The sequence below is a fragment of the Myotis myotis genome, unplaced genomic scaffold (assembly GCF_014108235.1).
Source record: "Myotis myotis isolate mMyoMyo1 unplaced genomic scaffold, mMyoMyo1.p scaffold_m19_p_18, whole genome shotgun sequence".
Taxonomy (NCBI): Eukaryota; Metazoa; Chordata; class Mammalia; order Chiroptera; family Vespertilionidae; genus Myotis; species Myotis myotis.
The window spans coordinates 36,552,709-36,770,358 of record NW_023416322.1 but is presented as its reverse complement, the minus strand read 5'-3'; the positions used below and the strand labels follow the sequence as shown (position 1 = coordinate 36,770,358).

The following is a 217,650-nucleotide window of genomic DNA, read 5'->3' as shown; positions in this document are numbered from 1 at the left end:
TGCTCCTGTGACCTCTCGTCAAGCCCAGGGGCCCCCCTCCCTTCGAGGTCGCTGTTCAGGATCCCGCGTGGGTCAGAAAAACCGACACCCGCGGGATCATGCTCCGGCATTTCCCACGCGCGCTGGGCGAGCCTGAAATTGCATTTCTCTGCTCCCTGGAGGCCGCCCCGCTGGCCCTCCCCACCCTCTGGCTTCCCTGCAGCTGTGAGCTGAGATGCAGTGGTTCTCAACCTTCCGAATGCCGCGATCCTTTAATACAGTTTCTCCTGTTGTGGTGACCCCCCAACCATAAGATTATTTCCGTTGCGACTTCATAACTGTAATTTTGCTACTGTTATGAATCGTAATGTAAATATCTGATGTGCAGGATGTATTTTCAGGGGTCGCGACCCACAGGTTGAGAACCGCTGTAAGGGCTCCTTTCCCGTGGGGCGGAGTGTCCAGAGGGGAGCCACCCCCAAGGCCCCCTGGGCCAGTCCTGGAGGTGAACCCTATGGTGTGGGGTAGGGAGAGGAGCCTGGACATCAGCCTAGAGTCCACAGCGGAAGCCTTACAGGGAAGAAGACCCCAAACGGGGTTCCCCAACCCGAGGGCAGAGCTTCCTCACTGACGGAGCACACCTGTCGTCTGTGGTTGCCTGGTCTTCAGAGTCAAGTTTAAGCTGGGGTTTCTGCATCCGAGGGCTCAGGCACTGGACTCCTGCGGGAGGATGGGGGTGGCTGCCGTCACAGCTTCCAGCACTGTGGCTGGGCTCATGGCAGAACCTGGGGCTGGGTGGGCAGGTCCTCCAGACTCTTGACAACACAGGATGACTTTGCCCAAATGCTTTCCTTCCACTGGCCTCAGTTTCCCTGGCTGGTGGTTTAAACCTCTGTGCGTCTAACCCTTTTATACTCCTCAGAAAACTCGACTCCCACAATGATCCATGTAGTCAGGACGAGGGGAATCCGTCTTAGAGATAAAGGCTATGTCATCAGCAAAGCCAGACCACATTCCATCCATCCGCTCCTCAGAGGATGACTGTAGTCTCAGCGCCGCGCTTGAAAGGAGGTCCCGGAGAAGTCGGAGGTGCTATTTCTGTGTGGCTCCCACGGGACTTTGGAGGACAATTACTGTCAAACGCTGAGTCCTTCCGTGATGCTGGGCCATTGTGACTTTCTTGCTCCCTGTCCCCCGAGAAGGCCAAGGTCACACCCGGGGCTGTGGGGCTCTCTCTCACCTTGTTCCTGAAGAGGTCATCTGGGCAGAGCAGGAGGCAGGAGTAGGAAAAAGGGCTGCTCCCCTTCTCTCTTTTTCTAAAAAGGTTTAAGTGGTAGAGAATCAAGCCTGTTGCCATGGTTATATAAACATGGATAAATATTTCTGGGCTGAGGATGGGGGGGTGGACATGATCCATTTTTGCAGAAGAGGAATCAAATGGTCAGCCTCCTCCCTTCTGCCCCCCAAAAGTCAGCCTCGAGGGAGGATGAGATTATCTCACTCGGAAATGAGGACTAAATCGGAGAGTTTGAGATTGGTTTTGAACATGCTTTCTCACAGCCACCATGCAGGCATCTCAGCATTTCCCCCCTGCCGGTGGGATAAGTGTAAGGGAGATGGTACAGCCCCTGGAAATGCCGTCTGTGGGTGTCAGACTCTTGGGGTTGACCCAGCCTAGTGAGGGAGGGTGGCCCCTCTGTCCCACTGCCAGAGCGGGAGGGTCCTGGCAGCGATGACTATGCTGAAAGGGAGGGGCAGAACCAGCTGTGTCCCAACAGAGCTCAGATCCTAAACTAAACAATGGAAACGCTGCCATTCTCCTGGCCCGGGTCCACAGCCCCCACCTGGAGCACCCGCCCCCCAAGTCCTGGCTAGCTCCTGAAGGCCCGCCCCGCGGTGAGGTGATGTCCATCTCATTGCCATTGGCAACAGAAGAGCTGGGGGCTCATCCTGATGTGAGGAAAGAAACACGTGACCACACGCCCTCTGGAAACCTCATCACATCACCGTCCCTAGGGTGGGGTCTATGTCCCCAGTGCCCTCACGCCTCCACCCCTTGTGGCTGCCAACAGCCATTACCCGACCCTGCCCCCCGCCCCCTGCCCCGTGGCTCCCCCAGGCCTCCTGAGCACCAACAGGAAAGGCTGACCCTAGAGATAAACACGTGTTGTTGGCAAGAGTTCAGATATCACTGTGAACTGATCTCTCCAGGCGAGCAGGCCCAGAGGTGCTGAGCAGAGACTGTGTGTCTGAGTGCACACACACCGGGGTGCTGTGTGTGTGTGTGGGGGGGGGTCTGGATGGAGGCCCAGCTCTTCTCTGAAGAATCTAACTCCTACCTTTCATGGCATCGTCCTCTGTCCATTTGACAGAGGGCTGGGCGCCTTGCCTCTTCCAATCCCGACTCCAGGGAGACAGCAGAGGGAGGAAGCAGCCGCTATCCTGGGGGGCCTCTGGGTTCCCAAAGGAAGAGTCTCTTAGGGTTTTAATCGAAGACCCTTCTGACTTGGTAGAGAAATCAAAGACTGCTCATTAGCAGCTCCTTAGCTTTCGGGGTCTCCCAACGTAGCGAGTCATTCTCCCCACTCACAGACAGAGCCGTTGAGGCCCAGAGACTTGGGTCTGTGTGGTGATCCAGTAAAGGCTCCCTGTCTCCAAGGTAACCCCTGTCTGGTACCCTGGTCTGCAGAAAGCAGGATTGCTGAGATGACTAGGGCCACGGAGGGAGAGAGTCCCGGCAGCTCCCCCTCCACAGCGCCGCCATGGCTTTTGCACGTAGCACTAACCTAGACATCCTAGACATCGCTCCCATGGCCTTACCTTCTTTTTTTTTTTTTTTAAATATATTTTATTGATTTTTTACAGAGAGGAAGGGAGAGAGATAGAGAGTTAGAAACATCGATGAGAGAGAAACATCTATCAGCTGCCTCCTGCACACTCCCCACTGGGGATGTGCCCGCAACCCAGGTACATGCTCTTGACCGGAATCGAACCTGGGACCCTCCAGTCCGCAGGGCGACGCTCTATCCACTGAGCCAAACCGGTTTTGGCAAGCCTTACCTTCTTTACAAAGTCACCCGGCGGCAAGACGGGGCTGTTGGTTATGCAGGAGCTAAATTTTTTTTTTTTTTGGAGGAAGAAACAGAAGGACAGTAAGTCCTTACTTATCATTGTCGATGGGTTCTGAGACTTTAGCGAAACGACATATAAGGAAACCATTTTTACCGTAAGCTAATCGATACAAACAAGAGTTAAGTTCCTATGGCATCTCATAAAGGGACATTGAGTGAGATGCCCTTATTCGAGGGCCTGCTCTATAATTCTTTGAGAAAACTCCGTGTATGAATGGGCTAACTCATCTGAATAATTCCGAGGGAATTTTAAGTGCAAAATTAGGCTAGTTCAAATAATATACAGAGCCCTTCTTGGAATTAGTTGCAGCTATGGGCGTGGTGCTCATAGTACCTGAGTGATGGCTTATTGCTATTTGGAAAGCAAATATTTCCATTTTGTAAACATTTGCTGGAAAAGCAAACATTTTTTTCAACTGCAAAACACCTGAAGAATGCCAGCGCACAGCTAAAGGAAACGCTTAGGAGATTTGTGCAAACGAGCGCTGGTGTACTGCCCTGACAAGGAAAGGGGCTCACTCGGCACGCTCCTGGGGGACATTCGGCCACATCTGACGTCCAGAGGCCCCGTGCTGGCTTCCCTGGCCTCGCCGTGGCCTGCAACTCAGAGCGAAGCCTCATTTGATCACACACCACTTGGCCATCGCCACCAGCTTCTAGTAGCTGTGGGCGAGGACCAGGGGTTGGCAGCCTGCCAGGGAGAGACTTGTTCACGAGAGAGAAAGGAGTCTGCCTGCTTCTCCTCCCCGGGCTGTGCAGTGAGGAGGGAAAGAGGTCACGTCTGGGGTTTGGCTTAGAGCAGTGGTCGGCAAACTCATTAGTCCACAGCGCCAAATATCAACAGTACAACGATTGAAATTTCTTTTGAGAGCCAACTTTTTTAAACGTAAACGATAGAGGTAGGTACATTGTTATTAACTTAATTAGGGTCCTCCTAAGGCTTAGGAAGAACCACACTCAAGGGGCCAAAGAGCCACATGTGGCTCGCGAGCCAGCAGTTTGCCGACCATGGGCTTAGTCACGTCTTCGCTTCCACCAGGCAGCTCCATCCACCTCCACTCCTTTTCAGGGGCCAGAGACCTGTCTTGGCCCTGATCAGACCTCAGCCCTGGGGGATGGTGGAGATTTCGGCCTGGACACCCTGAGGGGTCCCAGTGTCGGGGTGACAGCCGCTTCTGTGGCGGCTTCTGCTCACCTGGGGTTTTGTGGGGTGGGCAGCGGCTCCCGGCAGCGGCAGCAGTCCGTACCGAGACAAAGCCTCGGGTTTCCAGAGCGGAGAGCCAACGAGACCAAGAAACACTGTCATCGCTTAACAAATGAAGACACATATTGAAAAACAGGAGCTGAACATGCAAAGGAGCTCGGGCTGTTCCCGCCCCACCCCCTCCCGCCTGTGGACAGGTTTTCTTTGCTGTGATTATTCCCCATGAATCACCATCCGCCGCAGCGACTGAGGCGATGAGAGTGAATAATGAACCCCAAATGGGCTTTTGTGTCTCTGCCTGGAGGGTTGGGACAGAACTAGCATTTTCATCTTTCTGACTTAGCGTCACAGCACTGGGGGCTGAGCGGGACCTTCTAGATAATCAGGGGACTGTGAGCTCCTGGAAAGACCAGAAGTCAGGGCCGGGGCGGAGGGCGGGGCTGCGCATCCGGCCTGCCGCTGACAACACAGGCTCCTCCTGCATTCAAGGCCTTCCTTGTGTCAGGCTCTGGCCTGCTCCTCCCAGACGCTCGAGGCAGGGGCTCCTCTGCCTCCATCCTGCAGATGAGGAAGGAGACAGGAGCCAGAACCCTCCGGGCACCAGAGGCCCTGGCTCGGGCTCCGGAATCCACACCCTTTGGAACGGACAAGTAATTTTATTTTAAAACTTTTCTGTTTGTCAATCTTCACCAGTGGATATTTTTTTTCCATTGCTTTTCAGAGGAGTGGGAGGAAGGGAGGGGCAGAGAGAGAGAGAGAGAAACTTCGATGTGAGAGAGACACATCATTTGGTTGCCTCCTCCATGTGCCCCAACAGGGGCTGGGGATTGAACCTGAAACCCAGGTATGTGCCCTTGATGGGGAATCGAACCTTTCGGTGTGTGGGCCAACGCTCTCACCACCTAGCAACACAGGCCAGGACGAGACAAGTAACTTTAACCTCTTCGGGTCCGCTTTCTCCTCTGCGCTCCCTAAAGTTTGAACACTCTAACATTTCCTGCCCAAGCATTTCATTTTACAAGTCAGGAAAGTGCAGAAAGGTTAGGGGATTCTCCCTCGTCACTCGCGTTGCTAACGGCAAAACCAGCCCAGAAAAAACAGACCCACCGATCTTTCTACCCTGTCCACCAGGCAAGCCCCCCCCCCCAATCTCACTTCGGCAGGTGTTTCTAGAGGAACCCCACTCCTTGCCTTTGAGACCTTCGGTGCTATGGTTTCAGAGGATAGACTGGAGGTGTCAGGATGGGTGGGGCCAGTCACAGCACCGGGCGAGCTTAGGAGGCTGGTGATATCTGCCTAACCACCTCGGACCCCTCTCTCTGTCTGCTGTGTGCTATCTTTCTCAGGGATCGGAATCATGCGGTAACCACGGGAACAAGCATGGCGATGCCGTGTCTGGCGTGGCACATACACGCTCTCCCCAGGGAGTGGTGTTTACATTGCTTGTCCTCATGGAGAAAATGTGTGTCCGTCTCTCACCCAGACGTCCTTCAGGGGGCAGTGGTGACAGTCTGCCCCTCCCTACCCTTCCCCCTGCCCCATCCTGGATGCAGTCATTCTTCGGGGGGGGGTGAGTGTGCCCTGGGGGGAGGCAGGGTCCAACCGTGTGCCCAGCAGCCAGTGTGCACCGCCCTCAGCACCCCATCCTGGGGTTCCCCTGCCCCCTCCCGGGGAAGGAGAATTGGAAAGGGGTGCAGGTGTCAATACACAGATCCCAGAGTGCCTCCCAAGTGGGGACAGGGTGTGAGCGTGCACAAGGCTCAGACACTGAAACGCGCTCTCGCCCCCCGGGGAGTGGAAAGTTAGCCTTGGCAAGTGAGGAGCCGGTGCCAGGTGAGGACGCCAGCAGGTATCAGTGTGATCTTCTCCAGTTGCTGTTGCTGGTGTTGCTGACACTCTCTCCCCGTCCCCCGAATTGTAATTAGGCGGCTGGGCAGTGGCTGGGAAGGGTCTGGGCATGTGGAGAGGGGCGTGAGGCCTGCGATGACCGCCTGGCTCTGGAAGCTGGCCGTGCCTGTGGCAGGTGGGCTGCGCTGAGGCAGCTGAGAGTTGGCATGTGCCCGTGGCCCACAAAGCAAGCTGTGTGGCTCCGTCGCTCTGGTGGGTGGGAGGAGAGATGGCAGCCCAGGGACTAAATCTGGGACATTCTGCCATATGGCGGATGTGGGAGGCGACCGGGGCCTGACGGCAGGCAGGGAACCTGGGGTCTTGGACTGGCTCTGCTGCCTCGAGACGGCCCTGTACACGGCCCTATAACCTCTCCAGGCCTCGTTCGCTCTAGCTGTAAGGTGGGGCAGGTAATCCCAGGCTAGGGAATCCCTGGGAAGGGAAAGTGTCTACAGGCCCTTTGGAAGGTCAAGAGCACGGTGGCCAAGCGCATGCTCGGAGCCCGGGGGCGGCAGCAGTCCGCGGGGCGTCTGTGTCGCAGCCTGTGCTCGGAGAGGGACATGCACACCTCACACCCACACCCCTCACCGCCCAGCTCAGGCGGCACAGGGAAGGGGTGGGCTGCTGCTCTCTGACCGTCTGGTCTTCCCACCGCCTGGCGCTGGGCCCCTGCCCCCCACCCGAGGCGGCAATCCCTCTGCCCTCCCTCCTCTGCACCCCGCCTGTCAGTTTAATTTAACGAGGTTGCGGGAGAGGTTTGATCTAATCAAGCCGGTTGCTGTATCCATTCTGCTCCGAGGTCCCTGGGTGTCACCACCGAGGCTCCGATTAGGCAGTGACAATTACTTTTTCTGCCCTGGCTGGTGCCCCACCCCCACCCCCCTCCTGTCCCAGGAGGGACCTGGGAGGCAGGCCAGGCTCCTGGGACCTAAGAACGATGCGGAGGATCAAAGGAGGGACTCGTCTGGCCAGAGAAAGCCCCCGTCTGCCTGACATGGCCTGGTTAGAGCTGAGGGCAGCCCGAGGGGTGGGGGGCAGAGCATGTGAGCAGCGCTGCCTGGAGCGGCTGGAGGCGCCTGAGGACAGAGCTGTGCAGCATCTGTGCCATCGTAGATGCCCCGGAGATAAACCCAATTTGCCTCATTGTCAGGACCGGAGTGGAGGGTGAGGGCTGGAGGGTGAGGGCGGAGGGTGGAGGGTCGGCCCTGGGGGTAAGGGACCCGTATGCTCTGCAAACCCCAGGCCACAGGCCTTTTATTCCAGGGGCTCTGCCTGGATCCTGGGGTCCGGAGCAGAGAAACAGCAACAAAAACAGGTGAGACTCCATCCGTCTGAGTCTCCGTTCTTGGCGGGACATCAGCAGTGGCCGGACGAGCTGCCCCCTGGAGCAGGGTTCAAGGGGCGGCGAGGGTGTGGGGTCACCAGCGTGTGTGCCTTGGGGGGCAGGAGGGTCACTGGGGCGGGGTGGTGGTGTGTGTATAATGTCAGGCTGGAGAGGAGGCCACGGGGTCTCAGTGCAGACACCTCAGGGTTCAGAGGTTTCAAAGTCCAGAAGAAACCTCTCCTCTGGCCAGTTCAGCCTTCCATGTCCTTCCTCTGCCAGGAAGCGGGTGCTCAGCACCTCTGTTCCCGGGCAGCTCACTGGAGAGAGACAAAGGCCCCCGAAGGCCATGGGAGTCCTGGGGGGGGATGCTTTTTGCCTTTTGCTCCTTTGTGTCACCTCCTCCCATCGGGCTGGGCAGCTGACAGGTGCAGCCTTCCCAGGCCCCTTCAGGGTCCCCTCCCTGGTGTTCGTGTCTCCCCCAGATATCCAGCAGACAGCATCCTCCTTGGAGCCGCTATGACGAGCAGACACCCTCCTGACAGCCCCAGCGAGAATCCCTCCAATGCATATTCTATTGAGTGCATCTCACCACGGCTGACAGCCGCTTTATCAATTACATTCCACGTTCCCAGCCTTCAGAGACCCCACGGGCCTCCCCACCTAATAAATCACAGGCCCCCAGTTATTGTTAAATGTCCCATCAGTCTCTAATAAAATCCCTGCCAACAGGGCCAGGTTATTTATTATGCTGCCCGGATGAGAATGAATGGGGCCCCGCTCTCACACAGAGAAGAGCAAACGTGATGCCTCCGTCCCTGAAGACTGAGGCTCTGATATTAAAGGGGCAATTAATCACCCTGGGCCTTGGGCAGAGGGGCGTGCCGTCTGGAGAGAGGGAGGATGGTCGGGCAGGTAAGTCACCGCGGCGAGAGGTGGCTGCACAGAGCAGGGGCCCCGCCTTTGCTGTGCACACCCCCTTCCCGCCCTCTGAATCCGGTGGGAAAAGGTCTGAAGGTCTGGTCCCCCCCTAGGCCGTGGGAGCAGCCACTTTGGATTAAGCAGGATCCTGAATAATAGATTCTGTCCGGAGGGCCAGGTACTCATACTTGATAAACCTGAGAGAACACGTTTATTGATGGTGCCAGTCCACTGAGCAGATGAACTGAATGAAGAGTGAATAGAGGAGCCTGGCTGGTGTGGCTCAGTGGTGGAGCATCAACCTGTGAACCAGGAGGTCACGGCTTGATTCCTGGTGGGACACATGTCCAGGTTTCAAGCTTGATCCCCCGTGTGATGCGTGCAGGAGGCAGCCAATCAATGATTCTCATTATTTATGTTTCTCTCCCTCTCTGAAACCAATAAATACATGTATGTTAAAAGAATAACTATAGGAGGGAAAGAGAACTCGGGACCCGGTGCTCAGTCACCGCTTGCTGGATATGGGCACGCAGGGAGCACTGGCGCTGGGAGAGCCATGTGCCACCACCGGCAGGACCCAGGACCTGTGAGGGGCAAAGCGGCCCTTGCAGTCACCTCTCAGGTAGTTCCCAGACTCCCATCATGCTCCACAGTCTGCAAGTTAAAATCCAAACCCCTCCCCTTGGCCGTCAATCCAATCCCACTCTACATGTCTGACTGTATTTCTCTTTATTGCTACATAACACTCCCCCCCCTTTCCCGAGAACACAGCACACTCATTTCTTGGTAAGTTTTTACTGATCTCAGAGAGAGAGGGTGGGGGGAGAGAAACATCCATGATGAGAATCATTGATCGGCTGCCTCCTGCACGCCCCCTACTGGGGATGGAGACAGCAATCTGGGCCTGTGTCCCCCACCCACCTGGAATCAGCCACTGACCTCATGGTTCATGGGTCGATGCTCAGCCACTGAGCCACAGCGGCCGGCAGCACTCATTTTACATGGGTTGTGGTGGCAGCAAGGGTCTCCCTGAGGTGGGAGGGATGTATCTCCGCAGCCTCGTTTCCTGGTAACTGCTGTCATACTTGCTTCCTTCGCACTAAAGCCCTGCGTTCCCTGAACGACTGGTTTCTCCCGCTTCCACGCCTTTGCACAAACTGTTCTCTTTGCCCAGAATATCTCCCTAACGTGCCTGCCTGGGGAGCTCTCCCCCCAACCCCCTCACTGCCTGGCGAACCCCTTACCTACGTTCGCTTCAGCATCAGCCACAGAAGCCAGCCCCAGGGCTTCCTGGGACTCGAGCTCTCTCTCCTGGTGCCGGGTCTTGGCAGCAATGCTGGCCTTTGGGACGGGGATGAGGAGGACGGGGAGAAGAAAGCGATTGCTCTCCGAATGCCAAAGGCGGTCTGCCTCGGTTTCTCAGAAGTGTTTCCTCTCCCCCACGTGAGAGCCGCACCAGGAGCAGGGCAGGGCAGGCCCGGGAAATGTCAGTCCTGCGTGTGATTTTACACCGCCCCCTGCGGCTTGTGTGTGGCCTCCTGGATCAGCGCCTCCTCTGCGCCTGTGTCTTTCTCCCTGAAGGCAAGGGCTCTGTTTTGTCCTATTTTTGTGTCTCCAGCGTTTGCCTACCCTTTGTTGCTTTGAGTGTCAAATGAGAAGAAGTGGCTATAAAACCTTAGTACAGTCCCTTCTTTTCACATTTCCCCACAGATCCTCACCCCTGGGGCGGGGGGTGGCGTGTCCCTGCCTTTACTTACATTATCTTCTTTCCCTCTGGGTATAGGAATGATTGGAGGGGACCGTTTGAACCTCAACATCCATTGGGAATCTGAGTCTTACTCCCTCTTCTTCCATCTCCCAGGTACCTGAGGTGAGACAGGCTTTCCAGGCAGAAGGAATCACATAAAAGGAGGCTGGGCACCCGTTGCGATTTTATCCGGGGCAGGGAGACCAGGAGGCAGACAACAGTCCAACTGGTTTCTGTGCCCGTTCCTCTCATGCCTTACCGAGCTATTCAGTGGTCTCTTGCCTTTGAGTTTTATCTTTACAGCGCCAAAAAGTGTGATCAAACACATTATTGCAACTTTTGGCTACTGAGGAAAACACTGTGTTGATTTGTGTTTTTAGTTATAGCAATACAATTGACTCCCAGTAACCCCACTGCAACATTTGTGTCATAACCAGCACATGCAGTAACAGAATGCTGCTAAGACGGCAAGTGTTCTTGTCTGGAAAACTAGTCTTTTTGTTTCCTTTGGCAGGAGAGCTGGGTCTTCGGCAGTGACGGGTTTGAGTTCTGCAGACCACACCTGTGGGCAGACCACACCTGTGGGCATGGAGACGCGGCAGGGACTCTTGAGCAAGAAAGTGTCAGCCAGTTGACCCATGTTCCTGAGGTCCACCACCGGCCTGGTGCTGGGCTGGAGAGCCTGGGGCACCCAAAATTCCTTCCTTCAGAAGCTCATCGTTTCTTGAGTGCGAGGGACAGACATGTAAACAAGGAACAAGAACATGGTGAGAGCTAGACTGGAAGTATGTGCGGTGTGAAAGGGGAGCCTGGGGTGGGCGATAAAAAAGGTGATCACGAGGAACAGGATCTGGAGCTGGACCCAAACCACCTAAGAGATCCGCTTAAGGAAAATCATGCCGTCACCCGCGGGGTGGGTGGCTGGAGTGGGAAGAAGCTGGGCAGGGACAGCATTCAGCAGCTGGTTGCAATAGTTAGGATGATGAAGGGGCCTCATAGGGCAGGTGCTAGGCTAGGGAGACTGGAGAAGAGGAACAGGTGAGATATGTGGAGACAATTACCTGCACCAAATGGTTAGAAAGGGGAGAGGGATGGTAGAAGGTGAAGTCGAGAATAATTCCCAGGTCTGTGAGATTTGGGAGTTGCCGGGGTTCTTGTTCCAGCATTAAGAAGGGTTCAGCAATCTGGAGAAGGGGCTGTGTGTAACTTAAATAAGAGTCCAGAGACGAAGCATAATTTTGAAAGGCATTTGGGGGTCAGAGGAGCCTAGCTAAAGCAACTAAGTTCTCCTCGTCTCAGGACCCCATGCTTTTCATTAACACAAATTGTCCTGAGGCGAGGCAGAGATATACTCTTCAAAGGGTCAGGTTTCATTTACCGAGTCCATGGTCAGATTGGAAGACTTGCCTACGGCTGTTCAGGTGTTTGGCCAGTAGGAGGCAATATCATGTAGATAAAGATGCCCCGAGCTGTCTGGCAGCAAACAATTTAATGCATCCTGTTCAGGTTTGGGGAAATGCCCTCGCCACTCCAGATGATTCAGCCCTGCTGAGCGTGCTGGAATGGCTCCCGGCAGGGGATCAGGTGGGTAAGAGAGGTGGGGTACCAAGAGGAAGCCTGGCACCTTGCCCGCCCCCTCCCAGGGGTGCCCCTTCTTTCCTACGGACGGTTGACATTTTCTACATTTCTAAGCAAAATGCATCTCTAGGACCCTCTTTCAATGAGATTATCATGCCCAAGTCCCTCCTATAGGCTTTGGAGTCACGGAATCACTGAGTGGTGTGTGTGTGTGTGTGTGTGTGTGTGTGTGCGTGCACAATTGAAATGTAAGGACCAGGATTATAAGGACAAAGGAAAAAGTTGGGTTTGGATGCAGAAATTTTTAGAGTTTGGAATTGTAAGTTACAGACATGGAATCATGACTAAAGCTTGTTATAGGCAATCAGTTATTCCGTGAATAGTGAGCACTCACTGTGTGTCCGACTGTCCCTTTCCCATTAGAGACACAGCGGCAACAGGACAGAACAGGCCTCTGTCCTCACGGAGGGGGCGACACCATAAGCCCACGTCATCGTCGGCAGTGGGAAGTGCCACGGAGGAAAGCAGAGCCGGGGAGGAGGAACGGGGAGCCGCAGGCTGGGAGCCTAGGGTGTCCAGCAAAGGTGGTGAAAAACTAAGCACCCTCAGAGGGATCGGGAGGGATGGGAGCAACGCACAGAAGGGTTACATTTGCGACGTCTGTTAGGCATCTACACGGAGACGCTGAGAAGGGGGATGGGTGTCCAAGCCTAGAGTTTAGGGTGGAGCTAGAATTCGGGAGTGTCAGTCCGTCTGCCAGCTTCGATGCAATTCACTTGCATTAGCGCTCGGGCGCCGGGCACTGCGCGGGGGGCTGGGACCCGAGATGAATACCTCGGTCCCGCGGACGAGACCGGACCGCGCGGTCAGTGTCTTCTAGCCAGACTCCGGGCGCCTTCCGCGGGCGCAGAGGGGCGGCGGGTGGGCGCCGGAGAGGGAAGGGCGGTGGGGAGGCGACCGCCGAACCCAGGCGGGGAGCCGGGAGCGTGACGTGTGCGCGCGTCACAATGAGCGTGCGCTGCGAGCGTGAGGCGCGGCGCGGGGCCCGAGGACCCGCCCACAGAGGCCGGGAGGCGGGGCGGCGGCTCCAGCGCGGACGCGCGGCGCCCTCTGCAGGCCGCAGGCGGCGACGCACCGGTATCCTCCCCGCTCCTCCCTCCGCCTCCCCAGGCCGCACGTGTTCGCGGCTCTAGCTGCAGCGCCGTCTCTCCACACCTCCGACTTCCGCTCAGCCCCGCCCCGCCCCGGCCGGGCGTGTCCGTGTCTCCGCGGAAGAGTGCTAATAAAGTTTTCCTTCTTCTCGCTCTCAGGCTCCCGCCCCGCCCCAAGTACCGCGAGATCACGTGGCGCGGCTACCATGGCGGCGGCGTTTGAAGCCCCGGCGGCCTTGGCTCCCGAGGAGAACGCTGCGCCCCCGGAGCATGTGGCGGAGCCTGTGGCCGCCCCCCGCAGGCCGGCGCGGAGCCTGCGGACGGCGCACGACGTCAGCGGCCCGCGGACCCGCACGGGGGACGTGCTGCTGGCCGAGCCCGCGGACTTCGAGTCGCTGCTGCTGTCGCGGCCGGTGCTGGACGGGCTGCGGGCGGCCGGTTTCGAGCGGCCCTCGCCCGTGCAGCTCAAGGCCATCCCGCTGGGGCGCTGCGGGCTCGGTGAGGGCGGGACCCCGGGGCGCTGCGGGCTCGGGGAGGGCGGGGAGGCCGAGGGGGGCCCGCGGGCGGCGGCGCGGTCCGGGGAGAACAGGCAGGCCCTGCCCGCGTGCAGGCCTCCGTTAACCGGCTCCGGTGCAGCGGGGGCGCGGGGCTGAGCGTACAGCTGGTTGCGGCTGCTGCGCGCGGGCACGCGGCTCTCGGCTGGAGGGGACCGACGGGAGGGTCGGGCGCGGGCACGAGGCGCGCTGCGGGGCACGGCCTGCCGTGTCGAGAGCTAACTGGACGCGGAGGCGCGCGCTGGGGATTTCTGCAGGCCCTGCTAGCTCCGGGGTTCCTGTTTGGCCCCCAGGCACCCCCAGTCGGTACCGTCTAGTGATCATTTTGTTTTTCTTTGCAGACTTGATTGTTCAGGCGAAGTCCGGCACCGGGAAAACCTGCGTCTTCTCCACCATTGCGCTGGACTCGCTTGTCCTGGAGAACGTGAGCACCCAGGTGAGTTCACGCGGAGGAGGGTGCGCGCCGCGGGCTTTACCGCGGGGCGGATGCAACACCAGCGGCTCCTCAGAAATAGATGCGAACTCGGTGACGGACTGAGTGAAGCCACGTGGAAAGTATGAAAGTGAGACAGCAGGGCTGTCAGCAGCAGAAACATACCGACCTGTAGAGAATGTTCGTGGGTTTATTTGAGCCAAAAGCCAGGGAGCAAGACATCAAGGGATTGAGGTAACGCCGCAGAGAATGGCAGGTTTGCACCTAATTTTACGCATTACCATCAAAAGAGAAGCTGCAGGTGGGTGACATGAAATTCACTGGTGCTAGATTAGGGAGGCGGGAGAAAGCAAAGCAGGGAAACCCTTGGGATTGGTTGAAAAGTCCAATGATAGACACATGTTTTGCACAGGTGGGTACAGGATAATTCAGTCACTAATATGATAGCAATAGCAATGAGGATTTAAGCTCTCCCCCCTGGTGCGTTGGTTGTGCCCCGAGGGGTCTGGAAAAAGGAGTTACCTTGACATTCCAAAGGAATCTTCCATAATAATAAACGAGTAATATGCTAATTAGACGACGCCCTTCCGGATGAAGGGGATGAGGCAGAACCCCCCCTCCCCCCAAGGCTGCGGTGGGGGCCGAGCCCCTTGCACGCATTCCGTGCATCCGGCCTCGTGTTATCATAGATGCAAAGACAATAGACAGGCTTAGTCAAGGTAAGGATTGACTTTTTTTTTTTTTTTTTTTTTAGATATATTTTATTGATTTTTTACAGAGAGGAAGGGAGAGAGATAGAGAGTTAGAAACATCGGTCAGCCTCCTCCTGCACATCCCCCACTGGGGATGTGCCCGAAACCCAGGTACATGCCCCTGACCGGAATCGAACCCGGGACCCTCCAGTCCACATATGACACTCCATCCACTGAGCCAAACCGGTTTCGGCAGGATTGACTTTTATCAGGGAAGATGCTAGCCTAGGACATGACTACCTGCCATACACTGCCTTTAGTTAAAAGTTTTAATTTCAGACCATCCTGTGTGGTTACGTTAGGTCTCTGAATATGCAAGGCCGCCATGCTGGCCTTCCCTGAGCTGGTCAGGTTAGCTTGTGGCTCCTCTTGGTCCCCAGGTCATTGAGTGGTGGTGGTGGGGCTGGTGACCAAGGATGCATTAGTGTTAGAAGCTAGGAATTTTCTATTATTACTGCATCTTAAATAGAATGTCATGCATGTCAGTTATGTCATTACTTGAGAATACAGATTGATATTATTTTTTGCTTGCTGATGAAATTGGGGTGAGATTTAGCATTCGGCCCGATTCATGGCCGTGTGGTGCTCTGGCTTTTGCTGATAACTGCAGGTGGCTGGTCCAGCTCGGTGAATGTATCATTGGTCTCCCATCTTCTAGGGCAGGGGTGGGGAACCTTTTTTTCTGCCAAGGGCCATTTGAATATTTATAACATCATTCTGGGGCCATACAAACTTATCAACTTAAAAATTAGCCTGCTATATTTAGTTAAACGTTTAATTAACTCACCCCTAATGCCTTGGCCGAGGACCCGGCATTCCCCACCCCTGACAGTCTGTTGGAATAGGTCTAAGGTGAACAGGAGATTTGAGTTTGGGGGTCATTTCTTAAAAGATTTGTTAAGCCCATATTATTAATAGTTTGCCAGGCATTGGGGATACAAAGATGAAGCCGGTAAGATCCTTATAGGTTTGCTTTGTGGTTTAGTAGTTACAGCAAGCTATTTCACATTCTCAGTCATGTATCTAATGATGGTTTTTCACCCAGAAACCTACATTCTTGGTGTGTAAAGCTTTTGGAGTCCTACCTTATACCTACCAAATCCTGGGAGAGGCTGCACAGAGGAAATCCTTCGACTCCCCAAGGTCCTGGGTTATTCTACTTGTGAACGGCAACATATTTGAGATTTAGGCTTTTGATAATTTGTCAGCAAGGCAAATGCCAAAACCCTGAATAAGTTCCATAAATAAGACCTGTATTTTTAAAAATTTAAGATCTTTGTGTTAAGAAGTAATACATATTCATTTTTGAAAATGGGGAAAATTCAGAAAAATGAATAAGTACCAGAAAAGTATAATCTCACATACCTAGAGAGAAACTGCTATGAACAGTTTTGGCATATTTTCTCCTGGTTTTTATTTATTTGGCATATTTTCTCCTAGTATATATTTATTTATTTGTAGATCTTTATTGTTGAAAGTATTACATATGTTCCCCCCCCCCCCCCCCCCCCCCCCCCCCCCCCCCCCCCCCCCCCCCCCCGCCATTGACCCCTTGTAGTCCTTCCTGGCCGAACCACCTCCCCCGCCCCAGGCCTTCACTACCCTTTTGTCTTTGTCCATGGGTTATGCATGTGTGCATATAAGTTATAAGTTCTTTGGTTGATCACTTCTACTCACCCACCCTCTCCCATCTTCCCTCTGAGATTCTGCATTATGTTCAATGCTTCTGTGTCTCTGGATCTATTTTGTTCATTAGATTCCACATATGGGTGAGATCATGTGATACTTGTCTTTCTCTGCCTGGCTTATTTTGCTTAGCATAATACTCTCCAGGTCCCTCCATGCTGTCTCAAAGGGTAAGAGACCCTCCTTTTTCAGTGCTGCATAATATTCCATGGTATAAATATACCACAGCTTTTTTATCCACTTGTCTACTGATGGGAACTTGGGCTGTTTCCAGATCTTTTTTTTTTTTAAATATATTTTATTGATTTTTCACAGAGAGGAAGGGAGAGAGATAGAGAGTTAGAAACATCGATGAGAGAGAAACATCGATCAGCTGCCTCCTGCACATCTCCCACTGGGGATGTGCCCGCAACCCAGGTACATGCCCTTGACCGGAATCGAACCTGGGACCTTTCAGTCCGCAGGCCGACGCTCCATCCACTGAGCCAAACCGGTTTCGGCTCCAGATCTTTTTTTAATTTAAAATATGTATTTATTGATTTCAGAAAGGAAGGAAGTGGGAGAGGGAGATAGAAACATCAATGATGATACAGAATCATTGATTGGCTGGCTGCCTCTTGCACGCCCCACACTGGAGATCGAGCCCACAACCTTGGGCATGTGCTCTTACTGGGAATTGAACCGTGACGTCCTGGTTCACAGATTGACGCTCAACCACTGAGTCACGCCGGCTGGGCTCCAGATCTTTGCTATTGTAAATTGTGCTGCTGTGAACATTGGGGTGCATACATTCTTTCTGATTGGGGTCTTAGGTTTCTTAGGGTATATTCCTGGAAGTGGGATTGCTGGGTCAAATGTCAGTTCCATATTTAATTTTTTGAGGAAACTCCATACTGTTTCCACAATGCACCAGTCTGCATTCCACCAGCAGTGTACACTAGGGTTCCCTTTTCTCCACAGCCTTGCCAGTACTTGTCATTTGTTGATTTGTTGATGGTAGTCATTCTGGCGGGTGTGAGGTGATACTTCATTGTCTTTTTAATTTGCATTTCTCTGATGATCAGTGACTTTGAGTATTTTTTCATCTGTCTCTTGGCCATCTGTATGTCCACTTTGGAGAAGTGTCTATTTAGGTCCTTTGCCCATTTTTAAATTGGGTTGTTTGTCTTCCTTTTGTTAAGTTGTATGAGTTCCTGCCGAAACCGGTTTGGCTCAGTGGATCGAGCGTCGGCCTGCGGACTGAAGGGTCCCAGGTTCGATTCCGGTCAAGGGCATGTACCTGGGTTGCGGGCACATCCCCAGTAGGAGATGTGCAGGAGGTGGCTGATCGATGTTTCTAACTCTCTATCTCTCTCCCTTCCTCTCTGTGGAAAATCAATAAAATATATTTTTTAAAAAAAAGCTGTATGAGTTCCTTATACATTTTGGATACGAACCCTTTATCAGATGCCAACTGTGTTCTCCCTCCCAGTGGGCTCCCTTTTCGTTTGTTGATGGTTTCTTTTGCTGTGCAGAAGCTTTGTATTTTGATGTAGTCTCATTTGTTTATTTTCTTCTTAATGTCTTTTGCCCTAGGACCGTGGTCCGCAAACTGCGGCTCGTGAGCCACATGCGGCTCTTTGGCCCCTTGAGTGTAGCTCTTCCTAAGCCTTAGTAGTACCCTAATTAAGTTAATAACAATGTACCTACCTATATAGTTTAAGTTTAAAAAATTTGGTTCTCAAAAGAAATTTCAATCGTCGTACTGTTGATATTTGGCTCTGTTGACTAATGAGTTTGCCGACCACTTCAGGAGATACTAGTATATCCGTAAACATACTGTTATGAGAGATGTCTGAGATTTTTCTGCCTGTGCGAAAATACCTTCTAGGACTTTTATGGTTTCACGATTTACATTTAAGTCTTTTATCCATTTTGAGTTTATTCTTGTGTATGGTGAAAGTTGGTGGTCTAGTTTCATTTTTTTGCATGTATCTGTCCAGTTTTCCCAACTTTTTGTCTTGCTCTTATTCTTAACGGAAACGCTTTTAGTTTTTGCCCATTGAGTATTATGTTGGCTGTAGGTTTGTCATATATAACCTTTATTATGTTGAGGTATGATCCCTTTATTCCTACTTTACTGAGAGTTTTTATCAAAAAAGGGTGCTGGGTTTTATCAAATGCTTTTTCTGCATCTATTGATATGATCATGTGGTTTTTATCTTTCAGTTTGTTTATGTGATGTGTGTCATGTTTATTGATTTGCGAATATTATATCAGCCTTGCATCCCTGGGGTAAATCCCACTTGGTCATGGTGTATGATCTTTTTAACATATTGCTGGATTTGATTTGCTAATATTTTGTTGAGGATCTTAGCATCTGTGTTCATCAGGGATATGGCCTCTAATTTTCTTTCTTTGTAGCGTCTTTATCTGGTTTTGGAATTAGGATAATGTTGGCTTTGTGTAAAGAGGTTGGAAGTGTTCCTTCCTCTTGAATTTTTTGGAATAGTTTGAGGAGGATTGGTGTTAGTTCATCTTTGAATGTTTGGTAAAATTCTCCTGTAAATCCATCTGGTCCAGGACTTTTGCTTGCTGGAAGTTTTTAAATTACTGCTTCAGTTTCATCAGTTGTTACTGGCCTACTCAGGTTTTCTTCCCGATTGAGTTTTGGAAGATTGTATGGTGTTTTGTTTTGTTTTGTTTTTTGTCCTCACCCAAAGATATTTTTCCATTGATTTGTAGAGAGAGTGGAAGGGAGTGGGAGAAACAGAGAGAAACATTGATGTGAGAGAGACACATTGATGGGTTGCCTCTCATATGCCCCTGTCGGTACAGGGGATCAAGCCTGAAACCAAGGTATGTGCTCTTGACCGGAATCGAACCTGGGACCCTTCAGTCCTCAGGCCAACACTCTATCCACTGAGCCAAACTGGCTAGGGCTCCTTTCCTTTTTTTGTTGCTTCTTTCTCTTTTCCCTGTTTGATTTTTCTTCACAACACTTTTTACTTCCTGCTATTATTTATGTACTAGAGGCCCGGTGCACAAAATTCATGCACTCAGGAAGGGGGGCGTCCCCTCAGCCTGGCCTGTGCCCTCTTGGAGTCCAGGAGCCCTTGGGGGATGTCTGACTGACGGCTTAGGCCCGCTCCCCATGGAGTGGGCGGAGGCATCAGCTCAGGTTCTGGTTGAGAGGTGCTCCCCCTGTGGGACTGTACTGACCACCAGGGGGCAGCTCCTGCATTGAGCATCTGCCCCCTGGTGGTCAGTGCATGTCATAGCGATTGGTTGTTCTGCCATTCGGTCGATTTGCATATTACCCTTTTATTATATAGGATGTTTGTTTATTGTATATCTTATCATTTGTTTATTATATATCTTCTTACCAGTGTGTGGGCTCAGTGGTTGAGTGTCAACCTATGAACCAGGTCTCGGTTTGATTCCTGGTTAGGGCACATGCCTGGAGTACAGGAGGCAGCCGATCAGTGACTCTCATCATTGATGTTTCTAAGTCGCTCTCTCTCTCCCTTCCTCTCTGAAATCAATATAAATAAATTTTTTTTCTAAAATGAAATTTAAAAAAAAAGAATGAAAGTTCCATTAGAGCAAGGATTTTGTACCGTTAAATGTTGACTTCACAGCAATTTGTATGTTGCTTAGAACATAGTAGGTTCTTATTTAATACTAGAGGCCCAGTGCACGAAATTTGTGCACGGGTGTGGTCCCTTGGCCTGGCTGGCGATGGAAGCACAAGCATCTGGCGTGGAAGGGCAGGTCCCAGCTGACCTCTGGGGCCTGGGCAGCACCTGGGTCCTGGGCCCTCACGCGCGCCCCCTCCGCCTGAGTCACGGCGCCCGAGTCCCCACATAGAGATGCGGTGGGTGTGGCCGGATGCCGCGGGCCGGGGTGCAGCGTGGTCTCTGGGCCACCCAGCGGTGCTGCACAGAAGCCGGGCGGGCAGTGCTCTCTCTCCTGGCTGGCCTCGCAGACTGGCTCCTGTATGAACCCATGGGGAGCCCTGTAATCCCGGTGGCTGTGGCCCGGCTCAGCTGGAAGAGGCCGCACGGGTGCAGGGTGGGTTCCTTGCGGGCGTCTGGCACCTGAGTGTGGGGTCCCTGGCGCGCGACCCCTGGCGTCCTGGGGGAGGGTAGCAGGGGGAGTGAGAGTGAGCTTGGCAGGCACCCCACATGCTCACCGCACCTCCGCCCCCATCACCCCTGCCCCCAGGTAGCCGAGGAGAGGTTGCAGCCCCCCTCCGGGGCACTGTGGGAGGTTGGTCACCACCACCCACCCCCAGTTCCTCGTACCAGCCTGGGGCCTGGCCCCGATTGGGCGATCAGGGCCTGCCAGTCGTTGGTCGCCATCTGCGGGGCAGTCGGTCAGGGTGATCAGGCCCCTGCTCGCAGCTGCCTTGGCCTGGCACCGCCTATTCACCTCCACCATCCTGCCCCGGTCCTGCTCTTGTTGCTGCTGGCAGCGCCTCCACTGCCACTCGCTGCCAGTGTGTGCCGCCCCCTGGTGGTCAGTGCATGTCATAGCAAGCAGTCGAACTCCTGGTTGAACAATTGCATATTAGGCTTTTTTTATATAGGATTTGCTGAATGAATAAACTGATCATTCAAAGGAAAATAGCTCATTATATAATACGCCAATCACATGTACTTATTTGATTGACTCATTAAAGGTGTATTTTACATTTTCTTAGATTTTGATCTTGGCACCTACAAGAGAAATTGCTGTACAGATACATTCTGTTATCATGGCCATTGGAATAAAAATGGAAGGCTTGGAGTGTCATGTCTTTATTGGAGGGACTCCTTTACCTCAAGACAAAACCAGACTTAAAAAATGTCATATTGCCGTTGGATCTCCTGGTAAGGTATCAATGCCTGTCCGTAACAGGAGCTTTTAGGAACTAAACATTTCTTTAAAAAAATAAGTTTTTATTGATTTTTAGCGAGAGTGGAAGGGAGAGGGATAGAGAGATAGAAACATTGATGAGAGAGAAGCATCATCGATGGGCTGCCTCCTGCACACCCCCTACTGGGGATGTGTCCTGATCGAACCAGTGACTTCTTGGTTTATGGGTCAGTGTTCAACCACTGAGCCACACTGCCTGGGCTGAACACTTTTAATATAACAATAATATTGTGCCCTCGCTGGTTTGGCTCAGTAGGTAGAGCATCGGCCTGTGGACTGAGGTGTCCCAAGTTCGATTCTGGTCAGGGGCACATGCTCAGGTTGCGGGCTCTATTCCCAGTGAGGGGCGTGCAGCAGGAGCTGATCAGTGATTCCCTCTCATCATTGATATTTCTATCTTGCCCTCTCCCTTCCTCTCTGAAATCAGTAAAAATATATTTAAAAACACAATAGTTGAAGAGCATGTATGGGGCAGGCTTCTGAGAAAGAGGCGCGAGATGACTTTCAGGAAGCCTTTCTAAGCCATGCATTGGGTTATTCTTTGCTTTAATCATCCAGTCCTGAATCACTCAGGATTAGAGTCTAGCATTCAGCCCCTTAGCCATTCAAGTTTTTGATAGGAATAGTGTATTTTCCATACTTATTGCTAATGACATGTGAGGGGGGGAAAATGGAATTGGGCAAAATCAGAACTCAGAATTTCTGGTTTGTGGTTTAGTGCATAAATGAAGATTGCATCAGGATAGTCAGCAATACAACCTCTGAGTAGAGTGGCATTGGCTGAGACTTGCACAAATTTTTTTCACCATAAATATTTCTTTTTTAAAAATAAATTTAGGCAGAATTAAACAACTGATAGAACTTGACTACTTGAACCCAGGCAGTGTACGTCTCTTTATTCTGGATGAAGCGGATAAGCTTTTAGAAGAAGGCAGCTTCCAGGAGCAAATAAAGTAAGAAATACAACTAACTTGGCTATTAAAATGGTGCCCCAAAGTGTCTGTCTGTAGCTTTTCCAGGTGGTGATTACTGCCTGAATCGTTTCCATGGCGTGTGTTCTTCTGTTTTGCAGTTGGATTTATTCTTCCTTGCCTGCCAGTAAACAGATGGTGGCAGTATCAGCTACTTACCCAGAATTTTTGGCTAATGCTTTGGCAAAGTACATGAGAGATCCCACTTTTGTAAGACTCAATTCCAGTGACCCAAGTCTCCTAGGTGAGTATAGATATTGGATACTTACATTACTGGTGTGTGATGCTCTGGAATTTTTCTTGGTGCCCAGTTGCCTGTTGCTTTTATATGTGCTCTTATGGGGTTGCAGCTAACGGTGTTTTAACAGACGGCTCTTGGCTTCTTCATAGGTTTGAAGCAGTATTACAAAGTTGTCAATTTGTACCCTTTGGCCCATAAGATTTTTGAAGAAAAGGCCCAGCATTTACAGGAACTGCTCAGCAGGATTCCGTTTAATCAAGCCTTGGTCTTTTCTAATTTACACAGCAGGTAATTACGTGACAGGCCACCTGGGGGAGCTTGTGAGAGAAAAGAATGGGTGTGGGAGCGGCTGTAAATTCTCGCCCTCTGCCATTTTCATAGAGCACAGCACTTGGCTGACATCCTTACTTCTAAAGGCTTTCCCGCGGAGTGCATTTCCGGTGAGTTCCTCTCACTTTAATCCTTGTTTAGTATTCTGAAGTGAAGCCTCTCTCGGGTCACGGCAGAAATACCACTTCAAGAGTTGTCTTGTGAGTGTGAGGTTGCGCTCAGTCTTCAGAGTGAAGGAAATTCCAGGTTCATTTTTCATTGGGATTTTTAAAATATATTTTTTTATTGATTTCAGAGAGGAAGGGAGAGATAGAAACATGTCAGTATATTCTTTTAAGAAGTAATTTGGTATATAATAAAAAAATTAGAAAACTGGACTTATATTCACACAAAGTTTGTTTTTGTCATCTTAAGAGGAAAATATTTTGCTTCTTGACAATCATTGTTAAAATGTTAAAGAATCGCTAACCGAACTGACTGTTTTATGGTCTTGTGGTAGGCAAAAGTGATTCATTTTGACACAAACCCAAGTTATTACTGCTGGCCTAGTAGCAATAAAAGCTTTCAAGGAATGTTTGATCAGTGAGATCCATTTTAGAGGAAGGGAGAGGGGGAGAGAGAAAAAAAAAAATCAGTGATGAGAGAGAATCATGGATCGGCTGTCTCCTGCATGCTCCCTACTGGGGATCGAGCCCGCAACCTGGGCATGTGCCGTTGGCTGGAATCGTAGTCCGCAGGCCGACGCTCAATCCACTGAGCCAAACCGGCCAGGGCTAGAGTTTTTATTTTTATTGATTTCAGAGAGGGAGAGAGAAACATCAATGATGAGCGCAAATCCTCGATTAGCCGCCTCTTGCAGGCCCCACACTAGGGATCGAGCGTGACCTCCAGGTTCATAGGTTGATGCTCAACCACTGAACCTTGCTAGCCGGGCCTTTTTAGAGTTTTGATTGGTATCTCAGCTTAGTCTTTAACCTATTAGCTTGTTTAGCCCTGGTATATCCTGAGATACTGGGGACACTGTTTTCTGATGGACTAATATTTTGACTATAGATCACACTTCAACACAAAATTTATAAATAGCCGATTAAAGCAATTTTATTTTCCTAAGAATTGTTATACTTTACATGTGACTTTCAGATATAATATTGTATCTGCAGGCATAACTTAATCACCATTTAAAATTGATTTAAAAAATATATTTCTTCATTGAGTTCAGAGAGGAAGGGAGAAGGAGAGAGAGATAGAAACATCAATGATGAGAGAGAATCATTGATTGGCTGCCTCCTGCACACCCCCTACTGGGGATCGAGCCCGCAACCCAGGCATGTGTCCTAGGCTGGAATCGAACCTGGGACCCTTCAGTCCGCAGGCTGACTCTCTATCCACTGAGCCAAGCCGGCTAGGGCTTAAAATTGATTTTTTAAATTTCAGGTGTATTGCTTAACTATATTTTAAAAGATTCTGACTGTAGGTCTTAACCTAGATGTGCATATAAGGACAGCATTAACTTTTTAAATTGTTAAGACTGGGAGTTATGATTCCTGCTTTTTTTGGATTTGATAATTGTGTGTTTGGGTCTTTTTAGGCAACATGAATCAGAATCAGCGTCTCGATGCTATGGCTAAACTGAAGCAGTTTCATTGCAGAGTCCTCATCTCCACAGATCTGGTAAATATCCTCTTCAGTTTGGGTGAATAATAATAATGTCTTATATTTTTATCTTTGTTCTTGAAATTAGTCACAGAAATAAATTTCCTTTTTCTTTGCTCCTTCCTCCTAAATATCTTCTTGTCTTAATTTGGCTCCTGGTTAGACTAGAATAAGGTGGTGTACATGGGTACCATGCTACAGGTAATGCAGACAGTTGCTCTCTTTCTCGATTCAAGACTTCCCGTGGGATTGATGCTGAGAAGGTGAATCTGGTTGTAAATCTGGACGTGCCACTGGACTGGGAGACATACATGCATCGGATTGGCAGGGCTGGCCGTTTTGGTAAATAGACAAGTTGGTGTGCTTTAAGGGGAGGAATCTGGAATGTGACAGTGGACTTGGAGTGCCATTTAGGTGAAAATGACTTACTACTTAACATTCCCTCTGGCTTTAGGTACTTTGGGATTGGCAGTGACCTACTGTTGCCGGGGAGAAGAAGAAAATACGATGATGAAAATTGCCCAGAAATGTAATATCAACCTTCTGCCTTTACCAGGTATATTTGTTTGTTTCATTTTGCTATCAAAATAATAGTGATAATAATGAGAGGCCTAATAAAAATAGCCACTAACACAGAACACTTACATCGTCTCAGGCATTGCTCTAAGTACTTGACGTGTGCTAACTCGTTTAATTCTCACCACCGTCCTAGGAGGTGTGTGCTGTTACTGTGTGTATTTTGTAGATGAGGATACTGAGGCATAGAGAGGTTAGGTAATTTGCCTAAGGTCTTTCAGCTAATGAATAGCTGGGAGAAGATCGCAAGCTAATTATTGGCACATGAAAAATGTCTTACTACATATTAGCTCCGTTTTTTAGTTTGTAGCCTTGTAATTTGATTTTATTGTTTTATAAAAGGGGAATATTTTACTGCATATCGCTGTGAAGGCAATTCTTGCCATATTCTCTTTTGTCACCATGGGGAAGGAGCAGTATCTTTTAAACACTGTTTTGAAATTTTTGAAGTGTTTTCGATTTTAGTGAATCATTTCTCAAGCTGCTCTTTTTAAGTGCCATCTTAGAAAGTGTGTGTCTGAAACTATTAATGACCTCTTGAAAACAAAAACCCTAAGAACTCTTATGTGGAAATATAGTTTATTTGCTATGTTAGTTTAGTATGCTTGTTAGTGTATATATCAGTCTACATATGTGTATATGTACACATCCATAACTGTGTACTTATATAGTGTATTGTATGACCTGGAATATGGGATATGTAGTTACTAGTGGCCCGGTGCACAGATTTGTGCACATTGAAAGGAAATTAATTAGAAGAAATATTTTAATATCACTATTTGCCCTTTCTTTATAATAGAAATGTCAAAGATGAAAGAAAATTAGAAAATGTATATGAAAATAATATATAAATTGATTAATAAACAGTAACATGATATAACAAAGATATGATATGAAAACAAAAACATATAAAAACAACATTGATTAAAAACAATGACAGATAAATTGATTAAACTTATTCAAATATCTCCCGGTATATAACATTAAAAGTAAAAACACTTTCAGAGTGCTTAACTAATTTCCCTTGTGCTGAAGTATTTACAGCTTTAACTTTAATGTCTCACGCTCTTCAAACTTGAAAGAAAGTAACGTATAACTGACCATGTCCAAAAACTGGTTCAGGTAGGAATATTCCTACTCTGTCTAGATCGGCATCAGTGAGAGCTTTATATGTATTGCTCATGTGCAAGTCAACGTTTATTTTTAAATTGCCAGTGCGCGTCACATGTACCAGTTGGTTGGATGGACGGTCGGCCACTTAGCCTTTCATATATATAGATTATAGATTGAATAATCCTGACAATGAAAATTTTACCAAATTTATGCTTAACTCCTATAGTGATTTTTTACAAAGCTAAATTAGTCACAGGTCTGTGGATTCTAATAATTCTGACTTTGTAATAAGTCATTTTGTAAATTTTTTTTTACAGATTTCTTTACGCTAAGCCAGCAATTTTCAACCTTTTCCATTTCATTGCACACATAAATTAATCATTAAAATTCTGTGGCACACCAAAAAATATAGTTTTTGCTGATCTGACAAAAAATATAACTTTAATTTTGATTTATTCATGTTGGATGGCTATTGTGTTGGCTGCTGTCATAGTTTTACTTGACAATCTAGGAAAAGAGGTCAGTGCACCTGACCAAACAGTCAGGTATTGCACGTTTTAAAAATTCTTACTGCACACCTCTTGAAAATTGCTGCTCTAAGCTTATGTCTTTATGTACAAAACTAGAGGCCCGGTACACAAATTCGTGCATGGGTGGGGTCTGGCCAGCCCGCCCCGATGGGGGCCGATTGGGGGCAGGGCCGGCCGGGGCGGGGGGAGGGGCCACGGGAGGGCTCCAGGGCGTGTCTGGCCATCTCACTCAGTCCCGATCTGCCCGACCCCAGCAGCAAGCTAACCTACTGGTCAAAGCGTCTGTCCCCTGGTTGTCAGTGCACGTCATAGTGAGTGGTTGAGTGGTCTTAGCATATCATTAGCATATTATGCTTTGATTGGTTGAATGGACGATCGGGTACTTAGCATATTAGGCTTTTATTGTATAGGATACTTGTTTTATGAAACCATTCAGAAAATGCTGGTCTAGAGCAGCTGGAGAATGTTAATATGTTATTCTTTTTTTGTAGATCCCATTCCTCCTGGTCTGATGGAAGAATGTTTGGATTGGGATGTGGAGGTTAAAGCTGCTGTGCATACAAATGGCTTAGCAAGTGTACCCAGCCAGCCCCTCAGAAAGCAAATGCAGAAAATAGAGAGAACCTCTCAAACTCAGAAAGCTCATGGTAACCACATGGCTTCTTGTAGAAATACTTCCGTATCTGCACTGTCAGTCAAATCCAGAAACACCACCAAACAGAAGCTTCCTGCGAGAAGCCACTCGGAGTGTGGGATCCTCGAAAAAGCAGCATCGCCCACAGCACCGGGCCGGGCCGGGCAGTCGGAGGAGCAAGAGCAGCACCCTGCCGAGACCCCTGCAGAACGCGCCCACAGCCCGCACCAGGCCAGAGCGGGCTCCCCTGTGCCGCTCCCCCAGATTCCTTGTCTGTCTGCCTTTAAAACCCGTCCGCCGCGCGCTTTGACTTTTGCAGAATTGTCGGAGGACTATGAGCACTATATCAAGGAGGGGCTGGAGAAGCCTGTGGAGATCATCAGGCACTACACGGGCCCTGGGGATCGGGCTGGGAACCCTCACAATGGTTTTGTGAGGAATGGAATTGCTGAAGAGAGGGTGCGGGTGTTGGCAAGTAGTAGTCAGTCTGGAGACTCTGAGAGCGACAGTGATTCTTCCAGCTCAAGGACTTCGTCCCGGAGCAAAGGAAATAAGGCACATGTGGGAGGCTCTTCTGACATTCAGCTGAGGGACTTGGCATCGACCCCTGTGGCTGGCCATACCTCTTTGGAACAACCTCTGAATGGAAATGACACCCCGAATCTGGTAGATTGTCAGGAATCACCTGAAACCCAGACAAAGGCAAGGCATAAAGAGGGGGCTAGCCAGAGCGCTAAGCAGAGCCGCAGGAACCCTCGGCGCTCCTCTCGGTCGCAGACAGAGTCCCAGGAAAATGAGTGGTCTGACCGCCAGAGGGACGCCCAGGCGGGTCTTTCGGGTCCCTACCAGGACTACGAGGAGTACTGGAGAGCTTACTACAGGGCCTGGCACGAGTACTATTCTGCTGCGTCTCAGTCCTACTACTGGAATGCTCAGAGGCATCCGGGGTGGATGGCGGCCTATCACATGAATACCATTTACCTACAGGAAATGATGCGAGGCAGCCAGTAATGACGGCCATACTCAGACCACCCGAAGCATCAAGTGATACCTTTGAGTAGCCATCCGCTGTGACCTATAGTAGAGTGGCCTATAGTGGCATTTTTGAGGAGCTTGAAAAGTCTTAAGGCTTTCTGCTGGGATACCTTCATTTTTCAGTTTGTTTGACCTACTGGGTATATTATCTTATTTTAAGAAACTTAGTGGGCTGTATTCTTGAAATATTTGGGGACAAAGAGCTAAAAGGTCCCAGGTGCCATTTTCTATAAGCCATTCCAAAAAGAAACATTTGAAAAGACTGCTATACCACTGCTTAAGAAAATAAAAAGAGTTGAGGTTTGAAAACGGCTAGTTTATGCTGCGGAGTTCTTTACAAAAGGCTTGGGCTGCACTTCCATAGAGGTATGTACGTTCTTATAGAAATTTGTGATAGGTCAGAAAATCCCCTTTCTTTTAGGTTTAGGCAGGAAGGAGTAAACGTTGCTTCCAACTTTCCCAATAGTACTTGATTTGATGCTCTTTGCTTCCAGTAAACTTATTTGTGACAGTAAAAATACAAACTTAGCCGACTTTGTTGACATCTTGTTCATCTGTTGACTATCTTGTTTCTAAGATTATGAACGCTGCCCACTTCTTCACACTGCATTCAGCAGCTGAGCACATCAGGAAGAAGAGCAGCTTTTCATCTTGGTTAGTTTTTTTAAAAATATATTTTATTGATTTTTTAGAGAGAGGAAGGGAGAAGGAGAGGAATGGAGAGTTAGAAACATCGATTCAGCCACCTCCTGCACACTCCCTACTGGGGATGTTCCCGCAACCAAGGTACATGCCCTTGACTGGAATCGAACCTGGGACCCTTCAGTCTGCAGGTCGACACTCTATCTACTGAGCCAAACCAGTCAGGGCTCATCTTGGTTACTTTTTGGATCTTTTTAATGCATCTGATGAAAGCAATGTCCCAGGAAATGTCTTATCTGTAAACCAGAACTGGATGTGTTTCTAATTCCAAGGGGTTCCGAGACCCTCTGAGCCCATGAGGAGCTGAGGTTAAGAACGGCCTTATGCTGGGGGCTATGGGAAGGTCCTCACTCTTCGTGTGAAGTATCTGGTGGAGGCTGGAACTCCTGTTCAAACTCTTCCCGTGTGTCCTTGTGTATTCTAGAGCTTCCCTCAAATTTCTACCTAATACTGGGGTCTAAGGGAAGTCATTTTTCTGTGGTATACATCTATAAATTATGATTTAGAAAAACGTAATTGTAAGTTATTCTTTCATTTCTTCTCTGTGGCAGTCCTATCATGGACACATTTGGCTCCCAGGCCTTTTCTGTGAGCTGTGTTTGTGGTGAGAGAATCCCTCCTGGATAGCGATATGTATTTATTTAGTTTTGAAAAGGAAAGCTCTCTGTGCCTGTGACTGTACTTGGCTAGGCAGCATAATCAGTTCCCACAGGGCTGTGAGCACACAGCCGAGGCCATTGGCATTTACCTTCCAGCACTCACACAGCACCGTCCCCAAGTTCTGTTTAACTTGGATTCCTGTTGCTTGGGATGGCCAGTGGTAGGGTTTGCTTATATGTATCAGGTCTCGCCAGATTAGAGTGAATGAATTAACACTAAATAGCAAATCCATAATTAGGACCAGTATGTCAATAGAGACTAATTACTCATTGAAATAAAAGTCTGTCATTGCTATATAATTGAACGTACCTCTCTTTTTCTATCCTTTTCTCAGTGTAGCCAGTTGCGCCGTTCGTCATTGCTAGGGGATTTTAAATAGAGCACTGCTGCATCCTAATTAGAATGAGGTTACCCATTAGTCTCAGAATTAATTGGATTCTCTTTTAAGGTTTGTTGTATTTTGTGTTTGTCCTTTTTGAAATATATAGAGGCCCAGTGCACGAATTTCATGCAGGGGGGGGGTGTTGGGGTGGGGGAGGCCCCTCAGCCCGGCCTGCATCCTCTCGCAGTCCGGGAGCCCATGGGGGATGTCTCAGTCGTACAGCCTTAGCGCTGCCGTGGAGGTGGTGGGAGCGCACTGACCACCAGGGGGCAGCTCCTGCGTTGGGCGTCTGTCCCCCTGGTGGTCCGTGTGCATCATAGTGACCAGTCGTTCTGCTGTTCGGTTGATTTGCATATTAGCCTTTTATTATATAGGATAAGCTGGAGGTGAGCATGTGCATAACAAGAAAATTTTACTAATTGTTTCATTTTCCATTGGGTTTGCTAGGAAAATTTTAGCCGAAGCCTTCCTGAATAAGGGATGCAGTTGTGGCTGTAGAAAGAATCCGTGTGTGTGGAAAAGACTGTTGGCAGTTATCAGTCTAGGCCAGTGGTTGGCAAACTGCGGCTCGCGAGCCACCTGCGGCTCTTTGGCCCCTTGAGTGTGGCTCTTCACAAAATACCATGTGTGGGCGTGCACGTACAGTGCGATTGAAACTTCATGGCCCATGCGTAGAAGTCGGTATTTTGTGGAAGAGCCACACTCAAGGGGCCAAAGAGCTGCATGTGGCTCTCGACCTGCAGTTTGCCGACCACTGGTCTAGGTGCATGTCCCTGTAATCTGTTTTAGGTGAATTCACTTGAGAATGTTTTGTGTAAAGAGCATTGTGCTACCTACGTTTTAACCTTATACTAGTCATTTAAACATCTCAGGTTCCAGAGTTCTCATAAATAAAATGAGGAAGCTGGACTAGAAGACTTTTAGGGCCCCTTTCAGTTCTAAGATCTAATTACTATATTACTAATAAGAGAAAATACTTTCTGGCTAGGGAAAAGAATTATTTTGCGACTAGAGAGTCTTTATAAATGCAGGTAACTTGTGTGAATGGGTTAAATATCTGACGACAGCTTTCCAAGTTGGGCTTAATCTAATTTAAGTTGGGCTGGTGGTGGTAACATAGAGAAATCTTTGGGCAGCCTGCTTTGGATAATTCTGACTTAGAATGTAAATTACGATTTGGGGTAATTTTAAAGCAGTATTTTCTAAAGTAGCTTAAGGAGTAAAATTTACTAATCTTTTAAAAACGCGGTTTAAAGGTAAGCTTCAGCCTTCAAATACAAAAGATAACTGAAGGAGGAGTTAGGGTACTTGTGGACCAACTTGTATGAGAAAAGGGAGTAGTTTGAAGTTTTAGGGTTTTTTCTTCCCCTAAATGTAAATAAACCTGTTAATCTTTTTTTTTTTTTTTTTTTAAATATATTTTATTGATTTTTTACAGAGAGAAAGGGAGAGAGATAGAGAGTTAGAAACATCGATGAGAGAGAAACATCGATCAGCTGCCTCCTGCACATCTCCCACTGGGGTGTGCCCGCAACCCAGGTACATGCCCTTGACCGGAACCGAACCTGGAACCCTTCAGTCCGCAGGCCGACGCTCTATCCACTGAGCCAAACCGGTTTCGGCAAACCTGTTAATCTTAAAAAATAAAATTGTATTTGTGATAGTCACAGCTGATACTGGACTCCATCACAAGGCGATTCTCTTTTTGTAAAGTATGTTTTTATTGATTTTTTTTTTAGAGAGAGGAAGGGAGAGGGAGAGTCCGAGAATCATGAATTGGCTGTCTCCTGCACACCCCCTATTGGGGACTGAGCCTGCAACTTGGGCATGTGCCCTGGCTGGGAATTGAACCTGCGACCTCTTGGTGCCAGGTTAATGCTCCAACCAACCGAGCCACACCCTCCAGGGCACAGGGTGATTCTCTTGTCTTGGCCAAGTGTTTATTATTTGGTGCCTCTGTGAACAAGTGTGTGTGTCCCAGTTAACACTGCTTTTTAATGAAAAGAGCACATGTTGCTCAAAGCACATCTGGTTTCCAGTTACTTTTTCTACAGATCATTTGAGTTATGGGTCTGTAGTGACACCTAGTGGGTGATAAGGATATGAGCATCTGTGATTGAAATGAATTTCACAGCCTAGGGCCTTGCGGCATCATGCATTTGTCCTAATGTTCCTTTTCTGTTAGTTTTCTTTGGGATGTGGTTGTTGTGGGGAAATTAAAAGGATTCCCATAGTTGTTGCCACATCATGGTGACATGAAAATGCCTGTTGCTCTCACTATCTGAATCAGAATTATTAAGGTTACAGCAGATCTTCAAGATACCTCGTCCAAGTCCCCCATGTTTACGATGAGGAAGCAGACTGAGGCCAAGAGAAAAGTGACTGATATGGAGTCATGTAAGTAAGTGATGGAACCTAAACTCGAGCTCTGTTACCTGGTTCCCAAGCTTTTTGCTGTACTCTATACAGCCCTTAAGTTTGAGGTTTTTTAAAAAAAAATATATTTTCATTGATTTCAGAGAGGAAGGAAGAGGGAGAAAGAGATAGAAACATCCATGATGAGAGAGAATCATGGACCAGCTGCCTCCTGCACACCCCCCACTGGGGATCGAGCCCACAACCCAGGCATGTGCCCTTGACCGGAATTGAACCCGGGACCTTTCATTTCGCAGGCCGACGCTCTATCCACTGAGCCACACCGGCCAGGGCAAGTTTGAGCTTTTTTAGTTTGAGCCCTTGGCTTATTAAATAGATCAGGGGTGGGGAACCTCTTTTTCTGCTGAGGGCCATTTGGATATTTATAACATCATTCGTGGGCCATACAAAATTATCAACTTAAAAATTAACCTGCTATATTTGGTCAAACATTTAACTCGCCCTTATCCCTTGGCAGGGCCAGACCTAATGATTGCACATGCCTTATACGGCCCAGAGGCCGGATGTTCCCCACCTCTGCCTTAGATGAAGGCGTATATACTCGGTGTATTCTTAGAACCAGTAGAATTTCTCTCAATCAGGGCTGGGCCTCAGAGCAGAGCTGTTGACAAATCAGTCAAATGCTTTTCCTGTTGGCGAACATCCGTGATGAAAGATGCAAGCAGGTGAGAACTGCCATGGACGTCGGAGGAGGTGCTCGAGTTGAGGGAGGGTGGGGAGGGAAGATTGGACTAGGCTTTTAAGCACCTTTCTGAGACTCTGACTTAAAATTGTTTCCCCCTGATTACAGTTGTCAGACACTATTATAGTAGTTTCATGTGCTGTGACTTTTCTCTAGCAAGGTTGAAAGTATCCCTTTGTTTAGATTACCCTTTTTTTCTAGTGGATAGCAGGAGAATTGGTATTAAAATAAACAATCATTTTAGGGTTTGTGGCACATAGTTTAATCCAGATTGGATACATCCGGTACAGCAGTGGCACGTGACTCAATACTGTAAATGATACACGTTGTAACATACGCACTACAGTTTCAAAAGAAGACGACAGGAAACTCAGTATTTTTTTCTTTTTTTTTTTCCATAGAAAGTTTTCACATGTTTATCTTCCTGCAGTTTTGTACAGTTCTTCTTTGCCATTGTGATGTTGGTAAGCAAAGCCCATTTATTATACGAAAATAGAAAAGAACACATTGATATTTTTCACAATAACATTAATTGGTGTGGAGGGGAGTGACTGCTAAGGAAAACATTACATTGGAATGTCTGGTTATCAAAAATATACCATCCCTCCCACCTCCCAGGTTTGTAAAATAGTCTGTTGGTCCAAGGAGCCCCAGGACTTGAGTCAGTGCCCTGCCCTGGTCGGAGTGACATCATCCAGTGTAGTTAAGGAACCTGCTAAGACAGATGTCATCCCACACATGATGAGAAGAACATAGAACATTCTAAAAAGAAAACAAGACTGAAAAGGAACCCCTTTAGCTGTTTCTTTTGCTGATAACCACTTTCTGTTCATTCAAATGATGCTTTTCATGATGCTGTTTGGGCTCCGAGGGTAACAATTTCTCCTTCATCCAGTCGTTTTAAAGCTTCGCAAATGAGACCGCCTTAGTAATCTAAGATCCCAGCACTGAGTTTTCTGCCTTGCTGTTAGTTACCTGGTAGTTGCAGTAAGGGTGTCTGGACCACTGGAATTGATTCATAACCCCAAGATCTAAGTTTAGTTCAATTTCAGTGATTACCTGTGCAGGTTGTTTTTTTTTTTAAAAAAAGGAACAAAATTCAGGTACATGTTTTAATGGACACTTCCCCTGCCTGTATTCTAGTAAGTGACACGATCCTGAACTGTGGGAATCCTAGTTTGAAAACTGGGTAAAGTCCTCCGCATGTCCACAAGTTGACTTTTTGTTAGTATAGATGAGCACAATCTGTCCACTTTACATTCTGTTCAGGTTCTTTTTCTTAATTTCACTTTCTACTTGCTGGTCTTATACTCCTGTGTGATTGTAGACAGTTGTGTTCAACTGTCATTGAGCATGTCTGGCCTTGTGAACAGGATTCTATGCAATTAGACCTGAGCTCAACATTAGTTATGAAAATAGGGGACGAAAGAGGACTCGTCCAGAGTTTGCTTGGGGGGCGGGCGGGGGGGGCGCGGAGTCCTGGCTCAGGGTGGTTCTGAATGGAATGTCTGCTCCCGTTTAATCACCACCCTTGACATCCAGGTGCTAAAAATATAAGCAAACCTCCAAGTAATGCAACGTGACGTGGTGGACAGAGCCCTGGCCTCAGTCACAGTTGTGCCGTGTGGACGCGGAGGTCACTCAGCTTCTTCCTGCCCATCCAGGATTTAGTGCCTGACCTATTACACCAGAGGTCGCAGTCAGGACCAGAGGACCCCGCAGGTAGGCGCTGAAATGTCCACGCCCGCTCTGCACTGGGAAGAGAGCATTTGACAAGCACCTGCTTCTCAGAGTTGACTGTCCAGGCCAGCTCTGCCCAGGAAGTGGTGGTGTCCAGGGGCTGGCTTGTGGTAGCAGAGTCCTGTGCTTTCTGAGGGCCGTGTCCATGCACTGCTGACATCTGCATGAGGTCAGGCCTGTAGTCACAGCATTACTCTCTGATGGCTCTTCTCCGAGGCATCGCTGCTCTGCCAGGCAGTGGGGAAGCCACTGGACGGACAGCCGAGGGACTTGTGCCCTGGTCCCAGCTCTGACATTAAATGACTGCATGACCTGGAGCAAGTCATTTAATTCCCCTGGGCTTCAGCTTTCTCTGACCTACAGAAGCGTCTTTAGCCTCCTCTAGTTCTGATAGACTCTCAGTACTTCATTTTCTAGGTTTCCATGCATCTGAATGTGGCCTATTCGTTGGTTTCTTTTTAACCTCTTGAATGCTGAGTGGGGCGGGTGGTTCGGGGGACCTACTATGCTGAAGTGATTGATGAGCTATGGAAGCTCAAGGTCATTACACCAGAAAGCCATTGCACGGAAGACCCTGACATCTGGTTCTTCGGTCACAGGCCAGTGAGCGAGACCGACGAGGCTGCTCAGCACACTGGCCTCTTGTTTCCGTCCAGACGCAGCAGCGCGGTCTGGCTGGACTCGGTGTAAGAGTAGATGAGCTACTTCCCTCGGTAGGATGGCGTCTTCCTTTGGACCAGAGGCAAGTGGGTCTCCTGGCGAAGGCCACCCTGCCGGGCAGGGCAAAGGGAGAGTCTAACCTGCCGGTTCTCCTAGGAACTGGCCGAGTGCGGGGCTTGGAAATGAAGCTGGAGGAATACAAGCATTGAGTTCACTGGGGTCAGAAACGGGAAATCATCTGGGATGCGATGATTACAATTGGCGCGTTACTTTGTGGGGACACTGTGTGCTCCCGATGCAGGATGGGACATCCTGGGTTGGGTGAGCCATTGCTCTGGCCCTGGGAGGACCTTTCTCACACACCGGCAGTGTGACTGTAAGCAACAGTGTTCTTCTTTGCGTCTTGATCCCGTATCCCACTCAGTTCCCAGGATGTAAACTTGGATATCTAGACATTCCAACTCTGTTCCATTGTCCATTCTTTCAAAAGAAAACTTCCTTTTCTGATCCTCTGCCTGCTCTCTGAACTGAGTCCAGCCAGGCCCTCTGCCTGCCCTCATGTGTGTGAAGTGATGGGATTTGCGTACTTATTCTCAGGTGTGTTCCGGTTGGGTGTGTACACGAATTCCTGTTGTAAAGCTTTTCTGCCATAAGCTCAGAGGGCCAGGACCACCCATTCTCGTGTTGGGAAATCCGTGGGGCCAGAGAAAGGACTTGGTCCGTGGTTAATGAGGTTAGCAAAGGAGATAAAGGTGGGAGGCTCCCTCTCCTCTGCCCACCTTCCAGTTAGGGGCATCCTCCTAGCCCTCTGTCTTCCCTGCTGTACAGGGTCACTAGAGCAGGGTTCACAGGGAAGCCCACCCAAGGTGTTCTCAGGCTCCTGGCTGGTGAAACGCACCTACACGGCCGTGGTGGGCAGATTCCTGGCCTAGTTTTAATCACTCAGCTGGAGAATGGCCACGGAGCCCCTGAGAGCTGCTGTATCTCAGCGCGCAGGCTAGAGGGCTGCAGTAGGGCCACTGGGGGTCGGGGTCTGCTATAAGCAGTGGAAGTGGAGAGGACTGCAGAGCCACCAGAACAGAAGCGCCCAGGTTCCCAGGAATAATCTTCACCCCCCTCACCTGCACGAGGGCACCAGCTTGCCCCCACTATGGGGGTCTCCAGGGACATTAGGCCTGAAGACTTCAGAACTCAGGACACCTTTCAGACCAGGTAAGGATCATCGAGAATCTCTTGCTTTTGCAAGTTGGTGCAGCCTGTGGTCCTTGCACCGCTGCCCTCTGCAGGGAAGTGGCCTCTGGGCGTAGCTGTGGGTGGGCTTGATGGTGGGAGCCATGGGCGGCGGCTAGCCCTGGCTCTTCTGTCCTCTCCACTGGCATGTGCCATGCGCCGGTTGATTCCGTTTTCAATATCCCAGTGTGATAGATCCGGTCATTCTCCTTCTAAGCCAGACATGGAAACTGGAACACCCGTGATCCCACCTCCAGGGGAGCACTGGGTTTTTGCAGGGGGCTTCCCTCCTCCCTCTTCCCCAGCTGCATCCACACGCACCACTTCCAGGCACTTAGCTGCAGGTGCCTGTGTGGGGAGGCTTCCCTGGCATGTCTCGGGGCCACCAGGGTCCATGTAGACACAGACGCTGGACAACGGACAAACAGCCAGGGGCGAAGCTGAGAGAGACGGAGACGGAGGGGACAGACAGGGGACATGTTGCTGTGTGGTCATGGCAGGTCGGCAGGGCAATGGGGGCCAGGCTCCGCTGACCTCACCCACCTGGGGGGATGGAGAGACAACTCAGCAGTAACTGGCTGCTTAGCCTAAAAGCTTTTGCTATAAAAGGAGGAAAAAACACACACACAAAACCAAACCTCACAAAATGCGTTGTTTTGGTTCAAAGGTACTGGGTCCATGGAGAAAAACGGTGCACAAAAATCCGTTGGTGTTTTTGTTTTCCACCTTTTCCCCTGAATAAATATTATCCATTAAGAGCCTTGAAAAGGTGCTTAGATACACAGTGTTATATTTTCTTCCTGTTTTGCATGTGTCAGTTGGGCCTCTGTGCTGCTCTCGGTCTCCTGTTTTCCTCACTGGGGTCTCCAGAAGCAACTGCTATTTGGTCTGAGGCTCCCCCTCCAGTCCCATCCCCTACCCTCCCTTCCTCTGGCCCCTGGTAGGCAGGACCACAGGGCTGTGTCCACGCCAGTGAACCTTGGGGCCCCTCTGCTGCTCTTGTTCCTCCCAGGCATGAGTTGCAGTGCTGGGGAGAGGGCAGGGAGAAGGGGACAGGGTGGTCCAGTGGCCTCCACCAACATGCCAGCCGCTTCACTCCCACTGCCCACATGGCCCTGTGTCCAGTGGTCTTACAAGGCGGAGACCTTGACGACGTTGCTGGCTATGGCAGGAATGTTCGTGTTGGGGCCTGGGCTGGCAGGGGGTGGCCGGCTCTCCCCCTCGGGGGTTAGCGCTGGGGGTGTGGGGATGCTGATGATGGCTGTGGTGATCTGGGACGTTTTGCAGTTTGGTCTCAGTCCGTCGTCTGCTTTCAGATTAAGGCTGGAGCGACTGGGATAAAAATAAAAGAGTGAGTTGAGGATGGTGGCTCTTGCTAGTGTCCCAAAGCCCGCCCCCCCCCCCCCCCCCCCGACATCTCTAGCTCATGGAAACTAGGAGGAGCCTTCAGCCTGCCTCTGTCTCTGCTTTGGACATCAGCCCGTAATTACTCATTTTCGTTATAGGCCTAAACTACCAACAACTGCAAAGTCCTGGATATTGGGCTTTGGACTCAAAGGAAATGTCTTCCCTCTGGTGGGTTGTTTGCCTATCGTTCGTGGCATTCGACTGTTGCTTTCCCGGAATTCCATGCAGTTCACTGGAGGGGGTGGGGGTGGACAGATATATGCAGAGAAAGGAGGGAAAGGCAGTCAGATTCAAAACCAGCCTGGGATAAGCTGTGTTGGACACAGTTGTGAGCATTATTTTCTTGGTCCATTCTTCGTACTGGGCTAGGTCATTTGTGGATTTTGGGGGGAGTGTTTTTTTTTGGTATCTAACCACACATTGGGCCTACGTCTGCTACAGTATCCCCCAAAGAGCCTTTGGGTTAACTTGTCAGGACAAGGAGGGGGAGGGGCATAGATGAGGGGGCAGAGGGCCAGGGTGCTCCTGAGGCTGAAGGCCCACCTGGTGGTGAGGGAGGGCTGCTCGCTGCCCTGGATGTGGATGGTGCTGAGCTCTTGCATGCTGCGCAGGCGGGTGGCCGGCAGGTTGGAGTTGGGCAGGTGTGTGGTCTTCTTACTACGACGGGAACAGCAGGTGGTCGTGAGGCCCTGGTGGCTGGACAGCGAGGGGCTTCTCGTGGACGGGTAGTTCTGCATCGAGCTCTCCAGGCAGTTCTGCTCATACATCTGCTCGTCTATGAACTCGTGGTTCTGTGGGAAGCAGGAGGAGGGGGAGATGAGCCCCCAGACTTGGGGTGGCTGCCTGTCTCTGTTCCGGGCCTGGAGAGAAGGCCTCCCAGCTGCCCGGGGCACAGACAGGCATCAAAGGAAGAGGACAGTTCTACGGGCAGCCCTGGTGGCGGGTGGAAGGGTGGGGACTGTAGTTAAGGTGTGAGGTGTACTTGGCGCTGATGGGTGCAGGGCACGGGGGGCTTTGGTGGCATCGGCAGAGCTGGAAGCAGAGATGGGACTTACTCTGCAGGCTCCACACAGGACCCCGGGTGGCAGGGAAGGAGGCGCTGCTGGAGGGGGGGGGGGGGGCGGGTGTTAGGTTGTCTTTTCTGGACTGAATGGGGGAGATCCTCAGGAATCCTGGGTGGGCGTGGGACAGAAGCTGAGAAAGGCACTGATCACTCTCAGAATTGGGAGGGCTTTGCGCTCAAAGGCCAGTGCGCTCAAGCTGTCAGGGTCATGTAATTACTGTTCCTGCACCTGATGAGGGGATATGACTAGCTGGGGGCACGGGGTTCCCTACGTCAAGGGTAAGCGTGGGAAGGGATTGCTAACAGCCTCCTGATGAGAGGCCATCAGATGGGGCTCTAAGAGAAGTGAGAAATGGCTGTTCGCCAAGGTGACTAGACATCTGTGGCACTAACGATCAGGCAAGGCCGCCAGCGCGCGGAGGAGTCTGACGGGAGGGAGCACGAGAACAGTTCAGAGACTGACACCAGCAGTCCCCACGGAGCTGGGGAGGCGGCCCGATGCGGCCTGGGCACTCCCAGGGCACCAGCGTGGGGCCGTGGTCCTCCGCCCTCCCCGCCCCTGGGGGAGGCTGTCAGGGACTCAGGAAGGCAGCTGGGAGTTCACGAGACACTGGAAGCTGAGTGAGCGGAATGAGGCCGTGGAGGAGCGGCCCGCGGAGCCAGCAGCACATGCAGAGAACCAGACCAGGGGAGGAGGAGACTCCACAGACTCAAAGAATCAGAGAAAAGAACATCGATTAATTTTTAAAAAGTTATACCTTGATGGTGGACGTTCGTACAGACAACAGGGGATCATCCACAAGATAGGACAACCCCTACAGGACAACATGCCAACAGAAGATAGAAACACCTTTGATTGTCCATTCCGGCATTCCCAAGCTCAGAGATGACGCGCAGTCTCTGGTCCCGGCATTCCAGCCCCTGCTCCCAGCATTCCCCGCCCTTGGCTCCAGCATGACCCTGCTCAAACCCCAGTTCATTCCTTCCATCCCAGCATTCTGCCTCTTCTACCCCAGCATCTCTCCCCCAAATCCAGCATTCCATCTCTCTCATGGCAATGTCCCACCCCCACAATCCGACATTCGCCCCTCAAATTCAGCATTCTGTTCTACTCTGATGCCAGCATTCCATCCCTGGACCCCCCATATCTTTCTTCAATGCCAACATTCCAGCCCTTCAAACCCAAATAATTTCACCCGTTCCACCCGGCACATGCACTTGGAAAGGGCAGTCGGGGCCGGGCCCGTCCTTTGGCAAGCTCTGAGTCTGAGAGAAATCCTAGATATGCGCATACAGGTTGACACTAAGGAATATTTGCAAAGTCTGCAAACGGGTTTCCAGGGCACCTCCCCATTCTGGAAGTCCTCATTGGGCTCCGCTGCCATCCAGTGTCCACACTGACTCATACGCGCCCTCTGACCTCTATCCCCTGCGTCAGGGAGGCAGGACCTTGGGTGTGGGAAGTTATGTCTGTGCTGAGCCCCTGCCTGCAGTGCACTGGGGGCAGGTTCAAGACCAGGAAAGGGTTTCAGTTTGTCTCTGTCTCTCCTGACTTCTCTCCTCCCCCCTATTCCTAACACTTCTGTTGCCAAGGGTCCAGGGTGGCCCACTGCCCTTCCTTTCGGTCTGGTGGTGAGGCACAGGCATCATTCCACATTCTATGTTGCCCAAAACCATGCCTCTATTAGCAATAAACCGATCGGAAGTGAACGCCCTGGGATGCTGGTGACTAGCGGAAGTGGCCCCAATGAGGTCCCTGCTTAGGGAAATTCAATTGCTACCTCCTTGACTCCCTGTCTCCTGTTGCAAGAGGAATGTAGGGGCAAGGCTCACAGGGCATCTCCTAGCACCAGGGTAGGCCCACCTGATATTCGTCTCTGCGGTCCATAGCAACTCCTAGAAATTTGCCCATTGGAGCTGGGAGACTGACAGGCAGAGCCCTTGGCCTCAGTCACGGAGAAGGGGCCGTGGGAGGGGTGCAGGGTGGGGTGAGGCCTCAGTGCGCTGCAGGGCAGAGCTGGCCCTACCTCAGTGACTGCCCACTCCTCGGGGGCCTCCTCACTGCTTTTGACTCTGAAGGGGACAGACTTTGACTTCTGAAGCTGGACCAGCTTGAGGATGTGAGTTCTGAACCCCGAAAGGGGGGGGGGGGGCGTGGGTGTGGCAGGGCTGGGACTCACAGTGGTTTTCTCCAGGCAGTGCAGCAGGTGGTGGTGCTGGCTCTCGATGAGCGAGGTGGTCTTGCCCACATGCGCCTCCTCCGGGGTGCCCTGTGCGACGAGAGACGAGGATAGAGCTGCCAGCCTTCCTCTCCACCCTCTTCATTTCCCCACAGAGGGCAGGAGGGCACTAGAAAAATCTGGGCGAACCAAATTTTAGGGTCACCATAGCACATGCCAGCCTTTGGGCTGGGGGTCCTTGGGCTAAAGCTGGTTTAGGGGTTGTGGTGACAATCCCATGGGAGAGGTATGTGCAGGGGAGGGGGTTGCTACCTGGGGACGGTTTGGAAACATGTCCGTCTCAGGGTTCAAACTGGGGCTTTGGGAGGGAGTGCTGGTGCCCTTGCATGAGAAAACAAGCCCACCATCCCCTCCACCTCCCAGCCAGGGTCCCCCAGGCACCTCCCAGCCCGGCCCTCCCTCCACCGCCCGCCAGGCACCGACCATCAGTTCCAGAGCCTCGTTGAGCAGCCCGTTGCGCTTGCTGTGCAGGTAGGCATTGGAGCTGCCTGTCTTGGCCACACGGATCCTGGCAAGGCGGGCCTTCTGTGATTGGCAGAGACAGAGTGAGGTGTAAGGACAGGGAGCCCGACAGGGCCAGGGCTGGGGCTGTCCCAGGGAGGCTGGTTCCCAGGTGATTTGGAGGCGGGGGAGGAGGCTGCTGCTCCCAGCCTCAGGCTCTCCGTTCACTGGGCCTGGGCCTGGGCCTGATGCTGGGTCAGGATCAGAGTGCCCAGGGGTTTCCACTCGCCTCTGCAGCTGGGGGTCATCCTGGCAGGAGAATACCGCTCATCCAAGTCCCCCTCCTTCCAGGTGTCCCGACCTTTATCGACTCAGCTATGGCTACTTCTCATCTCCCTCAGGCTGCGCGCCGCTTCCATTGCTTGCCCCTCCCCAGCTGGGCCTGCCCACAGGCGGCAGGGGCTCCGAGCAGGCTGCCAGCAGGACACCTTCGACCTCATTTCCTGGGAAGCTGCCCTGTGGCCAGCACGTCCTCGTAGGGACAGTTCAACGCCCTTTCTTGGCTTCTAGAAGGGAAGAGGCCAGGACTTGAACTTGGGGGTCTGCTTCTAACGGCTGAGGCAGCTCGCTCCCCTGGATGGGGAGGACGAGAGGGCACCTGGGAGAGAAAGGAGGGCAGGTAACCCTCTTCTCTTTCTGAGCAAAGACCATTCAAGCCCAGGACGATCCCCATCTGGGGTCCTGCTCCAGCCGTACCCCCAGCATCTCCATTCAAGCCAGTCCCTTGTCGGGGTGCGGCTGGTACTGCTTTGGGTGAGGACTGGTAGTTGAGAGTTGCATATGGAACCCCGATTGTGTTAAGCTCATCACAGCCTTACATAACTTGATCACACCACTTAGCGCCCGGCTTCCTGGTGTCTGGGGTCTGTCTCCATTACTTTCCAGAGATGAAAGATTCTCCTCTGTGGCACTTCTTTTAATTTTATCTTACCCTGGGCTCCATTAAAGCAGCAGATTGTCACATCAAACGTGCTGTGGCATTTCATCACTTCCCACCCAGGATAAGGAGGTTCACTGTTTACAGAAAAACCCAGCACCTGAAATTGGGTGGGGCTCCGGCTTGCCTCTGGGCTCCTGAGGGCCGGAGTCGGGCTCATGCACATTTCTCTCTGGCGTGTAGCAGAGCTTCGCGCTGAGCGTGCTCAGGCGGGGCTGGTGATGGCCCAGAGGGAGGAAGCCACACCTGGGTCACGATGAGCCCTAGCCGGCTTGGCTCAGTGGATAGAGCGTCAGCCTGAGGACTGAAGGGTCCCAGGTTCGATTCCGGCCAAGGGCACATGCCTGGGTTGCAGGCTCGATCCCCAGTGGGGGGTGTGCAGGAGGCAGCCGATCAATGATTCTCATCATTGGTATTTCTATCTCTCTTTCTCCCTTCCTCTCTGAAATCAATAAAGAAATATATTTAAAAAAAGAGAGAGAGAGAGAGAACCCCACGATGATAAAGCCGCTGCTGGAGGCTCACTCCTCCATGGCCATGAGGACATGAGCGTTAACAGAGTTTGAGGTCATCTAGGCTCTTCTAAAGACACGAAACGGCCCTGGCCGCACGGCTCCACTGTTTGGAACACTGACCGTCCCGTGCACCGAGGTTGCAGGTTCGATTCCCAGTCAGGGCACATACCTAGGTTGTGAGTTCGATCCCAGGTCGGGGTGAGTACAGGAGGCAGCCAATCGATGTTTCCCTCACGCCGATGTGTGTTTCTCTCTCCCCCTCTCAAATCCATAAAAGCATATCCTTGGGTGATAAAAAAAGAAGTGGAAGATGCGAGGGGAAGGGACTGACCAGGGTGAGGCAGTGAACTAGCAAGACCAGCTCAGACCTGCAACTCCCAGCACAGACGTGGCCTCCGGAACATCCCTCTTCTCCCTGGAATGTCAGCTCCTGTCAGACAAGTTTCTAAACCTGCTGCCAATCCCAGGAAGCCGCACTTTCAGCAGATGTGGGGTCGCTGGGGTTGGAGGAGGGGCCTGGGCGGAGGGTGCGGCCCCCCGGGAGCCCTCCCGCTGTCTGGCTGCAGCACCCTGTGGCCCTGAGACCGGGGACCTCCTGCCCCAGAAGTAGAAAAGCCCAAACAACAGGCAGCCACACTCTCAGGCATGAGCCCCCCCGAGAAATGTTCACACGGAACCTGCACAGGGATGTGCACAGCAGCCTGACCTCTGAAGCCAGTGGCCTCGTCCCAGGTGCCCCTCAACAGGCGATGGTTAAACCGGCTCATCCACAGCACGGGGGCCGCTCAGCCAGCAGAGGAACGGCTGGATGCACGCTCCTGGCTGAGTCTCCAGGACACGCACAGAACGATCAGGTGCCTACTGGACAGCCCATTCATACAACCGCTTTGAAATGGAAACATCTGATAAAGGGAGGACAGGGTTTTCAGAGGTTAGGGGTGGGCGGCTTTAGGGTGGGAGGGTGTGGTTATAAAAGGGGGTGGGGACTAAAGCACAGGCCCACAGAGGAGAGAATGTTGAAGAAAACCACACGCACCCCAACAACTAAAGCGGAAATCTGAATTGGGTTGACTGATGGATCCCATACGATCAGTTGTATCAAAGTCCACACCCTGGTTGTGATAATCTTACAAGCGCTTGTGGATTTATAATCTCAATAAGCATTTCCAGTAAAATAAAGAGATGGGCAGGACCTGGAGATGGGGACCAACTGCCCCCCCAGACGCGCCCCTTCTGTCCCCTGCCTCCCCTGATCTCCAAGTCCCACGGCTCAGAACAGTCTGAGGCAAACATCATGGAGTGATTTCAGTAATTACCCCCGAGCACAGCAGCCAACAGGACGCTGAGGCTTGTGGGCTGACCTCCCTGCCCCTCTCCACACCCCACGACGTCCCCTGGACCCCCTTCCTTGCCTCAGATCCTAGGAGCAGGCAGCATCCCCCCATCCTTCCCCCGCCCCTCTGCATCCTCTCCCTTCTCTCGAGGGAAGTGAGAAGGTGGAAGACAAGCTGAGCAGCTTGAGGCGAGAGTATCCAGGGAAGTGAAAACACTACAAGTATTTACTCTGACTTCAGGGAGCCTGGGAAGGGAGAGGAGGGGCCGGAGGGGCAGAAGGAGGGGCGTATCTGGCTGCAGTGGCAGAGAAGAAGGTGCCAAAGCCCAGGCCTCTGGATTAGTCACAGGATGAGCCCTCAGAGTCCACGGGAAAGGGCCTGTTCCACTCGTGCGCGGATGGGGTGCTCCAGGAAGCGGGGGCCAGGGGGTGCCAAGGGGAAGGGAGCTGCTGAACGGGTGGGCAAAGCCCTGGCTCTGGGGGAGCCGAGGGTTCCTTTGACCCTCTCCTGCTCGGCCATATCCCTGTCAGCCCAGCCCTGGCCCTTGGGGCCCCGGCTCCCGGATTCGGGAAGGAGGGCCCCGTGTTGCCGGCCCCTTGCCTGGGAAGGTGCAGTGAAGTCAGGGCTGGTGCACGTGGGCCTGCTGTGCTGACGGGCACAGGGCAGAGAGGAGACTATGTCTGGGGTGGCTGGCAGGAGAGGGGGAGCCCTGACCTTGGGTGAGGAGGCAGGAAATGGGGCTGGGAGGGGAGGGGACAGCACAGAGCAGCCTGGGCCTGGCCACAGGACTCACCCACGGCAAGAGAAGCCGAGGCTCCTCAGCACAGGCCACACGGAGGCGCTTGCTGGGATGGGTGATGGAGTCTAATCTGTGCTGTTATTAAGCGTAATGACATGTCAGTCACACCCATCGGAGCTGGCGGCCTGGGCCTGGGCTTGATGACGTTGGGACACAGACCCCTCTGCAAGTCCGGTGCCTCCACGAGTCTGGGGCCCTGCCACGGGGGGGCTGCCCTGTGTGTGCAGGGCCAGCTGCAGTGCATGGCCTGCACGCAGTAGGTGCTTAGTACACGTTTGTGGAGTCAAATGAAAGCAAGAATGAGGTCGGGACACAAAACCTCAGCCTCCATGAACGACCCTTTCAGCCAGGGCCCTGGCCACTGTGCCCAGAGCCCCTTCCAGGTGAGAGGCTCCGACGGTGGACGCCCCTCGCCCTCCCCTCTCCTCGTGGAAGTCACCACCCGAGCTCCACCGCCCGGCGCCAGGTCGGCTGTTCAGGATGGAAGGTGGGGCCGGTCAGGACGGGCGGCGCCTTCCCCTGCCCGGCCTGCCTCAGAGGGGACCCTGGACTCACTGAACTCCCAGGGCCATGGCGCCGCTCCTGCTCATGGCGGTTCTGGGCCTCGACCCTGAGCCGCGGTGCCTGAACCCGCTGTGCCGTTCGTCCCTGACTCAATGGCCTCAATGTTCTCCTTCAGAGGACTCTCTCAGTGAATTTATTTCTGTCCCTGTGCTTTGTCGGTACCGAGAGCGGTGATGTCGGCCCGGCAGCTCCTGGTGGGCGGGCGGAGGGGGCCAGGCCACGGGAATTGTACGGATTGTCCAGGAGAGAATCGGCTCCTGGGTCATGAGGGCTTGTGGGCTGGCAGCTGATGGCGGGAACGCATGGTGGGGAAGAAGGGACTCAGCCACCTCCCTTTCCAAGCCAGCGGGCATCCACGCCGGCTTCTCCCAGGAACTCCGGCCGGCAGCCTGACTGTGAGGCCTCTGGCCCAGCGCCCGCCCGCCCGGTCTCGGCTCACCTTCTGCGCCCTGCGCTTGTCCGCTCTCTGGTTCTGGTGGTAGATCCGGCTGAAGTTGGAGACGATCACGGGCACCGGCAGGGCGATGACCAGGACGCCGCTCAGGGAGCAGATGGACCCGAAGATCTTCCCGGCGATGGTCTTGGGCACCATGTCCCCGTAGCTGAGGGGGGAGAGCAGGTGTGAGGAAGAGGGGCCGTTTGGCTCCCCTGCCCATCATCACTCACTCACTCATTCATTCAACAGCTGCGGAGGTGCCTCGTGTGTCAGGTACTGAAGTAAGACCTGGGAATGAACATAGCAGACAAGATCCTTCCGTCCCTCGAGCCAACATCCTACAAGGGCAAGGCCATAAACAGGAAGTGAATTCATAAAGGCACCGCGACCTGTGGTTATGTCCATGAAGGGAAGAGAGACAGGTGCCGCCAGGGAGGGACTGTGGGCAGGAACCGCCGCAGGAACATTTAAACTCATCGAGAGGGGAAGAGCGTGCCGGGCCGAGGGAACAGACAGCACGAAGGCCTGAGGTCCAAGAAAAGGTTAAAGAGCCAGTGGGGCTGGAGGGAGGAAGGGAGTTATACAAGGGGGGGTGGGGAGAGGGGGCAGGCAGGGGCCCGACCGCACGGAGCACGAAGAGCCACGGATGAGCCTTAACCAGAGAAGCACCATGGTCTCATTTATGATACTAGCATGTGCCAAACCCACCTGCCGACGGAGATTCCTGCCTTAGAAAGCACTTCGCACACTGACCCCACAGCCCCAGGGACCGCGAGCCTGGCGTCCTCGCTCCCATCACAGATGCAGCCGTGAGGCTCCGAGGTGCCCTCGTTTGGGTACAGCTGGGAGGAAACCCACTCTTGCTTTCATCTCTTCTAGAACCCGCACCGAGCGAGGGCAGACCACCAGCTCTGAAACTCGGCCCCGAGGGTGGGGAAGCCACTTCGGGACAGAGCCACTCTGAAGTGCTTCACGTCATGGCGGCGGCTGCCCCGAGACCGTCAGCCCCGCGGCCAGAGCCTCTCCTCCAACCAGGGACTCTCCACAGCGGTAAGCGTTTAGCCTCTTTAGTGAGATAATCGAAAGATTATTAAGCGAAGAGCAAACAGGTGCGACTCCTTTGGGACAGGCGAACACCAACGCCCAGCTCGGGGTCTGGACGGGAAACGGGCTTAGGATGACCAGGAATCGTTGCTGCTGAAACAGTGAGGCTCAAGGTCGCTTGTCCTGAGGGGGGACCACAGAGTCCTGGGCTCCACAGAGATGTGGGGGTCACGGGGAGCGGAGAGCCAGCTGGGAAGAATGAAGTCCTCACCTGCGAGCACTGGGCTCTGGGAGGACAGGCCGGTGGGCACGTATTTGCTGAGCGAACGCATGATCTCGTTTAAGCCTCCCACCCTGGGAGTCGGCTCCTGTCTCGAGAACTGCCTTCCTTCTCCTTCAGTGTCCAGGCCCTTTGTCCCGGGCAAGCTGTCAGCCATGTCCCTGATGTTGAGGCTGCGATAGGTCCTCTGGGGACCCGGATCCAGGTCTGCCTTCTCTGCCACGTGCTCAGGGACGTACGTGGCTGAGGACTTGGCTTCTGGAGCTGGAGACCTGGGCTCAAGACCCGCCCAGCTCGACCAGAACACGAACGCATGACGTGGGACCTGTGTCCTTGTCTATAAAGTGAGTGGCCTAGGTCCTAACCCTGTGGCGACATACACAGCTCTATAAACAAGAGGTGCTGTTACTCTTGCCCAGGCATCCTGGTAGCCATGGTCTCTGTTGCTGAACTTGGGACACAGCTGGTTGTCCCAAGTTCAAGTGCTCCCAGTGGCGAGGACAGGGGCTGTCCTACGGAGGTGGGTCGTGTTAGCCGGAACCGACTGAAAGACGGACATAGGGCCGGTGACCATGGACGTAACGAAGCGTGGCAGGAACGTGTAAGAAAGTGCCAGGACTCTGTCTCAGAGCGATCGCGTGGGTGGGGATGCTGAGGGCAGCGGGAAGGTTGTCCCCCCGCCCCCGCCAGCAGAGAGGACGGGGAGGGAAGCTACGCCCACCATGGGGTAGATGGTCTGCTGGCAAGAGAAACAGAACTCAGCTCCTGGGCGCGCCTGGCCTTCTCCACGGGAGCAGGCTCTGTCGGGAAGGCTGGGGCGAATGTGGGTGCAGAGGAGCTTGAGGGAGGGCACAGGGGAGCAGGCCAGTGCCACCTGGGTCCCACCTGAGGGAGGAGGAGCGTGCAGATTGGGTCAGGGCACCACCGCCATGCTCAGCGAGCAGTCACAGCGCCGCGGAGAAATGCCAGGACCAGAGATGGCAACGGGTGTATCGATGTTTGTAAAGAAGGGGAGAGGAGCTAAGAACCCACAGACCAGGAGGCTGGCCCTCCATCAACTCTGCCATCAGATTGCCGGCGGGATCTGAGAGCCGATGAAGGGGGCAGCTGGCGGACACGGGAAACGAGTTGTATTGTGCGCCAGGCACGGATCCTCCCAAATGAACCCCCATTCTGGTTTTGAGAGGGTTCACCTGCTGGTGGATCAGGAGACTGCTGCTGTCCTACTGTGTCATGATTTTGGCAAGATGTGTTTGTTCTTGGCCCAGTTCTTTCTGCCCTTGGCAAGGGGGAGGAAGGTGGCGAGGACGGCAGTGGTCAGTGGGGGCTGGACAGCCATATGCAGGCTCCTGGCCCTTCTCAGAGACCACCAAGGCGGGTGGTCGGCCAGCAAAGGAAGCTCAGGTTCCCGTGTTAGAAGGGTCTCCAGAAAGAATGGGCCTGAAGTGAGGTCTCCAGTGGCACGTTCCAGGATTTTCCAACAGTGTGTACAGAGCCCGAGGGAGGCAGCCTGGCCTCATGACAGAGACGAGGCTGGCGTCAGGTCCAGGGTTGAGCCCGGCCCCGCATTTACTTACTAGTTGAGTGACTTCGGCAAAGTGATGTAACCTGAGCCTCTAGCAATAGAAGATGGGTCTTATCTACCTAACTCCGAGGGCTGGGATGATTGTGAGAGGATTTAGGAGCAGGCCTTGGTGGAACAGTAAATCCCTATGAACAGCCGGTGTGGGGGCACCTCCTGAATCTGGGAACGGTCTGCCTCCCCGACTAGGACGTCAGCTCTGTCCGGAGCTGCTGGTCCTCAGAGGAGCCACCACGTCTCCCTCTGTCCCTGTCCCCTCGGTCCCAGCAAGTTCGGAACTGGGCACCTGCCTCAGGCGGGGACAGCGCTCCCAGCACGGAGGACCTGGCAGGGCCCCCTGGATTCATTTTCTAACAGCTTTATGGAGACATAATTTACACACCATAACATCTGTCCGTTTAAATTGCACAATTCAGTGGCTTAGTGTGTTTACAGAGTCTAACTGTAGAACATTTTCATCCCCCTAAAAAGGCATCACGCCCACCACAGCCCAGGCGACCACTGATCTCCGTCCTGTCTGTGGATTTCCCTCTTCTAGACATTTCTATCAGTGGAATAGGAGCATGTGACCTTTTGCATCTGATTTCACGTAGCGTCACATGCTCAGTGTCAAGTCCATCCATGTAGCGTGCATCACACGTCCCTTCGTATGGACAGACAGCATCTCGCTGAATGGACAGACCACATTTTGGTCATTCACTCATCAGCTGATGGCCATTTGGGTTGTCTCACTTGGCTATTATAAATAAACTCTGCTACGGAAAGTTGTGTATAAGCTTTGGTGCGGCCTGAGTTTTCATTTCTCCAGGCGTCCGGTGTAACTACGTTTAACAGTTTGCGGGCCGGTCAGACTGCTTTCTGAAGTGCCCGCACCATTTTACAGCCACACCAGCAACCCGTTAGGGCTCCCATTCTCCGTCTCTTCACCAACACGGTGACGACTGCCTTCTGACCCCAGCCTCCCAGCGGGTGTGCAGGTATCCACTGCATTTCCCTGGTTGGCTAATGAGGTCGGGCACCTCTTCCCCTTCCCTGGATTTTCACTCTTGAGACCAGATCAGCCTCCTTCGAAGAAGTTGAAGCTGCAACAAACAAGGCTCCGGGCTGCCCACAGCCATGCTTTCTGCATTTGGGAGAATGCAGGCTGTCGGCAGAGCGGGAGCCAGCTGACATGCAGAAGGGGGTGATGGGAAGGGAAGTCTGATGACGTTTGGGTTCCTCTGAATTCTCTCTGAGGCCCAGCTTCACTTAGCCTTTCCTGCAGCTCAATCCCTCCTTGACTCTGCAAGTTACTATGTTTGTTTAACCTTCCATTGGATCCCATGATGGTGATGAGATGATGGTGATGACAAGGTTACTGCTGCTCTCCCTAAGCAAGCTCTTCCCATTTCTAACCGACAGTGACTGCGGGTCAAACCTGCCGGGCTGGGTTGGCCACTCACTACCCAGCAGCTGACTGCAGTGGCCATGGCCGCGAGGGGTAGTGCTCCCCGGGGCCCCCGGACAGTCCTCATGGCATCTATGGCCTATTTTCTCTGTGGAACGTGAGCAAAGTGAGGCGTGAGAAAAGGAAAAACAAAAGGTGTCTTGGGCTCAGACAGTATTTGAAGCTGTCCCCTTACTCCCCTTTTTGCCTTCCTCCTCTCATGCCAACCAGGGCTCCGTCCTCCCACCTCTTCCTGCTCTGTGCCCGGGGAAGGCAGGGGCAGGAAGGCCCCTCCTGGAGGTGACGCAGGTGCAGGTGGCTACGGTGCTCACCTCAGACCTGCATGGGGCCAGGTGGAGGCGGCTGCCGTCCCTGGTCGGGGGAGGGGGGGAGAGGGGGGGCTCAGGGGCTCCGGCTCTGCTTCCCACCTCTCCCAGCATCCTCGGACCCGCAGTGACGTCGGGGCTGCAGGTGCAGGGACGCTCGCCCTCCTAACATGGAAGGCTAATTAAGTGCATTCGGGCTGAGGGATAATCACACCTTCCTCTGAACTGAGGCTGCACACACCACCCGCCTTGTACAATTAATTGCTGCCTTTCCTTCCTCCTCCAGGGGCCGAGAGATAAGCGAGAGCTGAGCTCCCATCCGGTCCTGCCTCGCTCAGACGGGCAGGGCTGCCGTCCAGTGGCCCGATCTTTCCTGGAGGCCGGGCACGGCCCTGGGGCCCAGAGACTGGGGCCCAGCCAAGGACACATGCCCACTCCTGACAGGCACGTTCTTCTAGAAACCACCTGAGCCCATTCTCCCAGTCTTAGTCCCCGGAGACTTGTCCCATGGATCCTTCCACCCTCTTGGGAGTGGAGGTGACAGAAACAGCTGTGAAACAGCATCTGGTCAGTCCCCACGTTCCCTCGGAGACTTGTCCCCCAGGCCCACACCACCTTGGCCCCAGGCCCCAGTCCTGCATCACCTTGGCCCCCAGGTCCCAGTCCTGCACCACCTTGGCCCCCGGCCCCAGGCCCCAGTCCTGCACCACCTTGGCCCCCAGACTCCAGTCCTGCACCACCTTGGGCCCCAGGCCCCAGTCCTGCACCACCTTGTCCCCAGGCCCCAGTCCTGCACCACCTTGGCCCCCAGGCCCCAGTCCTGCACCACCTTGGCCCCAGGCCCCAGTCCTGCACCACCTTGGCCCCCAGGCCCGCACTGCCTTGTCTGCTTCTCTTTGTCCATATGTTCATCACAACAGCTGTCTGCTGGGGCGGCCTCTCCGCCTTCCACCTCCCTGGCCAGCCAGCCCTGCTCAGAAAGGGGGGGCTGCCTCAACTACAAATGGAGCACGGGCCACGACGGCCTCTGGTTAGTGCCAGGGTGGCCAGGGTGGGAGGGAGGCACTCCCCAGGGGGATGGAGCACTCGGTTGAAGTCGAGGAGGGGACAGGGAGCTGAGACGCAGAAGCTGGGGCGGGTATGTGCCAACAGGCCGATCCCTGGGGACCGTGTGCTGCTGGTGCAGGCCTTGTCTGAAGGTCCAGTCCTGATTCTTCCCGCGCCCCAGGGGATGGCCATGGAGTCAGCGACAGACAGAGGTGGGCAAGAGGCAGAGACAGGGCCAGAGGAGCCAGCCCCTGCCGGGCAGAGGTGCCAGTGATTTGGCTGCTTGGCCCCGTGTACAGCCACCAGGTGTCCCCACTCACCACAGCACTGCGCCCTCCGCTGCCCATGGCAGATCCAATGCCTTGCCAGGTCTCATCGGCCTCCCTGTACCCTGTGTGGGCTAGCACCCGCTCCCCCAGCCCCACCCTCTGAGGCCCAGGAGACTCCCTCCTCTGCCCACCTCATCTGGACGGCACTGAGTCCCGCGTCTGAGTCCCAGACGCTGTCAGGGTTGTGCAGGGGCTTCCAGGTGACAAGCACAGCCCCAGCCGCGCTCGGGGTCCTGTCCACGCTGGCCTTTCACTGTCCACCTCCAGGGGCTCCCTGCACAGGCCGCGGGTCAGCCAGGCCTGTGCACAAGTCCCTGCTCCACCTACAGCTGAGAGCCCTCGGGCAGTCACAGCTCCCGGGCCTCAGTTTACCCTCCTGAAAATGGCATCGCAATAACCTACCTGGCAGGGCTGTCCTGAAAGTCACACTTGTAAAAGTTCTTTATAAACTGTGGGTGGTTTCATAAAGATGAGAGAGTTTACTATGTGTGTGTAAACTACAGTTATACACACATAATTAGCTGTAGTTATATATAAACATGGTGTCGTTCTATGACTATATGTAACGAGTTATAACTGAGCCCTCAGTTATTCTGCATGAGACAGCCTGGTCACCTCGGCTGCTCACACTGTCGGGTGACCCATCACCCCCACTCTGGGTCATCTCAGACCCCCAGCTCCAGGACAACCAGACAGAACCGAGACGGGACAGGGCAATGGCCCGCCTCCCCATGCCAGGCCGCAGTGTGGGGAGGAGGTGGGGAACTGGCCAGGGGGCACAGAGAGGAGAAGCTGGGAGCTTGCTTGTGGAGTCTCAGGGGGCTGGTGAGAGCTGAGCAGGGCTTGTGGGGGGGGGGGGGGGCGGGGGGGTGCTGGGAGCTGCTTGGTGTGGGTGACAAGGAGAAACGCTGTGTTTTGATTAGTAAGAGCCTCAGGGGGCTACAGACTCTAACACGCCGGCCTCGCCTGCCTGCTTTGTTTCAACAACAGAAAATCATTTTTCTAGACTCAGAAAAAGTTGTGTCACACTTCTTCCGTGAGTGTGTGTGTGTGTGTGTGTGTGTGTGTGCGCGTGCGCTTGAGCACTCATTAAATGGAGGGTTCGCCAAGAACAGGGGCCCAGGTCTCAGTTAAAACTATTGATCGGTTGGTGGCCTTTGCATCAGGCACTGGGGACTCCAAAATGATCAGGATGTGGCCGCCTCCTGCCCTCGGGACGGCCGGGCTCCAGGCAGCCGCAGGCACGACTGTGGCGCCCGCAGCCCGGCCTGCGCAGGGCCCTCTCCATCACTGACTGGTATCTGGTCCGGCCACAATGGCTAGTCATGGCCCTGCCTGGCCTCCAGAGGCAGCACCGGAAATTTCAAGCAAGAATCCGCTTCCTGGCCCAGCGTCGCCCGGGGTGGACAGGATATTACTGAGATGGGGCTGGATGTGCCCAGCGGTCTCTCGTCTGCCCTTTCTGCCCCTGATGGGGGGTGGGGCAGGGGGGCCCTGCGGATCGGCTCCTGGCTCCTTCTTGAATAAACTGGGTGAGTCCTGGTCTCTTCCTGCCCCTCTAGCTTTCATCTCCATCCTCTGATCTGGGGTTTGGTTGGATGCCTGGGCTCAATGGCCATTCGCCTCTGCCAGGTCTTGGTCCCACAGATGGGCCTTTCCCTCCCCGGAGGGCAGGTCCCTCCTGCTGAGGCCACACCTGGGGAGCAGTGGCTCCTGGTCACCCTGAGACCTGGGAGGGGGCACTGGAGGGAGCTCCACCCACTGTGCCCGAGGCGGCACCGCTCAGGCCCCGGGGCACAGGCTGGCATGCCCTGGACTCTGCCGTCTGCCTGGAGGGACAGCAGGTGTCAGAACTGTCCCTTCTGTTCCCAGGATGATCTACAGCCCATTAGCTGAGCCCAGGATGGTGGAGAATGCCTGTCTCCAGCCCGGAGCCAGCAAGTCCGAGTTTCCTGCAGACATTTCTGCGAAGGGAGAGGGTGGCTGACCTCCCAGGACCCGGGAGCTAGCTTGCGGCTGCCAGCCCCAGGCTTTCATAACAGAAAAGGCCAAGGAACCTGGGCGGAATGGCTTCAGAGAAGAGGACTTGGCCATAGCTTTTCCCAGTGTGAATGGGACTTTCCCTGGGATCTCACACATCGGGGTCTGTGGCAGCTGGAAAAGGGGGCAAGCTAGGAAGTGGAGGTTAAAATAATCGGTCTCAGCACGTGCACCCCCTCCAGCCTCCGCCTGTCACTCCTCCAGCTGCCAGGGCCGCGGGCAGGCTGACTCACCAGTTGGGCTGACACCTTCCAACACCTCAATCCACATCCAATTTAAGCCGATTTTTTCTGTATAAAACTGTTGAGTAAGGGGAGAGGGGATGTGGCCGGTGACCGTGGGAGGTCCAGTTCCATCACTGGGTGTGAGTTTCAGCCGGGAACTCCCTCCTCTGCTTCCCTGTCCTCTGCTCCGCGGGTTTGGTGACCTCGGAGCTGCCTGCTCTGGGGAAGAGAAGACTCATGCTCGCTGAGGGGGGCGGGCCAGGCCCAGGGTCTTACACACACAGTGCCAGGAGCAAACGGGACAAGAGCGGCCGAAGAGTTTGGACCAAACCAGAAAAGGCTGTACTAATAGGGCAGCGACGTATTGTTGCTGTTTGCTGCCCTGACAGGGCCTGGCACACAGTAGGTGCCAAGAAGCATGCTGAATGAATGGGCCCTGGGTTACCTGGGAGGTGTCCGTCCGGCAGCTCTGGCTCAGGGAGGGGCGTGGTCCCTGGGTAAACGCGGTCCTCATTCACGAGCCAAACTCACTCCCAGGGCCATCAGTGTAAGGGACGGACAACCTGGGCGGGTCCCTTCTCCCTCATATGGGCTGCAAGGACTAAGGGGCGACTGTGCTCCCTTAAGGTGTGACTGAAGTTCTATTTTTAATTTCCCCTGGAGGGACGTTACTCACCAGGAATAGGTAGCGACACTGGCATTTTTCTTTGAGAAAATTTTCTAGACAATTTGGACTCAGAATCGCGCCCCCCGCCCCCTCCCCTGGGCCCAGCAGGGTGACTCCACAAAGCTGAGAGGCGGTGAGATGCGCAGCGACTGCGGCCCTGGGACCTGCAGTGTCACGGGCCTGTCCCTCTGAGTGTCAGTCTCCCCAGTGGATGGCAGTGCGGGCGGGCAGGGAATGCTCCTATGGGCGGCGCTACCCCCTCCCACCCTCATCGGCTGAGGTGACCCCCGGCCTCTGGGGCTCCGGCTGGAGGAGAGCAGGGAGCTCAGCGGGAGGCCCTCGGGTGGGGCACGGATGGGAAAGAGGGGTCGCAGGGGCCCAGATCACCCCCTGAACCCCAGCGAGGGTCAGAAGCCAGAAATTCTGGTGCCAGCCCTAGCAGACTACAGTCCTCCCAGCCCACTTAATGCACAACCCAATTTAGTTTCCCTTTAAGAAATTATGTGTTTTTAAAAAATACATGAAGAGCTGGAAAGGAGCCATGGCAACGAGGAGGCTGAGCAGCAGGGCCGAGGCCACGCCTTTTCTCCCTCCGAGGGTGCGGACGGGCGTCTGGGCGTCTGCGTGTCCAGGTCAGGCCTGCCCCCCCTCCTCCCACCACCGCGCAGGTGCACACGGTGCTGTTTGTCGGGAACACGGGGCCAGCAGGAGAGGCCCGGGCCTCGCACCCTGGGCCCGGTGAGCGGGCGCTGGCTCCGTCTGGGTCACGGTGCCTTTATGCCAAAGCGCACAAGCGCCGGAGCAGCGCCAGCCGGTGGCCCGTGCGGTCCGAAAGGTTGGCGACCGCCGCACTGGAGGACTCGCCCTGCCTGCGTGCAGCTTCCTCCTGCCTCAGGGGATGTGTCTGACCCTCAGGGCCTGGGTGGCAGCACCTGGACTAGAATCCAAGGGGGGGGGGGGGTCCAGGCTGCACTCACGGAAACTGAGTCCTGCCCTCTGGGAGCCACCTCAGTTCCCTGGGGCCAAGCTCACTTGTAGGCAGCCCCTTTGGCTCTTGGTAATTTCATTCATCAAAGAGCGCAGTGCTGCTCCCTCCCTCCCTCCCTCCTCCTCCTCCTCCTCCATCAGCCGTTTCCCTGCATGGCATTTCGGGTTCGTGAGCACCACTGCCCCAAAGGTCAGGAAGGTGGTGGAAGGAATGTCCCGGCTCCTGCAGGACCTCACACAGGACAAACTTCCTCCCGCTTTTCATGACTTATCCCCTCATCCCCACAGCAGTCTATGCGGAGGAATGACCAACACTCCATTTCTCATTTCTCTGAGGAAACTGAGGCTCAGAGAGTCTACACCTGCACAGAGTGGGCGGGCTGGGCAGGATGCGAACGCTGCTGCAGGGGAGGGCGTGCGTCCCAGCGCCCCTGCCTGTCCCCTGGGGGACGCTGTCCCGCCCAGGCCTCTCCCTCTCATGGAAAGAGTGGGACATGTCAGGGTGAGGGTGACCCTCCAGCCCCTGGGGAAGATGTGGATGCTCAGACCCCCATTCTCCCAGCAGAACCCCATGTGCACTCAGTGTTTCACTCCTTCCCTCCACCAACATTCTCAAGGAGCGGGGACCCCCGTCCAGGGAGGAACAACCTGACTCTTACCAGGGCGGGTTTCCCCTCTGCTCTCCTCCACCTGATTCGCCAACTGTGCAACCGCCAGGCCTTTTCACATCCCCTGGAGACCGGACTGAGCCCAGGGCCAGGTGCAGGGGAGGGACTGCGATGCGCTCCAGGCCTCCTGGGTGCGGTGAGACTGTGCATGGCCCCTAAGTTCACCTTCTGGCTCCAAGCCCTGGGCTGGCTGCTCAAGGGGCGCCCTCACTGTCTCCCCCGGCGCAGCAGGCAGGTCTGGGCCAGGCTCTCCCAGAGCCCTCCCAGGCTCACGCCCCAGGTACACGAGCCTCGGGCTCTGTCCTCTTTGGGGGAGATCCTGGGCCAGAGAGCCTGCAAAGACCCCTTTCTTTCTTGCTTTTTTTGTTAATCCTCACCCAAGGCTATTTTTCCATTGATTTTTAGAGAGAGTGGAAGGGAGAGGGAGAGACCGAGAGAGAGTGGAAGGGAGAGGGAGAGGGAGAGACCGAGAGAGAGAGAGAGAAACATTGATGTGAGAGAGAGACATCAACTGGTTGCCTCCCACATGCACCCGGGATCGGGCCTGTAACGGAGGTACATGCCCTTGATTGGAATTGAACCCAGGACCCTTCAGTCCTTGGGCCGACGCCCGCTAGGGCGAGACCCCTTTATTGTCTTTCATCTCTGAGGAGCAAACTCAGGACAAGAAGTAGCTTGAACCCAGACAGGCCTTTGCTTTTCAGGAAGGCTCACATGTCCCCCGTGTGGCCACACGGAGCACACACAGCCTCTCACTTGCACACACCCACACGCGTGTGCACTCACGCCCCCCTCTGCCTGTGCTTGGATTCTGCAGGGGTACAAGCAGTGAACAGTGCACAGAAGGTCTCACCGCTGAGGAACTGGGAGGAAAGAAAGGCACAGCCTAACTGGAATCCAGATTAGACACATGAAACCAAAAAGACCCAAGACCTACCGGGAAAAGCTCATTAATGCTCTGTTCCCCTCCTCATTAAGCAAGCGCTCGCTCATAAATATTCATAGAATTCTAAAGTAAGCGAGGTGAAAGTTAAGTTAATGCACAACAATGAAGGCTGCTCACAGCTCCTGAGCAGGCTGACCCAGCTCTTGTCTCCCCAGAGCAGAGATCTGGGGGCTCCTGGTCCCCCAGGGGCAGGAGAGGGGAGCAGGTATTGGGACAAAGCGTCCGGGAGCAGACTGACCTGTCCCCACCCTCAGGCGCCTGTGAAAGCACTCAGAGGCCCTGCTGGCCTCTTGGGCTGCGACGCGCTGGTTAGGGGAGGGTCTTGGCCTCCCCGTGCCCATCACCGGACACCCCATCTTTCTTTTTAAAAAAATATTTTTATTGATTTCAGAGAGGACGGGAGAGGGAGACAGAAACATCAATGATGAGAGAGAATCACTGATCGGTTGCCTCCTGCACACCTCCCACCAGGGATCGAGTCCACAACCCGGGCGTGTGCCCTGACTGGGAATCGAACCACGACCTCCTGGTTCATAGGTCGACACTCAACTACTGAGCTACACCGGCCGGGCTCTTTTATCTTTTTAATTTCGGCTCTACTGGGGTGTAATTGATAAGACAGTAAGATATTTGGGTGCATCATGATCTGATATCCGTATACCCTGTGAGAGGACTGCCCCATCTAGTTAACACTCATCCACTCACACGTTTACATTTTTTCGGTGAGAATGTTTAAGTTCTATTCTCTTAGCAAGTTTCAATGACACGGTGCAGCCTTATCAACCCTAGTCACCCCCCATGCTCTACACGAGGTCCTCAGACCTGACTCATCTTGTACCTGAAGGTTTGAGCCCTTGTTCCACTTCTCCCTTTTGCTCCCTCACACCCCGCAGCCCCTGGCGACCACTTTTCTAGTCTGTTTCTGTGACTTTGTCTTTTAAAAAATTTTAGATTTCACATAAAGTGATACCACGCAGTATCTTTGGCTTCTTCCATGCGGCCCCCCGTCTTAAAGTGAAGTAGCTGTAACCAGAGAGAAGGTCCATGCCACGCCAACCCACACCACACGTCCCTGGGCACTTCCCACCACCCGCCAGCCCTTCGCCAGGACCGGGAAGGCTCTCACCGCCCTGGAGCCTCCTCCGGGGTCTGGCCCCACCTCTCCTTGCTCCTGAGCTCCTGGCTCCAATACACTGCAGCCAGATTAATTTTCTTAAATGCGGGTTTAATTGCATCACTCCTTGTAGAAAACATTCATTGGCTCCCCACTGACTATGAATTGAGTGCAAATGCCTCACGTTCCGTGGTCCGCACGCTCCCTCGCAGGCTAATCACCGCGCCTCATTCACTTCCGGGCGCTCCAGCCGAGTGGAACTCGGAGCCCTTCCCAGGCAAGCCCTGTCCCCCCTTCCTGCCTCCAGCTTGTTAGGGGGCGCCCACTTCCCGGGATTCCGTCCCCTGCACCGTCTGCCCGTCAAACCCTATCCATTCCCAGGCCTGTTTCAAATGTCATCCCTTCCCTGAAACGAATCCTGTGTCCCACAATCTGGTGTAATTTCCCGCCAGGGAATTTGGCTTGAGCCTCTCCTGTGCTGCTGTGCTAATACCTGGGCTGCTGTCATTCGCTGAACTGCAGGCCTGTTGTTATTACATAGCACGTGCGCATGCTGCTGCTCTTAGCTGGACTGTGAGGCCAGGGGCACACATCTATGCAGTCAGCTCATAGGAATAATGAGAATGACAGTAGGCAGTTAGACAGGAGCAGAGCCGGAGCAAGGGGCCAGGCACAGAAGGTCACCAGGCGGAAAGCCCCACTGCCTAGCAACGGGCAAAACTGGGAAAACAAGTATTGTAGGGTGGGACCGTGCCCCCAGGGTGACCGTTCCTCCCCTAGCACATCACAGGTCATGAGGTTTAGGACCCCTCCCCAATCCCCCCCCACATCTTTCATGTTGTTGGTCATATGCTTCGGACCCTCCCTGACATGTCACTAGTCATGCGGTGGAGCCCCTTAGAGGAGGAGCGGGGGCGGAGAAAAGCCTCATAGGACTCCAGACAAGCCCTTGCACTGCACTCCCTTAAGCATTAAGCCCTTGGACAATGGGGTTCTGACCCGCATCACGTGATCTTAGGAACCAAGCCTCGGATCTGTTGTCCACAGAGACGGGTTTTGGTCAAACGAGGGAGAACATCTAAGCCTCAGTTGTGTTCTGGCTTCAGACCCAGAAAAGCAGCAAAACCAGCTGAAGCAGCAAGTCCAGCTGCAATGACCAGTGACCCCACCCTGATGCCGACCCCATCAGCAGAGCTCAGGAGCCTGAAAGGACACCCCCCTGAGACTCCCTTACAGTCCCCACCTTTAGACAACAGATAAAACCCCTTAAGACCAGGACCCAGCGTGCACCCTCTTCTCCCCAGCGTGCACCCTCTTCTCTCTCTCTTGAGCACCCCCACGCCGTTCCTTCCCCCATTCTTCCCTCAAGAGAGGGGCAGGGTCAGGTTCTCTCTAGCCCCCTGCTTGTTCTGACTTGTAGCCTCCAGAGCTGTGTGAGAATAACTTCCTGTTGTCCTAAGCCACCCGGTGGTGGTGCTGTTAAGCAGCCCCAGGAAATACCCACAGTCCCCCAGGGCGTGGGAACGCCTGGCTTCCCGCCTCGTGAAGGACAGTGGTGAACTTCCCTCTGAAATCCTGAGGGGTGTCCGGGGGGCCAGGCGGGTGGGCGTGGGGCACTGAGGTGTGTCCCACAATTGGTGAGGGCCTTGAAGGACCCGCATTCTAAGCAGGCAGTGTGTGTGCCTCCCCCTGGTCTCTTCTCTGAGCTCCTTTCATCAGTTTCAAACGAGGGACAGTGGGCAAAGCCCCCGTTGTCCTCCACTGGAGCGGCTCTGGTCCCCCCAGTAAGCCTGGTACACCCCATCAGAGCCCGCAGATCAGCCTGCCGGTCTCAGGCGCCCGGGGGCTGAGCCCATTGAAAGAGTGAATGGCCCTCTCTCTGCTCCTTTTTCAGCTCCGGTTCTCTTTAATGGTGCTGGGTTTACGCTCTCCAACCCGAAGAACATTTTCCTTGATGCGAAGAGCAAAAGAAAAATGGGAACTGAACAGCCTCTTTCCTGGTGGGTGCGTCACAGCCTGCAAGCACGTTGTGACTGCGGCTCCTCCGTCCTCTCTGCGACCCCAGAGCTAAGTAGGGCAGAGCTATTAGCCGCTCAGCAAGGTTCAATGACTGGCACAAGGTCCCTCAGCTAGTCAGCAGCCCAGGCGAGGCCTGAGGCATGAACCCCGAGCTGGAGACTCTTATGGGGAATTCTGACCACAGAGGACAAAGAGCCCCAACCCGGAGGCAGCTAAAGACACGAATGTGGCCTCGCTGGGGGCGCTGCCCAGTTCACTTTTGAAAGCAAAACCAAAAACAAAAGTCGAAGGCTGCTTTGCCTGGGACTAGACAAAGCCGCATGTGGCCCCCAGAGAAGGGAAGATGCAGCTTTTTAGGGAAAGTGTGGAGGCAAACAAACATTTTGACTGGAGCTGATAGCCTCACCACAGCCAAGAAAGACAGGAATTAGTCCAGGCAAAGTTAGCAATCTGGTTGTTTGAATTTCATTTTGATTATGAGCAAAATTGAGGAACTGCCATCTTTTGGGAAAGCTGGCTTTATTTCTTCTTTAGTGAATTGTTTATCACGTCCTTGGCTCACTTTCCCATTGTGCCTTAGGGGGTTTTATTATTGATTTGTGTGAGCTCTTTATATGTGAAAGATACTAACCATTTGTCGAATATTTGCTACAAATACATTTCTCCCAGTTTGACTTTCAACGTCTCGGCTCATTAGCAATCTCCCCGGTAGCCACATGGATTCCTTTAGATGCCCGTTTTCTTCCTCGCTGGAATTCTATGTTATTTTTATTGTTGTAATTTCTCTTTTTAAGAGTCTCTTATTCTTGTTGAGCTATGTTTTCTTCTAGAGTTTGCAGCCATGGGACCATAATGGCTTCACTTCTAAACTTTATTTTTTAAGATATGTTTTTATTTGCTTTAGAGAGAGAGAGAGGAAGAAAGAGGGAAAGAGAGAAACATCGAGCCCCCAATCCGGCATGTGCCCTGGCAGGGAACCTAACAGCAACCTACTGGTGCACAGGACAGCCAGCCAGGCCCCGGCCTCAGCTTTCCACTCTTTGTTGTTGATGCTTCTAGGAGTCAAAGGTCCTTCCCAGGTCGTCTCTCATGCTAACGAGCTCGTAGTTTCTGAAAGGTCGGAGGCTGAAGATTCTCATGCAGGGTTTCACAGGACAGTGGCACCTCGCAGAACCCCTACTCCGAGGAGACTCGCCTCCCAACAGTAATAACAGAACAGCTGGCACTGAATGGCCACTGAAAACAGGCCCCGGTGCTTCACCTGATGACCCGGTTTGATCAACAACCCCAGGAGGCCGGCACTCTGATTCCCAGCTTTCAGATGAGACAACAACGGCGCGGAGTGGTTGAGTGATTTGCCCAAGTGCAGGGCAGAGCTGGGAGGCACACGCGTGGGGGCTGCTGGGGAATGGATGTGCACGCAGATGATGCAGGGAGTCCCGGCGTGAGTGACAACTGAGGCAGGACAGGACCGGGCATGGAAGAGAGGGAAGGCGGCGGGTATTGCCCTGGAGATCCAGGGAGCACATGCTGGCACCCGGCTGGGCTCCGGACCCTCAGGGGTTTCATACTGCAGAGCCGTCTTGCCCGGGAATCCAGAATCCGAGTTCTCGAAGGGGCCCCAGGACATGGAGCAGGCAATCTCCACACCTGCCTACATTGCCAGTTAAGCCCTGGGGTCCGTAAGCCCAGTGAGGGCAGGGGCAGATAATCACAGTGGCAACAGTGCCCGCGTAGTACCTGTCACGCACCGGGCTGAGAGCCTACATGCATAATCTTATGCACACCCTGTAACATTCTAATGAGGCTGGTACCATTATCATACCCATTTTATAGATGAAGAAACTGAGGCTCAGAGAGGTTACACAGCTCTAACTGGCAGAGTCTGTGTGACACCAAAGGCTATATAATATCATTACCACGTCCCTCTGCTACCCCGACCCTCGGGTGGGTGGCACTGCTAAGTCCAGCTTTCCTCTCCCTCCTGCTCTGGGACACCCGATGATCAGCAGGGCTGAGCAGAGGAGGAGAGACAGGGCTCCGAGGGACCCGGCAGGGGACCTGGCCATTATTTCTGTAGAGCCCTGCGATAAAGAATCAATAAGGAAAAAGATCTGCCGTTTCCAGGCTGTTCTGTTGTATCTTCTTCCCACTAATAAAAACTGGTACTGATTAGGATTGTGGGAGGAGGGGGCACCTGGAGCAGCTCCCGGGACGGGGAGTGGGGGCTGAGGCTGGCCCTCCACCCCAGCAAAGCCCTGACGGAGCCCAGCGAGCCCAGTTCCAGCCCTGGTCTCCGGGTGCAGGTGGTCCCGGGGCGCTGACAGCAAGACCTCAAGAGGCTTTTTCCTTCTCACAAAACGTGGGTTCCCAGCATCCCTGCGGCTGCGAACAAAGGCGGAACCTAGCCTTTGCTCCTGTCTACCCAAGGCTGTCTCATGACAATTGCCTCGCTTTATGGGTTTCTGTCTCGGCTTTTCCCTTGTTGCTGCTGGTGTTTGAATAGACAAAGAGAGCACATTTATACACTTCAATTCCATCCCTATCGGTCCAGTGAGAGCCCCTGCCCCGGCTGGGCAGCTCCCTCACGTCTCCCCCGCGACAAATGCCACCTGTGGCCTCGGGTGCTGCAAGCTGCTGCCTTGCCAGGCCCTCTGGTCCGAAGGCTCTGAGGCCTTCATTTCAGGTCACTGAGGGGGCCCGGCAAGTCCCGGCTCCCAGGCCCGTCCCAGAGGTCTGCCTCCCCATCACCTCGGCTGAGCTCTGGGTATGAGGGGGCCGCCCACAGCCTCTGCTCAGCTTTCTCTCCGGGTCCGGGTCCGATACTGGGCTCTGCTCTGTGCTCCGGCCACTCCCCTTTGCCACACCGGCCTCTGCTGGGGCTGCTCTCTGACAACGAGGCGAGGCGCCTGGAACCAGGGCACTCCCTCCCACCTGACCTTGAACTTCGCGATGCTCACAGCCCTCCGCAGCCTCACTCACACGCCAAACGGATCCACGCTGGCCTTGACGCTGGGCCCCTGGCTGGCAGAGCCACTTCCCTACCCCGCTGCTCGGCTCCCTTCCTTCCCCATTAGGCCGAGGTCTCAGTATTTACTCAGAAAACACCCTGAAGCCAGGACCACAAAGACCAATCAACACAGCTCCTGCTGGCAGGTGGCTCCCCGCTTAAGGGAGAAAGTCCTGTGAGCACACAGCTGACCTGGCGCTGCGAGTGCAGACTCAACGAGGAGGTGACCAGCTGCGTGTGGTGTGCGCGCTTGTGTGTGGTTGGAGGCGGGGCTTAAGCAGGTCTTCAAGGAAAAGCAGGGATTCTCCAGGTGGACAAGCTTCTGATGGGTAGTGGTGGTGGTGGTGGTGGCGGCGGGGGCGAGGGGGGTAAGGTGAGGGGAGGTTAATGCAAATTAATGTTCCAGACAGAGGATGGAGTGGAAGAGCAAGAAGCAGTTTAGGGGTGTGGAGGGTAAGGGCGGAGACCTGGGCGGCTCATGAAGCCCTTGGTAGGCGAGGGTTGGACAAGAGGGGCATTCGGGGCGATAACAGGGACATGGCCATGGGTGCCCCTAACTAAGATGGAGAACCGTCCAGTTTTGGGGAGACAGCATTTCTGACTCTGAGGCAAGTTGAGTTCGAAGCAGGTGGCAGGAACCGGAGGGCAGTGTTGGTCCCTCTCCTCCGTTGACACTGGGTGACATTCTGCGCTCCCCACCGGAGCAGGTGACACCTCTTACATCTCAATCTCCAGCCAGTCCTCCCTCCCAGAACCAAATGACACTGCTCTTCCACGCACCTCAAGCTCAACATGTTGCTAACCAAGCTACTTATCTTTCCCGGCAAACACGTCTCCTCGTGGTGCGCCGTGTACACCCACCTGCCTGAGTTAGCAAGCTGGGCGCCACCCTAGACGCCCCCACGGCCACGTGGCCTACCTCGTCCTGGATGGTGCACCTGGCCTCCTACGTTCTCTCCTACTCATTTCTACGGCCGCTGCCCCGGTCCCCATCACCTCTTGGACCATCGTCACAACCGTCCACATTCTTCTTGCTCGGTCTAACTCCCCGCCAGCCCATCCTCTGTCGCAAACAGGGATGCCTATACGTCCATATTTACTTCCTGCTTCCCCACTAGAATGTAAGCTCCACGAAGGTGGAAACCTTCTCTGGCCACTGTCATCCCACACAAATAAAAGCTCTTCGGGGTCCTCAAGTAATTTTTCTGAGTCCAAAAAGATTGAGACGTGCTTTGTTAAACTAGAAGATGTGGGGAAACATTGTTTTTTTTTTAACATCAAAATGAGTATGGTTTGCATCAATTTTATAATTAAACTAGAATTTGTGAACGGTGGGGTCCGGCCAGCCCACCCAATTGGCCCCCTGGTCAAACTCAGGTTGAACTCCTGGTCGAGGGGACAATTTGCATATTACCCTTTTATTCTATAGGCTAGGGCTTCAGAGAAATCGCAGTGGATGGATTCAGGCAGCATCCTGTTGACCTCAGAGGTTCATAAGGCTCCCTTTTCTTTAATGCTGGCTGTGTTCACCCCCATTTCCTCCTCAGAGAAGGACAGTGGTGGAGGTAGGTGCACATCTCTTGCCCTAAATGCCAACTTGTTTCTGCAAATGTCTCTGACCTCACTCCCCTCCTTAAAGGGCAGGGCAGCTAGAACTACTTCTAAGATGAGTGAAGGAAAAGGTGACCAAGGAGTGGTCCCAGGTCCTGCTCCCTCTAAACTCTCAGCTTCCATTCCGAGTCGCTCTCTGTGTCCCCACCCCCAGAAGGCAGGGACAGAGGACAGATGTGGTGCTGGAGATAGCCAGGCTGAAGGAGGTGCGGTCCTAATGGGATAAATACATCTTTGGTAAATCTTCCCACCACGATTCTATACCTAAAAACAGCCACTCTGTGCCCATTGTTGCTATGAAGGCTGACAGGCTTCCGTATTTCTGTGGGGCCATCTCTCTTCCCTCCTCCAGCTCATCATAAGCAAACCGCTGTGGTCATCCTGGGTCCAGGCGGTAATTCAAGTTTCAGGGGCCGGTGGGAGGCAGGAGGGCAGTGAGCGAGGGGCGCGAGCCAGGAAAGCAGCAGGACCACGCATCGGCAGCGTTGCCAAACCGGCCTTGCTCCCTGGTCCCTGGTGACACATGCCCTCGTCTGTATGGATACCGAGAAGAAATGGAGGCTGCGCTCTTTGCCAGCGTTGACACCTCTCTGTTTTGCACATTAACAGGCTCACCGCCTGTCACCACGTGTGAGCCAGGCACTGCTCTGTGGAGGCTTCAAGCAAACTCGCTGGAGATCCTAGGGCCCAATTACAGCGCCCAGTGTACACTTGGGTCTTGACAGATGCTGGCATGATTAGTGCACATCTTCCCTTGCTTGCAAGCAGCCTGGAACCCTTGCACTTGTTTTGTCGGCATCTGATGTAGCCCTAATGAGTGGCCTTTCCCAGGGTGGCCCAGAGGGGCAGTCAAAGGCTTGGCGACAAGGAGCTCGAGGCCCAGGAGGAAAGGTGACTTGCCTGAAAACATACTTCAAGCCTGTAACAAGTTCTCGGTTCTGTAGGAATCATGCTCAAAATAAGAAATTCAAACAGGTCAGGGCAGCAGCAGCCAGCCAGCCAGCCAACATTTGTTGGAAGAAGAAAAGAGAACAAATTAAGGGGAGCGCTGTCCAAATGCTGGTGGTGCTGATTCCTGGCACCACAGCTCTGCCTTCTGCCACCCACACAGGAAGGCCAGGAATCCAAAACAGACTCTCCCAGTATCACTTTGTTTATCAATTTCTTAATCTGGGGGGTGGTGTGGGTCAACTCCCCAAATATATGACTGATAAATGGTGTGGAGGTCGGTGCTCAGGGAAGGTGGTGGTGGGTAGTGGTAGCTGAAAACCTTTGAAAAGAACAAACTCAATTTGACTAAAGAGGCCGAGAAAGAAAGAATGAAGAAAACCCAGCAAGAAGCTGCACCAGGCAGGGCTTATTTCGGGGCGACCTGCCCGGGGCAGGGGTGGAGGAAGGCCCTGCGCACAGGCGAGGAGCAGGTGAAGATGGTCACCCACGGGTTTGAGCGCATGCTTGACAAGGTGAGAGGCCGGGCTCTGAGACGTCTGACATGGCCGCTTGGGAAGCCGTACTTCTACTTATCTCCTCTGCCACCTCACACGGGACAGAGCAAGGGTTTGACCTGTAGGGGGTTAGGGATCTTCCTTCAGCTCTCCCTGTCCCCATGACCACCTTTCTAAGTTGGAAAAGGGGGTAAGGCTGGGGAATGAAAGTCGCCGCTGATGCCCACTGGAATTTGGGGAGAGTTTTCCTGTGAGGAGCAGCTGTCTTTAAACACCAAACAGAAGGCAGGTCTGGTTCTGGGGCTCAGACGCAGGTTCACTGCTCCTTCTGTTCAAAGGGGTTTGAAAAATAAAACCCAACAGCTTAAAATCCAGGACTCACGATGAACTAAACCTAAGGATGGTCTCCCAGCTACAGCTACTCATCTTCATTCTGTGGCTAAGCAGCGGCCCTCCGGCTCTGCCCTCTCCACTTACTGAGAACACACTAACCCGCCGCCCGCAGCCTGGGACGGAATTCAGAGGCCTCCTCATCCGACCTTCGTGCCCGGTGGAGCTCTCAACAGCAGCCTGGGCCGCGGCTGCCCCGTCGTGGGCCCTGCCACCATGAAGAACGAGCCCTTTCCATGCTCATCCCACAGTCCAGCGAGCTGTGCGTCTCTCTCAGGATGAAGCCGCGTCTGCCGACTGCGAACTTGCATACCTGGGTCCTTGCCTTCTGAGGACACGCAGAGGAAGTGTGTCACATCTTCTACAGGACAACTCCGCAGGGGTCTGAAGACAACCACAGGCCTCTCGGAGTCCTCCTTCAAGGTTCCCAGCAGGATACGGTCCATCCCCCGACCAGCCAGGTCACTCAACGGTGGACATGCTTCAGTCTGTCAATGTCTTTCTGAGAATGTGGGGCCCTGTTCTGAGTCCAGGGAAGCCAGCCACCTGCTTCCGGCGGGTTCACACCCACCTGGAGGGGCAGGCAGCGGCCTGCACCCCGGTGGCTGGGAGGAGGCCCAGTCCGTCGAAGAGGTAAGCTGAGAACTGTTTCTTGGAGAAACTCTAGGCTGATCGTCCTCCAAAGCAACCTGCGGAGACGAGGCTGTGCTGGCAGGAGACCCCGAGGGAACCAGCCAAACCTGACGAGGGTTCAACTCCTGATCTGGGAGCATCTGCACTAACACCTTCACCCTGGGCCCTGCGGGAGCTCTGCTGCTTGGGGGAGGGAGGGACTGGAGGGGGGGGGGGGAGAGAGAGAGAGAGAGAGAGAGAGAGAGAGAGAGAGAGAGAGAGAGAGATGGGGGAGAGAGTGTGTGTGTGAGATCCATTGTTGTTGACTTTATAAAAAAGTATTCAGAAAATCAGTGTCTGTGTCGTTTTATGTAAATCCAGACCCATCTGTCAGTATCTATTGTACCTCCGGGCTCTGTAACAATTTTTGAATACAGTGTTGTTATTTTTCTCCAGAAGCATGTGGTCACATCTTTAGAAATCTCGGGTGTAAGGGGATTTTGGCCCAGCGCATGGCTTCATGCCCTGAAGGGTGCTGAGACTCGCACAGGTGGGTGACTTCGGTTGTCTGGGAGATGCAACAAGTCGACAGGAACCCTGAGGGACCACGTCGCTGGCACTGCATCTGCTGTGTCCCTGTCCCCGGGCTGCCTCTGGGACTGGGCACTGCCAGTTGGGCCACTTGCCTTCTCCCCAGGTTTCCTTCTAAACCGCAGTCACCACTGGGTCCTTTGCAATGAGTTCCCACCTCACTCCCCAGCCCGCTTCCCCTCCTTCCCAGTAACTGACTCCCTCTGGGCTCTGATTTTACCCAGAACCTCCTCGACTGTTAAAAGCTCCATAAAAAGTGTTTTTAAAGTGTCTGGCACGGATTATTATTCTGTCTGTACTCCACGGACTCAGCCTCCGCTTGCTGCCTCTCGGCTCTTTCCCTGCGCCTTCTGGCTTGTCTCCCACGAGGGCCTTGTCCCCACTGACCGTCTGGAGTCTCCAAGGGCAGCAATGAGGGCATTTCACTGGCAGGACCTCAGGGCGGGGCCTCCGCTCACCACCATGTCCCCACGGCTGCTGAGGGGCCGATCATCACAGCAGCCACCCCTGCCCACGTGCTAACTGTGTGCGCACAGGGATCTCCATTTACGAGGACCCCGAGGGTCAGAGTGCTGGGCCCGTGCGTCCGCCCCAGCCCAGCCCAGCACAGCCCAGCTTCTCCCCATGAGCTCATGACACCGGACTCCACGCCTGAAGAAAGCCTCTGTCCCTGACTTGCCCTCGATGGCTGTGCAGTTAAAAAGGAGAGCAAGCATTTCAAATAGCGTCGTCTTGCCCTCTCCCTCAGCTCTTGTGAAGGCGCAGTAGGAAGTACACGTGTGAGGTATTTTAACAGGACAACAGGCTGCCTGCAGCTGCTTTTCGTTCGGTGCACCTCCACACTATACCCTCTCACTCACTTGGCCAAGCTGACCAAAGGTGTCCTCATCTCTATTTTGAGGACAAGGAAGCAAAGATCTGCCAGGCTTAGGGCCACACCTTAGCACTTCAGGAAATGAGTGAGCAAGACCGTCACTTCCACCTGCTGGCCTCACTCTGCATCGAAGCAGTAGCTCCCCTGGCCCAGTCTTTCATCCAAGGTAAGTTCCCAGTCACCCCCTCATCTGATGCGAGCCTCGGAGACACTCCACACCCTTTGAAAGAAGGCGTCCTCTAAAGAACAAGGCGCAGGCCCACCTGCCCCGGGCAGAGACCCACGCACCTGTAGTTACTACGGGCCAGGGCTTTGCTCTGCCCCCTGGCTCTACCAGGGACTTACCATGATTTGCCCATTTTGCAGATGAGAAAACTGAGTGCTAGGAAGGTCACGTGACTTGATTAGGTTCCTAGCGCTAGCATGTGGAGAGCCTGGGATACACTTACATAAAAAATAAGTCTGGAGCCCTGACCCCCCTTAAGGATGACGGCTATGCTCTTCCCCACACGTCAGATCAAAAACTTGTTCCCGTCAGTGATGAAAATGGAAGCAAAACGAGAGGCAGGCGGCTCCACTTTCTCACCCTTCTGAGCGTGGCTCTCCACACAGGCGTGCGCTTGCTCCTTCCTGCCCTTCAGGGCTACTGAGTCTCTTTCGTTAGATATTTCTTTCAAAGTTAATATTACGTCATATTTCCCAAGGAACAGTCCTTCATCTTATCACTTTCGTGCTGCAGGCATTCCTTAACCATAACAAAAATCATTCAAAGTTAACCTTGATTGAAGGGCCTGGTAGCCAGAACAGGAGCGTCAGGGCGGTACAAGCAGAGAATAATGAGGATGAGGATGGCGACTATGAATTGCACCAACGTGCCAGGTGCCAGGCCAAGCCCCCACTAGGCATTATCGAATTCATTATTTACAACCATTTGCGAATAGACATCACCCCATTTTACAGATAAGGAAACTGAGGCTTGCCGAGGTTAAAGAGCTTGTCCAGGGTCACGAGGCTGAGATTCAGACCAGATGGGTCTGCTCCTCAGATCCTTGCTCTTCGCAATAGTAACTAGAGGAATACCAAGAGTGCTTTGTCATTGTCCGAATTTTTTTTTAAAGGTTTATTCCGGGCTTAGACTCCAGACATAGTTTCTGCAGGTGGGGTGCCCTCTGGGACCCCTTCTTGTCATGAGTCACCCGTCTTCCGCCGAGCCCCGCACCCTTTCTGAGCGGGAAGTCCTCGGAATGTGGTCCGCACCCTCAGGTGTTCCTTTAGGGCAGATCTTCCCATGAGGTTGCCCACCCTCCTGAAATTCTACCCAAAATGTTGTGCATTTTTAAAAAATATATTTTTATTGATTTCAGAGAGGAAAGGAGAAGGAGAGAGAGAGAGATAGAAATATTAATGATGAGATAGAATCATTGATCAGCTGCCTCCTGGAGGCCCCCTACTGGGGATCGAGCTCACAACCCAGGCATGTGCCCTTGACTGGAATCGAACCCGGGACCTTTCCGTCCGCAGGCCGACATTCTATCCACTGAGCCAAACAGGCTAGGCCTAGGCATGTAGTACATTTTTCCCCCTGGGAAAAACTATATAGTTTTCATCAGATTCTCAAAGTGATTTATTATGTACCGTCTCGTTCAAAAATGTATGTCATTGCTTTTGGTATCTCTCCTTACAGAGATGGCTGGTGACTGTGATACGGACGTGTCACTTTCATCATCTCCGGGCCCTCCTGAGCTGTATCCCGTTTTGGCCCCTCCCACCCCCAAGCTGAACTTCGCTCCACTGCACCTTCTCGACTCTTCCTTTATCCACCCCAGGCTCACGTGGGAACCGCCAGAGCCCCTTCCCTGGCCCCAGGCATGTTCCAATGACGTGGCTGCCTCCTCCAGGTGTGCCCACCTGTTCTCCCTGTTCATGTGCCAGGCAGAGCGGGTACAATGCAGACAAGGTCCGTGCCCCACGACCAGCACTCATCACAGCGGCCACAGCTCAGTCTAGACTCAGTTCCCCTATTTGCCCGCTCCACCTTATTTTAAGGGAGAAAATTATTAGCAGGCCGAGTAAAAAATTTATCAGCTCCTCTGCTTTTAGCAGAGTGATATTTGCAGTCGCCTAATTAGTCAGAGGCCCCGTCATCACTCCTTTCTGTCCTGCGGGCGTTTTGCACGCTATGCGGTGGAGCTCTGCCCAGGTGAGCGACCCCACCCCCGTCTATAGGACCGTCTATATGGCAGGCGCCCTCCCAATTCAGAACGTGGGGCAGGTAGGATACACACCAGGGCGTTGCCACAGAAGAGAAAAAGTGGGGAGACACGACAAACCCAGGGATTCAGCTTGGGAAGAAGAAATACCAGCCCCCCTACCCCCACGCTTCAGGTCCTGGGACCCCGAAGTCCCTGTGGTCAGTCACGGGACAGAGAACAGCAGGGGAGCAGCTGGAGGACAATGCTCCTGTGTCCGTTTCTGGCATCCTCAGCATCCTTACAGGCCCGGGCCCCCCTCTGCTGGTGAATGAACCAAGGATGCTCTCTATTATTATTGGGTTGAGCTCAACGGGGAGTCTCTTTATTGCTTTCACTGGCCTTTACCCTCCGAGTTATAGGTCTGTTCCCAGTTCTGCAGGAGACTCACGCTGAGTCAGAAAGATGCTCGCCGGGTCTGGGTGGGACGGCAGAGTCAGAATGGCCCGAAACTGGGGCTCCCACAGCAAGGCCCTGGGAGGCCCTGCCCGAGCCACAGCCCTGGGCACAGGACGGCCCTGGGGTCCTGCAGACTGCGGTCCCATCGGAGGCCCTGGCACGCGGATCCCTGGCGTGGAAAGTGTGGGTGTGAGAAGGCCCCGTTCCCTGCTTTCCGTCACGAGCGGGCGCCGGCGAGGCTGCGGGTCCCTCACTACAGCCAGATGGTGTGGGCCCCAGGCTCTCTGTTCTCAGAAAGTGGGGCAGGGCTCAGGGGCCCACCGGGGAGCTAAAAATAAAGCAGCCTGTTTCTGCTCCCGTGGTGGGGGTCTGGGTGGCCCCTGGGGAGAGACGAGCTGTGGTCTTCGCCAGGGTGACATCTTGCTTGGTTGTGTGCCCGGGAGCCAGTGCAAGCACCTGCTGCCTGCATGTCAGGGTCTCTGATCCAGGCTTGGAGCCAGGCTGGGAAGTAAGGAAGCAGGAGGTGACAGGGACAAGAGACCCCTCCAACCTGAACCTGTGCTTCCCTTACCCCCAGTCACCGCAGCTCCCTGGGCTGCCCAGTGTTAGCTGCCACAGCCCCAGTGCTGGCGACCACACACAACCTTCTATGGTGGCGTACGTGGGGACGGAGCCGCATGCTCGCTGGGACGCTGGTTCCCTCAGAGCGACAGGGAACCCTCCTCTTGTCTGTACCATCCTGTCCCCCAGATGGCCCCCAGAAGAGCAGTGTCTGCACGCACAGAGGGTCGGCAGACACACGCTGCGACAGGAAGAAGCAAGGCCCAGGGCAAGGGCCCAGGGTGCTGGTCCCGTGGAAGCCAGGACAGGGCCACCGTGAGTCCAGTCCTGCTACAGTGAGAAGCCAGGAGCGTGTGAGGAGGGTCCCAGGAAGGCAGGGCCAAGGGCCAGAGGGGCTGAGGTGGGAAAGATGCCCTGCCAGGTGTCTGTTTTTGCTGCAAGAGGCTCCTCTTTTGCCTGTCACCCAAGATAAAAATAGACAAAAGAATAGAAACCTCCCCCAACCATTTCTACGTTCTTTTCTGGAGTAAAAGCTACAGGAAGGGCAGCCCAGAATGCCATGGGCCTACATGAGCATTTACAGTAGTTGAATAACAGTGAAGATGCATATGTGTGCATGTATGTGCACACATGTGTGCCTGTGCATGTGTATGCATGTGGAGGGGTGATCTAGGTGGCGGTTGGCATGTCAGTCCCCATTCCTGAGGCTAAGCAGCAGCAAATCAACAACAAAAAATTATTCCTACCAGGCCTCACACGGCTAAAGAGTAAATATAATCATCCTAATCAATGCAGGCCCTTCAGCGCTGCTCACGGCTGTCCTGGGCTTCCTCGTTCGCAGCAGGTGGGGAGGGAGGGCGGAGGGCACGGGCCTCCAGCATCCTCCCACAGGGCCTGGTGTCCTGAGCTTCCAGCAGGAATCCCTGGGGACCCTCGGAGCTGGCCCTGGGCCTCATGCCCCTCAGAGCATGTCCCCGCTTGGGAAAGAAAGGATGACCGAGGTAGGGACACACGATAGACCGGTCTCATCACAATTGCTCTGGGACCTTTCAATGCACAGACGCGGGTCACCATCTGGGCACAGCGACGGGCCTCCAGGAGGCCGCCGGGAGCCTCTGCTCACAGGGACTGTGGTGAGTCTGACACGCCTGGCCAGTCACTGGCCGCAGACACCCACTGCAGCAGGCAACTTGCCCATGTTTGCCTTCAATATAGGAGGCCCAGGGGCTGGGAAAGTGATTGGTGACATCGCCGGGGGCAGAGGAAGGCCGGCTCCATGTTCAAATGCCCCTGACACACCCATGCAGGGCTCAGGCCTGTTGCTAAGACTGAACCGGCATGTTTGTCTTGTACAGAGAAACCTGCAATGGGTTTGTTCTCTGTGACCATCATTCGGCACCTAGGAGGTTTGTCTCCAATGCTAGGGTCCCCGTTATCTCTCATTTGTATTACGGTCGACCTCCTGAATTGCCCAGCTGTTCATGTGCTTACAATCACCCCCACTGACTTTATACCCTGGTACTTTTGACCTGGGAACTCCTAATCATCCTTCAAAACCCTACTTGGACATAGTCATCCCTAGGAAGTCTTCCCTGAGCTGCTATTCTCCCCACTCTCCTTCCTCTCTGTACCTTGAAAAGACTCTTCTTGTGAAGGACATAGTCCATGGACTTGCAATATATTTTGTTTGTCTGTCTGTCTGTCTCCCTCTAGACCAGGGCAGCGATCGTGTCTAATCCTCTTGGTAGCTTGAGTCTTGCGCAGCCTCTGGTGTATAGCAGATGCTCAGTAAATGCTGCTGAGTGAACGAGTGCCATGTGAGTCCCACCTGGAGTGCAGGCGCCTGAGTCTGGGAACCACACGTCTTCACAAGCCCCATAATGCTTAGCACAGACTTGCACACAGACCTCTGGGGAGTAAAGGGAATGTTGTGCTCTGGTCCTGCCCCCAAACTCATCTGTACACAATGAAAATCACAACTCTCACCATCGGCGCCTGGCAAGTATCGTCACCCCTTCTCTGTGTTCAAACCTCGCAAGCACGCCTGCATGATGGTATCTATCCCTGTTTTGCAACCACCTGCTCACGTATCTGTCTTCCCCACCAGACACAAGCTCCTTGGGGACCGAGCGTGTTTCTTATTCTTCGTTATATTCCCCATCCAAGTGCTGAGCAGAGCGTCTGGCACAACGGGAGTGCTCAGTGCCTGCATATGAATCACCACCGTGAGGGCGGCTGTAGCTAAGGGACCAGGAGTGGCTCACAGCTCAATGGAGACCAAGAGCCTCACAGAACAGCCTTGCCACGAGCCACTGCCCACTTACCGAGGGCAGTAAAAATGGCTGGCTCCTGGGCACGGCTCCCGCAGCCTCCTCTTGTCCCTGTTCCTATGGCCCAAGAGCACCTGCACCATCCATCTTTACAGCTGCCACGTCGGGCTAGGGGACTATTTGTGGAGGTCAGGGAACATGCGGGTCCCAGGCTCGGGTTCTGTCCCTGAGGGTTAATGGAGCAGCCCTTCATCTTCCTGTCACCCGGACCAGCGCCTGCTCAATATTAATCAGGTGCCCACTACAGTCCCTGTTCCGGTGCTGAAAGCACTTGCTGGCCAGAGAGCCTGAGTGGTCAGTGGCTGACAAGGTTGGAAGAAAGTCGGCCGAGGGCAGAGGGGTTGGGGCTGGACCAGCAAAGCAAAGGCAGGAAACAGCAACTCACAGATGCCAGGAAAGCAGCTTCCACCCCTGAGGGCGGCCCAGCTCTCTGTGGGCCCTGCTCCCGGGTATGGCTGGGATGCCCGTCTCAGGGCTGGTAAAGGCAGGCGGGGAGTGAACTCAGAACTGGGCGTCCGGGGTCTGCGCGCTGGCCCAGGTGGCTTCCAGCCCAGCGCGGGGCTCAGTCCCCAGCACCTCGCTGAAGGGTAATCATTTTAATAAATCTGCATTGTGGGGCTCTTGCCTGCGAGTGAAACGGAAACCGAATCCATAATCCAGACAGAGGGGCTGCAGCTGCCGCGGGTTAATTACACGCACGCCAAGCATATGGCGGCGCACCTCCAGACCAGCGGGCGGAGAGCACGCTCTGGGACGCAATTAGCGCCTGTGCTTGCATAAAAACGAGCCAGTGCCTCCACGACAAGAAGAAAACTGCTGAAGTCACACCCTCAGACCCGTGATTACCATTGCTGAGTCGCGCCACTTCTGTGTAAGCAACGTTGCCGACTCCACTGCCGCGCAGGTGGGCCTGCCTGCGGAGGTAGCTTTCCACTGAGACCTGCCCGCACACCCACTTCCGTGCCCTCTGCTCCCCGGGGCATCCCTTCCTTCCCCAGGGCTGGGCATCGCACAGGCACCTGGTCCACCAAGGGGTGTAGGAGCCCATTATTCTTAGAACAATAGTAACAGCACGAACGCGCGGAATCTGGCATGTTACATGTTGTACCTCCTGAGCCTCGGTGTATGAGAGGAGGCAGGCCATCATATGAATCCCGCTTTTCAAGTGGGGAAATGGAGGCTCAGGGAGCCACCAGAGTCTGACCTGAGGGCTGCCCGTTGCACTGGGTGGACGTGAAAAGGGGAAGCCAGGCTTGGGTCCCGGTGATGGCGCTTCGAGCCAGTCATGTCACTGTTTTGAGTCTTTGCATTTTTCCTCTCTGCACAAGTGTGATGATAAAACTTCCCTTCAGGTTGTTCTGCTGTGAGGGTGAAATGAAACCACGTGGGAGGAAAGGCAGGGAGCACCCCTCCATCCAGGTGTATGGGCAGCGACGCACAGTGATGAGCCCACCAAGCATCAGAGGTGTGGGCCGGTCTCCTCTCTTGTCTCCCTAACCATCCCCTCTCCGCCGCCTTTGCTTTAACTGCAGCCTGGGAGGGGCTTCCCTGGCCAGCCTAATCTGAATGACAGCCCCCTCAGCGGCACACAGGGATTGGAGCAAGGAGGATATGCACGAAGCGTCGCTGAAAGGTTATTGTCGAAGGCCCTCGGAGTCTGACCAGGCGCAGGGGGTCTGTTAGAACGCGAGGCCCTCTGATGCTCCCGACACTCAGGGACCAAACAGGTCACAGGTCAGAGTGAGGAGGGGCGTTGCTCGGAGCATGGCCCTCACCAGTGAGGGACTGGCCAGAGTCTCTGTAGGGGTGTGGGCAGGGCCTGCTGCAGCCACGAGGGACAGGCGGCACCTGTTGCTGCTGCCACCAACCCCAGGGAAAGCGATTCACGTCGACAGGACCCCCTGAGAGAGGCTCGGCTTCAGGTGACTCACGGAGGCAGCCAGGGGGACACTCCACTTTCCTCTCCCCTTGCCCCTGGCTGTTGCCAGGACTCCTGGTCAGCAAACCGGGCCGAAGTAGCGGGACCTGGAGGGAGCCCTCAGCCCCCTCTCTGGACACCCCTCCCCCCATGAATAACGACGGGGATGGGTCGTTCACCCTCCCCCCCAACTCAGGAGAGAACTGAGGCAGGACAGCAGGGTCCTGCTCACGTTAGCTTTGGCAAGGGCAAGGACGAGGTGTGGGCAGAGGTTTTTAGGGGTTTCAGGAAAAGGAACACACACTCTGGTCTCAGAAGCCTCGGGGCCCTGACTCTGTGGGTGACCTTGGGGAAGTCAGCCTCTTCGAGTCCGAGTTCTCATCTGTGAAGTGCAATACGGACCACCAGGCCCACTGGGAGGACCACTGGATACTGTGAGTGAGGACTCTTTGCATGGTGCGGGCGCACAGTAGGTGTAAAACAGGCATGACCAGAATCTGACTGCCAGCTTCCTCTCTAATCCCAGGCCTCTGCCTGCCGTGTCCCCCAGCGCCCTCTGGCCAGAGCCACCACCTCGCGCGTGTGGATCGCCAGCCTCTGCCAGGCCTGGGGTCAGCTCCAGGAAGCCAGCTGCCAGCCCTACCTGCCAATTTCCATGGCAACACTCTCCAGCACTGAGCCCTGTCCCTGCATCCCTCCGCTGGCTGCTGAGAACCGACTCCATGCCCCAGGGTCTGTGTGGAGCTGCTGGAGGGGCAGGAGGGGCTGGGGCCAGAGGGGGCAGGGTCTGTCCTGGACACCCTATTCGAGCGGCTCTGCAGGGCAGGGGGAGGGAGGGCCCTTCTGCTGGGAGAGCCAGCGCTGCCTGTACCTCGTTAACCGTTATCCGGAGGGAGCAGGATGAAGGCAGCTAGGGGTCGGAGGAGGCGCGTGTTTATTCATGCGCCTTTCACACAGTCTTTCTGGGCCTGTCACAGTCCCGGGGCTCGGTGGCCACTCCCCCTTCTTTACTGTCTCTGTCCCCCAGTTCCTGGGCGCTCCTTCGCCGTCTCTCATCCTCTCGTTTACAAGGGGAACATGAGCATCTGTATAATGTCTTACAGTTTACCAGGCACTTTCCCATCCATTACCTTGCATACGTCTCCCAGCAGCTTGCACGCTTTCCATAATCACCATCACCCCCATTTTACAGATGTTCTGCGCCCCCAGGAGAGGCGAGGCTGGCGCAGCCTGGGGCTTGGCGGTGTGCCCACGGGCAGCTGCGGTCTCCATCACTCACTGGGCGCCGGGGCCCTGTAGTGGGGAGCAGAGACGAAGCGTTCCCAAGGCTGGAGGAGGGACTGTCTCAGGTGAGCCTGGTCCTCTCCTCCGCCCGTGGCACAGCAGAAGTAAATGCCTTCACTATGGGGGGCGGGGTGTCCTGCTGGCAAGAACAGGTGGTCACTGTACCCGCCTCAGCAACCCTATGCCTGGTCTGGGGTCCAGGGGACTCCAGCTGCCTTAGAAAAGGGGTGCCCAGAGCACGCCAGGTACACCCCTTTCTCAGCGGAAGGGCCGTGCCAGCCAGAGGGGACCTCGCCTGCCCATACAGCCATCTCCGGGAGGCTTCCCCTACCCACCCTATGGAAGAAGCCCCGGACTTACAGGATTTTTCTGAATGGCACACACTCACCCCAACAATTTATGATGCTCGTTTCTTTCCTATCAGTCCCTCCCACTGGGAGAGAACTGTCAAAGGGAAGGGTCCTAATTAGATAGTTGGTGACTGAATGTATAAACGAATGAATGAAACAGGCTTGATCTCTGGGAAGGTTCAATTCATATTCACGAGCACCTACTGTCAGTCCCGGGCAGACTGGGATGGCTGTACCGTAGGCCCCCACCGCCTCCCAGAGCTCAAAATCTACTCCCTCCCCTTGGCCAGTTCCAGCCCAGACTCTCGGCTGGGACCTCTGGGGAGACCCTGAAGGACACGGTGCCCACCTGGCAAGGGAAGCGGTGCCAGGATTTTCCCTGGAAAGACTTGCTTTCCTTGACCCCCAGGCAGTACTGCGGCTGGGCATTGTGGGGGCTGGGCAGTGCTCTCAGAGGCCACGGAGTCGGGGCGTGCAGGCTCCAGGCAGTCCTCCCTCGCATCTACCCTGCATCCTGCTGTGCAGCTTCACTCCGCCTGGAAGTGGGGAGCCAGAGACCCTCCTACGAGGAAGCCCTTTGTTTCTGTGAGAGCCCCCCGCCCCAACAATGCAAATGAATGTTTACCAAGCTTTCATCATGGCCACACGGTCCTTAGCCATTCTGCACACAGAGTCCTCCATTCCTCACAACAGCCCTGGGAGTGGGGCCTACGAGTGAGTTTGAGCTCCTACCTCTCAGGAGGTGTGGGAAAGCCTTCCCCGCGCCGCCCCTTGTGGGAGGAACCCTCTGCCTTCTCCAGGAAAGCAGCTGGACCACTGGGGACAATCCGAGGAGCCCAGCTCACGGTGCTCTCCTGCCCCGTACAGCTCCATCCCACAATCCTAGGCACCCTCCAAGGTGCCTGCAATATGACGGGCACTTAGAAAATACGTGGCGAGTAAATGAACTTATTGCGCACCTGTGTAGTGCCAGGGCTCTGAACGAGAATGTGCACACGTCGTCTCATTGAAGCGACACAGAAACCCTAGAAGAAGCTGTTGTGCATTATACTTAAAGCTCAGACAAAAGAAGTGGCTTAACCGAGGCCACACAACTCACAAACGCTGAAGCTGGGACGTGTCCCCAGGACCATCTGACTTGTGCCTAACAGCGGAGGTGCTCGATTACTACTCGTGAGATGGCTAATAACTGGGTCGCTGACAGCTCTCCCTGGGATAAAACACCAACATCGTGCAGCTGGCCCCTTGGGGAAAAGGTGCTCTGGGCATGGGAGGAGACTCCGGGTCTCCCACCCCCACCTCCCTGGCCTGGAATTGAGCCCCATCCACGCTGCTAATGGATGACCCATGGTTCCAAGGTCCCTCCCAGCCTTACCCAGTCTTGAGCGGCAGCTGTGAAATCATAGTGACAGATCTAGTTTAGTTCCCAGGACGAGCCTGTGATTGTGTCTGCCTCGGCAGGGAGGTGACCCTCTCTGTTCTTGTCCTGTGACTAACGAGCTCTCCTCTCTCGCTCAGGTAGCTCCAAAACACCACCACCACCAGGAAGCCTTCCTGGATTGACAAGATGTCAGCTGTCAGAGTCCTTTCATCCATCCAGAGAAAGCTTGAGGCTCAGGTCTCTGCCAGTGTCTGTCCTTGCCTTCTTGGATTAAGGAGGGGATCTCTCTCTGAAGGTTTAAGTCCCAGCAAGGAAGTCTCCCTCTTGTTCTGGAGGGAAGTCCTCTTTCAAGCAGGAGCTCCCATTTCCAAAGGGCCTCCCTGGGTAAGCACACTAGTGGAGGGAACCCTGTGAAAGGCCACAGGACAGAAGGGAGCTTTAAAGAGATAAAGGAAGCTTTTCCAAGGCAAGGCTGTGCTGAGGGTCCCTGGGAAGGTGTGCGCTAACTCCTGGTTCTGGGGTTTCGGCACATGGAGGCACTTCTGTTTAGATGCTGGGATTCCTCCAGACTTCCTGCAAACCCCTTCCGTTCCCTCCCTTGGCTCTCAGGAACTTGGAATAACGAGGTTGGTGAGACCCCTCTAAAAGCCTTCCTTCACAGATAAGAAAACGGAGGTCCTGAGACTTGCCAGGCCTGCGGCTCAACCCTCGGCAGGAGGCTCGTCCTCTGCGTGTGGATGGAGGGGGGCCAGCGGCAGCAGGGGCACTGGATGGGACAGAACGTTCCTCTCATCCCTCCCCTGCCGCTCCGCCCCACTCCCTGAGGCAGCATTTCCAGGCGGCAGAGCAGGGCTGGGGTGCAGGGAGGGCTCTGCAGGAAAGGGGGGCCTGCGGAGCCGGGGCAGACACCAGTGACAAGAGCAATTTATTTCTCGGGCACAGATTAGACGGCAACTGAGAATTTCTCCCTCTGCCATCCATCAGCGGGCCGCCTCCGGCAGCCTCCGTGGGGTCAGGACATTTGTCTCGACTGCACGGCTCTGCCACTTTATTTGGGCTCCTGTGGCTCGAGTCATGCCAGAGACCCCCACACTAGCAGAAGGAATCAAACCCTAAGACTACCCACAGGGCTGGCACCTCAAAGTCTGCATCCGCCTGCTCCACCCTGACTGTACAGACACGATGCATTTCCTCAGGGCCTCGGGGAACGAGGCTGCATCTGCCGGGGCACTGCCCTGGCTGGGAAGGGCGCAGCCCTGATGCGCCACCCAGATGTGGGACCCTGGGATCTTCCCACCCACAGCCACAAGTCTGCGCTGGCTGAGTGCTCTTAGCTGAAGGGGGTGGCACCCTTTTTGATAAAGGGCCGGACAGGAAGTACTTTAGGTTTGCAGCTGTCTACCACTCAGCTCTGCCCTCTACAGCAGAGGCGCCACGGCAACACAAAGGTGAACGTAACAGCCACGTGCCAACCGGACTTCGCTTACGGAGCACAGGTGCCTGGCCCAGGGGCCAAATGCTACCGGCCCCAATCCCTGGGGAATGTGGAGAGACTCCACCTTCTTAACAAGATTTATCACTTAAAATGATGATTATTTTTACAATGAAAAACTGTAAATCAAGCGATGGGGCCAGTGGAGTTTAGCCTAAATCTAATACGGCAAGTCTACACATTGTCCCATGGAATGTCAGCAACCATGAGATCTGCCCTTTCCTGGACAGGGAGCTATGATCTTTAGAAACATCCTTAATCAGCATTGCACAGAAGTACAGGAGTTCTGAGGACGGGCTCCGGAATCACCAGTCATCACTCTACTACTTACTAGTTGTGTAAGCTTAACCTCGCTTGTCTCAGTTTTCTCATTTGTGAAATGGGGACAGGAGCGGTACCTGCCCAGGGCCACCGTGCAGCTGAGTGGATTCCTACAGAGAAAGCATCTAGAAGAGTGCCTGGCTCGTGGTCCGTCCTCACGTGTAACTGTTGCCAGACCCTGGTTGAGCTTCACAAAACACTGACCACAGGCTGACTGACCTTGTCTGACCTTGGAGGTGTGAGGACTGCTGGGCTACAGGCAACGGTCCCCATCCAGACGCCGTGGCACTGGGCATTTGGGATTTCTTTGTTGTCTTTGCCTATTTGATTAATAAAATATAAATTCTGGTGTTATCCTAGGACCCAGTTACCTGGCTTTTTAAGGGCTAAACAAAGACGAACGAATGGAGACCTTCCTTGCAGCCAGCCCTCTTTTCATGTACCTTGAAAATAATTGCCTAACCCCTTGCTCCCCCACCCCCAACCCAACCGTCCCTGCTGCTGCTGTGTTTGCCTCCACTAGGACGTTCCAGGGACCAAGAGGGCACCTCAGGAGGGACCCCTGACTCAGCAAGGTCGGTCGTTTCCCAGACTGTGCCCTTCAGAGTGGCTCACTGCGGGCCTCAGCCCTGACCTCACAGAGGGACACGTCAGAACCATCTCTCCCCTTGCCTTTTCCTTTACAAAAAGTCCGCTTAACATTCATAACTACAGACCCTTTCAAGCAAGCTCATGACACACAGAAAGGTACAAGCTGTCAGAATACCAGGCAGACACAGGGCTCCTCGCGCCCCCACCTGGCCCGCAGGCCCCCCAGGAACGCTAGGTGTGGGCTCCTCTAGCCTTCATCCCAAACGGTCCAGCAGCCCGAACTCTCCTTCGTCACAGCACCACCTCCCCCCGGCACTACATGCACTAGCCCACATATTCCTCTAGCCCCTGCTTACAGACTGAACACAGAGAAAGAGGAGCTGAGACAAAAGGTCAGCAAGGGTCACTGAGCAGTCACAAGGCAGAGAAGGGGCCGGAGCTGAGAGAGGCTCTCCTCCTCCTCTGCGTGATGGAGCTCGTGAGTGCCTGCTGGACACAACACTGGCCGAGCTGGTCCATGAACTTGAAGCTCATGGCTCCAAGCGGCACATGGCCCTATGCGCTCAGCTGGGATGGGAGAGAGGCATGAACCAACACAGTGAACATCCTCCGGGCCCGGGCCCCTGGGCCAGGCAGTTTCACGTGGATCATCTCGTGGAAGAACCCTGCACGCAGGTAGTGCTGGCCTGCTTTCATAGACGAGGAAGGTCGGTTCAGAGAGATGAACATGCAGCCAGCAAGCAATGGATCTAGGTCTGGAAATCACATCTGATCAAGCCTGTACCCCACCCCCTTCACCCCCTCAAAAAACAACTACCTCCCAAAGAACGAAAACACATACACACATAAAGTCAGGTGTGGAAATAAAGTGCCTGCATCCAATCACATCAAGGATCACTATAGTATGTGTGTTACTGGGGCAGCTGAGATGGGAAGCAGACTGACTGAGGTACCGCTGGCCGAATGACACTAGGTAACACTTTCGGAGCACCTCCTAGCACCAAGCGCTGCCCTGCGTGCTTTCTGTGTGTTGGCTCAATTAGACTTCTCAGCCATCCCGGGAAGCAGGTGGTTGTTCCTCCCATTTTAAAGATGAGAAAACAGAGGCACAGAAAATCGGGCATCGGCCCGAGGCCACAGACCTAGAAATAGCTGTGCCAATGACTGACCTACTGCTCCAGCTCCAGCCCTTGTCTGGTCCCTGTTCTGAGCTGGACCCCTTGCCGCCCTGATACCTGGCCTTCTATCAGGCATTCGCAGGGGACTGGAAAGTGGGAGGAAAGGAGGCGGGAGGGACTCCTCTCCTAGTTTTTCCTGTGCCTGCGGTTGCTGCTCCGGCAGTGGCTCTTGGCTCCCCTGCTGACTCTTTGGGGCATTTCCGATCCAGCCTCCAGGCTCCTGTGAGGACCACCAGCACCTCAGGGGTCTGAGCACCAGCTCCTCCGAGCCCCAGGCTCCAGTAGGTCCTCCCTCTTGTCCTCCCAGCCCTGGAGACGGCAGCTGTGCCGGCACTTATCATCTCTGGGCTCCTGCAATGCTCCTTTGCTCCCCCAGCAGCCCCACACTTTGTCATGAGCTCCCTGCATTAAATGCCCTCAGTTTGAAATGCCCAGGGTGGCTTCTCCCTGCCTGACTGGACCCTGACCACGCTGGAACCTGCTTCCATCGCTTCTTTCCAGAGCGCATTCCCATGGCCACTGCCTCTTGGTAGCTGTGGGAATTCGAACCCCTGCCGGCAGGATCCCAGAAGTCACTTTTATTATTTAACATCCCTGCCCGCCCCCCCACCCCCCCAGACACTGCTCCCCAGGGAACACTTACATTCCCTAGTGCGCCCTGGGCACAGGCTCCACGGGGGAGGTTCCGGCTGCGGGAAGCCTGGTGGAGGGCCGGGCACGGTGCACACTGAGAGCAGCCTGTCTGAGTCCGACTCCCCTCATCCCCAAGCTGGGCACCAAAGTCACTCGGCCACAGACTCAGCCTGAGCCAGATTAAGAGGACAGATGGTCACTTCCACACTGAAGGACATTATGGGGAAAACGAAGGTTTACAGCTTTAATTAGAGGGCCGGCTGGTGTCGGCACCATTTTGAAGACACGGGCATCATGAAGCTACGGGCATTCAAAGGCGGGCACTGCTTGAGCCAGAAGCCCTAGCCGGTTTTGCTCAGTGGATAGAGCGTCAGCCTGCGGACTGAAGGGTCCCAGGTTCGATTCCAGTCAAGGGCACATGCCTGGGTTGTGGGCTCGATCCCCAGTGGGAGGCATGCAGGAGGCAGTCAATCAATGATTCTCTCTCATCATTGATGTTTCTATCTCTCTCTCCCTCTTCCTTCCTCTCTGAAATAAATAAAAATCTATTTTAAAAAAATGGTCTCAAAGACAACGATAAAAATAACAACACTTTTGTTTGACGCTTACGAAGTGCCAAGCACTTTCTAAACATGGTACATGTATGAATTCATTTAATCTTCACAGCAGCTCTACGAGGCGAGTGCGACAATTACCCCCACATGACAGATAAGAGAGCCAGGGCCTGGAAGGCGCGACGAAGGAAGGAGGAGACTGTCGACGTCCCGTGTGGTCAGCAGAACCCTTGTCCTGTAAGAAGGCCACACACAAGGGCTCTGGGTGGAGTGTGCTGGCATTTGCCCTTGTAGAACGTAGATTAGTTAGTAGGTTGAAGACTGAGGTGCTCTGCAGGGAAGAAACTGGCTTCATTTTGTTAAATCCAATGTTTTCTAAATTTATTTGCTCTGCAAACCTTCTGACCATTCTCTGGTCGGCGCACTACAAGGCCCACTTTGGGAAATGCTGGTGTCAAAATTCTTTTCATAAAATCATGAACAGAAATATGGGAAAGGGTGTGTGTTCTCCTTTATGACAAGGGAGCAGCACTTGGGGGTGAGCTAAGGGAAGTGAGGGTGAGAGACAACAGGAAATAAGGAATCTCAGTGCCACACGGTAAGTCAACAACACGTTGATGGAGCTCTGAGCTGGGCTTCTTGGAAAAGAGACCACAAACGAGCAAATTCTTACCAAGTGCTCCTTAGGTTGGCCTGTCCATTCCTTTGTACCCACTGAGCATGCTCACCAAGTTCATCAGGGCAGATGCCCTCCCGGTTTTAGGGAGCAGTCAGATCATTCTGAATCTTCCACTCATTTGACAAATGCAACTGGGCTGACCCTGGGCCTGTGCAGTGTTGGGCGCTGGCCTTACTCCGATGCTGCCTCAGCTCTCAGCTCCTGTCTGCGGCCTGGATGCTGCTCCTGCCTGTGGTCCTTGGACCTGAAGCTGTGCTTGGTTTTCCAAGAGTCTCTTCTAGTCTCTGGCTGATGCCTCTTTGGCTCCCAGGGCCCCATGGACGTTTGGGTACTAATGCTGATCCAATCCTGCCCCTGACACTGTGCCCTGGTGCAGGTCCCAGCCTTCTGCTAGGAAGTGTGTGCATTTGGGGTGGGGGGGGGATAGAAGAGGGCACTCGACAAGAACAGAGCCTGCCCTTCAGGGGACACAAATAAAGCCAGGCCAGAGGCAGGGCATGTTCTCCTGGGACTGCCCACCTAGAAGCCTATGAAGTAGGCGTGCAGTGACACGGCATGTAGCACAAGGCACGCATGGTGTGACAGGTGGCGGGAGTTATTGGATGAAGACTCTTGAAGAAAAAAAGGTTTAAGTCAGTAGCCCCCTGAGGGCAGGGGGTTGTGGGCCGAAGGAAGCCTGGCTTAGAAACTCTGCTTTAGGAATAAGAGGAAGCCTGTTTGGGCCAGATCCGTTCCTCAGGACAGGAAAGGCTGCCCACTCCACCGGGGGAGGCAGGGAAGTGTATTCAATGTGCAGCTGTGGCCTCAGCCAGGGCCCTGTCAGGCCCAGGGTCTCGCTTAAGCAGATGCTTATTACAGACTTGCTCTGAGCACTTGACATGCCTCCGCTTCCCCAGCTGCTAAACGCCCATTTCCAAGGTCTCGAAATGCAGCGGAAAGGATGGTTAATATGCAAATACAGATTAGCCCCCTTGCCATGGATGCAAAGCTGCCCGCTTGGCAGCCGCTGGTACTCAAGATTCATGAAATATTTGGCACAAGCAGGCAGAACAGAAAATGAACTGGCGGGGCTGAGGACGGGGCAGCTTTAATTCCTGCACTCCTAATGAGTGCAACTGTGGCCGACACCCGATTATGCTCAGGTGGATTACACATGGGGCCAGTTGTCTGTACAAGACGAGAATCCCTGCCATTTCCCCATGCTCCACATTCCCAGAAAGCTTTGGAGCAGCCTCACCCAGCCACTAAATGGTGTGTGCTCACAGCGGCCAGCTCATTTCCATACCGGTTGAAGCAAAACATAATTAGGAAGGCAAACATGCCATGAGATGTGTACAATGTCTATACATCATACCACACATTGGAAGTCAAACAACACTGAGCTTTTTGGCTCTCTGCCGTTCTGAATGGATCAACCCCCCACCCCACATGAACCCATTTGAGGAGCTTTGGGCTACGAGGCTGTTTTAACAAACATCCGAGAACATACACATTCGAGTGTGTTGTTCTTTCGAAATGGTCACCTTGGGACTAGCTGCGCCTTGTTAACACACTCCTGGAAGCCTTTTTAAAATTTTTTTTTAGGGGAACTGCCTTTCCTACTCGCCCATTCGAAGTTCTGTCTGCCACCGGAGCGGATCTCCACCTGGGAGCACAGAACTGATTTCGGTGACAGCAGAAAGCATTTGGAGTCCAGTGTAGTGAGTCAAGTGTGATCTTACAATTCTTACTCATAGAGATTTGCTTTCCCAATTTCCTCTTTTTCCCCCCTAAGAAAGCAGTCAAAGATGAACTTTGCGTTTGTGAGCGCTGCCTAAGTGAGGGGTGAGCTCATCATTGCTCCCCCGAGTGAAATGAGCAAGAGAAAGCCAGCCCCCCGACAATGACACACAAACCCTTTCTTCTTCTGAACCACAGCTCCCAGCCTGGCACCCACTGCCGGCCATGCAGGCACAGCAGCGACACTGAACTAGCCTCCAGGGCCTCCCCTGTGCCCGCTGCTGGAACACTGCCTCCGACACCTCGCTCCGGGCCAGTTTCCCTGGCCAGCCAACCACCTCTTCACCCAGAGCCGCTCACCAGCCGGTGCCAGGGAGGACAGATTCATGCGAATGTCAATGTCCAAGGTAATCAGAGGCTGCAACCATGGCAACAGCCTCCAGGGAATGAACCAAACGTCCCGAGGAGGCGTTCTGGTTCAGAGGGGCAATGTGGCTCGCAGTGATCTGGGGCGGACCCTGGTCCCAGGGAAGGCCTTGCAGCCGTTCCAGGAGACGTGGCGACAGTGTGGAGCCCCAAGGGACCTCTCAGGGGAGATCAACTCCTAGTTGGAATCTGATGTATCAGTTAAAAACTAAACCGAATGCTATCGAGTGTGGTCAGAGGGCGTGCTGGCCCGGGGAGGGGAGCAGGCTGTGTTGGGGTGGCCACATGCTTGGTAAGTCAGGGTGTCATTTATCAAGGGAGAGACACCATAGACCACGACCAGGTCCCTGGGAAGGCAGGGGAGCTGCTCCAAACCCTGCTCACCTAATCATTCCCTCCTCCCCCCTTTTGAAAATATCTAGGCTACAGACGCTACTTTGGGGACTGGCCATTGTGTACCATTGAAAGAATGAGATTTCTAAGAATGAACATTCAGGAAGCTGACTCCAAGGGAGGGTCCTGCCGATCGGGGGATCTCTCCCCGAAGCGACGTCTTGTGTTCTGTTCTCACCAGAGACCCACGACCTCTGTGGGCATCGTCTCCGGAGGTGCTCGCTGACACTGCGGAGAAGTGCATTCTGGGTTGCCCCTAGCGTCTCCTCCCCTGTGCTCTCCAGCCCGTTCCAACAACATCCCTGCCTTCGTTTCCCTGGACACGGGGCCTCCAGATTCAGAGACACTAGAATCCCATTCTTTCCTCTGAGGAAAACCATTAGACCTGCACTTAGCAACCACGGGAGGGTATTTTTAGCTCTCCGGCAGAAGTGTAATGTATAAAATGTAATCATCTCAGCCTTGAAGTTCCTCACAGCCCCATTCAACATGCAGTTGTGGCTGATGGATGTTCACAGAAGGAGCAGAAAAACAGAGCCCGCGTGCCGTCTGCCGCTTGCCTTCTCCGCTCAGGACGTGGGTACCAGGGACGGCGGAAAGCTCGGGAATACACAGACCGAGAAGTTCACTAGTCCACTGGTAGGGAACTAGCCCCCTACGTGTCTGCTTCTGCTCAGGTCGAGCTGAGAGCCCATGGGCTAAATCCACCAACCACTTCTGAGTGCTCCCATGGCCCCGACTCCCTCTCCTGACTGCGCTTGGGCAAGTTCCTTCACCTGTCTGGGCCCTGTTCCCACACCTATCAGATGACTTAGAACGAACCACAGGACATTCTCGACTTCCAAGGGCCACTGCACGGAATTGATTGCAGACAAACCCCACAAGTGGGCAGAGGCCCCGGGCCATCCAGCCGTGCATTTGCCGAGTGCCTGCATGGTTCTCCGTGCTGCCATGTGGCTGCTCCGGCCCTGGCCTGCGTGTGCCCCATCCACTTCCTTGTTCCTCTTTGGACGAATGTTAATTCCTAGGATGCAACCCACACCGCCTGTCCCCTCTGCTTCCAGGCTGCCCCGACTTCAGCGGGTGGGACCCCAGGAACTGTGAGTGTAGTTTAACTCCAGCCCCAGCAAAACAAAACCAGGCCGGTCCAGTCGGCTCCAGAACACTCATGGGACTTATTCTGAGGTCAAAGAAAAGTGACGTTTGGATTGGTGACTATTCAGACAACCTAGGGGTAGGGAAAGAGACCTATTTGGTTCCCCCTCTCCTGACCACGCTCTTTCCAAATCAGATGAGGCAAGAAGAGGGGAGGAAGATGGGCGAAGGGAATTTACCTGGAGAAGAGGGAGAGGGGATCTGGAGCAGTTGGGCCCAGAGGTGGGAGAGGAGCCAGGGAATGGTGGGAGCTGTCCCTGGTCCTCAATCCCCACCAAGCCTGGCTCCTGGGATCCTCACCATCTTTCTGTATCCAGGGAGGATGGCTCACATCTGCGCGGACTGTCTGGGATCCTGTCTGAGCTCCATCACTCATTCACTTGCCCACTCGTGCAAATGCATTCAGAGAAGTTCCGACTATGTTGTGAGCACTGGAGTACCGCTCACCTCTAGGGGAGCTGGGGTAAGGTTTCTCTGTATCTTAAGTTCACCTACATCCAACAACGCTCGAAACTCCATGCAACTGCCAACTTCCCGACTAGCAGGCAGAGAGGCGTGTACGTGAAACCTCTTCCCATCTCTTTGCCGAATCACATTTCCCAGAGTGTGAAATGAGCTTCCCTCCCGCCAGCCACAATATGGCCCTATTATGCCTAATAAGAACGGGACTCCTAGTCAGCATGAGCTCAGACTCTGAGCCAAGGGGAGACACGGGGACTCTGCTTCCACTCCACCATCCTTCCATCCAGGGTACCCAGTGTGGAGGCCAAGGCTGCAGACCAGGCAGGACCCATAGGTGGACCCTTCTCTCCATCCCTGGTTTCTCTGCCCCATTATCCCTGCTAGCATGGGGTCTGAGGAGGAACAGAAGGGGTGAGGTACTCCCACTGTCATGCACTGATGCTTTAACCTGCACAGCTGGCTGCCAAAGATGACAGATGTAGGTGTCCAACGGAAAGGGCAGCCTCATTAGAGGAGCTGATGGGGCGCTCTACTAAGCATGCTCCCCTACATTCCTGCCTCTAGAACACCAGTTGGAGGGCAAGCAGTAGAGAATGCACCCAGGCAGGGGCTCTGTGATAATTTTATGTGTCAACTTGCCTGGGCCACGGAGAGCCCAGATATTTGGCCAAACATTATTCTGGGTGTGTCTGTGAGGGTGCTTTTTGGATGACACAGGTATTTGAATGGTAGAATGAGTAAAGCAGATTGCCCTCCCTAATGTGGGTGGGCCTCGTCTAATCAGTTGAAGGCCCGCATAGAACAAAATGATGGCTTGGACTGTTGCATGGATCTTTTCTGGACTTTGGACTTGAACTGAAACATCGGTTCTTCTTGAACTTTCACTCTCAGCTCTCCTGGTTCTTGGGCCTTTGGACTCAGCCTGGAGCTACATGTTGACTCTGCTGTATCTCCTGCTTGCTGGCTGCAGACTGGGGACTTTTCAGACTCCATAATTATGTGTGCCAATTCCTTGTAAGAAATATATGCATCTCTCCTACTGACTCTGTTTCTCTGGAGGACCCTGACTAATACAAGCACCATAAATATTCATTGGTGGGGAACTGGCGTGGAGCTTGGTGGGTTGGGTTTCTGCGAGCAAGGGAAGGTTCTGAGTCAATGCATTTACATCCTTGCCTCTCAGCTTCCAGGGATTACTCTAATGGCCCCTGAAATGCAGCCTTGAGCAGGAAACTCAGCATGAAGTCACTTCCCTGGCCAAATATTCCTAGACATGGCCTATTTTTCAAAGTTTGAAATTAAAGTCCATGCAGAGAGCTCTTCACTCTTTCCCAGCTCTGTGCTATGGGCTGAAAAGAACCATATGGTGTGAAAGTTGGGACATGCTTTATCTCAGCCTTCGAGCAAGAAGCTTGCTTGGGTGTCCAGATGCAAGTACAAAGTCCAGGGAAGACAGTGCTGACTCCAGGGGGCTGTCTTTACCAGTGTCCTGCCTCCAAGGGGAAGGGCTCTCATCCGGGCATGTGTCTCTGTGTTCCTCAAGGTCTCTGAGGGAGGTACCACCACAAGCTTTCCTTGCTTATTCCAGAGTTGGCTCATCCAGAGGATTTAAAATATGTTAATTCTAAGGAAAGTGAGTGTTTCTGCAATGCAGCCTTGAGTAGGTGAATCCAGGGTCAGCCTGGGAGCTAAAATGACTGGGTTGATCCCACCTCTGAGATCTCAGGCAAATTACTTAAAAAACCCTGTACCTCAGTTTTCTCATCTGAAAAATGGGGTAATTAGAGTGGTACCCGCTCTTCAGGTTGTTGTGATGATTAAATGAACAAAAATGTATGTATGTGTATATATATGGCTTAGCAAATGGCTGGCATAGAAGCACTACTATTTTAACTATGATGAGATATTTATCATTGGCAGAATGGTTCACCCTTCTTTGCATTCCCCTGAGCCTAGAACTTGCCTGCTATTCAAAGAATTATACCTAGGACAATAACATAGGGAGATGTGAAATATCTGAGTGCAGATTCCAGACATCACCCACTGCCAGGATACCCGCCCAAGCTAGACTCAGCAGGGGGATACTTGAGGCTTGGTCTTGACCGTCAAAGGACTGATCAATTGAGTTACAGCAGCTGAGCTACATTCACCAGGTTGTAAATTGGCAACTACCAGTGCAGAAGGTACAACTGAGCAATGAGCAGAGGTCAGCCAGCCTGGGGAAAATGGACCTGGGCACCTCTGGGATCTGCGGGGCGAGCCATGGCCTCAGGATACCCCAGCTGATGTCCCGGGAGGATGGAGGGGGCCTGGCTCCTCCGGGGCCTGGGTTAGGAGAGAGGCACGAAGGTAGCACGTACAGTTTTGAAGTGTCCTGCTGGGACTTCTTTGCTGGTGCCAGATAAACTTAGTGCAGGAGCACAGTGTCTTAGTAATAAAGGAGGAGGAGGAAAAATAATCCAGGGAGAAATCAACTTATGGTTTATTTAAACCTTATTGGAATTTCGACCGTGGAAACATTTAAATATCATAGTTACTGCCGTGTGTCCTCGCTCCTGCTATTCCCCAGTGGCTGTTTTCCTGCACATTTGGTTGGGGAGCAGCACAATAAAGCTGCTTGAAAATTGCCTTCCTACTGCTAGGTAATTACAACAGGTTTTTATCCCCAATGTAAAGAATGAACCGTTATATTTTTAACAAAGGGGGTGCTCGGTGGGTCCCGGCCCCCTCTGCCCCCAGCCTCTCTGCTCCACCTCCTCTGCTCTGTTCCCTGTCTCCACCCTGTTCCTCCAGGACTCCTCTTGTCCCCTGTTCCTTCCCTGTCCTCTCCCTGTCCTCTCCCAGGCAGTTGGAAAGCAGCACTGCGGGCTGGGCCGGGAGCCCTGTGTCACTGTTTAGAGAAAGGAATGGTCCCTCCAAGTCTCTGTCAAGATCATTAACTATTTAGCCTGACTCCATCCAGGCCATCAGACACACTCCCGCCTCCCTTTCTTACCCAAAGGGACATCTTTCCCATCTCTCTCTTTTTTTAAAAATCCCAAACCAGTGCGTTTGCGGGATTAATGCAAATTCGGCTCTGAGCACAGGCGTGAGCTCATTGGCTCCTCCCACCAGACTGAGCAGAGAAAGTGCCTTTTGTTCTGGGACGTGGAGGTCAGCCTGGCAGCCACCTGAACACCTGCCCCAGGCCACACAGTGGCTCAAGTCCCCACCAGCTGCCCACACACAGCTTCTCGTGGTTCCTCTGGGCTGCTTCCTGCCTCCTGACACCTTTCTCTCCCAACCCCTGACTCCGGCCACTACGTGCTGGGGAAACAAATTCTCTTTATGTGATGTCACCAGGAGGAAGAAACCATGGCAACAGCATCTGTGCCTCATGTGACAAAGTGGGAGTCCAGGGTGGCCTCTGGGGCAGGTAGACAGCAGGGCCCCAGAGGTCACCCCACTGTTCTGCAGCTGTGTGGCTCTGAGTGGCGCCTCCTGCTGTCTGGGCCTCAGTCTCCCTCTCTGTAAAACAAGGGAGGTAGACCAGATATCTTTGCATCCCTTTGACCTATGATACCCAGGGTGTGACATTTCAGCTTTTAGTATCCATCTCGATCCACTATCTGCTGCTTTGCCTTGTCCGGGCCCATGAGTCCTTCTCTGAGTCTAAACGGAATGGCTGGAGCCAGGCGAAAGCACGTGCTAGGCTCCGTCAATGGCAACTGTCTCCTAACTTCCGGGCTTATTCCCGGGAGAGGAGGGTGAGGAGTGTCACCTGCCCTGGTGAGTGGAAGAAGCATCAATGGAGACCCTGCAGCCCCGGAGGGAGGAGGTACGGCCTCCTCTGGACAGACCAGGGGCTCGCCTTGAAGGCTGGCTCCCTACTCCCTTTCTCCCTCAACCTTTGGGGAAGCCACTTACGCTCTCCGAGCTTTGGTTTTCTTCACTGATTTAATGGGAGGACATTATCCGTGCCCCCGACTTAGGAACATCAATGAGGAAACGAAACAATGTTCTTTGGGAAAGAAAAGAAGCCAGAGGACCAAGGGGGAAACCGAGGCACAGGGTGTTCCACAGAAGTCTAGAACTGACGGACACGCCACACTGGAGCAAGGCAGGGCCTCCGGCGTCCAGGTGTGCATTTGCCAGGCGGGGCCTGTGTTTCTGGGGTCAGTGTTAGTGGGGAGAGAGGTTGCCCACGGCATCTCCTTGCCCTGGCCCAGGCCCCTGGGGAAGAGAAGGGCCTGGAAGAGAAGGTGTGTTGTCTGCTCTGAGGTGTGTGTGTCGGGCGAGTGGGGGTGTGGGGGTGACAGTACAGGAAGGTGCCTCAGTGTGTGAGCCCAGGCGGTGCCCATGCCCAAGGTGCCCGAGGCTGGTTTCGGAGGCGTGGCCAGGAGGGTGGGGGATGAGAGGAGAGCAGGCTGTGCTGGGGGCGGACAAAGGGAGAAGACAAAGATTATTTTAAACCTGGATTAATCACTGCTCCAAACGGGGACTGGGGGTGGGAGCCGCAGCTGTCGCCGGGAAGTGGTGGAAGAGAGGCCAGCAGGGAGGGGCCGGAACCTTCCACTGCCCACCAGGACCTCGGACCTTGCTGAATCTTGGTGGCTTGCTCCAGAGGCCAAAGTAAGTCGATGGTAAAAACTATACTGCGGCCCGATTTTCTGGGCCAACTGGTCTCCCTGGCGCTAGGCACCTGCCTTCCCTCCACACTGTCACCAAGAGTTAGCCTGCGACAGTTTGGATCATGTCACTTTTCTCTCAAAAGCTGGTCATGACTTCCTGTTGCCCAAACAACTGGCCTCCTCCTGGGCCTGGCTTACTAGGCCCTTGACAACAAACCCACCTGCACCTTCCAGCCCAAGATCAAGCCTAGAGGAACGGGTCCAACAGCGATTGTCCACTCACCGAGCCAGGCACTGAGCTAACTGCTTTCCTCTGTGACCTCACTGAATATCACATCCACCTTGCAGGTTACTTTTTTCAGATGGAGAAATGGAGGCTTAGAGAGGTTAGATAACCTGACCAAGGCCTGTCTGATACCTAAAGCTTCTGTCCCTAACTTCCTGGAGAGCGCCACACACATCCCTGATTTTCTGTTTGCTCAGCCCTTACATCCCCCTGGGACATCTTCTTGGTCCTCTCTGCCCGTATGAACTTCCCCCTTTGTTCTTCAGGGCTCAGCTCAAATGCCACCTAGTTCCAGAAGTCTCCCTGGTTGAAGCTCAACCGAGGACGCAACAAGCATTTATTTAATATTTATGGCTGCTTAGGTAGATCCTATAATCTCCATTTCATAGATAAAAAAACAAAAACAGAAAACAGAGGCTCAGGGAAATGAAGCCAAGCGTCCATGTTTGCACCGCTAATGAGCCATGGGGGAGGGATTCAAAGGCAGGTCTTCCAAGGACGCCAAGTTCAGTGTCTTCCAAACACTCCCCGCTGCTTCAGCGAGCAGCCCCTCCTTCTGTGTCCACAGTCCTTTGTGCCTTTATGTAGAGCTTGTCAGATTCTGCAGGTTCAATGTCTGTGCTTGGAGGTCAGCGTCCTCGGTAATGGCTGGACATGGGCTTCCGACCATGTGCACGAGGCATTGTCTTCACGACCATGAAGCCGCTATTGCTGTCGCCATTCCTGTTGAGGAGAAACCGACCCTGGGAGGCAGGAAGTGCTGAGTCCAGTGAACACAGTCTCGCTGTCCCTGTGGGATTTGGACACAGATCTGTCCCAAGTTCATGGTTCCCGCTATATAGGTTGGGGCTTGTAGGCTCTGGGAGAGCTGGATGCAGGCTTATTTATCCCCCAACGACGAGGGCCCTGGCAGCATTTTGGATTCAGTGGGAGCTCAGTGAATATGGACATGGACCAGTCCTGGCTGGGAGCCCTGGGCCTGTGGTCTCCATGGGGAATCTGGGCTCTGGGGACACCAACAGCTCCTTTAAAGCTTCCACTCAACTCTCTTTGGACGTAGTCTTCTCAAGAGGTATGGGAAGTGCTTTTTCTACCCATTTGTCAAGGTTTTGGAGATGCTCATTTGGGGACACTGACACCTCCCTAAGTGGGAATGGGCACATTTAAAGGTGGAAAAACGGCGGCTCTCCTGAGCCTGTCCCCTTGCCGCTGACATTTCTGTACGACTTCCTAACCTTCCACAGGGTCCCTGCCACTCCTGCTGGGTGGAGGTCACTGGAGGAGAGAAGCCAGAACTGAAGTGTCCCCAGGAATGTGAGCGATCCTGGGAAATAGGAGAGGACCCGCCAGAGCGGAAACACAGCTGACATGTCTCCATGGAGCAGGGCACCCCTGTCAGTGTCCGGAGAGGGGAGGGGACTCTACACGGGGCGGGGTGTCCGGATGAATGTCCATTCAACCAGAGGATTCTCTCTGGCCAAAAACAGTGTATGTTAATATAACCTTTGAAAAGTGGTGCTGATTAAGAACCAATAAGGATTCACGAAGACCAGGTAACACCAGGTTAATCTGTAAAATTTGTCTCTGTTTTGCTAAGGTCTAGATCCGGGTTTCTCAGCTTTGGCACTGCTAACACCCAGACCTGGTAACTCGTTCTGTGGGGGTGGGGGCAGGAGGGCTGCCCTGTGCATTGTAGGATGTTGAGTTGCACCCTGGCCTCTACCCACTAGATGCCAGGAGGAGCGCTCCCCCAGCCCAACTCCCGCCCCCCCCCCCCCCCGCCCCTACACACATACTCGGTTGTAACAACCAAGATACTGTCTCCACACACTGCAATGTCCCCAGGGGAAAGAACTTCCCTGGCTGAGAACACTGTTCTGGACGATAGACCAGGAAGCTGCACAGCCAGCTCTGTAGTGAGGTGTCTGACACACCTGCGCATTCTCCTGGAGAGGAAGAAGGAGAAAGATGGGCTTGACTTATGGGTAGTCATCAGCCTGGGGCTTGGCAGTGGTGACAGGCTCTGGGCTCCACACATGTCTACCAACAACCTGGATAAAGACACTGATGAAATGCTCAGTTCATGTACAAACGTCCCGAGTCTGGTGGATATGAAAGTATGTCCGAGGAAAGACTGAGGACTCAGAAGGATCTCTGCCATCGTCAGGGGAGAAAAGCCAGCTTCCGAGCTGTGTGGGCCACACGCTACCGTGTGCGGAAAAGCAGGTGATGCACAAGAAACACTGGCAGTGCTCACTTGTAGCTGCACAAAGGAACTCCAGGAGGAGACAGAGAAACCACGAGTGCGGTCCACCTGTGTGGGGAGGGAAGGCTGGGCAGCAGGGGGTGGGGGAGCTTTTCACAGTTTACCCTGTTACAGTTCTTGGTCTATGAAGATGGAAATACAGTCTCCCGGTAATGAAATTAAGAACAGATCTTCAACCTACAGTAGGGGTCAGAATAAATACAACCCAATTGAACAGACAACAACATCCGTCCTGCATTAATTAAAAACCCTAATTCGGCCAGCACGTTGAGGTCGGCTGGAGAGAAGTCAGGTGGTTTCGGTTGGCTGCAGGTTGCCAAGTCAACCAATCAACAAACACACATCAACAAAGGCGTTGACTATCCACATCAAGGGCAGCCCCATCTGTGCTCTGGGCAAGTCGGACCACATTCACCATCACCCCTCCACTTCCTTGTGCTGCAGCTTTTGGAATTGACAAGTGTGTACAAAGGACAGTGACCTACATGGTGCAGGGCCCGGGAACCATGAGAAATATGAAGACTAGGTGGTGAAACGAGGGATACTTAAATTGGAGAAGAAGACTCGGAGGGGACGCGGAAGCTGTCGTCGAGCATTTGAAGGGCTGTCCTTTGCAGGAGGGAGGAGGCCCCTTTTGTGTGGCTCCAGACTGCCGAGCCCGGCCCTCTTCAGTTCATTGGGAGGCCAATTTTAGTTCAGAGCCAGGTAAAGGCTGCCTTGTGAGATAATAATAAAATAGCCGCACTACTGAACACTTACAAAGCATCCGGCGCTGTGATAAGCCCTTCTCCCTGCATTATCTCCCCGATGCTTCACAACACCCTGACAGAAGTATATTCCTCATTGTCATGTTCACAAAGGGGAAAACTGAGACTACAGAGGCTATGGAAAGGTGCCGGAGGTGACTCAACCAGGACACGGAGGCTCAGTGTGACCCCAACAGGCGTATTCTTGACCACTAAGCCTGCTGCCCGAAGGTAGTGAGCTGTCCATCACAGCCAGCATTCAACAGAGACGTCAACACGGCCTGGCCACCCTGCTATAAGGAAGCTCCTACAGGGGGTAGGAGTGGCCTGTTTCATGCCTAATGCACCGTGGCCTTCTAAGAAGGTAAGTTCTGTGTGTGTGAGGATTGCAGGGACTGGAGTGACCGGCATGCAGAGTTCCTACTCACATTTGTCTGGGGTAAATTTGGAGGTTTTGGTGGAGGTGGTGTCAGAAGTTAAAAAGGTGAGAGACAGTGGGAAACACTGCCCCCAGCTGGAGCTGCCCTGCCCCTGGGGGCTGGGACGCCACTTACAGACCAGGCATTATTATGCTTTCCAATTCGCCACACCCCTTCGTGGACATGATCTCATTTAAATATGCAACAGCCTCGTGAGAAAATATCCCTCTGGCAGGTGGGGTTGAGGAGGGATGGGAAGAATGTTTCTAGACCAAAGGGGAGAATGACAAAAACAGAGAACAACTTAGCTGCGGTCATACTAGGGATGGGAGAAGAGGGGAAGGAGAGAGGACAGAAAAATATGTCACTGTTCCCCACTTCGTCTGGGGGCTGGCCAGACCCCCTCTGCAGTCCTCAAGTACTTAACAATGTTTTCAAGTAAAACAAACCACCGAAGAAAAGAACTGTCCCCCCCCCGCCCCCCCCCACAGTGTCCCATGAACCCTCTGTCACCGAGGAGCAGGGTGAGCCTCTACCAGATGGAAGAGCTGGCGCGTAAGCCAGGGGATGGGAAGTACAGCCCAAGGAATACAGTCAATACTGCAGTAATAACGGGGTGTGGTGCCAGCTGGGTGCCAGGTTTATCGGGATGATCACTTAGTAGGTTATATAAATGTCTAGTCACTGGGTGGTACACCTGGAACTAATAAACATTGTACGTCAACTGTAATTGAAAAGTAAATTATTTTATATAAAAAAAAAACCCTGGCAGAATGGAAGTAAATCAACCGGAGGCTGGTGCTATGTTTTATAAAGTTACCTGACGTGTTGACTGGACAAGAGGAAGATGGGCAGAACTTACTACGACAAGCAGTCACTTTGGAGTGTCCGGGCGTGGAAACCCGTGCTCTGGGGAAGAAGCCGCACGGAGGATCTGTAATTGCCGGGAGTGGGTGTGTGGGGTTGGGGGTGGGAGAGGCATTTCCAGGGAATCCATTTACACAGGAGACTCAGAAAATTAGCACGAAGTCTCGAAGAACAACCTGTGCCTTTGATCTGACAGCGGCAGCCCTGGCGAGAGGGGTGAGGTCCCAGGTCCTGGCAATGGCTGTCGGCCCCCAGAGAAGCTGACAGGTGGTGCTGGGACAGGTCACCCTGGGTGGGAGGACAGAGCCTTGGCCAGGAGCACTAACTAGGCTCTGCTCAGACCACAGGCCAATGTCCTGGGTGGCAACCCCAACGGGTGAGAGGGAGGAGCTGCAGGACTTCCTGGGAGCACCTGGGGAGGGGAGGCAGAGCATCGCCCCTCAAAGGCCAGAGGCAGAGAGGAGGAGGCTGCAAAGAGTAGAGACAGAGGCAAATGAACACACGGACCGTCGGAGCCAGAGAACAGCATGGAAGCCCTGAGACAGAGAAACTCCAAGACAGAGAGACAGAACCCCTGCAGGGGCCGCAGAGAAAAGGGATGATGGAGGGGCAGCAACAGGAAGAGACACACACACACACACACACACACACACACACACACACACACACACATCTAGAGGAAAACTGAGAAGAAACCAGCAGATGGACAGAAGAACCCTGGGGTTTGGCAGGCGGGGCTGCTGGCGAGAGGACTGAGCTGTCTCGAACTGTCTGAAGTCCCATAGCAACCCACCTTCCTGTCACTCACTGGTGACAGTTTTGCTGACATGGGGCTTTCCTCTGAGGGGGGGGGGAGGGGGGAAGCAGGAGGCTGCAGAGGTCAGCTGATCACTCTTTAGACCAGACTGCATGGTTATCTCCGTGGGTCTGTCTGGGTAAATGGGGAGGGGGGCGGGAGAAGGAGGAGGAGAAGGAGCAAGGGGGAGGAGGAGGAGGAGAGGAGGAAAAGGAGAAGAGGAGCAGGGGAGGAGGAGGGGAAGGAAGGAGGAGAAGAGGAGGAAAGGAGAGGAGGAGGAGCAGGGGAGGAGAAAGAGGAGGAGAGGAGGGGGAGAAAGAGGAGGAGCAGGGGGAGGAGAAGGGGGAGGAGAAGGAGGGGGAGGAGGAGGGGGAGAAAGGGGGGCGTCCTGCCTCAGCTGTGGGACCGGTTGTGGACCAGACTGCCTGGGCTTCCCTGCCTTTACTCTGAGGTCAGGCAGGTCCCGGGAAGGAGGACAAGCGATCACTTACCCTTGGCCTCTCGGAGCAAAGTGCACGCCCAGTGGGGAGGTGGAGGAAGGGGTAATAAAAATTAAAAATTTTTTTTAAAGTTGGAGGAACACACTATTTGAAGACAGAGCAAAAATATCTGACATGCGGAGCGCTGTCTTAATGACAGTGCGTGTGGGAGGACAGTTTAGTCATATTTTTCATTTTCTCTTCCCTGGGGAGCTGCGTTCCCGCGATCAGGCCCTGATAGCAAATTGGCGTGCTCCCTAATCAGTCCCCTTCCAGGATTATTCAGCCGCGCGCGCGAGCGATGAGTCAGGGGCCTGCGAGTCAGCCCTGGCCACACGTTCAGGATGCTTTCCCTGCCCCCCGGGGCGGCGGGCTGTGGGCGGGCTGTGGGTGCGCAGGAAGCTGAGGAGGAGGAGCTGCCAGCGCCCAGCAGGGTGCCGAGGGAGGCCCTGGGGTGTCCACACTTCTGAGAACTTCGGGGGTAAGCATGTGACTGGTCCCCCATGTGAGCGTGGAAAAGGATATCTTCCAAGAACGCCTGGCTCAGAGCCAGGAGGAGGAAGTTAGGAAGCAGCTCGCTGTCCCTTGGGCACGAACACCCCCAGGACCAATGATGAAAACAGTGATGACGGTTAGTGACTACAGGAGCAGGCAGTCGCTGTGTCCTCCCCACAGCAGGGGTGCCACCCACGGCACTCACTGATATGGGGGGGGGGGGGATGACAGAGGCTCAGAGAGGTGAAGTGACCGCCCCGAGGATGCAGCTGCTGTTGGTGCCTGATGCCCACCCTGCGCACCAGCTACAAACTTCAGTTTGCGGAGGGGATGCCACTTCCCTGACGCCGTGGAGAGACCTGGAAGCATGGAACAGAATGGAACAGACTGGAACCTCACAGGGAAGGTGGGGGTGGGTGGGAAGAGATCAACCAAAGAACTTATTTGCATAACCCATGGACACAGGCAATAGTGGGTGAAGGCCTGGGGCGGCAGGCGGGGGTGGGCTGGAAAGGGTCCATGGAGGATAGAAGGGGACGGCTGTAATACTTTCAATGATAAAGATACATTTTTTAAAAAGATGATTTCAATGTAGTGTTGCCATTTAGGAGCTCTGTGACCACAGGCAGGTTACTGAGAATCCCAAACGCAACGGTGTTTATCTGTACATAGCGCTGTGCCCAGTGCCGGGCAAACGGTGACGGCTGAAAGGATGAAGAGATGAATAGAGAAGGGTTGCTCCTGGGATGAAACGAGGTGGGAGAAGCAAAGCATTTATCGCAGCGACGTCATACATTAAGCATTCAATGCAAGGTAGTTACTATCATGAGCGATTATCCAGGAGCAAAATCTTATCCTTCAGTCACACTGGTTCCCAGAGCTCATATAAAGCCAGGCAATTAAGGCTAAATAGTGACTTGTCTCCAAGAATCTAAGCAGTTGCCCCTGGGGTCTGAAAGGCAATATGTTGAATGCCATCCCATTGGTTTTAACAAGTTTAGACTGAGCTCGCCTGTGAGCCCGGACTGGGTGGGGCCCTGGGCAAGAGGCAGAAGAATGAAGTCAGGCTGGCCCCCTAACGGAGCTACTCTCCAGCGGCAGAGGCAAGATCAACACTCATTAGCACGAATGCCTTCCGCGTGAGCCCGAGACGCAGCCCGCATTCTCCAGGGCAGTGCAAAACTGTCATTTATTCCTTCAACAAACATCCGCAGCTCCCTTGCTGCACAGCACACGCCCCTAGCTAGGCACTGGGGACACCGAGACGTCTGGGCTGAATGAGAGGAGGGGCTCCCAGACCGAGGAGACCTCTTAAAAGTGGGTCAGGACAATAATGCCAACTCAGAGCTCGAACACAGAGCACGGCCTCTGTGCGGAGCAGGCTCCTTCCCAATACTTCCGGGGACGGGGTAGGAAGGACGCTTTCTCTTCGCAGGAAGTCGTGCTTACACAGACCTAGGCCAAACCTCCCCACTGGGGCCCCAGCCTGGTCTCCCTCTGGCTGGAGGCTGGAGAGCCAGGCTGCCCCTCCAGACACCTCATGCTGAATCTGAGTGCAGCACCTCTCACAGTGGCCCCTACCCCCCTGGTTCCCAGGGACCCTGAGAACCCTGGAGTATCAGGGCTGGAATGAAGGTGGAACCCCACAGAAGCTGAGGACCTAATCGCTCCATCAGGCAGTGACACAGCCGAGGAAGAGCCCATCTGTCTGGATGCCTGGCCAGGGCTGAAGCTCCTAAGGCATTAAGATGCTCCAAGACCCAGACCCTCCCAGAGCACCACCCCTCCGGGCCTCACTTGGGAGCCTAAGGTATTGGAGGGCACCTGTCAGACACGGCAGAGGAATGGGCTAGACAGCAGGGGCACAAAGAGCAGTGGTGGGGGGGGGGGGGCCGGGCGGGGAGGGGTGTTCCAAATGGGGTTGAGATAGCTTACAGGAAGCCAGGCTGCCGGGACCCTGCCCACCCAGGGCATCCCAGGCCAGCTGTGGTCCAGGCTCTCGCAGGCCCAGGGGAAAGGCTCCAGGAAAGACGCCACAGATTTCTCATCTGTCTTTTAACCTGCTCCTTAAGCAGCAGGGTCATTTGTATCTACTGCCATATTCGAGCACACTTTCAGCAATGCTAATGAACTTGGCACCGGACTCCTCCCCTGGCATGGTGGACATCCTGAAGAATGCCAGGCCAGCTACATACCCTCCCCCTTCCCCATAGGCTGGCTGGGGAGGGGCTGCAAGGTCTGAGTCAGGTGGGTCCCCTGCCTTTAGTCCCGGTCCCAGACCCTCTGACCGTTCTCCCGTGGCCCCTGCACTGGTCACGCACTCATTTGCACAAGCACCTGTCTATCCTGCAGTCTCTTTTTTTTCCCCCCCAACATTTAAATATCTTATAACGTTCAGTAGTACTACCTGAGCTTTTCTATTGAGGTAACATTATGTAAGTTTCAGGTGTGCAACATTACAATTCCATATCCATATACACGACAGCATGCTCTCCACCCCAAGCCTAGCCTGTGTTCCTGGGAGCTCAGAGCCTCGGGCACTCAGAGCCTCCCTCTTTCAGGAACTTCTCTCTCGAGGCCTGGGGCTGAGGGAGCTCAGTGCAGCCCACCGCTGGGTCACTGCTGGGGCAGCAGCGGCAGGCAAGGGACGTGCGAATACCTGGTGCAATCAGGCAGCGAAACCCTCTGTGGGCCCTGGCGCGCTGCATCCCTCCCGCTCATCTTTGGAAGGATTTGGGGGAGGAGGGGAGAGGCTCACAGCAAGTCTCCAGGCTTCCAGGCCATTGACCTGGATTTCCAGTGAGCCTGGTCCCTCCTGTGCCCCCTCCCTCTGAACACAGAGCCCTGGAAGGGTCAGTATCTAGGGCTCTGCTCTGGGCAGCGCCTCAGGAACCAAACTCCTCAACGCAGGTCCCATTCTCTGCAGCTCCTGCTCCGACGCCCGCCCTGGCCGGCCCCAGCCACTGTCCAGGTCTAGGGATGGGGTTGGGGGCAGTGGGTGGAGGGCTGTTTCGGGGCAGTTCACCGTGTTGCTATAAATCAGTTTTGTTTTGCTTCTTCCCTCTTGCTTTCCTGTTTACCTATTTTTTTAGCCCTCCTAATGGGTAAACAGCCCCACTAGGGCGAGCCTGCCTGAGAGGTGTTAAACCTCCATGGGCCCCAACTCAGTCTCGTTCCCAGCCGGCCACCGGGATGCACAGTGCCGGAGCTAAATATAGAAAGGGCTCCCTCCTCCCCCCGCCTCGCTGGCCTCTGTGGGCAGAGCACGGTGAGGATCGATGCCGTGCTTGGCGGCAGGCTGCCTGACAGCTGCCCCTGCCCAGAGACCCTTACCTGCCCTTGCCGCCACTGGCTGGGACGGGAGCCCTGACACACTGGGGACGGGAAGTCACCATGGTGACCTGCACAGCCCAGCGGGAGGGGGCAGGGGCTGGGCTGTGGGCTTGACCGGCTGCCCTGGCCACTCCAGGCTGGCGGCTTTGTGTCCAGGCCCCCTGCAGAGGGGGCAGCCCCGCGGGTGATGCAGGGCGGGCGGCTGCGTTGTTCTTGCCGGAAGTCCACGGCCTGCTCCGGGCCTGCTCCGCGTGCCTCCCCAGAACGCCGAGGACGGATGAATCAGTCCCAGCTCATCAGAGCCTTTCATGCCCAACCAGCCCGGATGACAGATTTAGAAACTGCGTGGTCCTGTTCTTTCGGTGGAGTTCTGCGGAGCACTCGCAGCAGGCCCAGGTCTTCATTATCTCCATCCACACCCTCTGAGGAAGCGTCTGCGACCGCACGGCTCTGGTGCTGGGTGCTGGGTGCTGCACCCACAGAGACACGGAGCAGGGGCACTGGTGCAGGAAGGGCCCCAGAACACCCAAGCCACAGCAAACAGCACGATGCTGCCATTGGTACCAGCACCTCGCTCGATCGTCCCAGCCCTGTGAGGGATTGCTAACCTCCTACTTTGATTCGAGAATGGAGGGTTCGGTGCCTTTCAAAGCGCCCCCCTCCCCTCCCCTTAACTGACAGAAAGTACACACTCAAGCTTTCTAGCTCCGATGCTCGATAAGACAGCTGGTGTTTCCCAAACTCTGGGCCGTGAGCCTGAGGCATCAGAAACAGCTGGGAGGTTCGTCAGTGCAGACCCCTGCCCAGGACACACGCAGGCCGGCTCAGCACGCCCGCCCAGGCTGCAGGCCGTCGGAAGGACCACCTTGCCCAGGCTACTCTCGGAGGAGATCCTTAGAGCAAGCATCAGGTATTTGCAGTGGGTCCTCTACGCGTGGCTCACGACACCGGGCATATCGCTGTGTTATTTAAGAAACAAGCAATTGTAACTCTCTCCAGTCTTACCAAACCAAACCAGTGACTTGATTTTTGAATGCTGCCCCTGCCTTGACCTGCTTCTCTCGGGACACTGCGTCTGGCACCTGGCTTCCCTGCCCACTCTGGGCTCAGACACCTCCCTCCCACCTCAGTCCTAGCTCTTGGGGGCTGGGGGTCAGGTGACGGCTCATTTCTTCCTGATCCCAGCTGCACTGTGCTCAGGGAACTGCTCCTGAATCCAGTCTGATCAAGGCCAGCAACACGGATCTAAAGGGAGCTGGAGAATCAGCTGTCTGCTTAGCCGCTGGGCAGCCGTGCTCCCCCAGCCTTCCATGCGCCCTGACTTGGCTCTCTGGGACCCCAACAGCCCTGAAGGTGTGTCGTCCCCACACACGATGCCTTTCTTCCCTAGGAGCCTGCTTTCACTGCCCCCCAACTGAAGCACCCACTTCCCACTCGGGCTAACGTCTGTCCCGCAGGATCGGCTCCGGATTCACTGTGGGACGATGTCCCCGCCCTCACGCCCCTCCGCTCTCCACCTCCCCCACCCGAGCCCCTGTTCCCTGCATTTGGCCACCTATCGTGGCATCTGCCACGTTTCACAGGGCACACGTGCTCGATGGAGACTGAGGGGCTGACTGATCTCCACGAGGGAGCAGACTTGTCGCTGGGCTGTGGTCCTCAGACTCAGAGGCCTGGAGGACAGTGCCTGCTCTGTGCCTGTGCAAAATAACACGAGGAAAGGCCCTCAGCCCGGCGTCCTCGGGTCTCCTTTCTGCCGTCCGATGGTGGGCATCCTAGGCCCCCTCCTTGGTTCCCCATGACTCCTGCCTCCTGGTAGTCACCCCTTAGGTCCTGCCCTTGTGTGAAGACTAGACTCATTGACTTGCTTCTAACTAACAGAATACGCAGAGGGGATGGGATCTCATTCCAAGATTATAAAAACACTGTGGTGTCTACCTCAGTCTCTCCCTCCCCCCCCCCCCCCCTCTCTCTCGCTGATGTACTGCCCTGGATGGTGGTGGGGCAGGGGGTAGCTGCCATGTCAAGTGTCAGGCTACATGGTGAGGGGCTGAGATGGACCAACAACTTTGTGAGTCAGGCCTTCAGGTGACTAAGGCTCTGGCTGCCATCTTTTTTCTTTTCTTTTCTTTTTTAAGAAAAAAATGTTTTTATTAATTTCAGAGAGAGGGAGGGAGAGGGACAGAGAGAGAAACATCAATGATGAGAATCATTGGTAGGCTGCTTCCTACACACCCCACACTGGGGATCAAGCCCAAAACCCGGGCAGGTGCCCTGACCGGGAATCAAACCATGACCTCCTGGTTCATAGGCCGATGCTCAACCCCTGAGCCATGCTGGCCGGGCTCTGACATCTTGACTCTAACCACACGCGAGTCCTTGAGTCAGAGGCATCCAACTAGGCCAGACCTGGATTCTTGACCCACAGAGTCTGTGAGATAATAAATGTCTGCTGTAGTAAATAGCTAAGTTTTGGGGTACTTTGTTACATGGCAACAGATAACTAATGCATGACCTTTGCATTCCTCCTTTGTGCACAAATACGGTGGGCATGGCGAGGGTAAGTGGCACCTAATGCCACTCAAGGCAGGCCAGTGGCTGGGAGGGAGGCTTCAGATCCCAGAGCCCCCAGGAGGACAAACAGGTGCGACTCTACCCTCTGAAAGCCTGCTCACGCCCTCACTCCTCTCCCCACCTTCCAGACACTCGAGCGCTCACTCGATGCTGCCTCGGTAACGTCTCCAGCACACACCGGCTCTCCTAGTATTTCTACTTAATTTGTCTTTCTACTTACATTCATTCATGGAACCAATATTTGCGGAATATGTACTGTGGGCCTCGCACTGTTCATGGTGCGGGGGGTTCTGCAGCTCACAAGGCAGCCACCATTGTTTCCCCTGCCTTTTTCTTTTCCCCTCGGCTCCCCTGAAAGCCCCTGAACCAGGACACTCTCCGCACCTCTGGACTCCCCAGGGCACCCAGCCCAGCTCAGCACTCTGCCCACATTTCCTGTCTGAGGAGGAGAAAATGAAGAGTTGCCTGTCAGGGGCTTTTTAAAGGCATATGTTTGTGTGGGAAGGGACAGAAGAAGGGGCGGCTGAGAGCTCTGAGAGCCTCTCGCCTGCCTTCCCCCTTCAAATAGCAGATGGACTGACGTTCCTTTGGCACCTAGTGTATGTCTGGAAAGCAGCAGCCGGGCACCGTCCCGCACATGAGTTTGTTTCGTCCTCACAAATGGCTGGTTGGGAAGCAAATGTTGTTCCCATTTGACTGGTGAGTAAGTCAAGGCTCAGAGAGTTTGCACAGTAAAAATAACAGCGAACACGTTTGGAGTGTTCTGAGTTAGCTCACGTGATCCTCCTCCAGCGCCAATAAATATGAGATGATTGTCCAAGTTTATCCTTGTAATTTAGTAAGTGCCAGGGCCAGCCACGGGCCTGGAGTCCGCCTGCAGGAGTTCACATGCTGATGGACGGACGCAGCAGAACTGAAGGTCAATGTTGGGCCTTCGGGCTCTGAGCCTGGCCCTCTCTCACCACCCAGAGCTGCTCTTTCCTGCCTCCCGCCCAGCTCGCAGCATCCATCCGACTGCAGCTCACTGCATTCCAGCGACTCCTGATCTGACAGTGGATTTGTCTATCTTGAGTTCTCCTTTGATTGAATTCAACATTTTTTTTTTTGGTTTCAAAAATAAAGAAATCAGAACCCTTCTTGTTTGTGTGGAAATGTCACCCATTTCCTCACCTTGGAGGTTGTGTGTGAGGACAAGGAGAGAGAGGAGGAAAGACAGGAAAAAAACAAAACACAAACCTAGAGTGACAAGGAGGTCCTTGTCTGTGGAGAAGTTTCGGGTCACAGTGAAGCTAAAACCTCGCTCCTGTGCCTCTTTTTGGCAAGACCGTGTCAGTGGGAGGATGACGTGACCTGGCAGGCAATGACGCGGGGACTTAAAATTCACAAGGCAGCTCCCCAGCTCTGAATCCACGTCCCCTCTTCCGGCCTCGAGAAGGTCTGTTTCTCTCATTGTCTCTCCAGCTCCACATGCTCATTCATGCAAGTCAACATTCTGCCCCACAATAGGTGTGATTGCTTCCCATTATGTTGTCATGGCAACACCCAGTGCCATCCAGGGGGTGGGGAGGTGGCAGGGGAAACAAATGAGTGGCCAATCAGGCTTTCTAGGAAAGTCTCACGATGACACACTGCTCACTGCCAAATGCCGGAGCCACGCAGAATGAAGGTTAGCGCATGAGGACCCTGTTAGCGGCACGGGGACGGCCTCCCTCTGCCTCGACCGAGGCACACTGAGTCCATGAGAATGTGTTGGATGAGTGATGGATTACTGGCTGGAGTGAGAAGGGAGATACAACTAGCAAACAGGATCGAGAAAAGCAAAAGGCCCTTCGATGCTGTAACTGTTGTCCCTGTAAAGATACAGGCCTGATTCTTTCCTGTGCCAAGGCCTGTGGAAGATGTCGGAACTGTGGGCACTGCCAGCCCTCTTGCCCAAACTCAGAAAGAAACAAAAAAGTCCTGCTGTTGAGACCCCCACAGACAAAGTGGGTGAAGCTCTAGCTCCTGTAACAGGCACCAGAAGGGTCTGCCAGTTTGCACCTGTGTCTCTGCTATTCTCATCTCCCCCTGGTGAGACGCGGATCCTAGTGCCACAGCTCGTAGGGTTGCTGTGAGGGCTAAGGAAGCAATGCGCGGGCTCACGGTAAGAACTCGGTAGACGTCAGCATTATTACAGGTAATTGCAGACGCTCAGGGGGCCAAGGACGGCGTCACCGCAGCGTCTCCCGTCTCTACCCTGGGCTGTGTTCTGGGAACACGCACAGCAGGGGTGAATTTTCAAGGGGCCTGTGAGCCACAGCCATAGCCTTTTACTCTAGGACAGTGGTCAGCAAACTCATTAGTCAAATATCAACGGTACAACGATTGAAATTTCTTTTGAGAGCCAAATTTTTTAAACTTAAACTATATAGGTAGGTACACTGTTATTAATTAGGGTACTCCTAAGGCTTAGGAAGAGCCACACTCAAGGGGCCAAAGAGCCGCATGTGGCTCGCGAGCCGCAGTTTGCTGACCACGGCTCTAGGAGAAACGTGCTGGGTGGGAGACTTTTCCAGGAGGCTGACAGCTAGGCGTCACTCTTCAGGATGGTTGTTGACGTCACACCGCCACCTACTGAGGAGTTCCTTTAGCCCCACCTGGGAAGGCCCATGAATGGAATAGGCTTTGCCTTGAAGGTGAAGCACATCGTCAGCCAAGGGTGCCTCTGCCCACGTTTGTGGGAAATCTCTCAAGGCTCAGACCAAGAAGTCTCTGCCTCGCATCACTGTCCCAAGGGCCACTGCCTGGCTCTGAGCCCCTGGGGCTTTCTGATCAAGGCTGGGAAGACAGCCAGCCCGAGGAGGCAGCTGAGGTCGACTGGAGCAATTAATCCTAAAGGTTACTGGAGCCTGTCCTGCTGGGGAGCAAGAATCCAATTACCCATAGTGACAGCAGCTCGGTCCCCGGGGAGAGACGCGTCTGCGGGGCGGCCCAACAACCTGTCTGCTTGAAACCTTCCTGACAAGCAGTCCTCCCCTCCATTCCTCCACTCACCACCGCCGGGCACACACCTCAGCTGACCAGGACATCACCTGGGCTGCAGTGCCCAGCTAGTGGAGCAAAGCACTGAGTTCTGGGAGGCTGGGCCAGGACCAGCCCTGAGGTCTCCTGAGAAGAACCCATTTCTCCTTAGAAACAAAGACCAGAAGAACTGGTCAATTTTCCAGGCTGAGCCAGACCTTCACGATACATCAAAAGCGGGTAGGAAAGAGAATGAGTGAGAGAATCCAAATGAGTTTATTTGGGCATCAGATAAGTATGCAAAATTATGCAGATATGGAAATGGGCATATCATTTTCAATCAATCGTTCTGCCATCATCAGAAACAGATTTATAGGTTTGGATAAGGGGACCACTGAGAGAATTTTGGCTCCCTGGCCTCCACCATTCCCCAAAATGTAGGGGAGGGAGCAGGGAGGTTGGAGGGAGCTGTGCTATGCCAGGTGACCTTTTTCCCCTTGAATGACTCAAACCAAGACGGGCTCCTACTTGCCCAGAACTTCCATGATGGACAACAGTGAAAAAGAGGTCAAATCTTTTGCGAGGCTGCCACTGGGGAAAGGAATTTGACTTTTGTAATGCAAATTGGCTTCCTGGCTGGCAAGTGCATGATTAAAATGATATGTTTCAATGCGGGAGCCAGACAGCAGATTTGGTATTAGAGAGCAGCTGCTGGTGCCACATAAACCAGTATGCAAGGTGCATGCGGGGGTAGCTAGAGGAGAATTTGTGGGGCATGGAGACCCCAGGACTTGCTAATCAGCATGGACCATTCAGGGGGGATTATATAAACACATCCTGGGTGTATTGTAAGAAAGGCTAAGTGCCTTTTCTCTCCTTCCTGGGAAGAGCTCCATCCAGTCCCAGATCGCTCAATCAATTATTCATTCATTTATTCAGTGTGGACTGAGTCCCAACTGTGTACCAGGTGCTGTGCTGGGCGCCCAGCATACAATAGTGAACAAGATAGGCAAGGCCCATAACCTCAAGGAGCTAACAGTTTAGTGGAAATTGCTCACCAGAACTCAAACCTGGACTCTGCCACTTAAGAATAACCTTGGGCAGGTTGCTTAATCTTGCTGTGCCTTGGTTTATCTTTAAAATAAGTATAATGGGAGTGCATACAGCCACTGCTGCTTCCAGTCATGACGGGGACTGGTGCCTTCCTGTCTTCAACAACTAGGAAATCATATAAAATATATGAAACAAATGATTCCAGACACTGGACAATACGCAGCATGGGATTGTGATCCCCGAGAGAAAGAAATCAAATAAGGAGGAGGGGCTACAATTCTGCCATCTTACACTCTGGACCAGGGGTGGGCAAACGTTTTGACTCGAGGGCCACCATGGGTTCTTAAACTGGACCGGAGGGCCGGAACAAAAGCATGGATGGAGTGTTTGTGTGAACTAATATAAATTCAAAGTAAACATCATTACATAAAAGGGTACGGTCTTTTTTTTTTTTTTTTAGTTTTATTCATTTCAAACGGGCCGGATCCGGCCCGCGGGCCGTAGTTTGCCCACGGCTGCTCTGGGCCCAGTCTCCAGGCTGCAGCACGGAGAAGGGGAACCCAAACAGAAGCCAGCCTTTTAGACTTCAAGGAGACCAAGGCAGCTAGAATGTTCAGGACAGAATATCAGAAAGAGTTCTGGATAGCTGAAAGGGATCCCCTTAAATCTTTGGCTAAATACTGATTTGCACATACAAAAAAAAAAAAATGAAACTCCATAAGGCTGGGAGAAGAATCACAAAGAATCAGGCCAAACAATTTTCAGAGCTTAAGTGGGGCTGGGGAGAGTTGGCGTTCCCATGAGTAGAGTAGACAGACCTTATAATAAATCAGGTAGGGTCCTCAGAAGGGAAATACCTCAGTAGTAGAGCTAAAAGGCAGCGCCAACTCACCCTAAGAGAGCTTAAAAACAAGTCTTTGAAAGGATCAAACTGATCCCAAATATACTTTATATTTACAATAAAGTATATCGTGGACCATAGATTAATCACTAAAAAATAAAACTAAGAGCTAGGACTAATAAGTTAGCAAAGGAGATAAAATGGAATCATAAACATGATCAGTTAATACATAATAAGGCAGAAGAAGAAGAAAACAGGAACACGGTACAGATGGGACAATTAGAAAATAAATAGCAGGATAGTAGACTTAAACTCAGCTATATTACATTAAATGTAAATGGTCTAAAAATTTCAACTAAAACATTATCATATTAGATAATGAAGACCTACTATATGCTGTCGATAAGAAAAATACTTTAAATATAAAGACACAGGCAGGTTAAAAGTAAAAGAATGGAAAAAGACATTCCAAGAAAACACCGATCAAAAGAGAACTGGGGTGACTATATCAGACAAAGTAGACTCTAGAACAGGGGTGGGCAAACGTTTTGACTCGAGGGCCACCATGGGTTCTTAAACTGGACCGGAGGGCCGGAACAAAAGCATGGATGGAGTGTTTGTGTGAACTAATATAAATTCAAAGTAAACATCATTACATAAAAGGGTACGGTCTTTTTTTTTTTTTTTAGTTTTATTCATTTCAAACGGGCCGGATCCGGCCCGCGGGCCGTAGTTTGCCCACGGCTGCTCTAGAACAAGGGCTATTAGCAGGGCTGTATATGTGAGGTGAGAGGCACATGGAGACTTTGCATAGATTATAGTAAGTATTGGAGTGTTAGCAAGTCTGTGTGCTTGGGAGGTGCAGAGGAATTCTGGGAAGAGCAGAAGATACCTGTTACTGAGATCAGCAAAGATTGGTAGTAGATAAAGTAGTTTTAATATGAAACTTTGGGGCTGAATAGGGCCCAGACAAAACAAAACAAAATAAAAACAAACCCAAAACTGAATCCCCTTGTTGTACAAAAGGAACTAACAGAAAGTAGTCTTCCAGGCTGGCGGCAGTGAATGACGAACCGGGAAGCACAATTAGAGACGATGGAACAAGATTATCGGAGCCATGAGATTATTTTTCTGTGTGTGGGTTACACCCACAAAACTTTGCCACTTAACATTAAAGTGATGCCTGCATTTTCAGTGTCTGTGTGTGTAGAAGGCACTGTGGGCAGGGTGGGGGGGCACTGAGGATGGGTGAAGAGGGGAGCTGTCCTGGGGATGGTAGGTTTAGAACACCTTGTGTTGAGCTGTGCTAGCCCAGAGCCTGAGATCAGGGAATCATCTGACCACAAGGCCCCCTCCATTCATTCATTTATTCAGCAAAAATTTCTTGAGCACCTACCACATGCCAGGCGCTATTCTAGATGCAGGGGACATAGCTGTAAACAAGTCATTCCTTGCCCTCAATATGCGTACATTCTAGATGGCAGAGACAGATAGTCAACAAGTATAAAATAACAAGATAAATATAGGTAATGATAGGTGCTATGAAGGAAGCAAATGAGAGTAATGGGACCAAATAGAAGTGGATGGTGGGCACATGGCTGGGCAGTGTGGCACTTTAGATCCAGTCGGTGTTCAGGGAAGGTGTCTCTGAAGAGGCGGCATTTGCTGAGACATGAATGATGAGAAGAGGCAGCTCAGTGAAGATCAGGGGAAGTGAGGCAACAGCCAGTGCAAAGGTCCTGAGGCAGGCATGGGACTGGCATGTGCAAGGACTGAAAAGAAGGCCACAGGGACTAAAGCCCTGAGGGCAAGGAGAGGAGGCAGAAGTCGCAGCAGACAAGGTCTAGAAGGCCAGGTAAGGGGTTTGAATTTTAAGTGCCTCATTTTGTCTCTTATAAAAGTAGCCCTAATCTTGATTGGACAATGTCCCCGAAGCAGGCTGGACAAAATTACACATTAACAAACACAGAATCTCAATCCAAGGTTCTCCTATGAATTGTCAAACCCATGCTGTGCCCAGCTCCCGAGAGGGCATCTTTGGAGCATTCTGGAATTAATTGGAAACAAGTGCCACTCTCCTCTGAATGAATGACACTGTCCCAGAGGAGCCGGCCTGGATGCAGGGAGATGGGCTCCAGTTAAGAGCTCAGGTTGTTGCTATACCATCCCCATTCCTCTCCACCTCCTGCTTCTTGGGAAGAGAGCAAAGGACAGCTTTGCCCCTGGGCCACTGGACACACGCCTGACCTGATGCCATGGGCAGCACAGGGGAGGGGGAGACCCCAGCCGGCCCCTCCAGCTGGTAGCTGAAACGGAGGCCTCCACTCCCTGCCGATGCTCCATCTGGGAAAGGTCACCCAGACCCTGGACTCCCAACCAACTGGGCAGAAACAGCGCTGGGGCGGGCAGTGCACGCAGCCACACAGGCACTGTCTGCACGTGAGTCCTGACCCAGGGGACGAAGGGGCGACAGGTCGTCTGCCCACAGTGCGGCCTCATACATTCCTCCCGCATCTCTGGGAAATAATCACACTCCCCACACCCAAGAAACACAGTCAACAGATCCTGGTTTCCTAGATACGCCGGTGGCTTCTAAAATTAGCCAGGCAATGACAAAGCAAATTGGCATATGGACTGCAAATAATTCCAGTACCAGCTAGCTTGGCAGTGCTGTAGCCTCCCCGAACTGGGTGCTTCCTCCTCGTCCTTCTCTTGTTTCTGAAACAGTCTCTTGTTGCTGAACACCCCAGACCAAGTGTATGCTGGAAGGGCAGCCAGAGCCCACAGTGGGCCCTGCTCGGGGCTGGTGCGTTCCGCTGGGCGGGAGCTGCCCCAGGCTCCTCCTACTTCACTCATATCTACCCCCGGGCCCTCTGCCACAACCCACGCCTCCCATGCCACCCAGCAGCTGTGTGTGCCATGCCAAGCAGCAAGCCCCTTCCCTTTTCGTGACCACGTGGAGCTCCTCCCCTGACATTCCCACCTCTGGGCTCCTCTTCCTTTGACCCAATCGCTCTCCTGGCTCCAGGAGGAAAACTTTGCAAAGTATCGCCCTTACCTAAGCGTCTTCATTCCCCAAACCGTGATGTTGGAGATGCTGACTCCAGGCTGGGCCCCGTGTGGGCAAACCCAGAAGTGGTCCCAAGAGGAAAAAGAGGGGGGCCATGCCCCAGAGAGCAAGGAAAGCCAACGCTATCAAGCTCCCCCTCCCTGCCACTCTGCAGAGTGCCCTGCACAGCTGTCTCAGTGACTTCTCCAGCCTTCTTCTCCCACAATGCAGGGGTTGCTACCTCTTAGCATCTCCTTCGCTCTATTCTTCCTCCTAACTCTGTACACCAACTGAGGAAAGACACTTAAGTGAGTTGAGTAACTGCCAACGTGATAGGTGAAGAAAGTTCTGCTGGAATTCCTTTAACAGCCCCATGGCATAATGGCCCTCATACCCGACTGGGTCAGGGCCAGGCAGTTAGCAGACCCTGTCTCAGAGGGTCCGAGGGGCTCTGAGGAAAGGACCATTTACAGAGTGGGGGCAGGATTAGTGGGACCAGCAAGCAGTGCCAGGTACTTGGGGACCAGCAATGACCAGAGGCCGTCACCATCCCCAGGCCAAAGGGGTGGGGGCGGGAGCACGGAGCACCAAGGGCTACCTGGCAGGTGTGCTTAGCAAGGAATGGTGCCCAGAGCAGTGAGGACATGGTTTTCCCACCCTTAGGCCTCCTGCGTCACCCAGCTGGACGCCAGATGGCCAGGGAATGCAGGGTGAGTCCAGGGCCTGAAGCAGGCCCCAAAGGGCGGAAATGAAGCTGGGAGGAACAAATAGAATGGCCTGTACATGCAGGAACCGCTCAGGCCCACATCATCCTTGATGCTCAGAGCCCATTAAGCCAGGGTTGAGATAAGGCAGGGACATGAAGGGCTGTATGGACAGAAAGGAGAGGAAGGAAGAGGAGGATTGGAAGGTGAGCCAGGAAACGTGAGCTCTGGTCTGAGTCCCTTTGGACAAAACCCTCCACCTTACATATTAATTCAAATCCTAAAATAATTTTTAAAAGCATTTGACTGCAAAATAGACTACTTAATCTGCAGCCTATGCCTGGATCAATTTTTTTTTGCCTCGCTCTGTCCCTTGGGCTGAGTACAGAATCGGTGGTTTTAGTGGTGTTCACTGTTGAATGAATGACAGATCTTTTTCCTTGTCTTCCCTTCTCACTTGGTTCTTTTCTCAAGGACAGAACAACCTCTACCCAAGGAAGTGCAGCACTTCACTCACACACACAAACACACACACACACACACACACACACACCCCTAGTCATTGACAAAGGACAGAATCAGAGGATCTCAATACTTCAGGCTTCTCATTAAGCGGATGCTCACATATATCATCCAGGATGTTGCATGCATTATCTCAGAATCCTCCCAACCACACCTTGGACAGGCTGTGTCGTCATTCCGACTGACAGGTGAAGGAACTCAGGCAAGGACAGCGTGCCTGACCGGCGCCTCTCAGCCCTCAGATGCATGCCCTGCACATCCCTCACCTGCTACCTTTCCTGCGGTCCTGTACCACCTGGCTTCCAGCTGGACCCAGCCAATGGGAGGCACTAGCAGAAGATGGGCGGGCAGAGGAGGCGAGAAGCCGGGGCCTCTCTCTCTCTCTCTTCCTTCTCTGCTGTGTGTGAGGGAAGCCGAGGGAGGGCTCTTGTAATGTAGCCTCCCCTAAGGACGGGATTCAGACCAGAGCTACTAATCTCTGCCTGCATCTCCACCCCAATCTGGCTCCTTACTCTTCGTCACCTGCTCACAGTTCCCTGCATTGCATTCCCTCTCTGTTTCCCTGCTTTGAACTTGGACTTTGATAAACAAGGTATAGAATGCGGTTCAAGGTCACAGGTAAGAGAGGGTAGGTACGGTAGGAATTCGAGCCCTGGTTTCTGAATAAAGTGCTCCTAACTACTCTCATTGACAGCATCTTAACTCAGAAATCAATTTGAGAGAGAGAGAGAGAGAGAGAGAGAGAGAGAGATCGATCAGCTTAGCCCGAACTTCTCAATGTACTGAGGCCCAGAGAGGGTGATTGACTTGCCCAAGGTAACACAGCTAGTTAACAGCAGAGTAAAGGTTCAGAGTAACAAGTCTCCCAACTGTTGCCAGTGATGTTTTCCCTCTATATCATCAATCCCCTATTTCCTCCAAGGTCTCGGATAGGCGGAGTTGCTGCTTATTTTCAGAATGGACTTCCTTTTTGCGTTAGAGCTGAAAGAGCATTCTGTCCTCCCTCTCTCAGAGCTGTTAGGGAGATCGGCACGATAAGCCGGGGCTCTGAGCTCCGGGGGAGAGAATGCGGATGCCTAAATAAAAGGCATTACGGTGGTGATGACAGCAGGGAAGCGCTTGTGGGTAAGCAATGATTTAAAAAAAAATTAAAGTTACTGCCACAGCCACAGTGCTCTGTTCTCAAGGCAGCTGGAAACTCATTCTGTAGACATTTCTGTCTCCAAGTATTGGTTGCCTTGAAGCTCGAGAGTGCCTCCAGGCAGCCCTAATTTGTCGGAGATGAACACAAAGGTGGGGATGCCATTAGGAACCTGAACCTGTGGCCACAGGCGGCATCTTTAATTCATGAGCCCGGTGGCAACCGTGAGGAGAGGCAGGGAGGAAAGGCAGGGAGGTATTGTGAGGAACTGCCTGGAGCCTCTGCCTTGAAGGCCCGGTGAGGCTGAGACTGCAGTCTGCTCCAGCATAGCCGAGCGGGTCTCATGCATGTCTCCAGGAGAGGTGACGCGGTCCTGGTGGAGACAGGAACTCAGGCAGCGTAGCTGCCGTGAGCAGGGGCACAGGGAAGACCTGCTGGCCATTACTCCCGTCCTTCTGTTCATTCACCCGGCAGATGTTACCGCGTGTGTGTGACACAGTGTGAGTAGGGAGCTCTTCGGAGTCAGGAAGTCGGCCTTCACATCCTGGCTCTGCTCACTGGCTGTGTGACTTGGGGAAAGATGCTTATCCTCTCTGTGCCTTTTATTTTATTTTTGTTAATCTTCACCCGAGAATGTTTTCCCATTGATTTTTAGAGAGAGTGGAAGGGAAGTGCTATAATAAACCAATAAACACGATGCCCAGGCAGCATCGAAGATCTGGGCAGCACCAGGCCTTGCAGAACACTCACGCGGTTAAGAGAGGAGGAGACGGGGCTCCACCGGGCCTGCACAGATTGGCCAAAAGCATGTCTAGTTCGCACTTCTGGCCCCGGAGCTTCTCTGTTCTGGCTGTTAACGTGTGCGTAGACCAAGCCACAGGTGGCAGCTCAGCCTGAGCCTCTAAGCTGCCCAGCCATCCCAGCAGAGCAGCCCAGGGCCCCTGGTGCTGAGAAAATGCCTCCCTGTGAGGTCTTTGCCAGGCTGGATGGTGCCCTCGGCCGCCGGCTTAGTTTATTTAGGAGGCGAGAGGCCGGGCTGCCACCACCCTGGGCTATTCAGGACACAGGCTCTTGAGAAACAGCAGCCTGACCTGTCTTCTTTCCTATGTGGGCTCCCTGCACCCTATGCTAATTTCCCTGGAGAGGGAAGGGTATTGCTTCTGGCTCTGACCCTGAGAGGGACAAGAGCACACTCCCAATCTCGCCTCCTGCCTGACACAGAAGCCAGACTGGCACACGCTCAGTAAGTGAATGCAGTAGGCAGGGATCCGCGAAACCGAGGCCTTTGCTGCTCTTATCCCTACATCCTGAGCCTCCCTACGGGTGCAGGGACCAGCATGAAGGGTTGAGGGGATGCTTCAGACCTTACATCAAGTGCCCCTTGACCTCTGTGGTCAGCTGACTGGGGATCGCGCAAAGCAAGGAAGGACCGCCGGCCTGGCTGCCCACTCTCAGGGCTGTGCGGGTCCCTTGCCACCAGCGTAGGCGGCGCGATCCGGTGCTGGCATTCTGCAGCCCCGGACTGTGTGCCTACAGCCTGCCAGTTGCCGAGAGGCCGGCAGGAGCAGCTGCACACAGGGTCTCTGCCCAGTCGCCGTGCTGACGGCTCTTTGGGGGATGAGGTCATCCCTGCCTTCACAGGGGCATGCTGACAGCTGGGGTCCGAGTCATGTTCTCGTGCTGAGGAGGCGACAGGGCCCGACTGACTGAGAGGGGTGCTGTTGGCCACAGTCTGAGGCCAGGTTGCAATCCCAGGTCCTGCCTGTGTTAGGGGTCCCCATCCAACAAAAGCCAGCTGGCCACAACCCCTGCCAGGGGTCACCCCACGCTCCTCTGACAGGTCAGCTGGCTCTGCCACCAGGAGGGGCTGGCCCCGGGTCATGACTGCACTTCCCGATGACAACAGCTGACACACACGGGCAGACTCGGTGTCAGGCTTCGTGCGCGGCACCTGACAGGGTCGCCTCATCAGTGCTCCCAGCAGCACTGCCTCAGCTCTTACTGCTCCCCAACCCTGCAGGTGGGCAGGAGAGGAGGCCTGCAAGGGCACCGCTGGTAATGGCTGGGCAACGACTGAAGCCCAGAATGTGAATTCAGAGCCTGCAGGCTTTCCCAGACCACGACTCCAAGTCCTTGTTTAACTTGGCCCTTTTCGACCAGCAGTTTTTTGTTTGTTTTTTAATAAATAAATATACATATATTAACATGAACTGGGGTAGGCAATGGGGATAGTTTTTATTTTGTGGTTTTTTAAATATTTTTATTGATTGCAGAGGGGAAGGGAGGGGGAGAGACATATAGAAACATTAGTGATGAGAGGGAATCATTGATTGGCTGCCTCCTGCATGGCCCCCCACTGGGGATTGAGCCCGCAACCTGGGCATGTGCCCTTGCCCCGAATTGAACCCGGGACCCTTCAGTCCACAGGCCGATGCTCTATCCACTGAGCCAAACTGGCTAGGGCTAACCAGCAGTTTTAATGATGAACAGGGCAGGCTCTGGAGTCAGACCTGGGTTCTAACCGGGTGACCTTGGGAAGAACACGTACTCTCTCTGGACCTCAGTGTCTTCATCTGCAAAATGGGTTGAGAACACTTGCTTAGAAGGATGTAGAAATGTCATCATGTACTGAGCACAGTGGCGTTCACTGGACAACACTCAGAAAATGGTAGCAGTTATCTTGTATGAGTGTGTTTTCTTGGCTTAACATAGGTGAGCTGCCCAAGACTGAACTGATTACTAGCTGGGTGACCTGGGTGGGTCATTTCACACCACCCGCCTTCCAGGTGTAAACCCCAGGCTGGGCAGTGGGGAGAAGGCAGTTTCTGGATGGCCTGTGATTTCACACTTCATCACAGAAAAGCCACCAAGTAAACACACACCACACACACACACACACACACACACACACACACACACACACACGGATGCATAAAGACTGAGACCTCTCTACTCTCACTGGGGACAGTTTGGTCCCCACCCTACCCCAAGCTCTCTTTATTCCTCCTCCTGATTTGATTGCTCTCCATAGTACTTAGCACTAAGGGCTACACTGAATATTTTATTGACGTTTATTAACCCTCCTCCTTGCTAGGCTCCAAGCTCCAAGGGGCGCTTGTTCCGTTCCCTCTTGTTCCGGCCATACCATGAGCTCCTGGAACAGGGCGCACCGGGTGCTCCCTGAATGTAAACGTGCACCCAGTGAATGGAAGAATGGGCCTGGGGCACCCAGCTCCATGTCCTGGCTCCACTGAGGGCCCTGTGTCAGCACTGCCCCCGCCGCTCCCTCCATCTGCCCATCTCTCTGCTACTAAGAGAAGCGAGTGACTCAGCTTCATGAGACGCCGATGTTTGCCGACAGGCCATAAAAATGGCTAATAAATGTCTTCATTTGGCACCGATGATGGACTCTGCCCTGGGCTGAGCACTTTATGCGTATTCACCAGATTAACTCATTTACTCCTCCTCTCAGTCTAACTGTCTCCAACTCACAGGGCACAAAACTGAGGCGCAGAGCAGCCGATTGCACAGGGAACCAGGCCAAGCAGTCCCGTTTCAGAACCTACACTCCTCACCCCTCTGTCCTAGGGCCTCCCAAAGGGTCACGGCACCTCTGCTGGCTTCCTCTCTTATTCCCCCCAGATTTTCCTATCTTTCCATTGCTTCTCAGTTACCAACATCTCTCCCACAGGCATTGCTATTCCTTGTTTCCTCACTCCCTCCCTCCTTCTGTTCCTCCCTCCTTTCCTTCCTTCTTTCCACAGATATAGGTTGAGGCTTCCCACATGCCAGTCACTGTCTTAGGCACTGACTATCCTGGTAGAGAAAGGAGTCCCTTCCCCGTGGGCACCCGGAGACCCTCCCAGGGACAGTTAGTTGTCTCCTTTCTTTTCTTGGAACAAGTCCGGTGTTTGGCGAGCGCCTGGATACATGGTTTGTCAGACCCTCGTGTTGGAGCCTCAGGCAGGATGGCTAATGGGGTCTGGCCTTGATGGGAGCTGGGAATGGGAGCAGCACCTCCGAGGGATAAAAGGATGGAGCCCGGGCATCCCTTGCCCGTCCTGTTCTCTTCCCCAGCCTAGCATCCTCCCTCTTCTCAGCTGATCACAAAAATGCCTTCTTTGCCTAATTATTACATATACTAATTATTTTCATTTACATGCCTAGCTTACCATTTATGTCTAATTATTGTGCATCTCCAAGACAATTATGTGTACCATTAAGAATGTATCAGGGTAACTTTGCGGTGAATTTTATTTAACATCAATAGCAAATGGTTGTGTGTGACTAATCTCCAAGGTTTGTGGTTCCCATAGCACGAGACTCCCTCCACTGGTTTGAGGGGACCGTAGGGTGGGCCATGTTACTCTGTGATGGTGCATAAGAACCATACAAGAGCAGCAGTTATGGAGTAGCTGTGATGGTGACAATTTATTGAACAAGTATGTACCAGACACCAGACGGCAGTAAGCATTTTATATACATTATATCACTTAACCGCCCAGACCTTCCTATTATGAAAGTTAAGGCAAGTAACACATCTCATGTCACACAGCTGGGAACTGGCAGATCTGGGGTTCGAATTCAGATGTGTCTTGTATGATTCTGACCATTTTTCTGCCTCCCATGTGCCTGTCCCATGGAAAGGCGCAGTGAGTCCTGCGGAGCCCTGGAGGCCACCCAGTCCACTCTCTTCGTTTCCCCGAAAAGAAAACAGAGGCCTGAGGGGGGAAGTGGCTCGCCCAGTCAGACCAGGCCAGAGCCGGACAAGCCCAGTGCAACCCTGACCGTGGCTTTCCCACTGCTGCTCTAGGAGGCAGCTGCCCAGGAACAGAAGCAGCCTCCGAACTTCCCTTCATCACTCGGGTGGATGCAGGCAAGGATGTGTCTGCCCCTCACTGCTGGGTTACCCCCCTGGTCAACCATGGTGCTTGCTACAGAGGGCCAATGTCCACATGAAAAGATGCTCAATGTCAATAATCCTCTGAGAGATGCAAATTAAAACCACAATGAGATATCACCTCACACCTGTCACAATGGCTACTATCCATAAATCAACAAACAAGTTTTGGAGGGGACGTGGAAAAAGGGAACCCTCCTGCATTGTTGGTGGGAATGAAGATTGGTATGGCCACTATGGAAAACAGTATGGATTTACCTCAAAAAATTAAAAATGGAACTGCCTTATGACCCTGTGATTCCACTTCTGTGTGTACATTCAAAGAAACCCAAAACACTAATTCGAAAGAATACATGCACCCCTATGCTCATTGCAGCATTATTTACAATAGCCAAGCTATGCAAGCAGCCCAAGTGTCCATTAATAGACGAGTGGATAGAAGCTGTGGTTCATACATACAGTGGAATACTACGCAGCCATGAAAAAGAATGAAAGCTTAGCAGTTGTGACAGCATAGATGGACCCAGAGGGATTATGCTGAGTGAAATAAGTCCGGGAAAGACAAATATTTCACTTGGAATCTAAAGAGCAAAATAAACGAACAAGGAAAATTGAAACAGATTCGTAGACAGAGAACAGACTGATGGTTGCCAGAGGGGAGAGGAGTGGGGGGACTAGGTGAAAAGGTGAGGGGCGTGAGAAGTACAGATTGCCTGGCTGGTGTGGCTCAGGATTCAAAGAAGTCAATGGCCCTGGGGAGAGGTTCCCCTGCTCCCCACTGAGGCTCAGCAGGTGGGATCCCCTGCCCTTCAAGATCTCCCAGAGGGCCCTTCCCCAAGGGCTTCTCCCCGTGTCCTGGCCCCAGGGCCTCAGGGCAGCCCCACACAGATCTCATACACTCCCTATACAGCTCTTCCTGGGAGCAAAGTCACTGTGGGCTGTGGGCTGTGGCAGCCCTCACTCCCTGCACCTCCCATCCTGCCTGCCAGTGTTGGGGAGAAGGCCACCCAGCCTGGGACCAGGGGAGGAAATCTCTGTGTGCAGACAGGACTGTTCAGAGGAGAGATAACAGCCTGTGATGGCATCAGGGTTAATAGCGCCTCCTGCAAACTCGGAATTCGACAGCTCCGGCAGCTGCATTAAAATCCAAACAGTCCTTCCTGTGGATTTTTCCGATTAATGCAAATGTGTTTTGCCTTGCAAATTGAAAATCAGTTGCAAGCACCTGGTGTAAGAATTCCAGCAGGGAGTGGAGAACCCTGAGGGGAGGCCGGGCATGCTCACTCCAGCCAGCCAGCCCGACCTTGCCCACCTCTGGTCCCTGGGAAGCCAGGCAGGGTAACACCCAACCCTCTTCTCAGCACCCACGTGGTTCTCAGATGCTGGGACTCCCAGGCCCCCTTTTTTCCCCAGTGATGGAGGGCAGGGCAAGGGCCTGAGGTACAATCAGGGAACCCCTCCACACACCTTGTCAGAAGTCCGCCCTGGGGCATCGTCATAATTATCATCATCACTGCTTATTTTTCAGCAAAGAAACCGACAGAGCCTGGGGGCTACACCTCCAGGTAGGAAGTGTTCCTTTCCCGTCTGTGATTGTCCCAGGTCTGAGCCTGAGCGATGCCTTCTCCTACCAGTGCTGGAAGCAGTGGGGAATATCAGGGGCTCCCCAGGAAAGCTGGGTGGCGAGGAAGATGCTGCGGGGACCCCACAACTACCTCTCCCACAGAGCCTGGCCCATCCTGCTTGTGCCTCGCTACCTGTCGAAGCCTTGCTCGGTGCGGAGCTGAGCTGAGGGAATACCTCTCGCCTGTCCCCTCCTCCACCGGCTGTTGTTCATTCAGCTCAGAGATAAAGTCGGGAGGCAGGGCAGTTATGAACGGGGCCCATCAAGCTCCCCCTTCCTCTGCTACGCAATTTAAAAGCAGGAGACAGAGAGAAGCGCTCTGGAAATCCAAATTAAACTGTATTCCTGAAGCAATCACGCACCCAATTAAAGTAACCCAGAGCCTATTGTCCTTTGCTAAATTTAGAAAATGCTCAGGTGTGTCTGACCCTACTCTGCACGGCTATTTTTAATACAGATTTAATCATATTTTGGGTTAAGAGAAGCTAATTAGGTAGGCAGATTTAGAAAGGCTGCCGGAATGCGGGACAAAGCGAGGCGGTTTGATGCAATTCAGTTTGATTTTTGGTTTGTTTGGTGTGTTTTTTAAACAGCACGTTGTGTTGGAACTGGGTTTTGGATTCACAGTAAAATGGCTTGAGAACTGAGGGGCAGTGGACAGGAAAAGCCCTGTTAGAAGTCAGTGAATCCTGGGGCTGGAGGGGAACCCCAAAGGGAGTCTAGTCTCCTCCACTCTCTGCCTCCAGTGACTGCTGAACCCAGACACACTCGGGGCAGAGGCCTTCTCTGTCCCATGTGACACCTACAAGCCTCTTCCTCCAAGGACAGGAAGGCCGGCATTCAGTTCTCCCTGCAGGAAGGCACATGCTGGGGGCTGGATGGCCCAATCAGGGGCTGAGCAGCAAACCAAGGAACTGCCCCCCTGGCCTGGGCCAGGGGCCTCTGGCTCCTGCCCATCTGTCTCCGGGCAGTGCCCGCCTCCGGTACTTGGCCCTGGGCTGGGCTCTACCCCCTCAGAAAATCCATCTCCATAAAGCACCACGGACTGCACCCGAGTGTGACAAAGACAACAGGCCTTTCAGCTGGACTCTGTGCTGCATCATCCAGTGACTGAAAAAACACCCCAGGGCCTCAGTTTCTCCTCCAGCAACCTGGGGGTTCCGGTCTCTCTCTTTCCTTTTCCAGTTCACAAAGGGAGTCCAGCTACGGACAGCAACAGCGTTGAGAGCACAACTCCCTCCTGGGACTCCACGTGAGCTTCCTGTTGGGAGCTCTGAATTCTGATGGAAGAGCATCCACAGGATTAAAGCAGCGTTTCATAAGACGGCGAGGGAGGCTGCTCTGGGAACGAGCCTCTTCAGGTAGAAGCCAGAGAGGCCTCCAGAAAGCAGCACCCAGTCAAGAGTGGTGTGACTGTGGGAAGGAGGCAGGGAGGCCCAGGCTCCCCTCTCAGAGCTGACAGACTTTCCTGAGCCCTGTTTTTAATCTCCTCCCCCAGGAAGCCCGTCCTGAAAAACGCAGCCACCTCTCACAAATCACGTCCCCGGAGGGGCGCGGGTCACCCCAATCCCTTTCTGTCTGGCTCTGATGTTGACGATGTGAGTTACCATGTTTTAGAGGCAGATGTACCCTCTTGATTATATTCTTCTGAAGGCAGCTCCTGAGATGAATTTGTATCTGGAGCCCATGAGCCCTGGGTGTGTGGGAGGTGGCAGGGACCAAGCAGGCTGGGCTCCTCCCACAGCAGCTGAGGGTCGGCAGCACAGCTTCAAAGGGAGGGACAGCAGGTCCAAGGTCCAGGCTGCCTTGGCCCCAAACATGCCACCTTCCCCAGGTGGCCGGCGTCTGTTGTCCTGGTGAGAAAATGCCATCGTCCTTCCCACGAACCAGTACTTTCCAGCCTGTAACTGGGCCAGTGCTGGTGTGAGGACAGCCTGGAAGCGATGTGAGGGGCACAGGAGGGAGGTGATTTTCCTGGTCCTACAAGGCCTGCCTGAGAAAGCCCACTCCCACCCAGCCCATGGCTCCCGGCCTCCATGCCCATTCACCTCTGGCCTGATGGGAGGCATCCGAGTCAAAGGCACGGCCTGGTCAGGGGAGGCTCTGACCACACCAATGTTTTATGTTCCTTAAAAGTGAAGGCCTCCAAGGGGTCAGGGCAGCTGATCACCGGCAGGCTCAGGGACACCAGAGCAAGGAGAGGCTGGCCACAGCCAGGAGCCTCAGCCCTGGGCGTGGGAGGTCTTGACAGACCCAGCGAGTGCCATCCTCTGCCCACGGGAATCTGCCCACGGTCAATCTCAGACCACCACCCTGCCAGGCTGGTGTGCATTCTGGAAATGCCAATGCCATTCTTAGTAAAAGAGCAAAAGGGATTGCAAATCTGCCAGAAAATGTGTGTGTGTGTGTGTGTGTGTGTGTGTGTGTGTGTGTAAGTATGTGTGGTTTGAGTATGAACGTGTGGATATGCAGGTATGTGTGCATGAGTGTGAGTGCACATGTGTGCATGAGTGTGTGTGGTATGTGCTTTTTTAAAATTTAAATATATTTTTATTGATTTCAGAGAAGAAGGGAGAAGGAGAGAGAGAGAGAAACATCAATGATGAGAATCACTGGCTGCCTCCTGCACATCCCCTACTGGGGATCGAGCCCACAACCTAGGCATGTGTCCTTGACCAGAATTGAATCTGGGACCCTTCAGTCCGCAGTTTGATGCTCTATCCACTGAGCCAAACTGGCTAGGGCTGTGTGAGAGCATGGGTGTGAGCACGCATGAGCATCCATGATCATGCGTGCCTGCAGTGTGTGCGTGTATCTGCCCCTTGTCTGCATGTGCACAGTGCAGGCAGAGATGCAGCTGCACACACAGGCTCTGGACTACGTGTCCTCATTTGCTCACCTACCAGTAGGTGAACTGGGCAAGTGCTTCAACCGGCCATGCCTCAGTTTCCCCATCCATAGAATGCAGATATGGTCCCTAATTCACGGGACTGCTGTGATTATGTGAGCTAATGCGCAGAGAGAGCACTTAGTGCTTGGTATAGGGTTCATGCCCAGCAACGGTTAGCTATACTGCTAATTTTTGTTTATTGACCCAGGTCAATTGGCTGATAAATATCACCTCTTCTTCAAACGGAGGCATGAGGGGATGCTTGAGGTCACCACATGTAAAGCCACATCCATCCATCCATTCCGCACCTCCAAAAATACAGACCTACGCTTCTAAGTAGAGGTTCAAATTCACAAGAAGGACCTTCCCTGAAACGCCATCCCTCGAGTCCATGCCAGCAGGACCTTTTATACGTTCAACCACCTTAGAACAAGGTCTTTCGGATCCTCACAGTCAAAACCTTTAAAACTGGTCCAAGTGGACCCACCGGTGCTCTGACTACAGAGAGAATTCCGAGTCAGCTGTAGCGCCCACACCCTGAGCTGTTTGGCTCATTCGTGCAACCGCCTGCTTGCCGCACTCCCAGATAACTGGCTTGCCCGTTTCACGCATTTCTGTAGAGAGCTATCTACATGAATGGAGTCATTTTGATATCCTGTCTTTAGTTGGTAATTGCTCAGAGAGAAAAACATGTCCTTTCCCCCTGGGAGATGCAGATCTTTAGTCTAATGGGCACAATGAGCAGAGGATTTGGGTGATACGATTGGTGATAGTAGTAATGAAATGCTGCATAATAATTACAGTGGCAACAACACTAACGGGGATGGTGAGGAAGCTGAGCGCACACAGGGGCCAGGCGCCGTGCTCAGCCGTCACGCACTCTGGCTCTCCTCATGCTGGCGCAGGAGCAGAACCTGTGCTTTTCGCTGCAAACGGATGGGCCCACTTTACCTGTTCGGGTGTGTGGAGAGGGACGAGGGGCCAGCAGCCCCGGCTGCCGGTCCAGAGAGTGCGAGCGTGTTCACGGGGAGAACAGTGCGCCTGGTCTCGGCACAGAACACCCCAATGCCCTTTTCACTCATCCACACACAGGCCCCCTATGCAGGTATCCCAGCAAGTGAGCTACAGGGAAATACACGCCACAGGACTGCCTTACAAAAATAGCAAAATGCACAGCGCAGGCCCGCTCTGTATAATTCATGCAGAAAACATGGAAACATCTTATCCTGATAAATTGTGCTTTCTGTGAATTTGCTGATCACACGCGCACGCACACGCTCGCGCCCATGCACAGAACACCTCTGTGTGGCTGTCTCTCCACAAAGAGATGGAGAGAGCCCAGGTCTAAAGGCTGGCTGTGCCCTGGAGCGGGTGGTGGTGGGGGTGGGGGGAGGCTGTCAGCTTAGGGCTGAAGCCTGAGTGGCCGGGTTGGTGACCACTTCCTGGCAGCCCAGGCAAGTTTTCCAGTTCAGGCTGTGGAGCCTAAGAATCTGCAGCAAGTCTGTCACATGCCAGCAGCAGGTGAGCAAGGGGTCAGGGAGGAGGAGTTAGAGCCACGTGGAAGAAGCAAACCCTGAACAGGAAAACATGACAAGGTAGGCATGATTACAATGCTCAACCGAGAACCAGGGGGGGCTTCCTGGAGGAGGGGTCTGGGTCTTGAAGGCGAGTATGGTAGCCAGAGGAGGAGAGTGGGGTGGTATTCTAGGAGGAGGAAATAGCAAGAGCAAAGGTGCTGGGCACCGGGAAGCAGAGGGTGGACAGTCAGGACTGCAGCACCAAGGCTGCAGCGGACAGACAAGAGCTGAGGCTGGCCGGGTAAGGGGCACTAGACCTGAAGGGAAGGCCTTAGCCACCTCACCAAGTGACCTCCCCACTTGGCTGCCACTTAAGGCCTGTCCACCCTTCGGGGCCTGCTTCAGTGTTACCCACTTAAGGAGACCTCGACTAGATAAGAGCCCTGCCAACACTCTCAGCCCTCCCTCCCTTTCCGCGGCGCTTCTAACTCCCACTGGAATTGGAGAATTATCCGTGGGATTTGGGGTCACTGTCTTCCCCGCCCCCCGGAGAGCAAGCTTTCTCATTCACCCAGTGCCTAGCACAATTCCTGGTACATATGAGTCACGCAATAGGTGCTTGCTGAAGGAATGAATGAATGGCTAATGAATGTCCTTGCAAGGCATCATGGGATGGCTGGATGGGGCGAGACTGGAGGCCGGAAGGCGAGTGGAATAGCGGGCCTGGAAGATGACAAGGCTCTGAAGTAGAGGGCAGGGCATGAACAGAAGGCGCACAGCAGGCTGGTGCGATGGATCTGGGTGTGAGGAAGGGAGAAGCTGGGGCCACCACCCGGACAGGCCACGTGCCATCTGCAGAGATGAGGACAAGGGACTAGGAGCAGGTCTGCGGGAAGGAAGGCCAGGGGTGGGATGAGTAGTGTGGACACAGTGAGCCCGAGTTCCCAGAGGCTCAGGACAGTCCCTTCCTGGAAATAGACACAGTGACCCTATGGCCACCCCGGCATCCTCTCCACAGGCAGCATCACCATTCACGCTGACCCTGCGGAAGCCTGGCCAGTCCCTGAGCCTATGATCCCACCTGCCCTGCCTGGGGTACCGGCTCCCGGGAGCAGAGGGGGTGCAGCCTGCACGACAGACTGCTGTGTGACCAGGAGGAAATGGATTGAGGCCGACTCAGGGACTGGTGGTGGGCTGGTCCACACCAAGCCCATCCCTTTCAGAACCTGCTTCCTCCTTAGACAAGTCCATGCCTGCAGGCACGTGACAGGCTGCCAGCCCAGCCTGGAGGGACAGAACCAGAGGCAACCGGAGACGGGGCTTCCTCACCTCTTGGCCTGATTCCCAGGAACATTCCAAGAGACCCACCTGGGGTCAGCCCGTTTCTGCCCCGTGTGGCGTCGGCATGTGGTCCTGACGGCATTCGAGGCGCACAGGTAAATGGGATCTTGTCTCCGGGGCCCTGGTGACGTCAGGCACACAGGTGACCGAGCCTCTCTGCCCTCCGAGAACATGGTATTGACACTGTGCACTGTGTTTCTGTCAAGCCAGATTTCAATTAAGATTTTCTCTCCATGTTACTAGCTTCTAAATGAATAAACAGACATTTTAATTACTCTGGACACACACCTCGGCAGAGGAGCCTGATGGAGGGCTGGGCAGGTCAAGAGTAGCTGCCCTGCCCCCGCCCAGCCTGCTCACCTGCCCAGTCAGTCCTGCGGAAGTGCCACCCTGACCCAGCCTCTCCCCAGCTCAGCAACCGTCAGTAACTCCTCGTGGCCTTTGGGACGAAGTTGAAGCCCAAAGCCAGTGCTGAAAACCTCCTGTAGCCTGACCCCAACCTACCTTCCCAGTATTCAGCTCACTTCCCCCCGCAGGCCACACCCTCCAGTCAGACGGGACTCCTCGCTGCCTTGAGCCCTCACAGAAAGACAGGATCATGGACTGTTGGGGATGGAAGGAACTCTCCATTTTCCAGACAAGGATGCCCAGGACCAGAGAAGGTCAGCGACTTGAGGCCACGGTCTGGGCCGAGTCTAAGGAGATTCATTCATTCATTCAACATGTATTAAGTGCCTATTTCCTGCCAGACACTCCTTGTTTGTGTAAGAGCATGAAACGTACATTTAACAAACATGGGGGCAGGCACAATAGCAAACAAACAGAGAAGTCCCTGCCTTCTTAGAGAGCTGGGAGCGACATACTCAACAAAGACACAGATCAGACGGTGACAGTGATGAGTGCTGTGAAGAAGGACAGCGCAGGGGACGGAGTACAGAGCGATGGTGGAGGCACATTTCATCGAGGTGCCAACGGGAGACCTCAGGCTAAGCGGCCTTTGAGCAGAAACCTGAAAGAGGTGAGGGTTCCCTCCCAGGCCCCTCTTGCCCTCTCCGCCCCTGCACACAGTGGGGCTACACAGGTCCTCCATGCAAGAGGACCTGCTCCTGGGGGTGGGGGCCTGTCTCCAGACCCACTCAGGTTTTCGCCACAGAAATCACCCAGGGTCTTGTTTCACCCCAGAGTACACATTACTTTTCCTCTCCCGCTAAAGCAAACTTCTCTCCGTCCTTTCCGGAGAGGTTCATTTAATAGTGTGTGAAATGACATGTCAACAAGAATCAGAATAAATGGCATCCTAATCCCCAGCAGGTGACAGGCAGCCCAGGGCAGGCAGCTCCCACAGCCCGCAGGGAGCTGGCCGGGACCCAGCCTGGCTCTGGGCAGGGGGATCTCTACACTCAGCCTTGCAACGGGACCTGGGTCTTGGAGCTTCTAAAAGCGGAACAGGAGCTGCCTTTGATGGAGAAACCAGCTATCGTCTGACACGCAATTAGCAAGGACAAGTGTTCCCCCGGGCAGATGCAAGTCCGTCAGTCACCCATCAGGGATCATGTGGATGAAGGGGCCTTGACCGGCTGCCAATAATCATCAGCTCACCTTGCCGAGCATGGCCGTGTGCTTTTCACAGCCCCCGAGTCTGTCACTCACTGCCCTGGGGACTTGGAGGTGTGAGAATGCGCCTCTGACCTTTGCCCACCTGTTCCAGGAGGCCCAGGCCACGTGGACTTCATTTGATAATGGAAACAGCACGTGTTCTCAGATGCTTCCTATGAACTGGGACCTGTGCTAAGAATTTTATGTGCTTTATTCTGTCTAATCTGCTCATTCATTCAAATACATGTTTATTGAGCATCTGCTATGTCCCAGGGACAGTTCTAGATAAATAAGAACAGTATCTAGCAGTGAATCAAATGGTACGTTGACTGTGGGGCACTCGGGCCACCCCGCCTCCCATCTCACTTTGGTGCATGGGGGTGAGATGCTGGGGTCCTCACTGGGTGGTGCCTCGGGGTCCTGCTGTTCTGCTGCCTCGGGGCTTTCTCGGAAGCCTGCGGAAGCCCTGGTACTCACAGGGCATAGCCATGGCAGACAGGCGCCAAGCGCTCCAGCTCCGGGTGTGCCCGTGTGGTGACAATTCTGAGGCGTTGCCTACACAGTCCCTCAGAAGTCCCCCCCGACAACCAGGTCACTCACCCAATGCTGGCCTTTCCCCTGTATCACTCACCCTGCCACCTGGACTCCGCACCCACACACGGTGGCCCCCAAACTAGGTCTCAGACTCTGTTTCCAGGGAACCAAACTAAAACCCGAGAAGATACATAGTAGGGAGAAAATAAAGTAGAAAAGGGAATAGAGATCTCAAGTCAGGAAAATAAACGACAGCATTCCCATTTTCTAGATGAAAACGGGGCTCTGGTTCCGACTCTCAAGGTCACCGACTAAGTGGCAGAGCTGGGACTTCCCGCCTCCTTTCTGGTGTGGCAGTGGGTGCTCTTAAGCACTCTGTTCCTCGCTCTTCCCGTGGCTGCAGAACCAGGGCTGAAATCGTGAGTTCTAGGGCGGACCATGCCGGAGGGGAAGGAGAACTCAGAGGCAGCAGCAGACTCTGGGGAATCCCGGGCAGTAAGAAGCGGCAGCGACCAGGGCAGAGGTGCCCTGGCCTCCACCTGTCTCTGCGCAGCTCTCTCTCTATGGAGCACCATGCACAGCCTCACCTCACAGACAGGTGCGGCCCTGACACCTCCCCAGGCACACGGCACTGTTTTACTCTCCTCTGCCCATCGCCCTGAGGCTGGTAGTGCTGGAGGAAACCTGGAATCTGGCTCCTGGAATACCTTCAGTTTTCAGGGGAGGAGGCTGAGCCCAGAGAGGGCGAGTGTCTTGTTGAAAGTCACACAGTGAGACAGGAGCTGAGTTTGGCTGGAGCTCAGGAGTCCTGCCGTTCACTCTGTGGGACACCTGGACAGGTGAGAGCCTGGAGGAAGGAGGCTGGGAGAGCAGGGGGCCACCCAGAGGCCTTCGTGACAGTGTGATCACTCTGCCCAGTGAGGTGGCGGGGCGGGTGTCATTCACCCTTGTTACAGGGGAAAGAGACCGAGGCTCGGGGAGTCCACGCAGCCCAGGGGTGGCATGGCCATGACTCAAATCCACAGGTTCTGACTCCACGTTTCCTGCTTTTCCAATGACTCCAAGCTACACCCAGCCCGGCCTCCCAGTGATTACCTTTCATTAGCTTCGGAAAGCCTCGGCTTTGCTGAATTCCATCAAGGACTAAATCTGTCAGGAAAACGTAAAGACAGGCCTCATCCATCTTCTGGACAACTCTTTATTAGACTTATTATTATGTAAATACAGAGGAGGAGGGCACTGCATTAAAATCCAATCTGGGGCTGCCTCTGAGGCAGGGGTTAGATGGCAGAGGGGTAGAGAAAGGCGGTCCCTCTGTCCTTATGAGGGCCACGGAGAGGCCGGCCGAGGGGGAGCCTGGGCATGGGACCGGTGGGACCTGTGCCAATGCCCACACCTGCTGCGTGCTTGGATATGCCACTGCCAGGCCCAATTAATGAAAGGTTGGGACGATAAAAAGGCCAAGCAGTGCCCTTGGCTGGGGCAGCTCAGTCGGGCCCCAGACTCCCTCGCTCTGTTCCTGTAATAGGCTGACTGGCGCACACGGGGACTCAGTACATGTTCCTCTCGACGCGAGAATACACTCCCTGGGGCCACTACACTCCGAGAGGAGGAAGTGAAACAAATCTGGGCATTTCAGCCATTACCATTGCAGGAGGCCCGGGTGACCCCACAGTGTGGGCGGCAGCCAGCTCCTCGCCGCAGCGTCCTGCCTGCCCACCTAGGCCTCTGCCCACAGCACACCGTGGTCCTGCTGCTGCCACGTGACCGTGAGCACTGTGACAATGGGGCTGGGTCTCCCCCCTCCCTGCCACAGTAGGTCCTGCAGGGAGAAGTTGGCTCAGGATGAGTGAAGGGCAGCACAGGGCACAGCGGGCATCACACTACATGCACAGGGTCTGTGCTGGCCTCTCTGTGCCCATCAGAACAGGGCACTGGCCAGCAGATGGACACTCGCTCCCACGGCCCCTGTCCTGGTGCCCTTGTGCAAGGCAGGCCAGCTCAACCCTGCATGGCAGCTTGTATGGTGGCACAGAAGAGCTTTCTGGGGGAATTCACAGAAGACAGGTTCGCACTGGATTACCAGAGCAGCCTAGGACACACGGTTCAGCCTTCAGGGTCAAGCGCGGATGCCAGTCCTTCTATGGTCACCTCCCACTGATGAAGCACTGCCGCTCTAGGCACTCTACTGAGACCGACCTCTATGATCTACCCATTTAATCTTCACCACAATCCCGCCAAGCAGGGCCGCTACTTCCCGTTTCACAGATGAGCTAACTGTGCTCACAAGGCTACAGCATGCCGACATCCGAGCTGGGAAATCCTAAATTGGAATTTGAGCCCAGAGGAAGGAGGGGCATGGCAGCTGTGTAGGCCTTTGTATGAAAGTCACTCAGGCCTCAGCCCAGGTCTCAGCCTGTCACATCCTCACCCTCTCAGAACTCTGAGGCCTGGCGCCCTCGCCTTGGTTGGCTTCTGAGCTGGAGTAGCTCAGCAGCTGGGGAGAAGCTTGAATGAGGTCCTGGGCCATGCCCAGCGATGGAGGATTAGAACAGTGTTTGCTGAGAAACCACCTTCCGGCACTGCCCGATGCCTGCACCAGTAAGGGGCCTCCGACCCTCAGTGCACTGGCCCCACGCCTCTCTCCACGCCTACAGGTGGTGCGAGGAGCATGGATTTGGGTGTTCGACGGACTGGGCTTGAGGCCTGGCTCCTCATGGACTCTGGCTTTTCTTACAGACCCCGTGATCTTAAACAAGCCTCAGTTTCCTCCTCAGAGAAAAGGGGAGAATACAACCCACCCAATGGGTGTTATGCGGACTCAGTGTGCTGATGTGTATAGCAGCGGGCCCAGTACATGGCACACAGTAGGTGCTCAATATATGGTAGCTGTTCTTCCACATAAAACGTCAGCTCAGCTGCCCCATGGCAGCATGCAAGTACAGCAAAGCATCATGGAGGCCATGCTCAGCGTAGGGACACAATGGAGGAAGGGGCTGGTGACATCCAGAGTGTGTGTGTGTGTGTGTGTGTGTGTGTGCGCGCGCGCGTGTGTGAGTGGGGGCTCCACAGCCCTGATCTGAGCTGGTGACCAAGTGGTGGAGCAGGGGGAAGGTGTCCGGCAGAGCCTGGACAGAGCAGCAAGCCACTGCTCCACACATCCTGGTGCTGAGCTCAGGGCGGGAGCAGACGCAGTGCGCAGTGCTCCCTGTGGTACTTGTTGAGTAAACGAGATGGAAGAGGCCTTGTCTGAGTCCTCCTGGCCTCCAATGGAAGGAGGCGGCCAGACTTTTCTTGATGATGTTCAGAGCCCCAGCCCGGATCCTGCGGGGGCCCACTCCCATCCCCGGGTCCCTCTGAATTAGCAATGCCTATTTCCTCCTCATCCAGCCTTGGGGACTGAGAGTGCTGTGTCCTCCTGTAATGTTCTCCCAGAAACGGGCAGATTATCATTAAATACCGAGACGTGAGACTCAAGGTTCTGTGGCTCTTTGTGTTTGCGAAGGGCTTGTGTGTGGGAAGTAAGTCCTGGGGGCCCCACTGGGCAGGCAAGGCCAAGGAGACAGCTGTGCACTGGCTGATTCATATTCAGTCAACCAACCGATAACAAACACGTAGGGTGGGACAGTGAGCCGGGAACTCTGTTAAGCAGATTGAGGACGAGTCCTTTTCTCTCACAGGGCCATCGGCTGTTTTGGAGATGAGTGACTTGCCCAATTGCTGTGTTAGTCAGTCATTCATTCACCGTGTGAGAGGTTACTATGGGTCATCACCTGGTCTGGGGGTGGGGATACAGCAGTGACAAAACAAGATTCTTGCCCTCGTGGAGCCAAGCAGTACTTCACTAAAGCACCGGCCCAGCACTTTAAAGTGTATCATATTCTTGAACCTCATCTCAATTCTCGCTGAGTCCTGGGACAATTCTATTTTTGTTGTTCTCATTTAATAGATGAAGAAATTAAGGCTCGGAGAGGTTAAGTGACTTGTCCTAAATCACACAGCAGACATTCAGTGAGACCGGGACTCAAACCCCAGTGTTCAGACACACCAGAGCCTGTGTTGTTGAGGCAATACTCTGCCAGGACAATGGCGTTATCAGAAGAGCAAACGGAAGAAGGGGGTACCCATTGTGGGGGCTTTCCTTCCTCTATCTGGGGCTTTCGAGGGAAATGCAAGTTTGGAGGAACTCTACATATTCTTATAATGGTTGATAAATGACCCATGGTAGACCAGCTGTCTAAGAATTGCCACAGGGATCTATGAAATCCTGGGCTGGGATAATACTTACTTGATTCTTTTTTGTATTTGTGTATTTGCTTGCATTAATTTTGTTTTGCTTTGTAAACCTTGTCTTGGGTATGATGACATTTCTCCAATGGGGACCATGTGTGCATAGACACGAGGGGGGCCAGATAAGCAGACAGGGAAAAGTGAAGAAGGACAGGAGGCAATGTCCCGATCCCCAAGAAGCCTTGTTTGGCCACCGCTCATTCCTTCCAAAAGCTAGAGTTCCTAGTGTGCCCTGAGATAGAGAAGGGCCGAGGCAAGCCCCGTCTGCCTGTGCCCCATATGCCTGGCTGATGCTCTCACCTGCTCAGCCTCTACAGAAAGATCTATTTCCAGGAGCTGGGCGGCTGGGCAGGGGCTCCCCTGCCAGAGATGAGGTAGTCTCCTCTATCTATAAATGGCTCCAACTCCTGGAAAAACAGCCACACACGAGGCATGAGTGCTGAGCAGCAAACAGCTCGCTCCCCACGGAGCCCTGTGTGACTCACCAGGACAGAGAGCCAGTCTCCCCTGGGGCCAGGCCGGCAGCTGCCCGGGGGGAAGCCAGTGAGTACAGGGACTCTGGCCCACACTTAAAGACAGGATTTATTTCTTCCCTTCCCCACAGCCTGTTGAGCTATTTTCTAGTTTTTCCACTTCTGTTTATTTTTGTCCCCAAGGTGGAAGAGAAATTCCATCTCAGCAGGGCAGGCCATTTCCCCAGAGAGGCTTGCAAACCCTCAGACCAATTAGCTGAGTGTCCCTGGCCAGGGCCCTTGCTCTCCCCCAGCAAGCAGACCTCTCCACAGGCTTTGGTCTAAGGCCATCCAGGGTTCACTGTGCACTGCAGGGGAGGGCAGGGAAAGGGAGGAGGGACAAGGGAGGGGAGATGAGGGAGGGGCTGTGAGCAGGGAAGGGTTTCTGGGAGGCCAGAGAAGGAGGAGGGGAGCAAGCAGAGAAAAGGGTCAAGTAGAAGTGGAGAAGAAGAAAAAAGTAGACGGTTCATCACTGTAGACATTATAGCAATCTTTTCCTTGGGGCCTAATGTCATACTCCGATGTGGGCAAAAAATCACAACCAGCTTGTCTGGGCCTCATTCCGGGCGTCCGGCATTGTGGGAGACTTGGTCTTGGTCCCCAAGGGGCTTAGGGCTGGGCAGAAGGGTGAGTATGAGCAGCCTGTGTTCAAGGTCCAGTGGGACATAGATAAAGGTGCTTTTGTCTGGGAGTAGAAAACCCAGTGGCAGTTCCGACTCGGTCACTCCCAGTGGGGGAGGGAGCCTGGGGAGCCTGGACCTGCACTGGCCTCCCTGTGCCTCTGTTTCCCTTCTGTAAAGTGAGGACGATACATGTCCCGCCGACCTTCCACGGTCATGGGGACCCTCGAAGGAGACACTGTGGGGGAAAGTGAACTGTAAACTCTGAAACTGGACAGAAACAGAGCACCAAAGGCTGGATGCTGAGATGGGAGGCCAGGCTGGGTGGTCAGAGTTCTGGAGGCCAGGGCAGCGGGCTGGGCTGGGAGAGATACACAACCTGTCTTAGAAGAAACAAGGAAACAAGGTGGGGAGAGGAGGGAAGAGGACACCAAAACAAAGGCATGGAAGTAGGAATACAGTCCTATTTGTGGGACAATTAAAAATAATTCTGTTTTTGTTCTTTCGCTTGCTCCCTCCCCGTTCCGTCTCCCACCCCTGGCATTTTAGGTGGTTCCTTCTGCCTAGAACAGGCGCCATCTCCCAAACCTCCTGTCTGATGAACTTTATTAACATGTCAGATCTTTTTTAGATGTCATTCCCTCCGAGAAGCTCCTCCTGGTCCCCAAGGATGGGTGCTCCTATATCCTTATGTTAGTGCTTTCTAAACATTTTTATCACAACCCAAACTAAGCAACATATTTTAGACCACACACACATCAATATATAAAATGGAAACAAATGTAGAGAAACATTTTCCCCTTAATATAATTTATCCCATAATATCATCATGGGATATTTCTATTCTGCTCTATTTAATTTTTTTAAATGCTGGCCGTGACCCACTAAGTTAATTTCATGACCCACTAATGGGATGGTCACAACATGGCCTCTGCTTGCCCGTCATGGTAGCTACTCCCTGCACTGCCCCCCACACGGGTCCGCAGCTCCACCGACTGTAGACTCCCCGGGACAGGCACCTCATCACGCCCTCCCCCGGACCAGCCTCCAGCCCAGCAGGTGCTCGGACATGTTGACTGGATCCGTTACTGAGTGCAGGGCTGTCTGCTGGAGCAGCACAGTGCTTAGAGTGGGACAGGATGAATTAGCCTTGAAAAGCCCGCAAAGGAAGGCGAGGTTTTTTGCTTGTTTGTTTTTTAAGCATTTAAAATTGATTTTTAGAGTGAGAGGGAGAGAAACATCAACATGAGAGTGAAGTATTGATCAGCTGCATCTTGCATGCCCCCGACCATAGATTGAGCCTGCAACCTGAGCATGTGCCCTGGTCGGGAATTGAACCAGCAACCCTTCAGACCACCGGACGGTGCCCAACCAACTGAGCCACACCAGAGAGGGCTAAAGGTGAGTTTTAAGAGAGCAGCAGGACAGAAATCTTGGCAGGCAAGGAGGAGGGCCTGGCCCAGGCACTGGCTGTAGGAGCCACAAGAAAGGATCCTCCTGAGGCTGTTTGAAAGGAGAGGTGACTAGGTGTGGTTACACCAGAGAGCTGGAGGGCTGGCAGAGACCAAGTGGCAAAGTGGACCCTGAGTCTCTGACCTGCAGGAAGGACAACTTGCGACAGCTGTTCTTCCCAATCACTACAGCTCAGTAAAGACCCCCAGTCACAACAGCTTGCATTTACTGACTACCTACTATGTGCAGGTACTATACCAGATCCTTTGCATACATCCTCTGTTTACAACCACAGGCCTAAGGAGGCTGCACAAGGTCACACAGCTGGTGAGTGGCCCAGGCAGCACTCAGGTCGGATCAGCCCGAGTCCACGGTCCAGCTTTCCCCTGCACCATCTTGCCCACACCCCACTTCTCACCTCCACCTCCTATCCTGCAGTTTCTATAGCTGACAGTCTATAAGCCCTTGGTTTCTCCAGAATTGGGAGTCACAATCAGGTTATGGTGATGGGTGGGAAGGATGGGGTGAAGATGGAATCTGTGTTGACCACCCTGAATGTACAAACATTGAAGAGATGAAGAGCAGCATTCAACAAACATTAAAAGGGAACCTTATGTGGCAGGCACTGTCCAGGGTGCTGAAAATACAATGACGAACAAAACAAAGTTCCCAGCCCTTGTGGAGTTCACATGCCAGAGAAAGGAGGGAGCCAGACAACAACCAAATACACATATAAAATGGTGCAATGCCAGTCGAACTGATAACCACAATGGCTACGTGACTAACAGGAGGGTAGTAGTATGTACAGTACATACACGGTGGGTACGCTGGACAAAGGGATGGTTCACCTCTGGCTGGATGGAGAAAGACAGATTGAGATTTCATCATGCTACTCAGAACAGTGTGCAATTTAAAACTTATGGTTTACTTCTGGAATTTTCCATTTAATATTTTCAGACCGTAGTTGACGGAAAATGCAGAAAGTGAAACTGTGGATAAGTGGGGAAACTGTACCAACTTTCTTTGTACACATTCTTCCCTCTACCCGGACTCTCTATCCTCCTCCATGTTCTGTGCGATCCCTCAAGTCCTGAACACCCCTGGCACTGCCAGAGGACCGCTCAGCCCTCCTCCATGCCTCTGCGGGACCTCGGCCACACTTCCAGTGCTGCTCCCACACAGCAGCCACCAGGCAGTGAGACAGAAAGCTCATTTGTGTCTAATCATTTTCATATCTTCAACGTCCTACATGAGGCCTGACACACGGGGGCTCAAGAAAGGTTTTTAGAATAAATGAATAAGTGACTCCATGAGAGAATGGATCCCTTTAGCTTTTGAATCAAATGGGCTGACATTTATTTAACACCTCTGTGTGGCAAGCACTGTGCTAGGCGCCGAGGGATGTCACCTCCAGTCTAAAGGTGCCATTTCTGCCCTCAAGAAACACAGTCTGGCTGGAAGACTAAGGTGATTAACACACCGGTAGTAACAGTGGTAGGAATAGCACCGAGCACTTACGGGGCGCTTGCCGCATGCCAGGCTCAGTTCTCAGAGAGTTGCCAGGTGGGAACTCATTCTAACCCTCTAACCACCCTACGAAGAAGGTGCTATTATTATCTCTAATACACAGATGAGGAAAAGAAAGCTAAAGCCACCCAGCCAGGAGGTGGCATACTGAGTTCCAACCAGAGTATAAAATAAGAAGGAAGAACTCTAAATGTTGCAAGAGGAAAAAGGAGAGAGAAAAACGCCTGTGGGCTGGAGGACCAGGGGGACACTTCCAGGGAGAGGCTGGACTTGGGCTGAGTCATGAATTCCTTTCCCCTAACCTTTCCTCCACCCTGCTGGCATCCAAGACCCTTGCCCCCCTGCACCTGGAGCCCTGGGGAGACCAGTGCACATGAGGTGACTCTGCAAGGCCGCTGATGTCACCAGAGCTCCTAGGGCAGCTGGCACCCCAGCTCCCACCAGGCGCCTCCCCAGATCTGGAGCCCCAGGGGGCAGGAGCCCACAGCAGCCGCTGATTAATTTCCACTGACAAGAGGTTGCGTCTTTGGCAAGCACGGTATTAAATAGCTCCTTTTGATCATAATTAAGTTTCTCTCCGGCTGATGCTATAAATAGCCATGCCCTATTGATTGGAGGGTCTGGGCTGTGAGCTCAGCGTCCTCCGGGAGCCTTTCCAGACCTGGCCTGGGCTCTCACGGCCCACGCTTCTCTTCCTGACACGCATCATTCCTAATTTCAAGGGCAGGTGCAGCCAAACACCAAGCTGGGGTTTGGCTCGTTTTCCCAACTCTCCCCACCCTCACTGACGGGCCAGCCAAAATCGGAGTTGAGTCACTGGGTCACTTGGCTTCCCAAGGGAGGAGCAGGAGGAGACCAGGACACCTAGCCTCTCCTCCTGGGCCCCTCAGGACCTGAGCCTCCCCTTTTCTCTGCAATGGGGACAATATCTTCGCCAGGACACCTCCCTGATTTACCGACAGGAAAACTGAGGTGCAGACACATGACGATCCTATGAACAGTTTCTGAAGAAGAAACAAACTCACAACTAGGGTGTCCCTTCCTCTTTCTCTTCTTAAAGAGAGTAGAAGCAATCTTGTTCTGCTGCGATGTCCAAGAGAGGACGGGGTGGGGGCTGGGCCCTCCAAATCCTAGGGTCACAGTGCGGGGAGGGCACTCGGGACAGAGCACATTAATTACGATGCTCCCTCTGCCCAACACAGTGTTATATGGACGGGAAAAGCACCAGGTAGAACTCCCTCCTTCTCCTCCACTTGAAGCCCACCCAAGTCACTTCCCAGAAAGCAACCAGGTTCTTTCTCCAGGACTCCAGCCCAGCTCCCTGGGGGCCCCATCATCACCAAACACACACAGTGCTGCTGCTTAGCATAGTCTGGGGTTCTTTGGTGCTTGGCTCTATTTTGTTCCCACCCTAGGGACGGGGTGGGCTGGGCTGGAAACAGGAGTCAGGACAGAGAGGAAGATATGCTCTGAAGTTACCAGGCTTGGCATGATCCCACCTCTGCCACCAACAAGCGCTACGGTCCTGGGCAAGTAGCCTACTCTATGCCTTCGTGGCTTTTTTCCATCTGTAAAATAAGTAGATGGAATAAAATGACCTTTTCCGTTCCGAGTTCTACAATGGTTTGATTCTAGGTAAAAAGGGTACGCGCATGCCTTTGCCAGGAAGGAAGCCTGGAAGAGCTGATGTAAAGTTTTCTTTGTAAAGCCAGACGTTGCTTGGGTCTCCAAAGGAGGAGGGTGTTTGCAGAGGGCCAGCCCTGGTGTCAGGCTCCTGCCCTCTGCTCTTTACAAAACCACGGCTCTTAGACCAAATCTGCCCCATCCCCTAAAACTGGCTCAGAGCCATCCCCATTCATTTACCTAATGCCTGTGGCTGCTTTTGTGCTACAAGAGCAGAGGTGAGTAGTTGAGACAGCGACTGTATGGCCCACAAAGCCTAAACTATTTACTCTCTGGCCTTTACAAATTAATATGCTATTCTCTGCTGAGGCATGTGAGCAGGTGGGGAAGAGGAGAAAAGGACTTCCCACTGAGCTCAGGAGTATGTGCCACCCCGCACTGTCCTGCAAACCAGGGCCCAGTAGGAGTCGTTGGTGCTTTTCCCAGGACTTGGATTGGGACCCTGGAGTCCTGGGAGTTCTGGCCAGTGACCTGGCAGCCTGGAGACAGCATGTCCCCAAACCACCAGACATACACAGAGACACACATACGTGCAGGCACACGCGCGCATGTGCACGTACGTATACACACACACACACACACACAGCTGGGTTGGGGCAGGGAGGCATTTTCCTCCTGTGTATGAGAAGCTCCTAATCCAACTCGTATAAACACATCCCACCTAACCAGGCTGTGCTCTTCCCTGCTGGGGTTTATGGAGGGTTTAGAAACCCTCCTCAATCCCTGATAGAGCCCCAAGCTGAGACCAGGGTAGGAGAGAGCCTCAGGCCCAGTCGCCAGTGCCTAGAAGCAGAGCTGCCTCCAGGAAGAGGAGGACGAGTTGGTCACTGACAAACAGTCCAGACTGGAGGCCTGGGAACTTCACTTAGCAACCTGACTGATGGAGGAGCACAGCACGGCTGCCAGGGAACTGGGGAGCAGGCGGCGCTGGTGGAGGGAGGGAGCAGGGCAGAAGCAGCGCGGGGGAAATAAAACCTCCACATTTTGTGCTCCCCAAAGCCCCCTAAAGCTCTCTAGGCTTGGGCTGCTCAGATTGGGGTTTCTGGGGGAGCGGCTATTGCTCCCATCCTTCTCCACCCTCTGGAGCCGGCAGGCCCCTCCATCTGGCCCTGTCCTGATCTCCAGCGTCCACCGGCAGGCTGCGGGGTCTGTGATGGCCTTCCTCCCTTTACACGAAGCCGGATCTGGTTTTCCAGGGCGAGGGGAGGCGGGGGCGGACAAAATCTCCAGATCAGTTCTCACAGGGCGCTGCCCGAGGCCATATGCCACCGTCTCCAGCGCTGCCATTATGCATCTTGCTTGTAATTGCTTTAGAACGACACTCATCATGTTCTATTTTATCACCTGACGACAGATCCATACAGGGGATGGGAAACGCACGCACACTCACAGAGGAAGCCAGACTGCGTGACGGTCAGGGAGAGCAATTGTTCAAAACTCTGAGAGCTGGACTCTGTCCACGCGCCTAGTGAAGGCTCACTGTTCCGCGTGGGGAGGGAGGCAGCCGGGAGGACCCCACGCTCCTCCACTCCCTCTAAATGCTCCACAAACCCTCAGGCTTTCTCGCTGTAACTACCCAGGGATGAGGCTTTCTTTCCGGGAGAAAAGGCAAGAGAAGCAGAGAAGTAGGGAAGGCCCGTGAGGTAAATAGCCCCTGGCCTCCCCTCTGCCCCCATCAAGGGTCAACAGGCAGGGTCTCCCTCGTTCATAAAGGTCACAGGGGCTGGAAGCTTCCGGGGCCAGGAATGGAGCCACAGACTTAACTAGCGGGTGGGAACATCGAACCCCCTCCCTGCCCACGGCTGGGAAGGGTGACAACCCAAGAGGTCTGCGGCTCCAACCAACAAAGGGAAGCGCCTGTGTCATCACTGTCCCTGCCGGGTGCTTTGTGGTAGACAGTTGGCGCCACGGAGAACACCAAGAGAGCCCCGTCCTCGCAGCCCTGAGTGCGGAGGCGGGCGGGTGTGAGAGCCCCACAGCTGGTGGGTCCCACAGTCCCGGCAACTTCTCCCTTCCCCATGTTGGACCAAACCCCACCATGCCCCACCACTGGGACCTGTCTCCTCTGCCCCCCACTGGCCTCACAGCAGACCCCAAACCAGCCCTCCAGGAGACTGCCGCTCATAGCCATTTAGGGCTTCAAATCTGGACCCAGAGAAAATGCCCCCAAATCCAAGATCCCTTCTGGCTAAGGACACTGATCCTCAGAGCATCTGCTGAAGCCCAGCTTAGCAACCCTGAGGAGGACAGCCCCAAATGCAGAAATGGGGTCTGCCATGGAGTGGGGTCCAGAGACCAGCCCGAGCCTGGTTCCGTACCTACCTCCCCACAGGGCTGGTCAGGCCCAGAGGGTTCCAAGAGCAGGGGCCTCCGCAGCCCCTGCCCCAGCCCAGAACGTGTTCAGGTACAGAACACTGGAGACCACTGGGGAAATAGGGGCCAGGTTTGGAGTGAGGGGACGTCCCCTGTCGACCCCCCAGGCTCAGACAGGGAGAGAGGTCTGATGGACACTAGGCAGTGACATACGCCAAACTACCTCCACCGGGGAGACACTTTCTCTCAAACCCCTTCTCACATCAAGACGGGAATGAGGGAATGAGCTTACGTCCCCAGGGACGGGACGGAACAGAACACACTGTTTCCAGAACACTTTCCCATCAGCGCTCATCTCTCTCTTTCTTAATGAGGAGCCCGAAGGGAGCCTTGGAGACGGGGCAGGTGAGTGAGTGACTAGGGAACCCCATCCAAACACCAGCTTTCCTCTGGGGAAGCCCCCAGCCATGCTTGCCTCCTGCCCCTCCCTGGAGAACAGGGGCCACTTGCCAGGAGCCTGGGTGGGGGCACAGACAAGGCAGCTTGGATTCTGCTCTTTTCTTGGAGGGGAGAGGGGGGAGGGAGGTGCCAGGGAGGACAAAGCTCTCTCTGCCCAGGGACAGGGCTACAGCCTGGCCTGCTTGGCTCCTCCCTGGCTGACCCGCCAGGGCCGGCAGCCGGGATGCTGGCTGGGCACAGAGGGTCTGTCCACCTGTGCTCATTGCACATGCAGTGGCCGTCCTCAGCTGTCCCTCAGAGAGCAAACACTGACACCAGGCTATTGTGCTCCCAGCAGCCCCGTCACCCCCATCAGACCCGCTTGGCGTGATGTTTCCTGGTCTTTGTGGAATGTGTCCAATTTCCTGACCAACGTCCTGATAAATAATTGTTTCCTCGTTCACTCCCGGCAGCTCCAAGCGAGGGACGGGAGGAAGCTGGTTGGATGGGGCCGTCCCTTTCTTTTGTTGCCGTGGCATCTGAAAGCCAGGGCTGACCTCTGCCTAGTGCAGAGGGCACCGGCTGCTCTGCAGAGGGCTGTCTGCCTCCGCCTCGGCAGCTGCTGGCAGTTACCAGCTCCCTCCTCGCGGCCACCCTCTGCACCCTGTGTCTCTGGCCCCCTCCACTGATGAAGCTCTGCCTCGTGGCGTGAGGAGCCTTGAGTGATGGTCCAGGAAACCAGGGGGGACCTCAGATCTCACGAAGGGAAAAGCATTGTCTGGGGAATAAAGTGCTCTGAGTTCCAGTCTGATGGGGGTGCTGCCTGGCTGACACTGGCTATCATCTCAGCTTTCCTGTGGCCGTAAGAGTGATGCCCGCAGAGCCGAGTCCTTGGGCAGCCACAGTCCCACTCCTGTTCTCCCCACAGATTCTGCCCTGAGCTTTCCTGGCACACCATCTGGTATTTCTGGGCGAGCCAAGAGTTATTTACCAGTGGCAGCTCTGTCATCTGGCCGTGCCCGCCCACGGGCAAAGGCAGAGGAGCCCCTCCGAGCCCCAGCACTGGCTAAGGCCGGGCAGCCACAGGACAGGCACTGACCTAGGCACTCCGTAACATCATTACTTTTAAACCTCACAGTGTCCTCATTTGCCAAAAGGAGAAACCGAGGTCCACAGGAGGACTTCCGTGTGGTCAGAGCTGGGGATGGACCGTCTCTCTGTGTTCAGAGCCCAGGTCCCGCCTCACTCTCAGAGGGCCTCCCTGCAGAAGCCAGGCCTGGCTGCCAGCAGCGACCCCAGTTCTCAGGAGCGAACCAGCTGGTGGGCCCTCCCCTTTGGCTCCAGGTAGGAGGAAGTCAGTGCTGCCAGAGAGGAAATCCATTCTCCTCCCCGACCCTGAACCGGACAGCCACCTCGGGCCACTGCCTCCCATAGTCTGGGACTTGAGGCAATGTGTTGCGCTGGCACCATAGAAACCAGTGGGAATTTGACCAAGTGAAGGTCTGTGCCCCACTCTCGGCCGCTGTGAAACTGAGTCCACGTCGCTTACGGTAAGAACGCTGTGACGGTGCCGAAACCGGTTTGGCTCAGTGGATAAAGCGTCGGCCTGCGGACTGAAAGGTCTCAGGTTCGATTCCGGTCAAGGGCATGTACCTGGGTTGCGGGCACATCCCCAGTAGGAGATGTGCAGGAGGCAGCTGATCGATGTTTCTCTCTCATCGATGTTTCTAACTCTCTATCTCTCTCCCTTCCTCTCTGTAAAAAAATCAATAAAATATATATTAAAAAAAAAAAAAAGAACGCTGTGACGGGTCGCAGAGACAGCCACTGAGTCTTCCTGTCCCTTTGTGTTCACAGCCCTGCACAGTGTGACATTGTGACTCCTCCCATCAGAGACAGGGCCACGCCTGTTCTCTAACCCTTGAATCCGTGCTTGGCCATGTGACTCGCTTTGACTATTGGGACATTAGCAAATGTAACACACGCAGGGGCTCGAAAGGGGCTTGTTCATTGGGGATTGACCTCTCTTGTAGCTCTGGGAACTCTGTGACTGCCACCATTTGGAGGATCTGGGCTAGCGAGCTGGACGATAAGACAAGAGCCATGTCATCCATCCTTGTTGCCCCAACTGATCTGGAGCCAGATACCAGACAGGTGACACCTTTCTACACCATCCATCCCCAGTTGAGCCGTTGCTTGCCAAAGAGACCAGCTGACCAGCCAGGCCAAGAGAACCGCCCAGACAACCCGCAGAAGCACGAGAAATAAGCTACCAGATTTCCAGGGTGGTTTGTTACGTAGTAGAAGCTAACTGATACAGGGTCCCTCAAAGGCACTGATGAAAAATATGACCATGAGAGCGAGAATCCAGGGTAGTGGAAAGGGGGCTGATCGAGACCCTACTTTGTCGTTGAGTAAGTGACTCTGATGAGTTTCTTAATGTCTCTGTGACTCAGTTTTCTCATCTGTAAAGGGTGGGTAACAATAACGCCTACTGGATAGGGCTCTTGTGAAAACGGAATTAGTAAATGTTGGGCACTTAGGACAGTGCCTGGCCCACTACTAAGGGTTTTCCTATCGTTTTTATTAGAAAACCCCTGCCAAGATCCCAGTGGTTAATGAGTTGTTCCTGGAGGGAGGGGCTGATGAAGACCTCCAGCTCCAGGGATGGCTGATCAGAAGCAGTGACCTCAGGAAAGACTTCCTGAGATGCTGAGAAGGTTACGGGGGGCCCTCCAGCCAGCCAGCCTTCAGGGCCGAGAGGGACCCAGGCAGGCTGCACCGCTCACCCACCGCTGGCCAACACACACAGGATTTCTCCTCCTGTACAAAGGTTTCTATCTAAGCAAGTCCTTGGCTTCTCTGAGATCATCTTACTGCCTCCTCCAAGCAGTCTCGGGGTTGGGAGCGAATTAGTCTTCACAGAAAAGAGTGGAGGACACATGCTTACCCCACTTCTTAATCCCAGCCACCCATCAGCGCTCCTGAATCGCCTTTGGTTATAACTCTATTGCAATTCAACGGAAAAGGGAAACAGGCCCTTAGGCACTGGCATGGCTGCCTGGGCTCCCATCCAGGGCGGGAGGGGGCAAGGGGAAGCCACCTAGACTCCACCTGTGCCCAAGTACTGGACTCGAGGGTGTCACCATCTTCCTGGCTTGGCCCACGGTGCTGGGCCAAAGCAGACCGTTACCGAGGGTGGCCCAGCTGGGACCCTGAGACCACCAGGTGGGTAGAGGTGAAACCATAGACACTAGAGCCTCCCTACTTGTGGGCTGCGGCACACAGGTGGCCAAGAATGGGCTACAGGCAGGTGGAGGTATGTACAGGTCTCAGCCCCCAGGGCAGCTGGGTGGGGTCCAGCAGGAACCTCCTGCCTCAAGCAGCCTGGCCAGCCCCAGGGGCGAAAAGTTGAAGGCGTGGCCGGGTGACCACACTGGGAAGCACAGATCCAAAGTAAAAAGACTGTCAAACTTGGAACAAGGAAGGAAGCACAAATTCAGAGGGGCTCCTCTGGGCCAGACCGAAGTTACTCTTGCTGATGCCCTAGCTCAGTGGTCGGCAAACCTCAGCTTGTGAGCCACATGTAGCTCTTTGGCCCCTTGAGTGTGGCTCTTCCACAAAATACCACGTCCAGGCGCGCACATACAGTATGATTGAAACTTCGTGGCCCATGCTCAGAAGTCGGTTTTCAGAAAGGAGATAGACGAAACAAGTATACAAGACGAGTGTGGATGGGAGAGTTGGAAGGGGTCAACCTCAGCGAACATACCTCAATCAGATTGAGGACATTTTTAACAAAGGCCAGCTTAGGAGTACCCTAATTAAGTTAATAACAATGTACCTATCTATATAGTTTAAGTTTAAAAAATTTGGCTCTCAAAAGAAATTTCAATCGTTGTACTGTTGATATTTGGCTCTGTTGACTAATGAGTTTGCCGACCACTGCCCTAGCTGATACGAGGAGGTAGACACAGAACAGGCTGGAGAAGAGAACCCACTCCTGTTCTCGCAACGTTGGGAAAGGGAGAGGCCGTAGTTCCCACCCCACCTGGTGGGACCCCCTGCGACAGGAATCCTCGGTGCTCGGGCACTGCAGAGAGAGGGCTGTCCCTGCACCTGTCTCCCATCCCCCAAACTCTGCCTGAGCAGAGTTACAGGTGCGCCGCCGTTCACCAGACTCGTCACCGCAGGAGCGGGCCCACGTGGCCAGCACAACAGGACGTTTGCTGAATGAATGAAGGGAGTGGGCAACAGAGGATTCCAACCTGCATCCGGAGGCATGTGCTCCCCCCACCCCACCCTGACACACCTGGGAACAGGACTATAAATCCAAGGACTGTCGAATCTTTCTAATTTTAAACCAACGGGTTTCTGGTTTAATTTTAAACAATTAACTCGAAGAAAAAAGATATTTAATTTGCTCTTTTACAATGAAAATATACATACCTTGATGTCAACACAGCCCCTCCCCCATTAAAATAAAGTTATCCTCATAAGGTATATTTCATTAAATGACACTGCCACCCCCATGAGAGGCACTCATGCCTGTAGGCAGAGGGGGTTTTACAGATGCTGCTTAAAAGACAAGATTTTTTTCCTTGTCTGTTTGATATAGTTCATGATTATTTAAAAGTAAAGCATTGAGCATTTTTACTTATAGGAGCAGTCAATTCATAGAGGCGAGATCCCCACCAATTCTCTCTGGGTTCCTCAGTTACAAAGTCGCTTTCTGGGGCAGTGGGGTGAAGGGTAGGAGGCAGAGGGGGGCTCATCTAAGGACCACAAGCCCCAGGCCTGGCCCAGAATGATGCCTCTTGGGGGGGAGGGAAGGTCAACCCTCAGCAGGTCATCCTTCAGGATGGAGGGGCTCGGGCTGACACAAAGAGAACAAGGCTCTAGGTTCCCGTGTCCGCAATGTTCCAGGGTTACCCCAGGACATCTCCTCCCTCCCCACACCTCCCTGCTAGCAGGCCTTCACACACACACACACACACACACACACACACACACACACCATGAGCACGGTGCCCCCTCCGACTCTCTCCTCCAACTTTCCCTTCTGCTGAACCGCTCTCCCTCCCAGCTCTGCGAGCCAACTTTCCCGCATGATTTACACACTCCTAGAGGTTCCGTCTCTTCCGGGACAGCTCCAGGCTGGACAGATCCGATGATTGCCTTGGCTCTGCCCCATCTGGACAGGAAACATCCCAGAGCTACATACTCCACCCCAAATTTGGGCATGTCCCGTCTCACTTCAGGCCGACAAACGCACAGACCTGGCCCTGCCTCACCGCCTGATTTAGAGATTTTCCCTCGGGTTGTTTGACCCACACGTGCGGGGCTCCTCACTCGGCCCAAGGTGAGCCGGCAGGCACAGACCAGCAGGCACAGACGGGTGGCAGTGGGCCAGGACCTGGCAACTGAGGCCCTCCTGCGTGCCAGGCCCTCCGCTGGGAGCTGGGGTCCAGGACCACAGTGCCCAACTGTGAGGAGCTGCCATGCAAACAGGTGCCGGAGGGAGACGCCCTGACCCGTTTCCACAGCCCCCTCCCTGCCACCCCGCTGCCCGCTCTGCAAGCCTCGTCTTCTCTGCGCTCCGGAAAGAAAGCCCTCCGGGGGGGCTCACATGCTCGCCCTCTCCCAAGTCCTCTGTGATCACTTAGCGATTGATTTCATTCAAGTCATTCAAGGTGACGTCCGCCAAGCTGCCCACAGATACTAATAGCGATATATGGATTCCCTAGCATTCCTGTGGGAAACTCTCGCAATAAAATGATGGGAGTGGTGAAGGGAAGGGCCACTTACAGACCAACAGGATAAGAGGGGAGAGAAATAAGCCGCAGGAGGGGAGGGGGAGGGAAGAAACCAGCCCCTGGCAAGAAGGCACGGACTCGCTGGGCCCAGACCCCCCCCCCCCCCTCCTCTGTGCTGCGAGGGCCTGTGATGCTCACCCAGAGGGCCTGGGGAGGGGCTGGCTCACCCCACAGGGCTTGGACCTGCCTGGACACGTGTCCCAGGGCCTTCTTGCCACTGAGAAGCCCTGACCACCGTTGGACTTGCCTTCCAGAGCTATTCCCAACAGAACTGCTGGGGTCCCAAAGCCCATAGCCTGCCGGGTTCCAGAGGCAGTGATGTGGGTTTAATACACAGAGAAGGGTGGTGGTCACTGACCCACCTTCAGGTGGAATGTACTGCCACCCACAGGGTACCCTGCCTCCTCCTCCCCCCGCCGACGTCCAGGCAGACCTGCTGCCATCTGCCGGGGCGGCTGCTGCAGGGAGCCCCCCTCCCCAGGGGGAGAATGAACGAGGCTCTTCCTAAATCTAGGATTCGTGGGGCTTACAGCTGTCTGACAGCTGTCTGCCGGTCTCAGGGCTAACATCTGATGCCTTCCCTCAGGGGCCCATACAAAGGTGCCCAGGGGGCTAAATTCCCTGTCCCCTGCGCTCTCCAATGCAGTGCTGTGTGGTCCAGGCTGCTGACCTTGATCTTATCATTCAGGCTCACCATCGGGTGTCACCACCAGGTCCCTGGGGCCTCTGGAGCAGCGGTCGCCAACCTTTCAGACCTCACAGACCCTGGTTGGCGACCGCTGCTCTGGAGAGTCCCCCTCAGGACCGCCCAGACCACTCCGCAGACCTGCACCTCTCACGGCCACTGGGCACAAGGACTGTTTTGACTTCTGCCTCCTTGGGGGTGAAGAACGGGAATTGGAAGGTCCCAGCGCCCTACCACCTCGGGGCTGGCTCCCCAGGCTGCGGATCATCCAGGCTACTGGGCTGGTGATCAACTTCCCTTTGAGGAGGGAGAGACTTGAGCTTGTGAAACAGGCAGGGAGGTGAGAACTCCCTAAATCCAACCCCTCCTCATTCAGAAGGGGGCACGGAGGACCAGAGGGAGGAAGTGACTTGCCGAAGGCCACACACCTGCCACTCAGCCTGGCCCCACACCCACATCTCCTACTCCCCATCCAGCGGTCTTCCCGTTGTCCCTCAGGCCCCACCGGGGTGAAGGATGTGGTCACCCACGTGAGGCAGCTCCGGCAGAAAGCACCTCACTCTGCCCCTCAGAGGGAAGCCGGCCTTACATGGAAACACTAAGAAAGTCACACACGGTGTGTGGGGGCGGGGGGTGGGCACAGCGCTTCGTCATCTCTCTAGGCCCTGCCCAAACTCTGAGCACGCCATTAGCCTGCAGGAAAATGTTTTTAATCAGCTCAACGCCCTTTTGCCAGCCCAGGGAGAGGGAGAGGGAGAGGGAGAGGGAGAGGGAGAGGGAGAGGGAGAGGGAGAGGGAGAGGGAGAGGGAGAGGGAGAGGGAGAGGGAGAGGGAGAGGGAGAGGGAGAGGGAGAGGGAGAGGGAGAGGGAGAGGGAGAGGGAGAGGGAGAGGGAGAGGGAGAGGGAGAGGGAGAGGGAGAGGGAGAGGGAGAGGGAGAGGGAGAGGGAGAGGGAGAGGGAGAGGGAGAGGGAGAGGGAGCAAGGGCAGAAGAAAGTGGGGGCAGGGGCTCCACTCAGAAGATGGGGATCCAGGCCTCAGGTACTCAAGTCTCAGGAGAACGGGCAGCTTCTGGAGGCAGAAAAGAGACAGGCCAGGGAAGACGGGAAGAGGAACAGACGTGGGCTCACATATGGCACACTGCTCCCCATCTCTGGTGCAGAAGTGGTGGGAAAAGGCAAAATGAGCCCAATATCAAAGTGTCACAAGAAAAAAAGAAAAGAAAAAACAAACAAACAACAAACAAAAATGTCATAAGACCCAGCAAAGGGGGAAGGGGGGTCAGGACGCATGAAGAAAGAGCCGCACCTGGTACTGGGAGTCCTACAGAGGCCTCAGTGCCTGCGACCCCCTAGGGGTGACCTTCCCCAGGGCTATCCTCCCTCCATCTCCTGGAGCTAAAGGCCGGCAGACTCCTGTGAGGGCCTCGGGCCTCAGGGCATGGGGGCAGCGTCTGCTCTGGCAGATGCCCCATCAGAGCTGCTTCCCTCCACTCCAAACACCCGAGGACTGGCCTCCCGCTCTGTGCCAGGCTGAGCCTCCATTCCAGTGGGTCGGGAGGGCAGCTGAAAGGCTGAGTTATCCCCAAAGGCCCGCTGTGGGGTGGGTAAGGCTGTCAAGGCCCAGGTGTAGCACCTGGGCAACAAAGCCACCAGCGATCCGAGTCTCTCCAGAGAGGGCAGTGGCATGAGATTTTAAGCAGTTATTCCAAAAGATATTTACATAGAATATTTACATACTATATATATATATATATGCCATTTTTCCTCTCCCTTCAATTTTTTTTAAAGCATAAACGCTACTTCTACCAAAAAATTTCCCATCTTTTTTTTGCCTTCCTTCCTTCACCGGTATGCCTTCGCCTGGGGACGGGCGTGTGCTTGTCCCTGTTGGCCCAGACAAGCCTGGGCCCCAGCCACTCCGACCTCTCTTTAGTCACCATCCCACCATCCTGTGTTCACTCTTCTCTCCTGATCTTTGCCAACAGGCCCACGAGTCTTCGGCCCTGGGACGGGGTATCTTCCTTCCTCTGCCCAAGACAGAGGCTGCGGAAGGAGATTTCCCCCAAACGCCTCTCCTGTGGAAATCTGGGTGGTTGGTGAGAGGTTAAGAGCCGACGCTGGTCAGACCCATGCGAGTCTGACCCCAGCTTGTCCGTTCACCAGCGGCAGGAGGCCTCCGCTTCCTCGGCTGAGAACACAGGTGATAGCAACATCGGAGGTTACTGGGCGGGTGACACGCAGACACGCATGGACATACTGATACGTAGCACAGGCCCTGCACCGAGGACAAGCACGGCAACATGAGCTGTGACTGTGGTTGTTGATGTTGTTGAAGGCCCCTCACGTGTCAGGGGGAGCTATTTCTACTCATGCAGCCCTCAGTGGGAGTTAGCAAACAGCTGCTTCCCTGCCTTCTGGATAACAACCCTAAAGAGACTCCACTCGGCTATTAAATCGCCATTTCCGTCCCGGGGCCAGCCTCCAACGCCTAAGCGACTGTGCACGGCGCTTCCCTTGGGGACAGGCAGCAGCGGCTGTCTCTCTGCTGTGACTCCTCCTTCCCCCCACCCCCCGCCCCTCACCCCGCAGGCTGATGGCCTCCCTTACCAGCCTGCTCGCTCGTGCTCTCTCTCTCTCATAGCTTTTCCTTCAACCTTTCTTTCTCATTTTATACATTCACTTGTTTATTGTCTGCCAGCCCCAGAGAACTCATTCAGTTTATGCCTCCAGCCTCCGCCTCCAGCATGCCGCCTGGCACACGCAGACCCACAACGTGCGTTAACTAAATGATCGAATAGATGCATTCACATTTAACTTGTTCCCATGATCTTTCCAGGGCCAGCTACAATCCCACCTCCTCCACGAAGCCTTCCCTGATTCCTGCCTCTTCCACCTTCCCCTCACACCCTCCTGCCCTTTACTCAGACTGCGTACCGTGTTGCACCCAGAAATGTAACTCTGTGTGCACAGGGCACCTCCGTCACTGGACAGAGACTCCCGATGGAGCAGTGAAGCCTAAAGGAGCCACAAAAGCTTGGTCTGAATCCAGCAATGCAGTGACAGCAACAGCGTGGGAGCTTGGGCAAGTTACCTCCATGCTCAACGCCTCGGCTTCTCGCGTGTAGAACAGAAACTAACGCCCACCTCCTGGGGTTTAGTCCGCACCCCCTTTCTCTCCTTCTAGGGACACATGTCACTAGGACTGTGTCTTGCTCACAGCGAGAGCTCAACCCATGTTTGCTGATTGAACCATCACTGTCCCTGTTGCTTATCAAGGGCCCAAGATGGCATCTCCCTCCAAGAGGGACAGGCCCAGGGGTGCCGTAGTGCGTCTGCCATTTCTCTCTAAGGCAGGGGTCCTCAAACTTTTTAAACAGGGGGCCAGTTCACTGTCCCTCAGATCATTGGGAGGGCCGGACTATAGTTTAAAAAAAACTATGAACAAATTCCTATGCACACTGCACATATCTTATTTTGAAGTAAAAAAACAAAACAGGAACAAATACAGTATTTGTATTTGCATGTGGCCCGAGGGCCATAGTTTGAGGACCCCTGCTCTAAGGAGAGGGAGGGAATGAGTGGGATTAGCAGTCTCTTAAGTCCCCGAAGACTCTGAACTGCAGTGACCAGGCCAGTGCCACCCACAAAGGCTGTGCCCCTCTGAGTCAGCATCACCCTGGGGCAGGCACGGACCTCATCTCTTAGCCACACGCCAATGGAAGGATCCTGTTACTACTATTATTTTTCAGCAGGGCCATCAATGAATTCTGCTTTCCTGGGTCAGTGCTGTTTACTTAATTATCATTGTAGGAGACTAAATAGAAAGCCCTGTTCTACTTGGAAAACCAGTGTGACCTTTTAGCTCCAGCAGAAACACAGCATGCAAGGAACTTCCCCAGGCCAAGGGGAGAGGGGGCACAGAAGCGTCCCCAAAGCTGTTCACAGTGGCACCGACATTCCCCGTGGGCGGGGGGGGGGGGGGGTGCAGGAGGTGTCCCCGTGGTCCCCCTCTCCTTCCCTTCATGGTGTCCTCAGCAACCTCAGCTGTTTCCCCCGCTTCAGCTGATGGTGTTGGGAACTGCCTCTTTAGCCCCCTTCTCCTCGCGAAGCTCCTTTCCACCTGCCACCCAGCCAGCCACCTCCAGGACGCCAGGGCTCCCTGCAAACGTAGCAGGTGCAAAGCCAAGCTCACTGTCTCTTCCTTCCCCCTGACCTCCTGCCGAGCTGGTCCTCCCCCGTGTCTGCCAATCCCGCATCTCGAATCGGCCTGTCTTACTAATATAATCCCGGAGTTACTTCGACTGTTCCTTCTCCTGGGTGTCTTTCCGTTCTAGTCCCTCCTCTCCTTCTCCACAGTGAGTGTCTGAGGACCCTCCTTCTTCACCGCTCCCCTGGACCAATCTGCTGATGGCTCCGTGTCCGGGGTCTCCCTTCTAACGTGTCCCGGAGACAGCTGCCACGTCAATCTCCCTAGTCAGTGCGTCCCTGCAGCACCTCCAGTGGCTCCCCCGTGCCTCCCAAATACACTCCTCAGCCGAATATTTTAGGCCCTCCGAGTCTGTAGCAAACTGTTCATTCCCACTCACCTCTAGCCACAGCCACATATCCCTAAACACTGGCCAACAGAACATGCGTTAAGCCCCCCAAGCACCATGCCCTTTTGCAATGCACTTACAGTTCCCATCTCCACATACCCAAATCCTACCCACTACTGTTGGCATAACTGAAATGTCACCTTTTCCACGAAGCCGATCATTCACCGGCAAATATTTACTAAGCATTTATTCTGTGCCGACACTTCCTGCTCCGTTCTCTCCTGTGCGCTTATAAACATATTCAAATCCCCCGCTAGCCTGCAGATTTCTCAGGGACGGGTCCGAGGTCTCATTTATTTCTAGATTCCCAACACGTACTAGGTGCTCAATAATCTTGGTTGAATTGCATCAAGATTTATGCTGTCCATGGTCCTGATATTGCTTCATTGTTGTTTTTTTCCTGCTTACGTATGTGTGATCAGGAAGAAGTAAAAATAAACTAATGATACTTCTCAGCAGCCATAGCCTGTAATTATGGTTAACTCTCTGTCATCCATGCCCCTGGAAAATGGTGGCAAGAATTCACCAGAAGCATAAACACATTACTTCCCCTCCGCCTGACATGCATAGTTTTTAGGGAGCCAACTGGCCTTTTGAATTCTGTTTGGCTGATCGGGTTGTCACTTGTGATTAGTCTCTCAGTCACTGGCCCGGTTAGAGGGATGGACGGGGAGGTGAAGTTCTGTGCCGGGGGGGAGGAATCCGGTCCTAATGAAACGCCGCTCTGTGCGACCTCCAAGGCAAGACGGGGCAACATGAACAGCGCGGGCACTCGGGCTGTGTCAGCACAGCCCCAGGGCTGGCCGGCTTCCCTCGGACGCCTCAAGGATAGAGCGGTCGCAGCCCCCACCAGCCCGCGGTGAAGTCCAGAATTTGTTTTCTGTTTAAGGATGACAGCGACGACAAGTGCCACTGGGACTGAGTAAGGTTCTGGGATGGAGCAGCCTTGTTGGCATCAGGATGGTACCTTGCTGGGCCACTGGGAACCACTGGATGCAAATCCAAGAAAATGAGATTTGCAATTCTGCATCGATAGCCAGATAGAACTGGGGGGGGGGATCCCCATCTTCCCTTCTGAAGCAAACAAATAGTGCACGGGGTGATTCGGCAGCTGCATTCATTGGGAAAATTGATGCGCATTTCATGTGTCAGGGAGCTGAATCCCGGAGAAGGAAGCCAGCCTCCCAGAAAATGGTTTCTTTATATAGTTCCATTCATTTATTGTTTGATTGGACTTTCTGTATATTAAATTCAAGCTGTTCTGCTGCTCATGGGTATTATGATGCGTTGGCTCAGTGGGAAATAATGAAGGTGATGGGATTTTACAGCAACACATTACAAAGGAGGCGTCCCCAGCCTCATCCATCTCTCCATCAACTAGCTAGTGTGTGAGGTGGCACTTATATTAAAACGATTTTTCTGATTCAGTTTAATGACACTCATTTGAGTCCTGACACCCGGAATATGATTACATGAGCTCGATGCAATCTCCCTCCATCCAGTCCTGGTCAGCACAGGCTGAGTTATCTTCCCTCCCCCGCCCCCACCTTCCCACCCACCCATCATTTGCATTGAGCTCCGAGGAGAAAAGTGGGGGCTGGGAAGAAAGGGCCTATGGATGCTCTGTCCTCAGCAAAGCAGGCTGGACAGAGGCAGGACTCAACCTGGAGGCCACCTCTCAGCCTTTTTTTCTAAGAACCTTGGGTGCCCAGAGGCACTGTGGTAACCTCTTCCTGCTCGTCACAACAAGACCCATTGGATGTTGGTCTGGGGTCACTACGGCACACACCTTCTGAAAGAGATGGGGCCTGGGTTCCCATAAGAAAAAAACTGACATGGAGATCACCAGAGGATGAACGCAGATATGAGTAGACTGTCAGCTTCTTGGGAGTGGCTGATTGTGTTCAAGGCCACCTGCCTGGGGACAGGGGTTGGGGGACTCACAGCTGAGGGTCCCTGCTCCTCTCGCTGCCCAGGGAGAGCGTGCAGCCCAATGGCGCAGGGCCAAGGGCCTTGCCTGGCCTGGGACAGGCGCCCCCTCCTATGCGAGAGAAATGAAAATACTGAGGAGAGGGAGGGCCAGGCTGCCTTCTGTTTACACAATTTTCAGGCAGAATAATTGCTGCTTCTCGGGAAGAATCACGTGTGTTTCTATTGGTGTGTCTAAAGGGGGAAACCCAAACAGAACCAAACACAGAGACTGAGAGACTGAGGTTGATTCTGATGATTCTGGAAGAGAGCTGTGAAATGGGCCACAGCCTGACATGCCGGTCCAAAAACTGCAACGCTCTGAATGGCTGGATCGGAAGACGGATCTAACATGATGCCCCCGGCGTGAAGCACCCAAAAGGCCCACATCCCAGCTGTTGGAATGACTCTCTCCCTCCTCTGTAGCCCCGAAGCCCTCCACCTGCCCCTCTGTTTAAGCAGCCACCACAGTCACCAGCTCTGAGCTGGGAATCTGTTTCCGTGTCTGAGCCAAGACTTCCCCCGGGGCGGTGAGCACTGTGCCCAGCCCTCGGCAGGTGCTTGGGAAGTGCTGCCTGGGTTGGAAGGAAACCTCAATCCAGGCACCGAGGCGCCTGCCTGCTGCCTGCCCTACACGCACGTCCATGCTCTAACCCTGGCTCTTGGCTTGTGCGTCTGCGCTGGGGTCTCGTCGGCCCTGGGCCTTGGAGCCATCCTGCAGCCATCGGGGCCTCTTCCTGTGACATGTGTCTCCCAGGAGTGGAGAAGGAATGAAGGACTTTCTTCCGGGCCAGTTTCTTGCTCTGGGAGCTGGTGAAGCTTCCAGCAGGCATGGGGGGAGGACGACAGCAGGTGCTGCCTGTTCCCTCTACCTTCAATATCATAGAATCTCTCACTTGCCCCATTGCATACTATCCATCACCCTCAGTCCCAGCCACCATCGTCTCTTTTTTTTTTTTTTAAATATATTTTATTGATTTTTTACAGAGAGGAAGGGAGAGGGATAGAGAGTTAGAAACATCGATGAGAGAGAAGCATCGATCAGCTGCCTCGCGCGCCCCCCCAACCCCCCCCCCCCCCGCCCCAACCGGGGATGTGCCTGCAACCAAGGCACATGCCTTGACCAGAATTGAACCTGGGACCCTTCAGTCCCCAGGCTGACGCTCCATCCAGTGAGCCAAACCAGTCAGGGCAGCCACCATCCTCTCTTGCTGAGATTACTGTGATAGTGTCTCTTCTATAATGTATTCACTACCCAGGACCTGGAGTGATCCTTTAAAAATATAAGTGACATCTATTCAAAACTTTCCAGTAGCTGCCCATCCTAAGATGATAAAAGCCCCAGGGCGAAGTCCTTGCTTGGACCATGAGCGCCCTTCATGAGCTGCTTTCCCCGTGACTCCCGTTACCTGCCCCTGCTCTTGGGGCTCCACCATGAGAACCTTCTTGCTATTCCGAGAGGAGCACTCCAAGGCCCCTCCTGCCCAATGGCCTTTACATTCTCGGTTCCCCAAGCTACCCAGGACCTGGAGTGACTCCAGTCCTTCTACGAACCAGTCCTCACCCACAGTCCTTCAGGTCTCTGCTCACGTATCACCTTATCTGAGAGATGCATCTTGACCCAACACAAAATAGCAACTGTCCCTGCCCTACACCCTCCCACGCTCAGCACTGCCATTCGGCACATCACACTCTATTTTTCTCTGCAGCACAACTTACTGCCCCGTGGGAAGTATTTATTTATCAATTTGCTGCCTGGTCTCCTCTATAGAATGTAAGCTCCACAAGATAAGGGACTCTCTGTTCTCTGCTGCTGTGTATCCAGTGCCTAGTAGCTACTCAATAAATATCTGCTCACTAAGGAAGTAAATGGAGGGATACTTCATGTGTCGGGGGCGGGGCTTGTCTATGGGTCCCTTTCTGTTCCTTCCAGGCCCCCAAGTCTACAGTGGGGAACATGGCCAAGGAGCCAAAATAGTGAAAGACAAAATTTAAACGTCCCTTGCAAGAAAGTGCCAATCCTGCTAAGGCTGACCTCAGAACCAGAGAATGCCCTGTGTGGCCTCCCACCTCTGTCCTGCCTGCGAATGTCCTGTCTAGCTAACATATGGATAGAACTTTCACTGGTTCTTACAATGGCCAGAAGTTGGTTAGCAAATGTGTAAGCTGGGGCACAAACTGGCTTGGTTGAAGAGATGTTTACTGAGGCTTACTGCCCTGTGCTATGTATGGATCATACATGATCTTTGGAACAGAGGTCTACCTCTATCACATCGTGGGGAAAGACAGATAAACAGATAAAGTTAATAAAATGTGGCAATTGACAAGACAGAGATATTCAAGGGCTATCATGGGGGGCAAGGGAAGGGGTACCCGTCTTCTGGAAGGCAGGGAAGGCCTCCTAGAGGGCTGAGGTTTGAAGGAGGGTGGGAGTTAGGCAGACACAGGGCAGGAAGAGCATGAGCAGAGGCCTCTGAACCTTGGTCCACTGCTCGTCCCGCCCTCCCTTGTTTTGGTTCAAAGGAAGAGAACTGAGTCTCATCCCATTAATTTTGTCTGTACCTTACACTGGGCTGATGTGCAACCCAAGGGCCTGTGTATTCTTAGAGCTACCATGCTGACTGGCACACAGTGGGCACTCAGTACATTTCAAATAAATGAATGACTCCTTTTTGGGGATGCAGGTCTGCACCCGCTCTTAGGAGCTTTTTAGCACCAGAGAACTTAAGAAAAGTCAAACCAAGAAAAGACATCGAGGCCAATCATTCCCAGTAAGTGCACTCGATCACATGCCCTGGGCAGGGACCCTCCACCATCCAGGCGGAAATTACTGACCAGTGTCCTGGGCCCAGGCACTTGGGAACTGGGACGAGAGTCGGGGGCACCCAGAGACTGGATGAAGATGCAGCCGGAATTTTAGGGATTGAAGGGTTAACACAAACAGATCTCAGAGCTCGATCAAGTACCCTGTTCTGTGCTGCGCCTGCATTGATCTCCCAGGCTTGGCTCCCCTCTCCCAAAACCTCAGGCAAGCCCCCTCCAGGATTACGTTTCAAAGGGAAATGCAAATCACCCGGAGGCTGCTTCATGCTTGGAAGAAGTAAAAATTGATTCTGCTGTCGTTAAAGTGATTTTTGGACACTGTCGAAGCTCTCTCATCATGGGGCATGTGGTGGCAGAGGCTGCTGGTCACAATTACATAACCAAGCCAACCAGCAGCACTGGGCATCTCACCAGGAGCGACACTGCCCCTTGCCCTTCCCAACACGCCTTCCCCTCCCAAAGATAGCCAAGAGGACCACATCCCATCCGGGCCTGGAGCTGGGCCCGGAGCTGGCCCTCGATGGCCCTGGTGGATGCCCGCTCACAAGGCTTCCCCCGGCCCGGATGCGGCGCCCCCAGGGCTTCACCCACAGACGGACTCAGGCACCAGGCCAATTGTCATCCCAAGCAAAGTCAAACAAAGTTAAGAAGGAAAATCGGCTTTGAAAAAGCCTGCGATATATAATACATTCCCAAACTAATTCCCCAAATAAGATGAGTTGGTCTTATTTAATATTGGGAGTTCTGCATTATCCCTTCCCTCTGTTAACGGAGATAAATGAGGATTTACTCTATTTATAACATCAATTATGAGCACAGAAATTAATCCTTTAATAGGGCATTTGGGAGCTCAACTGTCAAGGGGGCAGAAGGGAAGCGTGGGCTGGGTGCAGGCGTCTCCCCCCAGCACCGGAGGCTTCAGAGGAAGGCCACCCTGGGGCCTGGGTGGTGGTGGAGCTGTTGTTCTGTATGTTTAAGATATTTTGAGATATTAAATAAACGGGAATAATCGGCTCCAGGAGATCCCTCCCCGGAAGACACCTGAGTCACTCATCAGCGAGTCCTGGGAAAGCAGGCAGAGAGGCAGCCTGAGCCAGGAAGAGCCACCTCCTCCATGGGCACATGGCCCTCGGCCTGCCGGTCAGGCCTGCTCTGAGGAGCTGAAGATGGTCTCTCCAGACGGGAAACAGGAGCCCAGGGAGAGATTAGGGTGAGGAGGGCTGGGAGACAGGTGTCTGCTAGGAGCTCTTAGAAGCAACCAGAGAGAATGTGGCATGTGGCAGAATACTGGCCTTTGATATTCCACAGCCCCCAGTGACAGCAGAGAGTAAAAAACAGACAAGCTTTCTGGAATGGTCCACAGGCCTACAGCTAGCCAGTGGATGTGCTCGGGACAGAAACCAGCCAGGGCAGATAAAGGCTTCCAGGGTTGAGTCAGTAAGATCTCCGATAAGGGCCAGAAGACCTCCTCGATGCCACAGAGCATCTCAGGGGATAGGCCAGACTCCAGGTGAAGGCTGCTCTCCTCTCTCCCAGGGGGCCAGGCCTGGGGCAGAGCACAGACCTAGGGTCCACCTAGAGAGAGGACAGGCAGGTCTGGAAGGCACTGAGAATAGTAGACCAAGCAAATGGAAAAGGCGCCCCATTCACATCGACTTATTCCTTAAAAAGCATCTTGCCAAGCACCTGCTATGTCTAGCCAAGCAGTGAGCCTGGTGATGGTTCCAACTGCAACTCAGGTCACAGTCAAAGCAGCTCGATCCAGCACTGGATGACGGCGACCAGGGTGGAGGGGAAGGAGAACACTGCTTACAAGGTTAAGGAAGATGCTACTTTCTTGCCCACTAGCTTCTCCTCCTAGATATATATTTTAAAAATTTTTTATTGATTTCAGAGAGGAAGGGAGAGGGAGAGAGAGAGACAGAAACATCAATGATGAAAGAGAATCATTGATTGGCTGCCTCCTGCACACACACACTGGGGATTGAGCCTGCAACCAGGGCATGTGCCCTGACCGGAAGTCAAACCATGACCTCCTGGTTCATAGGCCTATGCTCAACCACTGAGCCACACCAGCCAGGCCCTCCTAGACAGTTGGATGCATGAGGGAAGGAAGGGTGTGCAGCCCACAGTCAGGGAAAGCATGATTCTCCCATGGAGGTACCCTTCCCTTCCTCTTTGCCTTCACTCTCTGGCACAGGCTTCTTGCTCTCTCCCAAGACAGTAAATGAGGCCAAGACTATCCATCCCTGACAATGGACTTGCCCTTTGACCTACAGGGCGAAGGCTACAGAAAATAATGGTCTGCCGGGCGGCAATAGAATGCTGGGATTTTCTATGAAAGCAGCATTCATTGGAAGGCAGTATTTTGACTTGCCAGAAAGAACTGTTTAATTTATAAAATCCCTGTGTGCCTAGAGCAGTGCCTGCCATGTAGTACTCACTGCACCAATACTTTCACGAATCGAGATACAACCAGAATAAAAAAAGTAATAACTCCGAAGGTCTGATTCCCACCCATGGGCCCTGATGGCATGGAAACAAGTGGTGGTGAGTGAAAGGAGAAAGGGCACTGGATGGAGGCAGCCAGACTGGTATTTAAAAATAAGCTCCGGCCGTTATCAGCTATGTGACTCCAGAAACATACTTAACCTCTCTGATCCTCACCTTCTGCATCTTCAAATAATCTTTCCTACCTTGCAAGGCTGTTGTGAAGACTTAAAGAGATAATATATGCAAAGTGCTCAGCACACAGCTGACAGATAGTAGACACACACATGCTGCTACCCTAATAATAAAAAGTAATAGGAGGTGGCCACTGAAGCAGCCACTGGTGTCCCCTGAAACAATCCCATTTTAGCGCTCACTGCCCTCCATCTGCCCTGTCTTCTCCCCACGGCAGTCTGAGATATCACTCTGGTGTCATGAGGCCCCTCAAAGGGCACGTGAGGGCACTAGGCAGTCAGAGCCACATCAGAAGCACAGCCAGGCAGCTCCTGGCCACGGACGAGGTCTCCCATGTGACGGGATGGCCAGGGTCAGCCTGGAAGGACAAAGATGCCTGCTTCTTCTGACACAGGGCACGCATGCTCTCTGGCCCATTTGATCCCTAATATCCCATCAGACCCGAGCGCCCACATCTGCTACCGGAGCCAAGAAACACAAGGTCAGATGAGCAGACATTCTTACCCGTTCTGGGTGGGAACAGTGTTTGAAGAAGAGTGTGTGGCAGAGTGGGAGGAGGGGCAGGACGACCTCTGTCAGACAGACAAGAGGTAAAGGGAATGCCCCACCCAAAGTGGCCTTCACAGATTGACAATGACACCCCTTGCTCGCCCCCTTGCTACTCCCTCCGATGTGGCAGAGTGACAAATGTAATCACCTGTTCAGTCATTCCCAAGAAGCACGCCCAGCACTACAGAAAAACCCACACCAGCGGCCACAGGGTTTCAGCCACGAAAAATCAAATCACCAGGACGCCACCAAACGAATTGTCAAAGACCAAATAAAAAGTTTCATGAATTCTCCACCAGCAATATAATGCTTCCTGGCCTAAACAAATATAGACCCAGCACATGAATTGTGAAGGGGGTTTGTATTAGCCTCCGTGACTTGCAACGGCTGAAGCAGAAACCCTAAGAAATACAGGTCTCCCTAAAGCTGCCTTCATTGACCCTAATCCTGTTAGAGGGGAAATTGTACTCTCCTTCCTGAGCCCCCTTTTTCTTCTCCTTCTTCACATCCCAGGACCATAAATACTTTTCTGTGACCTCGGTTGGAGAGGGGACCTCTGGGAGGTGGAAGAGACAGAGTCACCGGCGACCGTGCTGAGCGTCCTTGCCCCTCCCTTTGACAATACTGCCGCTTCTGTGTCTGACCACGATTCCTTCGGACAACCTCACAATCGCCCAGGTAGCCAGGCCATCCCATCACAGAGGCGGGCTGAGAAAGCAAGGCTGCTCCTCCTTCAGCGAGGAAGAACTACGGAACCTTGGGCATCTGGGGTAGCAGAAAGGACAAGTGAGGCAAAAGGGAAGTCAGCCTGCAAATACGCTACAAACAAATGCTGGGAGGGTCCGAAAAGAGTGCTGCCGGTGTCTTCCGTTAATGCAAGTATGTCCCCTCCTGGTGATACTCACCAAACCCTCACAGCCTTTTCCTCCCCACGGGCTGCACTGTTTCTCTTCTTTATAAGCACAGATGTAAATAAAATGCAGCCATTGCCTCCCCACCCCCCAACACACAGAATGCATGGTCGAAAAAAGAAACGGTGACTTAACTTTCTAAGTTTTATAAAATACACCTACAGAACACTCAATTCGGAGCAAGCCACTGCCCCCAAACGAATCAGTCATGTGCTTTCCCCTTGTGATCAGGCAACTTTCCTTGTCACACATGTTGGATACACCTCTCCATCCTCTCTGCCAACCCTGACACCATCCAGGGCTACGCCGCCCCATTGCCACGGCCCTGCTCCAGGCCGCCAGCACCCACTTACCCCAGTGTCGTCATGGTGACAATGGTGTACCAAAAGGAGGCAGGGATGCTTGTGAACTTGCTGGCAGAGGAGCCCTTCTCGGCGTAGAACATCACAGTGGCGAAGATGATGATGGCCATGGTGAGGGAGAAGAGGAGAAAGCCGAGTTCGGAGGCACAGCTCTTGAGCGTGTAGCCCAGGATCCGCAGGCCCTGCGAGTGTCTGGAGAACTTGAAGATCCGGAAGACGCGGAAGACCCGCAGCGTGACGAAGGCGCCCGACACGTCCTCGTTGTTGGTCATGACCAGGCCGATGTAGTAGGGCATGATGGCTACCACGTCGATGATGCTCATCACGCTGCGGATGAAGCGGTAGCGGCTGGGCGCGGCGAAGAGCCGGAGGAGGTACTCCACGGTGAAGATCATGACACACGCCGTGTCCAGGCAGAAGAAGGCCACCGAGTAGCGCTCGCCACACGGCAGCTCCTTGCTCCCGGGCACCGTGCCGCACGGCACCGTCTCCACCACGTTGGTGATGACCGAGACGGCGATGAAGAAGCCAGTCACGTAGTAGAAGACCAAGGCCATTGTGCTGGTGTGCGGGTTCTCGAAGGCGCGCCACATGGTCTGGCGGAAGCTGAGCGAGGGCATGGACTCCTGGTTGTTCTCCGAGTCGAGGTCGTCCTGCAGCCGCTCGGCGTTCTCCCGCTTGCGGTCCTTGTACTCCTCGTAGCAGCAGTCGCCGATGATCTCGGGGAGGATGCCGTAGAAGGCCAGCTCGTCGTCGTAGGCCGAGATGCACTCGTAGCGCGGGTAGTGCAGCTTCCCGGTGCGGTAGAAGTTGAGCACGCAGCGGAACACCTCGGGGTCCCGGTCAAAGAAGTACTCCTTGGTGTCCTCGTTGAAGAAGAACTCCTTCTCCGTGCTGCCCAGCAGCGTGTCTGGGTAGCGCTCCAGTGTGGTCCGCCAGGTCTCGAACCTTCGCCCGCTCACGTTGAGCACGATCAGCTCGTCCTGACGCTTGTTCTTGTCGGTCGGGGCCAGGGGCATGGGGCAGTTGGCCACTGGCATCCACCCGATGGCCGCAGCCCTCGCAAAAGGCAGCCAGGCTGCCACTCCCGCCGCCATGGTGACTCCAGCGCCGGGGCGGCCACCGCGCAGACTGTGCACACCAGCTTGGACTCAGTGCAGTGACCCCTGGGAGACAGGAGGAGAGAGGAGAGAGCCAGGTGAGTCCTGATGGGCAAGCAGGTGGGACGTGGGACTCTGGGAAGGGTCACTGGTGAGGGATACAGCAAACGTCTTAAAAGCAAATGAATGAAATGGAAATGACCACCCGAGAGAGGACAGTTCTGTCCTCCGTGGGGAGTGCACCTAGCACGGGGGTGCGGCGTGTGGATCACCAGATGTTGCCGCCTGCCTGACAAATTGTCAAGTTCCGAGAGGGCTCAGAGCATGTGGAGGGAACGCCTCTTTTGCAGGAAGATGGGGGGAGACCCGGGAAATAATCAGCTCTGAAAGGTTATGGCCTTCTTGCGAATTCAAATCGGGAGAGGGTAAATGAGTTCTCATTAAACGAATTTCAAAGTGGAATAAACATGCTAATTTTTATTTCTCTCTTCACCCACCAGGGCAATCAGGAATGGGGTGTGGATGAAGGAACTCAGGGGAACACTTTCTTTCCACTCCTCGCTGGTGAGGAGGCTGGGGTTGCCCAGCCTGGAATGTTCTGTGAGATGGCCGGTGACTACGGCAGGCTCAGGGCTCGGTGGAGCTCTGTCCCCAAGTCCAATGGAGAAGGCTGCCCCCACGGGAGTGTTACTCTCTGAGACACCCAGCCACCTAGTGTCCAATCGCGACCCTCAGAACCACGACAGGAAGATGGGACAGGCTCTGAGGCTGGGCAGGGGCCCCTCCCCTCCTGTGAAGGACTCTGCGATTCTTCATTCACCTGCCTCGCATGCACTGCCCCTCTCCCTCCCAGAGGAAGCTGATCCACGCTCACTGCCATCTCCAGATTCCTCGCCTCCCGTCTCCATCTGCCCACCATCCTTAGCTCCCATGGGTTATATAACAATACTCTTCCCCATGCCAGCCTCTGTCACCTGGCCCTACCCGGCCCTAGGCAGTTCCTGGTCTCCGCCCCCACCGCTCTCGGACCACACTGTGCACGCCCCTCCCCACCCCCTGCCTGCACGGAGGGAACAATGGCCGGGAGAATTATATTTGGCTTTAGGAAACAGTTTTACCTTCCCAGATCTGGCTTTTTAAAGACAACAGTGAGATGGCTCTGCAATCCCCAAATGTACACCATCTGTGGATAGCCATGTGGTGACACAGAAACACACGTAACATGACGGGAAACTGTTTGGGGTTAACACACTCGTGTTCACGAATCCTAAATCGATCACTCAGAACCAATCCTTACTCAGAATTATTGGGGCCCTCTGGAATGCAGTTGGTTTGATTCTGTGTTTAAAGAAATGAGGATGCCCTAGCCAGTTTGGCTCAATGGATAGAGCGTCGGCCTGAAGGGTCCCAGGTTTGAGTCCGGTCAAGGGCACATGCCCTGTTGCGGGCTCAGTCCCCAGTGGGGGGTGTGCAGGAGGCAGCCGATCAAGGATTCTCTCTCATCATTGATGTTCCTATCTCTCTCTCTCTCCCTCTCCCTTCCTCTCTGAAATCAATAGAAAAGTATTAATAAATAAAGTGGGGTTTTTTTAAAAAAAGAAAGAAATGAGGCAGAGGTGAGCCTTATCATGGGATCTGAGCTCCATCTCTCCTTGTCAAACCCTCTTCCTTCTCCTGACTCCCAGCTCTAGGCTTTTCAGGTCTGTACCTCCTCTCACTCCTGGGCTGCCACTGGCCTTTCCCACCGGGTGCCCCGGAACAGGAGAGGCTTAGCTGGGTCTCCCTACTTGCAAGAAGCTGCTCTTCTCCCTTTACTCTCAGCATCCCTGACCCCAGGCCTGTCACCTTGGCCTCCTTCCTCATTGCTCCACCCAAAGAGTCGCCAAATAATGAGACCACGGCTCTGACTGCCCGCATGAAGGTCCCAGTCCCTTCAGGCCTCCTTCCCCCTGGCCTGCTTGTCTTCACCCCCACCCGCACCGTTTCTCCTGTTCCCCAGAAATCCATGCTGCTCGGTCATCTCCCTAAGCCTTGCTCTGATGGCCGTACCCCACAGCTTCCAAAATCAAATTCAAACTGGGCCCAGCACTGCAGCACTCCCACAGCCGGCTCCTGGCTTACCATTCCTGCCCCGGGTAACATGCGCCCATTCCCTCCAGCAGTGAGATCTCAGACGGCTCATGCACAGACCTGTGGGGATCTGTCTCTGGACATGCTCCCTTCCTCCTCTTGGCAACATCCTCCCCCTCCAGCCCTTTTAGATTCCCACCTGGCCTTCACCCTCACTGTGGTGCCCCCCACCTCGCCCACCATGAAATTCTCTCCTCCTGTGGGCTCCCATACGGTGTTGCCCCTCATCTCTAGCACCCGTTCCCTCTGGCCTGGATTACAGATGCTTCTCGTGTCTTCTTAGCAATCATGGCTCACAGTAATTGGGCAGTTACTGCAGGCCAGGCACGGCCCTGTCTCCTCTGGACTCTCTCGTGCCTTCCCCACAGCAGCATGGGAAGAATCTAATATGCACTGGTCGGGAAGGGGGGACAGGGACCCCACCTTAGCAGTCTGAGCCTGCAATGGCGCTAATTGCTTCTCTGGGTCCCCCTGTGAGAAGAACAGCAGCGGAGGTTCCCTGAGGCCTGCTGGTGCCGGGCACAGTGCCACATGCCGGCATGGACCATCTCAACTGGCCCCGCCAACAACCCGAGGGGCAGACACCACCGTTGCCCCCATTTTGCAGATGAGGAAGACGAAGCATGAGGAGCTGTACGAGGTGATGTAGGAAGTGGGCAGAGAGCTTTAAACCCAGGCATTCTCAACACGGAGTCAAGGGCTTGGCCAGGCCACTGCCCTGCTTCCCCACGCCCCTTCTCCCCCACCACAGGGCAAAGGCCATGATGCCTCCAGTGTTACTTGACAACCAGGAGGGGGCACAAGCCCTGACCCCTAGTAAAAGGTACTAAAAAAAGGAGCAATTACCCCACTGCTACTTTCTGCGTGTGTGTGTGTGTGTGTGTGTGTGTGTGTGTGTGTGTGTGTTGTGTGTTGTGGGGGGAACATGCAGGTTTTGGAAGGGGAGGAAAAGTCCCACCGGATACCATGCCTGCAGCCACCCCAGCCATGCCTCCACACAAGCCTGCAGACATGGCCGGCTGAAGCAGGGCTTCCGGTGGCTCTCACTGCAGCGTGGGCCCCCTGATGGGCACCGACACCTCCTGGAGCCGACCTGGGTATGAATTCCTGCAACAGGCACAACAGTGCGGCCCCATTTCCAGCCAATGGCACTGCGCATGCCTAAATGCCGGGGTTTTACTAGGACGTGGACGCCTTACAGATGAAAACTCTGAAGCTATTTTTGTTTTTGGCAGAGGAGTTTGACAGTGGGAAAGGTGGGGGTGGGGGCAGCCGGGAAAAAGACATTTAAACAGGTGAGTGCTGAAATGACAAAGGCAGAAAATCCTGCAAAAGGGAAACACCCCCCCCCCCCCCAGCTGTAAAAAGTCCTCTCCGTTAGACAGCTCCTGCTTGGGAGGGAGAGGGCCCAAAGTGGGCAAAGTGGCCAGACGGCCTGTCCTGGGCATTGGCGCCTAACCTGAGCACAGGCTCAAGGCAGCGGAAAAGTCGCATCGCCAAGGCCTGCCCTTCAGTGACCTCGGCAGAGTGCGGAGGTGCAGAGCCCCTGTAAACTTTTACTTCTCACAAATGGATATCATATCGCTGAGCCCAGAATGAGGCCAGTCTGGGGGAGGGGAGGGTCCTGACAATCCAGGGGGCTTTCTCCTGTGCCCACAGGGTTTGGGCCGGCAGGGTGCCAACTGACAGGGTGCCAAGCTGGGGACCCTTGGGGTACAGGCCTGGGATACCCACCCAGGTCCTCTTCTCCCACAGGGCCACTCCTAGGCTGACCGCAGCACTTTCCTGAACTCGCTCCTTTTTTTTCCAGCCTCAACAGCAAAAGGGAGCAAGCTACTAATCTTTCGTCCTCTGGGGGTCTCTTGTGCGCTTGCATTTTGCTCATTCAAGTAGTGACAAGGGAAAATAAACATATCCATTCCTGACCATGTGCCAGCATTTCCACATGGGGAAATGCACAGATGCTTTGCATGGAGTTCCTGCACGCCCAGGCCCCCTTTCTGCAGAACTAAAACACCCAAGTACCCTTCAAGTGACAGTAAATACAGCGTACATTTAACCATCACGTACATTCACGCAAAATGCCAACACGCACCGTACAGCAACCCTTGCCGGATCTCATAAACAGATCGCTTTGTGCCCCGGATCCTGAGGAAGTTCAGACACCCTCTCTCAAGAAATACAGCGGAGCCTTTGCTATAAGATTCCAGGTCCGGAACCTCCGCCTGTTGCTGACATGTCACGGCTGCCCGGGATAAAAAAAAAAAAAAAAAAAAAAGCAGGACATCTTGGACTTGATTCAAATGTCAACACTAAGCAAGTGCAGGAATTCAGTTGATTCCAGGTAACTTCTCTACCCAGATCTTTCCGCACCCTGTCCGTCCCCAGTGTAAACACCACACAAAGTGAGTCTGTCTACCCCCTCCCAGGGGCGCTGGCCTCCTGCGGTCCCTTGGCGGCCTTTCCCCCCAGAGCTCGCAGGGTAAAAGCGGCGGAGTGGGGACCAGAGGTGCGGGCCCCAGCCTCCGGTAGGCACCCGCCGGCTGGAGAACTTTGAGAAGCGCCCCAAACTGCTCCCTGCTTCCGACCTCGGCCATTTCTCTGCTCTTCTCACAAAGAAGGGGTGCCGAGCAAGCCGTCGCCACCTGCCGCCGGATCCCAGGGCGCTGCCTCTGGCACCCCTGAGGGAAGGCAGGCCAATGGAAAGAGGGCAGAGGTTCACACCCCCACCCCCAATCGCCCATCGCCTCGCTGAGCTGCCCGGAGGTGGATCCGCAGCCCGAGGGAACAGAAGCCTCGGGCCGGCTGCCTGCTCCCCCGCGGCGCCGGCCCCACCCCCCATCCTTCCGGCGCCCCAGCGCCCACCCGCCCGGGCTCGAGTGGGAGGGTGCCGCGTGGGCAGCAGGAGCAACAGGCGTGGGAGCCGCGCTCCGTACACTTCCAGGCTCCGGGAGGCTCGGTCGCGTCCCTCTTACCTTCGACGAAGCCAGCCCGGCCCCGGCCCCGCGCCCTGCGAGCGCGAGGAAGCTCCGGCTGGGGGGCCGCGGAGGCGCCGAGCGCCCAGCAGCCGGGGAGCGCCCAGCAGCTGCCTCCTCGCCAGTGAAGTCTCGCTCCCTCCCTCGCTCAGTCCGTTCACGTCCCTCAGTCCGCGGGGCCCTCCCTCCCCCGCCGCCCCAGCCCCGGCTCAGCAGCGCGTCCCCTCCTGCCTCGCCAGTCGGCTCGGCTCGCTCGCGGGCTCGCGGGCTCGCTCCCTGCCCCCGCCGCTGCCGGCGCCGCGCGAGCGGAGCCGGCGGGCCACGGGCTGCCTGGCGAGGTCCCTCTCCCAAAGGGAGAGGCGGTGAGGGCGCGGCGCGGGCGGGGCGGAGAGGACAGTCGGGGGAGGCTGCGAGACTGCGCCCTGGGCTCCCTACCGATCCCTGCCGGCGAGCGGCTGGGGAGCGCGGGCCCCCAGGCAGCGGAGGGAGAGACGCCGAGCGCCCAGGCTCGCAGCGAAGGGTGCCCAGGGCGAGGGCGTGAGGGGGAGTGACTCCCCCTGCACGAGGGTGTGTGTGTGCGCGCGTGTGCGTGTGTGTGTGTGTGTGTGTGTGTGTGTGTGTGTAGAGGGGCGCGCGCGTGAGCGGGGTTGGGGGGTGGGGAGACGAGGCAGAGCCTGATGCGTCTCCCCCGCGAGTGGAGGAATCCTAGGGTGTGCCTGGAGGTGGCGGAGTGTGCCCGCGAGGGTGGGCACGGGGGTGAGCGTGGCGAGGTGAGTGCGGCTTGGGTGGGGGTTGAGCAGGGAGTGGGCGCTGGAGGCGTGTTTGTAGGGAGAGGTGGCCGGGAGAGCCTGTGTGTGCGCGCACGGGGTGTGTGGGGACCGAGCTGCGTGTCTGTTTCTCGCCGACTGTCCACCCGACACCAGCCCCTGCTTTTGGCGAGCCCGGCCACCTGGTGAAGTGAAACCCGCCACCGCGCAAGCTCTCCGGCTGGCTGCGCCTCAGCTCCAGGTGCTGGCTCTGGGCAGGTCCCAGGGGTGGGGTGGGGGGAGGACACACACCCTGCCCTGACCCCGCATAAGAGCTGCTCTCCTCCTGGAGCGCGAGGGGCACCCCCTGAAGGTAGGGATTCCACCTCCTACCCCGCCAAAGTGAACCCAGTACCCAGATCTGAGTCCGGACTTGGGAGCGTGAACTCTCAATCCGGGTCCGTCCAGTCCGTAGGTCCGTCCCTGAAGCCCGTGGATTTCCCACTGCCTGGTGCGTCGGCCCAGGATGGGGAACGGACCGTCGGCATGTGCCAAAGGGCAGCGGTCCTCCCTCACCTCCCCACAGCATTCCTGGAGTGATATGCGACCCAGACTCCCACACTTGCGGGCGTCCCCTCCGACTGTGAGACCCCCGGCTCTAAATTTCCGTGTCTGTGGCCCGATGCCAGGAACCCAGGACCTCGGCCTGGCGCTGGGCAGCAGCACCGGAATGCAGGACTTGAGCGATCACAGCTCTGGGTGCGGAGAGGTGCCTGCCCCAGAGAGAGACCGAGCAAAAAGAGAAGTGAGGAGCGAAGGGGAGGGTGTGCTGGAAAGGCTGTCCTAGCTGGGCGGGGGCTGGGAAAGGACCTCTCTGATCCAGAAGGGGGCTTCTCGCTTGTGAGAACCCCCGTCCTGTTCCAGATTAAGGGGGGAGGGCGGGTCATTGTGATGTAGGCCCCAGTGCCCCCTGGGAGCTTGGAGCCCCCCTTTCACTCACTCCTCCCACTCTCCCCAAAGCCCCCTCCAGAGTGTCAGTCTGAAAGGCGCACAATTGGCCCTTCAAGAGGTGGGCGTGGGCTGCACTAGCATTTGCCTGGAGTCCCCAAGCCCTGTGGGATTTGCATACTTATTTGCATACAGTAATAATGATTAACAACACTGCCACTCCCTGGCAGAGAGGGGAAGAATTCAGGGAAGGCCCTGGCACTGCTGCCACTTCCCTCCTCCCTTCCCTCTGGGGGAGAGTGAATTTTCTCCCCACTGCTGGCCTTAACTTCTGTGCCCCCTGGAAGTGCCTCAGAGCTGGTGGGCAGGGCCAGGAGGGGCCCTCAGTCCCCACCCCCAAGTCCACCTCCGGACAGTTAAAACCCAGTATTTTATTTCTGCCCAGGTTTGAACTCTTGTACATTCCCATCTTTGTTTTGCATCTTGGAGGTACTCAGCAGCTGGGTCTGCCCCAAAGCTTGGAGGCTTTGGGGAGCAGTTAGCTGAGAGCATCCTTCCTTCTCAGAGAGGTCACATGATGGGCCACCTGCTGTCCTGATCTTGTTGCCCTGCTTGAAGGCAGGACTCTGATTCAAACAACCCCCCCCCCCCCCCCGCAACCCCTCCCCACACACCTGGCCCCCATTCCTCTCAGGCTCTCATCTCATCGTTTAAGTGAACTATCTGTAGATTATATTCTCCTTTCTGTTGAGAAAAAATCTACAGGAAAATATGAAAGATTTGAATTCCTACTCTAGGCCAGCTTGGGTTTTATTTACGGCCCTTCTCACAACCAGGTGACCTGGAAAATGAGAGAGAGCTAGTGAGGGGCAGAAGGGAGGCCCTGCCCCGGAGATGGGCCCTCCTCCCTCCCTGGCTCCTGCCTCTCCTGCCTCCTTCTAGGGGCCTCGCCCTCCCCCTTCTCTGCCTCTGGCCTGGCCTGGCCGGGATTTTCACTTGCTTTTCCCCCATGACACGGCCGCTTTTCCTTTAACTCTCAGCTTCTATTTAAAAAGCTAATTTGGGAGCTTGTCGATGCTCCCAATTCAGACAGTTTAAATAGGAACAGAAAGTCAGGAGCTGCCAGGGCACTAGGTTTCCCCCCCTCGCCACCGGCACAGCTAAGGCATTTGTTCAGTCACTTAGCTGGCCCTGGGTGGAGTGTGTGTGTGGGGGGGGGGGGGGGGAGCGCTCAGGGTGTATTTCAGGCTCTTTTCTATTTAAAGACGGTGCTCCTATGGACAACTGTTGTCTCTCTATGTCCTTTCCAAACTGTGCACACATGAGACTCTTCTTTAGTCCCGTGGTTCTGGCTGCTATTTGCAGAGCTTGTCACCGTGTGGACTGTGAGGCAACCCAGCTCCGAGTCTGCAGCCTCTTCACTGACATGCCTGTGTGGCTATTTCCTGGGCTGTTCTGCTCAGGCTGGCTCTTTGAAGCCGTGCCTCAGTGTGCCTAGAAGGGTGGCCCCCACCCTCACTGCTTGTGGCCGTCCTATTTCAGCAACCTGCCCCGCGATGGGATGGGAGTTGGGAGGGTTGGACTGCAACCCTGAGTTGCTGCAGGCCTTCTACATTCAGGGTGCTGTGTACCTTAGAGGTAAAAAGCACAGACTTTGAGGTCAGACTGCCTGGATGTGAACCTGCCTCTGCTATTTACTGGCTGTGTGATCTTGAGGAAGCTACTTAACTTCTCTGTGCCTTGATTTCCTCATCTGCTATAAAATGGCAATACATAGTACTGTCTACTTCAGTGATGGCGAACCTATGACACGGGTGTCAGAGGTGACACGCGAACTCATTTTTTTGGTTGATTTTTCTTTGTTAAATGGCATTTAAATATATAAAATAAATATCAAAAATATAAATCTTTGTTTTACTATGGTTGCAAATATCAAAAAATCTCTATATGTGACACGGCACCAGAGTTAAGTTAGGGTTTTCAAAATGCTGACATGCCGAGCTCAAAAGGTTCGCCATCCCTGGTCTACCATATGGGATTGTACTATCACAGATAAAGCACTTAGAACAGTGCCTGGGGCATGGGAAGTGTGATATAATTGTTGGTTGTCATTGTTGTTCAAGGCAGGAGAGGTGGGAGCAGGAAATATGAAGAAATCGCCTAGGGCAGACACGACTGCTGGATTGTACACACAGACACAAGCAGACACACGTGCCCAGGCATGTGACTATAAAAACGCCACAGCCCACAATGGGTCAAGTTCACCTTGTGGAGATAGTTGATTCTCTAAGCTCCAGAAGAGAGAGAGACTCCTGATGAAGGAATAGAGAGAGAGCCACAGGGATGGGGATAGGGAAGAGGCTGGGCCCTGTCAGAAGCCCCTGGGGCCTTTCCTAGGGGCCAATTTACCATATGGACCGCCTTCCCTTATTTACCTCACCACAGAGAGCAAGGGGAGTGGAGATCCATGAGGGACTCAGTAAGGGTGGCCTCCCAGTCTCCCTGAGTCTCCCCTGGGCCTTGGTGCCCTCTCCAATGGACCCTGCCATTGCCTCCCATCCCTCTGCCCACACCTGACCACATGAACGTTTACTCAGTCCCTGAGCATCTAATGAAGGTACAGAGAGGTTAAATGGCTTCTCCAAAGTCACACAGCTAGGGATCCAGGAAGCCACTAGCAGGAGGGGGCTCTAAATGCCCACGCGTCAGAAGGCTCTCCAAGGAATTCAGAGCAACAGTGTGAATGCCTGGATTGTACTGTCTTGGCATTGCTCTTGTGAGTGGAGGAGCCACCACACTCCTCGCTGGGTCTAATAACCCTGCACCGGAGATATTACCACCACTTTATGGCTGGGAAACCTGAAAGGGGAGGGTGCCTGAAGCTCTGAACCCTCCCTCTTGCCTCTCCCCTGGGCTATTGGTATTTTCTCTTCTGAGAACAGAATGGCCCCTCAGTCAGATGAGGGTCAGATGTCACAGAGAAGGTCTGCCCTAAGAGAACGCTCTTGACCTGGCTCTGCGGGGCTCTCCTGTGTTTGGCCTAAGGAGGTTGGACGGGGTGGGGCCCAGTGTGTCCAGGCTGGTGCTGGACGCTCTGAGTTCTCTTCAAGGTGAGGTCTTCCTGAGGAATCCCAAAGCTGAGGGGTGCCTTAGCGTTCTCTTATTTCCCAAGGTGAGGCGGGTGGCGGGGTTGGCAACACTGAAAAGCTTTGCCCTGGTCTCAGAAGATTAGGGATTGCCTGCTGGGTATGGCCCAGACTGTCCAGCTTGGCCAGCCCAGGAGGTACTGTCCAATATTGGTGCCCCTGATGGCTGGACTCTCACAACCATCAGATGCACCTTGCTAAGGAAGTGCGGGAGCCCTCACTTCTTGCCACCTTCACCCCATCTGGGAGGTCTAGGTGGTCACTGCATTAGTCAAAATGCTTGGGCCAGTTATAGCAAATGAGTGGTGGTCAAGATCGGTGGCCCCCGTGGAGCTTCCGAAAGTCAGTCTTTGCAGGAAACCTTTGCCATCCGGACAATGCTCCAACCCAGGCAGGTCCTGGGAGGCAGAGTCCCAGTGGGGGCTTTCTGCTCATCGAGGCGTCCCTCAGAGGGAGAGGCGAGGGGAAGGAGGAGGGAGCGGGGGAAGGAAAGCAGGACTGAGAAGGGGACACAGGCACTGGGAGGAAGAGAAACACCCCCAGCATTTGTTCAGTGCTTTGCCAGTGACCGTCTGCAGGAGGGTGGCTAGAGGCCGCAGGCACTCTGCTCTCCTCTGGTGGCTCCTTGCTTTGTGCACTGATGCTTCCCAGGGCTGTCCTTGTCCTCCGTTTCTTCATCTGTCCTTTTCCCGGGAGCGCTGATGGAATCCACTAGTTTCAAGTTAATTCTCATGCTGACAATCCCTTCCTGAGCTCTCCCTAACTATCCAGGTGCACCTCTACCTTTGCATACAGCTACCTCTTGGTTTCATCTTGCCACCCTCCTGCAACCTGCTACAATGTAGATTGTTCACTCTAAAATACCCTGTCCCAAGACTATACTTTCAGGGATCATTTCTATAGTTCGTAAAATACCCTGTTCCAATCATGTCGTCTCCCTCGCTTCCTTTCTGGCCTTAACCTTCTTCTACCCATGCACACACCTTTCTTCCCAGCATATAGATCTTTTCTCTGTTACCTGACCAGAGCATATGCATCACACCTTCGTGCCTTCGTACATGCTGTACCATCTTCCAGAAATACCCTCCACCATTCCTATTTGCTTCTGTCTTCCTAGTGAACTTCCACTCGGCAGGAAACCTTTAATACCCAGCCCAGAGGTCACATGAGACGTATTGGTAAAGTCCACCCCCATTCCCCACTTGGGCTTCCACAGTCCCTGCTCATACCTCAAACACTGTTCTTATTACCTTAGTTGTTTGCGTCGTGGTCTCGCTCTCTGGCTTTATGCTGGGTTAGGCAAGGCCATTGCTTAGCCATCTCTGAAAGTGCTAGTTCAGTGCGTGGCACATCGCGGACACTCAATAAACTTGCGCTAGGAATTATTTCAGCTTTCATTCACATAGCTCCCTCGACTGTGTGTAATTGAGAACGTGCAATACATTTGTCAACTGGTCAACCTCTAAGTCCTAATTGATTGATCTTAAGGGCTGGCATGAGGACAGAGAGAAAGGATGAGGGTGTCCAATTTGGGGCTAATCCTGGATGTAAAGAGCCCCAAAGACACCTGCCTCCTTCAGCCTTTTTCAGCTCTACAATATGAGCCTCAGTTGATGCTGCCTGCAGAGACCTAGCCAGTGATCTGCTCTTGAACTAGATTAGTTTTCAGGGAACTCTTCCCTTTCCTTCCTGGCAGAATGTCAATCACATCCCCAGAATCTCACCTTGGAAACAGCCAGGATGTGGTCAGTGGGCAATGCACGTGGATCGCCTGCAGCTGTGACTGTGCCTGCCCATAAAACCAGCATGGGAGCCTGTCAAAGCCCATTAGCCAGAACCCTGGCTTGGCTCAAGGAGATGCTCAAACCAAAGCTTACTGGACCAGAAGTTTAAAATTGTGTCAAACCCACATGACTAACCTAGGACAGTGGAGGCTTAGTGGCCAGAACAAGGGCTTGGGATAGACCTGGCTTCAAATCTTGACTTTAATTTACAAGTCGTGTGACCTTGGGTGAGCCTCTTTACTTCTCTGATCTTCAACTTCCTGTGAAATGGGTTCTAACGATGGCACCGACTCATAGGGCTTGTGAGGACTGACTTAGAGAAAGTATATAGGACGTCTCATATGCAATTATAAATAAAATTATATTGGCTGTGCCCTAGCTGGTTTGGCTCAGTGGATAGAGCATTGGCCTGTAGACTCAAGGGTCCCAGGTTCGATTCCGGATCAAGGACACAGGCCTGGGTTGCGGGCTCGATCCCCAGTTGGGGGCGTGCAGGAGGCAGCCGATCAAGGATTCTCTCTCAACATTGATGTTTCTATCTCTCTCTCCCTCTCCCTTCCTCTCTGAAATCAATAAAAACATATTTTAAAAAATATTGCTGCTATAATATTGTAAATGAGTTTACATGTGTTCAAAACTAGCTCTTTTAAGTCTTGGGCACAGCTCTCTACAGTGCTTTTTTGGAGGAAGTTTAGGAAGGTCACTCAAGTGTTTCCATGTGGTTATTGCTCATACTGAGACCTCAGAAATGTGTAAAATCAGAGAAGTTTATCTGTATATACTTTTTTTTTTTTTTTTTTAGCAGTGGTCTGCCTTTATCTAATGGGCAGTAATGTGTTCCAGGCATTTCCTGGTAGTAAGTACAAATAAAATCATGAAATTATTAAGCCTTCAAAACATGACTCCCCAAGCCAATACATTTTTCTATTAGCTCCTCTCTCCATCCTGTGGCACCCCACTTCTGCAGCCTTAAGCTTCAAGTGCCTATCTCTCCCCAGTCCCTCCTCCTCAGCAAGAACTGTTAAAATCATTTAAACTAAAGTGTAAGTGACTATCCTGTTCAGAGATACAGTATTCACCTTTTAACAGACCACAGCCTTAAGCCACAGCAATAAAACAGAGTAGGATTTTAGGTACCCATCAGAGAAATGGAGGCTCTTCCCAACTCCACAGTCAATGTCCACTCAGAAAACCGGCCCCATTAATGCACCCATAAACACCAACATGGGCTGTTTCTGAATTCTGCAGCTAGAAAATCAAGTCTCCAACCTTTGCAAAAGCACTGTAATAAGGGGATTTGTACACCATTTTTTGGTACCACTGTCCTCTTGGTAAACAGACACAGCTCATGAGTGCCAAGGCCCCTCCCAGCTCTGCACACCTATGATGCTTATATTCAAGTGGATTTTTGCTTTAGAGCTCAAGGCTGGGGTTGGGTGTTTCTGCCTCAATGGGTTTGAGGGACACCCAGCTGCAAAACTGCTCATTGCTTTGGTGAGTCAACAAGTAAACAAAGACTGTCCATCTTCTGTCCCCATAATGCAAGGTCATAAGAGGTTTCTGGATTTCTCTGCAAAGCCTTGTTAAAAAGGATCCTCATGGCCCTTTAAAAATTCTTCATTATGGAAAATTTCAGACATACAAAAGAAGAGAGAACGGTGTGATTCACCCCCATGAGCCCATCCTTTAGCTTTGATAATTACCAACTCAGGCCAACCATGTTTTATCTGTATCCCTACTCACTAGCACCCCCCCCCCCAATAATTTTGAAGTAAATTTCAGATGTCATATAATTTCATCTGTAAATATTTCAGTAATTGTACCCTCCTTAAGGCCAACAAAACCCATCTCTCCAGGGAAAAGTTCCTTTCTATCTTCCCAGAGGTAGTCCTGGGTTAGGCAAGTTCAAGGGTTTGCTGAATTCTGCCCCAAGTCAGTCCTGCTCCTTGGGGAGAAAGGGGCAAGCATAAAATGCCATGCAGTGGTGCCTACATGTGCAAGATTTTTGAAGTTAGTAGGGCTGCTGCCCAATAATTGAAATGAGGCCTAAACAGAGAGGCAAGAACCATATTCATGAATCTCAACGGGACTCAGCATTTTTCACATTTAACCTTCACCAATTCTTATTTTCCTCCCATCTGACAAATAAGAAATTTAAGGCCTAAGATCACACAGCTAGAAGGTCCCTGCGGCAGAGACTGATGCTAACCAAACCTAATTCCTCTTTTTCATGAGCATAGCAAGAGCACATTTCCCAGGATCCCTTGCAGCTAGGTTTGGTCATGTGACTAAATTCTGGTCAAGGTAATATAAGCCAGTTCCCTAAAAACATTCAGGGCAATCCTGCATGCTCTTTCTCCATCCACTGGCTGAATGGAGAGAATTTCAAGGACAAGAAGGAAGAAGCCTGGTTCCTTGGGTGACTGTGTAGAGCAGAGACCCCTCCTAACCTTTATTGGTCTGTGAAATGAGTAAAAGGGTAAACTTTTATTTTGTTCTCATCTATTATGTGAAGTCACTGAAAATTGGATGATGTGTGTTAATGCAGTAATCCTACCCTGACCAATACAGTGGCACAGATGGGATTTAAACCATAAGTTTAACTACGCCAACGTTCAAAGTCTCTTTGAACATGAGAACCGATTATAAGACTTTCCTACCTGTTCAGCATTTGATAGAACTGTCTGCAAGGATCTCACATTTTCAATTTGTGTGTTTCGTACAGTAGCCACTAGCCATGTAAGGCTATTTTAATCCAAACTGAAATTATAGTAATTAAAATTTTAAAATATGTTTCTTAATTGCACTGGTCACATTCAAGTGCTCAATAGCCACCTGTGGCTAATGACTATCACAGTGGACAGTACAGATGGAGAACATGTCCATCATTATAGAAATTTCCACCGGACCACGCTGTTTTCAGTAGACCTGGCATTCACAATGCACCTCTCCCGAAAAGTTGGGGTGGTGCTAGCAATCAGGATGCCTCCGGCCTCACAGGCCTCTCCCCTTACCCAGACCTTGGGTCCATACTCCTCCTCCTCTAGGTAACCCTCCAGCTGTAATCTCGAGGCCCCCCTGTCCTCACTGGCAGCAGGCTTTGCCATGACCTCCCCACACAGAATGAGCCCCACCTGCCTCTCACTGGGCCGCGTCTGCAGGTGCTGAGCATCGGAAACCAAGACATTGGCAGGGGTCCTGGGGCCGTGCTTCCTGGCCTGGGCTAGGGGTGCCCAGCCAAGGAGGTGAGTACTTCAGTCCATCTTTGCAAAACACAAACCCCACCATGTCGCGCCTTGGCTGAAATCCTCCGATAAACCCCCTCCAAATTAAGCAGATAGCCCCTGACACATCTCCTGTTTCGAACGCTTGTTTACTTCTGCTGCCTCCCACTTTTTCCTCCTGGGCCCCGGGACCTTGTGCTCTGGCCACATGGAAAGTGCTGTCGATCTGAAGCCTGCCGGCTGTTCTTTTATCCCCGAGTGTTTGCTCAGGCTGTTCCTCCTGCAGGAACTCCTGGCCCTCACCTCTGCTTAGCCAAGCCTTAGGCTAAGCTCGGAAGCACATCTCCCTGGAGGCCTTCCCCGCCCGCAGCAGCGTGGGACAGTCTCCTCCTCGCAGCCCTTGGCCACCTGCCCCACCCGCTGCAGAACTTTCCACACTTGCCAGGCTTCCCCAGGGAGCAGGAGGAGATGCTTGCAGTTGCTTTAGGAATCAAAGCAAAGCCATCTTGAGGAGGTTTTTCTGAAGAGACTAATCCTTCTTAATCCCTCAAAACTATGAGTCTAGGTTTCTCTCTCCCCTCAAAACACGCACACATACACACACATGCACACACGCACAAATGTGCACCCACGTACGCATACACACATGCACACACCCACATGCACACACGTGTGCACACAGGCTTCCCATCCATTTAACTCCTCTGCAGTCACCAGGGAGACAAGTGGTCCCTGTAAATCACAAGCCTCGATGCCCAGAGACCTCTTCTCCTTGATCCCAACCACCTGCTCAGAACAAATGCCACTAAATCCACGAAAGAAGCCCACTCCCCCCTTCCTACCTGCCACTGTCTCGTCATCCTGCTCTCAGGCTAGGGTGTGGCAGCTACAACCCCAGCCGGTGCCCCCACCCACCGTGGGCCTTCCCTCCATGGGTGGTTGTTACAGGGGTCAGGGCAGGCAGAGGGGGTGGATGCCAACTCCTGAGACAACATCACGATAAATCGCCACGGCGGCTCTTCCAGGGCTCCTACCTAGTAAATCAAATCTATTGAACAATACATTCACTGCGAATTTAAGAAGTTGTTCTTCCATTTTTTTCAGTGTATGTGTTAAATCATGCCCAGCATCATAAAAAATGGAGACAGCCAGGCTCCGTGTGAAAAACACAATCCCCAAACAACCACATGCTTAAAGAAGTTAGAAGATGTCTCGTCCTCTCTGAGGCTCCATGGGCGCTCTTCCCACCCAGACAGACGGGAGCCCCCAAAGTGGTAAGCGCGTGGCATTTTAACTAATGCCTGAGTTATTTTGCAAATACAGGTTCACTGTTAGAGGCTGGCTCTTTGCTACAGATTCCTGAAATGGACAAAAAAGGAAACACACAGCCTTCTCAGCCAAGCCCAGTGCTGCTCGGAGGGGTGGGACGGTGGCGAGGGAAGCGTGAGGGGGAGCAACTTACAGACTGTCTTCCCAGAAAGATTTCTTTTGCTTCCCACTTCTCCCTATTCACATGCTATGGAGTTGAAATTCCAACTTAAGGTGCCGTTTTGCCCAGGAGATGTGAGTATGCTTTTTCTTTTCTGCAACACCCCATCCCACCTAAATATTAGCAGGGGAACCGTGGGGCAGAGTCTGGCACTTAATAAACATTTAAATTGAATGAACAGGTCCTCATCCAATAGCAATAGCTCAGCACACCGCCCATGAGTTTCACACACACTTACTGAGCAGGCACGAGTTTCTGTGGTGAGCAAGGCGGGCACAGGCCTGCCTCCTCAGACCCCTGCACTGATGTCAGGCTCCTAAACCTCATTGTAAGTCACTGAAGCCTGAGGGGTGAGGAGAAGCTAGATTTTCAAATTCTCAAAACGATCTCAGGTAGATGTATTATCATTTCTCAGATGAAGAGTTGGAGGCGAGTGTCCCACAGCTGGGGCAGTGACAAAGCTAGCATGTGTGATGGGGTGTGGCTGATGGCCAGGGGATCACGGGCAGGAGATACTTGGGCCAGCCCGAGGGGCCAGGGAAGATGTGCTGGAGGAGATGACATCTAAGCTGAGCGTGGAAAGAGGATAAGGAAGCAGCCAAATAACCGAGGGGGTGAAGTGGACAGCAGACAGCCAAGACAGCAGGGTGTAGTGAGCTCAGGGGGTGCCCAGAGTGCGAGGCCAGAGGCAGGCACGCTAAGGGCTGGGAAGCATGCTGCGGAGCTGGGCTCCAGCCTGCAGGCCGCAGGGGCCGCCCGAGGGCCCTGACACACGCAGATGCAGTCAGATGCAGTCAGATCGGTGCTTGAAAACCTCTCCAGCCAGCAGTGTGGAGGATGGATTTGAGGAGGACCAGATGGGAAGCAGGGGGACCAATTAGCAGGAAAGAGAGGATGAGGGGCTCAGCTAGGACCGTGGAGCTGGGCATAGAGAGAGGAGCTGAGAGGAATATGCTGGAGACGAACGTGATCAGGACTCTGACTGGTTGGATGGAGCAGCCTGGAGCGTTTCAGGTCAGGCTGTGCTGCCCAGCCGGGTGACCATGCCCGACTGGGGGAAGGCAAGCAGAGCGGCTGGAGTGCAAGTGCAGCCTTCCTGGAGAGAGGGGTGGGCACAGTTCCCTCTCAGGTCCCTTTCCAGACAGAGCTGTGTATGCTGGGCTGGAGGAAGCTGTCTGTGGGGACATCTGAGACCTTCAAGCAATGCTGACCTAGGACATAGACAGGGCATCCTAAGACAGGCTCAACACTTCCTGTGATTGGAGGGGAGTAAGTTTCCAAAATAAGGCTCAACAGTATAGAGGTGGATAGGACTGCTGATCGCCTGCGAGATAAGAGGAGAGGAAACTCCTGGACTCATCCCCTGCCATCTCCTCTCCACCCCCTCATCGCCCCCTACCAAGCATGTGTGTGTACACACACACACACACACACACACACACACACATACACGCGCGCGCGCGCTTTATCACCTCCCCCAGCACACCAGCTCTTTCGCACTCCCTCTTTGTGCCGGCTGTCCTCTCTGCCTGCAGTCGGTCCTCCTCCTCCACTGGGCAGATGTCCCCCTCCTTCCAGCCCAGCCCAGATGCCAGTCCTCTCTGACGCCCAGCCCACTGCCCCAGGCGTCCTCACTGCGCCTCCCCCTCCTGGTGACTTCCTCCGAGGTCTTCCTTCATCACCAGCCTGAGCTCCTGAGTCTCATCTGTCTTGGCTTCTGTGGCAGCTGCACAAGGTCTGACCATCGCTGGTGCTCAGATTTGCTTGTGGGATGAATGAGCACGTCCCTGGAGGGGGGCCGGGCACACCTTCCCCAGCCCCGTCCCAAGGCCTTCGCATCGTGAAGGAGGATCATCTCTGCCCTCCGGATGCTCCTGTGTCACATGGGAAATAAGCCCACACACAAGAGAGGGCCGTAAAAGCAGTGCCTGCGTCCGTCCTCAGTCCTGCATGAACAGGTCTATTATTTCTCTGCAATTGGCCTTAATTTTATCCCCATTTTACAGATGAGGGCTCCACCTTTGGGGAAAGCAACAGTTCTTTTGGGCTGAAGATCATTTTGGGGCAAAATGAATAGATGAAGGAGACCATTTGGGGTTCTGCCCTTAACTGAGATTCCTCAGGCTGAGCACAGCTGGCTGAGCACAGATGGCTGGCTCAGGTGAAGGCCCCAGAGAGCAGGGCATTGGTCATTTGCCAGGTGGCCTGCGTAGTCCCTCTGGGTTTCTGACTGGCTTCTGGGGCAGGAGGGGACTGACCATTGTGACCAGCTAGTCAGCCCCCTAGGCACCTTTCCTGCCTCCCTCAGGCTGGGCGCCTCCATCTGGCAAAGGTGGTGCTCACAGCAGGGAAAAGACGAGGGCCAGGTGGGACTGGAGCCATTGTTGTCATCTCGTCATCGTTATCATCACCACGAATTAATGACACCACCAGTGACACCGTGACAACAAGCCCTGGCGTTATGTGCCACGCACTGCGCTTACGCCTTCCACGCATCCCTATTTTTCAGTCCTTACGGCACTTCTGTGAAACAGATACTGTCTCCATGTGTCAGTTGAAAAGCCCAAGGCACAGAGAAATCCAGCCATTGGCTCAGTATGGTTAGCAGAGCTGGGCCTTGAAACCAGCCTGAGTCCAGAGCCCCTACTCTTAGGTATTGCTCTGCGAGGAGGGGCCGAGGCTGACGCACCCTGCCAGCCACGGAGGACACAAGCCGGGAGGAGACGGAGGACACAAGCGGGGAGGAGACGGGAGGTCAGGCCTGCTTATAGCTCAAAGCCCCACATCCCTTCCAGGCCTCTCCAGCTCCCGGCAGGGATGGGCATCTGCTCCTCGGCAGGTGAGAGCTTGGAGGAGCCCCCGAAAGTGCAGGTGAATGGGGGTTCTGGGTAGCTGAGGGCGGTGTCCTTCCAGCCCCCCAGCCCTGGTCACCATTCCCCCAGCCACGGCCTGTGGATTGCTGCCTCTCTTGGATGCCTGGCTCGCTGCTGTCTGGAGCCTAATCCCCATTCTGGTGGTTTTGGTTGCTATGGTAATTGAATTCACTTAAAGTTGTCTCCAAGTGAGTCTGTCTCCCTTTCTGCCCGCAGCCTGGGAAGGCAGGAGCCCAGGGCTGAGGGCAGGAAGGAGGAGGCTTGGTGGCCTGTGTGTTTCTCCTCATTCAGATGTCCTCCTCAGGGGCCAGCAAAGGAGGGCCATGGAGAAGTGCTCCCTCCCATCTCTCTCCATCTTCCTCTTTGCCACCTTGCCCTCCTGCAGAGCGTGGAACTGTCAGGCCAGGACTGGTGTCACAGGGCTGGGTGGGTGGGTGGGTGGGTGGATGGGTAGGGGGGGGGCAGGCACTCTGAGAGCCTCTTTCCTTCCTCAGCATTTCGTTTCTCATTCAACAAACACCACAGCTGACTGTGTTCTGAGCACTGCTGGTTGTGAGGTGGTCTCTCTGGGGGCAGCTCAGGGTCCAGGGTCCCCAGAAAAGCCCCTAATAGCACGTTTCCAAGTGGCCAAAAGGCTGGGATTTCAGGGGAATGGCCAGCCAGGGTCAGGCGCTGACAGGGAGACTAGGAATTGTGGCAAATCCCATTCCTCCTTTCTCTGTTGGAGGGAGGTTCAGAGGACTGAGCTGGAAGCAGAACGGACCGTCGCTGGGTGGGAATTGAGGGGCAAACCTTAGGCGTCCCTCTACCCATTTGAATGCAGGAGGGTTTCTGATGCGATGTCAGAGCTGCCTGAGGGTGTGTAGGTGTGAGGAGCCCTCCCAATGCTGTGCCTGGATGAGAAGGGTGGGGCAGAGGGGCGACAGTAGATTGCGGGCGGCTGTGTGTGTGCAGGTGTCAGCCTGTGAGGGAACTGCTGGCTGAAGCAGACAAGGAGAATATTAATGGAGCTTCAACTGTGTGCCAGGCACTGGGCTCTGGGCTGCGAAGACCTTGAGGAGCTCACAATCTGAAAGGATGACAACTGAGCAGAGCCCAGGGTGCAAAGCACTGGGGGCAGGAACGACGCACCCTGGGAGCCCAGAGCTAGGAGAAGAGGGCGTGGTGCCCAGGAAGAGTGCACATGGGCGGGTGGGCTGAGTAGCGTTTTCAAGGGTGAGAAGTTCTGGAGGCAGAAAGTTACTTGGTGCAAAGACAAGAGCGTGAGCAGGACCACAGAGCAGTGGAAATGAGCAGCAGGTGGGAGTGTGGGCTGAGACAGGGGAGCGCGGAAGCCAGCAGGCCAGGCCGGGCCAGATGACGGAAAGCCACGTTGGGTTGTACCCGCAGGCCACAAGGGGTTACTGGGGCTGGACCTGTGTTTTAGCAGGACTCTGGCAGAGCTAGAAGGGAGGGTGGAAGTGGGAGATGGGGGCTGGGCTGGGCTGTTGAACCAGCGATGAAGGCAGAGCCAGCTGAGAAGGTGAGCAGCAGCGTCTGTGAACCCCGGTGACAGGGACTGGTTGTGGGGTGTGTGCGGGAGGGAGGGAAGAGTAAGGGCAGGAGGGAGGGAAAGCCAGAGAAGCTTCTTTCTGTGCGTAGTGTCGGGGCAGGGAATGGACGTCAGTTCGCGGGAGCTCTGTGTGGGACGGGTGGGGTAAGGCGGCTGGAAGAGTCTAGGTCACATGCCCTACAGGCAGGAGGAGGAATATCTCTAGCCCTGGGGAGAGGGCTGCTTGTTAGAAATGCGCACGTGGGAAGCACCGGCCGAGAGGTGACCGCCGAGCTCATGGGAGAAGACCCTGCCCTGGAGAAGGCGCAGAGAGGGGGGTGAGAGGAGGCGAGCACTGCGCCCTGAGAGTGGGCAGGCAGGGCAGGCAGTGTCTATCCTTCTGGAAGGCGGAGTGGCCTGGAGCAGCTGGTGGGAGAAGCAAGCGCGTGCGTGGTAGGGCTTCAGGAAGACGCTGCTGAGAGGTGGCCTGGTACACGGGTGGGGAGCCGTGGCTCTCAAACCCGAGTGCCTCAGGGATCCTGTAAAATACAGATCACCACGCTCCACCCTGGACTTTCTACCACATTAAGTCCAAGGTGGGGCCAGGCGTTTGTATTTCTAACAAGATCCGAAATGCAATGTGATGCTGCTAGTCTGAGGACCACTTTTTGAGAACCACCGAATATCAACAGTCTAGATGAGAAGGCTCAAGTGCAGGTTCATCCAAGTTGGAGATGAGAGGAAAAAGCCAGGCTCTGGTCACAGAGCAGAGGTGGGGGAAAGTGGGGGAATGTAAGGCCGCTCCTTGGAAACAGAACAGATGCCACTGAGGACCCAGGGATGGGACGGGGAGGAGGGAAGCCAGAGGGCAGGCCAAGGAGGGGCAGGCCAAGGAGGGCTCAGGATGCGATGACACAGAGGAGGGAGCCTGAGGGACTGCAGCCCCGGCCATGAACATGAGATGGAGAGGACAGCGGTGAGTTAGGCAGAGAGGAGTGTGGGGACTAGAACCAGCCTCAGGGTCCTGTTCGGCATCCTGGCCCAAAGTCTAGAGTCCGTCCTCGAGAGCCACATTCCGTCCCCATCCCTTCCTTCTAACCTGCTGGAGTCACCACCAGCCGCTGCTGTGAGATCCTGGACAAGTTACTTAACATTTCTGTGCTTCCCTTTCCTCATCCAACAAATGGAGATAACAACATTACCTACCGCAGATTTGTTACAAGAATTCAATGCAAACTGAATGCATACAAAGAGCTTAGAAGGCTGCCTGCCACACAATAAACCCCCAGAACGTGTTAAATATCACCAGCATCATCATCACCGTCATCACCATCTTCATCATCATCATCACCATCTTCACCACTATGATACTTATTAAGGTCAATGACCATCTTGTGCACCTTCCCAAGCGGAACAGAGGCAGCACCTAATACCCTGGGTCATCTCTCTGGGGGCTGCGCTGAGCACAGAAGACCGGGTGCCTTTTCATTTACCTTCCAAGATCTCAGATCAGAGACCTGCAACTCACTGAGGAGGCTCCTGACGCCCTTGCTGGACCCCCTCCTGGGTGACCGCCCTGCCAGGGGAGGCACAGGACTTGTTTTCTGCCAATGGAGCGAGGCCATAAAGAAATTCCAATTCATTGGTGCCCAGGAGAACATTACCAAGATAGACGAGACACCATGGGCAGTATTTAATTATGACCAGGCAGAGCAAATAGGAGGGACGCAATAAAAATGCTAATCAGGGAAGAAAAAGAAAGCAGGCTTCATTTTCTTCCAGAATAGACTAAAACCTATTTCCCTCCTTCCACCCTCCCCCAGACCCCAAATGAGTGTCACAGGCCTGGTTCTGATTGTGACTTGGTGACAGGTGAGTCCATTTAGCCCTAGTCCCAGCCCCTTCCTGCTTCCTTTCTCCCGCCTCCCGGTTCCTAGAAGAGCCCGCGGAGGGAGGGCGGCTGGCTTTCCTCGCAGGCACTTCAGCCAGAGAGAACTTGGAAAGTGAATGAAGCTATTATTCAGGGCTCAATTCCATGCTCCAATGGGCACTGTAGGAAGGGACCAGCCAGCCCCCCTTTCTCCATCCTAATCTGCAGGACGAGGGGGTGTGGCTGGCGAAGGGCCCCTTGACTGGTCCGAACGTCTCTGGCCTGGAAGCCAATCCAACTCAGATCCTGTTAGGAAGAGACGGGGGACACCGGCCAGGCCCATTGCCTTGTATTCCCAATTCCATCCGACTTGGCTGAACTCAACTTTGGGGCATGATTCAGGGTTTTGCAGGCCGTTCCTGTCTCCCTCCCAAGTTGGCTGACTCCCTGGGTAGCCGATCCTTCCTTGCTCGCTTGCTCAACGTCCACGTTGCTGCCAAAGACAGATTGATGTCTCTCATTTCCCTCGGTCTCCGGGAGGCCTGGGCCAGCCCTCCGGCTGGTTTTAGGTAAAATTTGCTTCTTTGCTGCCTCGAGGATCTGACTCAGCCCAGGCCTTTTCCCCAGGCTGCCCTCCTCTGTTTGCTGGGCTCACCCTGGCTGGTGTCCATGTGATTTACTGCTCTCTTGAGTCTCTCTCTTGCCTCCTTAAAACTTGTGCAGCCACGAGCCCTTTCCGACATCAGCAGGGCAGGAATCAGCCTGAGGACTGTCTGGTGTCGTCCTGGACCGCCCCTCTCTGCACGCTCCAGGGAGGCAGCCACAGACCCTCACCTCCCAGCTACTGTCTCTCCCTAGAAAACAGCTTTTGGATAAACCATGTACACACTGCCCATTTACCTGCTGTGGGATCTTGGATAAGTTTCTTAACATTTCTGTGCTTCGGTTTCCTTACCCAACAAATGGAGATAACATTACCTACCGCAGATTTGTTACAAGAATTCAATGCAAATGCATACAAGGAGCTTAGAAGAGTGCCTGCCACACAATAAACCCTCAGAAAGTGTTAAATATCATCGTCGTCATGGTCTATATGATATTTATCATCAAGGTCAATGACTGTCTTATTTGCCTGCATGTCCAGGTGCTTGACAGAGTGTCTGGCGTGAATAAACAATCATCACTGAACCAATGAATAAATGTACTCTTAAGCTAATTCTTCCAGTGACATTCCACTTTTCAGAAAACTTTAGATTTAGATTTAAAGAGAGGACCCGCACACCGATGCCAATGCTGAGGGGTAAACGGCTGAAGGTGGGTTCCCAGCGTCTCGGGGTAGGGTTCAGGGTGAGGGCCGGCTTTCATATCCAGACAGTCAGCTACGCAGAGTACAGCTCGCCTGGCCAGCAGCTCCCAGGGACTGTCCCTAAGGTGGAAGTTCCCTTCTAACTCTAACGCAATAGAACCTTAGAAGCCAGCCAGGAGGAAAGGAGACAAAGGAACACTCCTCGCGGCCGTAACAATATTCCTGGGTCCTCCCTGGGCTCCAAGGCATCACAACCTGCAGGGGGCCAACCAGACGAGCGAGTGGGCCAGGGCCTTTCTTCCCTCTCCTTTCTGTTGGTATTCTTTTAAAATGGATTCTTTTCACATGGTTCAACATGCAAAAGGCCCTAAAGTCTACATGTGGAAAGACCCTCTTTGTCAGCAGCCATCCACACGTCCCTGGCACAGCCCGTCTCCAGTGACCTGAGACACCTCCAGAGGCATTTCATGCCCCTTCAAGCCAACACGCCTACTCTCCCTCCTTCACACAGATGCCAAGCTTGCCTCACACAGCTATGCGCCTTGAACTTTCTTCACTTAATATGTTTTGGAGATTATTCGATATCAGTATTCTTTTTGTGGCGACACAGTGTTCTATTCTAATAAATTCATTTGCTTCACCAGCCCATTTCAGTCTTTCTACTCTTTAACTTTCTACTCTTTACCTTTTCATGAGCAATGCTGTAATGAATCTACCTGCTGTGGGCAGGTGGATCCGTAGGAGGCACGTGACTGTATCTGAAGATGAATTTCTATTCGAGGAATTGTTTGGTCGAAGGCTTTGCCCATTTGTAAATTTCACGGTTATTGACAAATTGCCTTCCATCGATGGCCTATTTTTTTAGAGATGACAAAACTGGAGTTTAAAGAGGGTAAGTGACTTGACTAAAGTTATATAGGTTGCAAATAAAGTAACGGTGAGAACTAAGGTTTTTAGGATTTCAGCCCAAGACTCTGGGCTCAAAGAGATCAGGAACATGTAAGAAAGAGCAGACAGATTCCTGAACTGTAACAAAACCTGCAGTTTCGCAGAGTCAACATTATATACTGTGGACGCATCTTTGAGCTGCCCTGAGGGAACCCACAGAAGGAGAGAGACAAGAAGCACTTTGGGTTTAGCATCTGCAATAAGGACAAGAGACAAGGAGACACGTTGAGAATATGGGAAAGGCCCCCGATCAGCTTTGGCTTCCTGGAAGAGGAGGCAGTTAAGATGACATTAGACCATCTAGCAATGTCCTCCGCAACGTTGCTTATGATTTCCCTTTTCTTCAGCATTAAGTCCCATCCCAAACCCTTTATCAATATTATTAATAAGCGGCAAAATGGATCGCCTTGTGAAAGCATGGTGTCGTTGGAATAATAATAAAGGCTACCACGTGCTGAATTCCCACCGTGTGCCAGCCGGTGCTTTCTGCCTCAGCCACTAACCCGCTCTGTGCCCTGGAGCAGGTGACACTCCCAGGTGTGCATTGGTGCCTGCATCTCTCAAATAAAATGGCTAATCCTCTGACCTCCCACTCCTCTCCCGTCCTCACATCAGCCTTGGGAAGTTCCCCTTTGAGAGAAGATGTCACAGAAATAATAATACTGATTGTCATTCACTGTTATAGTTTTCCAAGGTGGTTTTACATGCTATTTTATGTGCTCTTCATAACAAGGATGTGAGGGAGGGAGCTAGGGGGGTACTAGTCTCTTCTGGAGGTGGGGAAACTGAGGCTGGGCCAAGGTAGATTACTCAGCTCAAGTGCCACTGGGGCAGTGGTGCAGCCTGGGCTGGCACAGCCTTCAGTCCTGACACCTGACTCTTCCATCTGTGATTCCACATTCACCCGAAGGCATTTCAGTTGGGAGCAATCCGAAGTCCCCGTGCCCTCTAGGAGTCTGAACTTAACTGGCCTTCGAGGCGCTGCCCACCTCCCCCAGCACCTCCAGAGCACACAAAGTCTTCCCCTGGCTGCTGGGGGTCCAGTCTGCCCTTGCCCAGCCTGAGACCCCAGGACATGCCCAGACCATCGCTTATGGCCTGTTTCTGGGTCCCCTCTGCTGTCTTCTGTTCAACAACCAGATGCCACCTGCTGGCCTCCCTGATGCCAACCACATGTTAGAATGGCTGTCTAGCTTCCATGACATCATTTCCAGATACTTCTCTGTCTGCTGGGTGGCCCCCCTCCCACAGCCTACGGCTAGGTTTGCCCCTAAGCTGCTCACCCACAGTGGGATGTCCCACTCCAGGCCCAGAATGGTGACTTGGGATGTGATTGATGCTCTAAATGCTCTTTCGACAGCCCCCCCCCCCCACCCCGCTCCTGCTCTAACCCTCCATTCAAGGCTGGAACTGATGCGCTGGGTAAGCGGTGATGTGGTTTCTGGGGGCCTGTTGGTCCATCTAGAAAGCGCCCGAGGTTCCCTGGTTTGCAGGTATGAGTAAGAACACAGCCATTTGAGGGACGGCTCTGTCTGAAAACAGACATGATTACTATTTCCATCACCTTTTTAATCCTTTAATCACACATTTGCAGCAGGGAGCCCGGTCGGGGTGAGTCCATTTATATAAACAGCAGGCTATATGCCAGCCAGGCTTAGAGGAAAGTAAGAATCATTTCGTGACCAGAAAATGAATAATCCAGTGACTTATCCCCAAACAGTCCACATCAAGCTGCTGGGACTTGTGCTCACACCATGAGGGCTTTGGCGGAGACCCAGCACCCCTCCAAGGCCCCGGGTGCTGGCCTGAGCCCTCAGCTCTGTTGCTGGGCTGGGCGGCGTGGAAGGACCGGGCCTCTGGGCAGCCGGCTGCCCCTGAACAAGGAACCTCCCGGGTCTCCAGCCCTTGGATCCTGGTATTAATCTGGAGGCCCACCCTGTCATGGATGGAGAAGGGGGTTCCGAGATCACTGTCTGGAATGGGCAGGTCCCTAACAGGTAGAGGGGTCTCCCTTCCTTTTGAGATAATGGGAGGATGGGACAGATGGGACTAGGGCCCCACAAGGAGACGGGAAACATCCAACCAGGGCTTCTCCATGTGAAACCGAGGCTTTAACCAGTGGCCCAGTTGGCAGAGGCAGAGCGGGGCCTTGGCGACCCTCTATTCTGAGAAGGCCATCAGCCTGGGAAATACACCCTAACTCTCTTAATTTTAGATAATTCCTCAAGCTGAGGCCAGTCTCCCCTCCAGGATTGGCTTACTTGTATGTTAGAATCTCTTTCCTGATCTGAATGGTCCTTATCGCTGGCTATTGCTGCCTAACAGACCACCCCACAACGAAGCGGTGCGCAGCAGTGAGCATTTATTTAGCTCACAGTGTGTGGGCCACCTGCAGCCAGCTGGTCTTGGACAGACGTGGCTGCACAGTCGGAACACAGCTCTGCACCCTTTTCCTCCTCCTCCCGGAACTCGTGGAGATAGCAGAGGCACTGAAAGGTGAGTAGAAACGTGAAATGCCTCTTAGAACCTAGGCTCGGAGCTGTCGCACTGTCCTAGGGCGAACGGCAAAGCTGAGAGTGGGGAAATGGACTCTCCTCCTTTATGGGAAGAACAGCAAAGTCCCAGTCAAGGGGCTAATGACACAGCTCGTATGCACCCAGCCAGGTGGCCAAGTTGTGCTCCATCCCAAGAAGCTCTTGCGAGGTCTCCCTCGTCCCTCCCCTAATTTGCTCAGGCCCGGGAGATGCGGGATGGACAGATGACAGGGACCCTCAGAAGGACTCAGTTAGCCCAACGTCACTTGGACTCTGACTCTCTGTCCATCTGCCTCTGGGTGGAATGTGGGCCCATAAGATTAGGAAGACAAAAGTTTGCACTCAACCAAATGATTACTTCAATCTCACGAACTATAGTTTTCATGTCTCATATTTTCCTGGGAAAATGAAGTGGCCGAAGGAACACACAGTAGGAGTGGAAAATGGAAACCTCTGCAAATTCAGGGCACGTGCCCCAGGTGACTGCTGGATGGGAAGCGTGAACCGGAGAGATGAGCAATGCTGAGCCCAACCTCAGCCCGGACCACGCCTGGAGCCGGGACCTTGTAAATGACCGGAACGATGATCACACAGAATCTTGATAGAGGAGCCTGGCCTTCCCAAGAGCCTGAGCTCCTCAAGCCGGCGAGTTCAAGACACAGATAGTTAAGTTACCACTGGGGCAGAGTGGCAGTGAGCTTGGCTAAGGCAACATCGGCTCTCACGATTTTCCAAAAGTCTGCACATGAAACGTTCCCTCCCAGCCCTCTAGCTCTCGGTGCCCCCCAATTAAACAAACCCTTGTTTCCTTTCCTGCCATAGAGTCTATTATTTCACCGTGCCTCGTTTATGAGAGGTTCCGGAATTGGGGTTGTGTGCAGTGGCTGATGACTCTTCGCTATTACCCTCGCTCATTCTCTGTGGCATTTCAACACTTCAGTAATGAATTACCTCTACCATTTCTGGCACAAAGAAAAGAGGGCTTAAATTAATTTTCAGCAAGGGATACGATTGGTCCCAGCAACTTCCTCCCACTGTGTTAACATCAATGTCATGTCTCGTTAAATGCCGATAAACAAGTGCATCACTGTAACAAGCCACAAATTGGCTTATTGACACCCATGTCAGCTGTTCTCTGCTTCCCAACCCCCAGCTTTACAGACACATGGTGGTCAGGCACAATGGGGGCCCTGGGTTTGCTGCTACTCGTTTTTGCTGGGTCTGACTCTCATGTTACAATAGGTTGTATTAGTTTGGGTTCTCCACCTCTGGGGTTCAGGTGGCTGCTCCACAGAGGGGGTGGGCTCCCTCCTCTTCCCCATCCTCCCCAGCTTTCTCAAGCAATGGCCCTTTGGCTGTTACCAGGGCAAGCCTCACCAGCAAAATCAGCCAATCACACCACCAAGGACAATACTGCCACTAGCCCTATCACCTGCCCACTTAGTGTGCTGCTGGGACCCAGGAGATCAGGCAATGTCTTAGGTCAGCAGTTGCCAACCTTTCGGACATTGCAGACCACCAGTGGTCCGCAGACCACCAGTTGGTGACCGCTGTCTTAGATGATGCCCACCATGGACAGCCAGCCCTCACTCCACAGGTGACCTCATCTAGTCTTTTGTCTTCATCCAGACCTCTTCCCAAACTCCCTCTTCTCACCTCCACTGGACATCGAATGGAGATCTCACACTTAACCTGTCCCGTCAGGCTTCTCCCTCTGACCCGCTCCTCCACGGTCTTTCCCGTCTCAGTCAGTGGCAGCTCCTTTTTGCCAGATATTCAAGCCAAAAACCTGGTGTCCTCCTTGCTTCCTCTTTCTTTCATCCCCACATTCAGCCATCAGCAAATCTTACTGGCTCTCCCTTCAAAATACACCCAGACTCTAACCCTGCTTGGCACCTCGCTCCTCTCAGGTCCAAGCCACCAGACTCCCACGTGGCCTTACTGCGTCTGCCCTCCCGCAGCACCCCGCCCCCCTCGCCTTCTAGTCTCAACAGCAGTCAGAGTGGTCCTTTCCAAATGTGTGTCAGCTCACGTCACACTCCTGCCAAAATCCTCACTCGGTGAAAAGCCCATGTCCTCACATTGGCCTTTGAGGCCATACGAAGCCTGGCCTCGCAGCTCTCTGGACTCACCTATCCCCTCGTTGCTCACTTTGTTCTGGCTGTTCCAGTCTCCTTGCTTTTCCTCAAGTCTGCTAGGCACACTCCTACCTTAAGGCCTTTGCAATTGCCATTCCCTCTGCAAGCAATGCTTCCCCTCGGGCTTACCCCTTCCACTCTATTAGGCCTTTTCACCAAGGCCTTCCCTGACATTGCTCCCTCCACCCCCAGCACTGACACTCCCTGCGTCTTCTTTGCCACATTTATCACCATCATACTTTACTTTTGCAGGTGTGTCTTCTCCACGAACATGTTAAGTTTCATCAGAGAAGATCTTTTTTCAAGGGGATCTGTTTGTTCATTGCTAGTTCAGCATATAGCAGGAACATGAGAGCTATGAATGAATGAATGAATGAATGAATGAATGAACAAACGAATAAACGAGTTCCATTACCCCTCTCAATCCCAGCTGGAACCTCAGGCAACCATGGTGGCCTGATGGCAGGCAAGCCCAAGAGAGGGGTCCAGTTCCTTTCTCCTGATAGCTGTTTCCTTAGGGCAGAATATTCTTCTCTCGCTTCATCAAACTCCAGCTCATCCCTGAGGGGTCAACTTAAATATCGCTTCTTCAGCCGAGGGGACTAAATTAGGCTCCTTGCTAAATGCTGCTATCGTTCTGGTATTTCCTTTTGTGGCACTTTGCACGTTCAGCATCGTGTGATAAATTATTCATAGCTGTTGTTTAATGTCCACTTTCCCTATTAGGCTGTGAGTATCACCGGGTGGGTCTGCGTTAGTCTCTGCTCGCTGTCAGGTCCTGGCCCGCAGCACGTGGCTTGGCACTTGTGTGTGCTCAGTTAGTGACAGTTGACAGTTGAGAGAAATGGGGTGGAAGGTGTGCAGTTAAAGCTAGAAGACACGGGGAGGCCTTGCTATGGTGACACAGGGCAGACCCTCACAAACAGCTACTGACTATTCCAATCAGAGAAGGACGCCATTCCAAGCAGGGACCAAGGCCAAGTTCACCTGAGCCGTGACCTCTGACTGGGCTGCTTGTTGCTGCCTTATGGGTTCAGTTTGCTAACCCAGCTCTCAGGAGGTCCCCTGCCCACAGTCGGGATGGAGGACCTATGGGTAAGGAATGCATTTACCACTCATTAAAACCCCAAACAACCTTAGAGCCAGAGGAGACCATTCAATCCTGTGCACTCATCTTACAGAAGAGAAAGCGGAGGCTCAGCGAGTTGAAATGACTTGCCTGAGGTCACACAAATAATTAATGACAGAATGGAGCTGAAGACCCAGAAATCTGGTGTGAACATGTCATCTTTTCACTACGTCACAGTGGTGCTTCTCCCCGTGCATGTCGCCCCCCCTCCCCCAATAAAATAAAACTCTTTCGCCGAAACCGGTTTGGCTCAGTGGATAGAGCATCGGCCTGCGGACTGAAAGGTCCCAGGTTCGATTCCGGTCAAGGGCATGTACCTGGGTTGCGGGCACATCCCCAGTGGGAGATGTGCAGGAGGCAGCTAACCGATGTTTCTCACTCATCGATGTTTCTAACTCTCTATCTCTCTCCCTTCCTCTCTGTAAAAAATCAATAAAATGTATTAAAAAAAAAATAAAACTCTTTCTTTTTAAAAAAGCTCAACATTGACATTAAGAAATGAAAGAGTGTCTTAAAAAGTGAACTGGACAAGAGGTGGAGAAAAGGAAACCCTGCACACTGCTGGGAGTGTAAATTGGTGCAGCTACTGTAAGTGTATTTTCTTGTCATTACAATTTCTAATAACATTTTCTTTTCTCTAGCTTACTTGCTTGTAAGACTACAGCATATAATATATATAACATACAAAATGTGTGTTAATTGGCTGTTTATGTTATTGGTAAGAATTTTGGTCAGCAGAGTAGGCTATCATATTAAGTTTTCGGGGAGTCAAAAGTTATACCGGATTTCTGGCTGTGCAGGATTGGGTGCCCCTAACCCCCACGTGGTTCAAGGGTGGTCGATTTGGGGGGAGTAGTAACAAGTCAGGGAGCTGCATGACCAAGCCTCTGCAGGCATCTTCAGTCTAAGCTCACACTGCTGTCCCCTCCCCACTGCACTCTAGACACGATCTTCATCCAGCTCCTCGCCACGCCAAGAGCGCTGCCTCCTCAGGGCCTTTGCACAAGCCGCTCCCACTGGCTGGAAAGCTCTTTGCCCCCATCTGCATTCCTAAACCAGCGAAGAGGGGCAAGCTGCCTGCTGTAGTCGTGGCACAAACTGGGGAAGGAGGCACAGAAAGGCTGCTGGCTGGGAAGAAGCAGGAGTAGTGACCTGAGTTTCTGGGAGCCCCGCGTACTGGTTGTTCAGTTTCCTTGGAGGTCATGTAGATGTTGCCATATTTTGCCAAGGAGGTGATGAGTTCGTTCTCTCTCTCTCTCTCTCTCTCTCTCTCTCTCTCTCAGCTCTGCTGTGGGCAGGAGGGGATGCTCTGTGCAGAGTACAGTCTCATTGCATCCTGGCTGCAGGTCCATTTCTTAGTGGGGCTTCAGCTTTGCACTCGAGAAACTGAAATAGAGCAGCTGCAGGTGGAAAAACACCACCGCTTCATACATTTTGAAGGACAGTGAAAAAAGACCTTGGCCCCAAATCAGATTGTTACTGATCTAAAATTAAAAGTGACTTAAGCCTGAACATTCTGGAAGAACGGCGCATGATGGTGGGGAGAGTGGGATAGCCTTCCCACCTCGTGGCTGGGAGCAGACGTTTCCAAGATTTCCCTGGACAGGATTTATTTACCGTCTTTAAGAAAAAGTTGCACTTTTCATGAAGATTTGCAAATGCCAGGCACACGGCATGCCGGGTGCCCAGCCAAACCTCTTGTGGTTAGCCTAGAAATGAGATCATTTCACAGTAAGAAGGAGGTCAGGTTGCAAAGAGGGGAATTCATTTGGCTGCCTCGATATGTAGGCTGCTGTAAAACCACAGGACAAAGTTTTGTTGGCCTGTAATAGCAGCAGGCCTGGACACGAATGAGAACACCTAACGTATCCACTCCCATTTCCCCACCTCCCGCATGTCTCTCCTATGTGCTTCTGCGTCCAGCTTCTTAGAGATGATTGGAATTCCCTTTTGCAAGACAGGTGGACCATAAGAAACTTCCCAAAGTTGCCAATGCACTCTCCTGAACTCAAAATGTACACACAGGGTCACTCCTACCTCCCCTACATCATCCTCTTTGCAGAGCCAATGTGAAAACAGAGGGCTTCTCCTTTGCCGGCCAAACTCTCAGAGAGGAGCCTTGCCCACCCCTCCCTATCTGACCCAACCAAGAGTTAGGGAGCACCTACTATGTGCCTAGGGCAGAGCCCAGTGTCCCAGAAGCATGGAGAGCCCAGGTGGCCAGTTCCCTGACCTGAATGCATTTGGATCCTTGCTGGGGAGGCAGGTGGATATGACATGATTAGAGAGCAAGGCACGGTGTTGGTTCATGAAAATGAGTGGGGATCTAACCGAGCCAGAGCCCCAGTGGGGCACGTGGCAGCTGAGGTGGCGAAAGGGCTCCGTGGGCTAGGCGTGCTGCGGAGACTCAGTGAAGAGGCAGGACTGAGGGTGGGGTCATTTCCTTTCCATCTCCATCTACACTGATTTCTGTTTTGTCTCTGATAAACTTCTACCAAGTTTCATCCAACGGAATAATACTCAATTCAAACGTTGGGCTTCCTGAGGTATACCAGAAGGTTTTGCTGATGCTGCTAAAAATGGCTGGGCTCTTGGTCCTCCATAAAGCAAAGTTAGTGAGGGCTGTCCCTGCAGGCCAGAGGACTAGCCTAGCACCACACTAAATGACGGGGCTGTGCTAGGCACCCGACAGCCCAGAGATTAAGTGTCAGCTGTTACTTCAGCTTGTATAACAAATTCAAGTCCTCAGAGCCTGACTTTCTCAACTGTGAAATGGGCATAATAACAGCACCTGTTTCCTAGGTCTGTTGTGAGGATTAAACACAGTGAGCACTTCATGTGCATGTGGAAAATGAGCATCTGACACACAGTAGGTGCTCAGTATCTATTTACTGTTATTCTTCTTCCTTTTGGAATTCTAAAATGTAAATCCTTTAGCAACAGGGTGTCCTAGCAACCAAAATATAAACAAACAAATAAGCAAATAGGATATCAAGAGCTCATAGACTGTACTCACATGTTGATGGTCACCCCAAACCATGTGGCTTCCCTATTCATGTCCGGCTCTTCCTCTGGAAAGGACAGAGACACAAGACCCTGCTCCGGTCATTACCCCTGCTTGTCTATTCTGGCCTCTTAGTGGAAAGGGTACTGAAATGAACCACAAAGTACATTCTCCCGTCTCTTCTGTTTGTTTGTTTGAAAGCAAAAAGGAAGCGATGGGCTTAGAGCACATTTCAGATCCATAAAAGACAAATTAATTATCCCCAAGCAGAAGCTGACCTTTAGCTGGCCCCAGCCTCTGTGCCCGAGCCACAGCTGCACCTGCTTTGAAGATGACAATATCCACTCGCTAAATACTAATAATTAGTCACCAAAGCGAGATAAAGAATGCAGAGCAAAGTGAACCTGCAATTACTGTACTTGTGTGCATCCCCTGCGCCCTTGGAGAGCCAATTACCCCGGTGCATTACCATAATTGGACTGACATGCTAACGGCGTCCTCTGTTCTTTGAAAGTGTCACTGTCCCCCTTTCCTGCCCTCACACCCCGAGCCTGGCCCGTTGGCACGGTGACTTATGGCTAGGGCTGGCTTAAGATGCCAAAGCTATGCATCCTCTGAGGGTGTAGGGGGCTTACCAGATGGCCCATGTGCAGGCCAAGCATAGGCACAGAGGATTCTGGGATGAAGGTCATTGCTGCCCCACCCCCCACTTCTCCCTCCCTCAGCTTCATTTTTAAGGGAAGAAGACACAATGTGCAAGCGGCTGCACTGACCAACAGTCAAGCGTCCCCTGTGTCCCACTGGGGGGCCGCCTGTGCCACTCTGACTCTACTCAGCAGAGGCCTGAGCCTTGAGAGACAGGTGTGTGGCCTGATTAACGGGGCTGCTCAAAGAAGGATGCTCCCAAACTTACAATCATAAGCAAGGACAGCTATCCCTGCAAATGAGGAGTGGGTGGCCCTGGCTCCCAGGGGACTGTGACAGAGCTTGGACAGGAGCAGGTGAGGCAGCAGGGGTACTCAGGCTGCCGCCTGCACCAGCCAGGGGAGCTCAGTGCTGGTGGCTGGCCCTCCTCCCTCAGCCGCCTTCACCCTGGCCCTGCTGCCTCAGGACCATTTTTCATGAGGTGATCAGTGTCCTATCGATCATGAGAAGACTGCTGAGTACCAGCACCAGCTTTGCGTTGGCCAGGAAGCAGGTTTCCAAAGCAAAAGTCAGCTTTTAAATGTTTGTTTGCGTCCCCTCCCCCATTCTTTCCATCTGATTTCTTTTTCCATTGAGCAGCAAGAGCCTTTTTTTACAAGTCACTGCAAACTTCTCAGGGAAGAGGTTGAGGTGCGAGAACTGGGTGCAGGGATGTGGTGGAAGGAACCCTGGGTCTAGCATCCTGCCAGGATCTCTGTGTTGTTCAAGTCCAGGGCACCACTTACACTGAGTTTGCTGCAGACAGTGCCTCCTGCAACTCCACAGAGGACACAGCAAATGGGGCCCCTGCAGTTGGGCACAGTGGTGACCCTGATGATTCACACACACACACACCCTGTGCTCTGGACCTTATGGGCATTTCTGCAGTTCATGCATGAAATGGTCCACAGGGGCAACTTCTGCTCTAATAAGCACCACAGTGTACCTGCCCAACCCCATCATAAGCACACACACAGATGTGCTCCCTGGTTACCGCTGCATCACAGTATTACTCCCGGTGTGTACAGGACTCCAGAATTATAGCACTATGGAGTCTTAGTGGAGGCTCCATGGTGGCTGTTATTATATTACGTTAGTGGATGTTATGTTGTGTTAGAGCAGTGGTTCTCCACCTTCCTAATGCTGCGGCCCTTTAATACAGTTCCTCATGTTGTGGTGGCCCCCAACCATAAAATTATTTTTGTTGCTACTTCATAACTGTAATTTTGCTACTGTTATGAATCATAATGTAAATATCTGATATGTAGGGTGTATTTTCATTGTTACAAATTGAACATAATTAAAGCATAGTGATTAATCACAAAAACAATATGTAATTATATATGTGTTTTCCGATGGTCTTAGGCGACCCCTGTGAAAGGGTCGTTCGACCGCCAAAGGGGCCGCGACCCACAGGTTGAGAACCGCTGTGTTAGTGGATGTTACTATGTTGTTAGCAGATGTTACTATGTTGCATTAGTGGACGTTACTGTGTTGTGTTAATGGATGTTACTATGTTATGTTAGCAAATGTTACTCAATTAGTGGATGTTACTGTGTTCTGTGAGTAGATGTTACGATGTTGTGTTAATGGATGTTACTGTGTTGTGTTAGTGGATGTTACTATATTAGTGGATGTTACTATGTTACCACAGGATGTTACTACACTCCATAGTGAATGTTGCTATGTTGCTATCGTATGCTACTTAATACTCTATAGTAGATGATACTCCCTTAGTGGATGAACTGAGTCAGTGTTCAAGCTCCTGAACTCCAAAACCCAGTGAAAGAAAAGTGGAAATTTATTCTTGACTCATCAGATGTCTTGTCCTCGCTATCTGTATTAGTCACAGAGACTTAGAAAGCTACACACATACAACAAGACAAATACTGTCACCAGCACAGAAAGACATGCAACCCCACAGGCACACGCATCCCAGGGACAGCCAGCCACTGTCCACAGGTGCACCCATGGCCTAGACAGACCCAGGCAACACCAGAATGCACACACCTATATCACACAAATCACATCCATCCATACATCAGCATACTCACTCCACAGGTAGCTATAGAGACCCATGCATATGCACAATGTTCTTGGGCTGTAAATGTGACCTGGAACATGCCAGAATGAAGTCTATGCCATTACTTTACTGAGCTCTGGGGTAGGCATTCCTTTCTGGGTGGCCAATCCTTTATTGCTGGAAATATGCAGGCCAGTTGAATGTTTTTGTAGTGTGATTTATAGGACTCTGCCTGACTCCCCACAGGGCCACCTCCATTCCTTGCTCCTATCTGCCCATCACATTCCCTTGAAGAGGTCAAGCATCTCAGCACCTCCCCCGAAAGGCTGTGTACAGCTGCCAGCGCCAGGGGCTGAGGGATTTCAGACACACTTCCTTCGCCCAGAATGTGTGTTCTGGGGTCTCAAGAAGGAGGTAGGTCCAGGTGCTCTGACTCTGCTCCCAGAGAAGGAAGGTAAGAATTCGCTTCTGGTGGCAGAAGGTAATTCATTACAGCCCAAAAGGAGAAGTGCTGGGAACAGAAGCATCCGTGCTGGAGGGGAGCGTCTCTAAGTGGGATCTGACGTCACTGAGCCTAATTGCTTTGTCTCCAGCTTGTCCCTAAATCGGCCTTAGCAGCCAAAGACGAGGAGGCTCTTGAAGGCAGGTCCTGATGGAGGGCTGTATGGCTTGACCAGCCCAGGTTGAAGAGGGGCTGGTGTGGCCTGAGCCATGGGTTAGGAGGGGTGAAAGGGGCGGTTCAGGGAAGAGATGGAGGTCCCACCGCTGCTATTAAAAAATCCCTGCACATATTTGTGCTTCGATATCGACTGTTTAGCCTGAAGTGACTCCTAGGCAGGGGGCTGCTGAGGGGAGAAACGGAAACGTCTAAGAGCAGGCAGATCCGGGGAAAGGCTCAGGAATCACCCCCAGGGCAGACAGCATGTGTTATCTCCCATCACCCCGCAGCCTCCGCCTCACGAGAGGCTGCTGTAGGGAGACAAATGATCCCCATTAATTCCATCAGGTAATGAGCCAGTCGGTGCCATCATTAATTATACTAATTAAAACACACTGGCCTTTGAGGTTGGCACACACTTCCGAGCCACCTTCATTTCACTTCACGCCATCTCTGCCTGGGGTGACTGGTTGGCCAACACAGGCCCCGAGATCCTGCAGAAAGAAAGCCAGGCCCCACCAGCTAACCTGAAGCATTTGTCCTCTACATCGCTCATTCATTCATTCATTCATTCACTCAATGAAGAAGCGATGAGCACCTACTGCCCTGGGTGCTGGGGACATGGAAATAAGACGAAAAACCCAACTAGCACAAAGTACCAAGCAGGCTGCTATAGTGACTGGTACTTAACAATTTCTAAAGAACACTCACAAATCTCATCGCATTCAGTCTTCAAACCCTGCAAGGAAGGCACTCTCATCCCATTTTGCAGATAAGAAAATTGAGGCTGAGGGCCATTCCAAGGCTTGCTGCCCAAGGAGTGTAGGGCTGGAACTTGAGCCCACACTCTGATTCCTGGCTCTTCCCTTTCCAGCCAGGGGAGCAGGAGCCAGTTCTGACCAGTCTCAGGGAAGCTTGTCCAAGGGGGTTACATGGGACTTGAGCTTTGGTTGATGAGCAGGTGGAATGGGTGCAGGAAAAGGGTGTCTCAGGTGAGGGTGGCATGAACAGGGCTGGGGAGGGGCACCGCCCGCAATTGGCCTCATCCTGGTGGCTATGGTGCAGGTTACACAGAGATATGCATTTATGAGGCAGAATGGAGGCCAATCTAAAACATCCTCAAATTCCAAAAGGCAAAAGAAGTGATTCTGGACTATTTCTTTGAGGCCAAATGGAAAAATCTAGATGGCTTAGCCAAGACGAAGGCCAGATGAAGTTTATCCTCCGCATCTGTCGCGCTGTCAGAGCTGCAAGCGGCAGGAGGGTTTCATTGTTCAGACCTCTTTTTCCATCGTCCACTTCATCATCCTGCACTCTGCTCTTCCGTAAACCAAACACGCCTTCCCTGTCTAAACACTTGGTTCCAGGCCCCTCTCTCAGCCGAGCGACCTGTCTCCTCCGTCGCCTGCACTGCAGCCTGTGTGGGGTTCTGGCCCAGCTCCAAACCTGCCTGGTCCTGCCTCCTGGGTGTGTGCAGCCTGGCCCTTGGCCCCTTGGTACAAAAAGGCCTCTTGCCTTGCTCAGCCAAGGGGATGGGAGGGAGGGAGAGAGACAGAGCGGGAGGGAGAGAGGGGGAATGAATGTCTGTGTGTTGCAGGGTGAGATTCACGGCTTCAAGAAGCAGTCCTTGCATGTAATCGTCCCTACCCTGAGCGCCCACATGACCTCCTTGCTTCTGGGGAGAGCTGGACACCTGGCCCGTTCTGCCCTGTGCCCTGGCCCACAACGGTGTCTCATTTGGGCCCAGACGTTTACTGACTACGTCAGGACCTCCGCCAGCAGGGCCGCAGTTTAACAGGCAGCCTGTGTGACGTAGGCACACGGACCGGGTCCGAGCTATTCATATTTAATGGTACCTCCCAGCCTCCCAGAATCACGTCCTCCCACCCTCAGCCACCACTGCCACCAGATGCACGTCTGCTTAATTACAATTCATCAAGTGCTCGCCTATTAATAAAGCCTAATTAATCCAGTCACGCCACCCTGCGATGCCAGCAGAGATGCAGGGCCCATCGGCCACCTCGGCAGCAGCCCTGAGCAGAAAGGGGTGGAAAGAGGCCTTGCCCCGATGTTGCTTTCCCACCCACCCCCCATCACAGGGCTTTGAGGGCAGCTTCTCCTCAGAGCCCGGCTGGTGCCTGGCACTGTCCCATCCCCTGCAAACACAGCCTAGGTGACTGTGCCCTAGCTGCCTCCCTAAACGACTGGAAGCTTCTTTGAGGACAGCGTGTATTTATCCATCTTTGTCACCATCCGGCCCTCCCTGGCCCACCCCGCTGGCTCAGGCTCAGGATGGCAGCGTGTGCACCTGCATGCACATGGCGGGGCTGAGGCTGAGGGGTACTTGATGACACCCCCTGTGCACAGCCCGGGAGCCAGGTTGGGTGGTGGAGGGAGCACCAGCTTGAAGCCACCAGACCTGGACTGCAGGCCCAGCACTGCCATTTCCTAGCTGTGTGGCTTCAGACAAGTTCCTTGACCTCTTGTGCCGGGTGTCATCACTGGTGAATGAGGACAGCCCTGCCTGCATTGTATGCGGCTGTGAGGGCGACAAAGTAACTTTTCCCCAGAAAATAAATTGTTGTCTACGTATAGGGAAAAGTCTCACGCCGGGAGTATTCAGTTGAACACATGTTCATAAACTGAACACATTTCTGCAACCAGCATCCGGAATAAGAAACAAACAAGGACCGCGTCCCAAGGACTTGCCTGGGCTCTCCGGCCACGAAGGAACTCCGTGCAGGGTCAGCACAGTGCCCGGCCCTCATGTCGCAGACCCTCACTGATTATTGCTCCTCCTCTCTCTCCTTGGTTCCCACACAGCCCGGCTCTGCCACCACCACACGGCCCCCGACGAACACAACCAGCAGCACCCAACCTGTGGTGAGAGCCTCAGGAGCACCCACGCTGTCACATCCACCTGCCCTCCATCAACGTCGACCCCGAAATAGGACCCAACGTCTGGTGGCTCCTCGGAGCTCTGGGAAGGGGGGGAGAGGGGGAGTCAGACTCCCAGAGCCGAAGGAGTCTGCAGGCCATCACTCTGAGCTCCTGACGCCCAGGCTCTGTAGCACAGCCTCCAGCTTCGGCCCCATCCACACACAGTCCCAGGACGCGCCTGGAACCATGAAATGTCAGAGCCTGGGAAGCATCTCAGGGGTCATTTAGTGATTCTGTCCCTCACTATCTTATTTTATTTCTAAAATAAATTTTTATTAATTTCAGAGAAGAAGGGAGAGGGAGAGATAGAAACATCAATGATGAGAGAGAATCATTGATAGGCTGCCTTCTGCATATTCCACACTAGGATTCAAGTTTACAACCTGGGCATATGCCCTGACCGGGAATTGAACCCTGACCTCCTGGTTCATAGGTCAACAATCACTGAGCCACACCAGCTGGGCTCGGTCCCTCACTTTAAAGAGGAAAAACCTAAGACTCAGAGAGGGCAGACTTGCCCCAAATCACCCAGCAGAGAGTGAGGCAGACATAGGAGCCAGATCTTGGCTGCCCTTCCCTCCTCACCCCTCTCACCCTCTGGGCCTTGGAGGAGGTCACATCTGCAAGGTGGCTCACTGCTGGGACTGCTGGTCCCCGGGCTCTGCGAGAGGGGACAGTTCCTCGATCCCATGCAGCAGGACAGCGATGTCTCCATGGGTGAGGCGAGGGGTCCCCGGATTGTCTTTGAATTGCAGAATAGTAACCTGGGAAGGGACTGCTGAGGCCTGAAATCACTCCCAAAGTCCAGACACCCTTTGGGATCCAGAAGGCTTTGGAGTTTGGAACTCTATGGAAAGGGGGCCATGGGGATGAGCACCCAGCATGCTGGGCGTGTTCCACGGTGGAAGACTGGTCTAATGTAAGCAAGGACTTTCCACTGGTGGGCGCTGCCCAGAGACAGACGGCATCAGGGGAGTGAGTGAGTCCTGTCGTCTGAGGAGCCTACTTGCAAGCCGCCTCATCACTTCACAAGGGCCTGGCACAGGGATGTGACTTGGATCAGTGATTGACCTTCTGAACCTTCAAAGCCTCTCGCACTGGGATCCCAGGCGTGTGGCTGCCATGCTGACCCAGGGAACTGCACCGGCCACACGGCCTGCACCCACCCAGCAGGGGACCCCTCTTCACACCCTCTTGCTCCATCTCCCCCCCACCCCCACCCCCCGCCTCCCCTACCCTGCCTCTAGCCTCCAGCCAGCTCCACCCCAGGAAGTGCCTCACAGAGCTGGCCTTCAAATCCGTGTGCTAACCAGACGGCTTCGGATAACCTGCTCGACCTCCCTGAATCTCGGTTTCTTCATCTGTAGAAACGGAGGGACGTCACGCCTGCCTTCAGGGTCCCGAGGATGGAATGAGCCATCCAGGCGCCTCTGGCAGCAGATTCTCCGGACCAAGGTCCCTCCTGCTTTCCTCCCTTCCTTTCCATGGGCTCCTCTTTCCCTTCCTTGGTAGCCCGTGTCACAACCTGTCACGGCGTGTTTGGTCGTTGCTACTTGTTCACTGCCTAGCGTCCCCACCTGTGAGCGGTGCCCCCACCGCCTGTATGGCATGTGTACCAGGTGAGCGTGAGCTGAACACGCTATGAGCCAGCCTCCCGACCTTCAGGAAGCCCGATGCCACTTCGGCTGCCGGACAGGTCTCCCACCAGCACGTCGTGCCTTGGCACAGGTGAAATCTGCCTCTGCGTCTCTTCCCCTAGGATCCCAGCCTCTGCGCTCACCACCCCACTCCCCCCCTTCCTGAGCACAGAGAACGAACGTTTCCACCCACAGAAAACAGCCCTTCGGAGAGTTGGTGGTTATCTCGCTTCTCCCAGCCTTCTTCCCTCTGAGCAAATTACAGGCTTTCCCTCTGCCTCTGCCTCTGCCCCTCCTGTGCCACTCATTTTTAGAGTCCTACCCAGCAGGCACCCCCAGACAGGCTCCCCAACTGCATGTGGCCATTGCGAAGGGCTTAGTCACTCCTTTAGAAAGGTCCGGGTTTTGGCATGACATCAATTTGCCACCCCTCCCCCCACCCCCCAAATGCCACAAAGGGCAAAGTTATTAATGGCCACGAGGCCCACATACTAGTATCTCTATTTTCAACAGAGTTTGCTGCTTGACCTTTTAAGCCAAAAGGTCATCTGTGCTCACATTCGGAAAACTGTAAAGCCCTGTGCAAATGGAAAAGGTGTATCTCAGCGCTTGGGCTGACATTCACGCCCTCTGAGACAGGCTAGGAGAGTGCGGGTGTTAGCTCTACTAGGAAGAGCGAAGTTCTAAACACAACCCTCTCAATCAAGGCAGGCTGCCTGGAGGAGGAGAAAATAATTGGGGCAGACGGCCTGGTCCATGTGAAGCGAGCTGTTTGTGTTTCACAACGGTAAGAGAGTTCTGTGTTGGGGAAAGACTTCTGTGTCGTGCCAACTGGCTGGAATTCACTTATTGCTCAATAAATCCCATTGAAGGGCCTCGCGAATTAATACAGTGATGATCCTCCTGCCTTTCCCATGTACATGAATTCAGTAATAACTGTAATTATTATAAAGTTATAATAAAACACGATGTGCTCTGCTGCTAACTCAATGGCAATAAGGATGAAGTATGGGGACTTCCCATCTCTGCATTCATCATTTCCCCCTTAATTATAAAACCATTCCCCAGGCCGAAAAGCAGGAGGAAGAGGCCTCATTCTGCCCCGATGGGGCTTCCTTCAATGTCATTGCTTGGATTATGGTCCCAGCCTTCTAGCCTGGTGAGGCGGGGGGAGGGGGCCATTTCAGCCAAGGACCACCCGCCACCCTCCCACCCTCGGGAACTGAGTCAGAGGTCAAGTGGGAAGAAGGATTCCAACCCCTCCCACCCCTTCCACTCCATCTGCCCTTATGAACTACAGTCCTTCCCCTCCCAGGCCTTAGCTGATGGGACGAGGGTGGACATCTGCGCCCTGGGGGCCAAATATTAGGACAGAGGCTGAGGGGTTGGGTTCTGGAACGGAGGATCCTGCAGGGCAGGGCTGGGCAGCGGCTTCCTGCCAAGTGTGCAGGTCAGTAGGGAGCATAGAAGCAGCCTCTCCCTCATCTCCCCCACCCCCCCACCAGCCTCATGACAACCCTGGGCTCGGATCCTGCAGGTCCCAGCCCCACTCCGTTCCCCGCGGTCATTCTGCCGCATGGCCTTAGCTCCTTTCTTGCACTTATTACAAATCAGATTCTCTTGCATGGCTGGCTAGGCTCTCTGGGAGGTGGCCTCCGTGATGACGTTGAACTTGAGGGATGTGCATGAGGGCCCTTGGGTCCACACTGGCGGGAGGAGGGGCAGCAAGCCAGAGCAGGCAGAGGGATGTGTGCTATCACGCAGGAAGCTAGGGAGCTAAGAGGTGCTACGTGGGCTGGCGTGGCGGGCTTTTCTATTGGCTGGGACCATCCTCCGAAGAGCACGACTTGGGCTCGGCAGCCCTCTGCATCTACGTGTGAGCGCCCCTAGTTTCCACAGAGCCCTAACTCACGTCTGCATTTAGTCCAAAACTTTTTTAAATTTCAGGAGCTAAGTATAGACCTAAAAGTACAAAGAAACCCCCTAATTTGGGGGATTAATTAAAACTGTGGTTTCCTTTTTCAGCAATTGTTTGAAGCTCTTCGCTCTGGGCTCTCTTTCAAGTGCCCCGTCTTCAGGAGCCTCCTTTCTGGCCTCCGGCCAAGGCCAAGGCTGAGAGAAGACAAACAGGATGGGGGCCTCCAATTCGCTGCCCCTCAGCCCGGCCCTGGGGCCTCACTCCCACTCCTTCCTCCATCTCGGAGCCCCTGCAGTGTGGAGCCTACAGTCTTGGGGGAGTTCAGGCCAGGGCTCCAAGGAATATTCATTCTCTCTCTCCCCGCCCCTCTCACTCCCCTGGCAGTTGGAGTCAATAAGGATTATACTCAAACTCTGAGTGTTCCCAGTGCTTATTGGAAAAAGGAGGGTGGAGAAAAATCCTCTTTTCTTCCTCCCACCTTCAAAGCTGATGAGAAATCGGCAAAGCCGCATCCAGAAGCTCCCAGCCACCTTCCTCCTTCCTGTTCTCGGTGGCACTGCTGCCTCTTGGTTTCAATCTGAAATCATAGGTGCCTCTGCTCATCTTTCTGGCTACTTCCCAGCCCCGTCTAACCTTGAGACTGAAAGAGTCTGTCAGATGCTGACCCAAGGGGCGTGTCCACAGGCAGGTGGCCTCTTGAATGCTGGGCAGGCGAGAATAGAGATGGAGCCTGGGCAGGACTATGCAAGGCCAGACTGGGCTGCAGCCCCACAGGAGAAACGGCCACGCCCCTGCTCATCCACAGCCCGCAGGGAGGCCAGGCTCAGCAGGTCTTACAGCTCACATGCGCGCATGCGTGCACACACCACGTACACAACTGCAAAAACACTGGTGAGCGGTAGCTTTCCCCCGAAGGTGTGATGGAGACAGAGGGGATGACACTGTGCGCCAGGTGTCCAAATTTCCGGACCATCACCTTTGACCATCCCTCTGCTCCTTCCCCAGATTTCCTCCCCTGTAGCAGCTCCTTCCTCTTTCTGGCTCATTTTAATCCTTCCTCAAACCCCTCTCCTCACAGCTCCGTCAGGTCCATAGGTCTCTAGTCCCCTTCCCACACAAGCCTCTCAAAACCAGCTCAGACAGCCCACTCAGCAAGGCCAAAGGGAGCCAAAGAGGAAGCCACACAGACAGAGCCCGATACTTGACCTTGAGGAGCTAAACCCATTCCTCCCCACCAGGAGGCAGTGTCCTGACTGCTCCCCGAGGCCCTGCCTCTTCGTCCAGGAAAGGTCTCTAGACTTAGATCCAGAAACGGAACATTGAGTTCCACCACCGATTTGTCCTGGGATCTGGGGTCACAAAGGCACTTGGGTATTTCACCTTATATCCCCCTGACTTTGCCTCAGGAGCCAGTGAGGAACACGGGGCCACTCAGCAGGTACCTGCACGAGGTGGGAGCAGACAAAGCTGGTGCCGAGGATTCCGTCGCAGGAGGAGCTGGATGGAGACGGTGGGGTGGTGTGGGGCCAGCCAGGCCACTGGAGAGACGAGAGGGTCGGGTCACACCATCTCTGCCCATGCTGCCACAGTGGGGACCAGAGACCGGGCTGCTCCCAGCGGCTCTGCCTGTGAGAGGGAGATAGCTGGATTAGCCTCAGGCCTGTCAGCCCAGCCCCTGACTTGAATGCCAATGAAGGCAGGATGCAATCTTTCCTTCAGGCCTCTGCTCCCCGTGGCTCCCGTGCAGGCTTGGGCCCACGTGAGCCAGTGGCTGGACCGCTTCAGGCTGTGCTGCTCTGTGCTCGCACCTGCATGTGACACACATTTCCACAGGCTGAGCTGCTCACTCTCCCGTGAGCACGCTCACTCTGCTGTGGATGGAGCCCATGGTGGAAAGGCCATCTTCCCCATCAGACCAGGTGGTCCCAGGAGGCAGGGGGAGGAGAGGCCCGAGGGCAGGGCGGCTCTGTGCTGGGTGCCTCTCCCCCAGCCCCTGGCCCCAAGCCCCCATCTGCATTGCTGGGTCTGCAGGTCTCCAGGACAACAACACTGCTCACCTGGGCTGCAGGGGCTGAGGAAAACGGCAGAATTAAGGGCTTTGAAGCTGCTTGTGACCCATTTCCCTTCCATGGAGTCACCTCTACTTTCCCAGGCCCAGGGCCATCTGGCTCATCCCTCCCTTCTCTTCAACCCTAAAGAGTTAGTGTCAACAGCTAGTAAGTCTCTTTGGGGGGAAATTATTAAAAGGCCACTGTTTGCAACCAGTGGGCGCTGAGTTTCCCATCCCCGGGGTGCTTGAGGCTGAGCCTGCTCTCACTGGGGGCTCAGGGCTGTGCCAATGGACAATGCCAGCCTGCAGGGACAGGAAGCAAAGGAAGCTCCCGTTAGGGTGTCTACCATTCCCGGTGACCTCAGCATAGGTCCCTACAGCAGCTGCAGGGTGGGATATACACTCTAAGGAGCCAGGGGATAGGAAGGAGCATGAGCAGAGTTGCCTAAGCATCTAGGTGACCAAGCCAGGAGGCCAAATGCTGTGGTAGGATCGAGTCAGTAGGCCTGCCTTCTCGTCCCAGCTGAGCCCCTGTGGATCTTCATTTCTTCTTTAGAAAAAGAGGCAGGGAGGCCTGTAGATTGCTAACCCTGTGGGGACACAGAGGGAGGCTGAGGCCATGAGGAGGAGCAGGGATCTCCAGGGTTTTGTCAAGGATGTGACAGGACCTCCCCTGGGGCAGGACCCAGCCCCCAGAGCACCAGGGATGGGCATCTGAAGACTCAGGAGCCCAGCTCCCGCTCCCGGGAACAGCCCGTGCCAGGCCTGCGTGGCCAGGCACTGCAGACAGTCCCTCTGCACCGAGGACCTCCAGGAAGGGGGCCAGGCAGGGTGACTCATGTCCCTACGGGCCTCCCTCCACACACTCCCTCCTTCCAGCTGCCACGGCAGAGGAGTCAGACATGACATGCTGTGTGAGTCCACTCAGAGGAAATTCCAGGTGACAGGAATCTGGACAGCGGATCCCCATTCAGTGAGGAAAGAGCCCTGGGAGCCTCCTGGGAGCCGCGGGGATTCTGTATCCTGACCTGGGTGGCTGTTACACAGGTGTGGGCGTGTATCAAAATGCACCAGCTGTCCACTAAGAGTGTGTCCCTCACTGTGAGTGAAATATACCTCAATAACAAAATCAGTGACAAAGAGAAATGGTTCCTGGCCAGGGAGCACAGCGCCAGGGACAGAGGGCAAAGCAGGGCAGAGAGGGACGTGAGTGGCCACAAGGAGCGTGCTAGATGGATGGGGGTAGACCTGAGACAGCAGCCCTGGAAAGACAGAGAGCGACAGGGAGAGCAGGAGAGGAGGACAAGGCAGGAGGAAGTCACAGCCACCGAGATGTCAGTTGACCTTGGGATTCTTGAAAGCTCCTCCATCCTTCTACAGACGGCGAGTGGAGACAACGGCACATCTGGGGGATGAGCTGAGATGCCAAGCTGCAGGGCTAATGCTGGTGGCCACACAGAGTGACTGAGTGGGGACAGGTCCTCGACACTCATCCGCTTGCAGGAACTCAGTTCTGAAGAGGGAAAGACTTCTCTTCGTGTGGAATTCCCCGCCTTCTGCTGCTCATCTAACATTTAGAGTTTGCAGACGGCTGGGATGTGACACGCGCCACTTACAGCGGGGCCGACAGTGATGTACAGTGTTAATATTAAGCTCTAAGTGGCTTCTGTATGTTATCCAAAAATGAGGAATAAAAATGAGCAAATTCATTTCTTCCTTTAAAAAATGGGTGGTTTGTAAAAATGATGATTCCGAGCTCAAAGTCAGAGAAGGGATCTGACACTGGCGGCTTGAGCAGTCTTCTCACGTGGGGTGAGCATGAGTGTTTGTCCTCATTCATCTCAGATGAGTCAGGAAATCCCTGGAGGCCCTGCACAGCCTCCTCTGCCCTCCCACCTCGCCCACCCCAGCAGAGCCAGACTTGGGGCTCCCACTGGGAGCCCTCCATTTTCCTGACTAAGAGGGAGGGCTATGGAGCAGGCTGCCTGGATTTGAATTTTCTCTCCATTACTTACTGGCTGTGGGACCATATACCTCAGTTTTCCCATCTGTAAAATGGAATAATAGTATCTACCTCTTAATGTTGTTATGAGAATTAAGTGGCTTAATATATGTAAATTACCTAGTCATACATATGCCTGGGACATTATACATACTCAATAAATGTTGTTATGATTTTTACCATTATCCCTGAGCAGGCCTAATTCCCAGACTAATACATGGGTGTAGATAAACAGATAAACAAATCAGCATGCACACACGTAGAAAGGGGAGGACGCAATGAGACAAATTATTTTTTAATGCAGGAAAAAAAATCCTCTATCTTCCCAAGGCATTTCAGCTCCTTGAAGAAGGCTCTGGCTTCTACCCGGTTGTCTCCTGGGCACAGTGCAAGGCCGACAGGGAGACCCCAGCATTGACCAGGGGGCGGCAGGCTGTGGAGTGCACTCAGAGCTGACCCTTGCAGAGTTCACGCTCTTCCACTTTGCAAGTTTTTGTGAACTGAATCGAGTGTACCTGATTGATCAATGAGGGATTCCAATTGCCTTCACAAACCACTACTGGTTTCACCTCAGCTGCCACTAGGAGGGTCCTCTTGAGTGAAGGGAGGGTCAGTGGTGAGCAGGACGGGGCTGCACAGATGTCCCATGGGGTGGGGGGTTGGCGGTCCCTCGGCCATGCCCGCAAGCGCTGACCCCTGTGCTTGGGAACAGGTTGTGGTTCACTGCGATGGTCTAGATGGAATCTTGTCGACCTGGGTCTGATTACACGTGTTATTCAGGAATCTGTGACATTTAAGTTTGGTGTTGTCAGTTGTGATCCACCAGAGTATTATTTTTGGTTCTTCAGTTAACAAAAAGTACACATCGGAGCTATAACAGCACCTTATTACTGAACTTCTGCAGAAATAATTCTGTTACACAAGTCTGGAAGTCTCTGGCTTATCATCCCTTTTGTTCCTTTGAAATAATTGTTTATGCAACACAATATTTTTTGTTTCTTTTCTAAAGAATATAGTGCTAAGCTGGAACATTCTGGAACAGACTCTCAGATGGAAGGGGACTCAGAGGTTGTCTAGCGCACAGTGTCCAATCCAGACTATAGACTGACTATGCCATGGACCCGAGGGTGCAGCTAGGGAGCAAGGGGGCAGGAGGAGGACTCAGCCACGACGCCTCTCGCAGAGGAAATGGGCATGAGCCAGCAAAGACTTGGCTGCTCAGTCATGACCCGAGTTAGAGAGCACAGGGACCTTGGTGGCTCCCAAAAGCTCCTACAGAAGCTCTTAATCTAAACCTCACCTGAGGTCCCAGCATTGCTCCTGCTCGGCCCTCCTCGCCCCGTACCCAGCCTGTCTTCTACGTCTCTGCAGACCCACCGCCAAAGCCAGCTCAAGAGGACATTTCTGAGTGAGCTCCATGGACTGGGACCGGTCCCAGCTGCCCCCCAAGCGGTGCTGTGGCTGTCGCTTGCCTGTAGTCTTTGATGGCTTTGTGCTCTGCGCTATAAATAAATTATTTCGGATGCTTATCTGCTTCCCTCTGTCTGCTTTTCAAGTTATTTTTGGGTGACAGGCCTCTTCTGTGTTAGGTGGGGCCTGCATTATTGAAGACCGTGCCCGCCTGTAGAAGGGAAATAAGGTCAGCGAGCACCTGGTGGAGGCTGGGGTGGGTGGCCGTGGGTGCAGGGCGGTCTTCGGATGCAGAGCAGTGCTTGCGTTCTCCTGGTGAATTGTCCCAGGAGATCGCCAGGTCCCCAGTACAGGCCCAGCTACTCCCCACATATAACCTTGAGCCCGAGCTCCTCTCATCTCATTTTTACTCTGCATCCCAGGCACTGCTCTTCACACAAAGGGAATGTGCAAAGGACGGCGAGCAGGAGTTGGGATCCTGGGGCTCCTATGCAGGCCTGCAACTTCCTGGTGACCTTGAGTGAGTCACTACATCTCTGTGTCTCAGTTTTTTTGTGTGTTTTTTTTCAATGCTTTTTATAAAATTGATTTTAGAGGGAGGAAGGGGGAGAGAGAGAGAGAGAGGGAGAGAGAGAGAGAGAGAAACGTCGATGTGAGAAACATCACACATGCACACACACTGACTGGGGACTGAACCTGCAACCTGGCATGACCAGGAATGGAACCGGCGACCTTTTAGAGCAGGGGTCCTCAAACTACGGCCCGCGGGCCATATGCGGCCCGCCAAAAACATTTATCCGGCCCGCTGGGTGTTTTTGCCGCCGCTGTGTGCATAGGAATTTGTTCATAGTTTTTTTTTAAACTATAGTCCGGCCCTCCAATGGTCTGAGGGACAGTGAACTGGCCCCCCGTTTAAAAAGTTTGAGGACCCCTGTTTTAGAGTGTAGGACAATGCTCAACTAACTGAGCCACACCGGTAAGAGCTGCATCTTAGCTTTTGTAGCCTTAAAATGAGACTGCTGATGGCTGCCCCGCCGGGTTAGAGGGGTCACTGTCCCCTCCTGTGGACAGCTCTAGCTGCTGGGGTCCCGGAGACACAGCTGAGCTCAGACAATCCCCCTGGCCCCTCCCTGAGAGGTCTTGGGGCCCGCAGCCAGGGCCTCAGACATTCCCAGCTTGGCAAACCAAGCTGTAGTCCCGTGACCGCAAGTGTCCATGCAAGAAACCGAAAAAGGGCTGAGTAAAGGTCAAAACGGAGAGGAGGCTGAGATCAACGCAGCTCCTAACAGAGACGCCCTCCTCCACCCTGCCCCTCCCTCCAGAGCCCCCAGCTCCGCCTCTTTCTCCAGAGGACCCTCTGCGGGTCCCTCCCCTTCACAAAGGCTCCTGCTGCTGCACCTCCCACCTCCAGCAGAGGGTCCCTCCTTCAAGTCCCTGTGTCTTTTCCTCCCTGGTTTTCTCGCCTCCAGAGCTTAACCCTGAAGATAGTCAGCCCTTCAGCCCAGGAGTCATCTGTGTTTATGGGGGATTTCTGAGTCTCATTAGAGAGATGATTCGCCCACTCACGTAGAGTTTGCACTCCAGGGAGCTGGGGCTTCAGGAATCACCCCCTCCTATTTTCAGGACCCCTGTCCCCACAAGGTCATGTCCCCCATGGAACTTCGAAACCTGGGCGCCCATGTCCCCTTGAGGTCCTGAGCTGCTGCTCCCACAGTACAGCCACCCCGTCGGGCCCCTGGAGGACTCCCTATTTTTACCCGCCTGCTCGCGGCTCCACGTCAGCCTGTCACGAGCTGTGACCCACCCTCCCAGGCCCGTTTCATCACTCAGCTCCGTTCATTATCCAACTGTTACCGCTTTTCACCCTCCACTGATCTGCAGCGGGTTCCAATTAATAATTGTAAGCGGTCACCAATTTTCCTCAAGCCTAAGGCAATAATGGAGATTTAGGTCTAAATGAAAATTTGCTAATTTAGAAACATTTGCCCACAACTGGCTGAGAAGCGCTATTATGGGCAGGCCTGGCTTCTCTCTCTGTCTCTGCAGGGGGCAGGCCTGCACTGCTGCACCCAGGCGACCTGGCCCCTGAGGGGACGTTGGGTGATGTCTGGACACACTCTGGTACACTTGGTGGGGGTGCTATGGAAACAGTGGGCAGAAGCCAGGGATGTTGCCCAACATCCCACAATGCACAGGAAGCTCCTCCCAGGGCAGAGGGGATCTGGCCTCAAATGTCAACACTGCGGAGGCTGAGAAACTGGGTGTAGAGCATCCCCAGGCTTGTCCCCAGACTCCTCTCCTCACTCAGCCCTGTTGCCTCCAGAGCAGGCCTCGGAGCTTCGGTTGCTGGAGATCTAGAAACTTGGAAGAATAAAACAGTCTCCCCCAATGTTCTAGATGTATTTTCTTTGGCCCATATTGTTTGTTTGAATGGATCCAATATTCAAAATTGGTAGATTTTATTTTTAAAAATCAGGGTTTATGGCTTGTGCTGGAATATGAAAGGTCTGTTAAAGGTCTGCCCACCCCCTTTCCCCAATGGCAACGTTCAGTGAGAGCTGAGGAGTGGCTCCCCACAGCCCTGTACATGGGGTACGCCTCTCTGACATGCCATTTATTGTCATCCTTGTTCACTGAGAAACACTTCTGTGCCGTCCCTCAACCAAACGTGGAAACAGAAGGCAGACTCATTGCACCCACAGCCTTCACTCATTTTCATC

General features: G+C 53.7%; 2 protein-coding genes across 3 annotated transcripts; one reads left to right on the top strand and one right to left on the bottom strand.

The window, feature by feature from the left end:
• The first annotated feature begins 12,546 nt into the window (after positions 1-12,546).
• DDX20 (DEAD-box helicase 20) lies at positions 12,547-29,987 on the top strand. The gene is made up of 12 exons (XM_036343594.1): positions 12,547-12,633; positions 13,079-13,417; positions 13,815-13,909; positions 21,029-21,197; positions 22,082-22,196; positions 22,316-22,458; positions 22,605-22,743; positions 22,837-22,895; positions 24,374-24,456; positions 24,675-24,780; positions 24,893-24,994; positions 27,149-29,987. Exons 2-12 carry the CDS (start codon positions 13,126-13,128, stop codon positions 28,300-28,302), a joined length of 2,457 nt encoding a protein of 818 aa, XP_036199487.1. The 5' UTR covers positions 12,547-12,633; positions 13,079-13,125; the 3' UTR covers positions 28,303-29,987.
• Positions 29,988-33,534: 3,547 nt separating this feature from the next.
• KCND3 (potassium voltage-gated channel subfamily D member 3) lies at positions 33,535-171,425 on the bottom strand. Of its 2 annotated transcripts, XM_036343864.1 has the most exons (8): positions 170,939-171,425; positions 164,725-165,899; positions 46,618-46,780; positions 41,952-42,053; positions 41,469-41,558; positions 40,047-40,103; positions 38,769-39,016; positions 33,535-38,150 (listed from the first exon to the last, which is right to left on the bottom strand). In XM_036343864.1, the coding sequence occupies exons 2-8, from the start codon at positions 165,828-165,830 to the stop codon at positions 37,949-37,951; spliced, it is 1,968 nt and encodes a 655-aa protein (XP_036199757.1). In that variant the 5' UTR covers positions 165,831-165,899; positions 170,939-171,425; the 3' UTR covers positions 33,535-37,948. The 2 variants fall into 2 exon arrangements, with proteins under 2 accessions (XP_036199757.1, XP_036199758.1); XM_036343865.1 differs by lacking the exon at positions 40,047-40,103.
• Positions 171,426-217,650: the final 46,225 nt, after the last annotated feature.

What these genes read in the sequence shown, in the direction of transcription:
- KCND3 (XM_036343864.1), bottom strand. Translation starts at nt 165,830, where the DNA reads ATGGCGGCGGGAGTGGCAGCCTGGCTGCCTTTTGCGAGGGCTGCGGCC. An exon ending in ACAAGCGCAGGGCGCAGAAG is followed by an intron (nt 42,054 to 46,617) that starts GTGAGCCGAGAC and finishes TGCCAATCACAG; the next exon opens with AAGGCCCGCCTTGCCAGGAT. An exon ending in CAGCCCTCCCTCACCACCAG is followed by an intron (nt 38,151 to 38,768) that starts GTGGGCCTTCAG and finishes TTTTTATCCCAG; the next exon opens with TCGCTCCAGCCTTAATCTGA.
- DDX20 (XM_036343594.1), top strand. Translation starts at nt 13,126, where the DNA reads ATGGCGGCGGCGTTTGAAGCCCCGGCGGCCTTGGCTCCCGAGGAGAAC. An exon ending in TATTGCCGTTGGATCTCCTG is followed by an intron (nt 21,198 to 22,081) that starts GTAAGGTATCAA and finishes AAATAAATTTAG; the next exon opens with GCAGAATTAAACAACTGATA. An exon ending in TCCCGCGGAGTGCATTTCCG is followed by an intron (nt 22,896 to 24,373) that starts GTGAGTTCCTCT and finishes GGGTCTTTTTAG; the next exon opens with GCAACATGAATCAGAATCAG.